Consider the following 220,237-nt stretch of genomic DNA (forward strand, 5'->3'; position numbering starts at 1 on the left):
CTTGCCCTGATGTTGCCTCCTGTCTCTGGCTTAGTGCCTTTGAATGTTGAGTTTTCCCTCAGTCACCATGGCTAGTAGCTCTTGATAAGACTTCTCCTCCATTAATCAAATCCCCCTTTGAAGCTCATTCTTGTGGCCATGACTACCTCCTCTGGGAGCAAATTCCACATTTTAGTCACTCTCTGTGCAAAGCAGTATTTCCTTTTGTCCAGCCACCTACTGCCCATCGGCTTCATTGGATGCCGTCACATTCTAGAATATTGGCAGAGGGAGGAAAATGTCTGTCTGCTCTCCCCACCCCATGTATAATTTTATAAAACCTCTGTCATGTCTCCCCCTTAGACATCTCATTCCTAAAGTGAAAAGTCCCAGCCTCTTCAGCGTTTCTTCTTAAAGAAGGTGCTCCATTCCCAGATCATCTTGGTTGCCCTCCTTCTCTTTCACCTCAGCTCCCTTCTTTGTCCACTGGCTTCAATAGATGCACAAGGCCTCAAGGCCTTGATCTGTAAGCCTGGTAGAATCTGCCCTGCTAGAGCTGGGCAGAGGATATGAAACTGGTATGGAAAATGGCTTTTAGGGAAAGGTCAGATAGGCTTACCACTCTAGTGGCTCTGTTAGCAAAGGGAGAGGTATCCAGTAATTGTGGACAGCAATTAGTTGCATTAAAAAGAGTAATGAATCATACAGAGAATGGAGGTCTACACGCTCTGTGCACTGCATGGCACCTTGGACTGAAAAGATTCAGTGTTACATCAAGTGTAAATTTTTGCCATGACTATTCTTTTACCCACAGCTTTTTGTAAAACCTACACATAATTGCTGTTAGCATTATAGGGAGTTAAAAGTGCACACATCCAGGCGAGATTAGACCCTTAAGTGTTTGAACAGTAATATTAATTCCTTCTGTTGGGAAGATTTGCCCTCCTGCCTATAATAAAACTATATAATAGTGCATAAAACAGAAAGGTCTCTGAAGGTTAGTGCAGGCTGTTATTTTAAGCCATTATCTTACGAGAATTTCTATCTAAAGTTTAGCTGGATCATATGACTAACATAATAGAGCCATTTAAAGAACATTAAAAGATTTATTCCTTACACTGAGACTTAACAGAGCCCCAGTTACCTACTGCTGTGGGGCAGAGTGCTCCTCTTTGAGAACCAACCCACACCTTCTGGCCAGTTCTGACTTGGCAGCTGCACACAATTTGTGTGTGTGGTGCGTGCTTCAAATGGTGCATAGCAATGTTTCAAAAAAGCAAATTTTGTTTCCAGTAGGACATGATTCCCAGATACTTCTTAATGAAATATGACTTGCTAGGAATTAAACATTAATTAACCCTAGATGGCCTAGGGTAACTTGATCTCATAAGATCTGGGAAGCTAAGCAGGGTTGAGCCTGGGTAATACTTGGATGGGAGGCCAAGAAAGTTCAGGGTTTCTATGCAGAGGCAGGTGATGGCAAACTTCTGTTCATCTCTTGCTTTCAAAACCCTGGGATGGGGGGAGGGTTGCCATCAGTTGGCTGTGAATTGTTAACACTTTCCACAACTACCATCAAGCATCAATTATCCTCTTGAAGCTACACTTCTGAAATCAGGCTGCAGTCCAGCTATTTAAGGCCCCAAAGCCAATGGAGCTCTGAATGGGACAAGCAAGAATCAAAGGGTGCGTCAGGCCAGGGTGACCCAGGTTCAAAACCCCTCCCCCCCACAAATCTCTGGGTGACCACGTCCATCTGAATCTTGCAGTCCATCTGAACCTTGCAGTACGGATAACATGGAGGATATATAGAAACAAAGTGGCCTCAATCTCACCTAAATCAGGCATGTTTAGACCCATTGAAGGCATCAGGTTAACACGGTTGGATTGGGGCTACTGCACATTTCTTTTCTTGCACAAGTATCAAATTTATGACTTGAAAGGTAGGCAGCATTTTTCTACCAAGGACAACTCTTCAGCCCTTAACCCACATGGATCCTATCTGATTGGTATGCAGCAAAGATAAATGTAAATACAAAAGTGACCTTAAACCAGCGGTTCTCAACCCTTTTGGGGCCACGACCCCAACCTGGGCGGAGGCGGTGGCACCCGCATGCACACGCAGGCAGCATGAGCGCACGTGAGGGTGTGCGCACGCAAGCACACAACAGGAGAATTCCTGTAAGGGCTAAAAGAGGCAGTGGTTTGCCGGCTACTCAAAATTCATCTCTGGACCTGTAACAGCCAATCAATTATCATCCCGTATTGCTCCTAGCATTTCTGGGGAAGATGCTTAAGAGGGCTGTCAGAATTCTTGGAAGAAGCTTCAGTCTTAGAACTGTCCAGATAGATTTCCAGCCTGGCCATGGGGTACAGACAACACTAGTCGCCCTGTTGGATGACCGCTGTCACCCATTAGACTGGGGTGGGTCGGCACTGCTCATACTATTAGATCTCTGAGCAGTGTTTGACACAGTCAATCATGAGCTTTTAGCTCACCACCTTGCCAATACCGGGATCAGAGGGACTGATCTCATTTCTCCAGGATTGCGGTCAGAGGGTAGCAATAGGAGAGACTCCTCAAGCAGTCACCAGCTTGCATGTGGAGTCCCTCAGGGAGCAGTTCTCTTTCCAATCCTAATCAATATATTTATACACCCTCTTGCTTAACTGGCGCAGAGGTTTGGGCTGGGTTGTCACCAATATGCTGATAACACCCAGTTCTTCCTCTTGATGGACGACCGCCCTGATTCTTCCCCAGAAGCATTTGTCAGCTGCCTGGAAGCAGTGACAAGATGGCTCAAGCAGAGTCATCTGAAGCTCAACCCTTCAAAGACAGAGGTCCTGTGACTGGGCAGGAAGGGCCCAAGTGAGGAAGCATGCCTACCCACCCAGATAGAGTGCAGCTATCAGTGGCCCACTCAGTCAGGAACCTGGGTGTGGTTTTAGATGCCTCCCTCTCTGGAGGCTCAGTAGCACCCAAGTAGCATGGCTGGCATTCTACCACCTTTGCCTAGCCAAATTACTAGCTCCCTCCTAACCCCAGAACACTTAACCACAGTGATCTATGCGACGGTCACCTCTAGACTACATTTCTGTGACTTGTTCTATGCAGGCCTGCCCTTAATCTTGACCCAAAAACTGCAACTGGTCCAGAACACTGTGGCCAGGGTCCTAACAGCAAAACCATGGAGGTTCCACATTTGGCCCATCCTTCAACAATTGCAGTGGCTTCCAGTCGAATTCCAGATCAGGCTTAAGGTTCTGGTAATCACCTTTAAGGCCACTCACAGTCTGGGCCCAGTGTACCTAAGGGATTGCCTCTCTGACTACATCCATCAAAGAGCCTTATGCTCTGCTACTACCAACTGCCTGGTGAACCCAGGCCCCAAGGAAGCTCACTTGACCTCAACCAGGGCCAGAACTTTTTCCATTTGGTTGACCTGAATTCAATCACCTTCCATTGGCTCCTGAACATGAAAACCACCACCGATATGTCCAACCCCCTGTAAGTATGTTACAGTTAAATAGATGTTCTCACCATTTTTTGTTCCACTATTATATTGTTCTACTGTTATGGCTGTATGGCTATTGTTCAGTTTATCGTGTTATTGGTACTGTTTTTCTCCAGTTCCATGTAAAACACCCTGAGCCTCAGGGGAGGGGATTTATAAATATAAATAAATAAATATCAATACTTCTTCACTTTCACAGAGAATTAACCTTACGTAGTCATAGCTTGGCAACTCACCCACTGCTTCTCCACCTGTTTCCCTAAAAATAACAATAAAAATCATGAGGTTGGAGAGACTGTGAAGGATATTCTAACATATAATGATAATAATCCAGACCCAAACACACGTACTTGATATTTTTATTCAGCCAGTGAAAACAGATGGTAGATGAACAAATCAAATTGGAAACCTTGTCCAAGCGATGTTTCATATAATATGCAAACAGGTTCTTTGGTTTTCTCCTGGCTTTGTTATGGGATGCTAGCTACTATCCCGCCATCGATCTCTCGAGACCGTTACCTGCATTCCCTGTATGGGGCCGATCCATAGCCAGCTTCATAATACCATGACAATATTGTAAGAGGGCTAATGGCTGGTTTGTGTATGCTCATCCAAACATCGAACTTCCAAGGTCCAATGTTTATGTCTCCCCACTGCCTCTTTCATCCATAAGAACCTGCTTGCCCTCAAAGCACTGTCAAGCACTGATCATTGAAAAACCCAAATTAATAGATTGTCTTAGTCTGAGGGTTTTTAAAAAAACATTTTTTTAAAATTACCTTACCCTGGGAACATTTAGCCAACTGATCATGGCTGGACGTGAAATATTTGTTTTTAGTTTTTAGTTATCTTGTTTTTAGTTATCTTCCATTACACTTTTCTCTTCAACATGGACCCAAAGGAGTTTATGTTGTTCTCCTCTCCTCCATTTATGGTAAAGTATGAAGCTGATGTAACCTTTTCCATCTAAAACAGGGAGGCAGCCCTTCTCTTATTTTTTCTGCCCACAAGAATCAAGTAGAATACATGTGATGAAGCATTCTTAACAAAATGCACACCTAGTCCAGTGCACTGGTACTCCCTCCTCACCTTGAGGAGAGCCACAATGATCATCAACCAAATTCACAGTTGCCCTCGCTGAAGGAGCCACCCGATTACTGAATGCCACCCTACCAGTCACATTCATACAATAATAATAGAAGATAAAGCTATGCACATAAGACTGTAGCCTTTTACATGACCAGATTACTTCTGAGGATACCGAATCTCATTCAGCTCTTGCATCTCTTGGAATGAGGAGAAAGACTTCCTTCTCTGTATTCCTGCAGTTTCCTCAGCATGGGACACAGTGGCTCAGGCAAGGAAGTGAGATTGTCAGAGTTCTCAGAGATCCTCTGTGGCTAGCTTGTGTTTCTCTGGGAACCTTGGCAATCCTTGCCTAAGGAGCCCTACCAGGCATCTGGGACCAGAGTACAGATGCTGCGGATACGGCAGAGGGATGCTGGAAAGAATGGCTTTACATCCATCCCTGCAGCCCACAGTGTCCTCATCTTCCATTCCCTGTGGTGGCAGCTGTTTCAAGGTGGGAACTACCTGACAACCACAAGCCCTACTGGTCAGGGCAACCACCTAGGGAGAGGTTCAATTTTTTGCCATTGGGTAGATGTTTAGTGGCCCAGGATAAACAAGGTTTATTTAGATTGTATCTTGATAGACCAAATTAGTCTGTTCATGTATGCTGTTTGACATATGGTTTTGTAAGTGATCGTTCAACCCTATTGATTAGGGCCAGGTTAAAACAATTTGTCAGACCGTTTTGTTGTATTTGCATGGAGGACTACTGCCAATGAACCAGCATTGTTCTTCAAAAAATGTGGAGGAATTGTCTAAAACATGTTGTGTGTGTGTATGTGGGGTGTGTGTGTGTAAATCCTTTACTAATAAACGAATACAGTTATCATCAATAACCCCAACTGTTATTAGACAAAACTAAGAATCAGAAACAAAACAGGAAAGCTCGACCTCAGTTTTACAAGCGAGGAATGAGAAACTCCTAGGAAGATCTTCAACAGAATGAATGTTGTATGAATATTTCAAGAAGCTTCCCCGCAAAATAAAAACAAACAGTGGATATTGTTCTAGACAGCTTCACAATGTAGCGAGGAAATCCTATGCACAATTAAATAAATTAGTGCAACACCGTCTCTATTTTCATTTGGCATTGCTGTATCTACCAAAATCAGTCGTATGTTAATGCAGAGGAATTTACATAAAGCACAGCGCTCGCTGGGTCAGTGACAGTTCATCTGCAGAGAGATGTGTGCGCACTGCTGCATTTGAATATGCTCCCATGTATCTTAAAGTCAAATGATGCAACCGGGAACAGACGGGCTATAAATTCACCTCCCTTTACAGTTCCATTTATGCCAGCTGATGACAAAACAAAAGCATGTAACGCTTAGGAAAAGACAGAAACCGGAATGAGATACAACTAAAATAATAGGAAGCAATTACATGCCATAAATTGTATGAACTAGAAAATGTGGTCTGTCAAAGACCAGACACTTAATTATTCTAATCATTATAAACAAAAACTAAGTCAAAGTGAAGATTCTCTTTCTATTGAGAACTTTGCTTGGGAGGAGCACTGAAATATGCTACAGACTAGAATGTAAGTGAAGCAACAGAAATCCATAGTTGCCTTAGTCCTAAATTCCAGTGTGCCAGCACCTACCTAAGCAGAGTACAAGATGCTCTGTCAATGATATTAACAGATTATTAAGAAAGATATAATGCTACTCCCAACATGGATGACATAGCCTAGTCTAATCTCACCAGGTCCTTGAACCTAAGCAAGGCTGGCCCTGGTTGGCACTTAGATGGGAGACCAACAAGGAAGATTGCAGAGAAAGGCCAAAGGAAGCCATCTCTCTTCATCTCAGAGTTCAAACAGCAGAGAAATGAAGGAAAATGCATATGACCATTCCCAAAAATACTATTACTGCTGCTTCAGGTACTTTCTGTACCACTCTTGATATACTACAATAAGAAGTTAGAAGTAAATGGTTTATATGCCTTATATCAGTGGTCTGCAACCTTTTTAAGGCTGCGGACCGGTGTGAGGGGGAGGGCGATCCAGCGGCCACGACATGCATGCGCAGCAGGTCAGCACATGCGGAGCACTTCTGCGCATGCACGTTTATGGTCGCGCATGGCGCAAACGTGGACCTGCTGTACATGCGTGTTTGTCCCCGGCGGCCATGCTTCTCTCTCCCCTCCCCTCCTGCAAAAAGAAGCTTGCCGGGCCACAAGCTAATCGGCCACTTTGGCAGCCGCTTTGCTTGCAGCCTGGGACATTTCTCACTGCGGTGGGGGGTGGGCGGGGAGAGGGAGCCGTGGCCCGGTGGTTGGGGACCACCGCCTTATATGATGCTGTCACATACATTATATGCTCCATTGTCATACATTTAATTCTGGAGCATGTACCAGTTTTACAAATGCTGTGTGCAATTCAAATACCTCTGATTTCTGCTCTCCCAATGTGAAGGGAATGCCAGCCTACAGTTCAACCTTTAATATTCCATAAAGCCAACCAAAACTGACATGACAATGGTATAAGCTATATGATGTATCTGACCAGCATCATCCCAATGAATGGGAGGCTGTCCCACCAAGATAGCAACTTTTCTCAAGACATTTTCTACACATAACTAAGAGAATACTCTGCAAAGTTGCAGACCTTGCTTTAGTGATGAAGTGTCTCAGCTCCAGTGACAAAATGTTCGGAACAAGGGAACAAACAGGTGAGTTTTGCAGACGTGCAAGGAGAGGATAAGTGATGTAAAAAAATATTACACAGATCTACCTTATAATATAAAATTCTATCAAGATAAGCTAAGTGAAAAGGGTTCGAATAATGAGGAGGGCAAATAGTTTAAAAATACTTTTAGGGACCAACATTGTGTAACTTCTCAGTGTTATATCTGCTCAAACCACTCAGGTGTAACTAATTTTAGTTCTATTCCAATTTTCTGGTCTAGTTCTAATTTCAGTTTGGTTGTAACTGCTCCGATCAGACTATTCAGGCATAGCTAATTTTAGTTCAAACATGCTTAGAAGTTCTTGACTAGTCTTACTGCAGTATGGGAAGAATTCAAGAGAGGGTCAAACAAAGTACAAGGATTAAAACGAAGAGCATCAGGCTAGTTTAAGTTCTAATGTTACTATCGAACTTTACTACATCTATAGATTAAAATACTAATAACAGAGACCAGACATATTAAGTTCACAGATAAAGCTAAACCTGTAACAGGAAAAGGAAAGCAAATGACAAAATAAATTACAGATAGGGTTTTTAAAGCTAGAGCTTAAAAAGAAATATAGGGATAATATTAAACTAAATCTAAAATGTAAGATTATTTTTAAATTCTTTAAAGGGGGGTTGCTAGAAGAAAAATAGTTATGTACCTCTACAACTGCTGAGGCTATTCAGCTAGAATGCCCTAGTTGGAAGGACAATTGAAATTAAATTAGCATTTCAAGTAAAAGATAGCCTGAGAAGAAGTTTGAGCAAGACCTATTGTTAATCAACCAACACCTGACTCACTCAGCCTCCTTTATTGTTTAGCTCCTTATCAGTGTGACTGGCTTCAGTGGGGGGTGGAGCTTTTGGTCCAAGGTATTTATTCAGGATTCCTAGGAGCAGGCCCAATTCTGTGAAGCAGCAGGCCCTGCTGCAATGACAAAGTGTCTGGAATGAGGGAATAAACAGACAAGCTTAGCAGATGTGCAAGTTTAGCAACAGGATTTGAAAGCCAGGTCCCTAGTCTCTCCACATCCCTAAAAGGATAAACACACTTTCCACAAGCAAGTCTTGTGGAAAGGCAATTATGAAGGTAGAAAGCCAGATGTGCCTATCCAGTGTATTCCACAGTGTATAACATGTATGATGATCTGCCAGCTGGACAGAAGTCATGGTGTGTGTGCCAAATGCAAGGAACTCCTGGATGTTAGGGAACAAGATTGCATCCTTGAGGCCAAGGTAGCTGACCCAGAGTAGAAAAAACTCCTGGGAACTTGTTAGATGTGTCTGCGAACGGCAGCCCTGCCACTATCAAGAAGCATGAGGATCAAGGGGAAACAGAACATTACGCAGATGACAAGGTGATGCTCCCTCAGAAAAGACCCCTTCTTCAGTAGATCAGCAGGTGTGCTTTCACACCAAGGACCTATCCCTGAGCAGGGAGGGAGGAGCACTTGGTAGTTGGTAATCTGATCATAAAATCGTAGAGTTGGGATCTCCAAGGTCATCTAGTCTAACCACCTGGAGAATGCAGGAAATTCACAACACATCCTTTGTTGTTGTTGTTAGGTGCAAAGTCATGTCCGACCCATCGCGACCCCATGGACAATGATCCTCCAGGCCTTCCTGTCCTCTACCATTCCCCGGAGTCCATTTAAGTTTGCACCGACTGCTTCAGTGACTCCAATCAGCCACCTCATTCTCTGTCGTCCCCTTCTTCATTTGCCCTCAATCGCTCCCAGCATTAGGCTCTTCTCTAGGGAGTTCTTCCTTCTCATGAGGTGGCCAAAGTATTTGAGTTTCATCTTCAGGATCTGGCCTTATAAGGAGCAGGCAGGGCTGATCTCCTCTAGGACTGACCGGTTTATTCGCCTTGCAGTCCAAGGGACTCACAAGAGTCTTCTCCAGCACCAGAGTTCAAAAGCCTCAATTCTTTGACGCTCGGCCTTCCTTATGGTCCAACTTTCACAGCCATACATTGCATCTGGGAAGACCAGAGGCTTGACTAGATGCACTTTTGTTGGTAGGGTGATGTCTCTGCTTTTTAGGATGCTGTCTAGATTTGCCATAGCTTTCCTCCCCAGGAGCAAGCATCTTTTAATTTCTTTGCTGCAGTCCCCATCTGCAGTGATCTTGGAGCCCAGGAAAATAAAATCTGTCACTACCTCCATTTCCTCCCCAACTATTTGCCAGGAATTGAGAGGGCCGGATGCCATGATCTTCGTTTTCTTGATGTTGAGTTTCAAACCAACTTTTACACTCAGCACATCCTTAGGCATGTAGATTGAAGGGTTATGAATTTGCATACTACTGCCTGGTGGCTTGACTGCCTGATGCAAAGGTAATGGGCATTATGTATGGCATATACTAGACAGGTTGGTAAACAGTGCTGGGGAAAAGACAGTAGTTGTGGTACATTTTGGGTACCAATATGGGGAAATGCAGTTTTGTGGTCCTGGAAGAAAAACTTAGGCTGCTAGGCAGAAGACTCAAGGCCTGGACTCAAGGTAGCCTTCTCAGAAGTGCTGCCTGTTTCACACAGGTCTTGCTTGTTTCAAAAAGCATCCCACTGCTTAACAAACTTAAATCCTTCCTTCCTACACAATTGTCTCATCCACACATTGAGATGCCTAATTTGTGCCTTATGGACAGATTAAAAACTGACAAATCACCAAGCCCAGATGGAATACATCCGAGAGTTCTGACAGAAGTCAAATGTGAACTTGTGAACAAAAAATGTGAACAAAAGCTACTGAGAAAGGTTCAGCATGGATTCTGTAAGAGAAGATCTTGTCTTACTAACCATTTAGAGGTCTTTGAGGAGGTGAGTAAGTACGTGGACAATGGTGACCTGATAGATGTTGTTTACTTAGACTTCCAGAAAGCTTTTGATACACTTTCTCATCAAAGGCTTCTAAGTAAATTCAGCAGTCGTGGGCTAAGGGGATAAGTCCTCTTGTGGATTAAAAACTGGTTAATTAACAGGAAACAGAGAGTGAGTCCAAATGGGCAGTTTTCACAGTGTAAGGTGGTAGGCAGTGGGAAACCACAGGACTCAACACTAGGTTCAGTGTTTTTAAACTTGTTTGTTACTGATTTGGAGTTGGGAGTAACCGTGAAATGGATAAATTTGCAGATGACACTAAGCTGGTCAGGGCAGTGGAAACCAGGGAGGACTGGAAGCCACTCCACAGGGATCTGTGGGGACTGGAAGGTCAATTAGAGCCCAAAATCCCAACAATAAATACATATTGATGGTTTCTGAACTGGTGCGAACTGACCAGGAGAGAGATCTTGAAGTCATGGTAGATAACACACTGAAAATGTTACAATAAAAAGGGGGATAAATGCTATGCTGGGGATTTTAAAGAAGGGAATTGAAAACATTTCAGCCAGTATCATACTGCCCCTATGTAAATCTATGCTGTAACATATTGTTGAATAATGTGTCCAGTTCTGGTCACTGCATCTCAAAAAAAGATATTATAGCAAAGGAAAATGTGCAAAATAAAAAAGGACAACTAAAATAATTAAGGGGACGGAGCCCTTTCCCTATGAATCAAGGTCAAAGAGGTTAAGGCTCTTACATTTGGAGAAACGGCGACTGAGGGGTGACATGGCAGAGGTTTACAAAATTATGCTTGGGATACAGAAGGCAGAGAAAGAGGTACTTTTCTCCCTTTCTCACAGTACAAGAAGTTGTGGGCACTCAGTGAAATGAATGAGCTGTAAGCTTATAACAGAGAAAAGGAAATACTTCAACCAAAGAATAATTAACACATGGACTTCACTGCTGCAGGAAGTGCTGGCAGATACAAGCATAGACAGTTTCAAGAAGGGATTAGGTCAACATATGGAGCAGAGGTCTATCAGTGGCTATGAGTCACAAGGTATAGATGGAACACTATGTCTGGGGCAGTGATACTCTGTGTTCTTGGTGCTTGGGGGGGCACAGTAGGAGGGCTTCTGGAGTTCTGACTCCACTGGTGGACCTCCTGATGACACCTGGTTTTAGCCATTGTGTGACAGAAGGTTGGACTGAATGGGCCATTAGCCTGGTCCAACATGGCCTCTCTTATGTAGTTATGTATTGTCACCTGTACATTCCTGACCTTGCATGCGAGTATCCAATATCTCCATTTTCTTTCAATGTCTTGAAGCAAACAGGCAATACAGATCTTTTTATGCTGTTTTTCAATGAATTATTTGGCACACTATCTACTTTCAGGATTAAATGACCTCACTATTCTCTCCAACACAGTACAAATGGAAAGAAACATAACCACGCAGTTAGTAAAAAGTGGATTTTCTAAGAATATGTCAATTGTCTTTCCTATCACTTCCATAGTTGTATGATGAGGAGGATCCTTCATCTGAATAATTAGCGGTTCCTTATGCTACCAATTTCCCAATGTTATTTGAGTCATATTTTCAGGGTTTATATAGTAGTGCTAGAGGTAAAGGTCTGTAGGCGATGCACTTTGGAAGGAATTTTGGTTGCTCACTGATGGATGTTCAAGCGTCAAAGCAATAAAGGTCCTGTCTTAAAAATGTATACAGTGCTTTGTAAGAAAGACAAAAATCTGTGATATGTTGCTGTAGTCAACAATCAGAATTATGCTCCTTCTTGCCCACTAAGTCAAAAAGTGGAGAATCCAAACACAATGCTTTTCGCACACCATAAATGTCTCTGTGCGACAGTCCAGCAATGTAGCCACAAATTCCATTGTCCCATTTTATGCTTTGCTACCGGGTCACCTGCAAACAAAGAAGAAGGATTAATGGAAATGGCATGTAAGCATTTTTTCTTAACTTCATTTATATCTTCCCCTTCTCCCCAGTGCTTAAAACATTTGTGGAAGGTTGTGATGATAGACCGGCCACTCACTTTTATTCGCAAACCATGAACAGGGCAAAATTCATGACAAATTTTCTCTCATAGTTTGGTTCGCATCCATCTCTACTTAATCTGACACTCTAGCCATTAAACCATGCTGGTTTTGAAGCAAGTTAATATCAATAGCCAGTTCTAATGCACAGCTCAGATGAAACTGTGCAGAACCTTCCAGCTTTTCCCTCCCCATAGGAAATGTCACAGTATCCTACCGAAATTTTTTTCCCTAGAATATGGCTGGAGAAAGAAGACTACAAGGAAGATTTGCAACCATCAGGACCTTCTGCTGACAGACTGAGTTATCCAGCCCCACATCATTGGTTGTGAAGCCCAAATCTGTTCCCAAAAATGCATGCATAATTATCTTTCCACTACAGCTTCCAGGCCTGTCTTGGGAAAGACCTGGAAATCTTGGGGATAGAGAATGAAAAAGGTGGGGTTTAGGGAACGGAGGGTCTTTAGCATGATACAATGCCACAGAGTCCACCCTCCAAAGCAGCCATTTTCTCTAGGGAAACTGATCACTGTAGCCTGGAGACCAGTTGCAAAAGTGGGTTATTTCCAGCCCCAGCTGGAGTTAGCAACCTTACTTGCCACCCATGTCTCATCGCAATCTCTTTTTTGTTTAAATTAGAAATTGTATTTTAAAAGAATGCATTACATACTACAGAATTCAAAGATATTAAACTACTATTTTATAATACAAGATAGAAGTGAAAAAAGAAAGTGTCAAATCTTTTCCCAAGAGAACAGCTTTTAGAAAGAGAAGGGGGGAAATACCCATAATATTACAATTCACATTTTATAACTCAATTAATTTTTCCATCACATTTTACTGATCTATATTATCTAGGCTAATACTCCATTTTCCTTTGGCGTTTAATGTTAGTCTGTAGTGCATCAGATACATAAAGTTTGTATATTTGTATATTCAGACATCTTGTTTGACCAGTCCATAAGATTTGTTGGTGTTTCCTTATTCCATCTTGATGCATATAGAATCCTTGCAGCTGTTACCATATACTATAAGACATTCACGATACAGTCTAATGTTATTCGATACTATAATCAATAGCATACATTTTGGATCTAATACAAATTTAATTTTCAATACCTTTTGCCTCTCATTATGAATCATAATTTAATCTTTCCTTGCTTTTTAGCAAGTCCACTACATATGATAAAATTATGGAGCTATATCCTGACATGTCCAGCATTTAAAATTATAACCCTTAGTTGCTCTTGCCACAGTTCTTATCTTTAAACCGCTCCGCGGGAGTGGTATAAATAAAAGAGTAAGGCCTGTAGGGGTAGGCGTTGTCCGGGATGGGGGGGGCCAACGATTAGCCCCTGGCCCCGGACTGACAAGTGGAGGGTCCATCCAGGAGGCGCTTTGCACGTCCCGATTAGGCCCTCCACTTGTCAGTCTGTGGCCAAGGGGCCAATCGGCAGCCGCGCACAGAGCGGCTGCCGATTGCCCCCTTACCCCAGGACTGGCCACAGTGAGCCCTGGGGTAAGGCCCCTTACCCCAGGACCTTATCCCTTACCCCAGGACCTTACCCCAGGACTCACCTACATTATGTATCAAAGTAATGTTCGCTTCTTGCCATGTAGGTGGTAATTTTTGTGAATCTTGAATTTAATTTATTATGCTCTTTAGAGGTATAGTTAACTAGAATTTAAGCCCACTGTGGCTGCCAGACAGCAGGTGCTAGAAAGAAGGCTCCTGCATTTGGCTCCGCGGGCAGGCGAGTGGGGCAGAGAGTGGGGGCGGCTTCCCGCGGTCCTGGGAGTACGGTCGGCGATATGTAAAGACCAGGGGCGGTAGGAAGGGTGGGGTACAGAGTGTGTAGGCATGTAGCGTATCGCCCTTCCTGTCTTCTGGTCTTTCTAAATCTCCTTGCTGTTTCTCTCTGTCTGTGCATCCATCTATCATTCTGTATTCCTTGCTCTCTGTCTTTCTGTCTGCCTTCCTCCTATCCTTCTACCCAGCCACCCATCCATGCCTGTAGATCCTTTGTCTCTCCCATCCATGGGTGTCTGTTCTAAGTGACTGGCTGGCTGTCCTTCGTGTATTTCTCCCAGCCCTTTATCTCCCTCTCTGTCCTTCCTTTTTCCCTGCCCCTCTCTCTCTGGTGTCTGTCTTGTTTTCTGTTGCATTGCCTCTCTCTCTTTCCCTGTGTTTCTGTCATATCTTCTTGTATCCTTTCAGGCAGCCATGCAGGCATCCCTCTACCTTTATGTGTTCCATCCCTTTTTCTCCCTGTCCATCCTTCCCCCCTCCTTGCTTCCTTACTGTTTTCCTTTCTTGCTGGTGTGTGTTTTCCGTTTGGTTTTCTGTCCCTTTGGCTCCATCACTGGTTCTCTGTGTGTCTGTCCGGACCCACTCCCCACTCCAGCCGGTGAGTTGGTCACAGCCTGACCTGTGGGCGGCGGTGAGGCCCCCACCCCCGGGCCGCTGCCACCCCCACAGCTGGACTGATTGCAGCGAGGCTCTCCCCTGCCTCATCCCGCCCATTGGCTGGACACGTTGTGGGAGGACGGGCAATCGGCAGAGAGGTGAGCGGCTGTGGGAGGAGGGTGGGCAAGTGATGTGTTCCCCGGGCCACGGGTGGGCGGGCGAGCAGCGTTGAGGGCTGCCAAGCGGCATGTTCCCCGGGCCAGGGGAGGGAGGGCAGGTGAGCAGGTATGCTTCCAGGGGTGTGGGAAGGCTCCTGCAGGCGGGTGGCTGTCCGGCGCTTCCGCGTGGGCGTCGGAGGGCCAAGGGGTGAGCAGAAGGCTCACCCAGCTGCTTGCCGACCTACCTGGTAGGTGGGCAGCTGCGTAATGGCGGCCAATGGCTACACACAGCCGAGGAGGGGTGGGGGCGAGTTGGGAGGCGCTGCGCACCTCCCAACTCACCAGTCCGAGGCCAAGGGGCCAATCACCAGCTGCCTGCCGATTAGCATCGCCAGGTGCCAGGCGCCTGCTGTTTGAATCCTCCGCTGATCAGTCAGGGGCCAAGGGGCCAATGGGCCCCTTTGCCCATCATGGACACAGCCCACCCCTACCCCCTTAACCTTTTATTTATACTGCTCCTGCGGAGCAGTGTAAAGATATTTCTTCCAAGATTTTGTAATAGGTCAATGTCAAACAATCTGGACCAGGAACTTTATGACAAAGTTTATTTCTTGAATTGTTATTTCCCATTTTAAATAACTTTCTGTACTCAGGTGTAAATTGTTTTGAAGGTTATAAGTTATATAGTCTTGGATACCTATATAAAGTCTGATTTATACAGATTCTTTAAGAAATTTCTTATCTGTTCTTGTATTTCCTTTTTTGTATATACAATCTGCTGGCGTTTTCTAATTCCAAATATTCTTCTCTTTTCCTTCTCCTTTCTTAAACAGTAGCCCAGATATCTACCTGTTTTGTTTGCGTTTTGAAAACATCTTTGTTTTATAAACCATTATATATCTATAGCCTACCTTCCACTTCTATTCGGCCTAAGTGATTTCTTGTTTTCTCATCTCCCTTCAGTCTCTTTTTGCTTCCCGTCAATTTGTGCTCTTGTTCTGCTTTTTAATACTGATCTGTTAACCTCTTTAATTCCCTTTTTCTTTTTCTTTGTTGCTATTTCTATTAATATTTCTCTAAAATAGGCTTTACTAACTTCCCAAACCTTTGTTGCAGTAAAATTGTATTATTAATAGCAAAAAATTCCATCAGGTCTTATTTACATTTCTGGACATTTCTTGCAACAATAGTGTATTATTCAGTCACCAGCTTCTTACTTTCTTACTCTCTCCTTTCAGTGAGAATTTTATTGGGTAATGATCTGCCATGGTTCTCTGTAAGATCTCTGTCTTCTTGACTTTTAAAGTAAGAGTTTTAGACATCCAACACATGTCAATTCTCGAATAAGTCTCGTGTCTGTCTCAAAAAAAGGTATAATTTATTTCATTTGGGTGGTATATTCTCCAGGCATCTTCCAAATTCAATATCTTTGTATATTTTAAGACATTCTTTGGCAATTTACCTCCAGCGTTTTTGGATCTGTCTCTTTTAACATCCAATACTCCATGAATGTCTCTGCTTATTAATAGTTAACTTTGTTGAAATCTAATATGACTTGGATGAAATTTTCACAGTATTTATTTTGACCAGTATTTGGAGCATAAATTGTTGCCAAAATCCATATTTGACCTTCTTATAATCTAAATCTTCAAATTCACGTATCTTCCTTTTGGATATTTTAGTTGTTCTACAACTTCCAAATTTGAATTTTTAATATATATAGCAACACCTTTCTTCTTATTCTTTACAGATATGGGATATACCATGCCTGGATTTTTATAATTCAAAATCTTTTCATGTTTGTTTTAAAATGAATTTCTTGTACACAAATAGTATCCAGGCCTTTTTTTAGCTGACATTTTTTGAGTGCTTGGTCGGCGAATTCAAACCCTTCAGGTTGACTGATAACAACTTTAGATACATTATAAGTTATTTTTCTTTTCTCTCTTTTCCTTCGCCTTTTGGAGGTCATTAATTCACAGGGTCTCCATAATTTGTAAGCACTTTAATGGCAATCTCCCAAATCCGGGGGGAGGGGTTAATTCCACTGGGGGGGGGGTAGAAATTGCTGCAACCTTAAATGTGAGTCCTAGCATCATTTTTTGCTTTAAACAAAAGCGCTGTGTTTAGGTATATAATAGCAACACTGCAGAAGGGAAATTCTTCTAAAATAAGGTTCTATTGTGACGGTGGAAGAGCAAACACTTCTTCCTCATTCTTTCATCCTTTGTGCTTGTGGTGGGGAGGGTGGTGGTGGCAGCAGCAGCTGGGATTATCGGATGCCGAGTCAAGCACCTCTCTGCAGACAGACTCCAGCAACATTTCGAATGCTGAAGGGGAAGTGAGAAGCTCCAGGGTTGTCTCAAAAGGACTTTTAAGTCCAGGCCGTGAGGGATGGCTTGAGAGCTCGCTTTTTGTCTCATATAAGCACTCTTGACTTTATAGTGCAAAATGTGGTTTCTGAGCACAGTAGGCATGCATTTTTAAAAGTGCTCTGTGGATTAGGTATGCCCATGAATATAAACAGTAAACTGTGTTCCATTAATTTTTATTTGGCTTCATAATCATTCCGAAAATGAAGGCCTTGCTGCGTGCCTCTCTTCATTTCCCCCAAAGAGTTACTGTAGCCATAAACAACATATAAACACATCGCTATTCCAGGACTTTATATTGCTCTTCACCTTTTCTTTTATACCAAATGATCGCTAGAGTCTTAAGGTTCAGATCTAGCACAGTGGATGTAGAATAGATGGAGTTGTGTATTCTTATGATGGTTTAATTTTAAAAAGCTGACGTCTTTCTGACAAGGTGCTGAAAGAAGAACTGGGGAGGTGGGATTGAAAGAAACCAGCACTTTAATTTTATTTATGTTATTTGTATCCTTCTTGGAACTCAAAGAGGCTTCCGTGGGATTCCAGGGAGGTCTCTCATCAAGACATTTCCTGGACCCAGCCCTGCTTAGCTTTAGAAAGGTTGCCAGGTGCCCCTACAACTATATCCCTAGGCAACCCTTTAGGAATTTCCTTGACAAAAAAAAAGCGGTAATGTCAGAACAGGGAGGAGGAACAATTTCAGAACCTTGCTTCTCCTTACACGGGCCCCCTGACCTATGGGGCAATTTCTCCACATGGATCCCTCATCTCCAGGAATGAGCTTTCTGGGGGCCAGAAGGTTTGCAGGAAAACTCGACATCTCATGCGTGGAATGGTTTCCTGCAGATGGTCGTTTTGAAACTGAGAGCACATTGTCCTGTAGTCAAGAGCAACGAGGTACAACTGCTAGGTGTTTGTTGAATATCAATGATGCCAATAAAAGGCTTCCCTCCTGAAGGAGAGCACAACATCTCTTGGGGAAGGAGTTTGCCAGAGCCACTGCTCTATTCTATGAAACACCGATGCATGGGAGTGACAAGCCCACAGGTATGATTCATGGACTGACGAGGGGTTAACCCCCCCCCCCCTTGTGTCTCAGTTAGATTATACTGGTTCTGGTGCCTGACAGGTAATGCCTAGCAGCAACTAGGTTGGTAAACCTAGCAGCAACTTTGGATCTATGTCATTACGTATTTGAAAAAAGGAAGTTGTTCCAAGGAAGTCGCTCTATCAAATTCTTCATTTCTCTGTGTTTTATGTGAAGTTGTGTTTAGGCTCTCTAACACAGATTTCTTATTATTTGGTGTCATGCCACACTTTGCTTTTCAGGTGTTTCTATCCAAAGTCTACCTGATTATTCCTTTAGAACACTGGTTTTTAATTTTTCCTGATGTGGGACCCAGTTTTAGCCTCCAGACAGAAGACTGAGTTGCGTGAGAGAGACAGAAAATTAACATGGCGTCACAGTCAACTGACACTGAATCATGTGACAGGAAGAGGCATCCTTCCTTTGCCGAAACCTCCTCACCACTGAGTAACCTCACCTAGACAACCTGCAGCTCTGCTCATCTCACCTGCCCAGAAAGGCAGGAGAAGTTGCTCGTGCCTTTTATAGATTACTATTTATTATCCAACCGAGCCTCTTGTGGTGCAGAGTGGTAAGGCAGCAGACATGCAGTCTGAAAGCTCTGCCCATGAGGCTGGGAGTTCAATCCCAGCAGGCGGCTCAAGGTTGACTCAGCCTTCCATCCTTCTGAGGTCGTTAAAATGAGTACCCAGCTTGCTAGGGGGTAAACAGTAATGACTGGGGAAGGCATTGGCAAAACACCCCGTATTGAGTCTGCCATGAAAACGTTAGAGGGTGTCACCCCAGGGGTCAGACGTGACTTGGAGCTTGCACAGGGGATACCTTTACCTTTATTTATCATCCAAGCACACTAGTAGAAAATCCTTCCCCCACACAGGAAAAAACAATGGTGACTCTCTAGGGGCATGTGACCCAGCAGGTATGATTGGACAGCTATGGACTCATGTCCACTAATCCAGAATATACTAAAGCCATTCTCCATGCTATGATAATAAAAGCATTGACAAATGTTGGCTTTGACAGCATTTGAAGTTACGGGTGCCATTATGCAGGGTTTCTCCTACCATCTTTATAAATCCTGGGTAACAGCTCTCATCCATGATAGTAATAGCCCGTCATGCAGATTAGTTTACTTTCATGTAAATAATGTTTGTCTAGGGGAGCAAAATGTTTTATACTGTTCAAGGCATGTTTGCTCTGAATAATAGCATGGGCAACGTTTTGATATTTAGATTTGGAATTATTCCCAAGTTGAATAATACTAAAAGCCAGCTTTTTGCTGCTTGATGACCAGGGGACTATATTTTCTTACCCAAAGACATCCTCCATTGAAATGGCTGTACTTTGGGGAATCTGGCAACCTAACACTGATATTTATCATCTCCAAGAGAGTTAAAGAAGACAGGGCTGCAAATAAGCAAACAGAGAGGCCAGAGCTTATACATCCGCAATACAAATGGTAGCTTATCTGCATTATGTGGCCATCCTCAACTCATATGCTATCCCTGTGTGTCAAAAATATATTCACAAAATAACAAGGAAATGGAAAAATCCTTATCAAATTAAAGATACTTGCTGCACCTTTGGGTGCAATGTGAACCCATTAAGATCAAAGCGAGCTTTGCCACCGACTTCAGTGGGATGCGGATTGCACACTTGGGGACCTCTTCTTTGAAGAAAGGAGTTAATAGCTTGTTACTTTAATGAAGCAAAACCAGTTTAGGGCACTCCTGGGTGCTAATTCAGCACAGTAGTTAATCTGAAACCATAGATGTGCGCAAAGGCCGAAATCAGAATCGGAATGCTCCCTCCAGTTCTGGATACAGAACCAGTGAAAAGAAGCCAGAATCTGCTCCTTTCTGATCAAAGGACATGGAGCTCTGCTGACTTGCTTGTGGACGACGGCCACCGTAATCTCCATCACTACCACCACCACCTCCACAATAATGCAGCTGCGGCCAGATAAAGAGATCGTTGGACGTACACAAAACCAAAACCAAAAAAGGAACACAACCCAACCTTTACAGGTAGGAACGCAGAAGTTGAGCTATACAATAAAATAATGCAAAAATTGTAATTATTTATTTCAGTGCACAATTAAAAACAAGATCAAAACTACATAAAAACTATACAGAACTAACAGCACATAAGACCAAATGCATTTCGACCTTACTGGGTCTTCCTCAGTGGTCAGAATTGTAACAACACACTCTATATGAAATGTCTAAACTCTTTATAAAGTATAGCTGAGTGGTTGAATGGGATCTGTAAATGATGGCTCCAACCAATATATGTAAATGTTATCCTTTTTGGAGACCACCTCCTATGGCATATGCCTAGGCTCACCACTCTTCACTATTATAGAATTCTGTGCTGAGAGTGTATCTCATGTGTGTCAGAAAAAAAGCTGGGCGTACACAAAGACAGACTCGGTTACTGTTTTCGCATGACTGTCATCGCTAAGCCAAAGTGTTCCAAACAAATTAATTGTTGTAAAACTACTGCTCCAGTCCAGATCCCCATGCGCTCTCCTCTAAAGGAATCAAACAAGCAACTAAAGTAAAGACGAGCACAGCGTGACCTGAAGATGCGTGACACAGCAGAACAAGACACAAGAATCTCGCTGAAGTTAAGCAGGTATGGTGAGTGCTACATGGAAGACACGGTGGGGTCCTTATGGATGCTGCCTTGAGCTCCATGAAGGAAGAAAGGTTGGATAGAACTGTATCTATTGCATTAAGTAACAGGCACCCAGAACTCTTGTGAGTATAGGTGGTCCCATTTCATTCAACACAGGTAGCAGCTCCCTCCAAGTAAATGCATACAAGGATTGTTTCCACTTAAGTGCAACGTTCTGGTTGGGAAAACTCTGTGCACACTGGAACTTGTGTGCAGCATGGAATCCCTGGACTGGGGCTACTTGTGTTTAAAATTCTCACAAAAATCACAGAGTTATTTTATGCACTTGATCTAGCCATGGCCTGTATTTTCTTTCTTTCTGCTCTTCCTGGGGATGGCTGGGAAAGAAAAAAAAAAGAATTGTCACATCATTTCATGACTTGGCAAAACAAAGGTTCAGGGGCACAAAGATTGGCCTGTCACATTTCAGGCTGAATGTTTCTTAAGTTTTAAACAAGCATATGCTGACAAGCAGATCTGCAAGTCTGCCCTTTACATTAATCTCTGTACCATCTCTGACAGCAGCAAAATCAATGTCAGAGGCATTACTCTAAGTAATGTAAAGCAAAATAAGGGAGGGCCTTTCAGGGAAACAGCATTTCTCTTCTAGTTATGGGGCTAATGCTGCTCTTGTTCATCCCTATACATGTCGAACAATATATGAGTCCAATAGCACTTTAAAAGTCCAACAGCATTTTCCCCAGTATAAACTTTCACGAGTCAAACCACATTTCATCAGATAGCCTCATGGTTTCAGTGAGCCAATTCACAAAAGAAGGCTGGAATCAGCTACTGAGCCTTTGCTTGGATCTTGGGCTTCATCTATCTACATATCAGGAACTTTCAAATTTAACAATTTCAAAATTGTGGCTAATATTTTCATGTTAGGAAGATGATGGACTGTCCATAAATGGGCAGTTTAGAACCCATTACACACACACACACACAATGCACAAATGAGACTGACATTTACAGACAACAAAAACATGTATTTGTTTTATTAATTAAAATATTTATGCCCTGCCTTTCCTAACAGTTCAAGGCAAGATAACTACATGGAATCCACCCAAAAGAGAAGCCAAGGAGAGATTACACAGACGGGAGCAAAGTAGTTTCTCAATGGCTGAGGCCACCAGGAAATGTGAAATTTGGGTCACCAGAAAGAGCCTGGAAATGTATTTATCTGGAAAGAAGGCCGGGGTTCTCAGACTGTTTGGACACTGTATAACAAAATTATAGATTGCTTCTGGTGAGAACCCAAATCCTTGTGCAAATCATGTGAACTGTTTAACCACACCCTAGCCTTGCCTATTTTGTGATGTGTCTCTGATGTGTATACCTGGGAGGAGCCTGAGTGGTCCGTAAACTATTATTTGTTTATTAAAAAAATTGTCTTCAGCAATCTAAGCCTTTCAATAAAACTGTCTTCTACTGGCATTTCCCAATACACTTCCACAGCTGCATGCTGCGTAGTAGAGTCCTTTGTTGGACAAGAATGTAAGGTGGGGCGGAGTCATCGGGACAGAATCCCTTACAAAACTATCCCTGCCTTCCTAAGGAACGAAGACTTGCCTTGGTGGTTTTGACTTTATTCCCACTGCTGCAGGACCACCCTGTGGCATCAGGAAGCACTTTACATTCCTCTCCTTCCAGACAAGGGCTCATCTGACACCACCACTTCTGGATAACAATGGCAGCTGGAAAACAAAACAAAATCCCAAAAGTGATTTTCTCTTCGTCTTTCGGTGAAGAACAAAACAGGACAGGTGCAACACCCAATGCAGCAATTGCTTTGTGCTAGCAAAAGTAGATGAATCTGCAAAAGTAGAAAGATCATGTGCAGTTTTATGAGCAACAGGCACAATCCAGCCAGAGTATTCGGGCCCTTCTAGGGGCTCTTCTCAGGTTTCAGGGGCCCCAGCATTAGGCTGGCTGCTTGGCTAGGCTAAAAAAGGCCTGAGTCAGGGGTGGCCAAACTGTGGCTCTCCAGATGTTCATGGACTACAATTACCATGAGTCCCTGTCATGAACATTGTACTCCATGGACATCTGAAGAACCAAAGTTTGGCCACCCTGGCCTAAGCTAAGCATGAACTAATTATTCTCAACATACCTTGTCTTGTAAATACGCAAGACAGATTTCTAGAACATTTGACCAAGAGGCGCATGTGTGTTCATTTCTTTTTCTTGAACGCATTAATTCAAGTACACACAAAGGAATGGATTACATGATTTCTTTTTCTTTCCCTTGATGAAGTTCAAACTTTCTAGCAATTAATGGCATCATACATGACAAAAAGGGCATTTCATTGGTTCAGTTACCAGGACATGGACAAAATTGAGAGGGTTCAGAGGAGAGCAACGAGAATGATCCGGGGCCTAAGGACCAAGCCCTATGAGGAAAGGCTGAGGGACTTGGGAATGTTCAGCCTGGAGAAGAGGAGGTTGAGAGGGGACATGATTGCTGTCTTTAAGTATTTGAAAGGTTGTCACATAGAGGGGGGCAGGGAAAGGTTCCTATTGGTAGCAGAGGAAAGGACCCATAGTGATGGGTTTAAACTACATTGGCTAGATATCAGGAAGAAAATTTCACAGTCAGAGTAATTCAACGGTGGGACTAACTGCCTAAAGAGGTGGTGAGCTCCCCCTCACTGGCAGTCTTTAAGCAGAGGCTGGACAGATACTTATCCTGGCTGCTTTAGGCTGATCATGCATTAAGCAAGGGGTTGGACTAGATGGCCTGTTTAGCATCTTCCAACTCTCGGATTCTATGATTTCTAACCCTTTGGACTCTCCTCCTCACATTTTTCAGTCTGTGCCCCCATTCAAAAGTCCCAGGGACAGCCGGGGGGGGGGTTATGTGGCCCCTGTTGAGAATGGCTGCTTTAAAGGTAAAGGTAAAGGTATTCCCTGTGCAAGCACCGAGTCATGTCTGACCCTTGGGGTGACGCCCTCTAGAGTTTTCATGGCAGACTCAATACGGGGTGGTTTGCCAGTGCCTTCCCCAGTCATGACCGTTTACCCCCCAGCAAGCTGGGTACTCATTTTACCAACCTCAGAAGGATGGAAGGCTGAGTCAACCTTGAGCCGGCTGCTGGGATTGAACTCCCAGCCTTATGGGCAAAGCTTTCAGACGGCTGCCTTACCACTCTGCGCCACAAGAGGCTCATTATGGCTGCTTTAGAACAGGGGTATTCAACCTGTGGTCCTCCAGCTGTTCATGGACTACAATTCCCATGAGCGTTTGCTGGCAGGGACTCATAGGAATTGTAGTCCATGGACATCTGGAGGACCACCAGTTGACTACCCCTGCTTTAGAACACTGGGTTCAGCACCTGGGAGACCCACTTTCAAATACCTACTGCTCTTTGATGCTTACCGGACGACCTTGGCTCTTTGTTTGTGCCTAGCCTAACATATAGAACGGCTATGAGGACAATTCGGGAATGGGGGCCCGTGCGGGATATTAAAAAAAAAAACCCTCTTCTGACCTTCAAAAGCAGTTTGTGATGTACTTAAGAAGGGTGGGGGGAAGGGAGTCACATGCTTTTTTGTAGTCACTGCCAAATTACATCAATGGTCCATTAGGGCAAAATATTCCTATGTGTATTCAGTCAGATATCCTGTGGATCAAATAACTACATCAGAGTGAGCCTTTAAGATGCAAATGCTCAAGTTGCTTACTCCAAAATGGCCAGAGGAAAGGAGAACAAAAAGTGGATGAATCTAATCCAGGGGTAGTCAAACTGCGGCCCTCCAGATGTCCATGGACTACAATTCCCAGAAGCCCCTGCCAGCATTCGCTGGCAGGGGCTCCTGGGAATTGTAGTCCATGGACATCTGGAGGGCCGCAGTTTGACTACCCCTGATCTAATCTGTGATCATTGCCCTCCCCTGCACACCCCAGCCACCATCGAGATTTCCGAAGCTGAGTTCTAAGCCTGTTTACCGTCAAGTCAAGTCTCACTCGAGTCAATCTAACTTTGTTCTCCACAATAGGACAGCTTAGGATTCCAGGCTCAGGCCTCAAGAATTTCAGGAAGGAGGAGAAGCTTTTCAAAAGCCAAATACCCTCCTGCAACAAGCTGGAAATAAATAGACCTTCACCAAGGAAGCAATTTGAAGGTCAGCACATCAATCACTCTTGAAAATTTGATTATAAGACTTCCTCGAAAATGGAAGTCGTACCTGCAGGTAATGGAAGAGACAAATCTTACCCCCCAAACCACAGGAAACATAAATTCTAGAAAGGTGCAACTTATTTTGGTGTGAGTATAAAGATTACTCCCATGAGGCAAGAGCATATGAGCTGCAGGTCCTTTGCAGTTGACCAAAGCGGTGCTCGTTTCTGCCTATGTCGGCTCAAATCCTTTTATAACTCTCGGTTCTGCTATGCAGAGGAAATAAGGGAGGCACAAAGAGCTCACCACCCATACAGTCCTCTCAGACATAACGTACAGGAGAAAAGATTATTATTTTTCTTATCAACAATAACTTTATTTATTGATCAGATTTTTCTACCGCTCTCCCATATGGCTCAGATCAGTTTACATAAAACGTTGTGGGGTATTACATAGAACATCATAGATATATAACGCAGTCGTAATATAACATAACAACAACAGTTCCAAAAGTGGTTCTAAGATTAACAGAATTATAAACAATACTTTAACAGGAATGGCAGCTTTAACAGAACCCCCCAGGGAGGTCAGATTGGTTCATGGAAGGGGTGTCTTAAGGGGGACCAGTGGATGTTGTTGGGTCGGTCGACCTCAAGTAATTGCCTGGTGGAGGAGCCCCCTTTTGAAGGCCCTATGGAATTGTGGGAGTTCTGGCAGGGCCTTGTTATTGTTCCTTCCTTCCTTTACAGCACACCTTTCCCTCCAATGGGGATCAAAGTGGCTTTCATTGTTCTCCTCTCTTCCCTTTTATCTCACAATGGCCCTTGGAGGTAGGTCAGGCTGAGGGTGTGTGACTGGCCTCAGATCACCCAGCAAGGGCAGGGATTCAAAGCAGGGTCTCCCAGATCTCAGTCTGACAATCACCCCATCTCACCAGCATCTTATTCATCTGGTAATGTTATTTTGTCTCCTTTTGTTAAAGGGAGAGGACATTTTTTTTTACAGCCCTGTTGTCAAGCTTACATAGCAATGCAGTGAAATCCTATCCCACTCAGCACTGTTGACACTACCTGGCTGCTACCAATGCTGCTCCCCTCCCCAGGAGGATATCTGGGCCCCCAAGAATTTCATGCACCTTTACTTGCCTAATCTTGGCAAGGCACTGCAATGCTCTAAACACACATCGTGTATGTGAACTAATAAATGGAAGCCAGGCCCAACTGGAATCTTTCTCTAATACCCCATGAAGACACTCTGCCTCCCTGAGTGCCATCACAAATTGGGCAAAATGCTAGATTTGGGCATTTTAGAAGAAGAAAAATAAGAGTTGGTTCTTATATGTAGCTTTTCTCTACCCGAAGGAGTCTCAAAGCAGCTCACATTCGCCTTCCCTTTCCTCTTCCCACAAGAGACACCCTGTGAGGTGGGTGAGGCTAAGACAGCCCTGATACCCCTGCTTGGTCAGAACAGCTTTATCAGCGCTGTGGCGAGCCCAAGGTCACCCAGCTGGCTGCATGTGGGGGAGCTCAGAATCAAACCCACCTCACCGGATTAGAGGTCCACACTCCTAACCACTACACCAAGCTGGCTCTCACACCAAACTGGCTCTCAGTTGCTTTATTTACATATATACATATACATATGCATGTGTGTGTTAAGTCACTTCCAACCCATAGCAACCCTGTGAATCCATGTCCTCCCAAACGTCCTATTGTTAACATCCTTGCAACCTGATCACGGGGAGAGGAAAAGCAGAACTCATAAAGAGCAATAGATCGGCTACCCTGAGAGAGAGATGCTCTTCAGCCTTCACTTTTCATCTAACTCACAGCAGGCTCTATCATTTCGAAACTGCTGTTTCTTCACACACAGCAGCTGCATCAGGGCGCCTTGACAAGTTTGGTCCATGATGGGCATGAACATAGCTTGACGCTGTGCTCAGCCACTCCCCTTGCTCCTGTCCCTTTCCTTCCTCCTTCACTCAGGTGCGGAGCACACTTAAGCACTTTACAGCCTGCGTGGTGTCCTGTTTAAGAGCAGCAGACTCTCACCTGGAGAACCGGATTTGATTTCCCGTCCTCCACGTGAAGCCTGCTGGGTGACCTTGGGCCAGTCACAGTTCTCTCAGCACTCTCTCGGCTGCATCTACCTCACAAGGTGTCCGCTATGGAGACGTGCTTTTAGGACTCTTTAGGGTAGAAAAAAGCAGCGGCTAAAAACAATTCTTCTTGCTGATTTGAGAAGACTGCTGTCGATCTCCAGTTTGCCCCAAACTTGGGAGAGGGAAACAAAATTCAGTTTGCCTAAGCATCTGGATTCAGATGTTACAGGAGATGGTAGGTTGACTGAAGCCTTCCTTGATTAGGAAATTCTAAATTGTCCTCTGCCCTTAAGGAGGCAATGATATATTTAGAATATGGCAGCCAGGACTCATGTTGGCCGCCCCCCAATGGCCACCAGCCCCCCACCCCACCTTCCCGAGGGCAGGGATGAGCCAAGGGATTTGTCGTTTGGGGCAACTGGTTCCACTGCCCCCAGCCTTGGTGGAGGCAGTTGGATGTCAGGCACCGAGGAAGGGGCCTGGAGGTATTCTGCACGGAGCCAAATAAAACAGTTTAAAAAACAACCAGTTTTATTATACTACAATCGTTGTTCTGCATTGAATATAGTCTGTTGAAAAACTACGTTGCAATTCTCTCTGCATGAAACAATTCATAGCCCTGCCCCCTGCAGTTTTGCCAACTCTGCTTTGTTCTCGAATGCAGTCACTAATCTGCATAACTAAGGAGCTTCCCTGCATGGCTAATAGCCTGTCTCAGGCAGGCAGGAGAGAAATGAATCGGTGAAAAGCATCTATAAGAAACAACGCTTAAAAGAGCACCGAAGAGGCAGTTCACCATGCAGAGCAAAATCAGTTTTGCGGAGTAAATTCACTCTCCTGTGCAGAGATCAGAAAAACGACGATGTATTTAGTCCGTTTTCATCAGCTTATCCATCATGCAGAAGAGGCCCTGGTTTGCAAGCAGGAATTTCTCTACAGAGGCCCCATTCCCTGTTACTAAGACTCGCTCACCTGCTTGCCCCAGGCACCAAACAGGGTAGGTATGCTCCTGCCAGGAGGAGAGAGGCCAACCACGGACAAACCTCTGTTGGCAGTGGGGAGCGGAATTGTCTTCATTAAACTCTAGTATGTAAATCCAGTCAAACAAGCAAAGAAAATAACAACAGGATTCCCTGCCTAGAAGGAAACAAACTCCTACCCATTTGCTTTGATTGATAAAACATTTGCTGACCATTCTGGGTTGTTAACCAAACGGATGAATAGTCATTCAGCAGCTGGGGACAATAATTATGTCGGTACTTAACATTTCTCAGTGAATCCTGGTGTTTGGTGGTTACAATATTTTACTGCCCTAAGCCGCTGCCCGGTGGGAGGGATATTTGTCCATGTACCTGCTGACACTGTGTTTCACATTGCCGGTTCCACATCGTGACACCTCACATCAGCCTGTAGCATGAAATGAAATGAAGCAGCTATTCCGAGCAGCACCGTGAGAGCCAGTGTGGTGCAGTGGTTGGAAAGTTAACCTGTGAACTGGGAGGCACAGGTTCAAATCCCCACTCCGGTGCGGAACCCACTGGGTGACCTTGGGCCAGTAACACTCTCAGCTCAGCTTCCCTCACTGGTTGTTGTTTGTGAGGATAAAACACAGATCACGAGAATGATGCCATAAGCTGATCTGGTACCCCACTGAAAAGCAGGGTGTCACTAACTAAAATAAACAAACAGCAGACACCACAGAAATTCCTATTTGTTTGTTTTCAAGTGATTTTAATGTTGCCTCTTAGCAAATGAATTCAAGGCAGCATTTCTCACTTTCTGTCCTCCTTTCTAAAAAATCTGTTCCAAGATGTATGTTAATTAACTTAATTCGGCAACATTATTGCCTTCCTGCCTAAAGTCACCTTAAAGCAGTTCATAATAAACATAGAATCAGAGTTGGGAGGGATCTCCAGGGTCATCTAGGCCAACCCCCTGCAAAATGGAGAAAATGGCCACAAGAGACAAGCATGGACACAATTCCCTCTGCCCACCCACCCACAATCTGACTAAATTCACAGAATCAACACTTCTGTCAGATGGCCTCTGCTTAAAAACTGTAGACCCTCTGGGGCAACAGAAAACAACTCTGCTCAAACCTGTATGGCAGGGGTAGTCAACCTGTGGTCCTCCAGATGTCCATGGACTACAATTCCCATGAGTCCCTGCCAGCATTTACTGGCAGGGGTTCATGGGAATTGTAGTCCATGGACATCTGGAGGACCACAGGTTGACTACCCCTGCTGTATGGGACAGCCCTTCAAGTACTTGAAAATGGCTATCATACCATCTCTTCGTCATCTCTCCAGGCTAAACAGACCAAGCTCCCTCAACCTTTCCTCATACATCTTGTTCCCCAAACCCCTCATCATTTTCATTGCCCTCCTCTGGACTCGCTCCAGTTTGCCTACATCCTTCTTCAATTGTGGTGCCCAAACTGAACACAGTGCTCTAAGTGAGGTCTAACCAGAGCAGAGTAAAGCAGTACCATCACCTTGCACGATCAGGACACTATACTTCTTCTGATACACCCCAAAATCCCATTTACCTTTTTAGCCACCAAGTGACACTGCTGACTCATGTTCAGTGTACTAAGTCTACTAAGACCCTAGATCCTTTTCGCAGATACTACTGCCAACAGAAGTGAGCTTCAGGGCTAACAGGGGGCACTGCATCCTTAGAGGGACCCCAAAGTCTTCACACAATATAAAAAAATCACAGGTCTCCGTGCTCTTTTCTCACTCACTGGAAACCACACCAAGTCAAGTGGGCCAGTGGTTCCTATTTTATTGTGCTGCAGTGTGGAGTAGAAAACAAGGAACATCAGCCCAGTTCCTTGGCAGTGGGGATGCCTTCCATGTTTATTTCCTGGTTATTTTCAATCCTTCAAAATTACCCCAAAAAGAGAAGTGGTGTTATAAAGAAAATGGGAACATTCACAAAAATGATCCCTCAAGCCCTGATATATATTTATTATTCATTTGTTTTATTAATACTTTGCCTCTCTCCTCAACAGGCCCTCAATGTGGCTTACATGCTCCTCCTCCTCCTCTCCGTTATTCGATCTTCAAAACAACCCTTTGAGGTAGAGTAAGCTGAGAGTATGGGACTGGCCCAAGGTCATCCATCAAGTTTCAGACATGGATTTCCGAGATCCTAGTCCAACTCTCTAAGAGCCTCTTGTGGCGCAGAGTGGTAAGGCAGCCGTCTGAAAGCTTTGCCCATTATGCTGGGAGTTCAATCCCAGCAGCCGGCTCAAGGTTGACTCAGCCTTCCATCCTTCCGAGGTCGGTAAAATGAGTACCCAGCTTGCTGGGGGGTAAACGGTCATGACTGGGGAAGGCACTGGCAAACCACCCCGTATTGAGTCTGCCATGAAAACGCTAGAGGGCGTCACCCCAAGGGTCAGACATGACTCGGTGCTTGCACAGGGGATACCTTTACCTTTACCTTTAGTCCAACTCTCTACCTCTACTGGCTTTCAGTAGCTTCTCAGGGAGCAACTGTTGACATAATTTTATAATAGATGAAATGAATTTTAAAATATTCTGTGCAGTATACGTTAGCATCTTATGGGAAGGCCCTTTACTCTCAGGAATTCTGAACTCACAACTACTGTGATCCTGAACAGAATTAGGAGGTGTATGCTTATAAAATTCGTGGGTTCCAAAACAGCCTACATTTAAACAGGGCTGAAGCCAAAATCAGTTGCCCTTTGGGCTGATCCTGCGTTGAGCAGGGGGTTGGAGTAGATGGCCTGTATGGCCCCTTCCAACTCTTTGATTCTATGATTCTATAACCAGTCTTATCTTTCCTTTCTGCCAAGTGATTGTGACTATTAATCATGTTGAGTTTTTGAAAGGAAAAGGGGGGGGGTCATAAATCGTCTTTATACATCTGTTATTTAATTTAATTTGGTGGATGCAATTCATCAGCTTGTACGAAATTACTTGAGAAGATATGGCTTTCCAAACTAAATTACAAGCTGAAAAATGGAAATAAATGTTAATTCCGTTATCTAATATTATTTTACTAAGTATATATTATTCCAGAACTTCATAGTTGATCAGCCTGCCTTGCAATACAAAAGTGTATAAAATCACAACAAAGGACAAAGTCAATAGCCCATTAATTTAAAGGAGGTTTTTTAAAAAAATACCCTTCAAATTAAATTAACTAACAGCAGGTTGACAAGAGTAGAATCAGTAGCATGCAAGCTGATTCAATTATTTCATTTCTATTCTGCGCTTTCAATGCAGGGAGCAGCGATAGGTGTTTCGGGATGGGACTATTATTAAGCTCATTGTCTGAATTTTCATTTAATAAAATGTGCACATAATCCATCAGAGATTTTTTTCCCTAAAAGCCATTGGACTGTTTCCAGAAAACATCGTGCTCCGGTTTAATCAATCAGTGCTTCAATACACCTTTTGTAAAAAAAACAATCGTTTCTACCTGAAATCACTTGCTGATCCAAGTTATAGTCGTAGTGGTCATCAGTAAGTCTGGAAATGGGCGGAGGGGGGAGTAAATTAGTAGCAAAAGGCTTTCAGTGATCTGGCATTTGCCAGAGGAGTCACTAGGTGGAAACTGTGTTCCATCCTGCTGTAGCTTTGGCAGGGAAGAGAGAGAGATGACGCTTTTGAGGAACCAGCAGCAGACGCATGGCAGAGACATACAAGCTGCGATGATGATGATGTCATCCGTTCAGTCGTGTCCGACCCTCGGCGATTCTATAGGAAAGTCTTGGCCATGCAACCCTGACTCTGACTGCTTCTTTTAGTTGGTTCATGGTCATCCCTGTATGGGCTTTGATCGTGTCGAGCCAGCGGATCCCTAGACAACCACATTTCCTTTTGCCGCTGACCATGCTGAGCATTGAGTACCCAGCTTGCTGGGGGGTAAACGGTGATGACTGGGGAAGGCACTGGCAAACCACCCCGTATTGAGTCTGCCATGAAAACGCTAGAGGGCGTCACCCCAAGGGTCAGACATGACTCGGTGCTTGCACAGGGGATACCTTTACCTTTACCTTTATGCTGAGCATTAATGATTTTTCTAGTGAGTTTGATCGCATGATGTGTCCAAAGGAAGTGAGCCTTAGCCGTAATATCTTCCCTTCTAATTACATAGTTGGTTTGCTCCTCTCTAAAACTATCTTGTTGGTGACTTTGGCTGTCCATGGGATTCGCAGCATTCGTCTCCAACACCATAATTCAAAAGCATCTATTCTCCTCCTGGCTTCCTTCTTCAGGGTCTAGCTTTCGCATCCATAGGTTGTTATAGGGAAGACAATAGCTGGCACTTTGACTAGCTGGCACTTTGTATTAAGGCTGATATCATTACTCTTCCATATTCAGTTCATGCCTAACATTACGTTCCGGCCCAAGTGTTATTTGCCATTTGATTTCACGGCTGCATCCACCACTCTAAGTGATCATAGAGCCAAGAAAGATGAAATCATCAATACATTCAATGTTCTTGTTGTCAGTCGTGCCTTTGGTACTACTGCCAGTAGTTGTCATGATCTTGGTCTTTTTGATATTTAGGTGTAGTCCCATCTTTTCACTTTCTTCTTTTAGTCTCTTTATCAGGGTATTCAGATCACACTCTGATTCAGCAAGCAGTGTATTATTATTATTATTATTATTATTATTATTATTATTATTATTATTAGATTTATTAGATTTATTAGATTTATTAGATTTATTTCCCGCCTCTCCCGATAGGCTCGAGGCGGGTCACAACAACTAATCCCATTAAAATTCCCATTAAAACATCACTCTACTAACATGGCTGCTAAAAATCCCATCCCTCCCCCAATTATTAAGAGGTGAAGAGGAAAGGATAGGGGAGTAGCGTACACTCCAACTCCTAGGGGGGGAGCGATGTCCCTGATTTGCTGACCCCAGCCTCAACCATAGACCTGGTGGAAGAGCTCCGTTTTACAAGCCCTGCGGAAAGCTGACAAATCCCGCAGGGCCCGCAGCTCACCCGGGAGCTCATTCCACCAGGTAGGGGCCAGGACTGAAAAAGCCCTGGCCCTGGTCGAGGCTAGGCGCGCTTCCTTCGGGCCGGGGACGACCAACAGGTTCTCACCCGCAGAGCGTAAGGCCCTGCGGGGGGCATAGAGCGGTAGGCGGTCCCTCAGGTATGTGGGTCCCAACCCGCGTATGGCCTTGAAGGTTAAAACCAAAACCTTGAACCGGATCCGGGCAGCAATTGGCAGCCAATGCAGCTGCCTCAGCACCGGCTGGATGTGGGCCCTCCAAGATGTTCCAGTGAGGACCCTGGCAGCTGCATTTTGTACCAGCTGTAGTTTCTGGATCAGGGACAAGGGTAGGCCTGCGTAGAGCGAGTTACAGAAATCTATTCTGGAGGTGACTGTCGCATGGATCACTGTGGCCAAGTGGTCAGGGGACAGGTAGGGCGCTAGTAGCCGGGCCTGGCGAAGGTAGAAAAATGCCTGGCCCGCTACTCTCTTGACCTGAGCCTCCATAGTCAGGGAGGCATCAATGGTCACACCCAAATTCCTAGCTTGGGGCATGATGGTAAGTTGCACCCCTGCTAGGGTGGGTAAACGCGCTATCTGTTCCCGCCCCCTTCCCCCCAGCCACAGGACCTCCGTCTTGGAGGGGTTGAGTTTCAGGCGACTCTGCTCGAACCATTCTGTCACTGCTTCCAGACATCTGGCAAATGGTTCCGGGGGGGAATTCGGGTGACCGTCCATTAGGAGATAGAGCTGGGTGTCATCAGCGTACTGATGGCAACCCAGCCCAAAGCTCCGTACCAGCTGGGCCAGAGGGCGCATAAAGATGTTAAACAATGTGGGGGAGAGGACCGCACCCTGAGGGACCCCGCAAGGGAGTCTATAGGGCCGCGAGAGCTCTTCCCCCACAGCAACCCTCTGGGACCGGTTCTGGAGGAAGGAGCGTATCCAGCACAAGGCTGTGCCCCGTATCCCCGTACCGGCCAGGCGATGGACCAACAGTTCGTGGTCCACGATGTCAAAGGCCGCCGATAGGTCTAAAAGGACCAACACAGCTGACCCGCCTCTATCCAGCTGGAGATTCATCTGCATAGTGGAGATTATTGATTATTGATGTTACGACTTCCAATTTTGACTCCGATCATAGATTCTTCCAGATTAAGCTTTTGCATAATTACCTCTGCACAAAGGTACGCAGAAGCAAATGAACTAAAGAAGTCAGCCTTGCTGTGGAGTTCCTCCCTTCTGTCACCCCTTCTCCTGGACACAGTGTGGCTCTTACTGCATCCTAGCAGGAGAAGTACATGTAGAAAAGGGGAAAGAACATTATGTTCAGAAGATCAGGGGTAGTCAACCTGTGGTCCTCCAGATGCCCATAGACTACAATCCCATGAGCCCCTGCCAGCAAATGCTGGCAGGGGCTTATGGGAATTGTAGTCCATAGACATGTGGAGGACCACAGGTTGACTACCTCTGCAGTAGATGCTGTTTGAGTAAGGTCTTTTCCATTCTCCTGAGTTGTTCTAGAATTAAAATTGCCATGGTATGTGTCAGTTGATCCTAGGGTTACCAACCTCCAGATGGACCCTGGAGATCTCCCAGAATTATATCTCTTCTCCAGGCCACAGAGATCAGTTCCCAGGGAGGCAATGGTTGCTTTGCAGGGTGGACTCTATGACATTATACCCTGCTGAGGTCCCCCTCTTCCCGTTCCCAAACCCCATCCTCTCCAAGACCTACCCCCAAATTCCCAGGAATTTCCCCACCTAGACCTGGCAACCCTAGTTAATCCCACATGTTAATCCCTAGTTAATCCCACGGTATTCTTGAGCATCCTTTTTTATTGATTCCAATTGGAGCCCGTTTTAATGCACGGACCCATTTGACTGATACACTGCTTTGTGATAAATCTAACTGAACAAATCAAGTATTACTTCCAGAATTCTGTGCAGCTGCTGGGACTGCTTTCAGTCTGAATTCTTTCTAAACTTGTGCATGGAAACATTTATTTTAAATTGTATAAAGGCCCTTGAAAAATGGATGGGAAAAGAAAAATAATAAAGCAAAGGGAGATGCAGAGAAACCAACATGAAACAAAAACTACAAGCAGATGAGGCTAGCAAGACATACCAGACATACTAAGAAGAAGTACTGGGGGGTTTTATACCCCGCTTTTCACTACCTGAAGGAGTTCCAAAGTGACTTACAAACACCTTTCCCTTCCTTTCCCCACAACAGACACCTTGTGAGGTAGATGAGGCTGAGAGTTCTGACAGAACTGCTCTGTGAGAACAGCTCTAACAAGACTGTGACTAACCCAAGGTCACCCAGCTGGCTTCAGAGGAGGAACGGGGAATCAATCCCGGCTTGCCAGATTAGAAGCTGCCGCTCTTCCTACTACACCAAACTGGCTTTCACTGGACATTCTGCAATTGCTGGAGCCATACAACAAAAGCTAACCAGAAAGAAACCAATAAAGGCCATGTAACCACCACATCACTGGAAGTGGGAATACATGTAGTTCCACAGGAATCCAGCAACACAGCTTTAGAAACCAAATCCCCTTGCTTTAGATAACTTAGAACCAGGTAGTAATAAATAAAAAAACAAGACCCACCAGAACCACCAGAACCACCAGAGCATTTGCATTTTTTTAAGAAAACGGCACAAGAATAATGTTACCACGATAGGCATAGCAGGTTCTTTGAGTTCTCAACTTTATTTTTTTAAGCAAATCTCTTGCCTCTTTCACTGCAAAGATGTGTCTTTAGTCTTATATCTCAGCAAGGAAAATAGCCAGAAATGTATCTTTTGAAAACCTGGGAATTCAGAGAACCTGTTACAACTATTGTTACAACAACATAATGATATTCTCAGTACCAATTAAAAAATAAATAAATGCAACCCCCCACCCCCAGGTTGCAGAGGGTGGAAATGGTTCCTACAGGGATGGAGCTAGAGTATACGGCTGCTAAGCATGCAGGAAAATCTGAATTTTTCCACCCACACAACTGCCAACCAAGTTTTACTGCAATCTTACAAACCTTTGGAGAGTAAAGCAGGTGTGATAAAGGATGGGGAAAAGCTGGCGAGAAGTACACCAATGCACAGTGACGCTGTGGTGCTTCCCAACAGCATTAAACACAAGGTAGGCAACATATGTGGAAGTCACCAAAGAGACTGAAAAGAGATACTTGCCTATGAAAATTTAATCCAGCTCAGATATTGGATGGTGTATGTATATGCAAAGCTGGAAAGACCACACTCCTCTACATTTCTCGTGTACTGGTTTCAAGGGCATGCTCAAAAACGATTTTGAAATATTAATATTTTATGAATAAAAAATAACCAACAATAGTCAAACATACGGTAATGCAGAGTCCAAAATTCCCAACCTGTAGAGATTTCAGAGAGAAAGTGTGATTCGCTTTCTCCTAATGTGTTGGTTTCTGAGGGAAAAGAGAGTTTTTAATGGAATTCGGTTATGCAGCCCAAAGAGGTCCTGAGCCAAGAGGGCTATCACTACGTGCCTTTTCTGGAGGCATCTCAGCAGCAGGGCCTCTCAGAGGTCAAGAGAAGCCCAGGCCCAGCTTTTGCAAAATGAAGAAATGCCAAAACAGGGTTACAAAAACTGTGGTATGTTTTAATTCGTAGTGTGCACTGCAGATGGTGAGGCCCACGAATGGGACGCAAATGGAAAGCTGTATGATGAAAGTTGTGTTCTTTCAATCTTGCTGCTGTATCTTTGTAACTGTGTGTACAGCCTTGCGGACATAAGTCTAAATGTGAAGCCTGAGCCAAAGAGCCCTCCTGGCCCCACTGGCTCAGAGACATCACTTTGAGTCTGCCTGTAGCCTGAAAGTCTTTATGTCCTGATGACCTAAACCTACGTGATTACTTGTCTGAACAAAGTGTATGTTCTCAAACTATGAACTAGATAGGAAATAGGCACAAGCAGTGCCTGGCGCCAGATCACAAAGTTTACCAGATCATGTTTTTTCCTTGAATAATTTATCTTAGCTAAAATGTGGAAAGACTACATACTTTGAAGGAGAAGACTTGGTTCTTATATGCAGCTTCTCTCTACCTGAAGGAGTCTCAAAGCAACTTATAATTGCCTTCCCTTTCCTCTCCCCACAACAGACACCCTGTGAGGTGGGTGAGGCTGAGAGAGCCCTGATATCACTGCTCGGTCAGAAAAGCTTTATCAGTGCTGTGGCAAACCCAAGGTCACCTACCTGGTTGTATGTGGGGGAGCGCGGAATCAAACCCGACTTGCCAGATTAGAAGTGTGTGCTCCTAACCACAAGCTGGCTCTCTGTCATGGATTAAGGCAGGGATTCCCAACCAGGGGTCTGTGGACCTCAGAAGTCCACGGAAACTCTGGAGGAGGTTCACAACCTTCCCCCTCCTGACTTAATGAACTCAGCTACAAGCTATGGAAATGGTGGCTTCCATTATTCCTTGTCCCCCTCCAAAGTGTGAGTTCTGTCATGGTTTCTGTGCCTGGGAGGGAGGTGGCACCTGCATTCCTACTCCCACATTAACCCTTGTATAGTCACTCCCGTGCCTCAGCCACCCCATCACTCCACCCTAAAGTGACCAGATTTGGAGGGAGGGAAGGCGGGATGTGCTGCCGCTGCTGCCACTGCTGCTGCAGCAGCGGCAGTGCTCCCTCCCTCCTTCCCTAGCTCACCGTCACCTCTTGAGCGCGGTGGCGGCTGCAGGCGACTAGGATGAGGACGACGAGGAAGAAGAGGAGGAGGCGGTGGCACACAAGCCCTGGCATCGTCGTCGTCACGGGGCGGCCGGGCAGAGCCATGGGGATGGGCTGCGCTCAGTGGCAGCGTCGGCATCTCGGGGCTGCATCGCGATGGACGGGGCGGCGGTCGAGCCGAGCCTTGCCTTGGCTGGCGTGATCCTTCCGGCCTCCCTCAACGCGACCAGGAGAGGAAAGCAAGCCTGGGGGTTATCAGCGGGGGCAGAAGCCACCCTGAACCTCTGAAAAAGAATGAGGAGCCAGCAACGACTGAGCTCCATCGTGACTTTACCTCCCTTCATCCTGCTCACTTAGATCTCCATCCCACTGGGATGGATGGAGAGGGGGCAACCGGTGGAGCCCGCCAGGGCCAAAAGAGAAATGGGGGTGGGGCAGGAAGGCGCCACTGCGCTCCAAACGCACGCTCAACGACATGCTTGCATCCAAAAAATGACACCGACAGGAACTGCGCGGGGGGAGGGTTTCGAACAGCGCCCCCCCCCCCGCCTCCCACACAGGGTTATTGGAGACCGATTCTTTCCTTCTCACAGATGGCAAAAAATGTAGCCAAAAAAAAGTCGGGACATTTTAAAAATGATGAGGGACACAGGAAAAATCCTTTAATTTCGGGACTTGTGGTCACTATACTCCACCCCCTTCAGCCTTTCGAGGATATATAACTTGTACGGGCGTGGCAGGAAGGCATGACCAGCTGATGTCATTATCAGAACTCCTCAAAGCCTGAAAAATTATTTCAGGGCCTCTTCTATGGTAAAAGGTTGAAGCAGGCTGGGGTTAAGTAAATAGCTAACAGGTTAAATTGTATGCGGGGTTGTTGTTGTTTTTTCCCCTTTCAGTTACAAACCTGCTATGGGTAACATCTGTTGTCACTCTTGCTGAGGAAACCCCGGTGGAATTTAGAACTACTTTTTTTTTGTCGCCATGAAATATGTTCACAGAGGCCCTCCTAATTATGCTTCCTACGGAATGAATATATCAGCGGCCTGCCTTAGCTTTTCCAGAACACTCCAGCAGGAAGGTGAAAATTTATTACGGTACTGGGATTAAATCCTTTGGGTTTATTTGGCTCCCTAGACACAACAGAAGTAACAGTGAAACTCTATTATTAGGAAGTAATATAACACCCTTCCAGACTTCTATAGCGCAAGGGACTCTAGGGCTCGGGAAGATTTACTCAAAGCCACATTTAACACACTCAGGGAAGGGAGTTACACAAGGCTTATTAATGCTTTATCTTCGCGAAAGTGGCTGACAGCCAAGTTCTAGGTACGAAACCAAGAGTGTTTATTCCCACAAAGAGAGGGAGAGAAAACAAAATCTCTTGATGATCACTTTGAATTTAAGTGTTTACTGCTTGCCTGAAACACACAAGAGGCTGACCTTTCCTAAACACAATGGTCGGCAGCTCTGTTGGAGCTCTGCAGTGCTATGCAGTTAAAAGCTGGTATCTCCTCCTCCCTTTCTATTGAATTTAAAAAAAAAATTACTATTCTTTTTTTTTATTTGCCGTGCTCCTACCAGAGCTTAACAGATCGATATATTGTGGGGAGAACACAAAGGAGGCCGGTTTCTGACTGCAGAGAGTCTAAGAGACCCAGAGAGAAGAAAAGGGGGTGTGCATAGGAGGGGTCATCTGGAGCTCTGGACACTTGAGACATGTAGAGACTTGTATCCTTATGCTCAAGGGGCCCTTTCCATCTGCCTCCCTCCTGCTTTTTATAGCTGGCAGTCTACTTGCTTCCTGCAAAAGCAGGAAAGAAGAGCAGGTGAATGGGATATATAGCATAGAGGCCCTCCTGGGCTCCAGCATTTTTAAAAGGGGTAAGGTGTTCTTCTCATAAGTTGTTTGAAACTCCACCACCCCTTTCATCTGTGCGCTCGCTCTCTCTCTCTCTTTCTCTCTCTCTCTCTCTCTCTCTGCCACACTTTGCTTTTTAATGAGTTGTTTGCACTTCTATCACTATCTGCATTTGAAAAGCACGGAGGAACAGCCAAGCCTGGTACCAGCTTTAATTAAGCCTTGCAACAGGATGGCTACTATTATTAGACCCATTTCACAAATGAGATGGTTTAAACGAACAGTCAATTTAAAAGGCTGGAACCTTCTTATTTATTATGGCACTTGGGGCTTTTGGTCAGATGGATTTCAAATTTTAATTACTGTTTGTGTTCCTTCCTGCTGCCTGCTGTTAGCTACTGACAATCTACCGGCCACAGTTGTCTTATTCCGTGTCGCAAAGCTTTTTACCTGTAACGAAACCTTTTCCAGGGTAGGCATGCCCCATTGACGGCCTGCTCAAATCAATGATTTTCTTGAAAGCTCTCACAAGCAGAAGTTTGAACACTTGCGCATTCACTAATTCAATGCTTTTTGTACTATCGGCCCAACTCGGCTATCCGTTCTTTAAAAATCTTGCAGGATATCAAGTGGGCCATTTCTGTGGTGGTCCCTGGTTGTGGAATGCCCTCTTCTGAGAAAGATGCTCCTTTCCCTTTCTTCCTTTAAGCCAGAGGTAGTCAACCTGCGGCCCTCCAGAAGTCCATGGACTACAATTCCCAGGAGCCCCTGCCAGCATTTGCTGGCAGAGGCTCCTGGGAATTGTAGTCCATGGACATCTGGAGGGCCGCAGTTTGACTACCCCTGCTTTAAGCTATCAAAAGAAATCTGTTTTATTTAAATTAGCCTTAACAGAAAAGAACTTGGGATACTTTCTCATCCCCCCCACCCCACCATCCAACTTGTTTGATTCTTCCTTCGGATTTTGGTCATTTTTAAAATATACGTTTTCATTAATTTCAAACTAGGACACAGAGGGTAGCTTTAAAAAATACACACAATAGGGCCAGAGACAGATGGGGCATTTTTTCTACAAGCCTGGGGTTTGCAGAAAAATACGGAATGTAAACGATAAAATAAAAATGAGGACTGAAAACACAGCCTATAATAGAAACAATGTCGGTTTCCTTAAGAAAAGTGTGCCACGGAGCTCTCTTGAGACTATGTTGTGAGAGCTCAGTGGCCATTTAGAGCAACTAATATTGCTGAGCCTTCGAAGCCCTGGGGGGAAAGAGAATAGGAAGGAGTGAAGATAAAAGTTGCACAGAGAAGGAGAAAATGAGGGGAAGGAAAAGCTGAAGGCAGGAGGAGATAAAGGGAGAGGCTGCAGGCACTGCTGGGGCAAAGAAAGAGGAAAAGGAAGAGTAAGACAAAGAGTGGAGAGAGAGTCCCCACCAGATGTCCTTCTGGTCCCCCCATTGTGAAATTATGTTTTTCAATTCAGACTCTAGCTACCATTAAGACTGCATCGTATACTAGAACGGAAACATGCCTAAATGAACAGTAGATACACACATAAACTAGATTGACTGCCTTATTTAAGTGTGTGTTTTAAATCTGGTTTTTTTTTTTCTAGAACAGGAGCAAATTATCCTATTTGGCCTCAGTTCTAACACCCCCAATGGACCTGTGCCAGCAAACAAAATGGTGGCCTGCACTCAGTGGGGTATGATGCCACAGAGTCCACCTTACAAACCAGCCACTTTCTTCAGAGGAACTGATCTCTGTAACCTGGAGGCAAATTGTATTTCCAGGAGACCTCCAAACACCACTGGGAGATTGGCAGTGCTCAGTAATGCGTTTTGCAGAATTTTTGTTTGTTGGTTGGTTTGTTTTATACTCTTTTGCTACATAAGTAGAAAATAGGTGCACATTACACAGTCCAAATCAAGGGGTGGATAAAAGCTTTTTTGGTGGAGAAAAGGAAATGAATAATGAAACTGTTTCATGATACTGAAAATAATTAGTTACACCAGTGGAGCCAGGAGGCGGCAAGCTTAATTTTAAAAAACTCCTCCAGGCATCTGCAGTGTGGAAACCTCCATAGGGTTGGGAAGATCATGGGGGGAAAAAATCAAATTTTAAAACAGTAAGTGGACATGCATGGGTCTTTGCCCTGAAGTCCCTGAATAAATTACTTCAGTGCTTACCGGAGACATAAAATATGCTAAAACATCACACTAAAAGGGAGAAAATGCAGAGGTATCTGCTTTTATATCTTCAGTTCTTGCAATCGTAATGTTTTCCACATTAAATCTGAAGCATGGAAACTTCTCAGGAATGCTTTGTTTTGACAAAGTGAATGTAGTGTCCATAACGGCTATGCGATTAACGTAACTTGTCACCCCCAAAAACAGTGTATTACATTTGCTAGGCAACTACCTCTTTAAGTAAATTTTTAAAAATTTATCATCCACCATAAAGTACTGCTTTATTATTGCACAGAGTATATAATATAAAATTTATAGGCATAGCCAATGATTCAGCAGGAAAAATGTATTTAATGTAATTAAATTTAGTTGCATACACAAATAACGGGATATGAAAAATGGTAAACATCGTGGCAAATCTAATGTCTAAATAAAAGAAGAGGCTGGGTGATACAGAAGGAATGTGTAAATACTTGAAGAAACTGTTCTAATATCTACTACTTTAGCAACTCCCTAAACAAAAGTTTTGTCCCACCCAACATATTTCCAGGGAGGAAGGCAGCATGGTACAACAAGATCTCATCAAGTTTCAGAAGCTAAGCAGGGTCTGCATTTGAATGGGAGAGCACCAAGGAAGTCTCTGCAGAGGACAGCAATGGTAAACCATCTCTGCTTCTCACTTGCCTTGAAAGACCCTTGTAGGCTTGTGGGATTCGGCCACCGAAGCAGACGTTCCATCCCAAAGTAGCCAGCACTGTGGCGCGGGGACGTAGAGGTGGCGCTACAGTGTCCCTGCAAGCATGCGCCAACTGACGCGCCTGCACTGGCACCACCTCTCCCCCCTGCGCCGCAGCACTGGCTGCTTCAGGCTGGAACGGCTGCTTGGGTGGCCAAAGCACGCAACCCTAGACCCTTGCTGGGGTCACTGTAAGGCTGCATCAACATGAAGGCACAAATGTGCTCAATAGATTTCGAGAAAGAGTGGCTTGACAAAAGTTGCACCAGTCCCAGTTTGGATGCAGACACAAGCACACTGCTAATGCCATGTTCAGGTGGAGATCTTAACATAGCAGTAGACTAGCTACTGGTAGCAAGGCCACGTCACAGCATGCTCTGACACCACAATATCCTGTCATGTGAGTGGACAGCAAAAATTCAGCAAGCCTATACCCATCAACATCAAGGGTTGGCAGCTCTGAGTTGGGGAACACCTGGAGATTTTGGGGGTGCAGCCTGTGATCAGTAGCGTTTGGGGGGGGGTATGACCTTAGCAAGATATAATGCCATGGAGTCCACCCTCTAAGGCAGCTCTTTTCTCCAAGGAACTGAAATTGGTCATCTTGAGATTAATTGTCATGGTGGGGTATTTCCATCTGGAAGTTGGCAACCTTTATATCTACCTTCCCCAGTACAAAGATGCTTCCATATTACATCTAGGTTGAGTGCAATGTACATTCAGTATCCCTACATTAACAACAGTTGGCCATGACACAAAAAACACAAGGGTCTCAACTGTACGTTTTGACATATATGGAAGTGTTCGAGTAAGGGTGTGTAAGGGAAAGTGCATATTGCAAAGTTTCATGTCTTTATGGGTTAATACATAAATGAAAATGCCAGGGAAAATTAGGAAAACCTGAGCCTCTTTGTCATTTCACTTGTAAAGGTCACGATTTTGTGTGCAAAGCAATGAAAACAGAAGATAAGTATCTTCCGTGAGGATTAACAAATATGATTTCTGTGTCAATATTAATTAGCAGCAAGCTATTAATATATTGCACGACGTTTGCTTCTATTTAAATAGAAATCACACCATATTCTTCGTCTCCTTTCCGTCCGTACTGTCAGAAACATTAATTAAGCCATTTGCTAACATGACTCTATCCAGTAAAACTAGGGGGGAAATGCCACTCTGTAGTTGTTGATGGGGCTGTAAATCTTTTCCCAAAGGCAATATCTAAGCAGCCACAGCAGTCATCCTAATAATATTCAGCAATAACATTGGGCTGTTTACCTGACCACATATCACCATGGTTATAACTAGCAATTTTGGTTTATTTATTTATTTGATTTCTATACCGCCTTCCATATGGCTCAGGGCGGTTTACATACAACATGGGGGATACATGGAACGAATTAATATATAACATATACAAAAACAGCAACAACAATAATCTAAATAACACAGTTTCAGTGATCTTAAACAATATAATAGAGCTGACACTATAACAATAATCAAAGTTGTGCATATTCTATGCTAAAAAGAACAAGAAGTACCAACCTAACAGACCTTCTGAAGCAATGAAACTTGGAAGGGCATATAAATTACGCAAATACAGTTGTGGATAGCCCCGTTAGTCTGAAGTAGCAGAAGTTGGAGTTCAGTGGCAGCTTTAAGACCAAGGCAGTTTTATTCCAGATGTTAGCTTTTGAGTGTCCGGCACACTTTGTCTGACAATGAAATGGGAATCACAAGTCCACATATATAGGCAGAGGGTAGGCCATGAATTGGACCCTGGATTAGGAAGGTGTTTACCAGGATTCCAGGGCCTGAGAGAAATAACAAGCTGTGTATAGGGTCACCGTTCATTTGGGTTCAACTTTTTGGGGAAACCATCAGTATAAGTAAAGGAAATAAAAACGTCAAGAATAAAGATTAATGGACCGATGCATTCACAATTGTGTTGAAGCCAAGAGATCAACCCAAAGAATTGATGAACTTCTGGGGAACATCTTCATCATGCAGTGGACTAACCCATGACCCAGACGAAGTGTGCTGTGCAAACAAAAGCTTGAATAAAACTTTGTTGGCCTTAAAGGTGCCACTGGACTCAAACGATGTACAAATACAGAGTTGACAGTTATCTAGATTTTGGGGGTGGAGCCTGAGGAAGGTGGCATCTGGGGAGGTGAGGGACTTCCATGAGGTTTAATGCCACAGAATCCACATTCCATGGACCCTCATTTACTCTGGGTGAATTGACCTTTGGGTGAACTGATCTCTGCTACCTGGAGATCAGTTGTAGTCAGCCATCACCTGGATCTAGGCAATCTTGCATGCAGATCACCTACTTTGCATAATTTACTGCATTTCACCTAGGCGTGGAGGGGAGGGGAGGTGGGACAAAAACTGATTCAAGACACTGAAATTACTTCTCTTACTCACTGAAATCCTGCTCAGCACTACACTTGCTTCAAACTGTTTGTGCAGCATTTCCATGTGTACACAATCTTGATGACTACAGTCTCTCTCTCTCTCTGTGTAAAGCAGTGGTCCCCAACCCCCGGTCCGGGGACCGGGAACAGTCCGTGGATCAGTTGGTACCGGGCCGCTTCTCCTCCTCGTCCTCCTCCCCGGCTGCTGCCTCAGGGGCTGCCCTGCCACTGCCACCAGCTCATCTTTGGTGCTCTCCGGCAGCTGCCATGGCTGGGGCTCCACCTTGGCATGGAACTGCACAGCTGCTGCTGGCAGCTCCCCAGTGGGTGGTGGGAAGTCAGGGGCGGCAGCAGGAAAGCAAGTGGAGCAGGGGTTCAGGCGGCGGCGATGTCCCTCGGCAAAAGACTACCCCCCCCCGAACCTCAGTAAAATTGCCAAGTGTTGATCGGTCCCCGGTGATTAAAAGGTTGGGGACCACTGCTGTAAAGGATACTTGAGTTTCTACATGCTTAACCTGCGGACAGTATTTTGAGGCATAAAGCTCTAACATTCCATCTCCAGTCTCTTATGCCAACACAGGAGACTGAATTCAACAGGCACTGGCTTTGCTTACAAACTCCGGTTCTTCATGAGGCATTCCGGCGGCCAGTTTTGGGTTGGTAAATACCTGGAGATTTGGGGGGGCGGGTTGAGGGGGGGGTTGGGGCATATGTCATAGAGTCCACTCTCCAAAGCACTCATTTTCTCCAGGGGAACTGATCTAGGTCATCTGGATTTAGATTGTAATAGCGGGAAATCTCCAGATTCCCTCGATGCTGGCAATCCTATAAGGCAGCCTTATTTGGTCAAGAAAAGGGGCATCTGAGTAAGAGTATCTGCCATGTATATATACTCCTAACAAAACTGCACAGGGCATTGGTACGGGGAGGCTGTAAACATAAACCCCAAAATGTCTGATTAGAGAAGGCAATGGCATTGTTCACTCACAATAGACAAAAGGCTATGAGTTAGTTGTCTGATTAATAGGAATGGGTCCATCACTAGGCTATTTCCTAGGGAGGCTGGATGGGAGACAAGGACTTTCACAAAAGAATGCTCTTGTTTCTGATGGCTGTGGGAGATTGTTCAACTGTAGCATATTTCTTTTTCAAGACATTTATATCCTTTATTTTCTCCTTGACTGATGGTTCCAGGCAAGTGCTGTTTGTTCAAGAACCTATCACAGTCTGGAAAAGGGTTACTCCACCAAACGATCAGTCAGAACGAGAGAGAGAGAGAGAGAGAGAGAGAGAGAGAGAGAGAACAGTTCTGGAAGAAATATATACAGTTCTTTGTTCTAGTTTCAGGTTAGATCAGGAATTCCCAACCAGGAACCCCTGGGGGTCTGCAGGAGTTCTGAATGGGGTCCATGGTATGGGGGCATCCAGGCTGTCTTCTCAACTCCTACTCTTCTCTCCAGTCTATATGAGGCACATCCACCATAGTAGAAGTAAAGGCGGAGGGGAGGGAGCAAAAGGAAGGCTAAGGGCATGGGTAGTGATGTTGCTTCTGGGGACACGGTGGGGTGTGTTGCCAGCTGACATCACTTCCAGGGCTCCTTGAAGTCTGAAAATTTATTTTAGGGGCTCCTCCATGGTCAAAAGTTGAAAAAGGCTGGGTTAGATACAAACCAGGCTATTCTGAGCCAAAAAAGAAAAAAAATAGTAAGAAGTCTTGGCACAGGCTTGGAATGGATGTCTACATAAATTAAGGAGATTAATTACACCATGATTGAGGCACACACTCATTATCATTAACAAAGAGAAATGTGTCCAAAATTAACAAGTGGGAGGATTAGACTTTTCAGACAGCAGGGATTCGAACAATCAAGGAGACAAGGAGGTTTCTCCAATTATGATGCCTGCATGACAAATGAGGAGGAAGGCGCTTACCTTCCACGCAGGAGGGTTGAGCTCGTGTTGTGCCCGCCACTTGCCCTGGGAGGCAAGAACACTTGACCGTCTGCGACCGCTCTTCAATCCTGTTCTTGTTGCAACAGCGATGCACGGCCACCACTTCACAGGTCCCTTGTTTAACTTGGTGGTGGCCTGATAAGGACAAAGAAATGGCTTCCTGAGTGAACAGTTCTTCACAGTAGGAATTTAAGTCACATCTCCCAACCAATCAGGTTATGGGTAAAGTAGAGTTTGTTACAGATAAACAAACAAACAGCCCCACCCTGCCCCCCTCACCAGCACATCTGAATCTTGTCTTGGACAGCCAATGTAAGTCTCTCCTGTAAGAACCTCAGCGTCTCATTCATTTTAGAATCTTGGACTTGTTATGGAAACTCATTCACGTTTTGGTTAAGCCAGATGCATTTTTGATGGCTAAGGGTCAACTTTTCGTATATTATGCTGAAATGGGTTCCCAGTTGGCTCAAATGCCCATTAAGCTTGCTTAGTCTACTAACATCCTAAATTTATTCACATCTCATTAATTGTGCCAATGTGATTGCACCATTTTTAAAGCATTCTTGTAGTTTTAGCAATCTCAAAGTCTGGTCTCTGTTCATCACTTTTTTGGAATTCATCTAAAAAATCAATCAACCCCCCCCCCCCCAAATATTGAACCTTAATTAATTAGTTAAATCTTATAACATGGATGCAAAAATCAAAAGTCCCCAATAAGTGGCAGTTGTGAGGGGATGAGGGAGGAGATAGTTGCTGTTGGTTTTGTTGTTAGAAGAAGAAGAGTTGGTTCTTATATGCCGCTTTCCCCTACCCGAAGGAGGCTCAAAGCGGCTTACAGTCGCCTTCCCATTGCTCTCCCCCACAACCTCCCCTGTGGGGTCGGTGAGGCTGAGAGAGCCCTGATATCACTGCCTGGTCAGAACAATTTTATCAGTGCCATGGCGAGCCCAAGGTCACCCAGCTGATTGCATGTGAGGGAGTGCAGAATCGAACCTGGCATGCCAAATTAGAAGTTCACACTCTTAACCACTACACCAAACTGGCTCTCTCACTACACCAAACTGACTAGTATAATAAATGGTAAATATTTAATGAAACAAATTTGTAGTTTTAGAAAGTTACTATTATCCAGAAAGGAATTGCAATGAGATTTAGGTGTTTACCAGTGCAATCCTAAAGAGGGAGGCAAATGTGCTCAGGGAGCCAACTGACCCTTATGCTGCAGTTTGTCTGAGGCACACCAGCAAAAGGGCCAATTAGATGGTATAGATCCCCAGTGCTGCTTTGGCACTCTTGAGCACCAATGGAGGGTCATGGTGGCCACCTGTTGGCACAATCAAGCTATAAGCCCCTGTGCTGGCATGGTGGTGGGCAGTTTGGGGGACAGGAATTGGCTCTCTGTGCCATTGAAGTCTGGAAACACCCCCTGCCAGATGCAGAGAGTCACACCAACAAAAAAGTCATCCTTTCCCTGCTGGTGCAATCTTGTCAATTTGGCTCTGAGGGGCTCAGGATGCTGACAACAGGCTTGGTCAATCATCAGCCAGGAGATCTTGCAATTCTGTAGTTAGGGCACACAACATGAGACTCTTGTCTCAGAACTAACTGGGTTAATTTTTTTTTTGGGTGATGGTAAAAGCACAGAGAGGGCTGTTAGCACTTCTGGGCAACCTCTTAGCCCTAACACCCAAGGAAGAGAGCTGTGGCTGACTGTTCCCATTTCAGAACCCTCGCAGGTATCGCATCTTCAGGGGCTCGTTTTAAATGGGCACACATGTATTGACAGGTGAGGAACCCAACCCTGCTCCCTCATTCTCTTCTCTTGAGACTGGGAGCCATGAGAGTGCCTCCTGCGCTCAGGCAATGAGTTCATGCACGGGTGGCATTTCATGGGAAAAGATCCAAGGAATGTTTCCTGAGAGATTTGGCAGAAGGAGGGTGAATGCTCTGTCATTTGATTGTTTCCCACCATCAGCAGAGGACAGGGCATGCCTGGGGGGAAGGGTGTTGGCAGTTGCTCTACTGTACAAGGTGAACCAGCTTGCTATGAGAGTGTTTTACTAATTTCTTTGCAGAACCAAAGCCTTGAGCAGAAGCTACAGGGGCGACTGTGGATGGATCACCAGCAATCCATAAGGAGTTCAACACAGGAAAAGTGAGTGCAATTTGACTGTTATCATCATGTGCTGCAAGCGGGGTTCAAGGCAAAGCTCCCTCTGTGGAGCTGCATTTGCAGAGCCTGTCAGGACAACGCATCCATGGCTGAGCCTGGCACGGCACTCATCCCCGCTTGCCATGACTGAATGTATCTTTGTTTTACTTTCTGTAGGTGGAGATTCAACAGGGAGACTTGTAGGTGGGGCAAGTCCTGTCTCCTCCCACACATACACTGTGCTCCGTCTCCAGCACAGAGGCCCTCCCCAGCCTTTCCAAATTCCACCTGCAATGCCATCCCACTTAAATGCATGCGTTGGCACAATGGTGTCTCTGTCTCTTTGGTTTTGACTACATGACAGGAGCTCCAAACCCCTCCCTGCCCCATTCTCCCCTGTAGCCTATTTGTCACTGCCCCAAAGACTTCCCAAGGATGTGTCTAAGAGATTCTCCAGTGCCTCAGGTGGCTGCGGATGGTTGAGGATCCTACATCATAGTTACGACAAACATAGCAGAGGCCCAAGAGTATAAGGAGAAATTGCAGCTGCCTGATTTTTTCATAGGAACGTCTGAAAGCCATGATATGACAGAAGTGACACTGGGAAATTCCTGGAGATTTGGGGGCAGAGCTTGGGGAAGGCAGAATTTGGGGAGGCGGAGGAGTTTGGCAGGGACATGATTCCATAAAGCAGGCTTTGAAGAAGAAGAATTGGTTCGTATCTGCCGCTTTTGTCTCCCTGAAGGAGTCTCAAAGACCGTTTACGCACTGGGAACTTCACTGCCCCTGCTCCCAGGCAGGAGCACAGATTGGGGGAAGATGAGGTGCACCGGGCCAAATGCTCCCCCGTGTGGGTGCGGGAAGAGGTGGGGCAACCTGCCACGACTAAAACTTCAGCCTGAAGCCTGGCATGAAACCTCCAGTGCGTAAACAGTCAAAGCAGCTTATAATCACCTTCCCTTTCCTCTCCCCACAAGAGACACCCTATGAGGGAGGTGAGGCTGAGAGAACCCAGATATTGCTGCTCGGTCAGAAGAACTTTATCAATGCTGTGGCGAGCCCAAGGTCACCCAGCTGGTTGCATGTGGGGGAGCGCAGAACCAAACCCAACTCACCAGATTAGAAGTCCACACTCTTAATCACTACACCAAGCTTTCTCAACCAGAGTTTTGTGAAACCCTGGGGTTTCTTGACAGCCATGGAAGGGTTTACCAAATGGGCAGGAGTTAATTAATATTAATATATGTTTTAATTTGCTAAACATTTATCAGGCGATATGACCATATATGGTCATGTTGACCTGCCCCCCCCCCCATGGTCAATCATGGGCCTGGATGGGGTGCAAAGGGGAGTGGCCCTGGGTGGGCATGTACACTGCTATGCTTTCCAACCACATTCTACACAATCACAGAATCCTAGAGTTGGAAGGGGCCGTACAGGCCATCTAGTCCAACCCCCTGCTCAACGCCTGCTCAACGCCATTACTGTGTGTCCTCTCCTCTGCAGCCCAAAGCATCCTAAACCATCCAAGAAAAGTGTATATCCAACCTTTGCTTGAAGACTGCCAGTGAGGGTGAGCTCACCACTTCCTTAGGCAGCCTATTCAACTGCTGAACTACTCAGACTGAAATTTTTTTCCTGATATCTAGCCTATATCGTTGTACTTGAAGTTTAAACCCATTACTGTGTGTCCTCTCCTCTGCAGCCAACGGAAACATCATACTGCCCTCCTCCAAGTGACAACCTTTCAAATACTTAAAGAGGGCTATCATGTCCCCTCTCAACCTCCTTTTCTCCAGGCTGAACATTCCCAAGTCCCTCAACCTATCTTCATAGGGCTTGGTCCCTTGGCCACCTTAGTTGTTTCTTGAAGCCTGAAGAATGTTTCTTAATGGTAAAAAAGTTGAGAAAGGCTGCTAGAAAGTCTGTCCCCCAAAGCTGCCATTTCCTCCAGGAAAACTGGCTTCTATTACCTGAAGATGAGCTGTAATTCCACCAGATTTCCAACCACCACCCAAAGCCAGGCAGCCCTGTTTTCACATGGCATCATGTGTGTGTTTTCCAACACTTAGTCTAATCACCTAGTTGGAAGAAACCACCTGGGAGTTCAGGGTAAGGACCCTAAAAGCTTCTTGACCAAGTCCATCTGGAGGAGTTCAGCTCTTCCCTTAGGGGAATTTAAACACAGGCCCAACAGTCTGGCTCTTATGGCATCCATGTCTGGGATAACATAACAGAGCTTCTGATTGGCATGCGGAGTGATGCTGTGGACTGAAAAGTTTGCAAACGAAAATGTGCTCCTCAATTTTCGTACTGAATAATGTATAGAAAATAGAAGGACTCATATTCTACTCTACCCTGCCTCCCACTGTACTTTTAAAAAAACCACGTTACAGCTGTGAGATGCATAATGCATTTTGCGGAAAGTTGAGAAAATGTTGACTGCAGCATAAAAGTCTCTCTCTTGCAGCCACTGTATTATGTTTATTGGCGGGCTGTGCATTTTCATGGAAGTGCCTGAGACCTAAGTAATAGCACTGATAAAGCTCCATTGGGCAACAGATGTACTGTAGGTCTGAGAAATAAACGTGCAGAGAACAGCACAGGACCCCTTTGTCTTCCAAACGCTCAGTCTTCTGGTAAACATTTTCAAGGATTAGTAAGCAAAATATTAAAATGGGGGGAGGGGGTGTAAGAATGATTCTGTTATATACCGGAACACTAATCTGAGTTAGGCCGGTTACTAATTGTCACTATCTGCTTGGTTAGCAGGTCGTTAATGGAAATGAATTACAGAAGATGCTGTTTTGGGAGTTGCAGATCTCTCTCTAGTTTTTAGAAATATCCAATTAGTCGGAAAGGCACATAAAAGACTGCAGCCATTTCCAGGTTGAATTTAGAAACAATTGGAGACAGGGAATGTTAAAAGCAGATGGCACAGGACCCCTTCAGGAATTCCACCAAGTATTACCATTTTGATTTCAGTTTTCGGAATGGGCTTTCTTACAATAGGCCACTTGTATATCGGTAAGTAAAACAAATGTGGCAAAGACCCCATTTGTTTATTCCGATGACATGGTTGGGAAATCATGGCTTTATCAAGCCCTACTTACCTGTGACATCCAAAAACAGGCGGGTCCAACTAACTGGGGTTGTTTGGCTGGTATTAGCCCATGGCTACAGATCGTGGGCATATATCTGGATATCACAATAAACTATGGTAAGACCAGCCTTTCTCAAACTTTTGATTGTGGACTAACCTCTGAAATATTCTTCAGGCTTCAAGTAAACCCGGAAGTGATGCCAGCTGGCCATGCTTCCCACCCGCAACCTTGGAAACCACATGTTTACAGTGTGCATGGCATCATCATTAATAAAATAAAATGCTTATTAAATAAGCTAGCTTCATTTTTGTGTCTGCAGCAGGGAAGGGAAATGGGAGGAGTCAATGGGGGGGATGCAGCAGATTCAGCTCTTCCCTCCCATTCCTTTTCCATTGTATGTTAATTCAACAAGGCTACCACAGACTAGATGAACAGAAAGCCACTCTGTCCTAACTGCTTTTAACTGCAATAACCCCTCCAGGGTTAGTAACCCTGGTTGAGAATGACTTGGTTAGACAGACGATTTCTTAAATGAGGAAGAATTTCAGATTCATGCATGAAAGGAAGGGGCTGATGGAGTATGCAGGCCTAAGAATAAAACATTAATGTAACAAACACAGTGTGGTTTATTTGTTATGTCTAAATCCATCAGAACTAATCATGGTTAGTTGTGATTTTGGAATTTATAAACCACAGTTTAAGTAGCACTGCCCCTTTCAACTGGCAATCCACAAAACTAAGAAGATGTTCTAACTTCTGGGAGGTGAATAATAGACAAAGGTTCCTCATGAAATGGTATTTGCTAGTCACACCTGATTAAACAAACCATGCATGAAGCAAAGCACTCCTGATACCTCCCAAATGTATAGTAAGGGACCCATTTCATCTTGCAGGTGTTGCTAAATGGATCTTTCTGCCTACATGGCCTTAGCATCTTCAAGGCCAGGGTTAGGAATGGAATAACTGGCTCCTCATGAGAATCTATGGCCCACAGAAAGGGAAGGGGAGAATCAGGAGAGATGCAGTAATTTTCTAGAGTTTGAGCAAGAACTCATCTTAATTGCATTGTCATCATCACCAGATGCTGGTTAGCCAAAAAGCTATATTTGGGCTAAGAGCCTGGAGGAGATAATAAGCTTGCATCCTGATGTCCAGGACTATGATATGCAGAGACTGCAGTGGACAGCAATATATAGAATGCTTAAGCTATAGCCTTTGACTTTGGGACTCTACAATTATGTTGCCTAATACAGGTTTCAAAGGTGTTAGTTAAGCCTTTCTTCTTTTCTTTGCTGTATGATTTTACAGTTGTGTGTTGGCTAGAAATTTTTTTCTGAATTATTATTCAAATAAATTATACATGTTTATATAACATTTATGTAATTTAAAAAAAAAAATGATTGTTTTCTTGTGCACACTAGCGCTGGGAACCTACCAAACATGTCATAGGAGGATGGTTCATACTTTAACAGATTTTATGTACTATATGCACAGTAGTATAGTCCACAGTCCATGGTTTATCAATGATGGTCATTTGACCTTTATCAATTCACAGCCACAGTCTGTTTGCATAGATAATGTAACACGAAGAAGAAACTCCAACAAATCAAAGCACTGCATAGTCTTCTCCCTGTTCACAGACTCAGCCCTTGCTGAGAGTACCAAGTAGCTGAGCAGGACACAAAACTTGGATCTCAACATGCTGATGACCTGAACTCCTGGACAAACCTGATTGGGCCATTTCTCCCTCCTCCCATGGGAATAAGGTCGCTTGATAGTTCCCATTTAAGCAGACTTCTGTAAAGTCATTGCTCCTGCATTGCTTTCAGAGGACACTAAGAAGCTTAAGTCTATGAAATGTGAACCATTTGACTGATTCATTGCTTGGACAATAGTTTCCTCCACTACCACCAGCACCAGACCTAAATGCGTATTTTGCTACGAACACAGATATGTACTTTGATCACTGAGCAGTGGGGAGATTTATGGCAGAAATTGTGTGAAATTGAAACAACTCCCATTGAAAGCTAAAGTGCAGATAAATAACAGGAATGTGAACAGTGTGCTTCACCACAGAGTTGAGTGCTGGAGGATGACAGCTAAGTTCACATATAAGTCAGAGAGACTTCAAAACAGCTCTCTGTAGAGAGTAATGAGGGGTTTTTGGTTGGAGAAACTAACAAAAACAGAACTGCTGGAGAAGACTGGTGTACATGAACGTGTGCCAAAGTGGGGAAAGCAAGATACTGGGTCACTTTTGCCTTTTGGTGACAAAAGATGGTTAGTTTGGAAACAGAAACTTTCAGGGGGGGGGGTGCCCCAGAGGAACATGGGAAAGGATAGCAAACACAGGCTTGCAATTACAAGTGGAGCTACCTGAAGAAAGCTTTTGCTTGGCTTCAACCTCTCCCATTCAGACGTTATGTGTTTCACTCACCATGGAGGATCAGTACACTTATAAATCAGTGTGCAGTTGCTTCATTCCATGGCCTTTGGGTGCATATAAAACTGTTTGTAAACCGCATCATACTATTCATCAAGTCAGTATCGTCTGCTCAGCCTGGTGGCAGTTCCATAAACTTTCAAGTAGAAGTCTTACATCACCTACTACCCAATCCCTCAATGCTACCTCAGAGGGCTTGCACCGGTTTAGGGTGTAATTTAATTTTTAGATTTAATTTTAATGTATTTTTTTAAAGATTTTAAAAAGGACCTGGGGTGATCTTCACTTTATTTTGGCTAGTCAATCTGGCCCCTCCCAAATCGGCCACTGAGGGCCCTAGAGGGGGTGGGAAGGGGAGGGTCCTCAGTCTTCCAAAGCTCTGCCAGCCGGGGTTGAACTGTTGGTAGTGGCTGGAGTCCAGCACAGTGAGTTTTCTTGGGGTTGGTTGTGGGGTTGTATTTTACCCTCTGGGTGGGTGGGTTGGAGGGAGAAGGGGCATACGTTGGCTTCAGGCTCGGCCCAGCCGAGCAAGGCACTGTTCCACTTTAAGACTGGGATGGGTGCAGATCAGGACCTAGCTCCCACCTGCCATTGCAGCCTGGCATTTTGGTCCCAGCAATGGGCAGAATGAGTGAGTCCTCTTGTGGTTGGTTGGGTCCTCTGGGTGGTTGACCAAGATTAAACCTGGGATATAATCCACCTCCTCAGGTTTTAACTTACTGTGATCAAGGCGGATTCCATTATCTTGGTTCCCCCATTCCAGCTTCGTAGGTTTTTCATTTATGGCAAATAATTCTGTTTAAAGGGCTATAGATCACATGTTTCATTTGAGCTCCAATCTCAAACCAAATCGAGATCAGCCACAATCAAGACAGCAGCACTTGCACTGTGTTACAGAGCTGAGAATTTATTTATTTATTTATTTTTAGGCCACTGCTCTTCCAATGGTCTTGCGGTGGTTCATAACAATAAAAACATTAAAATATAATTAAAACTCATAAAATCATCCCTTACAACACATTTTATTATGGGACTGTGATGCCACAACATCTCCTCTTGTGATATTATAATTCCTTCTACTTTTTAACCTTCAGCAGCAATCAAATCTTCTCAAAAAGGCTTATTTTGTCTGTGTGATATCTTGGGTCAGGGAAGACTGCAGTTTGGTTAGAAAGGCTTTTAAGTCCCTTCTTTGTCGAACCAATACCAGCCACATTGGATATCCACCTCCTTCCATGTCCATATTAAGATGTCTCAAAGATGTAATCCTGAGCCTCTAGCAGCAACCCCCCCCCTATTTAGAGGAAAAGCTAAGTGCCAATTCCAGCAATATATTCTCACTGCTCAGCCCCAAAGCAGAGCATGTCACAAAGAGTGGACAGGAAAGAAGGCCAGCGTGCTTCCTTTCCTGCACATTTTATAGCCAACCCTTCCCTGATAGCGACAAAACCTCCATTTCATCTGTCTGAATGGCACAGCTTTCTGCAGAAGGATGGATCCGCTCATGAAAAGTATCTTGTAATCAATGTGCCGCAACTCAGGAAGTCGGTGCTGCCAAGAAGGAGGTGTGAAGAATTTGTTTAAAAGAGAAGATCACAGTGAGTGAATTCCACGAGATGTCTGGGAAGCTATTACAGAGGGAACTGCACAGAGAGAAAGGGAAGGAGGATTGCTAAAAACTGCACTCTGAAGAACAAAGTCCCATGGATCTCACTTATAAAAAATTGTCTGGAACCTGCAGTTTCCTTATGATTTACCATTTGCATGCCGCTATTATGTAGCAGTCTAAAGGTGTGATACACATTCATCCACTGCAGTCCAATCAGGTAAAGCCCACAAAGTGGGATCTATTCTAGTGGTAAGAAAGCAAGAGATCCATAGTGAAGTGTTTGGGTGCTGGGTTTTTTCCTTCCATTTTAGGGTTAGGAGCAGACGCATTTTTTGTTCCTCACAAGCCGTTCTTGCTCTTATAATCCTAAATGAAATATAATGGCCTTAGTTGCACATGAAACTATTTATGAAGTTATTTCTTATGCAGGAAGAAGAAAAGCAGGAGGAAAACCTTGGCCAGCCGTATCCCTTTGCCCATTTATGCACTGGAGGTTTCATGCTGGGCTGCAAGCTGGAGTTTTAGTTGCGGCAGGTTGCCCCACCTCTTCCTGCACTCACATGGACCCATTATGCACGGGCGTTTTAACGCACATTCGGGGTGGAATGGCGGCGACTAAAATCACCGATAACGCACGGTGCCGGCGGCAACGGGCTGCAGATTCGACGCACGCCGCCGGAAAAGTCGCGTTAGCGGAACGCGGAAGAAACCGCAGCTTCCTTAACAACCAGGGTCCAATCAGACGTGGCGCCGAAGCCGCCACGTGCATAATCGGGGAGTTCCGGGTTCAGCCTCCAGAGTCACAATCGAAGCGGCTGCTGGAACGCAGCGGAGGGCACCAAAGGGAACGGGGACAGAAAGGCGGCCGGAGATCACAAAGGGGAGGGGAAGCAGGGGAGCCCTGGAGGCAACGGGCTGGGGCGCTGAGCTCCAGCGGGGGAGAGGGGCAGCATGTCCTTTGAGGGACGGCACAGAGGCCAGCCAAGAACCCACTAATCCCCGAACCCCCCCACAACCACAAACGACACCAGAGACGAGGGTGCGGGTGAAACATACAAACTTTATAAAATAGTTAAAAAACAGTATAAAAGTGCAGATAAAAAACAGTGAAAGTACAGTGCAAACCGGGGGACGAGAAAACAGGACACGCGAGGGGGGAAACAGTGCGAAAGGGGACGACCTAGGGGACGGACGGACCGGGGCAGCAAACAAGGGGAGGGGCGAACTGGGAGGCAACTAAGGGGACACCCGAACCCCCCCAAAGTCCAGCTTCAGGGCAGCGGGAGGTCGCCGGCGGCAGCTCATGTGGGCGGCGAGGAGGGTCCGGCAGCAGAGCAGTCCGTTAAAGCATCTCCTGCAAGTAGGGAAGAAAGGCACCCGGTGAGAGCGGTACCGGTACCAGAGGTCCCTACAGGGCCATGACGGCAAGGGAGCGCAGAACGGCCAGGCATGTGGCCCGGGTCCGCACAGTCGCCCGTTGCCGTCATACACACCCTCCTGCTGGCGTAGCATCCATAGGGGAGCCCCAGCCTCCGCCCACATCAGGTCGAGGACGTCTGCGTGGGGCGGAGGTGGTCCTGGGGACCCGGCAGCGATGGCTCTCAGACCCGCAAAGAAGGCTGCCCTCAGCCGCTCGAATTTCTCCCGGCACTGGCGGGGTGTGCGGGAGTACCCGGCGGCCTCGAGATACTCCGAGGCCACTCGGAACAGGTCGTAACAGTTGACCAGCTGCGGCGTGGTCATGAGGCGGCGTGACGCGCCCATCGCCAGGCAGTGGAGCAAAAAGAGCTCCACAGCCCGGCATTGCCATCGGGCTCCGTCACGCCGCTCCCTCCACGTTCGCAGCATGGTCGAAAGTGACCAGCCCCTCCCAGGGACCGCCCCTTCCCACCACGCCCCCCTGGCGTCCGGCCGACAGTATCGCGAGGGGGACGGGGACCGCCCCCGACGTTCCTGGGAAGCCGGCATCCCCCGGACGCACCGACGCGTGTCACGACCGCCTATCGCCGGCCACGCTGCCCGTGCTCCCTGGCCACGCCGTGTAGACCCCGTTGCCGGCCACCTGGTTAGTGCAAGAGCACGCGGCCATAGCGAGCAGGGAGGCCATGGCAGCGCGCCGTCCACGGACCCCTGCCCCAGCGCCCGAGGGGCCACCTGCCCCAGCGGACGACTACCCGACCCCTAGCTCGTCGGCATCGGCAAGCACGGGCGAGCAGGGGGGACGGGGCCGTAGTTGGAGGGAGCATGAGGTCGTGGCTCTGCTGGAGGTCTGGGGCGCCCCGGACATCCAGGAGGCCCTGCACGCGTCCCACAGGAACCGTGAGGTGTTCGAACGGGTCTCCAGGGACCTGCGGGAACGAGGGGTCGTTCGCAGCGCCTTGGAATGCCGGACGAAGACCAAGGCGCTGCGGCAGGAGTACTACCGTGTCCGCGAGCATAACGACCGGACGGGAGCCGAGCCAGCCACATGCCCGCACTACCGGAGGCTGGCTGATATTTTGGGCACGCGCGGCAGTGGGCGGCCGCGACGGGTGGCACGGAGCCTCAGTGTGCGCCGTGTTCCCCGGCCGCCCGAGGTGGTGGAGGCTGAGTGGGCGGGCCGGGGACGTCCACCGAAGAGACCGGCATCCGCCGGTGGGGCTCCGCCGGCTCCACGGGTGCCCTCTAGGCAGCGGGAGCCACGGCCAGGTAATGGCCCCGGGGGGCGGCCGCCCGGCCAGTAGGGTGGGGGGGCCACGCCACAGCCACCAAACCCACCCCCTGTCTCTGACCCCACCAGGGCCATCAACGGCGCCGGTGTCGCCTGGGGGGGACAGCGACCATGCCGGACAGACAGACGAGGAGTCAGCCGGGACCCAGGAGACCACGGGTACCATGGGTTGCCAAGCGGGTGGGATGGGTGGTGTGGGAGCCGTGGGAAGGGCTGGCCAGCAGCCGGCTCCCCAGGTGTTTTGGCCCGACGGCGGACTGCCACCCCGGGCCAAGGCGCCGCCCTTCATGTCGCCCATAGGTGCAGCATGGGGGGATGCCCCGGACAGAAGCCCAGTCTCCCCGGACGTGGCCTCCGAGTCCGAGCGACAGGGGGAGGACTCTGCAGGTGCGTGCGATGGCGCAGAGGGACAGGGGGGGCGCTGGGACGGCCGTTCCCCACCACAACACACCTATTCACATGCAGGTGGAGGCGGTGGGGACGGCGATGGTGGCGAAGAAGGGGAGGGGCCGGCCCTGGACCTCGGGGCGCTCTCTGCCGAGGAGCGGCTACAACGGGAACGCAGGCGCCGCCGCCGCGTCGCCCTCCTCACCACTGTGGGGGAACGGCTTCTGGAGCAGGGGGAGGAGGACTTGGACGAGCGTCGCCAGTTGCAGGCCACGCTGCTGGAGCTCGGGAGGGCAGAGGGCGAGCAGGACCGCCAGGAGTGGGCAGAGTTCCGGGACCTGCACCGGGAGACGATGGCCGGGCCAGCTGCCACCTTCGCGACAGCAACAGGAGTCCTGGACCGCATAGCGACAGCCCTGGAGCGGATGACTTCCATGGATGGCGCCCCTGTCCCCGCCGCTGTCATCCCACCGGCCGAGCCACCCCTTGCAGCTCCCATTCCAGGGCTCGTGGAGGCTCCGGTCGCCATGGCACAGGGGGAGGGGGCGGCGAACGGGGTAGACGGCGTCGAGGACACCCCTCCACGCCGCGGTGCGCGGGGGCGAGCCAGGGGCGCTGCCACGGGGGGGCGACGCCGGCCCCGGGGAGGCCGCGGGCCCCGGCGCTTGTAAACCGGTGACAAATAAATGGCCGTCCCGTCAGTGGGGTGGCCCTTACCTTCCCCTGTGTCACGTGTCCGTCATTCACCTGGCGCCCCTCCGTGGCCGGCGGTCGAACATGTAGGCAGCCACTGCGTCCCTGACGCGTTGCCCCTGCTGCCGTGTGCGCAGCCGCTCCCGCCGACTGGGCAGCCCTTCCTCCTCGACCTCAATGGTGTCCCTGGGCGGCATCTCCAGACGGAGTTCATGGCCGTGTGCCTCGCAGATGTTGTGCAGGATGACACAGGCTATGATCACCGGGGTCACGTTCACTATGGCGGCCTGGAGGGTGGACAGCAGGCATCGCCAGCGTCCTTTCAGACGGCCGAACGCCCGTTCCACCACATTGCGTGCCCGGCAAAGACGGCCATTGAAGTACGCCTCCACCGCATTCCGTGGGGGGGCATAGGGCTTCATGAGCCACCGGCGTTGGGGATAGGCCCCATCGGCAACTATGAGGGCTGGCACGCGAACCCCCTGCATCGTCACGGTGGGGTTCCCCGGGACGTACGCTCCAGCGTCCATGGCAACGCGTAGGTTAGACTGCTGGAAAACGAAGGCGTCGTTCTGCCGACCACCCCAGCCTGCCTCCGCGTCAATGAAACGGCCTGTGTGATCCACCGTCCCCTGGAGGATGACCGAACAGAAGCCCTTCCTGTTCCCGTATTCGTCGTAGCGCCTCCCGGGGGCACGGATGGGGATGTGGCAGCCATCCACGGCCCCGATGCAGTGGGGGAAACCCTAGGCGGCCGAACCCATCCATGATCTGTGGATGAAAGGGGGAGTTAGGCTGCGAGAATAGCGCCCCTTGGTCCCCTGGCCGCCACTGTGCCCTGCCTTGTCTACCTACCTCGCCGACCCCGTCTCCCAGACACACTACCGTCCGGTACAGCTCCGCTTCCATCGCCAGGCACACCTCCCGTATAATCTCCCCCGCCGTGGCGACCCCAACACCAAACTGGTGGGCGACGTCTCGATATGTGTCCCCTGTCGCCAAGTACCATAGAGCGATAGCGACCCGTTTCTCCACGGGGATGGGCATCCTCATGTTGGTGGCTTGTCTCTCCAGCCGCCCCTGTAGGGCTGTCACGATCTCCTGGAATGTGCTCCGCGTCATGCGGAAGTTATCGATCCAGTGGTCGTCGCTCCAGCTGGCTGTCACATAGTTCTCCCACCAGTCTCGGCTCCGCCGTTCAGCCCAGCGGACCCTCGGGAACCGCATTGCGGACAGGACGTGCCACCGGCGGATGGCACCTCGCCTCCAGGACAGAGAGGCACCCCACCATGTTCCCCATCTGCGCCATGAGTGCATGGCTCGGCGCCGCTTCCGCTTCCTTCGTCGCCGCTCGCGCTGCAGGACAGTTGTGCCCGTCGCCAGCATTAGACCGTGTACGCCGCCTACTATGACAGCGATTGCTGATGCCACCTGTGCGGCCACCACCACCGGTACCCTATTATCCATTGTGTTTCTGGGGCCGCCGGCTACGATGCTTGTTCCCCCCCCCCCGTCCCTGTCGGACCCGGTAGGACTGCGCCTGCGCAGCCTGCTTCCGCCCTTCCTGGCTCCGCCGCCCGACGCGGCGCCAGCTTGCCGACGCAGCGGCGTGCTAGCCTCGCTTCCTTTGGACTGCACATCGACGTCTCGAGACCTCCCACTCCGGGTTTTGCCGCCATCGCACCCCGTTCCGTGCATAACCGGTATGCGTCGCGTCTTCCCCCTCCGCGTTTTCCATGTGACCCGAAATCGCCGTTTCGGCGGCCGTGCATAATGGGCCATGGGGGAGCATTTGGCCTGGTGCACCTCATCCACCCCCAATCTGTGCTCCTGACAGGGGGGTGGGTCAGTGAAGTTCCCAGTGCATAAACGGTCTTTTTGGAGCACTTGCTTTTTGTTTCCTGTTTCAGGTGCTATAAAGCTTGGATGTAGCCAGAAGCACCCCTTGGAGGCAAGCCAATGAGCAAGAGGCATTGAGGTTTCAGCTTTTTGCCTCTTAGACTCTGGTGTTTATAGGCTTGCCAACTCTGGGTTGAGAAAGATGAGGAGATTTGGGGGTGGAGCTTGGGGAAGGTAGGGTTTGAGTATAGGAGCTTAGTCCACCACAGAGTCCCCCCTCCCAAGCAGCCATTCTTTCAAGGGGAACTGATCTTGTTTATCTGGAGATTAGTTACAATAGTGGATCTCCAGGTGCCATCTGAAAGTTGGCAGAGCTAGGTGTGTAGCTAAAAGAACCAGCTACTGAGTACCAGACAGCCGGAGATGTAGTTTGGTGTTTACACAGACAGAGAGATGATAGTTAAATAGATTTTAGGGCTAGCATTGCTCTTTCATAAGGAGAGAAATGTAGCCAAGCAACAAGCCTATCAAGAATGATAACACAGATATCTTTTTGTCTCAACAATACTTATTTTTTTAATTAATTTTGTATCTGCATCCCCATACCCAAATCCGGTTACAAAAAAGGAGTCTGATCAGAGCCAAGAGAATATCAGAGGTCCAACATTCTTATCCCACATATAAGAACCATCTTATTCCCAACGGGCCTGCCTTATGCTAAGACATCAGATAGCACTTAGAAAGGATGACTATTGGATCAACACATCCTGTATCCATATGGCTTACCATGCAGATGTTTTTTTTAGACAATTGTTCCTGACTTGCATTTGTAAAATGTATTATTCATAGGATCACCCAAGACAGCAACAGCAGAATATTCATATTGTTTTTTGTGCCAGGGCTTCACTTATGGAATATCTCCCCTATAACCACCAACTTGGTGCCAAACTTCGTAATCTTTCAGCATCAGATTTGTGTTTTTTGTTTTACAAAATCTTGATTTTTTTATTGTATTGTTATTTATTGGTTGGCAGGTTTTGCATATAAGCTGACCCACATATAAGCCGAGGCACTTAATTTTACCACAAAATCTGGGCAAACTTATTGACTTGCGTATAAGCCGAGGGTAGGAATTGCAGCAGGCTATTGGTAAATTTACAGGGCAGCCTAAATGCTTAATCCATGCTCCAACATCAAAGACTCTCCAATCCAGCCTCCCCCCTCCCCCGCAACAAATACAGAAAAGTCAAGAGGATGAATAGCTGCTGGTTTTTGTACCAAAGGAGTCTCAAAGCGGCTTACAATTGCCTTCCCTTCCTCTCTTGATTCCAGACACCCTGAGAGCATTGACAGAACTGCTCTTAGAGAACAGCTCTGGCAGGAGAACCTAACAGTGCCACAGGCCAGCAAACCAGAGCAGAACAATAGTACCCAAAGTTGACAACCTACTACAACAAGTAATAAGCTACCAAACTGGGGGCTACAGTGCCCCCCAGAACAAAACACTGAAATAAAGAACTGTAAAACTGAAAGAAAGAACTGTAAAAATCCACTTTTAAAAGAAACACAACCCCAAGAAGAAAAGGCAAACAACGCTGCCCTTCAGATAAAAGAAGAAAGCAACACTAGAAGAAACAGTAAATCTCTGAGCACCCCCAAAACCCACCCCACCCCACCCACAGAAACCAAAATAATAGTTTAGAAGAAGTGATTAGGAAAAGAAGGGGAAAAAATATCAGAGTCCCTCAGTCAAACCATTTATGTCCTACAAGCTGCCACAGTAAGCTTAGCTTTCAAGATCTTTGCAGAAGGCAATGGTTAGCTGGGAGCAATTAGCTCACTTGCAAAGAGCTTAGTTTTCAAGATCTTTGCAGAAGGCAAAGGTTAACTGGAAGCAACTAGCTCACTTGCAAAGAGCTCAGGTTGCAAATGCAATGCTATGGCTGGCTAGGGGCAGGCTGTTAATCAATTACCTGCGTATAAATCGAGAAGCTCTTTTAAGTGCTAAAAACTATGCTGGAAAATTCGGCTTATATGCGAGTATATACGGTATGTCATATGTCTGGATCATTGTTGTTTTAACTAAAACCAGATGCCATGTTTTAATGAGACCAGTAAATGTAGCCCAACTTGTTGGCTCCACCTTCCTGGGCAGCCATTTTGTGGTTGCAGACACCACCCTGTGTCAGAATTCAAAAGGTGCCTGCAGGCTGAAATAGTTTGATGATTACACAGTGAGCAAACTTTATGGTTCTCCAGAACTTTTCATCAGGTTGGCTGTTAAAAAACAAAACCAGAAGGAGGATAAAAGGATTATACCAGTCATTATTGTAAAGGTTCTTCATCAAAATCCTGCATAGAATGCTTTGCTCTCTTTAAGGGGCATAGGAGGTGGCTAGTATTGAGTTGCACTCTTGTCAAGCAAGCAGAAAAGCAGCAGCAAAATAATTATGAAGTCACTGAAAAACATCGACCAAATGTTTATCTAATGTAGGGGTTGACAACCTGTTGGGGTCTGTGGACACCTGTGGAAATTTGACACGATGTACTGGGCAGGGTCACCAAACAGCTGCCATGGAACTGATGCCATAGGAGGTTCATCCAGACACAAACTGGCTGCTGCAGTTCATCTGCAGTCATACAATGAAGATCCTTGTGCTGTGGCACCAGCTGCTGACAAAGCAATGTTTTAAAAAATCTGCACAGGTTAATTGAATCTCCAGTGGCCAATCAGAAGTCATAATTGGCAAAAAGCCCCACCTGGCCCTGTCGATTTCCTAAAAACACTTGGCGGCCATCGGGGAAGTGTATACAGTCAACATCCTGGAGGATCCTGTCCTAATGGAACACACAGGTCCCTTAATAGCCCAAGAGCAAGAGCTGGGAAACCACAGTCAACCTTTCCCTTTATAATCCCCCTAGAGCTCTGAGATCTTCAGAACATCTGCTCAGGGTCCCTGGCCTGAAAGAACAGAAGTTGGTCTTTACCAGGGCCAGGGTCTTTTCAGCCTTGGCCCCAGCCTGGTGGAATGAGCCTCCAAAAGAAATCAGGACCCTAAGGTTCCGTAGGGCCTGCAGAACAGAGCTATGCCAATGGGCTGACAATTGAGGCCAAAAATAACATCCACCATGGAAGGCTGGCCTCACCACTGGGGGGGGGGGGGTGAAGAACAATGTGGAAGATGAGCTCCTGCCAAACCTCCCCCATTTGGGATTCTAGTTGGGGCTATGAGTTATAGAAAACTGGAAATGTTTTGTATATGTTTTAATGCTCTTACCTGCCTTGATCATCTGGAAGGACAGAATACAAATAGAATTTGTTGTTGTTGTTGTTGTTATAGTAACAGCACTGGAGATTAATCTTATTTGATTTTAGTTTTAACAGTTTCTGGCCTTGGGAATTCTACTGAGAACGCAGTAATAACTAGATGGGACAACCATTGCTACTGTGGGTGATGCTCCTAGGCTTGATCTAGCCTGCTATAAGACTGGAAAGCAGTCCTTATCTTGCTAACCAATGAGACCATACTGAAATTCTAAAAAGGAAGTGAACTAAATTCTAAAAAGGAAGAGAGCCAGCTTGGTGTAGTGGTTAGGAGTGCGGACTTCTAATCTGGCATGCCAGGTTCGATGCTGCACTCCCCCACATGCAACCAGCTGGGTGACCTTGGGCTCGCCATGGTACTGATAAAGCTGTTCTGACCGAGCAGTGATATCAGAGCTCTCTCAGCCTCACCTCCCTCACAGGGTGTCTGTTGTGGGGAGAGGAAAGGGAAGGCGATTGTAAGCCGCTTTGAGCCTCCTTCGGGTAGGGAAAAGCGGCATATAAGAACCAACTCTTCTTCTTCTTCTCTTCAACTTATCCATGAACCCACGTGTTGGGCTTCAGGAAATGTTTGACCTCAAAGAGCAGACAGTCGCTTGGCAATATTTCAGCATTCAGTTGACTGACCTGCAAAGCAAACCTAACTGTATGGCATATCAGTGAATATATACAAAACAAAATATATAAAGAACAGAATGCTGAACAGCTTTTTGATCTGATGAAGCCTGGCTGCAAACAATCATTTGCCCATTTCCCTGCCTGCCTGCAAAAAAAAAAAAATCTTGTGTATTGCTTAGCAGGACTGGGTTACTTCCATTGGGGAACACTGACCTCCCTGCCCACATACCTTATACTCTGAATACCTCATGAGAAGAACACAGCCGTGGGAAATGGCTTAATGAGAGTAAGGAGGCTTACACTACAGTCCTAACCAGTCACACCCTTCTAAGCCCACTGACTTCTGTAAAGGATGTCATTGTTAGCAGGCTACCAAACATCTGTGCCAATCCACATGAGTCTGTAATGTGCAAAAGGGGACATTTGTGGAAGTTGTAGGTAGTGAGAACCAAAGTTGTGACTAATGAGGGAATTTAAAATTTAAAAGCAAGATAACAAGTTGATTAGGGGAACATTCCCAGCATGACTCTTTTTTTTTTTAAAGTACAAGCTCACATTATAGGTAGGAAACAAATTCCAACCCACTTTGCTACCTTTCATCCTGCAAGTGACAAGCTGAGGAAACAACCTGCATCTTACAAGCAATTTATTGGTGTGGAATCGTAAGGGTGCAATAAAATGAGAAAACATATTTGGAATCAAGGTGGGCAACCTCCAGCTCTGGTAATGAGAGTCTCGAGAAGTTAACTAAATCAAAATGGTGACCTTTCATATGTGCAGGAGCAGGAAATGCTGACAAAGCCAGAGTGGGTTGTAGAGTATACTAAATTTTTTTTTTGGTGGGTGTCAGAGGTCGTATCGGTATGGAGATTAAAGTCCCCTGGAAATAAGCGGCGTAGGTGACCTCAGATCAGATACTAGTCGGAAGGCTTCGCCCCAGGAAAGGGCACGGCACTGAATCAGAGGGGCCCATAAATCAAAATGGGTTTGACAGGAGTGGGCACTCCAAACATGGAACACAGAAACGTACACGGTGAAAGAAAGGTGGGTGGGGAATACCCTTAAACAAAGAAGAAGATGAAACTCAAAATAAATAAAGTGAGCTAAATTTGAACTCGTACTTCTAGCATTTTAACATGCCCTTTGTTAAAATGCTAGAAATAGGTTTGGACCATCTTGTACAAGTTACAGGCATTTCTACACTGCTTTGCAATGTTAATTCACAGATCTGATAGTTTCTTGGGATAGAAATTAGCTCTGGAAGAAGAGGGTTTGAAGCTAAAGCCTGTCCATGACACCCTCTGCCCAAGAAGAAGAAGAAGAAGAGTTGGTTCTTATATGCCGCTTTTCCCTACCCGAAGGAGGCTCAAAGCGGCTTACAGTCGCCTTCCCATTCCTCTCCCATTCCTCTCCAAGCAAAAGATGGACTCTGGCTCTCTGTGTGCTCAGACATATTAATTTTTAGGACTAACCAGGAACTTTGCAAATTGGTTCAGGGCGGTGTATTAGGATGAAATTAAGATCTACTAAAGGGAAACACACATGACTGCCTTATTGTTGTTTATCCAGACCAGCAGACGCTCTCCGGGGTTTCAAGTTGAGGTTTCTCATATCACCTACTACTCCCTGATCCTTGTTTAGCTGGAGGTGTCATGAATTGAACCTGGGACCTTCTATGTGCCAAGCAGATGCTCTATCACTCAGCTATGACTCCTCCCACACGCGCAATATTGAAGCTCAGGGAGAATGTCAACCCAAAACATAGAGCATCTAAGTGCACAACACCATGAACATTTTGCAGTGCTGTTTTCAGTAGAGTCACAGCCTTCTAAGTCCATGGGTTCCAACTTTGAAATATGTAACTCTGCTTTGGATAGCACTGTTCAGCCACGTAAGTCAGGCTTAGCTATAAACTGAGATACTGTATTTGCCGGCGTATAAGACGACTGGGCGTATAAGACGACCCCCCAACATTTCCACTCAAAATATAGAGTTTGTTACATTACATTACAGTACTATGGGCCACTATGGGCAGCTATGTCTATCCCGACTGAAGTGCACCCGGCGTATAGGATGACCCCCCCCCCCCACTTGGAGGCATGTTTTTCAGGGGGGGGGAAGTAGTCTTATACGCCAGCAAATACTGTAGTTTGATTTGATAACAATCCTCAGTTTATCCTGATGATGTTGGGGCTTCCAGAAAAGACAGATATGTGTGGGGGGAAACCCTGAAACATTGGCTCACACAGGATATTTTAATGCACACACAACTTGCATAAACTGCTATGTGTGTATCATTAGAGTGTGTGTGTGTATATAAATTAGAGTACACATGTAAGATAGAGATTTTTGCTGTAAGGCATGCTAACACTGCTCATTTATAGCAAGATACCGAATGCATGCAACATCATGGGAGTTAAGTTCTTTTTGCCAGCCACGGTCATGTTAAAACTGGCCCAAGAGAAGGAAAAGAAATGCTTTCAGGATAACAGTGCAAGGACATTATTATCTGTCTCTACCACAAAAGCCAAAACAAAACAAAACAATTTTTTTTTAACCAAAACGCAGTTTGTCAAGATATATATGGCAGAATAAATATAAGTCACACAACAGGATGGCGTAACGAAGTACATGGCTTTCCACTGCTTCTAAGGTGTGCTCATGCAGGCGCAGAGGGCATGTTGTGCATTCCAGATAAAACTGCATTCAAGTGAGATGAAGAGTTGCGGAGCTAAGTGCAGGCCAGCCAACAGTTAGCCTTGGTTTCTCAAGGGGAACGCCGACTCTGCCGGCAATTGTGCTTTTCTCGTTCATCAAGAAACTTGTGATAATCTGAAAACGCCTTTCATAGAATTGCAAAAGAAGATGAGGTGGCTGAAAAAGAGCAATCTACATGGTCCGGAAACAGGAAATGACATTTTAATATGAGAGGCATGTATTAAAATCTAAGATGACTGGATTGTCGAGAGATGTTTCAAGCAATCAGGCCGGCTAATGTCCTGGGCTGGAGGCCATCAACTGCTTCTTAGCTAGTCATTAATCCTCTGGAAAAGCCCTCTGCATTGAAAATGCTGCTTAATTACATTCTGAGTTTGATTCATTTTACAACAGGCCTTACAATGCTTTTACAGTTATTTGGGGCTTATTCAGATGAAACAGATGAGAATGGTTTCCTAGTCATTTGAGATCTTCTGGTTATCTGGGTAATAATGATCTGCAAAGACTAAAACAGCACAAGTGCATTTCTAATTCTGGAAAAGCACTTCTAAGATGTTTATAGCATTTCTGGTTCAGCCAAAGTCTGAATACTTCTGTTGTTTTTTCATGAGGTGCAGGGGTATGAGCACATACATGTGTAAGGATAAAAGCCAGTATGGTATGGCAATTAAGAGTGCTAGACTAGGATCTGGGAGATCCAGGTTCAAATCCCCACTCTACTATGGAAGCTCATTGAGTGACCTTGGGACAGTCACGCACTCTCATCTTAAATCACCTCTTAGGATCATTTTGAGGATAACTCAGAGGTGGAGAAAACATTGTTGTAAGTACCTCAAGGCAAGAAAGATGGATCTGACTTCTAGAATGTTTATTGGAAGAGCCATCCCTTGCATTGACCAGGTGCCCTTTGGTTGAAAACTGCTCCTCAGCCTTGGAGGCTGGCATTAGTGAAGATCTGTATTTCTTCTTGGATTACATGGAAGCAGTCTGAACAAAGATTCTTGTTCTTGGTCCACCAAGCAAGATTTTTCAAGGCTAGAGGTACCCCGAGAGATTGATCCTGCATCCTTGCCCACATTTTTTTTTATTTTGTCTGCTATATGTGGAAAAGAGGAAATTGTTAATTATGCTCTCTTGAAAAAAAAATGTAAAACATGCTGAGGGCCTAATATTGAGACATCATATGGATGATAAAGGTAAAGATAAGGTAAAGGTATCCCCTGTGCAAGCACCGAATCATGTCTGACCCTTGGGGTGACGCCCTCTAGCGTTTTCATGGCAGACTCAATACGGGGTGGTTTGCCAGTGCCTTCGCCAGTCATATCTGGATGATAGGCACAAGCAAATCACATGTATGGCTGCAAGTTTTTATCTCAATGTGATTTGTAAACACAATGCTCTTTTAATGTAATTTTATTAACTCTCATCTTTGCTATTATTGTATCTCTTATTGGAGCCTTTTTATTATTCATTTATCATCATTGACATACATTATAGACTAATATTAATGTATCTACACCACACTGATTTTATTTTTATTTGTTCTGATTTGGCACCGTTAAGCACTTTGTTTAAACATGGATGATGTAATTTTATTCGATTGTTGGAAAGTGCTGGTCAATGGACAATGAATGAATGAATGAATGAATGAATGAATGAATGAATGAATGAATGAATGAATCCTGCTTGCTTGCGAACTGGAGTTGGTATGGATGCAGTAAGGGTTGTAGATCTCTAGAGTGCAATCTGTTCCATTGTACAGCCTCAATGTTGGCTATAAGTAGCCCCATGAAGCTGGTTAGCACTAATAGGAATGAGTTCCTGCTTTTGATGATGCTCAAGGCTCTCTCTTGTTTTTGACATTCTCTTCCCTGGAAGAAAAAAAATTGCATTTGCTGGTATTGATTTTCATCTCTAGATGGTCTAGGCACTGAGACAGAACTAGACAACACTTTTCTTTGCTGACAAGGAAGCCAAAATTTTGGAGACAATGGATGGCAGACTGAGCATTTAGATTGGCCTGTTGGATAGAATTGGGCCTTATCAGGATGTCATCTAAGGAAGGGTGTAAGTGGACTCCCTGTTGTCTAAGGATTACCAGAGGATTGACAAACAACTTGGAAAACACCCTTGGGGCTGTTGAGAGCCCAAAGGGGAGATCCCTGTACTGGAAATTATTGTTTAACATGCAGAAACATAGGAAATGGTGATGAGGTGGATAAATTGGACCATGTAGATAGAGGGGCCTAGTGATGTTAGATTCTCGCCCCTCTGAAGAGCCTTTGAAATAGTCCGAAGGGTCTCCATTTTCAATGTGTCTACTAGCAAATTTAAGTTCAAGCTTGCTCACGTCCCTGTATATTGCCCCTAGACTCTTTCCATAATTAAATACACCCCCCTGGGATGATTTAAGTGCATGTCTTTTTTTTCCCTCTCCTACTGAGGCTTAAGGCTATCCATCAAGATATTTCTAATAGGTGTTGATCCTTAGCCTCCTTCCTCCACTAAAACATAACCCACACATATCCTGCAGCAGCTTTTTGGGGTGCCTCTCATGGATTAAAAACAGTAGACTAATCTGGAGAACTGTGTTTCCTCATTCCTCCACATGGAGGAAGTCTGCTGACCTTGGGCCAGTCATAGTTCTCTCACAAGTCTCTCAGCTTCACCTACCTCACAAGATGCCTGCTAAGGGAAGAGGTAGGAAACATGACTGTAAGCTTCTTTGAGACTTCTAAGGTAGAAAAAAGTGGGGAATAAATACCTACCCTTCTTTTTCTCCTACATGTATTTTATCTCCTAAAGTTCACAAATACATTTCAAAACATCCAGTTGACTATATACATGTTAAAAATGCAAAATATCACATAACATGTATTTGAATTCAATTTTAAATGCAAATGTTTCTCCTCAGTGTTCAAAAATAAAGAGATTAAGACATACTAGTTCAGTTTGAATTATTTTCCTTTTGACAGGAGTGAAATATGGCACCTGTCAAATACTAACTGCTAGTGCCAAGTCACCAAATTGTAAATACCACTGCACACCAGGTGCCAAATACACACATGCCAAAAAGCAAATACAATCAAGTATCGAATATTAAAATCTATAGACAGATTTGATATGGTATTGATATACCACTTCCAAGTTGTTCAACGAGGTTTATATATTTTCTTTAAAAAGTAAAACCAAACAATAAAATCAGGAGGAAGGGGACCTTCAGTTAGAGCTTTGGCCAGATATGATAGACAAGAAATTGTTTGCAGTCTTCCTTCCCCCTAAAGCTCTCAAAGATGGTCATATGAGACCCAAGTACCATATAAATAAAATACTATAACATACAATTTTTTCCCAAATTTGTTACTTCATTTAACCTGCCTTTCCTCCCAAAGCTGCTTACATTGCTCTCTTTTCCTCCATTTTATCCATTTTATCCACACAACAACCCTATGAGTTACATTAGGCTTAGAAAATGTGATGGACCCAAGGTCACTCAGAAAGTTTCCAAAACAGAGTATGCCAGATTGTAGCCAGATAATCTAACCACCCATTCAACAGCAGCCATTCTGAAGCTTTCAAATATTCAGAGAATATTTACTGATACCAAATTGTCCAAAAAGAATTTGGAGGAGAATTTTTGGAACCAAACATGTTTCAGTTATAGTTTTGGATCACCCACTGAAAATGAACAATGGATTCTAGAATAGTAATTGTTGTTGTTATGTGCGAAGTCGTGTCCGACCCATCGCGACCCCATGGACAATGATCCTCCAGGCCTTCCTGTCCTCTACCATTCCCTGGAGTCCTTTTAAGTTTGCACCTACTGCTTCAGTGACTCCATCCATCCACCTCATTCTCTGTCGTCCCCTTCTTCTTTTGCCCTCGATCACTCCCAGCATTAGGCTCTTCTCCAGGGAGTCCTTCCTTCTCATGAGGTGGCCAAAGTATTTGAGTTTCATCTTCAGGATCTGGCCTTCTAAAGAGCAGTCAGGGCTGATCTTCTCTAGGACTGACCGGTTTGTTCGCCTTGCAGTCCAAGGGACTCGCAAGAGTCTTCTCCAGCACCAGAGTTCAAAAGCCTCAATTCTTTGACGCTCGGCCTTCCTTATGGTCCAACTTTCGCAGCCATACATTGCAACTGGGAAGACCATAGCCTTGACTAAACGCACTTTTGTTGGCAGGGTGATGTCTCTGCTTTTTAGGATGCTGTCTAGATTTGCCATAGCTTTCTTCCCCAGGAGCAAGCGTCTTTTAATTTCTTGGCTGCAGTCCCCATCTGCAGTGATCTTGGAGCCCAGGAAAATAAAATCTGTCACTACCTCCATTTCTTCCCCATCTATTTGCCAGGAATTGAGAGGGCCGGCTGCCATGATCTTTGTTTTCTTGATGTTGAGTTTCAAGCCAACTTTTGCACTCTCCTCCTTCACCCGCATCAACAGGCTCTTTAGTTCCTCTTCACTTTCTGCCATTAGAGTGGTATCATCTGCATATCTGAGGTTGTTGATATTTCTCCCTGCAATCTTGATCCCAATTTGTGACTCCTCTAATCCCGCATTTCTCATGATGTGCTCCGCATACAAGTTAAATAGGCAAGGCGACAGTATACAGCCTTGCCGAACTCCTTTCTCAATTTTGAACCAATCCGTGATTCCATGTTCAGTTCTCACTGTTGCTTCTTGACCTGCATATAAATTTCTCAAGAGACAAATAAGATGCTCTGGTATTCCCATCTCTTTAAGAACTTGCCACAATTTGTTGTGCTCCACACAATCAAAGGCTTTAGCATAGTCAATGAAGCAGAAGTAGATGTTCTTCTGGAACTCCCTAGCTTTTTCCATGATCCAGCGTATGTTGGCAATTTGATCTCTAGTTCCTCTACCTCTTCGAAATCCTGCCTGTACTTCTGGAAGTTCTCGGTCCACATATTGCTGGAGCCTAGCTTGTAGGATTTTGAGCATAACTTTGCTAGCATGAGAAATGAGTGCAATGGTGCGGTAGTTTGAACATTCTTTGGCATTGCCCTTCTTTGGGATTGGAATGTAAACTGACCTTTTCCAATCCTGTGGCCATTGCTGAGTTTTCCAAATTTGCTGGCATATTGAGTGTAGCACTTTTACTGCATCGTCCTTTAAGATTTTGAATAGTTCAATTGGAATGCTGTCACCACCACTAGCTTTATTGTTGCTCAGACTTCCTAAGGCCCATTTGACTTCACATTCCAGGATGTCTGGCTCCAGGTCAGTAACTACCCCACTGTGGTCATCAGGGATGTTAAGCTCGCTCTTGTATAGTTCTTCTGTATAATTTTGCCACCTTTGCTTAATCTCTTCTGCTTCTGTGAGGTCCCTACCATTTTGGTCCCTTATCATACCCATCTTTGCATGAAATGTTCTCTTCATATCTCCAATTTTCTTGAAAAGATCTCTGGTCCTCCCCATTCTATTGTTTTCTTCTATTTGTTTGCACTGTTCATTTAAGAAGGCATTCTTATCTCTTCTAGCTTTTCTCTGGAATTCTGCATTCAATTGGGTGTATCTTTCTCTTTCTCCCTTGCCTTTCACTTCCCTTCTCTCCTTAGCTATTTGTAAAGCTTCCTCAGACAGCCATTTTGATTTCTTGCATTTCTTTTTCTTTGGGATGGTTTTAGTTGCTACCTCTTGTACAATGTTGCGAACCTCCGTCCATAGTTCTTCAGGCACTCTGTCTATCAGATCTAATTCCTTAAATCTATTTGTCACCTCTACTGTATATTCGTCGGGGATATGATTTAGTTCGTACCTGAGTGGCCTAGTGCTTTTCCCTACTTTCTTCAATTTAAGCCTAAATTTTGCAACAAGAAGCTCATGATCTGAACCACAATCAGCTCCTGGTCTTGTTTTTATTTCCTGTATAGAACTTTTCCATCTTTGGCTGCAGAGTACATAGTCAATCTGATTTCTGTGTTGACCGTCTGGTGATGTCCATGTGTAGAGTTGTCTCTTGGGTTGTTGGAAAAGAGTGTTTGCTATGACCATTGTATTCTCTTGACAAAATTCTACCAGCCTGTGCCCTGCTTCATTTTGTACTCCAAGGCCAAACTTGCCTGTTATCCCAGTTATCTTTTGGCTTCCTACTTTAGCATTCCAATCCCCCATGATGATAAGCACATCATTTTTTGGCGTTGCTTCTATAAGGTGTTGTAGGGCTTCATAGAACTGATCAACTTCATCCTCTTCAGCAGCAGTGGTTGGGGCATAGACCTGGATCACTGTGATGTTGAATGGTTTGCCTTGGATTCGAACTGAGATCATTCTGTCATTTTGGGGATTGTATCCCAAGACTGCTTTTCCTACTCTCTTATTGATTATGAAGGCTACTCCATTTCTTCTGCGAGATTCTTGTCCACAGTAGTATACCTGATGGTCATCTGAATTAAATTCACCCATTCCTGTCCATTTTAGTTCACTGATTCCTAAAATGTCGATGTTCAGTCTTCTCATTTCTTGTTTAACCACGTCCAGCTTGCCTTGATTCATGGATCTGACGTTCCAGGTTCCTATGGAATAAAAATCTTTACAGCATCGGACTGTCTTTTCGCCACCAGTTACTTCCACAACTGAGCGTCCTTTCGGCTTTGGCCCAGCCGCTTCATTCATTCTGGCGCTACTCGTACTAGCCGTCTGCTCATCCCCAGTAGCATATTGGACACCTTCCGACCTGAGGGGCTCATCTTCCGGCGTCATATCGTTATGCCTATTGGAACTGTCCATAGAGTTTTCATGGCAAAGATACTGGAGTGGTTTGCCATTGCCTTCTCCAGTGGATCACCTTTTGTCAGAGCTCTCAGCTATGACCTGTCCGTCTTGGGTGGCCCTGCACGGCATAGCTCATAGCTTCACTGAGCTACGCAAGCCCCCTTGCCACAACAAGGCAGCGATCCTTGAAGGGGGAGAATAGTAATGCAACTTCCTATAAGATAGAGTCAGGTGTGTAGCCATGTTGGTTTGAAACAAAAGAACAAAGTTTGGGTCCAGTGGTACCTTTCAGACCCGACAAAATATCATACTGGGCATAACTGTTCATCAGATAGTGAGAAACGCATCGCTTCTTTGGAAGAGACTGTGGCTCTTGTGGCAGAAGAGCTCTGTCATATCCTGAAAGACCCAGGTTCAGTCCCTGACATCTATAGTGATACATGATTTCAGAAAATAGATGTTTGCGAAAACCTTTCTCTTCCTCAGAAGTTAAAAAATTTCTGCGAGACAAAGGAGGGACTTCATAACTAGACTAACTTCAAAGCCCGTTCCTAAGAATGGGCCTTGAAAGGGCCCCCTCCCCTGGGCCCTGGCCAGGCAGCTTACGGCAGCTTAAGGTGGCTTTGGGCTGCAGATAGCAGCTGGATCAAGTGGGACGGGCAGGGGCTGGCCAGGTCATTAGCAGGCCGGGGACAGAGCTCCTTAGCAGGCAGTCAGCAGGTCGGGAGGCCCTCATTAGCAGGCCCAGCCTAGCAGGCCAGGAGGCCCTCCACCACAAACCTTTGCCAGGGCCCTCTCTCCTTACCTGCTGCTGGCTCCAGGCACTGAGGTGCTTCTGAGAGCAAAATGGCTAGAGTCCAGAGATGGAGGGTGGGAGCTGCAGGGAGCTGCAGGGGCAGAGCCCTATTCCAACTTGTACAGCCACCCCCTGGGAAGTTTCACAAATATACAGAGGAACCATGGATAAGGATGGTTCAATGATCTGACACTGCATAAAGCAACTAGTTCTTGAGAGCCAGATTGGCTTAGTGGTTAAGAGCAGTGGACTCTAATCTGAAGAACCAGGTTTGACTCCTTACTCCTCCACATAAAGCCAGCTGGGTGATTTTGGGCCAGTCACAGTTCTCTCAGAACTCTCTCAGCCCCACCTACCTCATAGAATGTCTGTTTTAGGGAGAAGGGTAGGCAATTGTAAGCCATATTGAGACCCCTTCAGGTAGTAAACAGTGGGGTTCAAAAAAACAGCTTCCTATTCTTAGAATAAAACAAATACATTTGTTCAGGTTCATAAGAAAATAGCTCTATTGGACTCTCATCTGAAAATCCATCCTAGAATGCTTTTCATTCTGATAGTAAAATAAAGAAGGTATATGCCGTATATACACATGACCACTTAACTCTATATATTCTTTAAGTTTATATAAACTGATCTTTATGAGAGAGAGAGAGAGAGAGAGAGAGAGAGAGACAAGATCAGTATACAACATCAGTCATCTCATTAATTAGAAAATCTGACACCAGCTGGAAGAATTTAGAAGCTTGGTAAAGAGGACCACTATTGATTGGTAAAGTTGAAGGAGGTGAGTAGGTAATATAATGGATTAGATCCAGCTCACTTTTTAGCTGTTGAAAAAGGAGCAGGGGTTCCCTTTTGATCACAACACCCCCAAACAATGCTACACTGGGAATCAAGGGACCCAAATGGACAAAAGTCATATGGAATGGGGTCTATGGTAAGTAACACAACCTGCGGTCCCACAGAGTGGTCTTTCCCCAAACTCTAAAGATGAATTAAATGAAACATTAAATAGTATATATTTTTTAAAGGCAATGAGGGCTGGGGCCAAAGTGTGGTGCTTTGAAGAAGCAAACAGAATGACTGGAAGAGTTATCAAGCTGTTGTGAATGCAATTGTAGCTTTCCCAAGGGACACGGCTGCTACATCTGGTAGAAGAGTCCCCAACTAATGTACAGAGATGTACACGCTGCCCTCCTACAATCACATTGTTTAACTTTGTTTGAATAGGATTACAGGTGACCTGGTTCAACATACCTTCATTCCAATTTCTGGGGGGAAAGTCTACTCATCCAATTAAAATGGGCATTTGCCAGACATAATTCCCCCCCCCCACTCATTTGGAAAGTCTTTTTGTTGTTGTTTTGCCTCATTAGGGAAATAAGAAGTTTCTGTTCATATGGCAGAGATACTTCTCAAACCCAAAAGGATCTTTGGGCCACAAAAGTCTTTTTTAAGAATGCCTTTACAACGTATTTGTGTATTTAATTTAAATTAATGCTCTACTTAAAGGCACAAGGTGGCTTAAAGCGAAGACAAAAAGTAATTAAAATAATTAAAATAATAGTAACCATTGCTCAAGTCTAAGCAACCCCTCCCCACAAAAAACAGATAAAACATGGTACAACTTGTCCAATTTCTAGGGCTGCAGTTATCAGAACACTTTATTGGGAACACTTTGTTCAGAACACTTTACTGGGAATAACATGGGGCCTGCTTTCAAGAAGTCTTGCTTAGGATTCTTCTCCATATCCACTAGTAGAATTATTAAGGTGAAAGAGATAGCCATGTGAACCCATGTGGAATTCTCAGCTAGCTGATTTCTTGTGTATGGGTATGGTCTGAAGGTATCTAAAAGCTAAGCTAATCTGCCGTGTGTCTGAAACCTAGGTAAGCCACCTTGATTTCCATAATGCAAGAAAGATGGGATATAAATGTAAGAAATAAAGTATTTAACCTATCACTCGGTTTCTCCTTGCACCTCCCATCCTTGGGATCAAGTCAACTGATAGAACATTTGCTTGCATATTAGGGCTGCAGAAGATGTTAAATAGTCCAGCTACAGAGAGAACATTGTGAGGATCTAGGATATGTCTACTGTCATGTTGGCCAATTTGCCAATCAGCAAGCTAAATGGAGTAGCACAAGACCTAGGATAGGGGTGTCCAGCACGGAACTCATGACCTAGCAGTAACCTGCTGGCTCATGCCTCCCTTGAAGATCCATTAGAACAGCGGCCCCCAACCTTTTTCAGGCTGGGTACCGGGGAGAGGAGGGGAGGGGAGAGGGAGGGGAGGGGAGGGGAGAGGGAGGCGTGGGCGCTGGTGTGCTGGTGTCTGCATACCAGCAGGCACACCTCCCTCCCCTCTGGTCTCTGGACCTCCCTCTCCCGCCAGCACCCGCGCCTCTCCCCCCGCAGTGCAGTGCTCACTGTGACAGGAGGAAGCCGATCGCTCCTGGCACAGCGAGCGCATGCCACGGGGGGGGGAGTAGGGAGGCACGCCCATGAGGTCCCTTTCCAACTGTATGATTTTATGATTCATTGCTCACTAGGGAAAAGGATGGCAACTTCTGACATAGGATCAAATGAACAAGTGGGTGAGAACTGCAGTCTTGGAGAGGGAAAAAATGGAGAACTAATAAGTGTCTGATATCTCTTCCATCAGTGTGTCCTCACCTGCAGATTCCAAAGATTCAACCACTGTTGCCTCCTCCAAATCTATCCAATGTCTCCTCCCTACCTTCTGGTCTTGGTATGTCATGGGGACTGCAGCAAAGAAATTAAAAGACACTTGCTCCTGGGGAGGAAAGCTATGGCAAATCTAGACAGCATCCTAAAAAGCAGAGATATCACCCTGCCAACAAAAGTGCGTCTAGTCAACGCTATGGTTTTCCCAGCTGCAATGTATGGCTGTGAAATTTGGACCATAAGGAAGGCCGAGCATCAAAGAATTGAGGCTTTTGAACTCTGGTGCTGGAGAAGACTCTTGCGAGTCCCTTGGACTGCAAGGTGAACAAACCGGTCAGTCCTAGAGGAGATCAGCCCTGACTGCTCCTTAGAAGGCCAGATCCTGAAGATGAAACTCAAATACTTTGGCCACCTCATGAGAAGGAAGGACTCCCTGGAGAAGAGCCTAATGCTGGGAGCGATCGAGGGAAAAAGAAGAAGGGGACGACAAGAGAATGAGGTGGCTGGATGGAGTTACTGAAGCAGTCGATGCGAGCTTAAATGAACTCTGGGGAATGGTAGAGGACAGGAAGGCCTGGAGGTTCATTGTTCATTGGGTCACGATGGGTCAAACACGACTTCGCAGCTAACAACAATGTCACAAAGTAATGAAAAAAATATTGCTCATTACACAAGTAGAAACGTAGTAAAATATGTGAGTTATTTTTATTTTTCACAGTTTAGAAATAGAACTAAAGTGTGGAGAGAGGTGTTCCACTTATGATTTCAAGAACTGTGTGTCAACAATCAAAGTGCATGTGTGCGCGCGTGACAGCCAAACATCAAGAGTTTTAAAAGGCTGACAGAAATAATAGTTTTGTCAAGCCTTTTTATCCAATTTGTCATCATATATACATAGCGCCTTAAAACCTCTACATTTCCATATTGTTTACCAACTTGTTTATGTTGCAGAGACATGGGGGGAAAAAACTTCTTATATATCCCTGTTTTTTTCGATGATTTAAAAACAACCCCGAAAAAGGAGAGAAAAAGCACATGCAAGATTCAATTTTCTTGTCCGCCTCCCACCCCCAAGCTTGGATTCAGGTGGAAAGTGGGAGATTAAAAACTATTCGTTTCATTTCATTAAAAAAGAATATATATATATATATATATAGTGAAGGAAATAAATACTGCTGTTTTGATAAGAAAGAACGAGGCATTTCCCCCTACATTGTGGTATCAGTGGCCTGGGGTTATCATAAATATGCAAGCTCCCGGAAATGAGCTTATTTGAAGATTGCCCCCCTCCCCAAATGTGAACACAAAAATGGCTGGCTTTCAATGTCAGAAAAGAAGACGCTCTTCTTAGCTTAACTTTGTTTAAAAAATCCCATTGGACATCTCTAGCAAGCAGCTCTTCTGTTGCGCAATTTAGGAAAAGAACACAGGATGAGAGAGATTCTATGTGGGAATCCTGTGCCAAAAATGAGCTGTAAAAGTGTTGTTAACTCTCTGTACATTCCAGGGTTTTGAGGTGAAAGCTGGCACACAGGATGACAGGCTTGAAATAAAAACCACACTTGAAGAAAGTTGAATGGTTTATTCATAGCAGATCTCCCAAGACTTACATAGCCAAATCTGGACTGTACAGCCAAGCAACAGTTCTTATCCACCAAAATTGTCCCGCCTTTCCCAGGCTTCGTACCAACCCCCTCAGACACCATTCCCCCCTCCCCAACGCAGGTGTCAGGTTGGGAGACAATCCAGACCAGATAACAGGCATGACCTTGGAGCACAGTAACAATTTCTACAAGCTAGACAATGAAATCAAAAGGAGACGGTACATGTGAGAAAGGAGCATTCCAAGATGGTTATAAAAAAGTTAAATAAGCAGTACCAAATCATGGCTGAACCCAAGTCACACAAAGGTTAAGCAAGCAATATCAAATCATGGCTGAACCTTGGTTCTGACACACAGGTTCCTACTTGCTACCTCTTCTATTTCCTTTTCTCTGGTGGCTGCAGAGGAGAGGAGAGGAGAGGAGAGGAGAGGAGAGGAGAGGAGAGGAGAGGAGAGGAGAGGAGAGGAGAGGAGAGGAGAGGAGAGGAGAGGAGAGGAGAGGAGAGGAGAGGAGAGGAGAGGAGAGGAGAGGAGAGGAGAGGAGAGGAGAGGAAAGTACATGTGGGGAAAATTCTTAGGCAGATGGGAATGTTATCTTTAAAAAGGACAACTTGGTTTTTGCCGACAGTGTACATTCCATATGAAGAAGAACCCATCATTAGGACAGCCAGTTCTAGGTTGGGACATATCTGGATGTTTAGGGGGCAGAGCCTGAAGAGGGAGGGGTTTGGGGAGTGGAGGGACTTCAGTGGGGTAAAGCACTGTAGAGTCCACCTCCCAAAGTGGCCATTTTCTCAGCTGGAGGTTGGCAACCGTATGACTGACAAGTGTATCCACCTTGTAGGCAAAATTACAAACATGGGCTTGTCATAGTCACATTTTGTAGTTTAGGGGTACACTTACCAATGGGGTGTATGAAGTTACCTTGTGGAACCAATACCAGAACTGATTTACCTCTCTGTGCTGGGTTTAAAAATTAGCCGGAAGGAACTGCTCAAATAACAAACAAGAATTAGCTAAAAATCCTATACAAATAATCAATCTGTTTTTCATTCCCCACAACAACATCACCAGTCACGGAATGTCTTCAATGGAAATTTAAGATTCTCTACAAAGAATCAGCTTCCCAGCATGACCTTTAAAACATGAAGCTTCCTGGTGGTCTATAGTCAAATTATTGCATTTTCACAGCAATCATTTGAATAAGTACCTCAGACATTCCCTCCTTCTTCCCTTTGCAACGTGGACGTGTCAGAAGCAAGTGAGTCTGCACAGGTACAGCTCTTTGCCACAGGCTAGTTAAGTTATATTCATTTCAGTTTCTTCTGCTGCATCCTTTAATGTCAGTTTTTACTCTAATACATTCTAAGAGTGCGGGAATAAAATGTGAATTGTCACTAAACAAGAAAAAGCAAAGAATCTACTGAGCAATTGCCTCAGGTCCCTGTTCCACAGTGACATGCCGGGAAATAGATTGAGCCAAGTTGCAATTGTGCCCCAAAGTGGCACTTTTACTCTCATCAAATATTGTATCTACAAAACCATTTTCAATGCCACAGTGACTCCCAGCTGACTGATTGCAGCCCTCCCCCCAAAAGATGAGTAGGTATGTATATCCCACTTTTCTCTACCTTAAGAAGTCCCAAATGGCTTGCAATCACCTTTCCTTTCCTCTCCTCACAACAGGCACCTTGGGAGGTAGGTGGAGGTGAGAGAGTTTGGAGAGAACCATGACTGACCCAGGGCCACCCAGCAGGTTTCTTGTGGAGGAATAGGGGATCAGACCCTGTTCTCTAGACTAGAGTCTGCTGCTCTTAACCACTAACCAAGCTGGCTCTGTGAGAAATATTTAGGTCTGTTGTCATATTGCCAAAAAGGGGAGCGCAGGCAACAATGCAGTGTCACAGAGTTGTCTGTTAGGACGCCCATCCTTTGCCATCACAAAATGTTCTGGACGGACTTATGATTGCTTCACAGCCCTTTTTAGAGGATGGAAACATCAGCCATCATAAGTGGAGGCAGAACTGCAAGAGTAGTAGAATCTTCTTATTAGATTCTAGTAAAAACAAATTCACACAAAGAAATGAGTATATTTTCAACTTCATCAACACTCTTTATCAAACCAAATGTTAAGAAAAATGCACGAAGGAGGAGGGAACAGATGTTGCTGAGCATGATCGAAAGCTTAAAGTCGGCAGTTTGTGATAATTTAAAATGGAATGGAATGGAGAAGGGGTTTTGCAGGTTTAATTAAGCTATACCTGGTGCAAAATTATTCCGGGTTGTACCAAATGCTACGAATTCTGGTGCAAAAAAATAATAATAATGAACTGGGAGGGGTGGGTCCCAGTGAAGAAACAAATATAGAAAAATATAGACACACTGGGAAACCAATATGGCAATAAAATATCCAAATTGGACTATATAGAGTCTTCTCTCTTCAATAATTCTTTTATTCTTATTATTTCATGTTTTGCCTTACAGCTTTTTCAAGGGACGGTTCTTGGAAAATACAAAGGTAAAATTAGTGGTTGTTCAACATATTAACATATTAACAAAGAAATGGGCGGTATAGAAATCTAAATAAATAAAGAAATCTAAATAAATAAAAAGAGCCTCTTGTGGCGCAGAGTGGTAAGGCAGCGATATGCTGTCTGAATCTGTCTGCCCATGAGGTTGGGAGTTCAATCCCAGCAGCCGGCTCAAGATTGACTCAGCCTGCCATCCTTCCGAGGTCGGTAAAATGAGTACCCAGCTTGCTGCTGGGGGGTAAACGGTAATGACTGGGGAAGGCACTGGCAAACCACCCCGTATTGAGTCTGCCATGAAAACGCTAGAGGGCGTCACCCCAAGGGTCAGACATGACTCGGTGCTTGCACAGGGGATACCTTTACCTTTACCTTTAAATAAATAAATTGACAAGCAATGGTCATGAATACATACTCTATATTTAAGGACCAACTTCAACTTATTAAGGAATCTCTTGATAGAGTATCTAAAACTGAAATACAATATTCAAATTATTCTGAAAACAGGAGTAAAGATATTTACAATGATCGTAAACAATATAACAAGCCAATATTGTTATTCTAGAGCATTAAACTTGTAAAAAAATGAAACAGAGACTTACAAGGTCATGCTCACAATAGCTAAACTTAGCTTGTAGCACTTTAGATGCACTGGAATCAGGGAAAGGAGAAAAGAATTTGAAAAAGAATGCTTTAAGAAACTAAATAATAAATTATTAGAACAAGAGGAAATTCGTGCTATCTTTAAAATTGGAACATTAGAACCTAAAGGACTGAATAATTTGTTAGACTTTCATTGCTTTCTATAATCACTACAATTATTTGGCTCAAGATTCTGTAGTATCCCAGCTGTTGATAATTAGAGAGGGCATTTAGCATTCTCCTCTCCCTGATTCAGGTGCGTCTGAAGCTCCATAAGCTAACTTTAGCTATCGTGAGCATGACCTTGTAAGTCTCTGTTTTGTTTTTTTACAAGTTTAATGCTATATAATAACAATATTAGCTTGTTATATTGTTTACAATCATTGTAAAATATCTTTACTCCTGTTTTCAGAATAATTGGAATAGTTTGTGCAGAATTTCTGCAAAGGGAAAGCGGTGTTTGTCGGGTACGCAGCCCTGCCGAGGACCGAGTTTGATGTCGAGGCGGGATCGAGATTCTCTGGCATCTTCCCTCAAAGGACAGATGTTGAAACGAAAAAGACATTTGTTGTGTCCCTACCATGAGTGTTTAATAGCCATGAACACTTGGCCAGCATTTCAGGCCACACGCACAATACAAACCATAGACAAGTCAGCATTTTAATGTATGTAATTTAATATGATTTGCATACTAATTCTCACAACCCTGACCTGTAATCTGAAGTGGTACAGCAAAAGCCCCAGACACAATATGTGAATCAGCTAATTATGGGGCATGGCTAGGAGGTGGGTCAAACACGCTTCAATCACAACCACCACGCACTCAATCATCTGTCATAATTGCAATTCATCCATGATGCACTGCATACAATTACTGTCCAATCAATTAGCTAGCTTCATTGAACTGCACAAGAAACAGAAAGAGTTCTGAAAAACAGAATGCACAGCTGACATGTATCCTCCTTCTGTTTGAAGGAACAGCTGTCAGATCAATCAATACAAAGGCTATTTGGGGATAAGGTTTCTGCAGGATAAAGACGGACTAGCAGAAAGCTTTCAGTGTGAGCTTCACTTCTTGCCAAATTATCAAGATCTCCGTTAACAAAATGAAAAATGTTGTAAAGTGTTTCCCCTACAGTAGATATTGGCAGACTGAAAAAGCTATTTATTTAAGCAGACTAGCAAAATGCCTGTCATGATGATGGGTGGGCTTGTATGTTGAACAAAAAAATCTGAAGCTTGCAATGAGTACCTCCTTTATTCACCTCGATGCAGGTTCTCCATCAATGAAGAAAGAGACCTTCGGCGTTAATGGCAGATAGTTGCCTTTGCCCCTACTGTAATAATATCTACAACACTGCAGTCCTAAGTAGAGTTGCACTCTTCTAATTTACCTCCATAGACCTAGATGGGTGTAACTGCTTAGGATTGCACTGCAAATATACCATTTCTCAGTTTGTTTCTTATGAGCGAATGACAGCTTTGACATATGATGAGCTCTGAGTCTTCTTTGGTGTCTTCAGAGGTGCGCTTCCTCAGGGTCACGACAAAGAATCATTTTGCAAAGCCCCATATTAACTACTGTTTCTTGGTGGCATTACAATGCAACAGAATGTTGAGAACAGTTGCATGGACTTGGCATCAGGCTAGAAGAAAAATGGCCCATCCTTTTAAGAAAGGGTGATTATGTGGAAATGGGCATTTAAGGCAAGAGATGGTTTGCCACTGCCTTCCTCTGTGCAGAATCTCCCATTTTCCTTGGTCATCCCCCACCCAAGTACTAACTGTGGCCAACCCTGCTTAGCTTCCAAGCTCTTACAAAACTGGACTGGCCAGAGGTATTCAAGCTGCTCACCTGGCAAATAATATCCTATTAAACCCCCATTAAAGGGATAAGACATTTTTCTTTAGGCCTACTAGAAACACTAATGGGCACCCCTTCCTCAGTATTTAAGGGTATTAAAGGGACTTTGGAGTGTATTAGCTAGAAGGAGCAGGGAGAAGACAATATTAACTTTTTGCAAAGCAATATTCACTAAATATTTAATAAAGCATGCTGGAGATCAGAAGGCTTAAACTAGTATGATAGGATAGTATACTAATAAGGTATTCTGCTAACAATCTGTCTCTCAGTAGGTATGTCTGTGTATCTATGTATATTAAGGCTAGATAGTTTATTTTAATTATTTAACACAGAGACTGAAAGAGTTTAATGGGTACCCAACAGATGTGTTCATACTCAAAAGCCTTTGCCCCTTCATATGTGACAATATTCGAATGGCATCCCTTGGGAGGTGGGTCGAAGAATGATATATTCATTCACCATTCTCTCGACTTACACTAAAACTGTGATCTTCAAACCACTAATTATGTTCTGCATGTTGGTCACAGCAACGCAATTGTTTGGGGAGGACTTTTTGCTACTGCACATTTGCAGAAAGCAAGGTTGCCATGCCCCCTTCCTCTCTTTTTGTGACTGATGTCATTTTCTGGTTTCCCCTGGAGGTGATATCACATTGTCGACCTGACAGCAATTTTTTGTTTATCTCCCATTGTTACTCTGGTCGATGGTGGGAAGAGCAAGTTGCTGGGGGAAGGTCTCCTGGCTATCCTTAACTGGACAGTGCTGGGAGGCTTCTCTTCCACCAAGGTCCTTTGCTTGTTCCTCTATGGTTGGCTGGTGTTTCCAGTCTCCAGCTGACTTCTCTCCTGACTTTAATCTCAATCTTAACATTGATAATACTTTAATATTTTCTACAAATACTTGAAGGGCTGTCATACAGAAGATGGAACAGAGTTGTTTTCTGTTGCCTTAGAGAGTCTGACCAGAACCAATGGGTTAAAATTAATTCAAAAGAATTTTTGCTGTAACATCTGGAAGAAGTTCCTGACAGAGCGGTTCCTCAGTGGAATAGGCTTCCTCAGGAGGTGGTGGGTTCTCCTTCTTTGGACGTTTTTAAGCAGAGGCTAGATAGTCATCTGGCAGAAATGCTGGTTTTATGAACTTAGGTTTTATGAACTTGTGACTTGGGTGGGCAGGTAGTTATGAGTCCCTGCATTGTGCTGGGGGTTGGACTAGATGACTCTGGAGGTCCCTTCCAACTCTGATTCTATGATAAGGTCATGAACCTGGCTGTGCCTCTTCCATGTCATGTGACTGTGTTGTCAGCTGCTTACAGATCACTTGATCCTGCACTGCTAATGGTATATGGAGGGGGGTTAAAGATAGATCTCAGGTCTGGAAAGATGGGTCATTGCACCAGAGGTAACTAATTAACAGTGCAATTATAAGGACAGTTTCCAGATGGTAAGCCCCACTGAATAGACTTGAGTAGGGGTCTTGAGTAGACCTCCTTGGGATTACTATCTTAGCCACCTGAATCAGCCACATCTTATTTTAGGTACTCACAAGTCCTACCTCTCCAACACCTCCAATCAAAGTACAGAAGTAAAATTAGCAGGTCTCCATCACAACCGAATGAAACAAAGCTATAGCTCAGACCTGAATTGTCCAGGTTAGCCTGATCTTTTCAGATCTTAGAAGTGAAACAGGATTGGTTAGTATTGGAGGAGAAACCAATGAGGAAGCCTAGAGCTGCTATACAAACTTTGAACACCTAATGGCATCACTAATGTCAGCTTTGAAACATAAATGTCCATTTTCAAGTCTCACATAGCTGTGTTTGGAAAACGTCTGTCGCAATACATTTGTCCCGAGGAATCCGGCTTGTAAATGGGATGACCGTTTCATGTTGGTCACTAATTCATCAATAAATTTAGTTTAGCCAATGATATCCAATCCTGTATATATTTACCATGAAATGGGCTTGAAGTAATAGCACAGGTACAAACTGGAGTCTCGCTTTAGAAACTGTAGCGTGTTTGAACACACATTTCCGCATGAATATGGTGAATATCCTCCATAGGCTCACTAGATAAAATATGTGCATCTTTCATGGGTTCTTGTTCTCTGGTTGATTGTGACATCCCTGTTTCAAAATTCACGACAGCGCCATTTGCTCCGAGTGCTCAAGACGCCAGCGAGACTTGCTCTGAAAACACAAAATTCTTTCACTCACAAGTAAAATTCTTTGCACTCCTTTTAAGCTGAATATATCCACTGAACACTCAAGCTGACAACTAGTGTGTTTAACAAACAGCTGCTACCAGACTTGCTTTTTCAGCAAATCAGTGCTCAGGATGCTGACTTCTGGACCGGTGCCACCACCCCACAAAAGTATGACATTATGCTGGTGTGACATTATAGGGGCACGTTATCCCTTTTTCAGTAGTTTGTGCATCATGGCCTGGAAGACAGGTTTTATACCACAACACAGCTTTATTGCATACTTTGGTCTCACAAGCTTAGACTAGGGACTCTAGATACTTACCCAAATGTTTATCTGCAAATAAAATAAGAAGGAAAGGGCCTTTGAGACCCATCCTGAAATCCTTAAGGGTCATTGTTGGGTGCAATGAAAGAGAAATATAGCAGCAGGCCCCTTTTAAAGCTCATCAGTGCCTTGATTCTGAGTTTAAAAACAGAGTAAGAGTTGGCGCAAATGGGTCTTTCGCTCATAAACCTGAATAAAAATAGTGTGTTTAAATCTTCCTTTTGCTGGTCCATGCGGCCCCCAATCGCATCCTCTTCTTTCCAGTGAAACTCCCCCCAGGCCCATAACAGGTTTGGAACAATTGTTGAAGGGGAGAGAATTGGCTCTCTGGCTTTTCCTCCCTCCTCCTCTTGAGTCAGAGGACAAGGCAAAGATTGCAAAAGACAAATGAGTTTTATCATTGTCTCCTTGGCCTCCTGGAAGTGGGGCGGGGGAGAAACCCCCGATGCAAACAAACAAACAAAAAAACCAATTGAGCTTTCTAACCTTAAACAAACTGATGTAGTCAGCAGCTTCTGGCAAAGCAAGCCGATGAAATCCAATTTACTGGGGAATTTTACTACAAAGCCCGCAGGCCTGGTGGCAGTCTTGCCTAAGAACAAAGTTTTTTGTTCAGCATGCAGGTGACATAATTAGGTCACTAGGGGCGAGAACGCTTAGAACCACGGCACAAAGGCATCCGTAAGACTTCTCAAATTAGACTCCTTCAGGTTCCAAGGGTAGGCTCTTCCCTTTTGCCTGCTGGGCTTTCGGAAGAGCAGCGCAGAGCTATTACAAAGGTAATTCCACTCTGGAGGCGCCAGGCAGATTTCAGCTGCCGAAAGTCCTCCCTCCACTCAATATTTCTAGCATTCGGATTCTGAAATTATCCATGGCTTTGTAGTTAAATAACACCAGCAAACTTGGCACTGTGCGTGATTAAACAGAGAGTGGTCTTCTCCCTTTTTCCATATGATTTTGGACTGAAACAGGAACATAATTGGAGTAATCAATGAATGCAGAGGATTTGAGGCTGGTTAGATGAAGACTGCAAAAGAATCTTCTGCTCATTATGTGTCAGCATTGGTCCAATGGGTTGTATTTATTTTCTGTAGCTCTAAGGGTGAAAGTAGCTAGGCCCAAACCTTGCCCTCTATTCCAGATGTTAAAGCCTGTCCCCTCTTCAACAGCTGTCCCCAGTGCACTATTACAAATGTCTCCCATAGAACTCAATGGAACCTATACTTCTACGAGAAAAGAAAAAAGGGATGAGCAACATGATACATATGGAACTGTGATTCTTTTAATCAATGTTTGTCCCATGATCGACTGAAAATTCCCTCCCCGCCACCACGGCGCCAAATGGAATGGAATATAAGCCTTTCTAGATTTTCCCAACCTCTTTTCCTGTACTGTTCTCCTCTTCAAAGCACAGCATGTGGCAGAACTATATCAATGTGCAGATCCACCCTAAGTGAGAACTACACATTGAATATTACAAAAACACTAGTGGGTCAGAGTAAAGATGCATCTAGTCCTGCATCAGGTCTCAGGCAGTGGTCAACCATGAGATGGGCCAACAACATGGCAGAGAGGTCAAATCATTCCCCATTGTTGCTCTTGTAGCTAGTATTCAGAGGTTTTCTGCCTCTGGATATGAAGGTTCACTTTGCTCACCATGACTGAAGACAGGAAAGTAATAGGAGTTTCTACAGGTAAAGCAGCTGGACTCTCTGAGGAGTGCAAAGAGTCGCGGTGCTTCTTTACTCTTGGTCCTCAAGGTCTAACTACATTATATACACGTAGTACTCAGTCCATGGCTCATGGACAGTCACTTGCAATATTCCATCTACCAGAAGGCCCACATGACTACCATTATGTTTTGTGAGCCAACCTACCAAACACCCATGTGTGTTATGTGCTGTCAACTCACTTCCAATATATGGTGATCCTATGAATTAATGTCATCCAAAATGGCATATCATTAAATGATGGAGCCCATTAGAGGAAACACAAGTCATCTGGATCAAGATGGTCCTTCATGGTGTAGGGATTAACATAGGCCACCCTCGCAATAAAATCCACAATAAGCACAAAGTCTTCCTGAGGAAATGACACTTCAGCCTTTCTCCATGATCTCTATTAGTGAGGACCAAACCAAGGATTGTAATGACTGAGATTTACTCCCTGGGATAGAGGTGTTAACACATATAATATCACCCAGCTAATCACTGCAAATGCAAATAGCTTGTCATCAGACCAAAGAAGCAGCTGGGACAACCCCTCCATGGCATTGGAAATAAATGTTACCAGGCCACTGCTGGTGCATCCAAAGAGGCCATAATCTGCAGCTGGCAACAGATAGGACTGATAGCCAAGCAGAATTTTTTTGAGTCTAGGCACCAAGTTCCTTGAAGGGCTACAATATGAAAATCTTTCAGACAAAAAAGGGAAAATTTGGTCGACTAATTTGGCATGCCGGTCAGAGAATTTTACAAAGTTCTGGGTCTGTCAATGGTTAATGTGTGTACGTATTGCCAGAGGACTGTGGGTTCAGGGAATGAATAATATCAGCAGTGAATAATATCAGCAACTTCTGGGGGAGGATAGAAGTCATTTGCAGCAAGGCAGGCTATCAAAAAACACTGCTCACCTGGCTGTGCCAGTGCCGATGTTGCAGAGCTAGTGTTGCAGCAAGGTAGTCTATTTAAGGATACTGCCCATTTTTGGCTGTGAACGAACAATCAGTGAATCTGAGTCATATGGGACAGAATCTTCATCAAGTCCGCCATGTCCTCCTTGAAGGATCGATCACTTTTGAGATCTTCTGAATTAAGGTCCCCTGGTGGAGTTGAAGAATCCTCTAAATCAATATGGTCTTTCCAGATCCTTCAGCAAAGGTAAGTGGGTCTCTAGACTGCCTCTGCAATTGACAGACTTTGACTGAGATGACCCAAAAAAAGAAGGCAGAGTCTTCTCAACTTAGCAATGTCTTCTGTTGTATAAGGGGACTAAAGAGGTTCTACATAACCAGTCAGGTCTGAGACCAATTTGGTTTGGACACAAAATAGGTTGCAATGTTTGAGATTCCACAGAACGCTTTTAAGGGCCAGATGCTAAGAATTAAATACTTCCTTATGTTAAAATGCTTCATGGTTGGCAGAATGATAGCAAAGAGAGGCTGCAGGGATTGTTGAAAAGAATTGGGTCTTTATTTCCACCTCTAGCATGAAGTCTGCAGATGCTCCCAGCTTAGCCATCTTCTCTTCCAGGGCTCCCAACATTTGGAATCTCCTGGCACCTTTTGAATTTTGAGAAGGGTGATGAGTGCCATCCCAAAATGACTGCCATAGAAAATGGAGCTGAATCCAAAGTGGCTGTTGCAGGAGGTGGATCCAAACTACCTCCCCTCCTCACATTTCCCGGAAAGAAGAAAATCCTGAAGAGGGAATGAAACCAAACACTGGCTAAAGGAAACCCATCTCACCTATCCTCCAGATCCTGAAGTAGAAAATGCTTTCATTTTAAGGAGAACAGACAATAACACGCCCTGCCTTACAATGGCCCCTCCAACTTTCTGAAAACCTTGGCCAGTACTGGTAGATGTCACATTGGCAGATGTCACATTGAAAGATTCTATTCTAGGCCTCCAGTGGAGGGTGCCCCAAGGTGGGAACCAGCTGTCAATCAGAAGCTCCACCAGTATATGGCTTCACTCATTTTCCTGGCACAGGGGACAGATGTCACAATAGGGAACAGTGCTCATAAGATCCACAAGTAGACTCCTACATGTATCCCATGCCTCTGAGTGAGTATCACTACTATATACTCTAACACAGGGGTAGTCAACCTGTGGTCCTCCAGACATCCTCCAGATGTCCATGGACTACAATTCGCTGGCAGGGGCTCATGGGAATTGTAGTCCATGGACATCTGGAGGGCCACAGGTTGAAAACCCCTGCTCTAACAGGGTCAGCCCCGGATCCTGTAGAGGAGAGTTCCTGGTTTAAATTTAAGATTCTCAGATGAACCGGGGTGGGGGGCTGATTCAGAGACTCAGATTGTGACAATTGAAGATATGGTGCTTCAGCCTTCTTCAACCCAACCTGAAACAGCCCCAAGGAGCCACTATTTGGCTCACTGTCGATTCATATATGTACTAGAAGAAGAAGAAGAAGAGTTGGTTCTTATATGCCGCTTTTCCCTATCCGAAGGAGGCTCAAAGCAGCTTACAGTCACCTTCCCATTCCTCTCCCCACAACAGACACCCTGTGGGGTGGGTGAGGCTGAGAGAGCGCTGATATCACTGCCCGGTCAGAACAGTTTTATCAGTGCCGTGGCGAGCCCAAGGTCACCCAGCTGGCTGCATGTGGGGGAGTGCAGAATCGAACCCGGCATGCCAGATTAGAAGTCCGCACTCCTAACCACTACACCAAACTGGCTCTCTAATGTGAACTGATGGAAAATATGAGGTATCCATCTTTGTACAGATTCATGCTGGCCAGAAAGATTCTGGCATTCTCTATCGCACCACACTTAAAGCCTAAAACAGCCCCATTCCCATGCATCAATAGTATTAATCTGCATTAATAGCATTCACCAGACATCTCAGCTGGATGTTGCAATTAATCTTAATTAAGAAAACTTTTTCTACATCCTCCCCCCCCCCTTCTCAAGTGAAATCTATCTTTTAATCTTTGGGTTTATCCAACTAATCAGTTCAAAAAAATCCTCAAGAGCCAAACAGCTCAAATAGCTCACAACAGTGCTATGCTCTCTTGGGCCTCAACTATACTCCTCTTGTGCCTCAATAAGGGAGTTGGCAACATTTGGATTGGTGTTCAGCCATCATCCCGGAGAGCCTGTGGGACAGCTTTCTAAGTTGCAGCCGACTTATGTGGCCATGAAAATGTCGCCATGAAAGTGGAACCCTAACAGCAGACTTGCTCCCTCCTAAGTCCCTTGAAGTCACTGGGCTTACGAAGGGTTTCTCAGCCCGGGGGTGGGCACCTGTGAAGGGCAGCTGAAAGGGAAACCTTCATCCTTGGCAGGTCCCGGAGTCTCCGCGTAGGAAACAGGGTTAAGCCAAGTCTTAATCTGCCTGACAAGCAATTCACTTCTCCCCGTGGAGCTTTGTGCTGAAGCGATTCCAGTCTTTGTTGACTGGAGAAATCAGGGATTCCGATGGGAGGAAGCGTTAGGCCTGCAGCTGTCCTAGAGACCCGCTCAGCCACGACGAATCTGGCAACAGGTTGTCAAAACTAGGGCTGGGGAGTTTTCCCACTGGACATTTACGCTCTCCGTGAGCCTCTCTTCCCTCTGCTTATTATGTTAATGCCTGATCGTTGCTCTTGCAGAAGAGAAAGCACAAGAGAGGCATGTATAATATGAGTGGATGTTCTTGCCTCTGTGGGTTTTTAAATTTATATTACAGCCCAGTCTGAAGCAAGTGCTGCTTTAAGCCTGCCTCCCATGTGAAAACACCTGTGGAGCTGAAGTTCGAAAGGCCCAGGTGCCCTTGGATCCCTCCTACCCATCTGTGGGGATTCATCCTACTCCCAGGGTTGCTAAAACATTCAGTTTCACAAACAACTGATGTCTCTGGTTTAAGAATATTCTGGGAGGGGCCTGGGTCTCAGATGCTACTGACTGGCATCACTTAGCCTAGGAAAGCTTTTTAGTTGGCATTCAAACTTATAGTCCTGATCTGAGCCGAACATGAAAAAGGGGTCTCTCTGTAAGATACTGCAAGAGAAAATGCAGGTGTATCCCTTATTCTAGAAACCTTGAGTGGGTGTGAGACAAAGAGACAGACAGAGAGAGACAAAGGAAGAGAGCTTGTGACATATAGTACAGAGACATAGTAACACACATCTCTGATAAATACATTTTTTGCTGTTCTCCCAAACTGGATCACAATCATCTCTTGGAAATAATCCACCAGGCTAAGAGTAGGCCACAAACTACATTACGTACTGAACTTATCCCAGTGCTCCGGAAACTGTTTTAACTGTCCTAGTTCACAACGTCGTTGTTTGCACAGAGCAGTCCTGCCAAGCGAATGCAAAAGCTTTGTTCAGATAACTCTTCTAGGAGGAGATTGCATGCCGTTCCCCCATCCTTTTTTCACCATGTGATCTTCCTCGGAGTGGTTTTTTAAAACTTTCTAAGTCGAGCGGTCTAGCACCAAATTAATATAACTCTTCAATGCTACAGTGGCACCAATGAGATGCCATTGACTCTATGGGCTTTTTAAAAACACTCTCAGTGCTATAGCTCTAAACCAGTATAGCACTTCACTGCTAAAGGTAAAGGTATCCCTTGTGCAAGCACCAGATCATGTCTGACCCTAGGGGTGACGCCCTCTAGCGTTTTCATGGCAGACTCAGTACGGGGTGGTTTGCCAGTGCCTTCCCCAGTCATTACCGTTTACTCCCCAGCAAGCTGGGTACTCATTTTACTGACCTCGGAAGGATGGAAGGCTGAGTCAACCTTGAGCCGGCTGCTGGGATTGAACTCCCAGCCTCATGGGCAGACAGCTTCAGACAGCATTTCTGCTGCCTTACCACCCTGCGCCACAAGAGGCTCTTTACTTCACTGCTATAGCAGGACAATTAAGATGTCTTGACTCCATTGACTCTGCAGACTATTTTTTTTAATGCGCTAAGTTAAGTGCTATAGCACTAAACCAATATAGCACTTCAGTGTTACAGCGACACCTCTGAGGCACTGTGACTCCACTGGTTTACCGCTACAGCATTCAAATTAGAGTGTATGTGGGGGGGGGGGAGTCTGTGGAAAACTGCGCAGTGAAAAAGGGTGTGGGAGGAAGCAACATTGTGGACATTTTAAACAACACACCACAGTGATTCAGAATTACAAAAAAAGGAGTAGAAAACAAAATAAAAGTTTCCCTCAAAAGCGGCCCCCCCTTCAAGGATCGCTGCCTTGTTGTGGCAAGGGGGCTTGCGTAGTTCAGTGAAGCTATGAGCTATGCCGTGCAGGGCCACCCAAGACGGACAGGTCATAGCTGAGAGCTCTGACAAAAGGTGATCCACTGGAGAAGGAAATGGCAAACCACTCCAGTATCTTTGCCATGAAAACTCTATGGACAGTTCCAAAAGGCAAAACGTTATGACGCCGGAAGATGAGCCCCTCAGGTCGGAAGGTGTCCAATATGCTACTGGGGATGAGCAGACGGCCAGTACGAGTAGCGCCAGAATGAATGAAGCGACTGGGCCAAAGCCGAAAGGACGCTCAGTTGTGGAAGTAACTGGTGGCGAAAAGACAGTCCGATGCTGTAAAGATTTTTATTCCAAAGGAACCTGGAACGTCAGATCCATGAATCAAGGTAAGCTGGACGTGGTCAAACAAGAAATGACAAGACTGAACATCGACATTTTAGGAATCAGTGAACTAAAATGGACAGGAATGGGTGAATTTAATTCAGATGACCATCAGGTATACTACTGTGGACAAGAATCTCGCAGAAGAAATGGAGTAGCCTTCATAATCAATAAGAGAGTAGGAAAAGCAGTCTTGGGATACAATCCCCAAAATGACAGAATGATCTCAGTTCGAATCCAAGGCAAACCATTCAACATCACAGTGATCCAGGGCTATGCCCTAACCACTGCTGCTGAAGAGGATGAAGTTGATCAGTTCTATGAAGCCCCACAACACCTTCTAGAAGCAACGCCAAAAAATGATGTGCTTATCATCATGGGGGATTGGAATGCTAAAGTAGGAAGCCAAAAGATAACCGGGATAACAGGCAAGTTTGGCCTTGGAGTACAAAATGACGCAGGGCATAAGCTGGTTGAATTTTGTCAAGAGAATACAATGGTCATAGCAAACACTCTTTTCCAACAACCCAAGAGACGACTCTACACATGGACATCACCAGACGGTCAACACAGAAATCAGATTGACTATGTGCTCTGCAGCCAAAGATGGAAAAGTTCTATCCAGTCAATAAAAACAAGACCGGGAGCTGATTGTGGTTCAGATCATGAGCTTCTTGTTGCAAAATTTAGGCTTAAATTGAAGAAAGTAGGGGAAAGCACTAGGCCACTCAGGTATGAACTAAATCATATCCCCAACGAATACACAGTAGAGGTGACAAATAGATTTAAGGAATTAGATCTGATAGAGTGCCTGAAGAACTATGGACGGAGGTTCGCAACATTGTACAAGAGATAGCAACTAAAACTATCCCAAAGAAAAAGAAATGCAAGAAATCAAAATGGCTGTCTGAGGAAGCTTTACAAATAGCTAAGGAGAGAAGAGAAGTGAAAGGCAAGGGAGAAAGAGAAAGATACACCCAATTGAATGCAGAATTCCAGAGAAAAGCTAGAAGAGATAAGAATGCCTTCTTAAATGAACAGTGCAAACAAATAGAAGAAAACAATAGAATGGGGAGGACCAGAGATCTTTTCAAGAAAATTGGAGATATGAAGAGAACGTTTCATGCAAAGTTGGGTATGATAAGGGACCAAAATGGTAGGGACCTCACAGAAGCAGAAGAGATTAAACAAAGGTGGCAAAATTATACAGAACAACTATACAAGAGCGAGCTTAACATCCCTGATGACCACAGTGGGGTAGTTACTGACCTGGAGCCAGACATTCTGGAATGTGAAGTCAAATGGGCCTTAGGAAGTCTGACCAACAATAAAGCTAGTGGTGGTGACAGCATTCCAGTTGAACTATTCAAAATCTTAAAGGACGATGCAGTAAAAGTGCTACACTCAATATGCCAGCAAATTTGGAAAACTCAACAATGGCCACAGGATTGGAAAAGGTCAGTTTACATTCCAATCCCAAAGAAGGGCAATGCCAAAGAATGTTCAAACTACTGCACCATTGCACTAATTTCTCATGCTAGCAAAGTTATGCTCAAAATCCTACAAGCTAGGCTCCAGCAATATGTGGACCGAGAACTTCCAGAAGTACAGGCAGGATTTTGAAGAGGCAGAGGAACTAGAGATCAAATTGCCAACATACGCTGGATCATGGAGAAAGCTAGGGAGTACCAGAAGAATGTCTACTTCTGCTTCATTGACTATGCTAAAGCCTTTGATTGTGTGGAGCACAACAAATTGTGGCAAGTTCTTAAAGAGATGGGAATACCAGAGCATCTTATTTGTCTCTTGAGAAATGTATATGCAGGTCAAGAAGCAACAGTGAGAACTGAACATGGAATCACTGACTGCTTCAAAATTGAGAAAGGAGTTCAGCAAGGCTGTATACTGTTGCCTTGCCTATTTAACTTGTATGCAGAGCACATCATGAGAAATGCGGGATTAGAGGAGTCACAAATTGGGATCAAGATTGCAGGGAGAAATATCACCAACCTCAGATATGCAGATGATACCACTCTAATGGCAGAAAGTGAAGAGGAACTAAAGAGCCTGTTGATGCGGGTGAAGGAGGAGAGTGCAAAAGTTGGCTTGAAACTCAACATCAAGAAAACAAAGATCATGGCATCCGGCCCTCTCAATTCCTGGCAAATAGATGGGGAAGAAATGGAGATAGTGACAGATTTTATTTTCCTGGGCTCCAAGATCACTGCAGATGGGGACTGCAGCAAAGAAATTAAAAGACGCTTGCTCCTGGGGAGGAAAGCTATGGCAAATCTAGACAGCATCCTAAAAAGCAAAGACATCACCCTGCCAACAAAAGTGCGTTTAGTCAAGGCTATGGTATTCCCAGTTGCAATGTATGGCTGCGAAAGTTGGACTATAAGGAAGGCCGAGCGTCAAAGAATTGAGGCTTTTGAAATCTGGTGCTGGAGAAGTCTCTTGCGAGTCCCTTAGACTGCAAGGCGAAGAAACCGGTCCTAGAGGTGATCAGCCCTGACTGCTCTTTAGAAGGCCAGATCCTGAAGATGAAACTCAAATACTTTGGCCACCTCATGAGAAGGAAGGAATCCCTGGAGAAGAGCCTAATGCTGGGAGCGATCGAGGGCAAAAGAAGAAGGGGACGACAGAGAATGAGGTGGCTGGATGGAGTCACTGAAGCAGTAGGTGCAAACTTAAATGGACTCCGGGGAATGGTAGAGGACAGGAAGGCCCGGAGGATCATTGTCCATGAGGTCATGATGGGTCGGACACGACTTTGCGCATAACAACAATAACAACAAAAGCAGCTCAACCACCCTTTGCTAACCCACTACATTCCCCTAGCAGCCAGTTACTAAAATGGGCCTGTCTGAAACGACAGGGGGAAAATCCATTAGCAACCAGTTACTAAAACTGAGTACAGAGCCAGTTTGAAAATGGCCTTAATCCCCCTGGAGCGACTGATGTTCCAACTTAGTAATTTGGATTCTTATTTTCTATTTAATATCATCACATAACTTTCAAATTTGACATAATCATCTGGATTTTAACCTTCATGAAACTGGAAACTTTAGATCTAGCTGGGGAAATGGCCTTTTACCGTTCAAATCTCTCCCTTACTGTTGTATGGATTCTGCAGGCAGCCTGAAAATATAGCGCCACAGTGAACTCCCTTCCTTTCATCTTAATGGATCGTTAACTTCAGAGACTTCCTGGCCACCGTTTCAGAGCGAGTGCCGCGCTTTATAGCAAAGGACAATAGGGCACACACAAAAACAATCAGTATAAAACACTGGCGTTTAGTTGCGAAACATTTTATGCTGCCAACGGGTGACGCGACATTAACGTTTGTTGCAAATCTTTGTGAGGTAATATCGGAAGCACAGGGGCGCCTGAAAGACAAATCTATTTAAAAAATCAGCTGGGATTGAGATGGGTGATGCGGGTGGGGAGTCTTGTGGGAGAGACACCAAATTATTTGTCTGAGAGGTGTGGAGACAAAGCCTCTGTATGTTTTAATTGCTGCAGCTTGATATAAACCAAGATGGGAAATGTTTGTTCCAGTACGACGGGGCTGGGTTGCTCATTCCTGGAGTACGGCCCATGAAATGCATCCTGGCACATCTCTAATAGAAAAGGTATGGCTCCACCACCTGCGTCTTTTAGCGACAGGCACAGAAATGTATCTGTTTTTCTGATCCTTGCAGTAATTATTAAATTAAAGGAATAGCAGTGTCTCAGGGATGCAGAGTGCCTAAATGGAGATAAGCTGGGGAAAGCTGGGGGGGGGGGGAGGGATCATCTATAAAAAGGAATATAAAATTCTACTTCCAAATAATATCCCAGAGTATCTCGTATCTGAATGTTCTTCCACTGCCACCTACTGCCCGGGATGTATATAAAGAACAACTGAGCAGAGATGGCCAGCCGCTGCCATCAATGAACGTAGATCCCTGTCTCACGCACGGCTGGTTGTTATTGCTGCATGCTAAACTGTCAAGGAGAAGTAGGCCAGCCCGGCTGTTAACTGACTCCTATTTGCATCTGACTGCGGGTCTGTGGTAGAAAGAAGCTGTTTTGCTCCCGCGGTTCTCGTGGCATCTCCCAAGACACTTCAGCAGTCAGCCCGTCTCAGCTGCAAGCACGCCCAGTCTGCTGCCGCTGCAGGAATTACTGGACAACGTTCCAAAGGCCTAAATTTATTCCGAGGATCAAAAGAGATCATACAATGATACACGAGCTGCACCTGAAGTACCGGAGGAAAATTGTGAGTGGAGACCTCCCCCCACCCCACTCCAGCACCTTGAGATTAAAGGGAAGTGAGCTAGACAGGTTGGCACAAATAGCCCTTGCAGGAGGAAAATAAAGCAAGTGGAGACTTCTCCCCCCTCCAAGCACCTTGAGATTAAAGGGAAGTGAGCCAGACGGTCGGCACAAATTGCCCTCCCGGTCTGAGCCCCCTGATTTCACAGACATAGAATCTCTGAAATACATTCAAGCCTAATGAGCTCCTTTTTGCTCTTTTGGGTCGTGGGATTCCATTTGCACCACAGTCCCCTCTCCCCCTTCAATCAGCGGACAGCAAAAAGATCACGCAAATGTAATTACACAAATGACAGAGCTGCAAGTGAGATCTGAAGGCCAAACTAGCTATATCCCAAATGATATGGCTGCAATAAAGGCATGCCCATTTTCTGTGATTTGTTTTTTGCTAGGAAAATATATATCCATATTAGTCAGATTTATGCACAGGCAACAGCCTTTACAGCTCTTACATTTCGTTATGGAAGTCGTAGGAGTGAGCTATCGTCAATCAGTACAAATTTGGGTGGATTCAGACATAGCGGTTTGAAGGCACACGAGCAAGCCTGGCTTGCACACCCCCTCTCCCTTCCATCTTTGCAAAGGCAATCTGTGACGCCCACTTTCACCCAAGCTATAGTTTAGATCACATTCAGCCCAGCAAAATATGGGGTTGGATCTGACAAGCCACAAATGGGAAGAACACACTCTACTGATTTCCCCCCTTTATCATTGCAGGGTCCAACTGAACAGACTGTTTCTGTGGGTCGAGGGACTCTCATAAACGGAATGGGATGCAACAGAGAAGGGGAATCACCAGAAATCACATCCCCTTGCCTCCTGTGCAAGCTCTTCCAAAAATATTGCAAGCACACCTGGGAGTGCCAACTCCAGGTCAGGAAATTCCTGGAGATTTGGGGAGCAGAACCAGGGGAAGGTAGGGTTTGGAGAGGGGAGAGGAGGGACCTCAGTGGGGTATAATGCCATGCTGTCCACCCTCCAACCCAGCTATTTTCTCCAGGGGAACCGATCTCTGTCTTCTGGGGATTGGTCATAATTCTAGAAGATCTCCAGCTTACATCTGGAGATTGGCAACTCTTAGCACACACAATCACGGAGTACCACATCCTATAACAATAAAATTGAACATATATCCCACTGCTTTCCAAAGAATCGCAGTGGCCTACAAACATAAAACCCCCTAAGACTGCCTACATAAAAACCCCTACAAGGCACAAGATTGGCGGCCAAAATTCCCTCCTCCAAGCAAACCTCTCTGGAGGAGGGGCCATGTTGTTCTTAACATTAGCATCAACCAAAGCCCTGGCAGAAGAACTGTTTTGCAGACCCTGCGGAACTAACTGTGATAGCGCCAGCAGGGCCCTCAGCACTCCTGGGAACTCATTTCACCAGGTCAGGGACAGGACCAAAAAGGTCGAGGCCAAGACATACATCCTTAGGGTCAGGGACCTACTCTTTTCCTGAGGAGCCAGACTTTCTTCCCGCTGTATATAAGAGGAACACACAACAGTAAAGGAAAGATAAGAGGCCCATTCCATTAACAGTTTATTACAGTGGTCCCCAACCTTTCTGAGGCTGGGGACTGGCAGGGCATCGGCCGCGCCCGCGGGGGCCACGCCCGTGGGCCGCGCCTGTGCATGCACAATGTGCAGGCACGGCCTGCACGGGCGCGGCACGGTCCCAATTCCCTCTCCCCGCCCTCCCGCAGTAAGAAGCTTCCCGGGCCGCAAGCTTGCGGCCCGGGAAGTTTTTTACTGCGGGGGGGGGGCGGGGAGGGGAGAGGGAGCCGCGGCCCGGCACCATGGCCTTCGCGGCCCAGCACCTGGCCGCGGCCTGCAGGTTGGGGACCACTGGTTTATCAGACTCTATCCCCTCTGGCTTGCACTCCTCCAAACCAGGGCTACAAGCAATGGCTTGAAGCCAGGTTGGGATTCCAGCCAAGAGCAGAAGCCCAATCAACAGCTTGGTAGTTCAGATATATTGGCCAATGACGTTTTGTGAGAAATTAATAATCACTGCTTGGTTTAGCACATGAGGGGACAAGGCAGTGACCCAAAGCAAAAGGGCCTATTTGCGTGGTGCCAGATCATTTTTTTACGTCTGGAGCTCAGGGGGAAATGGAGCATTTTCATCATCGTCGGCCAAAATGCAGGATTTCATTATAGCAGAACTCCTGCCACTGCTGCCAAGAGGATCTCAGCTCTGGTCACCTGCACAGAGGAGACGTGTTCAGTTGAAGGGTGACAGAATGTCTGCTCACGGGAGACCGGCTGATTCTGTAACTGCAGCGGCAAAGTATCCTAAGGGTTTTGGGAAAAGTAGTGTTGCTCGCTGCGCAATGGAATTCAACCGTAAGTTCTCCATTGCCAAAGCATTTCATATTGTGAAAAATGTACTGAAGCTCTCATTTCCACCTTACGGATAGGCGTTTATTTATGCTGTTGCAGGATATTGTATGGGTGGAATAATTTACAAATCTCTCAGGTAATCCTCCACTGTTTTGCCTATGTGCCAGCCAAAGTCAGAGATGCTTTCGCGAAAGCGAAATGCCGTAAATTGCCGACATAACAATGGGCAGTGATTTGTTAGAAAGGAACACGTTGACTGTTTAAAACCGCTTGCCGTTTTTGTGATGCTGCCGCGAACGTCCCATCTTGGCTGTGTCGCTATTTGGTCATGAATAAATCTAATATGATCCGATAGTTTTGGCAAGCAGATAATTCAATCCGAGGAAGGTGGGAGGTGCCCTCTGGCCAACGTAGCAATTACAACAGGCGTCAGGATGTAATTTGTTGAGCTACTTGCTGTTATAAACTTAGGGGTGAGACCAACAGTCGTGAGCTGTCTGTCTCAATTTGCATATCCCCGTTCTGATTTCATTCTCTCCTTAGTCAGAAATGAATGCATGCATCTGTATTTGCATGTTGTCTCCCTCTGTCCTCTAGCTGAAAACTCCTCTTAAAATTAGCACCCTGGTCCACTTAACACTTATGCCCGTTGCCTATATAAAAGCAAATGCAGCATAAAAGAATAAAAAATAATGAAAGCATAATCAGGCGTCACCTCCCAAGGGCCAGGCATGCCTTGCATTAGATCAGTGGTCCGCAACCTTCTTGAGGCTGCAGACCGGCGGCGGCGGGGAGGGCGATCGCCTGGCCGCGCATGATGTGCATGTGCAGTGCTCCCATGCATGTGCACATGAACGGCCGGGTCACACATGCGCGTTTGCACCATGCGTGGCTGCAAACGTGCGTGCCCGACACGGCCGCGCATGCACGTTTGTGGCCACGCATGGCGCAAATGCGCATGCGCAGCCCTGCTTCCCTCTCCCCTCCCTTCCACAAAAAGAAGCTTGCCGGGCTGCAAGCTAATCGTCCGTTTTTGCGGCCCATTTGCTTGCGGCCTGGGAAGTTTCTTACTGGGGGGGGCGGGGAGAGGGAGCCACAGCCCGGTAGTTGGGGACCACCACATTAGATGACAGTCAGCTTTCCCAGGCTGAGTGTGGCTTGCCTGGTCCAGGAGCCACCTTCACTGGGCTGAGTGGGGCTTGCCGTGGCTGGGAGCTGCCTTCTCAGGGCTACTCAGGCAGGGCCAATAACCAACCTCCCTAGGCAGATGCAGATCTCCTACCCTGGGCTGAACCGGCCGAAGCAGGGGGGAAGCCTTAGCTCTTTTCCCCAATTCATATCCTTCTCCACAGGTCAGTCAGTAACAGCATGGGTAGTCAACCTGCAGTCCTCCAGATGTCCATAGACTATAATTCCCATGACCCCCTGCCAGCGTTTCATTGTAGTCCATGAACATCTGGAGGAGCACAGGTTGACTACCCCTGAAGGATACAAACATTCCAACACTTCTTTAAGCAGATTTTGTATTACTTCTTATATGCAGTAGCTAACACAAAGCTATATCCAAGAAGAGCCAGCATGGTGTGATGGTTAAGAGCAGTGGCTTCTAATCTGGCAAGCCAGGTTTGATTCCCCGCTCCTCCACATACAACCAGTTGTACCTTGGGATAGCCCCAGTCTTGATAGTGCTGTTATGACTGAGCAGGTCATCCACCTGAGCGACCAAGACTGTCTCAGCCCCATAACCGGGCCCAAAAACTGATTAGAAATGATCCAAACGCTACACTTCATACAGGAATGCATAGATATTTTGACTTGGTATAATGGTTAGGAGCTGGGTTTGATTCTGCGCTCCCCTACATGCAACCAGCTGGGTGATCTTGGGCATGCCACAGCACTAATAAAACTGTTCAAACCCAGAGAAAAGCAGCATGGTAGAGAAAAGCAGCATGTAAGAACCAATGGGGAGGCAAGGAAGCTTGTAGCCAGACGCGGATGTTGGATTTTCGTAGGGCAAACTTTAATAAACTCAGAGAGATTATGAGTGTCATACCATGGACGAGAATGCTAGAAGGGAAGGGAGCATGTGAAGGGTGGGCACTACTCAAACAAGAGCTATTGCATACTCAATCAATGACTATCCCAGAAAGACGAAAACACTGCAGGAGCTCTAAGAAGCCTATTTGGATGAACAGAGAACTTCAAGAGGAACTAAGAAAGAAAAGGAAAATGTTCAGGAAATGGAGGGAAGGACAGAGCTCTAAAGAAGAGTACCTACGGGTTACTAGGCACTATAGATCAATCATCAGAAAGGCCAAAGCTGAGAGTGCACTAAGATTGGCCAGGGAAGCCCACTGTAACAAGAAAAGATTTTTCAGTTATGTGAGGAGCAAAAGTAAAGTAAAGGAGGCAATAGGCCCACTGTTGGGTGCAGATGGACAAACTCTAACGGAGGATGCAGAGAAAGCAGAAAGGCTCAGCGCCTATTTTACATCTGTTTTTTCCCACAGGTCAAAGGGTTTAGGCACATCTAGAGATGGTAGTAGCCAAGAGATAGTGTCTGGGTGGCAGGTTGACATGGACAGAGAGGTTGTTGAGAGGCATTTAGATGCACTGGATGAGTTCAAATCCCCTGGGCTGGATGAAATGCACCCAAGAGTGCTCAAAGAACTTTCCAGAGAACTTGCACAACCCTTGTCCATAATCTTTGGGACCTCTTTAAGGACTGGAGATGTCCCGGAGGACTGGAAGAGAGCAAATGTTATTCCAATCATCAAAAAAGAGAGGAAAGAGGACCCGGGAAACTACAGGCCAGTGAGTCTGACCTCTGTTGTGGGTAAGATAATGGAGCAGATATTAAAGGGAGTGATCTGCAAACATCTGGAGGACAATTTGGTGATCCAAGAAAGTCAGCATGGATTTGTCTCCAACAGTCTTGTCAGACCAACCTGGTTTCCTTTTTTGACCAAGTAACAGGTTTGCTGGATCATGGAAATTTGGTTGAGGTCGTTTACTTGGATTTTAGTAAAGCTTTTGATAAGGTTCCCCATGATGTTCTGATGGATAAATTGAAGAACTGCAATCTGGATTTTAAACTAGTTAGGTGGATAGGAAATTGGTTAGAGAACCGCACTCAAAGAGTTGTTGTCAATGGTGTTTCATCAGATTGGAGGGAGGTGAGTAGCGAGGTACCTCAGGGCTCGGTGCTTGGTCCGGTACTTTTTAACATATTAATTAATGATCTAGACTAGATGAGGGTGTGGAAGAACTACTCATCAAGTTTGCAGATGACACCAAATTGGGAGGACTGGCAAATATTCCAGAAGATAGAGACAGAGTTCAACGAGATCTGAACACAATGGAAAAATGGGCAAATGAGAACAAGATGCAATTTAATAAAGATAAGTGTAAAGTTCTGCATCTGGGTCAGAAAAATGAAAAGTATACCTACTGGATGGGGGATACGCTTCTAGGTAATACTGTGTGTGAACGAGACCTTGGGGTACTTGTGGATTGTAAACTAAACATGAGCAGGCAGTGTGATGCAGCGGTAAAAAAAGCAAATGCCATTTTGGGCTGTATCAACAGGGGCATCCGAGCCCCCAACTGCCCCCAACTGTCCATTAGAGCCTCTTGTGGCGCAGAGTGGTAAGACAGCCATCTGAAAGCTTTGCCCATGAGGCTGGGAGTTCAATCCCAGCAGCCGGCTCAAGGTTGACTCAGCCTTCCATCCTTCCGAGGTCGGTAAAATGAGTCCCCAGCTTGCTGGGGGGTAAACGGTAATGACTCGGGAAGGCACTGGCAAACCACCCCGTATTGAGTCTGCCATGAAAACGCTAGAGGGCGTCACCCCAAGGGTCAGACATGACTCGGTGCTGGCACAGGGGATACCTTTACCTTTAGCATTTAACAGGGGCATCACATCAAAATCACAAGATGTCATAGTCCCATTGTATATGGCACTGGTCAGACCACACCTGGAGTACTGTGTGCAGTTCTGGAGGCCTCACTTCAAGAAGGACGTAGATAAAATTGAAAGGGTACAGAGGAGAGTGACGAGGATGATCTGGGGCCAAGGGGCCAAGCCCTATGATGATAGGTTGAGGGACTTGGGAATGTTCAGCCTGGAGAAAAGGAGGTTGAGAGGGGACATGATAGCCCTCTTTAAGTATTTGAAAGGTTATCATTTGAAGGAGGGCACTATGCTGTTCCCATTGGCTGCAGAGGAAAGGACACGCAGTAATGGATTTAAACTACAAGTACAACGATATAGGCTCGATATCAGGAAAAAAAATGTCACAATCAGAGTAGTTCAGCAGTGGAATAGGCTGCCTAAGGAGGTGGTGAGCTCCCCCTCACTGGCAGTCTTCAAGCAAAGGTTGGATACACACCTTTCTTGGATGCTTTAGGATGCTTTGGGATGATCCTGCGTTGAGCAGGGGGTTGGACGATGGCCTGTATGGCCCCTTCCAACTCTATGATTCTATGAACTCTTCTTCTTCTTCTATGATAAAGATTTCTGGAAATCAAAGACAGCCCAGTAAATAGTGCAGCTCTTTCACTATAAGTTTAAATTATACATGGGTTGACCTAAAGGAAAAAAGTAATTCTGAAGAAGAAAAATATTATCTTGCTCCCTTAGTCAAATGAGACTTGATCACCACAAACCACTTCACTGTGTATTGCAGCTTTATGCATTATAATGAGTCAGAATGTCAATCCAGCTAGCGCATTGTCTCCTCAAACTAGCCAGCACTAGATTTCCAGGGTCTCAGGCTCTGAACAGTACTACCTTTTAACTGGAGATACCGGGGAAACGTGGCATTACAGCCCTTCAGCATTTGGGGTTCTGGTATTTATCAATCTAAAAGCAATTTCAATGGCTCAGTTGCACTACAGCACACTAGAATATCAGCCTTGTTTCATTTTGGTAGTTATTTACTTTTCAGTGTTCCTCTGTGAAGCTACGCACAAAAACAATTCAATAAGCACCATTGCACAAAATGGTATTTATGTAAACTCTGTATAAAAGACACCACTAGAGTATGTAATATGGAAAATAATCTCAGCTCTGGCATGTTTTCTCTAGGTTATTGCTTAGTGTTGCATTCAACACTTGCCAGGGGAGGGGAATAAATCCCATCACGAAAGGGGAATTAGGTAAAACAGTACGACGTATCATTTAATCTCTTATTTCAACCGAGAAGGGATATAGTCACTGGACTGGACCCATTTAACTCCATCTCGATTCATTGCCCAGTAATTTAAATCTGATCTTTGGATTCCCTATCCACTTATCAAGTGTTGTGACATCGTGAGAACCTGTCTCAGTTGAAGATGATTTCCCCCTGCTTTTCCTCCTCAAGGCCTGTCATGTCTTATCCAGTCCACCCATCAGCCCGAGATTATCTCCTTTCCACAGTTAACATTGTGAAATTTAAACCACAATTATCTATAGAAATAACTACAGGGAATAGCTCTTATAGCAGCAGAGAGCTCTTTGGGGATTGGACGGCATCCTATATATATAGGGTGGGTACGGGTAGCATGCTGAATGTTCCGTTTATCGTGACGTTTTCTTGGTCTTTCATTTCTTGGTCTCCTGGTCTTTCATATTCATCAATTTGGGGTTCATTTGCATCCTCAAAAACCACCGCACTGTTGCAGGGTTCTCCTTCTCTGCCCGAAAAGCTAGAAATAGCCAGGTCAAGGGTCAAATGCTCACTAAAAGAGGAGCCTCCCACAGAGCATGCCCTTGGGAGGCCTCTGGAACGAAACACTCCAAGAGGAAAGATTTTCTTTTCTTTCTCATTTGCTCTGCCTTTCTCTACTTTAAGCTCCCAGCTTTCAGCAGCATCATTATTCCTATTATTGCTACTTTTAGCCTTCTTTTTTAAAAGTCTTAACATCTACCTATCCTTGAAAGGGATACATTTGGGGGGGGGAGTAAAACAGCCACCCTGAGCCTCCAGGGAAGGCCAGGGTATACATGTAAATACTATAATAATAATAAAAACTAAATTAAGTGTTTGGAGGAAGAACGATGGAAAGGCATGAGTGTGCCTGGAATCTGTTGCCCCCCTGTGCATTACAACTCGATTACAGCATTAATTATACTACCCTGAACATGTTTCCAGAGTGAGATGCCTCTCCCTCGCCAGGCACTAACTGCCACGAGATTCATTCTGCTTCTTGACATTAGCTAAACACAGTTATTCACAAGTGGCAGACTAATTATCTTGGCTCCTTGTTTGGGGACTATAAAAGAGCATTTTGCTGAGCCTTGTGTTTTCTCTGTGTTTCCAAACCTCCGATTTGTTATTTTTTTTTCTTCCAGCCGAAAATGCCAGAGACAAACTTTCACACTCACTGCAGTTTCTCTAACAAAATTCCACACAAATGCCCTTCCAGCCACAGTTCAGGCAAAAAAAGGGGGGGAGGGAAGCATTGGGGACTGGCAGGAAGCATCAAAGCAACCTCTTGTGTCTCTCCCTTCCTGTGCTGAGTCTTGAAGAATGATACAATCAAAGAAGCTAAGTCAGTACAAGGAAGTTATTAAGATCACCCAACTTCCAGGCGCTGACAATTCACCTTGGGAGTCAGCCTTGGCTTCCGAACCTTGTTACAATTCAAGTGGCATTTTATTAAGAGCAAAATGCTCTTAGCATTGAAAAATAGGGGAAGGGAACAATGGACTTCCATCATTACAGAGATGCAGGCACCAAATGCGTGAGGAAAGGTCCTAAGATCATTTACAGCGGCCCTTCAAGGGTAAACACCTCTCCAGCCAAGGCATATCAAAAACTTCCCCACAACTAGAGACAGAGAGAAAAGAGCAGACATATGCATTCCCAGAAGATAGTGATGGTGCATTTTCATATAGAACAGAGATAGAGAAAGCGCAAGCAGAAGAGAGAGATTATCTGCCCTGGAAGAAGGACCATTTTAGGACTCCTGTAAGGTCTTCAGTCCTCCAGCAAAAATGAAGAACAGTCTCATTGCCATCTAAATTTTTATGACTTATTTTAATTTGCAATTCTATTTCTGTTGATAATTCTGTTTCATCTTTTTACAACTGGAAAGTGGAGTCTAATATTGGAAGATGTATGTTGTATAAATTATCTTCTCCCAAAGACACTAAAACACTCAACCACCTCTAGCTAGGTTCTGCTCTGAGCAGAAATATTCCACATCAGGTACCTTCTATGATACAAAGCACTTTTTTTTGCACATAGGGCAATGGTTTGGTTATTTATATCGTCTACATAAGTTGGGGACAATACAGGAAATGGTGATTGTGACAATAACAGCAGACACCAAAAAGGAATATGAAGTTATAGCATCTGTTGTCTATAATGTTGGCTCAGACACAGAAAGCTCCCCTAGCCAAAAGTCTCCCTGTCATACAGGAACTAAAAAACACAGAAGCTCAGGATCAAAATACACAGCATCCAGTTCTCATGCACTGGGACAAAAAGCCCCTCCCCAGGGTATAGCCTTGGGTAACTGGCAAGGGGCCCTGACCTGGATAGTCCAGGTAACCCTGATCTTGTCAGAGCTGAGAAGCTAAGCAGGGTCAGCCATGGTTATTGCTTCAATGGGATGACCACCAAGGAACACCAGAACTGCTACACAGAAGCAATGGCAAACCAACTCTGAAAGTCTCTTGCCTTGAAAACCCCATGACAGGCTTTCTCAGCAAGGATTTCATGAAACCATAGGGTTTCTTGGCAGCCCTGGAAGGGTTCCTGAGTGGGTGGTAGCTGATTAATTTTTATAATTTTAAAATAATTGATAACATTTATCGGGTGATATGACCATATATATGAGCCTCCTGTGGCTCAGAGTGGTAAGGCAGCAGACATGCAGTCTGAAAACTCTGCCCATGAGGCTGGGAGTTCAATCCCAGCAGCCAGCTCAAGGTTGACTCAGCCTTCCATCCTTCTGGTAATGACTGGGGAAGGCACTGCCAAACCACCCCGTATTGAGTCTGCCATGAGAACGCTAGAGGGCTTCACCCCAAGGTGACATATTGGTGCTTGCACAGGGGATACCTTTACCTTTATCACCATATATGGCCATGTTGACTCACCCCTTCCCCTCACAAAACAGCAAATGATGGGCCTGGAGGGGGTGGGAAGGGCAGGGGCCCTGGGTGGGCGTGAACATAGCTATGCTTCCCAACCATGATCTGCCATGATTGTGTCACTTCTGGGGGTTTTCCAAGCCTGAAGAATGTTTCAGGGGTTTTTCAATGATAAAAAGTTCAGAAAGGCTGCCCTACGAGGTTGTAAAAAAAAATGGCAAGGGGAGACGGTCCCCCCACTCAACCCCAGTGCTCAGAGATACTGGAATGAGGAGAAAGAGGCGGTGAAAGGAACCGTGGAGGGGAAATCCTGTGGCTGAGAGGGCATCTGGCTCTCTCTGCCCATCTGCGTGTCCTGTGTTTGTGAGATAGGAACAGTGAGGAGGGGTAAGGATGTGAACATGAGACACTGGGCATGCGAAGGCAAGGAAGCCACTTATCTAAGCCAGGGGTAGTCAACCTGTGGTCCTCCAGATGTTCATGGACCACAATTCCCACGAGCCCCTGTCAGCGAATGCTGGCAGGGGCTCATGGGAATTGTAGTCAATAAACATCTGGAGGACCACAGGTTGACTACCCCTGATCTAAGACACTTTGGGAGTGGGGAAGTAGGCTATAAAAATCTAAATGGGGAAAGAAGACGGATGGGTGTGTATGCACAAAGTAGCATAGCATCTTTCTTTCAAAATGCATTCTTCTATCCAGATTATGTATATCTATTATCACTCCACATGAAGCCACACATTTCTTGCATACTGATTACAAGATGAGTAGGTGCCTGTTTGAAGTCTATATTTGGCGAGGGGAAGGTCAAGGAGAAAAGCCGATAATAAGACAAGGCGGATATCACAGGCACCAAGCGTTTTGGCTGGGAACCGAAGATTCGAGCGGGGTAGCAAAAACTAAAGCCTTCGGTGGCTCCGCTGCCATTCGGGCCCCGTGCTGTCGCAGAACGCCAGTGGAGATGGTAAAAGAAAAGGAAGGTCTGACGCCAAGGAATGAGAGCTCAGACCCTTCAGCTTTCTGGCTCATAATTTATTTTTATTCTCGGGAGCATGGCTAAAAGATTGCGATCCAGAAAGTTAATGAATACCAAATGTTGGTTCCACTCTGTACTGACAGATATCATTTCCAATATGATGAGAGGAGATTACCCAGCTGAACACAAGATGATATGTCTAATCTCCTGCTTCAAAAAAGAGCGAGACGCTGCCCTTCGATGGTCACTTCTCGGAAACAAAGCAAGGCGTCGGCGGTAAAATCAGGAAAGAAGAAGGTGGCTGCATTTTACATCTCGGAAGGTTGACTTTATAAAGATGCGAAAGAACAATTTTTTTTAAAAAAGTGATAGAAAGACCATCTACTACTCCTTGTTCTGAGAAAGACTAGAAACCTTCTCCCATCCACTTAATAGGAATAGATATAGAAACTACAAAATATGGTACGGAGATAACACTTCAAAAGGGACCTTGAAAGACACACACGCAGGATGTGATCCACGACTTTCTTGGTCTCCAGCACGCACCGGAAATTCTACACACAAAGGCAAGGTTAGTTAATTATCCAGATATACAGACACAGAGATAGATAGTGACCTTAAGTCACACATACCCCGTGGACACTATAGGAACATGATACTCACTGGCAGTCTTCAAGCAAAGGTTGGATACACACTTTTATTGGATGCTTTAGGATGCTTTGAGCTGATCCTGCATTGAGCAGGGGGTTGGACTAGATGGCCTGTACGGCCCCTTCGAACTCTATGATTCTATGATACCCGTTCCCCACATGGCATAGTTCCAAGAGAAATCAATCACCCACTGATTTCTCAAACAAGATCGCCTCCAACTGCTGTGTGGCTGTTACCAGAAACACATACACATGTCCCAAGAAACGAGTATATTGAGCAGTGGGGAATTGATTTGTGAGAGGTTTAGTAATGTAGCATTAGGGATCATTTGCCAATGTTTACGTAGACATTACACCCTTTAGAACTCAAGGCAGACAACAGATAGGTATTATAGTAAAATAATAACAATCTTTATTGGAAGGAAAATAACAAAAAGGAATATGCAAAAATATATCTAGCACACTAGCATTCAAGCGGATAGGAAAATAAAAGGGGAAGAGAGATTGCAATCAGTATATTTACCGGTCCTGTAGAGTAGAGAGGCAGAGAAGGAGTAACACAGCCAGCGCGTACAGTGTTCTGAATGGATCTAAATCAGAAGACATACTTTGGCTTGGAAAAGCCACTGTTTAAATACATGTTTGGGAAAGGGGGGACGTGATGGGAACCAGGTAAGCACAAGATGGAATTTTCTATAGGTGAGAAGCTGGGAAATGGCTTGTTAGGGATAGGTCTTGATGAGCTTAAACAAAGAGAACTATCCTGTCTCAATGGGTCTAGCTCTGGAGATGGGGGAGTAATCTCCCCTGGCAGCTTGGCTCAGAGTGAGTCATAGGTGTGAGACAACAAAAGATTGCCTAAGAGCCCCTAGGCAAACATTGTTCTGCCAGTCAATCAGCAATACAATGGGGGGGGGGGAGAGGAAAGCAATACATGTTTCAAGCTGCAACTGTCCTGTTGAATCTGTGCCTGAGAAAAAGATGGAGTCTATCCCAGCAGGGTCTTGGCAGATTTAACAGTATCTTGTTTAGACACAAGCCTAGACTATTGAAGGGTGCCACTGGTTGTTGGGGACACTATGCCATACAGTAGGGCAGGGTCCTGCCACACATAATGTAGGGAATGTAGGGAAAGTAAGTTGGTTCTGTAGGAAATGTACCATGTGTTTGGCCCGCTATCGATCTACGAGCTAATACCTACAAAACTGAGAACAGGATCACTGCAGAGCACAAAACGGTAAGAGCATCTGTCATGCAAATCCATGCACACCCATTCCTGAGTGATATTATATTCTACTTTGTTGAATTCCCATTTTGAGGAGAGCGCTTTAGGATAATAACAACCCTCTTGTACAGACCCATTTGGACAAAGCCTTAGACTTTGACCACAACACCCCATCCTGTCTTCAGGATGGCTATGAGTACAGCAGGTTCTTAGGCCTGTGTGCCCTTTCCTGCTTCCCAGACCTTCTTCCCCTAACTTGCCGATGTCAACTGGAAACTTCCCAGATTGGGAAGGCTTTGTTCAGCTTCCAGGTTGCCAAGACATCCAAACCCCGTAGCCTAGGCATGGCAGAGATTCGATCATTCAAGCGTTCACCCTGCACATCTACACGGATCGTTATTCTTTTCTGATATCCTTACGAATCCTGATCCATGAAACCTACACATTAATCATCCAGTCTGTAATTTGTTTCCAACTCCCTTGAACACATAAATCTATTCATACAGGAACACATTGTAAAGTGCACGTTACTGGAGGAAACGATACCAGAGGCTATATTTTACATTATAAAAGACCAAATTAACATCGAATTGCTCCCTAGTGGAAAGCCTACCTATGCATTTAAATTGAAGACTTTGTCAAAACCGATCCTGTACGTACTATGTTCCCCTCCGTGTTTAAAATAGGGAGCACTGTAAATCCATACACCCCCCCCCCCCTCTTTAAGGCTCAGAAACATACCAGTTCTCAAGCCAAGAGTGGTGAGCTTTCAAGAGATCCTTTGGTTACACCCATTCCCCACTGCTTTTTACCCAATCACTTGAAGCAATTAAAGACATGCTCTTCCCCCACGGTTAATCTTTTATCGAGAAGCGAAGTGAAAACATCCATAAATACCGTTGAATAAAATATCGAGATATAAATAGAGATAAGTGGGATAAAGCCCACAGTAAGCCTTCCACGTCTGACCCATGAAAAGACAAAGAATTCATTACTCTGATTAGCAAACGGCAGCGCGATGGCTTTCATCCTTAGCAGGAGAGCTTTCTGGCCGGCTGGAAGCCCTTGCCTGGTTTTCAGTCTTGCACAGCCCTCTAGTGGGATCTGAAGGGCATTCCACCTTGAAAACACCTTTTCCGATAGGAACGACAACAAACAAGGAGACAAAGCAAACTGCAGCGTTTTCAGGATATATTCAGGTGCCGTACACAGACATACCTGGTTCATTGCTACAATATCTTTATCCTCACCCACCCACCCAATAAGAAGAGTTCCTCTACCCACTGAAACAACTTTCCGTTTCAATCCACTGAGTATGGCTCCGGCCACAGAGCTCCTGACGTTCTGGAAAGCGTTCACCCACTGAGGGCCAATTCACCCTGCAAATTCAGATGTGTGCAGCCGGTGCACAAAAATGCATTTCTAAAGGGAGGCTTGCCTTTATGTTCAGCGTGTGTTCTTCTTGGACCTGTTGCTCCTAAGCTTTCCCTTGCTGCTGCTTTCTGACATGTACCCCAGGTTTTGCGCATGCATACATACGTTGGCTTTGATAAGAGGCGCACGGGCTTTGATCCAGCTTTCCACATCCAAATGAAAATGACAAAGAGTGCCGGTCAGCTCTGAGCTGAAATGCATGAGGTCAGCCCCAAGCAGCTGTCTGTGGAAGCAACTTCAGTGAGCAGCTTTGAAATCACTCTAAGGCAGGGGTGGCTAAACAGTCACTCTCCAGATGTCCATGGACTGCAATTACTGCCAGCGTTTGCTGGCAGGGGCTCATGGGAATTGTAGTCCATTAACATCTGGAGGACCACGGGTTGACTACCCCTGACTTAGAATATAGGATGTATAGGAATCCCCCCCTACAGGAAGCAGTGGGGATCTTCAGACAAATGTTGACCAAGACAGCTTCATTCTTGTGCTTTCTCTGACGTGGCCAGGTGAGTTACTTTAATTTCTAGGCTGCCCCTTCCAAAAAGCAAGAGAAAGGAAACAGCCAATTTGTACCTAACTAAAATAAAGCATCAAGACTGGAACAGCAACAACCTTCCCGGCTTAAAACAAACACCGAAAGCTGGATCAAATCAAAAGGTTTTGCATCGTTTCTGGAACATATGCCAGTGAATCCCCCAAGGGAAGTGAGTTTCATACCAGATGGTGGATGGAAAAGTTGATTGGTACCAGTTTACAGTGGAGCAAGAACTGTCATAAGCCTACTGGGAAATGGCCGTGAACAGTTTTTATAGGTCAGTGCTGTCATCTTCTTTTTGTGCCTGGAAAACAATACAGCTGGGATGATTTCAGTATCACCTGAGAGACCAGCTCAACGGGCTCAGCAGTGGATTAGCCGGCATCGCAGAAGCACCTGCAATTCATTATAAGTCTGCAGTGTTGCGAAAACACACATCCGAGCACAGAGGATTGTCTCTGGATACCTTCTGTATGTGTATGCCCAAATCATGGGTCAACACTCAAAACATGCTTTGTCTTTTAGCTTCTACCACAGGGTTAGAATCATAGATTCATAGAGTTGGAAGGGGCCATATAGGCCATCTAGTCTAAAGTATCCATGATAAGTATCTATCCAGCCACTGCTTAAAGACTGCCAGTGAGGGGGAGCTCACAACCTACCTAGGTGGCCGATTTCCCAGTGGAATGCCAATGGAGTGCCATGGTGCTTGCCATTAATTCCTTTGGCACCCACTTCCCTATCCAGGAAGCGCAAGAAGGGAGCTATTCTATTTGACTCCACCTCCTGCAGCAGCCATCTGAGGTTTGGCTCCACCTCCTGCCACGGCCATTTAGGGGTGGCACTCACTGTGCACTCTGAAAACTCTAAAGGTGCATACAGGCTTGAGAAGGTTGGGTAGCCCTGCTCTACATCTTCTTCCATGCCAGTCTTTCTGAAGACAGGGAGGGCAATACTGGGGAAAAGTTGTTGTGGGATAAAGGTAAAGGTAAAGGGTCATGCAAGCACTGGGTCATGTCTGACCCTTGGGGTGTCGCCCTCTAGCGTTTTCATGGCAGACTCAATATAGGGTGGTAATGACCTTCCCCAGTCATTACCGTTTACCCCCCAGCAAGCTGGGTACTCATTTTACCAACCTCAGAAGGATGGAAGGCTGAGTCAACCTTGAGCCGGCTGTTGGGATTGAACTCTGAGCCTCATGGGCAGAGCTGCAGACTGCATGTCTGCTGCCTTACCACTCTGCGCCACAAGAGGCTCTGTTGTGGGATACACAATGAATAAAGGCACAGATTGTTTATAGCATGCCACCTGCTGTACCTCTGCTCTGAAAGAGAGGAACAGAAATAGCACTCGCAAGATTTAGGTGTGAGCAAGCGCTGTAGTTATCATGTGGATCTCTTCCCTTAAATTAGCTTCAGAATGGCAGCAAAGGAGGCAGGAAGAGGACATAAAATTGAGTGCTTACGTTTTCTCAGATAGCAAGGAGAAAGGTGACACTTTATTCGCGGCAACTCAATTTTTGTTGTGTGCCCTGAAAATGGCACATATTTCTTATCTCCACATGCTGATGTCATGATGCAGCTGCCAGATTAGATGACAAAGGGAGAATGGAAACGATAGACTTTTCAGTTGTTTGTACACTCCGTATGAAAGCGGTCCTCTACTAAGCGGTCCTCTACTAAGTCACCACACTGAGGCTTGCGTATCGCCAACAATATTTTCACCCTCAGCTTCTATCTAACAATATGGACACTGATTTTATGCTAACGATTTTATGCTAATCGGTCCCTGTTGATTTAGAAGAGGGGTGTGGCACCCCATACCCGAATGGCAACTATTTCGTGATTGCCCACTATGGCCTATTATGCACTGCCGCTGAAACGGCAGCATGGAGAACACGGAGGAGGAAGAAGCAAAGCAAACCGCTTACACACGGGACGGAACGCAACAGTGGCAAAACCCAGAGTATCCGATTATGCATGTGGCTACTCCAGAGCCGCTTCCGGTTGCACCCTGGTCCCAGGAAACTCCACTTTCTTCCACATCTCACTAACACGGCTTTTTCGGCGGCATACGTTGACTCTGCGCCCGGTTGCCGCCTGCAGCATGCATAATTGGTGATTTTAGCCCCCACCATTCCACCCCGAATGTGGACCTTCCACTCCGTGCATAATGAGCCTATGACAGTCATCTTGCAGTGGTGCCGGTCCAAAAGTGCCGAAAGCTCAACAGAATTAAGGATCCCTAAGCTAGAAGTATTAAGTGTCTCCCAAATAAGTTTCCCATTTCAGCTAATGAATTTATATGGCTGTGTGTAGCAACAATACTCCCTCACCTGGATGGCCCATGCTAGCCCAGTCTAGATCTTGCAAGCCAAGTCCCTGCTTAGTACTTGGAGGAGAAACCACCAAGGAAGTCCAGGCTTGCTCAGCAGGAGCAGGCAATAACAAACCACCTCTGTTTATCTCCTGGCTTGAAAACCCTACAGGGGGTTGCTGTAGGTTGCTTGTGACTTTGATAACCACCACTAGCAATAATATGTTGAGCTAGAAAGTGCTAGGAGCAGAGTAAGCAACTGCCGTGCCATAAGAAACAAGGGGAATGATGGATCCAAGCTGGTAGCTCTGAATTTCTATACCAGACAATTGCTGTTTTGGAGATGCTGTCCATTCATAGCTATGTTTTGAACATGTACTGAAGATGGATTTTATTTCTCATTGTTGTTTCAGGGCTAGGGCCTTCTTGTTGTTGTAAACCACTTTGAAGACTTAAGTGGAAAGGCAGGGTATACCAGGAAAGCATAAACAAGTATTATCACTTCCCCATTGGGACCCATCACTTCAGAGCATCTCGTGTCTGGAACGGTAGCCAGAAACACGCAGAAAAATGATATCCCTTTCAGATATTCTGGTTAGATGACTATAACCCAATGATAACCAAGATTCCCAAAAGTTAATCATTAATTGACAATGGTTATGGAGGACATTCCAGAACATTTTTGGGAGAGGAAAATTACTTGGTGTTTCCATTGCAATATAAAAAAGATGCAAACATGACAAGCTTAGAGAAAAATTCAAACATCGGACTGGTAAAACATCCAAGAAATTTGTTCAACACAAGAGTTCTCTATTATGACGCTCCCTCCCACAAATTATGCCATTAGGATAATATTTAAACTAGACAGATTTGCATACATTTGCATCATAACGTTTGGCTCCAAAATTTCATTGGCAGATTTGGAAATTCGGAATCTTTGTGTCATCTCATTGTCACCATGGTGACTGTAAGACTACTCATACAGGCTTCCATCCCATAATCACACTCCCTTATTGCTTTACAGATTTTGCAAAGCAAACAGGATGTCCAGAAATGTGAGTTTGTGTGTTTGTGTGTGTGTGTTTGTGTGTGTGTGTTTGTGTGTGTGTGTGTGTGTGTGTGGTTATAATGAAATGGTTGGCCTCCTGGGCTGTTTCCTGGTTGTGATGCTTATAAACCTTCACCGGGTGGTGCTATAATGCTTCAACATGGAAAGGAAATTCCTCAGGGTAACAGCTCATCCGCCATTTCTTGTCCATGGTCAGTTTCCACTTCTATAGACCGTTCTTGATTTTAGGCAAAGCAGCATATTGCCCACCTGAGCGGATTTATGGGAAGAAAGGGCTGTTCTGTAGTATGTCATGAGACATTTTGTTTAATTAGTTCAGAATATTCATGTTCCACCTGGGCATCCAAAATAACTGATCAAAACTGCTGCCCCTTAGATTTGAACTCGGATGCTCACGTGTCAAAACGAGATATGAATAAACAAAAACACACCTACGTGAGAGTCTGGTTCAATCTCCATCAAAAGGGAGGGTTCTATAGCAGCAGCCAGATTCTGCTCCAGAGATGGATTATGTTGGTGAGGACTCATGAGAGTTAGTCAGACTTCCTGCTTCCTGACCACACCTCATGCACGATGCAGGTCATCTGCCACTCATATTGCTGATTCTAGCCTGGGGAATTCCCATAGACTGGGAGGGGGGGGGATGGAGCCAGGGGTGAGGCTTTGAGAGAGACCTCCCCATGGCATAATGCCAGCCTCCAAAGCAACTGTTTCATCCAGGGAAGCAATCTGTATATTCTGGAGATTAGATGTAATTCCAGAAGACCTCCAAGTATGACTTGGAGGTTGGCAAACATGGCTGTTCAGCACAATAAGAGCTATAGTAGAGCACAATAACTGTTATATCTATAAGTGGTAGCTGTGTTGTTCTGAAGCAGCAGAACAAATTTAAAGTTCAATGGCACCTTTAAGACCAACACAGTTTTATTCCAGAGATGAGCTTTTGTGTGCATGATGTGTGCATACCTTGAATAAAACATTGTTGGTCTTAAAGAGATGCCACTGGAGTCTAAATTTGTTCTGTGATATCTACAGCATCATGTAAGTGTCTGAGCTTTGTCCATGATGTACTAAGGCTTATTTGATATGTAAAAGTAACACAGGAAAAATAAGTGTCATTACATATTCACAAAAAATGGTGGAATGAGCTCCCGGGTGAGCTGCGGGCCCTGCGGGACCCTTTAACATTCCGCAGGGCCTGCAAGACAGAGCTCTTCCGCCAGGTCTATGGTTGAGGCTGGGGCTGCTGGGGTACATCGACTGCTCTCCCCCGGGCTTCTTCTTGAACATCGTTGACCTCCTTCTCCTCCACCCCCCTATTTTTAGGAAGGGGAGTAGGAAGGGGATCTTATTATTGTGCCGCCATGCTGTGACATTTTAAAGTCTTTTAATGGGAGTTTCAATGGGGTTTTAAGACACTGTAACCCGCCACGAGCCATTTGGGAGTGGCGGGAAATAAATCGAAATAATAATAATAATAATAATAATAATAATAATAATAATAATAATAATAATAATAAAACATTGATCAACGAAAACTGGGGATGTCAAATCACAGAAAGAACCACAAAGCTGTGGTGATGTGGGAACTGTAAATTCTGTTACAGAGCCACATTTCTAAGGTTTGACAAGTTCAGGGGGGTGTCTGGGGTGCCATTTGTTTCCCCAAAGGGAAAAGGGGTAAAGGGAGGCCAGCCTCCAGGCGGGATCTAGATAGGTTGAAGGACTCCTACAAAATTACAGCTCATCTCCAGACTAGAGATAAGAGGTCTTCCCCAGGCTCCACCCTCAAATCACCAGGAATTTCCCAATCTGGGATTGACAATGCAGCCCCCTGACCATGCCCCCTTCCCCCACTGGCAACCCTAAGCATGACATGAAGCGCTGATATTATGATGTGATACTCTGCACCTCCCACACTGAGTGCCCTGCAGTTATTATTTAGCCAGACAACACTTGTGACTGAAATGAGGGGAAGTCCCTTGCTTAAGCCTGCGGAAGGGTCTTTATGCCCACTGAGGACTCCCAAATTACAGTCCGACATTTGAACACTGAACCAGAAAGAATTTCCTTTTTATGTCTAAACAAACAAAGCCGACAATCAATCGATTCAAGTACAGTATTTGCTGGCATATAAGACTACTTCCCCCCCCCCCCCTGAAAAACATGCCTCCAAGTGGTGGGGTCGTCCTATACGCCGGGTGCACTTGAGTTGGGATAGACATAGCTGGCCATAGTGGTCCATAGTACTGTAATGTAATGTAACAAACTCTATATTTTGAGTGGAAATGTTGGGGGGTCGTCTTATACTCCCAGTCGTCTTATACGCCGGCAAATACGGCAGATTTCATTTACAGATAGGGGAGTTCTGGGATAGGGGACTGGCTTCTCTATGCAAACAGAAGTCATTGCAAAAGACAGAAGATGCTGAGCGCAGGAATGTCTCCCATATCCGACAGATCTGGTGACAACATTTCTTCTCCCCCTGACACTTAGATCTAAGCTTAGCCCTAAGATCTATGAGCAGCAGCGAGGGAGGGGGGGGATGGGCACAAAAAGGGACCTCCTCGCAAACATGACATCCCAATGAAACCATCGAAGGGTACTAGAGTGTTGCAGTGATGTGTGACATCACTTCCAGTTACACAACGGGAAGTGACATCATAGTACGGAACAATTCCGCATGGCAGCTGGTTTCATTCTCCAAAGCTCCCAGGAGTAAACTGCCCTTGGATGGCAGCCCTGACCCACATCTCCCTTTCCCTTCTCCTCATCTGTTTGGCAGAGGAAGGTTTCCAGAATCCCCTCTTTTTTCTCATCCTGCGGACTGGAGGAAAAGCCTGTTAGGGCTTAAGTACTGTAACAGCTGTCCACAGCAGGAATCTATTTAGTTAAGGCGATCAGATTTCTACAGAAAAACTACCTAGTGAAATGCAGCTACGAAAAAAAAATTACACTTTTTGCTTGCCCCGTCTTCATTTTCGAAACAGGCGAGTAAAAGGGGAACGATTTATGCGATCTGAAGAGAAACCAGAGTATATTAAAAATATTAGTTTACTCCATTTATGTATGCCCCACTTTCCTCCCCAACAGAGACACAGAACGGCTTGTGCCATTCTCCCCTTCTCCACTGAGAACATGGGACTGGGCCAAGGCCTCCCAAGCAACCTTCCATGAAGGAGTGGGGATAGAAACCTGGGTGCCTCCCAGACTGTAGTCCAACTTTCTAAGCAATACACCACAATGCCTCGCTTTATCATTTTTCCAAAGTAACCTGCCCCTCTCCCACGCACACACTTTTGTATAAAACTAAAAGTTTTATAGAATTCTTGCTTTTGGATACAGAGGCAAAATTAAAAAAAAACAACAACAACAACACCTAAAGAAGCCCAGAATCCAGAAGGGTCAAGAAGTCACCAAGGAAACTGTCCTACATAAATGTTACTATAACTCCACAGAAATCTTAGCAATAACTCATCTCTCTCCCCCTCGCTCTCCCTTTTTGTTGTTTTCGTAACCTTTTTGCTCTGATCGTAACACATTGTCAACAGCTTCATTATCCATGGCTAAAAAGTGGACCCGTAACGTTTGGAGAGTGTTATTAATTGGCCTCGGTAGCGCATAATGAGTTTAAAAGCTCCTTACCTGGGTGCCCCCGGGGATGGTAGCTAGTGGCGGACAACGATTTACAGCACACCATTAACACATATGCCAGGAACAGCCACTGAGATGGAAGCATTGATTTGGCACAGAACCTCATCCTGCGGGCAGAAAAAAGGAAGCCACTGAGCGAAAGGGACCATATATAACCGTGGAGGGGGGGGGGAGAGAAATGTTTAAGAAAAAGGAAGAAGAAGCAGAACACTGCAGAAAGGATGGGGAAGAATGCAGGAGAGGGCCTGGGAATGAATGGACCTGGCTTATTATAGCATATGACTTAAGGGGTGGAGATGGTGGGAGCAAATTCAACACCTAAACCAAGATCAGTTCTTTACCAGACGTGTTTCATAAGCAGTGGGTTTCTTCCCTCTCTCTGCCAGTTATCTTTATGATACTCTGCTAATAATATTTCAAGGTCAGCAAAGTGTTTGGGGGAGGTGAAATCACAGGGGAGTGGATCAACCCTGGACATGCGAGGCCTCAGTGAAAGAAGATCGTTCCTGCCTTTCCCCAGCAGCCAGACCCGCCTTCAGGTGGCATAAGGGGAGCTGCCACAAGACTGGGAGAATCAGATGAACTCACCCCTGAACTACAGATGCCAACCTCGGGGGGGGGGGGGTCTGGTGATCTCCCAAAATTAAACCTGACCTCCGGACTACAGAGATCAGTTCTCCCAGAGAATATGGTTCCCTCAGAGGATGGACTCTATAGCATTATAACTTCCTGAGGTATTTCTCTGAGCGCTGCCCTTCCCAAATCTCCAGGAATTTCCCAACCTGGAGTTGGCAATCATACCCTCCACACACATATACGTGCTCACCCTTGTGCTGGCCATGCAAGTTTCAGTTTGTTTCTGCAAGAGAAGGGCAAGCTTATTTAGGAATATCAACCTCCACACACACACACACACAGCAATGGTCCACAAGGGCAAAAAGAGACACTGGGAAGAGGGGGGGGTACAGGCAATAACTGTTTCTGCAAACGTCTTTGGTTCACAGAAGCTGGGATCCAGGTCTGTGCAGAATTATCCCGAGATTAAGGGCACATGGCTCAGTGGTAGAGTATCTGCTTTGCATGCAGAAGACCTCAGTTTCCAACCCCAGCATCTCCAGGACCAAGGCCTAGATTTAGGTGATGGGAAAGACCTCTGCCTGAGATCCTGGAGAGCTGCTGCCAGACTGAGTAGGAAATGCTGACTTTGATGGACCAAGACTCTGATTTAATAGAAAGGCAGCTTTATGTGTTCATATGTTTACAAATCTTCTTGGGTAAAAAATTGGCCCTTCATTTAAGTCACCCATTTTCATGTGACTGGCCACAACCTGATAGTTTTCAACAACCATAACTCTACCTTTTGGGGAGAAATGAGAGAGAAACAAAGAGGGAAGAAATGAGGAAAAAGTGTGGGTGGATGGAAAGAAAGTGAAAAGGAAAAATAATATGAAAGATTGCATGCTGGGGTCCTAGATCCTAGATAGGTTGAAGGACTGCAAATCATGTGGTTAAAAACTCTGGCAAAGGCAACAGAACGAGGGATTAAAAGAAATTTTGTAAGAATGTAACTACATAAGAAGAGCCCTGTTGGATCAGACCAGCATTCTGTGTCACACAATGGCCAACCAGTTCCTTTCTAGACAGCCAACAACAGGGCAGAGAGGCCAAAGTCTTCCCCTGAAATTCCCTTTAGTCACCACTGAGAGACTTATCCTCCATGAATCTATACAATCTCGTAAAAGTGTCAGTGCTTGTGGCCATCACTAGACCCTCTGGTAGCGAATTCCAGATTGTATTCACTCCCTGTGCAAACTAAGTATTTCCTTTTGCCCATCCTGAATCTCGTAGAGAGCTGTGAAACAGGAATTGTACGCCATGGGAAAGTCCAGGTTATATCGGCCTTCTGGATCATCACCAGATGGAAATTGACTGCCACATCGGTCTGCTGGCTTCATTGGTCACTCCTAGGCAACAAAGCTACATTGTGGGCACCGTGCAGCTTGGATGCTCAGTCGCTTTAATGGAAACTATTAGGAAAGGTGGAGAGAGGAGCAACTGGACTTTATTAGGAAGTGATTTTCTCCATATCATCAAGACTGCAGGAGTGACCGACTAAGTTTGTCCTTCTATGGCCTTCATACGTCTTTGAAATAAACATACACCCCTAGTTCCAAGAGGGTTATGAATTAGCCACTGACTTATCTTCATAACATCTTGAAAATCAATGAAGTTTTATTCAAGGTGTAAGCTTTTGTGTGCACAGAAAACTTCTACAGATACAATGGGGGGGGGGGGAATCCACCATTATGTATAGGTAGAGAGAGGATGGGGTGGGTGTTTAATTGCCAGGAATGGCTAGTTGCATGCCTAAGAAATTGGGAGGTTATAGCTGAGGTTGGATTAAAGCAGTTAAGATCTGCAAATGGCAGTAAATTAGCATGCAGATACAAGTAAATGGGAGTAAATTAGCATGCAAATCTGCTGAGTCTGAACTTTGAGTCTGCTGGCACCCCCAAGACCAATATAGTTCAATTGGGACTGAGAGACTTAGCATGCGTAGATGTGCACTCCTTCAGTTACATTGAAACAGATTTCTTTAAATGTTATATATAGATGGGAGGGTTATGTGAAACAGCGAGTTACAATGCTCAAGACCATAGAATTCCCTGGGCTTAACAGAGATACTGGCTTCTTATATCACTACACATGCTGGAGTTGGTATCCAAGAAGCATCATGCAACAAACTTCATTAATATTACTCACTAGAAGTTTTGGATCTGGAAATGGATGGGATGAAGAGTTCTCCTTACCTTCGGGATCTGTCCTGGTCTTTGCTGTCGCTAAACAACCTGATCAACGCATATAATCCGTAGTAAATCCAAATTCCCATTTGAAAATATGCAGAAGCATATCCGCGTCTCCTGAACTTGTCTCTGCACTAGGGTCCTAAAGAAGAAGAAACCAGGGTGGGCAGCCATTACTGAGGGGCTGATGTCAAAGCCCTGCTGATTAAAATCATTGTCATACAGTGCCATCTGCAGCACAATGGCAAAAGGAAATTTCTGTGATGAGAATTCAGAGGCGTCCTTCTATCATAACAGTGTTTCATGTGATTATGCCATTTCTAAAAAGTCAAGTCACTCTGAGCGGTCATGCAGGGTCAAAACACCTTGCCTGCAGTGATCTGTGACAGCGCTATGTGACTGTGCATGTATATTGCTTCCAAATTTGCAAACAATCAAGGCCCAAGCATCATTTCTCTGGGACCAGTAAACCTATAAGAACTCACATGCAAAAACATGCACGCTCCCACCCCTTGTCTACATATTTATTTGTACTTATTTATAGACCTCCTTTCCCACTGAGGCTCAAGGAGGATTGCACAATATAAGTCAATGCGATCAATAGGATGTGACATCTAATAAGCAACGTCATTAGATGCGCATAGCAAGCATGCATGGGCCACCAATGGAATCTGATCCTGCAAGCTTTGTTTCTGTGCAATGAACATTACAAACAGGTTGCTACTTTAGAGAGCCAAAAGCACTTCACTCAGAAAATGGCATATTTGAGCTCTGCCCTACTGCATATTTAAAAAAAAACACTCCATGAATAAAACACTTAAGTATAAACATATGATAGTAAAGTATAACTGAATGCTGGAAGCCAGCAGGATTGATTTACAAATAAAGTTTGATCTTGTTTACATTGTTTTGCCATTTGAACTATGAAGACCACCTTGCACCATCAACTGGAGGACATCCAATATCAAGCCATTGTTTTAAAACGAATGATTGGGGTTGGGGGTTAAACCTCAGGTTACAAAATGTGAATATTTTGTCACACCACCAGTGACTGGGCATTTCCACCCTTAGATGCTGCTGCTGCTGCTGCTGCTGCTGCTGCTGCTGCTGCTGCTGCTGCTGCTGCTGCTGCTGCTGCTGCTGCTGAAGAAGAAGAAGAAGAAGAAGAAGAAGAAGAAGAAGAAGAAGAAGAAGAAGAAGAAGAAGAAGAAGAAGAAGAAGAAGAAGAAGAAGAAGAAGAAGAAGAAGAAGAAGAAGAAGAAGAAGAAGAAGAAGGAGGAGGAGGAGGAGGAGGAGGAGGAGGAGGAGGAGGAGGAGGAGGAGGAGGAGGAGGAGGAGGAGGGGAGGAGGAGGAGGAGGAGGAGGAGGAGGAGGTCTTTGTACCCTGCTTTTTACTACCTGAAGGAGCCTCAAAGCAGCTTACAATCACCACCACCCCTCTCCCAATACAGACACCCTGTGAAGGAGGTGAGGTTGAAACAGCTTTGAGAGACTGTGACTGGCCCAAGATCATCTCACTGGCTTCAGGTGAAGGTGTGGAAAATCAAACCCAGTTCCCCAGATTAGTGTCCACTGCTTTTAGCCACTACGCCAAGCTGGCTCTCCACTGAAACACTGAAAAAAACCTGCAAACGTTGCCAATGGGATTTTAACGGTTTAAACTCCTCTTAGGATGACAGTGTACGTAACCTCACATTGTGAATATGACGAAACTACTTTCATTGAAGTAATCACCAAACAACAAAAGGATTGGATCTAGCCAGCTTTTTCACTCAATCTTGCTCAGTTCACCTTTGTACAACGGCCTCCAGCCACGTGACTTATGGCCACGCAGGTCCCATGACCTGCAGCACAGCATTTTTGGTGGTGAGAGGAGACTCCTCACTATATTTTCTCCAGCTGAAAAGCTGACCACAATCCGTTGTAAGAAACATGACATAATAAACAGCTGCAAACCCAATTCTTCTGACACATCTGGGAATGCATTGATGACTGAGTGCTGGGCAAAAGCAGAGAGTGGTGGTGGCCTCTGGAAGGACATATTTAACAGGTGGGCTCCAAATCAGATACCTTTACATTAGAAAGACTAGTTGGCGCAGCACCTAACAGATGTTCCTTTGCCACCCCGCAAGCTCTTTGATTTTATACATGAGTGCATTTCTCGTACTAATTTGACCACTGAGGAAGACCCCTTTGGGTCGAATTGCATTTAGTCACATTTTTAAACACATTGTCCTCACACTACACCATGAAGAATTATCTAAACATGCGAAGGGCTTTCCACAACATGTGGACAAGAACAAATATACCTGGACACAACCCTGCAAGCTTCAGGCAGCAGCTTTCAATGTACTACCCAAAACGCAAATTTCAGGCAGATTAGGATGCCCCATTGTTTCTGGCATAGGCAACATCCCAGTAAGAGTTCTTACATGAATACTGTCACAACCATCATCCCGGTTATTTGCAACACAACCATCATCCCGGTTATTTGCAACACAACAACCATCTTCCTGAGGGAAAAACCCACAATCCACCGAATGCCATCGTGGATTGGATATAGAAGCTCTATAGCCAGCATCTCTCCAAAAAGTACAACTGAAGTCTGAAAAATATTATTTGTGACAATCCCACACCACACGTCACCACCAAGCTTTGTCACTTACTGGTTCTCTCATGTGCTATCATGGGGCAACAATGCCCTTCCTTAGTCTACACAGGAGGAACGAGTCAGCCCCTACACAAAAATGGGCACTCGTCTGACACTTTAAAAGGCAATAGTCAGGCCATTTTGTTGCTGATCAAAATGTCACCGTTCTCATGGTAATAACTTAGTTACTGGTATTGTGAAATGGTCTCTGTATTTCTCATGATTCTGTTTGGATTTTATATCACAGAATCATAGAGTTGGAAGGGGCCATACAGTCCATCTAGTCCAACCCCCTGCTCAACGCAGGATCAGCCCAAAGCATCCTAAAGCATCCAAGAAAAGTGTGTATCCAACCTTTGCTTGAAGACTGCCAGTGAGGGGGAGCTCACCACCTCCCTAGGCAGCCTATTCCACTGCTAAACTAAAATGTGACACAATTGTATATATGACACAACCTGTACTTCCTCCATTTCATAACCCTTTGACCCTGATGTTTACCCAGTTTTTAATTCATAAGCATTTTGTGTTTGCATAGTGAGGCTCTTCTAGATGCATCGGACAACATGGGCTCCAGTCGCAAGCACTCTAATAAAAACATGTAAGACCCCTGTACTGGTGGTCACCAGGGGCTTCACACCTTTAGAATTATGTCACAGGTACTGCTGGTGTTTGTATCAAATCAGGCTACTCTGGGAAGACCAGTAATGACCTCTACCCAGCATAAACAACTGGATCATTCCTGACCTATTGAGGCAAGAGCTCTACTGGGGCAGCATGGTTTGCGAATGCAGCGGTTCCCTGGAGCCTTCAGGCCACAGTAGGGAAATGGATTAATCACCTGTCATTGGGACAGCTTTATTGGGTTCAGTAAACAAGGGTCAGATCCAAAAATGTGTTAAGTGCCCTTGACAGCAAGAGAAGCTTTCAGTGGGCTCCCTGCTTTCAGCTGGACTTGTCTGCATCACTTCAAGGCTTGAATTTTGAGAGACCGTTAACTGAGTGGACTAACCAGTTCTTAGCTCCATCAATTCTATATGGTTGCTCCTTATTGCAAAGCATTTCCGCTTTACAGCAGCAAGTCTTGTGATTGGGCAAGTCTCACTGCAACATAGTATGCTCTCATTGCAATATTTTCCAAGTTCCTTCTCCATACTTAACAGACCTCCTCATGGCCAGGCTATTCACCAATAACCCTAAACTGGTGGGTGTAAAGTAAGAATTCCCCTGATATTGTCCCAAAGGCAGTATTCCAGAAAAGTGATTTACATCTTATTAGTGATAAGCTGCACTGTGACATTTTTATTAAGATGCTAGCTTCCGTTGCACCATTCCTTGCAGCAAAATGCTCTTTTTTCTTCTGTCAACACCGACATATTAAAAATGCATTTTATAGCCCCCTATAATAACAGCACATTATTCCCAATGCATTTTATACTCTCCTTTTTTAATGAGCAATTAAAGATGATGACTACGCCAATTAAGGAATTTATGAATGTGGATTTAATTTTGAACAGTTCCCCAGTTGTTCTCTCTCTTTAAAACAAGTGGACCATCTTTCTCTCTTTCTCTCTCTCTCTACTATTCACATACTCCTATTTGTATCAATAAATACTCACATCTTGTTTTAACTGTTACAGAATGAAGACTATTAGCAAATGGAGTTGAGTAAATACATACAGATATTGCTGCTGAATCCCTCTCTGTAGATCAGTTCCGGATACGGAACAACGAGGAGCCCAAATAAAAGGACACATGGAATGCAAAACGTAGCCACCTACCCTGCTTTGGAGCAGACGTATTTCCAAACCATCAACATATTCATGACAGGCAAGGAAGTGATGAAATATAGTATAAGTCCACTTACCAAATTTTTATCTTAACCTGCTGTCCGAATGAGCTTGCCCTTTGAATGGGCTAAACAAGTGTGAACTGTAATGGATAGTTAGCTCGAAATCCCTAAAGGCCCAATTATCCCCTTCTTTGTTCTTTTTTGCTTTTTTAATGGACAAGCTTTTTTAATTGGACTTTGGCCCTAACATTATACACATGAACAAATCCCTCAGAATGGAAATAAAGGGCTACTCAGGAGTAAATGTTATTGGGTTCATAGCCTCTTTTAGCATAAAGTATCAACATTATGTCATTCCTAATGTACTTTAGAACCAATCGGCTCCATCCTTCGTAGAGCATTTGTACCACTCAGCCAAGGTTCACCTGTTCTTGAGAATTTCTTTATACAAGGGAGCTTCAGATGTTAGGGCACACTTGCTAACTAGAGAAACTGAGGGATGCCAGCCTTCAGGTGGGACATGGGTATTCCCCTGGAATTATAGCTCATCTCCAGGCAACGGAGATCAGTTCTCCCTGGAGAAAATGGCTGCTTTGATGACGAACTGTATGGCGTTCTACTCCACTGGATCCCCATTCCAGGAGGCAACACAGGTGACGGTCTTGGCCTCTATGCCCTGTCTTGATACTCCAGAGGAACTCATTGGTCACTGTTTGAGACATGATAGTGGACTAAATGGGCCACTGGTCTGATCCAGCAGGGCACTTCTTATGTTCTTCAGACACACTGAGATGTCCAGGCTATTTCCAGCTTTCAAAACAGCTAGCCATTATAAAAAAGTAGTAGTAGTAGTAGTAGTAGTAGTAGTAGTAGTAGTAGTAGTAGTAGTGGTAGTAGGAGGAGGAGGAGGAGGAGGAGGAGGTTGTTTGTTGTTGTTATATAAGGTAATGTAATATACCACCCCTCTCTGCATGCAGGCTCAGGGTGGTTTACAGTATGTCACATGTACATCTTTACACCACTCCGCCATCTTTACCCCAACCTGGGCCACCTTCGGCTGACAGCCACCATTACACGGGAGTCCGCCAACAAGGCAGGTAGGCAACCGCCCGGCCTAAACTGCCATGCGGCTCTGGGGGGAAGGCTTCGGGGCTCCCAGCAGACCCTTAGCCTCCCCGTCCACCCTTCTTCCCCTCCCCTGCCCTGTCCTCTTTACTCTCGGCTTCCTGCCTTACTTCCTTTCTCTCTCTCTCTCTCTCTCTCTCTCTCTCTCCCTTCTGTCTCTGTCTCTCTGAGCCGCGCCTGCGCTCCGCCACTGCCGCCGCCGCTTCCCTGCCTCCAAACACCCAGCCACCCACCCTTCTCAACCTAACCATGAAAGTTGCTGTAATTAGGATCCATGAGTTCCTTGCTCCCATATTACACTTCACAATCTAATATTTAACCAAGTAAGACTGCTCTTAAGAGTGGCAGAAAGACGTAGCATTGGGGAAGTAATTTGAAGCACACCAACTAATTCCTAGATCTCAGTGTTTCTCCTTCGAATCCTGATTCTGCTAGTGATCCCGATCCTAGTGTGTTTTACTCAGAAGGAAATAAAGAGCCCTTGAACATAAGAGTCAAACTATACTATGCTTTTTTGAAAGAGTCCAGTTCAGCTTGCTTTCCCTGCAGCCACACAGCAGCTGAAACGGATGTCATTTATCAGCTTGTGGGAGCACAGTTCCATTGGGGACCATGGAGGGAGGAGCTCCTCCCATCCCAAGAAAAAAAAATGTAAATAATTCTCTACTGGGGCTGTTTCAGCTCAGGAAAACAGCAAGGGGGGGGGGAGTCAGGAGCCCCTCTTTCCCCCCTGCTGCAGTCCAGAGCTGAATGAGGTTCCTAAAGGCTTTAAAAACGACATTCCTTGCGGCTACTGTGTGGCTGCGGGGAAAAGAAAATTGAGTTCAAACTGATTAAAAAGTATCAAGTTTGTGGGGATGTAGACTCTCTTTCATTTCACGCCTGGAATACATGAACAAGTGAAATGAGCCCATCAGCCATTATCCCAATAAAATACATTGCAAATAGGCCATAAGCCACCTAATTACCAAGAAACAGAAACAACATAGATCAATCCAGGAAAATTAAGCAGCTGAAAGTGGACAGGACAATGTTGCCAAACTGCGGCCCTTAGTTTATCAATATACATTTATTAAAGTGCTGGATATTAAATAGCCCAGGCATCCCTGATCTCATTGGATCATGGAGCCCAGCAGGGCTGGCCTTTGTTAGTATTTGTTTTTGGGTTTCTATACAGTTTTTTTTTAAGGATGCATAGAAAAGGAAAGGAAATACCACATATGCTGCAAACCTACTATTTAGAAAAGAAATGTTCATAAAGCTTACAACTAATGATTCATAATTTATACATCCCCTTAAGGGCCCATTATGCATGGGGGGAATAGCGCACATTCGGGGTGGAATGGCGGCGAGTAAAATCACTGATAACGCACAGTGCCGGCTGCAACAGGCCGCAGATTCGGTGCACACCGCCGAAAAAGCCGCGTTAGCAAAACGTGGAAGAAAGCGCAACTTCCGGGCGACCGGGGTGCAACCAAAAGCGCCGCTAGGGTCGCCGCGTGCATAATCGATTACTCTGGGTTTTGCCTCCATTGCGTCCCGTCCCGTGCATAAGCTGTTTGCTTCGCTTCTTCCCCCTCCGCGTTTTCCATGTGACCCGAAATCACCGTTTCGGCGGCCGTGCATAATGGGCCAAGGTGACCAACCACATACAGCATCATCCCCCCAGTTAACATCTACAGTTTGAAAATAATTTTTCTTAGATTTTACCTTTCAATATAATCTGGTATTGTCCCCACTTTATTCTGAATTCTGATGTCAATTTGTTATGCATCAAATATGCAAGTTTTGCCATTGGCCCATATTCCGTCAATCTATTTAACCCATCCATAACATTGGGTGCTGATTCTTTTTTCCCTGTCTTGATGCTTAGTATTTGGATGGGAGACCTCCAAGGAAAACTAGGGCCATGACACGAAAGCAGGCAAAGGCAAGCCCCCCTGAATGTCTCTTGTACGGCTTCCAGACAATCCTGCAGTCGTACGCCACAAACTCCGTCTGATAAATACTAATGGATCTGAGCTTTATATCCCAACATTATACAACAGGAATCAAGAAAATAGAAATCAAGAGAAAAGTTATGCATTCATAAATGGACAAGCATAAATCCTGCTTTTAAAAGTCTTCTTATTTAAACACCTGGTAACACTTGCAGGCTTACATTTTCTTCCAAACAGAGAGAAACAGACCTATCCAATGGCAATTGTTTCTTGTATTGTTTGTCTGTTTTATGTAAACCGCTCTGAGCCTCTGGGGAGGGCGGTATATAAATTAAATAAATAAATAAATATAAATAAATAAATACAATAAATATATTCATAAAAGAAAGAAGTGTCCTTTTTTGCAGTTTTCCTTATTTCTTTATTCTGTAGGACTTCCTTATTTCTTTATTCTGTAGGTAATATCCATATTCAGTGAGATTCTTTCATCAGTGACAAGTCCTCTGAGTCTTCAGGATATTTATCAATTTTATAAGTATTGAGATTTTAAACTTTATATATAAGGGGAGGGTGGTATATAAATTGAATGAATGAATGAATGAATGAATGAATGAATGAATGAATGAATGAATGAATGAATGAATGAATGAATGAATGAATGAATGATACTGGCCACAGGCTCATATAGGTATGGGGATACCGGTCCTTCTTATACTCTTGTATTACATTTTCTTCCAGCTTGAGTTGATTCCAGTATATTATCAAGGGTTATTATCTCCAAACCAACGCACAAAGAACAGTTTTAGAGCACTTTCAAGAAGGTCCGTGGTCTCCAAGCCGGGCTGTCAAATTCTGAAGCAGTCCCTGAAGCACTGTTTTGTCCTGATCATTTGCAGTGCAATCCTAAACGGAGATACTCCCTTCTAAACCTGTAAACCCCAGTGGACTTAGAAGGGTGCAACTGTGTTTAGAAGTGCATTGCTAGCTGCCTTGTTTCCAAACTGGGCTAGAATCTCACAATGACTTTTGGCATCCCTGTTCTTCATAGCTCACGTGGTTAATGGGCGGGCCTTTGTATAAAACACAGGAGCACAGCTTGTGTTCAAAATACGTATAATAAAGGGCACAAATGACACACATCAGTCCATAAACTGCTGTACTCTTCACAATTTGCAGTGCCATCCTACACTAAACAACACCCCTCTTGGGATCGTGCTGTTGGTAGTACCTGGTTGACGTTATCTTGCATACAGAAGTTTACTTTCTTTTAAAGCATCAAGAGCAAGTTTTCCACAGGCAATGCATAAATATAAACCTATGATCACTGGTGGTTCACATCACCCCAGGGCACGGATTAGATGCCGAAAAATAAATAAATAAAAATCTAACAGCAGGTTAAAGAATTGCATTTGAGAGCAAATACAGCCAGCCTCCTTTGTGCATTCCTAGGTTTGGCGTAGCAAGGCTGCCACCATGTGGATTCTGCAAGAGAATGCAACCTCGCATTTCTCCATCCATTCACAGGGCATCAACAGATGTGCGATGCTTCTGCGGGTTCATTGTAATTTCAGCCGGTTTTTAAAACAATCAGAGGAGGCCTAAATGAAATCCATCCCTCTCTTCGAGTCAAATTAAGTCTTCCCTGACTTATGGGAGTGAGGTTGGCGCAGTAAATTGTGCATACATAATTTATACTGATAAAAGATATTAAACATTTTCCAAATTGGGTCATAATCTCATTATAGCACACCAGCAGAAAAAAAACAGTTATCATTGGGAGTTTTTAAAAAAAAAACCTTCTTGCTCTTCCCTATAATAAAAAAAACCCTTTCAAAGTCATTTCCTTTGCCACAAAAACCACTAATCTGAGGATTCTCTTTTTGTGTACAGATGAATCATCCATGCAGATTAAGATGCTTCATTCATCAGACTCATGTGATGATGTCAAGGATGCCTTCATTCATTCCCTCCTGCGCTCCATCCCAGACACCAGAGTCTATCATCTCTCCTTTTTAATTTCCACAATTATTCGATCATGGCCGCCTTCGGCCTAGAATAATAGAGTTGGGAAAGGTCATACAGGCCTTCTAGTCCAACCGAATACAGGATCAGCCTAAAGCAGCCCTTCTCAACTTTTTCACCATTGAGAACCCCTTGAAAAATTGAGAAACCCCAGCAGTGTCACAATAGTGCAGAATATGGTTGGGAAGCATAGCTGTGTACATGGTCACAAGAAGAAGAAGAAGAAGAAGAAGAAGAAGAAGAAGAAGAAGAAGAAGAAGAAGAAGAAGAAGAAGAAGAAGAAGAAAGAAGAAAGAAGAAAGAAGAAGAATTGGTTCTTATATGCCGCTTTTCTCTACCCGAAGGAGGCTCAAAGCGGCTTACAGTCGCCTTCCCTTTCCTCTCCCCCCAACAGACACCCTGTGAGGTTGGTGAGGCTGAGAGAGCCCTGATATCACTGCTCGGTCAGAACAGCTTTATCAGTGCCGTGGCGAGCCCAAGGTCACCCATCTGGCTGCATGTGGGGGAGTGCAGAATCGAACCTGACATGCCAGACAGAAGTCTGCACTCCTAACCACTACACCAAACTGGCCACTACCCCAGGGGCCCTTCCCCTTTTTACTATTAATATAATAATAATAATAATACTATTACTATTGTTATTATTAGTTAGATTTATAGACCAACATACTCCAAAGACTCAAGGTGGGTTACATAAAACATAAACCTCTTTAAATCCTAACCCCTGAAACCAAACTTAAACCCAACACACTAAGATCCCTCCAACCTCCCGCAATCATCCACCAGAGGGGTATAGCATAGCCTGAGCCTCTAGGCCCATCACTAGTCATTTTGTGAGGGTGGGAAGGGTCAACATGACCATATATAGTCAAATCACTCAATAAATGTTTAACAAATTTTTAAAAATACATTAAAAATCAATTAATTCCCATCAATTTGAGAAACCTTTCCAGAGCTCTCAAGAAAACCCAAGATTTCACAAAACCCTGGTTGAGGAAGCCTGGCCTAAAGCATCCATGATGAGTATCGGTCCAGTCGCTGCTTAAAGATTGCCAGTGAGGGGGAGCTCACCATGTCTTTAGGCAGCCTATTCCACCACTGAACTATTATAACTGTGAACATTTTTCCTTAGCAAACTAGTACTATTCTATGCCATTTAAACCCATTACTGTGGGTCTTATCCTCTGCTGCCTGTGCCACAATGAGCTACAAAGACATAGCAAAACTGGAGTGAAGTAACATCTCTGTTCATTGGGCTCCCGTCCTGGCACAGAGAGCCAGTTTGGTGTGGTGGTTAGGAGTGCGGACTTCTAATCTGGCAAGCCGGGATTGATTCTGCACTCCCCCACATGCAGCCAGCTGGGTGACCTTGGGCTCGCCACAGCGCTGATAAAACTGTTCTGATGGAGCAGTAATATCAGGGCTCTCTCAGCCTCACCTACCTGTCAGGGTGTTTGTTGTAGGGAGAGGAAAGGGAAGGCGACTGTAAATTGCTTTGAGACTCCGGGTAGAGAAAAGCTGCATATAAGAACCAACTCTTCTTCTTCTTCCTCTTCCAGTGTTGCTGACTTTGGAAACACATCCAACCTTTGCTAAAAGCCTAGTTGCTAGAAGCCCCAGTGGGTGTACTGCCTTCTAGCACTTGTACTTCCCCCCTCAAACTTAAAGCAAGAGAACCATATTACACCAGGGAGGATTACGAAGCAGTGATTGGACGGATGGTGTTGAAAAATGCCCATCTGCACAGTCCGTAACAGTTTATAGATTGCTCTTCTCTGATGATACTCAAGGTGGGATACACTGACTATGCAATATATCACAGGTGAATCACAGAATCACAGAGTTGGAAGGGGCCATATAGGCCATCTAGTCCAACCCCGTGCTCAACGCAGGATCAGCCCTAAGCATCCTAAAGGCTGAACAAAGATGGTAAGCAGCCACAGTATCTTGACCAGTACCAAATACTTGAGGGGGGGCATAACTTAAACTAGCTTGAGCTCATCAGAGTTTGGAAGCCAAGCAGAGTCAGCCACATTTAGTACTAGGATGGAAGGCGGCCAAGGAAGTCCAGGGTTGCCGCACAGAGGCAGGCAAGGGTGAACCACAAATCTTAGCAGGGACGCCTCATGATGGGGCCTTCGGGAAACCAAACTCATACGCAGCTCCAGTCTACAGTAATCAGGGCTCATGTCACCCTCACTCAAGGTTGTCTCGGTACGGATTGTTCCTAGATATGATCTAGGTGTGCAGAAAAGGAAAAGGAGATATGCCTTTATCACCTGGCATCCCCTTAAGAGATAAGAAAAAAATACCTATCTATCAGTGCCTTTGGCTAATTTATTTAACGTAATTTTTACCCCACTTTTTCCCCCAACAGGAATACAAAATGCAAACAATGTAAGTTGACAAATGGGGAGAAAAATGAAAGCTCTCTACATCGTGGGGTGGTTCTGCATCCACTAGCTCGCTCAAGACTACAAGCAGCCAGCCAAGACCTCAGAGCCAAAAACCGAGCCCATTTTGACTCCTGCCAAAGGGCTCTCTGGCTGCATGCAGATAAAGCTACCTGTAACAGGAAGAGAAACAGAAGCTCTGCCAGGATCTTATTCAACTGGTAGTCATGTCTGAAAGTCTGGTCCTTAGATCCTTCACACAGCTGTTCCCCATAGAAAGTGTGTGGGGCTACCACTCAACCGCATGGGCCATATTGACTGAATGGCTCATGGCCACCCACGTGGTAACTGCTGCAAGAAGGAAGTGGATGATCCCAATAACACAAACAAGAGAAAAAAAGAATCTGCCCAATGGCTTAATCAAATAATATTAGAAATATAAGAGTCTCTGTTATCTCTTTATTATCATTTCCACCTGGTTACAGCTGCACAGGGCAGAATTTGGCATAAGTGGCTTCTGGAGGTATATGCAAAGGGAGCCTTTAGTGGCTTTTCATTTCTTCCAAACCATAAGCAACTTATGGCAAGTCTTGTTGGATTTTCAATGCAAGAGAGGAACAGAGGTGGTTTGCCATTACCTGCCCAAGGTAGTAGATTTTCACTTCCTTGGTGGTCTCCAAGCACTCGCCTGCTTAGTTTCTGAGATCTGGTGGACAGGGTCTGGTGCCATGGTTGCCCTCAAATATCACTATCCATCCACATGCAATGCGCATTGTGTGAAGCAACACCCACATGGCTGCGCCAGTTGCACCTACCACTAGTTTAGACTTGGTCTGAGACCTTGGGGAGCCATAACTAGACTACTAAGTACCGGCGAACTAGACAACTCAGTGGCCTGACTCAGTTGAAGGCAATTCCTTATACATCCCAGGAGCGGAGGCATGAAAACTACCATGTATTTTCTGTATCTATATGCACATATACACGGGGAAAGACACACAAAGGCGGTAGCTATCATAGCACTCAGAATCCAGCTGGCGCACAGCAGGCTTTCAACAACAATCTTCCAAAATGGCAGCGCAAACAGGCCCTCACAGAGTGCCCGTTTATGACATCATATTCCTCTCTCTGCTGGCAGTCTTTCAATCAGTCACAGCCAGTCAGCTCTTGACACTGGCATATTTCAAAACTCCATTTCACACTGGAGGGGGAGTGGGAATGAGAACATGCACGGAGGCAACCTCTGCTGCTGAAAACCCCGTTTTCTCTCAACAACTCAGAAGATGGTGCCTTAATGTATCCATTCAACACACAAGGGATGAGCCACCCTCTGCTACAAAGCACACGGGGAAGTGGGGGATTGGCCGTTCTTTAATGGCACTGCAGAGCTGTTCTGTGGTTGACAGTCCTTTCTGAGGCAAAAATTTAGCTACAACCCTACATAGTTTTTATCCCACAGAGGTTCTAGGGATGCTAGAGGAAATTTTATAAAGGTACTGGACTGGAGACTGCAGAAGTGGTGATTCTGTAGGAGCTGATATGGCAGGGAGTAAAGGCTTATAAATCCCAATCTGGGTAGCCCAAGGTCTCCTGATTCCATTGGCTCTTGGAAGCTAAGCAGGGTTGGCTCTGGTTAGGACCTGGATGTGGGACTACCGAGGAAGTCCAGGATTTTTTGCTGACGCAAGGAACGGCAAAATAACTCTGGTCTTGAAAACCTCATGGGTTCGCCATAAATCAGTTGTGACTTGTCAGCCAAAAAAAGGCAGATTATAAATCCTGACCGGATAGCCTAGGATGTCCCAGTCTCATCAGATTTTGGAAGCTAAGCAAGATTGGCCCTCATTAGTACTTTGATGGGAGGCCAAGGATGTCCAGAGTTGCTATATACCATTAGTTCTCAACCTTCCTAATGCCATGACCCTTTAATACAGTTCCTCATGTTGTGACTCCCAACCATAAAATTATGCAAGTGATCTTTCAAAGAAATTAAACCGAAAATTGCCAATGGCATGCAGATCCATTGTTCATGATTGTATATAAATTGGGTTTTTTTTTTTCGGGGTTTCTCAGTTCAGTTCTGCCTCTTGTCCCACCATGCCGATCTCACTCTTTTCTGCTGCTCCAGACAGACGAACGCTCTATATCGATCTACCCCGCAAGGCTGTTGTGTGGATGGTGCCCCCCCCCGGCCAAGCTGCTTGCCCTCCCACGAGCCCTGTGAAAGGGTCGTTCGACCCCCAGGTTGAGAACCACTGCTATATACAAAGGCAGGTGATGTCAAACTATCTCTGTTCATCTCTTACCTTTAAAACACTACAGATTTGGCATACGTTGGCTGCAACTTGATGGCACTTGGCAGAATGTTATCAAAAATATTTTCACTTCTGTATGACTCCGAATCACACAGAGCTGGAAGAGACCACAAAGGGCCATCCAGACCAGCCCCCTACCTTCTGAATTGTTTTTTTTTTTAAATACTTTTGGCTGGGTTAAAAAAAAATTATAAAAGCAACATTTATTTATTTGTTTATTTCTCTCTTATATTTCTATACTACCTTCCCTTGCAGCTCAGGGCAGTTTACATAGAACACAGGAATAGTACAGCACAATTCATAACTTTGGGTAAAAACAATAACAGTGGTTTCAATACCTGATGATAACCATTTTTACATTTCCTGTAACATTTCCATATAACAATTCTAATTCTAATGTTGACGTTAACCTGTAGCTTTAAGAAATGAATGCCCTCAGTGCTCATTGCTAGACAACCACAACAGTATTGCCAGCCTTCAAGCCTTTGTTTCTGTTAGTAAAGGGCAAAGGGCAGGGATAGGCCCTTTTCTATGGCTGTTTTGGTCTTTGAGAGAGAGTTTAAGGTCAAGGCCCATCAGTACTGCGCAACTCACTACCACACATACTGTATGACTCACCTGGGCTGCATTGCTTCCTACGGCTGAACAGTAGCTACCCCACAAAACCCAGTGTGGTGCAGTGGTAAAGTTGCAGACTAGGATTTGGGATACCCAAGTTTGAATCCCCACTGGAAGCTCACTGGGTGATTTCAGGCAAGCAATACACTTTACTCTGCTCTGGTTTGGCCTCACTTGGAGTACTGTGTTAAGTTTTGGGCACCACAGTTGAAGAGGGATGTAGACAAACTGGAGTGTGTCCAGAGGAGGGCAACAAAGATGGTGAGGAGTTTGAAGACCAAGAGGAAAGGTTGGGGAAGCTTGGTCTGTTTAGCATGGAGAGGAGACAACTGAGAGGGAATCTGATAACCATCTTCAAGTATTTAAAAGTCTGCCATATGGAGGATGGAACAGAGTTATTCTCTCTTGCCTCAGAGGGACAGACCAGAACGAATAGGATGAAATTAATTCAAAAGAAATTCCGTCTAAACCTCCAGAAGAAGTTCCTGATAGTTTCTCAGTGGAACAGCTTCCTTGGGAGGTGGTGGGTTCTCCATCTCTGGAAATCTTTTAACAGAGGCTGGATAGCTCTCTGACAGAGAGGCTGATTCTGTGAAGGTTCAAGGGGATGGCAGGTTACAGTGGATGAGCGATAGGGTTGTGAGTGTCCTGCATAGTGCAGGGGGTTGGACTAGATGACCCAGAAGATTCCCTTCCCACTCTGGGATTCTATGATTCTATTCCTGGTCTCACAAAGTTGCTGTGAGGATTCACGTGGAGGAAAGGAGAATGATGTCAGCTACTTCGGGTTCCAATTGTTGAGAAAGGTGGCATATAAATAAGGGAAATAAAAATCAATATAAGCCAAGACAGGGTATAAATAAAATGTAAGTTGTGTGGTGAGTGGGAAGGAGAAAGAAGCAAGGAAAGGTGATCATGTGGGGATTACCTGGTGGACCAAAAGGAGAAATAGTGCAGGAAGGGGATACAGGGGGATATGAGGTGCCCCACCCCCAGAACGATCAGCCCAGTGGCAAACATTGTGAAGAGGCTCCCATGGGGAAAGAAGGCTGGGAATCAGGCTGAAGGGTTAAGATGCTGAATGTGCAACGAGCTGCAGGTAGACTAAGAACTGTAATTTGAGGCAGGCTGCCTGAAAACAGATTTAGAAGACTTCAGGATGTGACTGGCTCCTAAATTCCTGTGCAGGCTAGGTGCCCAGTCAGCCCAGGGCCAAGATTGATGGGAGTCCTGAGTTCCGCTCTGGTACTTTACACCAGATTTAAAATCACACTGTTAGAAAGTATCAATTTCCGTGAGGGTAGAAACAGTCTTCAGGACACATCTACACAAAATTACAGCTAGATTAGATGAAAGCTTTGACAGCTACCTTGAATTAAGCACTACATGATGCTTTTTCCTGCCAATTTAATAAGACTAATTGGTAGATTGGATGGCAAATTCAAGCATCACACTCTTGTTATATTGCTTGAGAAAGCGGGCAACCTGGCTTGTTTGTTTACATACAGGCATAAGTCTATACAATCTGTTTTGCCCATAAAAACAGAAAAGTCTAAACTGAAAATGGGCTAAAAATACCTGGTTTGCCAATCAAACATTCTCTTCTTCACAAAGCAATATGTGTTCCAATGGCAAGAAGAAGTGTTATCGGAAAGGGAAAGGGGCAGAGTTCCAGGATCAAATGAGGGAAGTCTCTTCCCTTGTCACCCCATTCTTCCAAACAATCTTGGGGGTGGGGTGGGGGAGGGCACACTGCTGCCCTTTGGGAATGCATTTTGCTTCTAAGAAAGCCATAATTGTTCACTTCAGGGAGTACATCCATAAAATTATTTTTTAAATCTCTGGACCCTGTGAAATTTGGGCAGGGGTAGGGTATCCGACACAGACGCCCACCGCTTGTCAAGCTGTGAAGCTGCGTAATTATTCCTGGATACGGTTTGTTTACAGTCACTCTTATTTTGCTATAATTCACTGCCTGAAAACAAAACACAGCTAAAAGGCTCGAAGGGCATTTATGCCAGTGTGAGGATTCAAAGTCCGATCAATAAATAATTGCACTTAAAAGATTAACCCGATCTCGCCCAATCTTTGCTTTAGTTAAGTGGCTAAAAATACATGCAGAGAAAGGTTCCCGCAGATCTCCCCCTATTTCTGGTTTACCAACACCAGACAGGGCAACAATGGATAATGTTACATGGGTGCTTTCAAAAATTACGGCTCACTGGAACATTGATTTTTCCTGGGGTCTTAACTGCAGGGGGCCAGACACTGAATATTGATAGCATACCGACTGCTATCGTCTGGATATTCTGAGCATCAAGAGAAAGGATCAGGAGGCTTAATCCAAGGCCCACTGAAGACAGGAGAAAGGTTTCCACGGACCCTAACAAGCATAGGATTGAGGTCGTACCTTGGCAGTCGGCAATCACATTTGAGGTGACGCCTTATGACAGATTGATGTTCCAAATAAATTTCACGGGATAACCGAATGGCAACACACTGATGCCGCTTGGGTAGGTTTGCTTTTCATGGAATGTCACAACACTCTGAACAATACTGGTGTTACACTGTCATTGTTTTGCTCGAGATTATGGTAAGGACGTTTTTTTTTTCACAGTCAGCTCCCCTTCCCGCCCCCCCCCCCAAAAGCATTGCAGTGGAGTATCATAGCCGATGAAGTTACTCCAAGAAGCTGTTATTACGAAACTGAAAACTAATCCTTGATTCGCTTGACTTCCTACTGTTTGACTGGCTTGCTGGTATCGTTTAACTGTTTTGCTGTGAGCCACCTAAAGCGACTTCTGGGGAGGTAGCGTACAAATCTCCAAAATAAATAAATAAATTTCGGGTGCCATTTCCGTCTTAAATAAATAAATAAGTCAGAGCCAGAAGTCAAAGGAGGCTCACTGAATTTGGAAGAATATCATCAAAGACCCTCGCAGTGATCTTTTGTTTCTTGATCAGGTTCCCTTTGCCTATCTCATTCCAGTGGAAAGGTTTCATGAACACGGCACAAACATTACGCCGTGACAATTTCCCAGTTCCCACCTGCAGTTCTGTGATACATCTGGAGTGTTCCGTTCTATTCGTTTAAGATAAGGAAGGCTTGTTTTTCTTCTCTTTGTATGAAGACTCAGCAGCAGCTCCATTGTTTTCAAATGCATTTGATTAACTAAACGGCGCTGGACTGATTTCCCCCACACACTAGATTATAAAACTGTTACAATCCGTACTGTGATGCAAGGGGTTCCGGGGATAAAGAAACAAACAATCACGGTAAGAGCGTAAGTGGAGCACTGCTGGCTCACACAACTGCCCAGCAAGTACAACATCCTGTTTCCCACATGGCCATTGAGATGTACCTGCTTCCTAAACACCATTAAATATAGCAGGGGCTAAATGGAATCTCAGTATCTCCTGTCAGAGCTGAGTCGTGGGGGACTTAACGACAGTTCCGTGGGGCTTGCAAGGCAGAGCTGTTCCGCCAGGCCCAAAGTTGAGGTCAATAAGAGCTACCACCTGATCTTCGAGACCTCTCCACCAACATCGATATTTGCCAATTCGATCTCCTAGGGTAGCGATCCCCAACCTGTGGGCCGCGGACCACATGTGGTCCTTCGACTAATTGGAGGTGGGCCGCGAAGGACGCCTTCCCCCCCCCCCCGGCCCTGTACAACACACTTCGGGTTTCATTGTCTCCCATCACTCCCAGATGGGACTATCTCGTTGCAGAGAAACAAGCTCAGGGTTCCCATTGATTTGTCGTTGTCATGAGTGAAAATTTCCATGAAAATAAAATGTTCCTTATGTTCATTGTTGTGGCGTGTCTGTATCTTATTTTGAAGGGATGTTTAAACATTACCATAGCCACCAGAGTCAGAGAGCGTTAGGGCAGTGGGCCTCAGTAAAATTGTCAAGCGTTGAGTGGTCCCCAATGATAAAAAAGTTAGGGACCACTGTCCTAGGGAAATGACATCATGCTCTCCCCAACTTTAGGACAGGGTTTATTGGCAATATATTAGATATATTTTCTGAATTCTAACCATATCAGGTCTTACATTATTTTAAGTTTTTATGTAATTTAAAAATGTCGTAATCTGTCTTGAGTTGGATGAGACAAGGCTGAATAGCAGTGTAATAAATCATCATCATCATCATCTACACAGGACTTCTGCTCCTGCTAGGCTCCACTGCAATGTATCTGCTCAGCTGAACAGGGCCTTTGGCAAGGGCGACCCTGCAAATGGGAAAGATGAACAACTGGCCACGAATGACTGAGGAAGGCCTGAACAAAGGCCTGGAGAAGGTAGTGATATAGATGAGGGCAAATAAGCTGAAGTTCAGTCCAGATGGAAATGTTGTTAGTCAATTACAAAACCTCTCACTTCAGGATTGTTGTTATTAGTTGTGAAGTCGTGTCCGACCCATCGCGACTCCATGGACAATGATCCTGCAGGCCTTCCTGTCCTCTACCATTCCCCGGAGTCCATTTAAGCTCGCCCCGCCTGCTTCAGTGATTCCATCCAGCCACCTCATTCTCTGTCGTCCCCTTCTTCTTTTGCCCTCAATCGCTCCCAGCATTAGGCTCTTCTCCAGGGAGTCCTTCCTTCTCATGAGGTGGCCACCTCAGGATACATTACTGTAATGTGCTTTTGTGTGGTGCAGCCCTTGAAAATAACCCAAAACATTCCATAGCTCCAAAATGCAATAGCCAGACTACTCTGGGAGCTTAACACAAAGATTCTATCATCCCCATACTTTAGAGACCTCCAGGTTTCTAAAAGAGCAACATATACATTTAGAAATCAATAGAAAAGCAACAGGCCATCTGCAGACACATTAGGGGTCTCTACCTACTTGGGGGATTCGTGAGGATGCAAAATATATTACTTTGCCAATCCATCAAAGGGAAGGGGAGTTAGTTTGATAAGGACTGAATATACTCCAGGAGCCACAGAATACTGAAAGAGTTAGTTAAAGAGAGAAACTGTGAGAGGGACAGGTAGCTTGCTCAAGTTCTTGAGAGCTTACAGAACTCAGGGGTGGGGAGAGATTATGGATATTTCCCAATTATTCCCCCTGTTCACCATATTTTGCAAGTAACCAGCTGGCCATTACTAATAACCATTAGTCAAACACCAATTTTGTCTGCTCTACATTTAAACCAGTCATCATTTAGTAGCCTTTGGTACATTATCTGGCAGCAAGTCCCAAGCTTGATCCAGAATCAAGTAACATTTAAGTTATTTTGCATTAGGTTGCCAATGGGCATGCAGTAAGCTGTGAGCAAGATCTAACCCCCTTCTGGCTGACACACCACTCCCTGCACCGGGTTCAAGGGTCTAACTATTCCAACCCAAAGAAAACACCATAGCACTTGAGCAGGGGTAGTCAACCTGTGGTCCTCCGGATATCCATGGACTACAATTCCCATGAGCCCCTGCCAGCATTTGCTATCAGGGGCTCATGGGAATTGTAGTCCATGAACACCTGGAGGACCACAGGTTGACTACCCCTGCACTAGAGCATTGCTACCCTTATGAAGGATTTCAATGATCAATCATAATTCCACAGATTTTATCCCACAGGCTTCTCATCCAAACCCATACACTGAAATCTACTGAACATATAATGTGTATCATATGTAGAACAAAATGAACGTGTTAACAGGCATCGAAACACCGGCTGAAGTTCCTTAGTAATAGGAGAACGATCCAACATTTCACAACAATGGGGTCTTCCTGCGCAACTTGTGATCCATGTCACGGCTATGTATTGTGGCCTCCTAGGTCACAAAGTCAGTGTATGCACACCTCAAACACATAGAAATGCCTTATACTGAATCAGATCATTGGTCCATCAGGTCAGTACTGTCTATTCAGGCAGGAAGCAGCTCTCCAGGCTGTCAGGGTGAAGATTTTCACGCCACCTACTACTTGATTCTTTTATTTGGAGATGTCTGAGATTGAACCTGGGATGCTCTGCAAGTTCAGATGTTATCATTGAGCCATAGCCCCCACCCCACCCCCAATCCCAATAAAGATTTCTCAGACCCCTGGTGGACTATGACAGATGTAGGCTACATCAAGGTTGGTTAACACATTGTACAGGCCCACAGCTGAAATTTCATCCTGACAAGACAGAGGTTCTCTGGGAAAGGCAGACGTGGGACTTTAGATCTCTCCTGTGTTGGATGGGGTTAGATTCCCCTAGAGCAGGGGTAGTCAACCTGTGGTCTTCCAGATGTCCATGGACTACAATTCCCATGAGCCCCTGCCAGTGTTTGCAAGCAGAGGCTAGATAGCTATCTGACAGAAATGCTGATTCTGTGAACTTAGGCAGATTGTGAGTGGGTGGGCAGAAGAGATTGTGTTGGTCCTTGGATCTTGTGGCCCTTTCTTGCATGCCCAGGGAAATGCCAATCACCACTTTAGGGTCAGGAGGCAAATTCTTCCAGGTCAAGACTGGCCAGGGATTCTGGTTTTTGGGACGAGAGAATCATCTGGGCATGGAATTGGTCACTGTGAGTGGGCAGGTAGTTGTGAGTTTCTTGCATTCTGAAGGGGGTTGACTAGATGACTCTGAAGGTTCCTTCCAACTCTATGATTCTTGTGTTCTGTAAGGCAGAAAGTTAACTAATGAATGTTTAAAATTAATAAAGAAATTGATTCATATAAGAGAAGTTGCATTTTCAGAAGCTGCTTCGCTCATTCTCAGGAATGTCCATATGGATAAACAGGGAACACCCGGGTCTCAGGTCCATTGGCCCAAACTAGTTAGAAAGATTTCTCTTCCTTCTAACGCAGAAAGCAGCCCTGTATTTTCTAATTCACGCTTGCCTTTTAATTTAAAAACATTTTTTTTTGAGGCACTGGTGTTCAACGGCATTAACTGGAGCAAGGATTAGAGCTCATTTACCACCTAGCCAGGACTGCCCTGTGTGGGGGAGTTTTGTTTTTAATTTCACGCTGCAAATGAACTGTAACCTCCTTTTTTTTTAAAAAAAAAAAAAGCTGATTCTTCTTGTAAATCAGCCAATTAGGCCCGTTTAACCTGCCACCGTCTCCTTTAATGATTGATGTAGTGGAACGCAAAAGTGAGACTCTCACACGTTCTAACTGTTCCCTACTGAATTTCCTTCACCATTCAAGTTGCGTGAGTGCTTTTCCGCCTCCCCCTAAAAGCCCTCAGAAGCAGATGTCACTGATTCAAACAGGAAGTTTATAACGTGCAGCCCTCCGCCAGCATTGTGAAAACGGCAAGCCGAGGAAAGGCCGGTGAGTGGAGAATGTAACAAGCCTGTTTAAATGAAAACTGGCTCATATGAAAATTGTACTTGGTGTCGCAAACTAGCAAAGGGATTTGTTAGGCCTCTTGCCGTATTGCTAATAAAATTAAAAGCAGCAATATTAATTGGGGGGGGGGAGGAAGGCTTCAGGTAAATTATTTTGATTTTTTTTTTTAAACACAAAGGCTTACTTTCAATAGGGCCTCTTGGCAACAACAGTAAGACACTGGCTCACATAGAAGACAATCCATCTTAGTTCAGTGTTACGTTGCCCGTGAATCTGAAAATCAGGGCTGCATCCACACTAATTTTTTTTTCATCTTTCCACATGATGTCATCCTCTATTTGTGAACAGACCATATTTTTCCATAGATTTAAAAATCTGCTTTATTTTAAACCTATTTTATCTATCTTCTATATCTATCTCCTAAGCAAAATGCTACCAGCACAAGCAATTTCTTGGGTCTAAAAGGGAAACTGAAGAACTACTGCAAGCTGCTAGTCAGGTATTCCATGCCTTATGAGGGAGAAAACAGACAGAAAGTGTAAAATAAAATTTTAAAAAATTGCTGACAAAGGCCAGTTTTCAGCAGAAATTAACATAAGAGAGTCTCCTGCTTTTAGACAGAGGGGAGGGGAATCAGAGGTTGAGGGATTTAATGAAGTTGTAAACGTATTGCATTATTTCTATCCATAGTTTGGGTCCTCGTTGGGAAGAAAGGAGGGGTTCCATTAATTAAATACATTTCTATGCAGATTTCTATAAATAAATAAATTTATAGAACCCATCCTGCTAACATGAAAACAAAGGCCACTCAGTTTTGTAGAAAGGGGGACAGAGACTCTCTGCCATGGAAGAAAATTCATACCCTGCCCCCCGGGGACATTCGCCTGGTCTCGACCAGGGCCAGGGCTTTTTTGGCCCTGGCCTCAACCTGGTGGATTGAGCTCCGTGAAGAGCTACAGGGCCTGTCAGATTTGTCAGCTCTCTGCAGGGCCTATAAGATGGAGCTCTTCCATCAGGTGTATGGTTGACTCCTTGGTGAGGTCCTGGAGTTGCCAACGGGGGTTCCCTTAGTGCTGGTTAGATCAGGACCCCCGCTCCCATTGAGAGAGCCTTTGAGCACAAGTTGGACAAGGGATGGGAGTTAGAACTCTTGCATCACCATCTTTTGATCAATTAAATGCCAGAAATATCTTCCTCCTCTTTCAAGGTATAGGAGCTCACAGAGGTGTCATCACTCAGTGGCCTACCTTCCAGATTACCTCAGAGCAAAACACATTGATTGGTCCCTGGGACGTTGTAGTTCAGCCCTATGAATTCTAAGTGGCTGAGTGGCAGCAAGGAGATATTGTCCTAATCAAGTTTTCATAGTTACTTCAAGCAGAAAAGCCTAGCCACTGAATCAAGGAAGCGCTTTTGCTATAATGGATTACTATACTATAATTACTTTTGCTGTAATAGATTGCTATGTTTTGAAGCCAGGCTTTCTTCTTAGTGATTCCCTTCTCCACAGGAAAGTATCAGCCCTTACTAGAACATGTAGATGACCATCTATGAGGGATAGACTTCCTGCCACGAGAGAGGATACCATGGAATGGCCTCAATAGTAGCACCACTGACAGTTCCAGAGGTATCTACAATCTACAAACCAGTGGTTTTCATTCATAAGCAGTGAATAAAATTTATTTTTCATCCAGAGGATAGCAGAAAATGGGAGTTCTTTCCTGAAGAAAGGCCTGGGGAGCATGGGCAGAGTGGCGGAACAGTATGCAGTGGGTAACCTTCAAAGGAACTTCTCCCTCCCTATGTATAGCAGATACACATAAATATTGATTATGAAATCTTATTGGGAGAGATCTCAAATTCCTACAATAAGAATTTATATAGAAGACTGCAACAAACAATCGGGCCATCATCAAAGTACCTTTATATTCTGTTTGAATTACTGGCTGCTAATGGATTTTTTATCTGAAAACATCTTATGCCATGCTCTGGGGAGGAAAGCAGTGGAAGTCATTGTGGAAGTAGCATTGCATAAACACACACACCCCAGGTGCAGTCACCCAGCAGATTCCAGAAGGTAGCCTGTAGCATGACGGGCAAAGGCTCCTGGCTAGATCAGGGGAAGAGACCCCCAGAGGAATCACCTACTCCGCCTGGCATTCCCAGGCTTCCTTTGCCAAACCTAGTGCTTCTGCAACCCACCAGTGGCAGCACTCACCCGCCAAGGTCTGTAGGGTGGCACCTGCCACTCACCTCACTGCCTGGCCTGCTGACACTGGGCAGCTGGCAGAGGGTGCAGCCCAGCCAGGCTGTTCTACCTGCTCTTCCCATGATGGCCAGGTCAGGTGCCCCCATGATCCAAGCAGTGATTGACAGGGTGGAACATAGCTTTTCCACCTGTTGGCCTCACCTGCCTGGCCTGGGTGTCCAGGGCGTCGGGGCTGGCAGTGTCTACCAACAGTTCCTCTTGGGGTCTTGCTCCATTGGGGGAACGCTCGCTGGTTCCCCGGCTATCCCATTCCCCGGAGCTCCCTCTCCATCAGTACACTCAGCAGGATGGAGACACCCACACCAGGAGCCACGGATGCCATGGAGCTGCTGAGGGGGGTGATGGAGGAAGAGGAACCACCATTGTCACATACCTCCTGCCGAAGGCTTCTGAACCTATCTAGGGCAAGAGATGGCCTGAGTGGGGAAGGCTTCTCTGCTGCGCTGTGGGGTGAAGCAATTCACCTGAGTTTCATTCACCTAGATCGGACTGAATGGAGCACAAACTCACTTACTGTTGAGGGTTCATACAGTGCCTTAGGGGAGAGGCCGTGGCTAGTTGATAGAGCATCTCCTTGACATACAGAAGGTCCTGGGTTCAGCACTGGAATCTCCAGTTAAAAGAAGTCCTCGCTGATGTGAAAGCACTCTGCCCAAGACCTTGGACAATAAGGCTGTTTCCTATGTGCTTTCTTTTGCTCCAGAACCCCTCCTGTGTCCCACACGGCAGACCTTTCTGTATTTCGTCCAATTCTTAGCAATGTGTTATGGGGAGGCACAAGTGGATGCTGGAGGAGAGCACTTCTGCAAAATTACTCCGTTTGCAAGAACTTGAGCAACTCCATAATTTAAAAGGCATATTTCTGTGCTTTCTTAAAGCTCCCTAGTTCATAAAATGAGCATCCCCCCCACACACACACTGACTGCACTTTCACCATCAGCCATCCTGACAACAGGTGGTAAGATTCTGACTCATAAGTTCCAGGTATTTGAGCAAAGCAATGTTATATATGGGACCATCTTATAATAATTTATATTTAATTTATATTTTTCTCCCATGTGACACAACTATCATTCCCCACAAGCTATCTGATTTACAGAGAGGGGAGAGAGGAGGAGGTTCTTCCACTCCTGTAAAAAAGGTCTGCAGAAACAGTGCTACCCCAGAAATCAAAAAAGAAAGAAAGACAAACTCAACTTGACAGATTTGCAATTAATTTTCACCGGTTCCTATTTACATCTTTGATTCTGGCAGTTTTCCGTTTCTCTAAACTAAGAAGACCAGTTCTTATTCTGTTTGCTGCAGCAGGAGCTAAATCCATATTAAAGTAGCAGGTGTTTATTACTCTTTTCAATGACACCAAATATATGTTTAATCAAAATTAGAGCTGAGAGATGCACCAGCAAAAAAGAAGGGAAAATAAATGGAAATCAGTGCTTGAACTAAAACCCAAAGGTATTCTTTCTCCAAATACCTAATAGATACCAGCCTAGAAATGCCAACTTATTAAAAAATCCTGATACCAGGAGGAAGTTGGGGATGTAGCAGGGGGGGGGAGCAGAGCCTGGCAGCTACTGGCAAAATATCTTCTTCTACTCAGGCTTCCTCGGGAGGATCAGGCTTCCTCAAGAGGTGGTGGGTTCTCCATCTTTGGAAATGTTTAAACAGAGGCTGGATAGCCATTTGACGGAGAGGCGGATTCTGTGAAGGCTCAAGGGGTAGCAAGTTACAGTGGATGAGCAATTGGGATGTGAGTGTCCTGCATAGTACAGGGGGATGGACTAGATGACCCATGACTTCCCTTCCAACTCTATTATTCTATGATTCTATGATTCTACTCCTGTAGCCTGTGTGTGCAGATACAGATCACTAAGCCTGAGTTAGGTTCTATACCTTTGCTCAACAGAGTCTGTAATGGTTACCTCTTTCTTCACTAAGACACTTTAGGGTTACTTGGTCATTCCTCTTTCACAGTCAGCTGTAAACAGGATTCCCCCAGATGGCAGTTACAATCTGGATCACACATGACAGTGCTATATTCTGGATATACACTGCCAGAGCAGTGTTGCAGTTAAAGTGTTGGATTAGGATCTGGGAAATCCAGATATGAATCCCCTTCATGTCATGGAAGCTTCATGGTTGATCTTGGACCTGACATATAATCTTGGCCTAACTTATCTTACAAGGTTGTTGTGTAGGGGTGCCAGGTTCCCTTGCTCAGGTGGGGGTCCCCTTCTCCCTGGACACACCTCACTGCCCTCCCCCAATTCCCACAAAACTAAAAGAATACAAAAAATTAACGTGGTATGTTGACATCACCTGGAATTCATGGCAGGGTGATGCGCTGGTTTGGTGGAAAATTCTATAGTTAAAAGTGGATTCTAAAAGAGTTTTGCCCAAAAGCCAGAGCATTCCCCCTCCCTGTCCCGGGCATCCCCAATGTACTAGGGTCACTTCCCGGTGATGTCAGAACTTCATTCTTCCCCACTCCTGGAAAGTGCCCCCCATCCCCAGTGGCAGCACCCATGGATCTGGCAACCGTATTGCTGTGAGGATAAAATGGAAGAAAGGAAAGTGAGCAAACTGCTATGGGTCCCCATTGGCAGTCAGGATGCAAATAATAAAATAAAATTCATAAAAATCCAGCACTGAAAATAAGGCCCTGTTGTATGTTTATTCAGGAAAAAGTTCTATTCAGCAAAGCATCTGCTTCACCTTGTGATTTGCCATTTGTCTACAGCTCCATATCAGTTCTTACTTGGTGGCTTAAGAACTGGTTTTCACTTTGAAGTCAGCTCAATTGCTTTTTTAAAAAAATATAAATGTTTCAGGATCACAAAAAGGAACAGCTTTGGTTACAAAGTGAAAAGCAGTATTTAATCTTCCCTCCCTCCCACTCTCCCAACAAGAATAAATTATTAACAAGTGATTAATGAAAGCCCTGGGTGGGCTGCATTTTTTGTTTTGTTTTCTCTGCCAAAAACTGGGTTGGCATTTAGAGAAGAGCTGTATTTTTATACCTTGCTTTTCACTATCTGAAGGAATCCCAAAGCAACTTGCAAATGCCTAGCCCTTCCTCTGCCCACAACGGACACCCTGTGAAGTAAGTGGGACTGAGAGACTGCTCTGTAAGAACAGCTCTAAGAGAACTGTGACTGGCCCAAGGTCACCCAGCTGGCTGCATGTGGAGGAGTGGGGAATCAACTCTGGCTCTCCCAGCTAGAGTCCTCACTGGCTCTCTTTACTCCATTGATCTCAGGTTTCATCTCTCTGCTGGAAGGAAGCACAGATGAGCTGAAGGAAGGCAGGGAGAATCAGTATTCAAAAACAATGCCAAGGAGACAGACAGACAGAATGCAAGGTCCAGTGAGTTCAGACAGTCCAAGGGCATCAGTGAAAAGTACAAGTCACAGGTACTGAAAAGTTGCATCCACAACCCAGGCCTCCTAGTCCCAAGTTAGGTTGTTAGCAGCCTCTCCAGCCTCACTCTATGATGACTCACAGGCTTCTGCAATCAGCAACTGTCTTGCTAACCTGGTATGGTGCCTTTTGGACTGGAGCTCTATGTAATTGGCTCAAGTGAGCCAGGTGGGCTGACAAGGCAGGGAGCTGTAGCTGGAAACTGGGCAAAGGAATGAGGAACTTCTGCTATAGTCAGAGCTCTCTGCCTGTTAAACATCTGGCTGGGCTCAGCTCTCATCCACTTGAAGCCTGGGTGAAGCTGGGAGCTCCTGGCAAGGCTCTTCCTCCCAGAAGTCCTCACTAACAGGACCTCGGCTCACAACGTCCACCAGCTTCTTTTAATTTTTTTTAAAAAGAGTCTAGAGTTGCCAGCTCTGGGTTGAAAAATACCTGAAGATTTGGGGAATGGTGCCTCAGGATGGCAGGATATGGGGAGAGGAGAAACTCTGATGGGGTATAATGCCATAGAATCCAACTTCCAAAATGACCACTTTCTCCAGGTGAATTGATCTCCGTCACCTGGAGATCAGCTGTAACAGCAGATTTTCAGCCACTACCTGGAAGATGGGAACCCTGAAAGTGTCCAGTTCACAAATGACTGTGTAACATTTTACTTTAAAAATACTTCAATGTTGCTGCATTGTATTGGTCACACAGCTAAAGCCTCTCTCTTGATTTAAAGAGGCTTCCCCTGAACAAAAGAACCCCAAAGACCAAGCAAAATCTGGCCTACCAGGGGACATCTAGAAGCCTGCTTTAAAAATAAAAGCCCAGGAAATCTTTTTGTGTGGGAAATTCTATGGGGTTTTTATCTCCCTGAACCCATATATACAACATTAAGCAATTAAACAAACCATTGTTTTTGGCTTTCCAAAAAAAAAACATTGCTAGTCTTCATCTACACATTAGAGTCTAATGTCATCACTAGTAATTTCTTAAGAAAAATTAATATAATTTTGATTTCCTATGGCTGGAGCAAACCAGGAAATGTTAGTTAGAATAAGAGCTTCCACAAAAGGAACAAGTCATTAAGGATACAATCCTATGCAAAAGCATACATACCAGGGAGTTCACCACTGGGGGACTTATATTTGAATAAATGAGTACAGTATTGGGATCTTATATATTAGTGAAAACATTATTAATTTTTTTTAAGATTTGGAGGATTGCGTTGCCACCAGAAGACTGAATGTTATGTCTGTTTCCATACTGGATTGTATGATTAAAATGAAATGTTCTTCCTTGACTTCAAAAAGCCAATATCTGAATAATGTAAACCCCTCTCTGAAATTAAACACAGTATATTGTCTTGAGCAGAATTTTTGGGAAAATGACTGGCCTTAGTATGCTGAGGCATCGTCGCGCATTTGTAAGCTAATCTATAGTTCTGCTTGAAAGCTAATATGCTCGTGTCCTGGACCCTACAGAATTCTACAATATTTGCACATCAAAATGCCTTCTGGTTTTTACACTTGGGGATCCTTCGAGCTTTGTAAAAAGAAACTGAACAACAGTAAACTTTGAATTCTGGTTTCTTCTGGAGAGTGACTTTTTTCTAGCCCTGCTCAATGTCCTTTTGTTTTCAGGGTGACCTTAATTTTCATATTTATAAAATGTTTTTGCGTTCCATTCTGATATGTCATTATGAGTATTTCTATGTCTTTAGAAACACAGTAGACAACTCTCATTTTTTTTACAAAGAAAAGAAATTCAAGCTTTAAGCAGTTGCTCATTGAGACGGAGTTTCATTTACTGACAAATAAACAATCATGAATATATGTACTGCACAGCCCTGTCTCTGTCTCCCTTTCTCTCTTTCTGCCTGTGCCAGAATTGCTTCGTGCATCGGCTGTAATTTCACACATCTGCATATTTTTACACTAACCAAGACACGGCTTAATACAATTTGGGGAGAAGGTTTGCACCCGTACATCTTGTTACATTGGCAAGAATGGCTGGAAAACAAATCATGCCGTGTGTCTGCCTGCAAATTGGAAAAAAATAAAATAAAACATTTTATAGTTGGTGTTCTTTTTAATCATGTTTATTCCTACAAGGAGCGAGTCGATACATCACAGGCAACAGGTGTGGATTGGTAGGCAAAAGTTGAAAGATTAAAGAACAGTTCAACGTGTTGACATTTTGCATTGCTAATTGCCATCTCCGCTGTCCCCCCACTTGGTAATGATCATAATGAATAAACATGCTGTGCTTATGAAGGACTCTGAGCCTAACAACCTGATCAATTGTTAATTCTATAAACTGACGGCAACGTGTCTTCACTATCAATAAATAAATCAACTCCTGGGGAGGGTAGAATGAAGACACTATGCTGCCATCTCTCTCTCTCTCTCTACGCACATTCCTGGCTCTTCTTTGCACTGATGCCGTTCGTATTTTAGACCTGTTTAGAGAGCAAAGCATTCCAACCATTTTAAAAGCCATTGTATATTCATTAGAGAAAGGAAGCGGTATTGCTGGAATAGATCCAATTCATAGCACAATCACCCGGAAATCCATTTCTCCAGTCATGTCTTCTAGCTAAACCTCACACAGACAATAGGCAAAAGCAATCCCACAAGTGAGTTCAATGTACCACCCTTCTTCCTTGCATTTTTTGCTTAAGGCCCGAGAGTAGCAAAACGAGATTCGTTTAAAAAAAATATATCCAAGTGTTCTTTGTATCAAGAAATGTATTTTCAATGGCACAATTGGGTTCTCCTTGGCAAGAAGGAAAGCCCAAAAGGGAAAGGGCCTATTGAACAAAAGAGAAATATTCTGAAATGTGTCTCTGACAAATAGCTACCATCATCTGCTATGATTCAAATCCAGATTTAACGTTTGTCACAAAAAAGGAAATGTGTATGTTCAACTTGCATGCCTGGGGGGGGGGTGATGCAGATGCTAAAATATGTGTTTCTGCTCACTTCTGTCGCCTGGCAAAATATTACAATTGTTAATTCTGAAGATGAAAGTCTGGAGAAGCAGAGTAATAGCTGTGGACGCTAGACAAAAGTAAACCCAGATTCCAAAGAATATCAACAACGCTCAACGGCCATTAGCAGTAATAAGTGATAGGGTATCGTTCTGTGCCCCCAACATATTGCTAGCCTGCATGGCATTTTTAAAAATAAATCTAACTATAGCTGACACTCTATTTATTGTTATTTTAATTTACAGATAAATACTTTTTCTAAATAAAAACAACACGGCAAGAATTCTGTTAGATGGACACAGGAACACAGCAAAAAACTGGCATTAAGATATGTAACAGTGCCATCCTTAGCAAAGTTATACCTGTCTAACTCTGCTGAGATCCATGGGCTTAGAAGGATGAAGCTCTACTTGGAATGAGACTACAAGACCACTTCATCAGCTAAAGGCAAAATGCCAAAAGGAACCATTGAACATAAAAATACACAAACTGAGAGCCCCTTGAGGGCAATTAATGCCACTAACAATACTAATGCCACTAATGCCAGGTATGTAAATCAAACACTTGAGAAATAAATGCATTTCTGATGAAGCAATCACCTCTCACATATATGAATTATTATGGGAATCAAAATTATAATGGAAATAATAATTCTTCATGCGACAGCAAAAGTGGACAAGAAAGGCTCAAGGGAAGCCTTTGTCCACTCATGCTCTAGAACAGCTTCTTTGACCATTTTTTTTATATTGAGAAACTGATGAAACATTCTTCAGGCTTCAAGAAACCCCTGAAGTGGCTCAGTCTTCCAGAATATGATTGGGAAGCAGAGCTGTGTACACGCCCACTCGGGGCCCCTCCCCTTTCCAACCCCTCACGTCATTTGGGGGGGGGTCTACATGACCATATATATAACAATAAATGTTTAACAAATCTAGATTATTTATTTATTTAAATCATCTCCGTCCCATTCAGGAAACCCTTCCAGGGCCATCAAGAAATCCCAGGGTTTCATTAAATTGTGGTTGTGAAAGCCTGATCTAGACAGGGATACTCCCTGCAGCTCATGGAGAACTACATTTGCAATTACCTTCAACCAAAAGAGTTTACATTCATCTCTGGCATGAGACCTATACCCTAAGGAGACCTGCAGCTTGCCGTATCTTCTGGAAGCAGCTATTCCAAGGTGGGAACTTTCTGTCAACCACAAGTCCCAACAGGCAAGGGTTCCCTGAAACATGGGGCAGGTGCCACATTGGGCAACAGGTTCAAGTAGACCCATAAATGGCTTGTCAGAGCCCCATGTGGCTCCCAGGTAGGATTGTCAGATCCCCAAAGTGGGTAATAGGATAATAGGGGGTACAGTGCCCAGATCCAGGTTGAATCCAGTCACAGGGTTCCTGGAAATTTGGGAATGGACGTGAGGGAGGACAGGGACCTCAGTGAGGTACAATACCATATATTCCACCCTCGCAAACTTTCCTTGTCTACAAGGATCTGATTTCTGTAGTCTGGAGATTAGCTGTAATTCCAGATCTCCAGATCCCAGATGCCAGCTTCCATGTGGGATTTGGGAATCCCCCAGAATTACAGCTCATCTCCAGGCTACAGAGATCAGTCTCCCTGAAGAAAATGGGTGCTTTGAAATTTGGACGGTATGACATTGTATCCCACTGAACTCCCTGCCCTCCCTAGGCTCCACTCCCAAATCTCCAGGAGTTTCCCAACCTGGATCTTGCAACCCTTCCCTGCCATCCCTCACTGATGGCCAGAGGGGACCTGGTAACCTGAATAGTGTGGTGACTGAGAGCCCGATTTACAGTGACATCAACTTCTGAAGGAAAAAAACAGCCAAATCCAGTGTCTTCATGAAGTACTTTCCTGAAAGATAGAAAATACCCATAGTTCTGGTGGTTTGGTGGAGGAGCTGTGACACCCATGGGTTTGGGAGTCAGGTAACCTGGACAAGCAGTGGGATGGGGTAACAATCAGTGAGCTGAGAAGTTTGACAGGGACCGATTATGCACCGGAGGGGTACACCGGGCTAGCGCTCGCACGTCAGTGGGGCAAATCCCCGCAGATGCATGATGTTGCCATCAGCCCTGCCTGAGTTAGGGCCTCTGGTGCCTCACGTTCTTAATGTAGGTGCCATCAGCGCCCATGCCAGGCCTATGTGTCCACCTACAGTGTCCCTGCAGTGACACAAAATGCCCTGTTTGGTTTTGTGGCGTCACAGAGCGAAACGGGGCATTCGTCTACCTCCACAATGGTGGGATAGTGTTATTACACTACCCCAACCTTATGTAGGGTCACCCCCGTACACACCCTGCCACTGCTGCAGTGCAGCGGAACCTGTCTACCTCGAAGTTGTACATGGGAATGTGGACTGGTGTGGACGGTGTGCTCCAGGAGATTTTGTCCCCTGTGCATACATGGGAAGCAGCAGAGCATGTTGCAACATTGGACGGAACCACCAGCAGCCCAGAACGGCTGCCACCATGCATAATTGGTCAGGTTGGTCTTGATCACGGAGCCACTGGAATTTCAGACCTGTCTTTTCTCCCTTTAAAGCAGCTCTGCAGATTTGGGAGTTAACTTCTCCCATGTTATTTATCTGATCACAAAATGCTCCCTGGCTGCTTTAAGCTAAGACAAGGGGGGGGGGAGTCCCATTGTTATTTACTACTATGCTTCTGTCTTCCTCTCAGGAGTTCAGAGTTGCATATTTGTGGTAACTATCCCTCTCCTGAGGAGGGTTAAAAGATTCTTTTAGCTCTTGCAGTAAAGAAACAAAGTCCCATTTGAAAGTCATCAAACAAAGCCCAAATACTATTCAGCTAACTTAGTGCAGTACGCAAACACAAAGATAAATTTCGTGCCTGTCATAAATGAAGATTTTAAGGCAGTAAGGTTAATTCAATAACTTCTTTATCCAGTTCCCCATTCCTAATGAGGAAAGACTTACAATGTAAATAAATCTTAGCACAATGCTAACACTTCACAGTACAAGATTAAAATTAATCTAGCCAACTGCCAGTACAGGAAGAGGCAATCCTTCAAGGACCCTGATCCGGAGCCCTGTGGATCCTTAAAGGTACAAAGTGGCACTCTGATGGACAGCTAGTCCAAATCTTTCACCACCAGCATAATAGGAGCCCTGTCTGCTGCCCTTCAGCGCTTTCACACATGCTAAATAATTCAGTTTCAACCTACTTTGGCGACGGTTTGCAAGTGGATTTTGCCATTTCACACAGTATAATCCAGTTGCAAAGTGGATTGAAGGTATGTTATTTACTACGTGTGAAAGTGCTCGTCTTGACAGTTATAGTGGCTGCTGCATTTTGAACCAGCTGAAGTGTCCAGATCTTTTTAAAAAAAGCAGTCCCATGTAAAATGCGGATCAATGATGTAACTTGGATATAATCAGAGCATGAATCATTGTGGCCAGATCATACCTTTGGGGGAAGGGCGTATCAAATTGAGTTGATAAAAGGGAACACATGTCTCAGAGGAGACCCAAGCCTGGAATTGAATCCAAAAGCACCCTGAAGGGTAAAGCCAACCTCCTTCGGGACAAGCTAAAGAAGCTTCTCTTTTGTTAAGCGTATTGTGACGCCTTTTTTTCCTAGTCTTCTTCACTTTTGGAAGTTTGTGGATTCAGCAGTTGCAGACACTGTCTCTTCAATATTTCAATTCTTATTCACACCAATGCCAACTAAATACTGAATGAACAAACACACAAACCCAACGGTCTTTTATACGCTTAATGTCCCCGCCGAACAACCTGGTTGGCTCTTAACAGAGCCTTGTGATTGGACTACAAACAATGCATTTCACTGGTTGCTTTAGGATGCTTAGGGCTGATCCTGCGTTGAGCAGGGGGTTGGACTAGATGGCCTGTATGGCCCCTTCCAACTCTATGATTTTGTGATTCGGTGATTCTGTTACAGCTGATAAGTGGAAGTGGTTGTTCATTGGTTCCATTGCAATCCCGGCATCAGTGCTGCTATTATGTTCAGCTCATCCTAGGGTAGACCTTGCCCAACATAAAACCAGTATTAAACCATCTTGCTAGTTGTCTAATGGGTATGTCTTTCCCCTGGACAAGGCTTTCTCAACCAGGATTTCGTGAAGCTCTGGGATTTCTTGACAGCACTAGACAGCCCCCAAATAAGTGGTCATTAATTAATTTTTTAATTTGTTAAACATTTATCTGGTGATATGACCATATAAGGGGATGGGAAGGGGAGCTACCCCGGATGGACATATATAGAGCTCTGCTTATCAGCTATATTCTGCACGATTGCACCACTTCCGAAACTTCTCAAAGCCTGAAAAATGTTTGAGGGGTTTCTCAATGGTAAAAAAGTTGAGAAAGGTTGCCATAGACAGATTTAAAGCAGCCTAATTTTTTTTGGGGGGGTGACCAATTGGGAAATAGTATGAATCGGAAATTCTTCCATTGTTGCAAGGACCTAAGCAATTTCTTTCCCCCACCCAGCACATGGCTCTTTTTAACCTTAAATTACCTGTTTGGCCAGTCAACGAGCTCCAGCATCCTTTGTAGTTTGGCCCTAAGGAACCATAAAAGATTTTCTTGCCAATTTTTCTTTCTGCACATATTATTTTATATTTACATTTATAACCCATCCCTCATGAACCAGTCATCTTGGATCAGCTTAGAACACTATAACAATAAAACCATACAACAAATACATTAAAATCATACCGTCGGTTACAACTAAAAGCACACTGCCATCCAGAGGGTTTGTGCAGAGCCATTACTTGATAGAAATGCCTCCCACAAGTGAGGGAAGGGGGTATAAGAAAAGAAGCTGAACCAGCAGGAGAGCCCCATTCATGTTCCAGATCCTCTGTGCATACTGACTGCCTGGCAGTAGAGATCCATCTCACAGGCCCTGCGGAACAGTGTTAGTTCCGTCAGGACTCTGATATTCTCCAGGAGCTCATTCCACCAGGTAGAAGCCAGTTGCACTTCATTGGGGCTGGGGACTACCAATCAGTTGGCCATAGCTGCCCAAAGTGTTCTCTGGGGGACATATTCAGAGAATTATGTGCCCATATTAAGTCAGGATGCTGTTTTTTTATTCTCCACATTTCTTTTGCTCCCCCTAATGGTCTCTTCAATCTTTCCTTGTTGTCTCTCTTTACAAGCACCTTTAATGTTCTCTGAGAAAACAGAGAGGGGGGACCACTACAGGGAGCAAAACAGAGGGGGGCACAACCAACAGAAATAATACATGTGGAAAATCAAGTGGAAAACATGGCTAACTTAGCAGTGATCGACAAGAAAGTGGCAAACATGGCTAACTTAGCAGTGATCGACAAGAAAGTCTGTAGCAACAAAAGCAATGAAGAGTCTGGTACCACCTTAAAGACAAACAGATGTACTGTGGCATGACCTTTTTTGGGACTAGGACCTACCGAACAAGCACCTGTTGATCTGAGCGCAAGTTCATGGAACAATTCTATGCCATCTTTCCACCCATTCAAGATCCCTAAGGCAGCAATCGAGAGAAGATTACGTGATTTCAACAATTAAAAGCATTTAAAAATACAGCATAATTCAATAAACATACAACACCAGAGACAGGGAAGAAGGCCAATAATCATTATTGGGGTATGTGAAACAAAAACACAACAGTCTCTACAAGTTAGCCTTTTAAAGAACCTTTTTTTTTTTACAAAAATACATTTTTGCACTTGAACTTGAATCCTGCTATCAGAGACCTCAGCTCCAGATCCCTAGAGCTTTACACCTAACTCCTCAGATAACTAAATCACCCAGTAGCAAGGCTTCCAGTTCAATAGAGCAGTGGTCCCCAACCTTTTTATCACCGGGGACCGGTCAACGTTTTACAATTTTACTGAGGCCCGGGAGGGGGGGGTAGTCCTTTGCCGAGGAACGTCACCACCGCCACCTGAGCCTCTGTTCCGCTTGCTCTCCCAATGGCGTCCCTGACTTCCCACCACCCGCTGGGAGGCACTGCCTGCAGCAGCTGCGCAGTGCCACGCAGTGCCATGCCAAGGGGGAGCCCTAGCCATGGCGGCCGCCGAAGAGCACCAAATGTTAGCCGGCGGCAGAATGGTAGGGCAGCCCCAGAGGCAGCAGCCGGGGAGGAGGACGAGGAGGAGCCGCAGCCCGGTACCGACTGATCTACGAACCGGTCCCGGTCCCCGGACCGGGGGTTGGGGACCACTGCAATAGAGAATTGTAAGAACTGAAGATAATGTGCACCTAAAAAAACCACAGCATTATCACTGAGGTGTGCAACAGAAATCAGACCTATTCTTTTCTAAGTGTTCTGTGTAAGCTTTGGCTTATGCCTGCAGTACTGACAGGCACTGAAAGGAATGTGACAATTGGCCAGAGCATCATAGAAGCACTTACATGGTTATACTTGTGAATACCTTAACGATTTGGAGGAAGACAAATATTATTGTTATTACTTCTTTAAATGCACTAGCAGGGAGAGCCGAACAATTACCTCCAATTATTTAATACTTCAAGCAAGGAGAATTAATTTCTGTATATATTATTAGCATCTTCCCCCACTGGGATATCTCCATTGTTACGCTATGGCGCACTGTAGTCAGAAGGCTCAGAGCTACTGCGCGTGCTTTTAAAAGAGGTAAATCTAAATAGATTACATTATTAATATAGATTATTCTTATTGCGATAGCAGCAAGGGGCCAATTGAAAACTGAACCCTACTGTGACTGTGACTATATGGGCATAAAGGATTAACTCCATTCCCAAACTATGCAGAAAGTATGTACAAAAAGACAATGTTATTTTGCAGATGAAAACTCCTTTGAAAATATACTCTGCATAGGGGTGTGAAAACCTAGGGGCGGGGGGAGCTGGAAAGGTTCAGGAATAGGGGAGGGGCTCTCTTTTCCCTCAACCATGAAGTACCATCTTCTCCTGTACATTCCTGGCTACGAACTAAAATCACAGGAAGAGGCCCTCTTGACTGTCCCATTGATCAAAGGAAGCACATATCATAGGTACACAAGAGAGAGCCTTTTCAGTGACATCCCCATGATTATGCAATAGAGGTGCACCCAGCCCCTTCACTCTCAGCCTTTAAAAGGCAGCTGAAAACAGCTTTATTTACAATGGCATCTGGCAGTTCTAAATGGCTGGTTTTAATTTGTGTTTATTGGGTATTTTATTGTATCGTCAGCATTTACTGCATTTGCATCGTCAGCCATCGAGTGTGGAACATATGCATCTCAGGATTTCAGTGTCACTATGACAAACACGGGGCCATTTCAACTGACTCCGGGTCCAACACATATATCTGGACACATTATCTGTTCTGTTCATTTATTGAAGAAGAAGAAGAGTTGGTTCTTATATGCCGCTTTTCCCTACCTGAAGGAGGCTCAAAGCAGCTTACAGTCGCCTTCCCATTCCTCTCCCCACAACAGACACCCTGTGAGGTGGGTGAGGCTGAGAGAGCCCTGATATTACTGCTTGGTCAAAACAGTTTTATCAGTGCCGTGGCGAGCCCAAGGTCACCCAGCTGGTTGCCTGTGGGGGAGCACAGAATCGAACCTGGCATGCCAGATTAGAAGTCTGCACTCCTAACCACTACACCAAACTGGCTCTATTGATACGATTTTACACCATCCCTCTCAGCAATTACTGCCTTTGGGCAGGAAGCAGGTGAGCTGATAATGGAAGGGTACTTAGGACCTCAGTTGTTATGGACAGATCATGATTGGAATAGGTTACATCTCAAGACCCCAGAACGTCGGCAGACATAGTTTGCTCCAGAGGAATGATGGATCCATACTGTTTCTTGAATGTTCTACGGCACGGGTAGTCAACCTGTGGTCCTCCAGATGTTCATGGACTACAATTCCCTTGAGCCCCTGCCACAGGTTGACTACCCCTGTTCTAGGGGATTTTCTACCTAGAGTGGGCTGGCAGTTCTGCTGAGGCCCCAAATGAAAATGACCTGGAATGTTAACAAAATTGCTCCAGAGTGCCCTCTACCCCTATGGAAAGTTGAGCATCCTCCTCAACTTCCAGGCCACGAGCTCAATGAAAATATATGGAAGACTAGATATTAAGCCCGCTGTGGCCAAAATACAGCGGGCCCTAGCATGATGGGTAGGTGGAGGGATGGGGCGAAGGAAGGAGGAAAAGGAGAAAGAGAGACAGAAAGACAGAAAGAAAGGGAGGAAGATAGAGACAGAAGAAGAGGGAGAGAAACAGGTAGCCAGAAAGAGGCAGATGGAAGAGAGGGAGGAAGGGAGAAAGGGAAAAACCAAGGGAATGCTGGGAGGAAGGGAAGGATAAAGGGAATGCTGGGAGGAAGGGAGGAACAGGGTAAGGTTTTTATCCCGGACAGGGCCCGCCCTAACTCCTCCCCACTTGCCCTTACTCCTCCGGAGTGGGGGGGCAGGTTAAAGATGGCTGGAATAATGGTGGAGAAAGCCTCATTCCAATTACTGAATATGGGTTACCATTGATTTTCCAATCTACCATGTAGCAGTGATTGTTATGAAAATAATCTTGCTTCTCGGCAGCATGGGCACCTTCTACATTCCAAACTGCAGAGGACTTTTTGTAACATTGTGACAACTGACCAGATATTTTGTCTTAAAAACAAAGTTCAACCAGGTCACCCAGCTGGCTGCATGTGGAGGAGCAGGGAATCAAACTCGGCTTGCCAGATTAGAACTCCGCACTTCTAACCACTACACCAAGCTGGTGCAGCCTACAAAACCTACCAGGAACAGTAAATTCATGGAAGATCTTGGTTCCTCTCTACTTACTCACACTAAAACCAATGGGTTTTACAAGTAGTACATGTGAATGAACAAAGACAAACATTCAATCGTATAGCAAAACAAATCACTTGGCTGGATCCACCAGTCTGCCCATTTGTGGCAAGTATAGGAATCTCAAGTTTGGTCACTAGTTTTAGGAGTTCCAGGCCCCAAAACGAAAGGAATCAGAAAGTCCTGGGCTCAAGTGACCTCCAGAATCACCACCTCCCATGTTCTTTGCAATGCGAACTAAGCTAAGTTTTAACTTTTCTTCCTCATTTACTACCACTAAAACAGACTAACATTCTATTATGCCTGTATGAAAAGGGAGGCGATGGGAAAGCACCCCTTTACTACTTTAGTACATTACAGGAAAACACTAACTCTCACCGTCTACTCATATCAGCAAAGGTATGCTGCTATGTTATTAAATATGTTCTAAGTGGCCAACCAGGATTCATGATGAGTTGAGACCAGGACTAAGGTGCGGCCTGCGGGCGCGGCCCGATGCCCTGCCGGTCCCCAGCCTCAGAAAGGTTGGGGACCACTGCTTTAGAGAACCCCAATGAGGCCTCTGCCATCCCCAGATGACATCCCTAAATCTCCAGGAGCTCCCCAACCTGAATCTGGGAACTCTAGTCCCCATCCCCCATCAGTGACCAAAGGCAACCTGACAACCCTAAAAGTAAGAGAGCAAACAGAGAACTATGGAAAAGAGAGAAATTAAGGAAAAGACCACTTTTTTTTTGGGGGGGGGTATTTTACTATCACAGACTAACCAGGCTGTCCCTTTGCCAAATCTGGCTTGTTCAGACAAAACTATGGCACGGGGAAACTATAGGAAGAGGAAAACCATTGACTGTTGAAGACAACAACCTTATTATGAGGCTGCATCCTGGCAATGACTGTACCTTGTCATGGCTGGTCTTGCCTTGCATCAGTGTTGGCTTGGTTGACGGGTTCAGAAGGATCAGAAGAAGAAGAGTTGGTTCTTATATGCCGCTTTTCCCTACCCGAAGGAGGCTCAAAGCGGCTTACAGTCGCCCTCCCATTCCTAGTAACAAGTAACAAGGGTTTCCCTTCTAGTAACATTGCATGAAGGCCGAGCCAGCAGAGTCTGAATAACTCCTGTTTATTATGCTCTGCCTTTACTGCATCCTTACTGGCTGCAGTGCAGAACTGTCTCAGAACACATTATTGTTTTCAATGCGCCTGTGCAAGACAACAAATTTTCCCATGTAGCAGAAGTTCAACACGGAGCCCTCCATAGTGTATCAGAAGCCACCACTAACAACATGAAGGCCCCCCCATGTGGTTAGGATGATCCACAGTGCATTCAACCCACTACTAGCCTTGCTATTATATAAAAGCTGTCCATGTGGGCTCACGTCTAGGATGGCAGTAAGAGAACCAGCCCCCAATCGCAATGAAGTATAGCAGGTAAAGTGTAAGAAGGGTAACATCAAGCTGAATAATTAGTCATGTTAAAACATTTGCCAACGTGAACTACGTAGGCAGATGCATACAGAAAGAACAGAAAGGCGAGCTGGGGAGAAAGTTCCCAGTGGGTCACTGCCCTGCCCAAAGGCTGCTGGTGGCCAGAAGCAGGCTCAGCCAAACTCCAGTGGTTCTAGGAGCTCTTCAGGGCTGCTAAGATTGTACCCCGATGGCAGCAATGGAGGAAGCAGCATATCTGTCGCCTTGACTTACCCCTGCTGTCCGAGCAGCCCCTTGGACATGTAAACCTCAGCAACTGACAACCACAATCATATCTGGCCTGCTTATGTTTTTCCTGCCGCGGGTTTTCTAAATGCTAGAATGCATGATGGTGATGCTCCCTTAGTAACGTACCTGAGGTGACATGGAGATTCCTACCTCAGGTTGTAGAGATCAATTCAACAGCACACGCTTATTTCACCTGCAGTGGACTTCTGAGTCTTTTAGAAGGCTGGCCAATCAAGCACAAGTAGATCACTCATTGATAGGAACTTCCTAAGCAGAATTATGCTCTTTTGGCTCTTTAAGAATTCAGTAGCCTTACAAAGGTGTGAAACTGCCTAGGACTGCACGGTTAGGAACTTCCCAGGTAGAAGGGCGGATATCTGTTTCCATCAGAAGTGGGAAATAGTCAACTATGTATAGATGTTGGCAAGAATGTTCTAGGTTTGAACTAAGGGCACATGTGAGATGACAGGAGGTGCCTTCTCACTGCTAGAAGTCAGACCTCTCTGAAGGACCACCTGTAATTTATGTTGTAAAATTTAAAAACTGCTTTAAAAAACAAACTGCTTTAGAGGTCTGATCTTATACAGCACTGAGATTGTCATGAATACCCTCACTCTGACTTAATCTCAGTGATTTTAGAGCTTCTTGTGGCGCAGAGTGGTAAGCAGCAGAAATGCTGTCTGAAGCTGTCTGCCCATGAAGTTGGGAGTTCGATCCCAGCAGCCGGCTCAAGGTTGACTCAGCCTTCCATCCTTCCGAGGTTGGTAAAATGAGTACCCAGCTTACTTGCTGGGGGATAAAACGGTAATGACTGGAGAAGGCACTGGCAAGGCCACCCTGTACTGAGTCTGCCATGAAAACGCTAGAGGGCGTCACAACCAAGGTTCAGACATGACTTGGTGCTTGCACAGGGGATACCTTTACCTTTACCTTTATCCCCACTCTACAGATTGGACTGTAATGCAGTTTTGTCCTAAATCAGTATTTCCAGACATGGTGTCTACAGCACCTACTAGTGAGTGTCCCAGTGTCCACTTTCATCTGGAGTATTGGAGATAAAATGTTAGACAGGGAGCTTGGGTCAGTCCCTGCCAGCCACCTGACTAGCAAAACACTGGCTAGATGGGTCATAATCGTATGCTATATCTTGTCCATAGAAACAGACTTTATTATGTCAATATGGTCACTCAGGGACGAATTCCTCTTTCTTCAGAAACCAATTGTACAGTTTCTACCTGGGAAAGTGAGTAATTCCAGAAAGACAAAAAGCGTGGTATGTGTAATTGCATGGTATATTCACTGCATGAAGCCTGTGCCAGCCAGCTCAAATACATATGTGAATCATTCCTCAGTCTGTATCAAATATCTGTATCAAGCACTAATGATAATATCTGGCCATCTAAACATCAACAACTATGCAGCAATTACAAATAATTTCAAAGCGTTCAGATCCACCAGATGAGTTCATTCTTAGCCACAGTGTATATAGTAAACCACACTCTTTAAAATAAGGCCACAATACATCAAAATATGGTAATATTCTCTAATCAGATTACAAGTTGTTCATTGCTTTCCAATTTAAGGTAATCCATTACACACACCGTGGTGCATTGTACTGTCGATTCACAGAAACCGTCCATTCACATGCACAGCTCAGCAGGACTAGCTCAATATGCCACATGATGCTTCAATGTATTTGCGACAATGTTAGGAGACCTATTTAACAACAGTCAGCTAATTTTAAATGATGCCATGAATTAACAGAGCACAAAGAACACCGTGCAGTGTGAAGGTAAAACAGTAAAGAAATAAACTCCTTTGCTAAATACTCTGTAGTTCAACAGATCTGTCTGTTAATGGATGTCTTTCTTGCTACTGGCTGGTGTTGAAACTGGACTGCTGGAAGTAACAGCTGCTTTTGAGCAAGTGGAAGGTTACCTCATCATGGTTAGATAGATCTGTAAACAAGGGCAAACCCTGTATTGTACTCCTGTTGTCTTTCATAGCAAATATGTGTTGTGCCCAGCCTTGATCTGAATTATCTATTAGAAATAATGACCTTGTCCTTGATTTAGCACCCCTATCAATAGACCAGTCAAATATTATCTGTTGACAATGACCAATAGTAAACGGTCATTGTCAACTGATAGGATTTGTCTGATCAATTGGTGGGGGGGTGCCAAATCAAGGACAAGGTCATTTTTTCTAATAGATGACAGTAGTCAAATATCCCAGCGTTTCATTTGTTAGCAAGGGCAGCAGTAAGGACTTTTTTTTGCCCACCAGCCAGCAACCAGGCGGCGGGGGGGGGGGGGAGCGGGGGGAGAAACCAAGGAGCCTAGTTCAGTTTCTCCTTTAGGATACCTGTTACAACTTCAGCCACTTCCAAACAGGATCAGGACACAGGTTATCACCAGTCGCAAAGGGTCATTTCTTCAGACCTCTCTTGCTTGCTGCAGCAGGAACTAATAAGCAACCATTCCCTGTTACTTTGCTTTATATCTCCTTCATTTTTCCCTTTCATTTTGTAACTGTAGATTGATTTTGGTGTCCCGGCATAAAAGCCAAAAAGAATTGTTGACATTTATTTTTAAAGTTATACTAATTAAAATTGAGCAACACCCCCCCCCAGCCCCAATTCAGAGTCATGTCATTTGTTCATTTAAATTCTCATGTTCGATCCTTTCGCATCATCAGAATTATTAAAACCAGTCATATTAGGAAATCAATCCAAATGCTGTTTCAATGGAAAACAAATTTCCAAGTGCAACTTCCTCGATGGATGCAAGTGGGATGAAATTCTCAGGCCAATGAATCTTCTTTCCCAATTTTGCAGCAGCTAAGTGAATGGATTTCCATTTTATAGGCAATTTAAATTCTCAACTGCACAGGGAGAGAGGTGTCACGTCTGATGCCCGAATTGATTTCATTGTTTCACAGCACCAATTAAGCACTCTGTAAATAGTTCCACAGTCCTGATTCCATCCATCCTCACAACACCCTTGTGAAGGAGGCTCTCCAGGTACCTGGTGAGGTTCATGGATGCAACAACTTGCCCATGCTCACCTACTGGCCCCACAGCTGAGCTGGCACTGAAAATTAGGTCTTCAACACTCCATCTGCTATGTTAAACCTCTCCTCCAGTCCTCACCTGCATCAACAATGAGTTAAGTGCCATAGCAGTACTTTTAAGGCACAGAAAACTGCTAAACTCTACCAATCAAGTTGGGCTAAAGCGGTGAACATAAAGTGCAACACATTAACAAAATAACGTCTAGGGCAACCCATCATCGGTGGCACTGCCCATAAATATCCTGGTTTGGCAACACCGCGTTAGATCAGACAGCAAGATTAGACAACATTGGTACAATTTAATTACCTCCCAAACAGACTGCATGGATAAATAGAATTAATCAGAGAGGATGCTTGAATCATGTAAGCTAGATAAAATGTTATTTAAGATCCTTCACTTTACTAATCACTATGACTAAAAGAAAATTAAAACATCAAGAGGTAGTTGATCAAGCAACTGAACCCTTGACCTAGTTGGATGGTTGGTTACACTGCAACAGGGGTGGGCAAACTGTGGCCCTCCAAATGTCCATGGACCACAATTCCCATGAGCCCCTTGGCAGCAAATGCTTGCAGAGGCTCGTGGGAATTGTAGTCCATGGACATCTGGAGGGCCAAAGTTTACCCACCCCTGCACTACAACATGAGGAATGCTTGCCTTTGGCCCAATTCTATTCATATTTTCTTCAAAGTAAATCCCAATGTGATAAATGGAGCTGACCTCCAAGTGACGGTGGATAGGATTGCAGTCTTAGAGGTTCCAAGGAAACCTGGGTAAAATGCCTTTGCGATTGAGCTTTCAGTTGCATTATTTTCTCCCACTTCTGAACCCCAACTGTTCAGTATTGGGAGTGTCATAAAGACTTGTTATGGAATCAACTACAAAGAGTGGAGCAAAGTCACCAAATCAGTAGATACTTGGCTGGTTGCTTGATGATGTCAAGCCCCATGGTTTGTTTCCTGCAGTTTCAATAGTCATATCTACCCCACAGCTACAACACAAAAGGCATTATTAGCGTGAGCATAAGAAATAGAAAGTGAGATACATACAACTTGCTGAAATGGAAAGGGCAGTGCGGCATGAGGAATAACTATTTTAAATTATTGCTTTAAAAGTCAAATTTGGAGAAGGGTTACAGGGGTCGATGGTTGTACATATGCCTGCAAGAGCCAGTTGCTGAGAGTTTGCAAGTTATAAATGTTTAATAATAATAATAAGTAAGTTATTTACAATAAAACCATCCTTTTTAACAAGGAATATTTTTAGAATCTCTCATGTTAAAAAGCAATTCCCCTCCCACACATATGCACACTCACGCCAGAAAACCCTTATTTCAGGAATTTGGGTATTTAATAACCGAGGGCTATTTTTATTTTAAAAATTGCAAAAGCAAGCCAGTATAATTTCTATTTTCATAATGTGGGTAACTGGGAACTCATCAAAGTTTAATGCTAAAGTATATTTATACTTCCTTATAACCAAAATGCATCCATAAATTAGTTACTTGGAAGAATATTAAAAAGACAGCCTAACACTCTTACATGTGAGAGGGAACACCAGTCAAACTTAATGGAAAGCTGTGCATTACAAATGCCAAGTGTACTTTTTGAAAAATAAAACAAATCGGCACCATATCAGAATAACTGCTCACACAAATAGCAGACAGACTGCAAATACCCAGATGGTCACTTCAGAACAGACAGGTCTTTATTGTACATAATTAGTCAGATAATTATCATCATAAATATAAGTTACTGCAGTAGACTCACTTGCATTGAGGGATGAATGTTGCCACTCTCAAATGCTTTGGCGTGCGCTTAATATCAGAGCATGGCTTTTCAATGACATTATAGATTCATCAAAAGAATAAATAGATACATTGCTGTGCTTTCCCTCAAATATTTTTCAACATTCCGAAACATACAGGAAGAGGAGGACAGAAAACACCAGCTATGCAAATACCACATGTGCCAGGGAAAATGTATGTCAAAGCAATTTGAAAACACATCTGTGCAAAGGTTTGCATGCAATTACTGAGCACGCACCTTGGAATACATTGAGTGGCATACTGGGACTATGCTGTCATGAGTTATTTATTTTTACAGTGTGTGGAACCAGAAAGGTGGGGGGGGAGTTAAAACACCTCAGCTGGCTACCAGCTACCTTAAAAAGTACGGAGTGTCAAACTGGAAGTACAAGAAATATTTCTGCAGTCACAGCCATGGTCATTCCCTGTTAGGCCAACCACTACACCAGCTAGCTAGCTACACTGAAGCCGACTTCTGCGCAGAACTGTTGATACAAAAGTGAAGAGCCAGTAAGGCTTTGGGGGAGCTTGTGCTTTCTAGCTAACAGTCTGGAACCCCTTCTACTCTGCTCCTCCCCTCTGTCTCCACAAGCAGCCAAATCCAACGCCTGCCCCTCTGCACTAATTTGGGTTGACCCCCAAATGCCTAGGACTGCAGTTTTAAATGGTACACCAGGGGTAGTCAAACTGCGGCCCTCCAGATGTCCATGGACTACAATTCCCATGAGGGGCTCCTGGCAATTGTAGTCCATGGACATCTGGAGGGCCGCAATTTGACTACCCCTGTGGTACACCATGCCACGAGGCGACTGCCACACCAACCCTGCTGGAGCCATTACTTGGAAGGAAAACCAATGGATCCTTCTAGAATGCGTGAGGTGTTTGGGGCCGGGCAGTGGTCTGAGAACTGCAGTCCTCCTCCCCAGGAAACAGAAGTTAGCCCTGCCAAAATGGCCCTTATCTTGGAGTAGGCATCTCAGCAACACAGTCCTCCTTGTTTCAGAGGAACAATCATTTCCCAGAGTTTTTGAAATGGCAGCCTCTCTCTCTCACTCACTCACACAGAGAGAGAGAGAGAGAGAGAGAGAGAGAGAGAGAGAGGAGAGCCCCTCCTCAAGCAGAGATCTTTGTCCTCTCCGAGAAAGGAACCAGGCCGGCCAGCTCCTCCGCGCTGAGCTAAACAGGGCTACCTCCGCAGAAAAGAACCGGACGAGACCCTTGCGTTGCGGGCTGAGGGCAGGAGGAGGGATCCATCCATCCAAAGTTTATATTTCGCACTTTCTGCGCCTCTTTCCCAGACCCTCCCCCGAGCAGGGAAGAGCCCCTTCTCAGGCGTCTCTCTCCGTCTCTCTCTCTCTCGCTCCCCCCCCCCTGCGCCGTTCCTCAGCCCTGCAGGCTTTCACGCTTTATTACTGGTAATGAACTTGCGGGCGGAGGAATTCTTCACAGCGGGCGCTGCAGATGGAAGGTCACCGTCCGCCTCCCGTCTCTCTCCCTCACACACACACACACACACACACACACACAGCGCGGTCGCTCTCGAGCAGCTGCGTCGCCACTCACTCCTCGCCGACATGCCGGAGCGCAAGCGAGGCTCCAGCCCCGAAATCCTTAGGCGCGGCATCTGTTCGAAACGCAGCGGAGGTAGTTTTTGTGCTGCTCGGTGGAGCCTGGAGAAAAACCCGGCGCCTAGCGTGGCGCCCCCCCCCCCCCGCCCCTGAACAAGAGGCAACCCGCAAAGAGGGGAGCCGACCGACCGTGAAGGAGTTCGCTTCCCTCCAACGCCAACTCAGCGCCTGCGGTATTGACGCGCGCACAAGACGCGGATCGTCGGCACACAAGCTGGCCCGTCTGGAGCTGGCCCGTCCTCCCGGCCATCGTCTTGAACCTGCGCCTTGGGGGAACCGTCGGTTTCAACTGGACCGGGTGGACCAGGTTGAAAGGCCAAGATCCTCCTTAGGCGCTAACGTCAGGCGTAGAGAGAAACGGACAAGGCGGTGGTCCAAACGCACTCTGCACATGCTTGCTCTCTTCGTTATTTTGTTTATTTTTATTAGGAATCCTCCATTCCGGCCAGGCGGAGCTTTCCAAGCAGGCTTCTCGGCTGCCCCCTGCGAGTTTTACTGCAGTTCCTCCTTGGCTGGTTGCACCCCAAGCCGTCCACGGTGCAAAACCCCCCCTGCTAGGGCGGCCAGGCTTCCCACTGGCACGCTCAGCGTCTTCTTGCTCCAATTCCACTCCAACCACCATTCCAAAAGTAGCCCTCCGGCCTCGTCCAGCTGCTTTCCGAGCGGAACCCAGCCGACTGCCGGTTCCCGAGACTTTTACCCCCCCCCCCAGCAGCCCTGGTAGGGCTCCACCGCCCGCTGCCTGCCCCCCCCCTCCTCGATCTAACGGGGAGACCGCGACCGCCTCGCTTCGCAGGGATCTGCGTAAGGGCCGTCCAGTCGCTGCCAACGTATCGCCACGGGGCGAGGGGTTTGGGAGCAAGAGGCGAGCAGAGGTGCTCAGCCAGCTAGCGCCTCTGCCGAGCAGCCCGGGGTCCCCTCCGAGTCCGAAGCAGAGCTCCAGAGATCCGACGAGTCGGGGCTACAGGACCACTTCCCGCTCGGCCCCCTTTCTGCACTCCCCGAACTCAACTTCGACGTGAACGTGCGTGGAATCGGCCACGCCTGTCAGGCTTCACAGTGACCTCCGCCTCCGATGTATCCCCTCCACGAATAAAACACGAGCGACCCTAACTACGGATCGTAAATATTTCCTCTCAAAGGACCGGGGGGGGGGGGGCGGACCAGCCACATATCATATATCAGCCCTCTAAGGTGGCGGACAGACCCACCCCACGATCTCTTTCTGGCCGGTTGTGCCTTTGACTACAGAGCCGTTCATCGGCATGGACACCGCCACTTGGCTGTCGGGGTAGTCAACCTGTGGTCCTCCAGATGTCCATGGACTACAATTCCAGATGTCCATGGACTACAATTCCCATGAGCCCCTGACGCTGTCAGGGGCTCATGGGAATTGTAGTCCATGGACATCTGGAGGACCACAGGTTGACTACCCCTGCTCTAGGCAATGCCACCGGGGGCTGGGGGGACGGGGAGAAATGAGCCGGGGAGCGTCCGGGGAAAGTTGTTCGAGTGCGTCTGAGGAAAAGAAGGCTAAGAGATCTGCATGACCAATTCGGACCCCCATGCCGCCAAAGCCTACGGAGCGAGACACGGACCCGCCACCTGCCTTGGGAGGAGCACCAACGAGCGGCCCGGCGCTTTCGCCCAGTGCGCGGCGGCGAAGCTTACCTGGCACGCGAGGAGCCGGGCTCTAGGAGTCCCACCGGGGAGACGGAGCGGGGATCGTCGCTCGCCCCATCGAGAGCGACCCTTAATGCTCGGACTGCGTCGCTTCCGCGCCTGCGGTGGCGGCAGCGAGGCGGCCGCTTGGCCTTTATGCGGCCACCTGTGCCCGCTGGAGAAAGAGGTTCGCTGGCCCGGGCGGAGCTAGTTCCAGGACGGCTCCAAGGAAGATCCGTGGGAGGAAAAACCGAGGCCAGATTTGGATCGGAGAAAACGAAGTCTGGAAGTTCCAGAAACGGACGAAATCTGCGCGAAAACCACACGGCGCCTTCGCCTCCTGCCGCTCGTCTCGGCGGCGCACGGCGCACGGGCGCCCGCTCTCACCATGCAAAAGTACGGAGCGGCTCGCGAGCCCTCCCACGCCAGTTTGAAAAGGCTCCGGAGCGGCTGGCTCTGATTGGGCGGCGATCGGCTCGCGCCGCCCGCCCCTTTCCCAGACCCCGTCACGCTCGCGCCTCCGCCCCCAGGTAAGGGGTCGCCAGCCCCTCCCCCGGGGAGGGGCGCGTGGCAGGCGCGGGGATCCTGCCTGGAAGGAAGCGCGAGCCGTGGCACGCGCGGGGGGCGGGGGTGAGGCGGTCGCCGAAGGGCACGGCTGCTTCCCCTGTTAATTGGATTCTTGCGTAATTTACTCGGGAATCAAACTTCATCGAACCGAACGCGTGCGCGTTTGGGCTTGCAGACGGACGTCCCGATCCGACCCTGAAGGCGATTGGAAAAGTCATTTGCCGACGGAGCGTGACATTGTAGCCCAGGAAGTTTGTGCCTGCACACGAAAGCTCCTACCTTGAATAAAAACGTGTTGGTCTTAAAGGTGTCACTGGGCCCACGGAGTGTGTTTGTGTCTCCGCCCCATTGGTAGTCCGCCTTTCTCGGTGAGACTAGGGAGATTACAGAGCTAGAAAACAACCTCGTGACAGCAGTCCAGATTAGGGTTGGCAGCTTCCGGGTGGTGTCTGGGGACAACTCCCACTGTGAATTACAACTGAGACTCAGACTACAACTTAGTGACCATGGGCACTGTGGCACCCACTGGTCCCTTCTCCAGAACCTGCTAAGTGTTATTAGGAAGTGGGTGGGGCCAGATATGGCATTTGCCCAATAAGGGCTCTGATTGGCTATGCAGTTTTTTTGTAAGGTTGTTTTGGCGGCAGCTGCTACTATGGCACAAGGATCAATTCTGTATTTCCAAAGCTAAGCTGCGGTGATCATTTGTGGCAGGCTGTGCCTCTTCTACACCCACCCTGCTGAGTCAGAACTCCAAATGGGCCTGCAGGCTGAAAACACTGGGGACACCTGGACTACAGAGAACAGTTCCCTACCCTCCCCCAATACATCTGTAAGAATTCCCCATCCTGTAGTTAGTAACTATAGCCTGATCCTAAACACTGTTATTACCTGAGCCTAAGTCTCCCTCCACTCACTATTGAGTCATTTATCCTCTGTGGATGCCTCTGCACTTAGGCTCAAGTCTTAATCCTACAGCGATAGTAATGATTAAACAGTAATGAAAGCAGAGCATCTTTCTTAGCAGGAGCTCTTGCACTCAGATGGCTTCTGTTAAGCATGGAAAGTGATGTTCAAGATAGACACTATTAAAGATGCATTGGAAAGTAGGTGGAGTTGGTTACCATGTTTGCCAGAAAGAAAGATAACCCCAAGTGTATGACACTTTCCCCAAAAGGTTATACACAAAGAGGTTTTGCGGGGGAGAGTCTCTGGAGCCTTAGCCCAGCCTTTCTCAGCTTTTTGATGTGAAACCATCTTTTGGCACGCTTGGTGAAACGGAAGTGAAGTCCATAAGTCCCACCCACCGAGCACACCAGAAGACCTTGAGTGGCAGCAGCCACAGACGGGGCCAATGGTGGTGGTGGCGGTGGCCAAGGAGGTTGGTCCAGCTGCGAGGGTGCCACAGCAGAGAAGAAGGCCATCCCAGCCATGGAGTCAGAGGCTGCAGAGGCTGTCCCAGCTGCGGAGCCAGAACCTGCAGTGGCCGGGACAGCTGCGTTGACAGAGAAGGTCGGGGCCACAGCAGTGGTGGGGCATACAGGTGCCAGCCCAGCTGTAGAGCCAGAGCCCGTGATGGTTGGGGCAGCCATGGTGGCAAAAAAGGCTGGACCAGGTGCAGCAGCAGAGCTCATCGAGCCTGGCCCAGCCACGGAGCCTGAACCCACCGCGGCTGGCACAGCCATGGAGGTGGAGCCCACAGAGGCCGGCACAGCTGTGGCACCTGTGTGTGTGTGAAAGAGAAAGAGGGAGGGGGGAAGGTCCAAGAAGGACGTCATGGAAGTGAAAGGTAAGGGGGTGAGGCAAGGGAGGAGAGGAGAAAGGAGTCTGTGCCCACCCCTCCCTTATTGTATTCCATATAAGGGGTAAGAATCCTTGTCAGAAGTTTTGTTTACCAATTAGGAACCCCTGAAACATTCTTCAGGCTTCAAGAAACCCCAGAAGCTGCACAATCCTGCAGAATATGGCTGGGAAACATAGAGGTGTACAGGCCCACTCAGGGCCTCTCCCCTTCCTACCCTCTCCAGGTCCATCATTGGCCATTGGGGGGGGGGGTCAACATGACCATGTATGGTCATATCACCTAACAATTTTTAATAAAATATATTTTAAATTAATTAAGTCCTACTCATTCAGGAAACCCTTCCAGGGCTGTCAAGAAACCGCAGGGTTGAGAAAGCCTGCTCTAGGCAAAAGTCCAGATTGGAGACTCCAATCTGCAGCCCCAAACTCATAGAGGTTGTCACAGCCCCATCCAGGGTGAGTAGGCATCGTCGGTAGAAGCTCAGCCAGCTGGAGCTCCAGGGAAGGTCTGGATGGGTGCACCCAGCAGTCACACTGGCCAACTGCAGCCTACCTGCCTGTGCCCCAGAGGGGAAAGGAAAACTGTAGGTAGTGACCGCCAAGCCAGCTGACTGCCACTCACCTACCCAAGCCCCCCAAGGGGGCAGGTATAGCCACTTCCAGTTCCTGGTTCTTTCCCCTTCTTGGGGGAATGGCAGGATCATGGGTAATCAGGGGCCCACCCAGCCCAGATCCTGGAGCAGCTACCCCATAGCTAAGATTGCCTCTGAGTTTTAATAGCATATGTATCTGCAATCTGTAAGCAAATTTAAGATGAGAGACTCTTTTTCTTGATGGCACGCTTAGAAGAAAAAAGCCTGGCTTTTCAGACAAATAGGATACCATTTGAAAAATGTGACACCTACTCTTTACCATCCTGTTCTGGATGGCTCAGTCTTGTCAGATTGCAGAAGCTAAGCAGGGTCAGCCTGGGTTAGTATTAGATGGAAGTCCACCGAGGAAGGAAGTCCACGGTCGCAACCCACAGGAAGGCAACGGCAAGCCAGCTCTGAATGTCTCTTGCCTTGAAGCTTGGGACAATTCCACAGGGCCTGTAAAACAGCAGTTCCGTCAGGGAGATGGTTGAGGCCAGAAATGACGCTGAAATTCTGGCCCCCTTGCCCAACATGTTAGCCAAGCTTTCGCCATATTTGACATCCACCCCACCCCACTGGGAAATTAAACACAAATTAAAATTTGATTTTAGAAATCAGATTTTAAAATCTGATTTTAGAACATTTTAAAATAAATGTTTTAATATGACATTATTTATGGGTTTTATACATGTTACCTGCTCTGAGCCTTTGACAAAGGCCAGGTTAAAAATAAAATCATTAAAATTCCACTGGGTTGCTATAAGGCAGCTGTGGCTTGATGGGAGGAGGAGGGGAGAGAAAACCCTACTCTGTATTCTGTGGTACCTAGCAGCCATACGTGTTCTCTGTAAAGGGTCATTTTGGAGAAAGGACCTGGACATGGAAGTTATTTATTTGATTGTCTTCTTTCCAGTTGTCCAAGGAGCTCAGGACAAAGCCTGGCCAGTTTTATCCTCGCAACAACCTTGTGAGGTATGTTAGACTGAGAGACAGTAACTGTCCCAGTGAGGTTCATGGCAGAGTGGAGATTCGAACCCAGGTCTTTCTGTGGTCAGTACAATACTACTTGGCACTCAGTGCAGCCCTTAGGCCATTTTCCTGGAAGTAAGTTCCACTGAATATACCTGAGCAGAATTCTGAGTAGCCCTGGATGTTTGGCTCTTTGTTAACTATTGTTTAGTTATTATCTTAACTATTATTGTGGCTCTTAATTACATTATTGTTACAATCTCCATGAAATCTGAATTACTGATAGCACCTTCATCAGACATGTGGTTAAATTCAGCATAAATATCCTTCCAGTCCTAAACCGAGAACATAAAAACAGACAGGTTCAGGGTCACTGTGATCGTAGACAGAATTGCCCTCTTCTAAGAACATGGGCAGGGATAATGAATCAAGTTGTGCAGCATGACACCTGTTTGTTTGTTTGTTTTAAAATACGGATTTTGAGCAGGGTTCCCCAGCTTTCTTGAGCCTGTGGGCACTATTGGAATTCTGATACAGGACAGTGGCCACAGCCTCAAAATGGCTGTGACAAGAGACAAAGCCAAGTATAAAATGGCCACTGCAGAATGCACACATTGGAAGGGCAAGTACAGGATACAAGTCATTTTTAAAAATACAGTGGGGAAGAAAGGATTTGTGAGAGTGAAACTAATACTGTGGTGACAGCTGCTGCATGTTATTTTAATCTGCACAGCCAATCTGATCACCAGTAGCCAATAAGTCCTGCTTGGGTGGAGGACCTTCCGGGTCCTTCCCACACACCCATTGGCACCATGCTGCTTTAGAATCATAGTGCATGTGGACTCAGAGCTCACACATGAATGATACAAATCAGCATGAAAAATGGCTGAGGATACAGGACAAGCAAAAGGGACCAGATTTCCACCCTGTAAAGTTCTTTCTCTCTCACTTGCATTTTGTCCCACTGCCTGACTCACCTGACCTCTAGGATGAGAAATGCCCCATCTCTTTCCAGCCACACCTTAATTTCTGGCTTCCTGTCTCCTGGACCCCTCCCGTTCAATGCTGGGGGCCCAAGAAGTTGTTCACACTTTTTACAACATACAGCAACAAAGAGTCTTGTGTCACTTCAAAGATTAATGCGGAGTGGGTGTTTGTGAGCTTCTAGTGATGCATCCAATTCTGCCGACCTGTGCGCATGGGCACAAAGGGAAGTGGGTGGAGGAGTACAACAAAGGGAGGCCTCACGGTCCAGCAAACCCAGAGATGGTGTGTTAAAGAGAAGAGCTGAAAACAAGAGCTGGTGAAAAAGAGAGAATGATCCAATCAGACGGGCAGTGGACCACTCCTCGCAAGTAATGAAGTGGCAAAGCAAGATGAATGGCATGTGTAGGCCTTTAAATTGCTTTCTGGGGTGAGCCAGCCACTCCCATTCTTTACTGAGCCCAAGCTTAATAAAGCCACATCAGTATACAAACACCAGAATCTCCCTTTAGAACCTCTGGCTAAAACATACCCATTTTTAAGTCTGCTGTTAAATGTGCAGGGAAATTGGTATATATCAGGGATCCTCAACCTGTGGTCCTCCAGATGTTCATGGACTACAATTCCCATGAGCCCCTGCCAGCAAATGCTGGCAGGGGCTCATGGGAATTGTAGTCCATGAACATCTGGAGGACCACAGGTTGAGGATCCCTGGTATATATGACCAGCTTCAAAGTGTGGGTCGCTGAATGCACGTTAGAAAGGACATTGACTGAGTACTGACATTTGGGTGCACATCTGGTTTACACCTGTGGTTTCTGATCCAGCTAACGATCAGGCCACCGTTTGTGGATTGGGACAGATGCCTGGGAAAGACTGGAGCCAGAAGTGACAAAATTCTATCTCAAACATATTTAACCTTGCATTCATTACAGAATAATCATCGCTATTGCTCCTCACCCCCATTTCCATGCTCCTGCCTTCCTTTTTATAATGCATTCTTTGTCTTTCCATCAGTTTCCACCCGATGACTTGTGACCAGGGCTACACAGACAACTAGAAAGAGAGATGCGACTTATTTCCGCAAAAGATTCTGTTCTATTTCTGTCCTGTCCTCAGGGTCAGGGCACGAAAGGACAGCCTGATTTAGTGAATGATTTCTGCAGCTCCAAGCCACATGGCACAATCAGCCTCAGGTTCAATTCCCGTCACCAAACTGCTAGAAGTTCAATACGCAGGACTTATCTACAGGAACGTTTTAAAGAACGGCTGACAAGGGTTCGGTAAGATAACTGAACTGAAATAAAAGCAACCAGTTTTTTTTTCCTGTTTCATTTGCTAAAAAACACACAATCCTGAAAAGCACTGTTACGTAGCCCTGAGGAATTTGCATCCTAGTGGAGAACATGCATGGCTCTTGGTGCCATTAATTCCAGAGATGCTGGCTTCCACATTATCAGCCTTCATTAAAACTCTGCTTGAGAAAAGACTTCCCTTATATTCCCTTTCAGCTTCCCTTTCAGCTTCAGCCTGGCACTGCATCTTCTGAGAGCCAGCTTGGTGTAGTGGTTAGGAGTGTGGACTTCTAATCTGGCGAGCCGGGTTTGTCCCCTACATGCAGCCAGCTGGGTGACCTTGGGCTTGCCACAGCACTGATAAAGCTGTTCTAACCGAGCAGTGATATCAGGGCTCTCTCAGCCTCACCTCCCTCACAGGGTGTCTGTTGTGGGGAGAGGAAAGGGAGGGCGATTGGAAGCCACTTTGAGACTCTCGATAGAGAAAAGCGGTATATAAGAACCAACTCTTCTTCTTCTTCTCATGTCTTGCAGTTCCCTTCATGTCTGCCTCCTATGCCGTTCAAGAGACTCTAGTGACTTGGGGAAAGGGGTGAACTAGCCAGCAGATGGCTATTGCCGACTCAGGGCTTGGCTGCAGATCTGTGTCTCGCTCCTGAGAAAGTACCTCTTCCTACAGTAGACTTCCTGATGGGGTACAAGGACTCTCATGCTAATGTGTGCAAGGACGTTGTTCACATAAGCAGACTCTGTGTCTATATACCAGGGTAAGTCAATTCTGCTAGGCATCACATCTGGTGATGCGGCCTGGCCAAATCCAATCAAACTGTTAGGCAGGTTAGAGACAAGAGAGGAGGAGGGCAGAGTCTGGGAAGGGGAGGGACCTCAGTGGGATATAAAATCATAGAATTGCCCCCCCCCTTTCAATTCAAATTAAGAAAATAATTTACAGAATTTATATTCCATCTTTCTGTCTAATCAGGGCCCCAAAGGTGATTAGGGCTGGGAGCTAACCTGGGAAAATAAACATTTTAGCCCAGTGCCTTCAAAAAAGCAAGGCTTAGTGCCAGCTAAATCTCTGCTGGAAGAGCATTCAATAAGCAGAGGACCACGATAGGAAACACTCTCTAACTTGGTTCTCTCTTGTTACTTCCACTCATGGAGAACCATGGAGGTCTTTGCTATCAGGCAGGGATATATGGGAGAGAGCATCTTCATCCTTGACAGTTTAGGACCTTGGGGCTAATTCACTGATGCATATGGAACTTAACTGGATTGCAACGTATGCGTACCTGATGCAGGATGCTGTCTTGGTATACCCTTCCCTGTAGTATCGCAGGGCATCTCTAGGAGTAGGACGCCCAAAACATAAGGCATATGTGATGTTCTGCACTTTTTAAAAGCTGAGAATTGCTGTACAAAGAGCTGAAGGACCGTGAAGGGCTAATTCTTCACAGAAACAGAGTGCCTTGAGTGACAAGCTGCTTCAAGCAATCAGATTGGTTAGCTTCAGCTGAGCAGAGGAAGTCTTGAGAAAGCTCCATGCTGAGTAGAGAATCAAAATTTAGAGATGACTGATTTAAGTACTGACAGTCTGATTGCAGCCCTAAGAAGCAGATCTAGGGGGTAGCAGGCGGGACATGTGCCTTGGGCTCCACTTGATGGGTGGCATGGGAGATGAGACATGGAGGTTGCAATACGTGCCCTGACCGCCACTGGTGGGAGCTTGCTGCATGTGTGGGAGGCCCCAGGTGCCCCTCAGCCACACCCAAATGCTCATCCCTGCAGGCAGAGGATGGCAGCCTGTCTGGACCCAAGGCAGAGCATGGTGCTCCCCTGTGACAGCACGCTAGTCTACACCACCAGGGACAGTGCAAACTCCATGGCCTTCCCTCCAGATTGAGGGTGGAATTACAGCCTGAGGCAGTTGGCACTTCTGCTGCCACCTGCAAAGAAGGCAACAGGATGTCGGGCAATGGGATGGGCCTGGGTTGCAGTCAGACACCACAGACCTGTCTGGTGGTGCAGCACCAGACAGGAATCAGGCCAGCACTAATCCCTGCAGCTTTCCCCCTGGATTCATGGGTGAACTCATGACACAAGGCAGCTGGCCTCTCTAGGAATGGGCTGAACCCAGGACAAAGGCAGATGCTACAGTCCTGAGGTAGGGCTAGCGTACAACCCAGTGGGTGCCCAGGCCAGCATGAATCCCCACAGCCTTCCCTCCAGATTGACAGGGAATTTGTGCCCCAAGGTGGTTTGTCCCATAGGTAAGGCACAGGTGATGAGGTGGGCCCAGGGCAAGGGCAGGCATTCCCCTCAGGTGGCTACAGCAAAGAAGAAGACACATTACTAGGGTGGCCCAGCCAGTGAAGGGAAAGAGAAGCTGAGGAGAAATCTTGCCTCTGAGGGAGGAAAGTGGAAAGGGGGCATCATGGCATACTTTTACGGTTCTTCATTGTTGATCTTCTGTCACTTGTAATCATGTAAGCCTCGGATTTAAAAAGGGGTTGCAGAGTCTTCTAACCACAGGGTACATGAGACATGAAGTAATGGTGCAGTATTGGATAGTTCAGCATTCTTAATTTCAGATCCCAGACGCTATGTCAGTGCTATCTATACCGCTATCAAATGATTCCTAAACGTGTCCTTTTGTGCCGTCGCTGTTGCACGCCCTCCGTCTTTCAACAACAGGGCGCATTTTCATAGATCTCTGCTCCATGTTAATGTTTGTTTAAATGTATCTGCTCACCCTCTTACAAGGCTCAGGCCTGGTGAAGAAAATGGACGACTAGATGAACTCCATGTCTGGCACATGCGAGACAGAAGAATTGACTGGCATCAGTAGGCCTCTGGGCCTGCTTTTGGCTCTGCTCACAACTGGGCAAGGGGGTCATGGCCAACGTAGACTTTTATCATGCATGTCACTGCTTGGAAGGTACCCTATATACTCGCGCATAAGCCTAGTTTTTCAGCACATTTTTTCTCACTGAAAAAGCCCTCCTTGGCTTGTATGCAGGTATATATGGTAATTGAAATAAAAGCCTGCTCCAGCCAGCCAGTTGTTGCTCTGGCAGCTTGTAGGACATCAACGGTTTGACTGAGGGACTCTGATCTTTATTTTCCCCTTTTCTCCCCCTTCCCCCCCCCTTTTGTCTTCACTTCTTCCAAACTATTCTTTTGGTTTCTGTGGGTGAAAAGCGGGGTACAAAAACCAGCAGCTGTTCATCCTCTTGACTTTTCTGTATTTGTTGAGGCGGGGGAGGCTGGTTGGGGAGCCTGCGATGATGGAGCATTTCCCACCCTCGGCTTATATGCAAGTCAATAAGTTTGCCCAGATTTTGTGGTAAAATTAGGTGCCTCGGCTGGCTTATATGTGGGTCGGCTTATATGAAAGTATATATGGTAGCTTTATTCCTAAGGCTCAGTCATGATTAAAGTTCCCATTATCAAGTCCTGCCATCTGAAGGGATATCAAATTGGAGTTTCTGGCTCTAGTTTAAGGTGACCAGATTGTCCCACTTTTGGAGGGACATCTGGGGGCACCTGGCAAATTGTACCTATGTTGAAATTTAAAAATATATATTACAATACTATTTTTGCGTTCTATGAAAAATTTTGTTGCTCCATATAGACCAAATTTTTAATCAAGACACCCCCCCCCCCGGGTCAACAGTGTCCCACTTTACCAATGTTAAAATATGGTCACCTTATTCCGGTGATTTGTGGAAGATATAGGGTTGTCAGTGCTTGGTTGGGAAATTCATGGAGATTTGGGGGTGGAGTCTGGGGAGGGTACAGTTTGAGGGCTGGAAGGCTTCAGGGGGGGTATAATGCCATACAGCCCCTCATCCAAAGTAGCCATTTTCTCCAGGAGAACTGATCTCTGTCATCTGGAGATCAGTTGAGCTACCATGCCTCCAACCACCACCTGGAGGGTGGCAACACTGGAAATGGGAGGATACCAGCAACCAAAGCAGGGTCAGCATCACGCTCGGAAACGGACCGTTATTTCTGTTTCAGACAGAAAATAATTCTGCCACCTTGACCTAACTGTCCATTTGACACATAACCCTTTACTATTTCTAAAAGAATAATTGAACAGTTGATCCAGGAGATGCATATTTTGTCAGAGGTCCAGCCAAACATGACCAAAGATAACGTCGTCTTTCGGTATAGACACTTTGTTCTGCTGACAGAATAAAGGTGATGATCACACCTGATGCTTGATAGAATTATATACACTCTCTGACCTGATAAAGCCAGCCCTGACTCATGAAAGCTTTTTTTTGGGGGGGAGGGAAGAGTTAGTCTTTAAGGTGTCAGTGGGCTGCATACCTGTGTTATAGCCATGATGTTCAATATCCTCCTCTTATCCAGCTGCTAAAAACATCTTTCTGCTGTACGAAATGTTATCATAGCCAGAATGTTTTACTTTGGGGGGCCAATTGCCAGAATTGGAGGATGCAAAGCCAGGGGATAAACCTCAGTGATGTAATTATTTGCCATTCATGTGTACATCACAGAGACAGCAATGGCATTGACAGTGTGTCACATGTGTGAATACTGTGGAAGCTTGTCCTGAGAATGTGAAGTTCATCTCTGGTCTTTAATGAGGCAGATGTGCACCAGCTGTGGTCCTTCCTCAAGAGGCAAGATTGGGCCACAACAACCAGGCTCTACTGATATCCGGCTTAGACAACTGTAATGTGGCCCAGTGATTCTGCTCTGCTGAAGACTTGGAAGCCTCACTTGATTCAAAATGTGGCAATAAGATCGTTGGCTGGCTGAAATTTGAAGTAAATTAAACTTCTGAGATCATTCAAAATTCTGGTAAGGCCCTTTAAAGCTCTAAATCAGGGATCCTCAACCTGCGGTCCTCCAGATGTTCATGGACTACAATTCCCATGAGCCCCTGCCAGCATTCGCTGGCAGGGGCTCATGGGAATTGTAGTCCATGAACATCTGGAGGACCACAGGTTGAGGATCCCTGCTCTAAATGGTCTGAGACTAGAGTACTTTAAAAATCAGCTTGCAAATAGAAAAGAAAAAGAGCTGGGAGGTGTTATGCCAAGCTTTTCACTACCAGAAGGAGTCCCAAAGTGGCTTAAAAACACCTTCCCATTCCTTTCACCACAACAGACAGCCTGTGAGGTAGGTGGGGCTGAGAGATCTGAGAGAACTGTTGTGTGAGAACTCTAAAAGAATGTGACTAACCCAAGGTCACCCAACTGACTGCATGTGGAGGAGTGGGGAGTCAAACTCCAGATTAGAGTTCACCAGTCTTTAATCATTCCCCCATGCTGGCTTATTTTATTTATAATACTTTTGCAATTCTATAATTCTCCATAAAAGTGGGTCTCAGACCATTTATTATATACTTCTTAAAATAACAGGGGATCAAAATAACCACAACTTTAAAAGTCAACTGGCTGAACCATCAAAGCTCTCTGCTTAGCCCTGGGTTTAAATGGTCTGGAGGAGCTTCACCTGATTATGGGCTTCCTCCAGCCAGGGCTTGATGCAGACCCAATCCTGTAAGCATTGCCTGTGATCCAGCAGTGATCTGGCTTGGTAGTTGGAGCACAGTTATTGTTAAAGCTGCCTCCTCATGCAGCCTGCTTTCTTGGTCATTCCCTCTGAATAGTGGAAAAACCTGGGGGTCTGGTAGTCTTAGCACTAGCCATACAAGGTTGAGAGCTGGCTTACCTAGTTGCCTGGCTTAAGCCCTGGAGCTGCATCTTTGGGGGGGGCAGTCCATCGACAGAGGCCTCAAAAACCTGGGTCTGGAGGGGGTCTAGTGATGTCAGGTGTCTTCTCTGAGTCTCCTGATCTTCCCTTAGGATGGTCCCTGGCCTGGCCTGGTTGTCCTCAGATGAGGAGTCTGTTCCTGGCTCTGGTTCTGGCTGGGAGGTCCTGAGAAATGACCACGTTGTCATCTGGCATGAAGGGACTGTAGCCTGCTGAATTTTTGTGAGATTGGACTAGGGTTGCCAGTTCCCCCCTGAACAGTGGTTGGGGAAGGAGGGGGGTAAGGTTCCCAGATTCAGATTGGGAAGTGCCTGGTGATCTGGGGGTGGGGCCTGGGGAGGTCAGGGACTTCGGTGGGGTCAATGCCATGGAGTCCACTCTCCAAAGCATCCCTTTCCTCCAGAAGAACTGATCTCTGCAGTCTGGAGATGACCTGTAGTTCCAGGAGATCCCCAGTCCCTCCTGGCAACTGCCCCCCCCCCTAGCATGGACAGTGGTCAAAAATATTAGGGGTACATTAATTCCCTTTTCTGTCGAAGGAAAAAGACGACATAAGAAAGAAAATGTTTCATTAGCCAAATAAAATTACACACATGTTAAGACAACAACACTTATTAAACAACAAATTACCCATTAATGAACTATTAAAGCGATTAAAAATCTCCTCTCTTCTGCATGCTGCTTTCCTCAAAATCCTCTGGTACTCTCACTGAATGCTAATAAGCAAGCATCGTAATCCACAAGGACTAGCGGGGGCTGATTAATTAAGAACAGACGGCCACAGCTCAAAAGAGTTTAAAATATCCTTACAGAAACATTCAATTAATCATTGTAAGCCCAGGATAATCAAAATGCCTTCCATGGTTTCATTTGGCATCCTGCTTCACCCTTTACTATCAAAACTAGATTGCTGATGTAATTGTAAGAGTTATGTAATTGGGATTGGGATTTCCAGGAGGGATGCGTCAGAAACGGGAATGAAGATTTTCCCCTTCATGCCTACTTGCATACTGCCTTGGATCATGGATATGCTTATGCATTCCTAGATCCATTACAATGCAGGGACACCAGTCTCCAGGTGGGACCTGGGGATCCCCTGGAATTACCCCTCATCTTCAGACTACAGAGATCAATTCCCATGGAATAAATACTTTGGACTGGAGGGTGGAATCTGCGATATTGCTCCTCCCCAGGCTCCACCCCCAAAATCTCCCTACCTGGAGCTTGCAACCCTACCAGTGGCTGAAAGGAACCTGGCAACCTTATACTCTGATTTGTGTTTTTTTGTTTTGTTTTTAAGAACACAAGAAAAGCCATGCTGGATCAGACCAATAGTTCATCTAGTCCAGCATCGTGTCTCACACAGCAGCCAACCAGTTCTTCTGGATGGCCAACAACAGGGCATAAAGGCTGAGGCCTTCTTGGCTCTGGGATTCAGAGGATTAGTGCTTCTGAATTGTGGAGGTTCCTCTTAGGCACCCTGGCTAGTTGCCCTTGAGAGACTCCCTCTCGATGTACCGGTTCTAATCCCCTTTAAAAGCTGTGTATTTCTGAGGGCATCTCTACATCCTCTTGCAGTGAATTCCACATTGTAATCACTGTGTAAAGTAGCATTTCCTTTCATCCATCCTGAACCTACTGCCCATCAGCTTCATTGAATGACCGTGCGTTCTAGTATCTTGAGATATGGAGATGATTTTTAAACCTCTATTTTTAAACCTTTCTTTTCTAAACTGAAAAGTCCCAGCCTCTTCAGCCTCTCCTCTTAGGAAAGGTACTCCAACCCCCTGATCCTCTATCCTTTTTCCAGTTCTGTAACAAGTTATTACAACACCTGGAATAACAATCAAAAAAACCTTCCCAGGACTTAACAAGGATATTGGTTTCTTATCTCATGACATATGTTAATCTCATTCCGTCCTTATATCTGTATTCTCATCAAGAAAGGCCATACACCCACCATATTTTATATTATTTCTTATTTGCAATAATGATTGTAATGTAATGCCATGAAATGGAGAATGTGATGTAATCTGGAATGTATTTCTCTGCTCTGGTGACAGAGGAGACATAATACTACAAACCAATCACCCTACCTTGAAGAAAAGGATGCTGTTAGTTTCTTCCAGGGTCCCAGTTAATGACTCTCAAGGTTCCATAATTTTAAAGGGTACATTTACACATTCATCTCCAATTTTGATATATTTATTTTCTTCTCTGTATTTCCCCCCAGAATTAAACCCAGAATTAAATAATCATATAAACTAAGCTTGCATCCATTAAACATCTTTATTAAATACACTAAAATAAACTTTATTTTTATATCCTGCCCTTCCTATGGAGCTCAAGATGGGTAACAATACAAAAGTGTAATAGTAAAAACATTAAAAGACTTAACATCTCAATGTTCCCAAATTCATAGTTTCAAAGTTTCTGGAGCAATCTTCCTCAGTTCCCAGCAGCAAGGCCAGCATTTTCTGTTGGTCTCTCCAGGCCCTGATCATACACCTGGCAAAACAGCTGGCTTACAGGCCCCGTGAAACTGATTTAAGTCCCGCAGGGCCCTGATGTCTTTTTGCAGGATGTTCTACCAGGCTGGGAGGAAAGACAAAAAGTCCCTGGCCCTGGTCAAGGCCAACTTCACTTCCTTTGGGCCAAGATCCTAAACATTTCTTGATTTGCTGATCTTAACATTCTTTGGAGGGGGTATAAGGGGCTAGATGGTCCGATGGTTCCCAGACCATTTAAGGCTCTAAAGATTAACACCAACACCTTGAATCTGATCCAGTCTCCAATCCAAAGCCAATGCACCTGGGCAAGCATTGGCTTCATGTGTGCCCTTCATTGGGGCCATGTGAGGACCTTTGGTGCTGCATTTTGGACCAGTTGGAGTGTCTGGAGCAGTCTCAGGGGACGCCCTGCATAAAGCAAGTTGCAGAAATCTAATCTGGAGGCAACTGTTGCATGGATCATTCTGGTTAGGTCTGAGGTTGAGAGATAGGGGGCCAGGTGTCCTGTTTGGTGCAGATGGAAAAATGCCAGGCACATGACATTTGTGATTCTGGCTTCCATTGAAAGGGAGGTATGCAGTATCACGCCCAAGTTCTTGTCTAAAGGCACCGTGTTAGCTGAGCTCCATCAAGGGCTGGGAGGCATCACCTGTCTCTCTGAGTGCTGACCAAGCCAGACGACCTCCATCTTGGCTAGATTCAATTTATATGCTAATTTCCTGCTCACCCTCTACCTAGGTGTATGGTCTGGAAACTTCCATTTCATTATATCTTGGGAAGTGTGATTGCACACAAAAGCTTATAGTTTGAATTAAACTTTGTTGGTCTTAAAAGTGCCACTGGATGAACTTCATTCTGCTGCTTCAGACCAACACGGCTACCCACCTGAATCAATGGTTGTAGACGTTGCAGAGAGGTCCAGGAGAATCAACAAGTTTGCAGTTCTCTTTGCTGTCCTCTGACAAAGATTTCCATCACAGTGACTGAGACAACAAAAATAGAGTCCAATAGCAACTTTAAGCTCAACAAAGAATGATTCAAGGCATGAGCTTTCGAGTGCATGCACACTTCCTCAGACTAAATGAACAACCATTATAACTTTAGGGATACAAGGCAAAAGCAAATTCTGGCAAATGAGTAAACTGTGTCATAATCTCCAAATTAAGCCATCTGATGCCATCTAAAACAGCTAGTCAGCCCCTTTGAGCAGTGGTCCCCCAACCTTTTTATCACCGGGGACCGGTCAACACTTGACAATTTTACTGAGGCCCGGGGGAGGGGTAGTCTTTTGCCGAGGGACATTGCCACCACCTGAGCCCCTGCTCCACTTGCTTTCCTGCAAGCGCCCCTGACTTCCTGCTGCCCACTGGGGGGTGCTACCAGCAGCAGCAGCGCAGTGCCACACCAAGGGGGAGGTCCAGCCATGGTGGCCGCAGGAGAGCCGGCGGCAGAATGGCAGGGCAGCCCCTGAGGCAGCAGCCGGGGAGGAGGACAAGGAGGAGGCAGGACCCGGTACTGACTGATCCACGGACCGGTCCCGGTCCCGGTCCCCAGAAAAACATTAGAGAAATAAAACTGTCCACGTTAGTAATTAATGGCAGACACTTTCCCAGTTGTAAAAAGAAATAATTAAGAGACCAGTTGCTGAAACTGAGACAGTTTCAATTCCCACACCAGGGAGAAAACAGAAAGCCTGGAATTTCTCAGCCACCATAGGCTTGAGTGTCTTATATCCTCCCCCTGCTGGAGAACAATTGGCACCATTGCTGTTCAGATTATTTAAGTCCAAAGGCGGGAGTACTGATTTTTTCCGCTCATTTGATGAAACTGCTGAGAAAATGTGGATGTTTAGTTAATGGCTAACTGCAAAACATAAATACAAATGTGCAGACTTAGAGTTCAATATCCGAAATTACCCCCTAAAGATGCCATAGCCCTGCAGTCATATCACCCCTGGCTCTCCTCAGTTCTTGATGTGGGCGGAGGGGTCTACACTCTCACTGTACTTGGTGAGAAATTAATCAGAATCCATCTGCTTCTTCCTTATCCTGGACAATTTCATTACAACTAAACCAAAGATTAGAAGATTCTCATTTCTGCTGTTTCTCCCCTCTGTGCTGTCTCCGTGCTCTCTGTCCGGGGTGATTAAAGCCGCTTGGTTTAGAGTAAGATTATTTCCAATCTCCTTTTCTTAAAGGAGAAGCATAATGAGAACGGCCAGGGATCAAAAGCCGTTCTCAATTACCTCGTGTACAAAAACACCGCACCTCCGTTTACGGGAACAGAAAAAAAGATTCTCACCAAAATCCAGACCATTTAAAATAAGACCCTTTGTGGAAGGGTCCACAAGACGCTTTTAAGAATCATCTGGGATATCAGAGGATGTTCCAAGCACCATATTGGAATTGTTAAAACTGACTCTTTCTCTTCCCCCCCATTAACTTTTCATTGATTCTAAGTATATCAAATACTATTATGTAAGACATCCGTCTTATGACAAACCAATTGTCACCCATTGTCAATCCCCCTCCCTCACTTTCCCAGATCACTGTCTTACTAGGAGTCTTGCATTTAATCTTAATCTTATACATCTGTTCAGGGTTTAATCAGATTCCCAAGGGACCGTCCCCAAACTATCCAGAATGTAATATGACAGTACACTTCTGCTGAATCAATGCTACACAGCTGCAAATAGTTATCCCAAACTACTGTTCAATGTATCTGCTGATTAAACTGAGGGAGAAGATCGTTCATTTATGAAAGCAGTTCACGTTTAGGCTTTCTGGCAGCGGGGAGCCTAAAAGTAGGGATGCAGTCAAAAGCCGTAAGCTGGCTGGTGTGATCAGAGTAGTCCCTTTGCAATTCTGCTTTATGCGAACTATGAATCTTTATTTTTGTGTGTGCCGTCTTCTACTTTCTCTTCTTTTCCACAAAAGCTAGACAGCTTTAAGCCTATCTGTGCAGCAACCACTCAGCACACATATCCACACATGATACATATAAAGAACTAATATTGTACATATAAATAACATAAGAATCACAGCAAAGGGTGTTACTGGAAATGCATGTCAGGACACAGTGTGAAATGGGAAATGGCTAGCAAGAGGTCAGGTAACTTTAGTGAAGGTTCAAATGGCTTTCGTTTACCAGGTAATTATCAGTTTAAGAGCTCACGGCTGACAACAGATCGTAAAACAAAATAAGAAGCAGTCTTTACTTTAAAATAAAATGGGTATAAAGGTAAAGGTATCCCCTGTGCAAGCACTGAGTCATGTCTGACCCTTGGGGTGACGCCCTCCAGCGTTTTCATGGCAGACTCAATACGGGGTGGTTTGCCAGTGCCTTCCCCAGTCATGACCGTTTACCCCCCAGCAAGCTGGGTACTCATTTTACCGACCTCGGAAGGATGGAAGGCTGAGTCAACCTTGAGCCGGCTGCTGGGATCGAACTCCCAGCCTCATGGGCAGAGCTTCAGACTGCATTTCTGTTGCCTTACCACTCTGCGCAGCAAGAGGCTTAAAAAAAATGGGTGTAGACAATCGTATATCAGGCACATCAACAGGCTATCAGAGATGGGGAAATAACAATGAAGAATCCGGGGAAGCAGGTCAATGGAAGAGATATTTACCAATCAAGAAGAAGGTGGGGGGACAGAGCAGTCGACACGATGAACCAGCCAAGTGAAGGGCAACCCGGATGATTCAGGGAGTCCACGGTGGCAATTTCCAGGTGCCATTTGGTTTGCCAGCAAGGGATTCTTATACCCTGATGGAGGGGTGAACATGCTTCAAACTGCACATACACAAGGCAGGCTGTCCTGGGGTTGAGACAATAGGAAGATGGGTGCTGATGAGTTGAAGTGATGGCTTGGGATGGCTGTTAATAGCTCTGAAGAAAATAAACCATGGGGCAAAATGAGAAGGTTTCAGGGGCTTCCAAAAACTAGGTGTGGGGGAAAAGATTCCTCCTGGCAGAATGGCCAGAGTAGTGATTCACTGGTGTCAAAACAAAGAACTTGGTCAGGAAGCCCTAAAGCAAAATGGACTCTGCTGGCCACTTGATCAGCAATACAATGGGGTAGGGGAGAAAGGTATGCAGAATACATTGAAGGTTGCAGCTGTCAGGTCAGACCACTGGCTTTGATCACGTGGAAAAGAAAATGGGGTCTGGCCACGCTTGTGCTCTGGCTGACAAGAGAACATGGAGTCTGGCTTGGCATGAGCCTAGACTGCAGGGGATGCCGGGGGGCGTTGGGCACTATGTGCCAGTACAGCAATGAGGGGTGCCATCATACGTTACAAGGGATCAGGACCAGCAACCAAATGGGTGGCCCATGACTATTCTCACTGATGCTGACAGCAGGCGTCCCAAAGCTTTTATAACCTGCGGGCTCCATTGGGATTCTGAATCAGGTCTGTTGATCCAACCACAAAATGGCCGCCACAAACCAGTTACTGCAGGAGGTGAGCCGGCCACAAAATGGCTGAAGCAGCTTATCTTTATTCACACAGTGAAGATTCTTATGCCCCTGATGCCAAAGTAACCTTTTTCAAAATCTGCACCACCAGACAAATTTCTAATGGCTAGCTAGAAGCCCTGCAGAGTAGAAGCCCCACCCACTTTCTTTAAAAACTCGGTGGGCACCAGGAGAGGTGTCCTTAGGCCCCAAGGCACCCAGGGGCACTATGCTGGAGTCTCCTGACTTACCAAAACAAAAGGAAAGGACAGATTCATCCCTCCTTGCTTAAAAAGTGCAAGTAAGGGAAGAAGCCTATTTAACTCAGCTACAATTGCAGCCTGCCAGCATGTTGCATTTATCATCCCAAGTAGCCACAACATCACTTCAATTTCTCTACCCTCTTGTGGGTTGATTGAGGCGGTACTCGCTCTTCCCCCCTGCACAGAATATGCAGTGTAATGCCTACCAATCCCTACTGCAAGACTCTCCAATTGATTTAAGAGGTCCTGAACTAGGTTTCCCCCCCCCAGCAAATTAAACCAGGCAAAATGATCTTCATGAGCCTCAATAGTGTCTAACCCCCCCCCCCCCCAACATTTAAAAGAGATCGTATAAATGTACATACTTGCTTCATATCTTGCCTAAACGAAAGACCCATTGTCACCTCTTCTTCGAGTGATGCCTAGGTTGTGGAAAACCCAACATCCATGCCTATTAACCTTAAACTTCCTTGGTGGTCTCCCATCCCAGTGCTGATCAGCTTCCTGAAGACAATGGCAGCTTCAGAAGGTGGGCTGCATGGGATCATATTCCTGCTGAACTTCTTCCCCTCCTCAGACTCTGTCCTTCCCAGTCTCCACCCCAGATCTCCAGGCATTTCTTAACCCGGGGTTGGCAGTCCTTCCCCAAAAGGCTCCATCTTTGGGAGGCTGGAAAAGCTTTCTCCTGCTTGCTCCTCCTAGCCATGGGATTTTCCATTGCTTGCTTCTCGCTCTTTTTTCCCCCCCATCAGTTTTTCTCCCCAATGAGGACACAAAATGGCTTTTTAAAACGCCAAAAAACAACAGCCCCCCCCCCAAAAAAGTGTAGGCAATATTTTATGTTTTGAATTTGCAGAAGACATAACACCAGGAAAGAGAAGTGTTCATATGTGTGTGTGTGTGTGTGGGGGGGGGGGGGTGAGCCACAGGGTCAGCAAATCAAAAAAGTATGGGGACCACTGGTCTAGAATTACACCATAGTGGTCAACCTCCTCTGCAGAATTGTCTTGTCCACATAGGCAAATCTGGTTTTGAATGATTGCTTCAATAATTGGCTCCTGCTCGTGGCTCAGCTTTGGCGGTGGGGTTCTGTCTCTGAGGAGGAGGGCTTGTCTGGGGTCGCGGGCCTTACCCTGGGGTGCTGTCGTTGCTGCTCCACAGTGGCCCTCCTGCTCAGCCGCCTGCTGTCCTGCCCGCCTGGCAGGGAAAGCATCTTTGGGTCCCGCTCTATGCTGCCGCCGCCCAAAGTCGGACTGGCTCAAGCAGCTTGTGACGCTGCCTGCTGCGGCCAGGCGGGACTTTTTTTTAAAGCCCCGGGAAGTGGGACATTTTTTTGGAATGCATGATTGTCCCGCGAGATGCGGGATAAATGGGCACCTTAGGTATAGGCCCCGTGCTTCTGGGTTTGCCTGAGCTATCCAGGTAAGGTCAGCAGTTGTGAATATCCATGGTATCTTGTAGACTTTGGAATTCTGATTAGAATAGAAATGTCACCTCTTTACAGTTTGTGGATTTTAACTCCTAGATATCCCTCAAAAACCCTGTGCCACAATAAGGCGCCACAAAATTCCATGTTGGTTTATTCGCTTTTGTCTCAGTGTTTCTCTGGCTGTCTCTCCGGAATTAGCTTACATGCCTTTTACCTCTCTGGTCTTTCACTGCAAAAAGCAAACATCTATGTCTTAACTGGATACGAATCCATAATTTCCTTCCTCTCACACCAATACAAATGTTTGGCTTTCTTTAGGCCCTAGTTTCTAACACTCATCAGACAAATGTATAAAAATAGGGCTGTGCAGGCCTGTTTTCCTTACACATTTACTTCTGCAGCAAACATCAGCCTGTCTGAATGTTTCCGCCTTGTTCTCTAGTTTTATAAGAGGTGCTTAGGGACAGAGGAGAAAAAGGCCAAAACAAAGCTGCATGAGTAGTGTCAGAATGGACAAAGAAATGCTTTAATTTTAACAATTAAACACAAAATAGAGAGTATTGGTAAAGATGAAAAACACTTTAAATGACTGACAAAAACTTGTCCAAGCTTATCTTCTGGTGACCCATGCCAGACATGAGCCAGGCATTCAAAAGACACATCCTTGAACTTTCCGTGTCAGTCTGTTAGTATTTTAAAAACATTAGAAGGGAAGAGTAACAGCAGATGAGATGGCCATAGGACCAGGAAGCTCTTGTGAAGATGCTAAACTTACACTTTCCCATCTTCCCATTATTTTAGAAAAGAGCAAGAGTCCAGTAGCACCTTAAAGACCAACAAAAATTACGGCAAGGTGTGAGCTTTTGTGAGTCACTGCTTGCTTCTTCAGATATCAGGCATCTTGTTCACCCTGCCACTGAAGAAGTATGCATGCTCATGACAGCTTATGCCCAGGGCCTTTTTGCATGCCTTCAAAATAGCACAATGGTTGCTAATTGAAAACGCTACTGATTTGCAATAACGCACGACGTCGTAGACAATCTGCCACACACCTGAAACCAATCAGCAAAAAGCGCTTCCTTGTAGCGCTTTCAGGGGAATCCCAAAAAGTGGATTCACCCTCCGGAAAGCGCTACACTCTTGCAACCAATCTGCAACACTAGCGAAAAAGACCTGTGCGTTAACATTGTTGCGGTTTCTTCAAAGTCCCTCCTCCTGAGCCTGTCCTCCAAATTTCCGGCGAAGCGATCGCCATTTTTTTTTCTCCGAGCGAGCGGGGATAAACGCACCAGCGAGCCTCTTTCTGTTTAGAGGCTTCCCTGGCTTCAGTCCTTCCCCTTTAGTCACTAAGCACAAACCACAGAAAAGCCCGTTTGTTGAAATAAAGTCCCTTTATTTTTTACACATTAATTCAGCCGAAAATCGGGCCCGCGAGGGGGGGGGGATTTTTTTTTTTTTCACTCGAGGCAGCGTGGCAACGATCATACGATCAAACGACAGCTCACATTAGGCAGCTGGATGGGTCTCTCCGTTGCAACGAATCTACACAGATTCGTTACAATGGGTCTGTTTTTTTTTTTTTTAAAACCTTTCTTAAAGGGAAAGGGGCTGTTTGGGAGCATGCTAACGGCTGCCCATTGGCTGCTTGACGGCCAGGGGCGGGACGAGCTTGGCAATAGCGCTTCCTTTCTAGCGATTTCTGCCGAGACCGGAAGCTGTGGGAAATGCTACAAAACGCAACTGGATTCCACTACAAAGGCAGGTATGCATAACGACGAATTCCACTATTTTAAATGGCGATTTTTCATTCAGTGACCAATTTGCAACAAAGATGCCGGTGCGTAAAGCCCCCCAGAGTTACACTTTGTTGGTCTTCAAGGTGCCACAGGACTGAAAGTTTGTTCCGTTGCTTCAGACCACCACAGCTACACACCCGAATCTCGCCACAGGTTTTGCTCGTCTTTAAGGTGCTACTGGACCCTTGCTGTTTTCTACTGTTACATGCAGCTGTCTTGATCTATCTCCATTATTTGTAGAACTTTGTCTAAGCTTAACTTACTCTTTCTCTCTCTCATCAAAATCAACACAACTTAAAAATTCCTGAACCCGGCGGGCTTGTTCCCATTATTAAGCTGCTGCTTTTGGGGCTTTTTTTCTTTCAAAACGCCAGGACATCAAGCCTAGAAGACGAATAGGCTGGATTTTGCAAGTTTCCTGGTTCAGAATATCTCCATTTTCATTTTGTTTTTGCTTTGTGAAAAATGAAGCTGCAAGTCTTTTTAATACTGGAGGAGATTTTTGTTTGTTTGTTTGTTTCCTTTTGCCAATTTCCCCCCTGTCAAAGCATGTGCAGTTGTCAACATTATGTGTGCCTCACTTGGATACAAATAGGAGGGTTACCAGGAAAGGAGCAATAGAACCTCTGAGCAACAGCCAAAAAAACAAGGGGCCTCTCAAACCTAAATCCATGGCATAGAATCCAAAAGAAGTAGAGCTGGAAACACATTTCTAGCCTGGAGGTAATTCAAGCAAGATCCTGGATCTGAACAGTTGTTATTTTACCTTCCTGTAGTACCTTTGAAAACTCACAGCAAAGCACAACTGGCTACGGATGCAGAGAGTACTAGAGTATAGATCCGAGCGCTTGTGGAAAGTTCTTTAAACCGCTGCTGCCCATCTTTGCACATTAAAAGCCGCAACGAGATTTATATACCACATTAACCCCTGTCTCTTCTACTTAGCTAGATTTTTAACTATTAAAATATTCATCAAGAGCTTTAATGCCAAGCGATTCTTTTTTTTTTCTAATACAACCTTTTAAAGGATGAGCATCTGCAAAAATACCTTTAAGTACAGACATTAGTTTGCAGAATTGTAAAGCACTTGGTGGGATAAACAAGATATGAGTCACAAAATGACCACATGCAAACTCATTAAAGACAGACGTTCCCCATTCCAGACCTAGCAGATGAGGAAATTCTACAGAACTTTTGGTTTTAAGATCTAGAAGTAACGCTGGTTCTAATTCTTGGGACTTTAACCAACATTTCACGGGTCTTTTTACTCACTTAAAATTCTGGTCACTGTAAAATCACTCAAACCCTTGGACAAAATACAGAGCGTGGATCATGTGATTAGAGAACACAGGAAAGGATATTTATCCCAGCTGCTCAACATCTAACTTACGCCTAAGGTTCTTGCACAGGTACTTGAACAATCAACTCAAGGGATAACCAGTATCAGAAGCAGCAATAGATGAAAATGAAGACTGGAACCCTTGAAACATGAGGATTCTTGTTCCACAAAATTCCACTGTGGAGGCCATGCTAATCTGTCATAGGAAAACCAAAAGCGGTCACAGTAAAGGTGACATCATCATCCCTCTTCTTATGCATATAATCCAAGTTGTGCTAATTCAGACCACAATGCAAATAAGGTAAAGTGACCAATCAAAGGCTCAAATTGAGAAACTTTTATGGACTAATGAACTGTGCCCATCAAGGACCAATTAGGTTCTTTGGCTTGTGTAAAGAGCTGTGTTTTCGAAGAAATTCTAGTCTGTGTCTGCCGAACCCACAGACTTCATACCTTTTTAGAAAAACATAGATTTATATGTACTTGGATTTGGCTTATGGTTGAGGGCTTAAATTAGCCTCCCCAGGTTGCCAACCTCCAGGCGAGACCTGGCATTCTCCTGTAATGACAACTGATTTCCAGATCCATTTCCCCAGAGGAAGTGGCATTTTCTGAGGGTGGACTCTATGACATTATATCACACTGAGGCCCCTCCCATCCCCAAACTCCTCCTTCCCCTGATATCTAGGAATTTCCCACAATGGGATTCCCAGGATGCCTCCTCAACACTCCCATTATTAAAGCAGGAAGTTTTATGGTACTGTGTTATCAAGGCCCTTCTCTGAAACCATCTGCTGTTTCCAAAATAGGAAAACATTGAAGAGATGAATTTTCAAATATAACATATCATACAGAAATGATTAGCAATTTAAAAAAACCTGATATTAATGAAATGCAGAGCAGCCACACACAAGCCTAGAAATATTACTTACTTACAGGGTTGCCAGCTCTGGGCTGGAAAGTGCTTTGAGACTTTGAGGATGGAGCTGGAAGTAGACAAGATTTGGGGCAGGGAGAGACCTCAGTGTTGTATAAATGCTATGAAATTCACCCTCCCAAGCAGCTATTTTCTCCAGGGGAACTGATCTGTTTAGTTTGGAGATGAGCTATAATTGCAGGGATTCCCAGGTTCCACCTGGGGACCCTTACCTATTTAAAATATTAGAAATGGGTCCGTTTTTACTTTCTAAATTGCATATAGTTTTTGTTTCCATTGTGCAAGCTTGTTTGTGTTCATTTCTTGAAGTTTCTGCAAGGGATGGACTCTGAAGAAAATACTGTTTCCCTCCACATTAATTCCCTGCAAATCCTTTGCTGCTTCTCATTGCATTAATCTTAGTGCTCGAGCCTGTTTCCAAGTCACAATCTCCCATTTCAATGACATTATCTTTTAATTAGCCCAGGAAAATTAATGCTTATAGTATACAAACTACTTGCAGATGTTTTTCAGTATGTGTCCATTTAAGAGTGCATGACCATTCCAAGAAATCTTGGGAAATGGCAAAGCTCTTGAACACAAAATAGAAAGACCCAACTAGCTTCTTTGATTGTACCCTAGGGTTTGGATATGCCTAGTGGGCACCTATGATAAGCAAATCCCCACCAACACCACCTCACAAGCTGCCTTTGTCAATCAATTCAGTTCAACAGCATCCTACGAGTTCTTCATGAACCACAAACCCAAGACTTTCTTGAGTATGGGTCTCTACGTTGTCTGCCTATTAGTTCTTGAGTCCAAATCAAAGTGCTGGGTCTTACTTTTAAAGCGCTCTATGAACTTCAACTCATGTATTTTCAAGACTACCTCTCACAAGTTAGGAATGCCAACCCAGGTCATTCCATGTTGTCAGTGGGCAATGGGGGAGATTTCTGAGAGCTCCCTGATGGGCTGACGTTAACCAGAAGTGATGTTGGCACATCAGAGACACTGGTGAGTAGCAAAACTCCAGTTTTTGGGAAAGACTTTATGATAAAATTTACTTCAAACCATAGAGTTTTGCCCCCAAACCAGAGTGTCTCCCCCCCCCCAATGACCCCAAGAAGCTGATGTCACTTCAGGTTGATGTCAGCCTGTTGCAACATTCTTCCAGGTTCAGGTGAGTTTGGGAGGAGGGGAGTTTGGAGGAGTCAGGACATATCTGGAAACCGGGGGACCCCCACCTGGACCAGTAGACCTGGCAACCCTAGGTGAATCCTAGAGCATCCCACTTCCACAATGGCATCACCTGCAGATTCTCAGTAGAAGTGATGTCTTTTTAGTAATCTGTTTTCAATTATGGACAGCTTTATGTTGCTTATGCTTACAGGCTTAAGTTTTTCCCATTGTTAGCTACTTTGAGACTCCTTCAGGTAGTAAAAAGCTCTTCTTTTTCTTAAACTAAATCAATGTAATGTGTACTCTTGGTTTTCTATCATGAGCCAGCACTTCTTGCAGATAATAGGTGCTGGAGATGTAAAAAGGCAACAGGTTCCTTCTACCATATGTGGTGGACCTTTGAAATGATCCAGAAGTTTTGGTGTAAAATACACGGGCTCATGCAGGAAATTGTGAAGTACATGTTTCCTATGTATGCTAAACATATGTTGTTGTGTTTCTTCCCAATCAATTTACCGAAGCAAGTAAAAACAAGTAAAAGAGTTTTTTTTTCCCTATGCAACCGCGGCAGCTAGGTTAATAGCAGCAGGGAAATGGAAGCAAGCATCAGTTCCAGAAGTTGAAGAATGGCTGGACAAAATGGGACATTTTGTATCGATGGCAAGACTGACTAGCATGGTACGCAGAGAAATTTCAAAACCATTGGAAATGCTTTCGGGATTATCAAGAGACATAATTATCCATAAAAACACATAACTACTGTAATTAACTAACTAGTAGACTGAATGTTAAGATGAGAGTGTATTTGAAAAATTGACCTTTCTCCCCTCTCCCTCCTCCTCTGCACTATATACTGTATATCAATCCCTTCACTCCCACCCTTCCCATGAAATAAATAAAATTGTTTATTAAAAAAAAGATCCAGCACTTCTCATTCTCAAAGATTAGTCTGGGGAGATTGGGAGTATGACTTCATTTATACACTCCATATCATAATTCTGTTCTATGAGTAGCTTGCTCTGGGTGTGTGTTCAGGATAAGCAAGAAGAGAATGCCCTCAGTGTTCTGGATGCCCTACTGACAGTAGATCATCCAGTCTCTTCATCAAGAATTATAGAATCACAGAAGGGCCTCCAATGTCATCTACTTTAATCCCCTGCAGGATGCAGGAAACTCACAACTACCTGTCCACCCACAGAGGCACCAATTCCATGCTTGGACGATCCCCCCTCCCCCCCCCCCAAAAAAAGGACCAGAATCCCTGGCCAGTCTAGTCTAGAACAAATTCATCTCCCGACCCTAAAGTGGTGATGAGCATTTCCCTGGGCATGCAAGAATGGGTCACAGGAGCCAAGGACCAACACATTCCCTTCTGCCCACCCACTTACAGGCTGCCTAAGTTCACAGAATCAACATTTCTTTCAGATGGCTATCCAACCTCTGCTTTAAAACTTTCAAATTAGGAGAACCCACCACCGCCCAAGAAAGCCTGTTCCACTGAAGAACTACTCTGTCAGGACCTTTTTCTGGATGTTTAGCCAAAAAAATCTTTTAAATTAATTTAAATCCATTGGTTCTGATTTAATCATCTGGGGCAACAGAAAACAACTCTGCTCCACCCTCTATATGACATCCTTTAAAGTAGTTGTCTTCTTTCCAGGCTAAACAGACCAAGCTCCCTCAAGCTTTTCTCATATGTCTTGGGTTCCAAACTCACCATTTTCATTGTCTTCCTCTGGACAAGCTCTCATTTGCCTACATCTTTCTTCAATTGTGGTGTTCAAAACTGAATACAGTATTCTAAGACCGTTTATGCACTGGAGGTTTCATGCCAGACTGCAGGCTGGAGTTTTAATCGTGGCAGATTGCCCCACCTCTTCCTGCACCCACATAGGGGAGCATTTGGCCCGGTGCACCTCATCCACCTCCGATTTTTGTTCTTGCATGGAAGCTGGGGCAGTGAAGTTCCCAGTGCATAAACGGTCTAAGTGAGGTCTAAGTAGATTAAAGTGAAGTGATACCATCATCTCACATGATCTGGATACTACACTTCTTTTGATACAGCCCCAAATTCCATTTGGCTTTTAGCCACTGAGTAACACTGCTCACTCATGTTCAGTATATGGTCTACTAAGATCCTTTTGGACAAGTCTCCTGCATCCTATAATGATGCATTAGATTTTTCCTACTAAAGGAAATCAGTTCTTTTTCTTCCCAGTTCTCAGCTCTCAGGCAAAGCTCTTTTCTGGCCTTCTTGAAAGACAATGTTTACCACTGGCAAGCCACAGGTCTCAATCAGTATACGTAGAAATCTGTTTTGCAAAGAGATATCAGGACTCATTTCTCCCCAGAAAAGTATATGTAACCAGGTCCACTAAACTTTGGTGTGGAATCTTCTGCTAACAGCAATTACAGGGGAATTCCAGAACGGTAGCAGAAAATGCTGTCAAATCATAGCTGACTTATGGGGATCCCATAGGGATGGTTTTCAAGGCAAGAGACAGACAGAAGTGGTTTGCCATTGCCTGCCTCTTTGTAGCAACCCTAGACTTCCTTGGTAGGGTGGTGTCTCATCATCCTAGTTCTAATGTGGGCTGACCCTTCTTAACCTCTGAGATCTGACAAGATCAGGCTAGCCTGGGCCATCTCAGCTAGGGCAAAATCCAGAACAGAGTGAGGCTAATATGAAATGGTTGGGATGCTAAGAGCATTCTCGCAATCAAGTTTCTAGAACAGGGGTAGTCAAACTGCGGCCCTCCAGATGTCCATGGACTACAATTCCCAGGAGCCCCCTGCCAGCATTCGCCAGCGAATGCTGGCAAGGGCTCCTGGGAATTGTAGTCCATGGACATCTGGAGGGCCGCAGTTTGACTACCCCTGTTCTAGAACCTATGGAGAACCTGAGATAGATTTTCTCTTTTTCGGCACGTGGAATTGTTGCCGTCGCCTACTGCCAAGTACAACACTTCTCCGGTTCCAGTCAATAAAGCAGTTTTAGTTCAAATCACCAGAATGATACTTTTTTTTTCCTTTCAGTCTCTCCCCTGGATCCCTCACTTCAAAGAAAAGCATTAAGGTTATTAAGTGTAGTAATGATTGATTTATTACATAACATTCTGAAGTGTTGTCTTTGAAGCCTGAATTAAAAGGTCTTGTATTCCCAATTTTTACTACGGGCTGAATGCTAAAAATGCTGAGCAGATAATATCAAAGGCAATATTGTAACCAAGGGCATCGGAAGGAGGTTGTGGAGCATCTGTGCTCCTCTGCATTTACTGAGCGGTATTTTAATGAAATGTTTAATATTCTGCCTAGGATGCTTGCTGGATCTCCTCCCTCCCCCCTCCCCAATGGGGGGAAAGGGGAGGGGGAGGGGGAGAAAGTAAAAGAACGAAGAGCCAGTCTGAGCACCCTTCTTACATGTGTGTCCTGTGGAATTCTCATGTGCAGCACTGGGGAGAAGCGATCTGGATTCCCACTGGCGCTCATTCAGTGGACACACGGATTGCTCCCCGGCATGCCAATGACAGCATAATGCACCGCTCTCAGACCTCACAATGTACACATTCAGCGCCTGGGTGCCTCCCCCCTCTCCCTTCAGCCGATGCTTATTATCTCACTGAGTAATTAATTACAAGCCAGCATAATGCTTGTGCCCCGAGAATCATGTCTCCCGCTGAAATATCCCGGTCTGTTTTTCGAGCGCGAATGTTTCTAAACAGTTTTGCTTAACCTTTCTTGGGTTCCCTGAGCTCAGGACAGAAAGGGCTCACCATGGTTCACGTGGGATTCAGGGGAGAGCCCAGGAGAGAATCTGATTTTGCTTTCTTTCGGATGTCTCATTCCCGTCCACCCGAGGCAATGCAGTGGGGCTTGTCCACCTCTGGCAATGCAGCAGTGCTTGCATTTTCCGATCGCACCACGGCCTTCAGGGATTCTGTACGTGAACAAGCAGGCGTGCACAGTCGTGTGACCTGTTCTGCATGTTTCACTGCAACAGAGCCCAGCAGAGTTGCAGCTGTTGAGAACTGCAGAGAAAACTCGTGAGGTTCTGGCCTGCATTCAGACACGTTGCCTTTGTGTTTAAGCACAAGGACATGAAAACAGGGCATTGAGTTGTCTGCATCTGAGCATTTCTCTATCAGCGGTTCTCGCTGCTGCCTCACCAAAATGCTTTTTAAACTTCCCTTGGTGTAAGCAGTAGGTTTGGGGTTGGGCATTGGCTCAAGAGCTGCCAGTACCCCATTCTTCTTGACTGGGGGAGATACCTATGGCCTCACTACAAAAGGGAATTTTCAGCCAGAGGAATTTTCAGCCACAGGCAAAGCCAGCATTAAAGAGTGATTGGATAGGTTCGTGGAGGAGAGGAGTTTGAATCCCAGTGCCAAGAGAGAACATCAGGGGAAGGCCTCAGCCTTTATGCCCTCTTATTGACCTCTAGAGCAGGAGTAGTCAACCTGTGGTCCTCCAGATGCTCATGGGGGGGGGCTCCATGTGATGGCAGGGGCTCATGGGAATTGTAGTCCATGAACATCTGGAGGACCACAGGTTGACTACCCGTGCTCTAGAGGAACTAGTTAGCCACTGTGAGTGACAGGATGCTGGACCAGCTGGACCTTTGGTCTGATCCAGAAAGGCTCTTCTGATGTTCTTAAGGGGCAGGAGAAGGGAAATATCAGCCAGAGCTTAGATCCTCTACAAATTTATTCAAACTAGAGCTTCCGCGATCAGCAGCAAAGTTTTCATTCCACAAAGCCACTGCCCTTCTGCCGCAATCACATATTTTAAAGAAATTTTCAAAGGCTTCTGATGATGTATCGTTTCTTACAGGCGCTACACCCTGGGGCTTTGGGGCCTGGTACGTTAAAGAACAGCGAACCTCAGTAGCCAGCTCTGCCTGTTGCTGGCCAAAATGCTTTTGACATACCTATGCAAATGGCCCAATGATAGCATTAAACTACAAGATGGAAAAGCTTTAAAAAGTCAAGTGGGATCCAGGACTCTTTAATAATGAATAATGATGCATCAAAGGAGGGAGATGTAAGAGGGCCGAGAGGGCAGATCTGATATTTTAAAGTAACTTAACACCATGGTAAATAAATTATAAGAAAGGTTTAGTACAACTCCGCATATAAAGGAGATTCATGAGAGGGCAACTTTGAGCCTCTTCCGAAGTAATATTCAAGAATCAGCTTTCGAAGGGATGCTGTCTGCTCCTTCACACACAGGTATGCGGTCTCTCCTGGAAGAGGAGGATCTTGCCAGAGGGATCCATGCCTTAGGAATAGCCAGACTAGATTACCACCATGAGTTTGAAAAGCCTGAGCTGAAATATAACTGCTCAGGGGCAGGCTGTCGAAAGTACCGTTTTGGCATGCTCGAAGATGTATAATGGCTTCAAGTTAGTTAGTTTGTTTTCTTGGCACAACTCACTTTGTTGATGGTTCAGCTCCAAAGATTTGCATGGTTGGCGACCAGAGTCCTTCCCCCATCTAAGCCCGCCCAGCAACTGAGGTGACCATCAGAGTCCCTTCGCTGATAGCCAGCATGGGTATAGAGCTTAAAGAGTGGCAGACTCTAATCCAGAAAACCAGGGTTGGTTCCCCCTCCTCTTCCGCACTGCAGCTAGTTGGGTGACCTTGGACCAGTCATGGTTCTCTCAGAGCTCTCTCAGCCTCACCTACCCTACAGAGTGTCTGTTGTGGGGAAAGAAAGGGTAGGCAAGCATAAACCGCTTTGAGACTCCTTTGGGTAGCGTAAAGCCAAGTATAAACTCCCCCAGGTCTTCTCATCTTGATCCGATTTCCATGACTTTTGAAGTGTGGTTGATCCCCATTTGTCAAACTCTTTCTCAAGTTTAGGGACCAGGCAAAATCATTTTTGTTAATGCAGGTTTCTGTGGGGGTGCTTTTTCTCAGCCCTGGTTCTATTTGCTTTTTATGACATCTCATATAAAGATCACAAGAGCCTCTTGTGGCGCAGAGTGGTAAGGCAGCAGACATGCAGTCTGAAGCTCTGCCCATGAGGCTGGGAGTTCAATCCCAGCAGCCAGCTCAAGGTTGACTCAGCCTTCCATCCTTCTGAGGTCAGTAAAATGAGTACCCAGCTTGCTGGAGGGTAAACAGTAATGACTGGGGAAGGCACTGGCAAACCACCCTGTATTGAGTCTGCCAAGAAAACGCTAGAGGACATCACCCCAAGGGTCAAACATGACCTAGTGCTTGCACAGCGGATACCTTTACCTTTATACAGATAACATTAATAAGAAAAGTTATTGTTTGCCATCAAGTCACAACTGACTCATGGCAACCCCAGGACTATGAGATTTCAAGGCGAGTGATGAGCAGAGATGGTTTGCCATTGCCTTACTCTGCATAGCAGCCCTATCTTCCTCCTTGGTCTCCCCTCCAAGTGCCTTACCCACATAGTCCAGGCAAGTCCAATCCCATCAGATCTCAGAAGCTAAGCAGGGTCAAGCCTGGGTGGTATTTGTTGGAACAGACAATGTTTGGTATACAAAGAGAAGAAGAGAAGAATATCCTGAAGGGGGCAGCAAGAAGACTGTTAGATAGGTCAGAGAATTCAGGACCTTTCTCTCCTATTAAGTGTGCTTTCTTGTCTGTCCCTAGATTGCTACTCTTAGAGCAATATCTAGTGACCTTATTGCCCCGAGATATCCAGAAGTGGATATAACCCTCGATATTTGAAAAAATCACCATCAGTAAGTGTGCAGATTTCTGCTTTTTGCAAATTAACTTCCTTCACCATGCCTCGTAGCAAAGCAGTCTTCCCTGATTGGCCAGGGCATCAGTTCAAAGACTTCCTGGTTCCCCATTGCAAGGCTTGTCTCAAAGTGACTGCACTCCAGAAGCCCTAATTTCTCTCAGCAGAGATTTGTCTCTTGGATTTATTCCCCCTTCCTCTGCTGCCCCCAATCCTCTCCCCACCCCTCATTCAAGAAAAGAAAGAAAGAGGCTCCTGCTGCACTTGGCTCTTCTCCCTTCTCTGAGCTTCTCCAATCAAGTGCAGAACACTTTCTGTTTCATTGGGGGGGGGGGGGGGAGTAGAGAAAGACCCGAGTTCAAATCAATCTGAATTCAGCTGGATCCACAACGGGGGAAAAAACAAAGTAAGTTCAGAATCAGCCCTGATTAGGATTTGAATGGGAAAGGAAGGTGAGGGTAATATTGTAGAGGTAGGCAATGGCAAATCACCTGTTCATCTCTTAACTTGAAAACCCTATGGAGTTGCCATAAACTGGCTGTGACTTGACAGTATTTACACATGCAGAGAGAGGGGGGAGGGAGGGGGGAGAGAGAGAGGTAATATGGAAAAGTCTTTTTAAAGAAATTACTTGCAACTTCTGAACTCAGTTTATCCTGAACTACGTCTCTCGATGTTACTCTGCTGAAATCACTTCCTGTAGTTGTTCCCTCACTCTCTCTTTTCTGTTTCCCTGAGTTATTCCCTCGGTCTACCTTGTTAACTCATTCAGTTTCACACACATTGCTAAATCCATGGTGGCACTGCCAGGCAACAAACCAGGACAAAGCCACAATGTCCATGCTTGCATGTCACCCAAAACTGCAGTTAAGGTAACTACAATTAATAATCCAGATTCAAACCATGATTTCAGATCCTAGTTTGGCAATTATTTTTTTATTTATTAAACAAAGAGAAGAAACAAAGAGAGGAAAAATGAAAAATAATATTAAAAAAAGCAGTTCCATTTTTAATTTCTTCACTGGACTAAAACAGATTATGAATCTATTTATCCATATAGTTTGGCAATTCTTAACCAACATAACCAGCTTAATTAAAGCATGATTTAGCCTCATGTCTGAATTGAGCCATTCTTCAGCTGATGTTATTTATGCTTAGGGGGAGCGGGGGTTGTTATAATTAATGTTTCAAGGTTATTATATTTTCCATATAATCAGAAACAACTTGGCTTTCCAAGAGAGAACAAGATTTTGAAAACAAATTATGGATACTGCTAACATTTTCCTTGATCAATCAATGAGGACAAATTAGTTGTTTGCATTAGTATAGTAGAAAATGAAAAAGAAAATATAAAGGATGGTTTTAATTTCTAACAAGAAGTGATTTGTCTTAATAACTTGCACTTCTGTCCATATCTCAAAAAGCTCTAATATTGAGGCTTCAGCAATAATTACAGTTAAATGAATACAGATGATTAACCAACTAAAATTCTTTAGCTTGGTTAACAACCCTAAATACAACCCTATGAAGTTACCCAATTCCAGGCACTTTTAAATCAATGGGATTTGCTGAAGTACCTCTGGATAGGATTGTGTTGTGATGGATCCCTATGGAACTTTTCTGTTAAAAGTAGTCTTTTCTTCCATCAGAATACTTCCTCTGTCACTAGAAGCAAGCTTCCTTGCCTTGGTAGAAAGCCCTTAGCAGAAAGGCTCAGTAGGGGGCCCACTGGATAACATTAAAGGAATGAGGGATGGGTTCGAACTAAAGTTTGTTACAAATTCTGGGCAGTTTTTTGTTTGACAGGTCCATTGGCACAAACCTTCCATGAACTTTCAAGCAGTTTGTGGCAGTTCCTGAGTGGATATATTTCCAAACAGACTGTCTCCATTCAATCGAAATGTTTACCAATGGGGAATGCAGAGCATTGGAAACACCAGTGGTGCTCTCCAAAGCTTAATAGGCACTGCTGGCTGCCAATAGCCTGCCCTGAGTCTGAAGAGAAAGGGCAGGTAACAAATACAATAAATTAATAATAATAGAGGTCCCATTTTGCTCTGAGCTCATAATGCTATCTGTATCCTCAGCTCAGCATTCCACCCTGTCTTCCGTTGGATGTCGGCAGTTAGACAGAGAGGTGGGGAATTTATTAAAAGCACAACACACTCTTTTATTCCAGATTGTGAATTGCTGGATTTTGGGAGTTAGGTGGATTTAGGGTGCTTGGCCACCCCATCTCTCTGCCCAAGTGAAGTTTGGTATCATTGGCTTGTTCCTGAGGCTTTCCTTAGACCCAGGTAACTGCAGCTGTCTTTTCCAGAGAGCACTGGGGAGACTGGGGTGGGTAAGTGGGAAGCTGTAACTGGGACTCCAGAAATAATCTACCCCCAACTTGAAGAGATTGTGGAACAGCTGGTAGCATGATGAGGTTTCCTGCAAAAGGCACATTCTATACCCTTGATCTTGACATTTCCCCCCAAAAGCACTTTCCTGGGGGCATCTTCTTTGGGGGGGGCATAACTTGGACCTCCTATGTCCAATCTGCACATCCTCTAAACAAGGATGTAGAGAAGCTTCGGGGGGGGGGGTCCCCTGCTAGTTTGATGCCTCTAGCTTGCACAGAGTCTGTTCTACAAACTCCTGAACCTGAACCTGTCAATTCCTCAGAAAGCACATTTCTGGAGACATCGTCTTTGGAGGAGCCATAACTTGGACCCCATAAATCCAATTCCCACCAAACTTGGAACACAGGTAGGCCATGGCGATCTGGTGATCCCTTATTAGTCTGATGTTACTAGCATGATAGAGTGCCATTCTACTGCATCATGAACTGAAACAGTTCATTTGGTGCCTAAGAGTTCGTGATGGTTTCTGGCTTATGAATAGAAATGAACAAAATTTCCCGGTTCATGCCCATCCCTAAAAGCAAGAGCCCTAAGTTAAATGATGACACATATTTACTTCATTTCCAGCCCACTGTGCTTCCCATTGAAGACTCAAAGCAGCTTCTCTTTGTCTTCATTTCAGCATCACAACAATACTGTGAGGTTGGTTGGGCTGAGAGCATGTGACTGGGCCAAGATCACCCAGCAGGCTTCCATGCCATGAGTGGGGATTCCACCCCAGGTCTCTCAGATCCTAGTCCCACACTCTGACCTCTACAAAACACTGGCAACTTGTGCTAGTGCTGGATAGAGTCAGGTTTCTTAAACTTGTGCAACAGAGCACTTCCGAGATCCACATGGTTGTTCATAGTAACATAAATGGTCTCCAGATATCATCAGTACCTTGTCAGGGCATTCTCTGGATAGTGATATAATGGTTGTTTCCAATGGATAGGGAAGGAAGTGCGGATCATTCATCAGAGCGCCTGCTAAAGGCAAAAGGTAGGATGTCCCTCACTTTGACTGTTTATGCACTGGGAACTTCACTGCCCCAGCTCTCATGCAGGAGCACAAATTGGGGGCAGATGAGGTACATCGGGCCAAATGCTCCCCTGTGTGGGTGCAGGAAGAGGTGGGGCAACCTGCCACGACTAAAACTCAAGCCTGCAGCCCAGCATGAAACCTCCAGTGCATAAACAGTCTTTGTGTGTTCCATGTTCCTTCTGTAAAATAAAAGTGCTATGAACTGAATGTCCTTACAACAACTGTATTAAAATGTTGAATTCATATATATATATATTTGTATGTGTGATGTATATATATATGTTATTTGTATGTGTGTATGTATATATACACATATATATACACACAAATAACAAAAGTTACAATAGAATCATAGCTTCTAAATAAAGCCGTAGTGTAATTGTAACATGATATAATGTCAATAAATGTTCCACTTCTTCTGCCTATGCAATGCAAAATTCCATTTCCAGCATTCTCATTGGCTTTAATCTTATTCCCATATGAAATAAAGGGTTGCCAGTCTTTAATGGATCTATCTTGGACAGTTTCCTTCACCATATAGGTCTGTTTGAGACTTAACAAATCAGACCTTAAAAATCCAAGGAGCTACATCCAGGTGGGTAGCCATGTTGGTCTAAAGCAACAAAAGCCAAAAAACAAAGTTTGAATCGAGTGGCACCATTAAGACCAACTGAATTCTAAATATAAGTTTCCATGCACATTCATGCACACAAAAGCTTCCAACCAGAATTACAGTGTTTGCTGGCGTATAAGACTACTTTTCCCCCCTGAAAAACATGCCTCCAAGTGGGGGGGTTGTCCCATACGCCGGGTGCACTTCAGTTGGGATAGACATAGCTGCCCATAGTGGCCCATATTACTGTAATGTAATGTAACAAACTCTATATTTTGAGTGGAAATGTTGGGGGGGTCATCTTATACGCCCAGTCGTCTTATACACCGGCAAATACAGTAAACATTATTCGCCTGAAAGGTGCTACTGACCTCAAATTTTGTTCCTATTAATACAAATTTCTTTATTAACTGTCTTATCTAGTTTCCAAAACCTACTCCCATTATTCTCAATGCTGTAGGAAAATGTGAGCAAGATATTTCAGTTTGGTTTTTAGCTCTTGAGGGGGGAGGTTGATTTTAGAGTTACATATAATCTTTAGAAACAGGTTTGTAGGCCACAGGAATCACAGAATCATAGAGTTGGAAGGGGCCATACAGGCCATCTAGTCCAATCCCCTGCTCAATGCAGGATCAGCCCTAGGCATCCTAAAGCAGTGGTCCCTAGCCTTTTTATCACTGGGGACCACTCAACGCCGGGGACCACTCACTGGGGACCACTCAATGCCTTTTACTGAGGCCCGGTGGGCGGGGGGGGGGTAGTTTACTCCTCTACTCTCAACCACTGCCCTAACGCTCTCTGATTGCTATGGTAATGTTTAAACATCCCTTCAAAATAAGATACAGACACGCCACAACAATGAACATGAGGAACATTTTATTTTCATGGAAATTTTAACTCATGACAATGACAAATCAATGGGAACCCTGAGCTTGTTTCTCTGCAACGAGATAGTCCCATCTGGGAGTGATGGGAGACAATGACACCCGAAGTGTGTTGTAAAGGGCCGGGGGGGATGAAGTAAAGGGCCGGGGGGGGGGAGAAGGCGTCCCTCTGGGCCCACCTGCAATTAGTCGAAGGACCACATGTGGTCCACAGCCCACAGGTTGGGGATCACTATCCTAAAGCATCCAAGAAAAGTGTGCATCCAACCTTTGCTTGAAGACTGCCAGTGAGGGGGAACTCATCACCTCCTTAGGCAGCCTATTCTACTACAGAACTACTCTGCCTGTGAAAATGTTTTTCCTGATACCTAGCCTATATCGTTGTACTTGTAGTTTAAGCCCATTACTGCATGTCCTCTCCTCTGCAGCCAACGGAAACAGCATCCTGCCCTCCTCCAAGTGACAACCTTTCAAACACTTAAAGAGGGCTAGCATGTCCCCTCTCAACCTCCTTTTCTCCAGGCTGAACATTCCAGGCTGAAATTCCAGAAGAAAGCAGACAAACTGGGGTCTTTTCTTAGCATTCACCTGGATAGTTTCAAGGTTGCTTATAGGGTGTGTAACTAGCCCACTGTTGTTTTCGCTTAGCAGATGCTGCAGGTTCTTAGAGCTTCCACCAGTGCCCCTGGCTCAACAGCAGAGGAACCTGCTTTTTGAAGACAGAGCCAACAAGTGTGGTTCAGAAAACCTCTAGTGATCTGCATGCTTCATTGGGATCTGCCCTTAACAGCCTAATTGCAAACTTGTGCCATTTTTTTAGCTTTAAACAAGTAATGAAGAGTCCATGGAAGCCTCTTGCCAGCTTCATCTGGACCCATTTCACATTTGCTAAGACTGGGTTCTTAAAGGACCGTGGAATCCCACTAGGACTCCTGGCTATACTAAACTACTGATCTAGCAGAATAGATATTCCCAGTGTGCTTCAGTTGTGTTCTCCGTCTGTGGAATCCTGGGAAGGAATGAAGAGGACAATGTCACCATTATTCTTTTCTTTGTAAAATAGGGCTAGATGAGTGCTGAAGTGTATTCCTTACAAATACTGAAGAATGGTTTAAAAGTTCACAAATCTAGAGAGCAGAGGGACAAGGTTTTGATCACTACCAATGTCCAAGAGACATAACCAATATTCTTTCAAAGCCATTCACATTCAGCAATCCTTACTCAATCCCTGCAATGGTCGATATTTTTTCCCTTTACTGAAATAGGGAGGCAGAATATGGGAAGAAAAGCTTTGTAAGACTACCTTGTGAGCCTATGGCTGAAACACCCCAGCTCCCTTTCTTAACTCCCATAGTAGCAGCTCCAGCTTCCTCCATTATTTGTCATTATTAATGTCACAAGTATTAACCACTAGAAGCTGCCCTATTTTAGGCATGCCTTGTATTGAGTCAGAACATTTCTTTATCTAGCTGAGACAGAGGTCCATCACAGTTCTGCTATCCAAAACCATTTCAAATTAGAGACATCAGGGTCTGAAGAAGGAATGTTGCCCCCAGAACATCAGCTCTACCACTGAAGGAGAGGATACGCATAACAGAGTAGATCCAACTGTTCTCTAGCCTAAGGCAGCTTCCTCCAACGGAACAGCCACTTAACTTGGAGAAAGGCTCCCTTGATTAGAAGAAAGCTTCAAATGAACCAAAAGAAAAGATGGGTTACAAATGTTTTAATTAACAAACTTTGCTCAGTGGAGTGGTAGGACAGAAGCAGGACCCACCCCAATGGTTTTAGAAACACAGGACCACTTTGGAAGCAACCTTGTTTACACCACATACCCTTTCTCTCGTGAAATATACAGTTCTGCCTGTTTATAGCACTGCCTGTTTATAGCAACAGTGAATGGCTGGTGTCTTTTACCTCACCAAGAAGTTGTGCGTCCCCTCTCCCCAAATCAGAGATCAGTTCACTTTTATGAGAAAGTTTCATTGTTCATTCGTTAATTGGGAAAGTCACAAATAAACAAGTATTCAGAAGGCATTTCAAAAGAGCAGTGTACAATAAGCATGGCAAGATGGACATTACCAACAGGTCAGCCAGTATTGGATTTGTCAATGTGTATTGTCATTTGACATTAAACAGGGCATGGAGGCCAGGGCATGGAAGATCAGAAAGGCCCCTAGAAGAGATCACCACCGGGCCAGATCATCATCACCGGTGGACCGCCGGCATTCATAGTCCCTTATGGCATACCGAGAGGCAGCCTGTAGTGGCTGATGGGGTGGGAGATAGTTTTGGAGATATTTTAATGGGCATATTATACTCTGGGCTTTTCCGCACTCATTAAAAATAGCATCATGCCTGTCAAATGGAAATCCTCACTGGGTAGTTGTGAGGATAAAACAGAGGATGGGAGCACCATGTACACCACCCTGAGCTTCTTGGGAAGAAACATGGGTTTCAAATGCAGTAAAGATAAGCAAACCAAGGTAAAAAATACCAATTTATTTTCATGCTACTTATTAAGTTCAGATGGTTTCCCCACAAACAGTAGCTGACAGAGTCAATTTGGTTAATGGGCTCATCCTTTGTTTTAATCTATTGACAATTTCAATAAATCTTGCGCAGGACACCAATGAGCACAAGGTGGTCACATGTGGGATTGTGGGACAGGCTAGAGATAAGCACACTCTGATCTGGGTAGCCTAGGCTAGCCTGATCTTGTCACATCTTGGAAGCTAAGAAGAGTCAGCCTGCATAAGTAGTTGCATGGGAAACCACCAAGGTTGTCCACGGTTGCTGCATAGAAGCAGGCAATGGCAAACCACCTCTAAATGCCTCTTCCCTTGGTAGCGCTATGGAGTCACCATAAATCAACCGCAGCTTGGTGGCACTTCCCACCACTACTAGCTGGTGAAAGACAGCTGCAGCCAGTCAGTGAAGACAGTACTGACCTTGATAGACTGAGGATGAGGCAGTTTCATGTGCTCATAAGTGTGACCTGCTCAGGGCCATTCAGTGAGCCTCATGGCTGCCCTGAGCTTTGAACTTAGGTCAAACTCAGTTCATTTCTAATTCCAACACCACACTGGTTTCATCTTCATCTACTCTTTTTTTCATTTCCTGTTCAAAGACAGGCCTTCTTAAGGCCTTGCAGACAGTTCCACAGGGTGACTCAAGCTCCCCCAAGAAGGCTGCTAGAAGTAGGTTTTTATACCCTACATTTCTCTATCGTAAAAAAGTTTTAATGCATCCTACATTCACACTCCCTTCCTTTCCCCACAACAATCACCTTGGGAGGCAGGTAGGGCTGAGAGAGTTCTGAGGGATCTGAGGCTGGTCCAAGATCAACCAGCTGGCTGCATGTGGAGGAGGGGGGATTCAAGTCCAGTTCTTCAGATTAAAGTCCACTGCTCTACTCTATCCTGGCTCTATTCAGAAATCACATGGGATTGCAAGTCATAATAGTATCTGAATCAAGTGCCAAGAGAATGGAGGCAAATGGGCAATTGTTCCAATGATTCTTGGAACATGCTTCTTTGGGAAGTCTAGGAATCTTTATTTGTGAGTGAACATTCAAAAAATTCAACCCTCCACTTCTAGTTTAGAGTGGTACAGACCCTAGTCATAGAAACATCATACTGATCATGTGCTTGTATGTGATGTTGTCTCTGGAACATCTCAACTGGTCCAGGAACCTGCCATGAAGTTAGTGCTAGTGAATTAAAGAAGCAAGAGTTTATGCTCTTAAGCCAGCCTTTCTCAACTTGTTTACCATTGAGCACCCTGGAAACATTCTTCAGGCTTCAAGAAACTCCAGAAGAGACATCAAAAAGCCACGCTTTCCTGCCATGCCCCCGGAAGGCACATCACCAGAAGCTACAGTACTCACACACTCCCACTGGAAGTGACATCACCAGGCCACTTCCACAGCACAGGAAGTGATAGCACAGAGATCATTTCAGATGATTTGGGAACAGCACCATACCTGCAGTCTGGGGTAGCTACCATTTTGCTCTTCTCCACCAAAGGGAGTCTGTAGAAACTGGGCCAAAGCAGGCCTATGTTCCTCCGTCACCATCCCCAATGCCAGAAATGGCATACTCTGCTGGGCCAGGAGCAGAGCTGAGGCAGGCCAATATTGCTCCATCACCTTCCCCCACAGCCAGGTTAAATCGAGAGTACTTAACTATCTGGACTCTAGTTGCTACCGGATGCAACAAACCTTGGCCAGCAAGTATTTGTATGGCTGGGGCCCTTCCCATACTACCCTCTCCAGGGCCATCATTGGCCATTGGGGGAGGTGGGTCAACATGACCATCAATGGTCATATCACCCAATAATTTAGTGGGGATTTAAAAAAAAATAAAAATGAATTAACTTCCATCCTCCTGGGGCTGTCAAGAAAGCCATTTTGAGAAAGCCAGCCTTAAGTCAAGAGCAGATGCAGTTCTGCTTTCTCAGTTCCCATTCAAGTTGCTCACCCCTAAGAGCATTGCAAAAGCAGGGCAAGTTGAATCCTCAGTATAAGAAACTGCTTCCAGGTGGACGCTTCTGTTACACTTAGTTTACATCTGAAACAGAGGGTGGGTTGTGGAGCCACTAACTGCTGTAATAGGGCATTATTACTGCATTACAGTGACTTAGGTTGAACCACATTACAATAGAAAACAAGCATTTGTATGGCTCATAGGTCTCATGAACATTCAATATCCATTAATGTGAGGCTTAAACATACTCCATCTCTTAAACATACACTAAGGTTCCTTTAGCGTTATTTTCCTGGTTTGGAGAGTCTCTGTATGGTATCAAGATCAGCCAGATTCAAATATACCTGGATCCTGTATTGGTGGTATTCTAAGCCTTTTTAACTCATGTAACATTGGTGTGTCTTCCGCCAGGTTTACGGTTGAGGACGAGGCTAACATCTATGCCCCCCCCCCAGGGACCCGGGATTGAGATTGGGTAGTAGTACCATCAGTATCCCCTCTCCACCTGCTTGTAGTAGGAGGGGGAGGTTGATTAGCCTATCTTGCCAGGTTAGCTTGCTAACCGATAATGTTATATTGTAATTGTTGCTGAGGGTTTTTTAATGGATTTTATTGGGGGTTTTAAAATGTTGTAACCCGCCACGAGCCGTAAGGGAGTGGCGGGCAATAAATCGAAAGATAATAATAATAATAATAATAATAATAAAGTAAGTCAACATACTGTCTGGATCAAAGTTGCCCATATGGTGATGGTGTGTCACAGTTACTGACACTGAACACCCGTTCACATGGACTGTATGTAACTACAAAATGAAATGTTGAAACAATTATTTGCATCAGGTAGCTATTAAGAGTAGGGGTACAGGTTGCTTCTAGAGCGCACCTTTTCCCCATACAGGATTGTTTTGTTTCCTTAAATCAGAGAAAGGCTCGGCTGTGATATTTGAAAGTATTCTACCGCCATCTAGTGTCCTAACTACTATGAAACAGCTGGCAAGACTGAAAAATGCTCTCACACTGGCCACTTACAGAATGATTTTTTGTTTTGATGCAATTGGGAAGTGGTTTGTTTCCTGCTTCCCTCCCCCACCCCACCATCATGATTCTTCCTTGCATCTCCTGGAGTTTCTATGTAACCATCTCCAAGCCTGCTTTGTTGTGATATTTTGGGAAAGGTCACAACAGAGCCAGGAGAGCATCCATGTGATTCTGTTAATATTCTCCCTTCCTAAAAGTGAGAAGCCCTGACCTGGATAGCTCAGGCTAACCCGATCTAATTAGTTATTGGAACCCACGCATGGTTGTACCTGTCCAATAGAGAGAGGGAGACCAGGGTACACCAGGGATGTAACACAGAGGAAAGCAATGGCAAACCACCTCTGAACCTCTCTTGCCTTGAAAACCTTATGGGGATGCCATAAATGAGAACTCACAGACTATTGCATTTGCTGCAAGATGCACAAGCTCCTGTTTCTGATATCAGTTGTGCACTTCAACAGTGCAAGCAATGCCAAGGCTCCCACTGTCAGATATTCTACCAGAAGACCCACTTATCCAGTCACTCCTTTTGAGAAAGTATTCAACAGGATTGACAATGGAATAAGCAAAGTAAGTGCAGACTCTGCCCTAGACACTGCACTGGCCTATAGGGAGAATACTTTGGCACCCAGCTTCATCTTCTGGGTTCCAAGCACTGCCTGATTTTGGAAGTGGAGAGGACAGCGGTGCTATCAGACCATGAAAAATTGCTCAGAAAAGTATGCAAGTGAAACATTTTTCAGAAAGGCGGAATCATATTCAATTTCAGAACAGAAAGACTCTCAAAGATTAAAGGAGACTTGAAGTACAATTAACAAAATCATATGTCTTCAGGAAGACGTGGAGGTTATTTAAGACAATTACTGTAGCACATACGTTAGGAAAAGGACTGAAAACCAATCAGTCAGTATCATATAGCTCTTTTATAAATCTATGGTGTGGTCTCATTTGGAATATTGTGTACAGTTCTGGTCACCATACCTTTAAAAGGGCATTATACCTTTTTGGTATAAAAAGGTATACCATTGGTATACCATTGGAAAAGGTGCAAAAAATGAGCAACTAAAATGATTAACAGGATCCTTTCCTTGTGAAGAAAGGTTAAAGAAGGTAGGGGTCTCTAGCTTGAAGAAATGACAACTGGGGAGTGACATGACAAAGGTTTGCAGAATTCTGCATGAGATAGAAGAGGTATACAAGCACTTTTCTCCCTTTCTTTCAATACAAAAACTCATGGGCACTCAATGAAATTAATGAGCAGTAAGCTTAGAACAAATAAAAGGAAGTCCTTTACCCAAAGTGTAATTAACATGTGAAATTCACTGCCACAAGAAGTGGTGGTGGCTACAAGCCTAGACAGCTTTAAGAAAGGACAGGATAAACATATGAAGTAGTCTGTGAATGGCTATCAGCCACAAGGTAATGCTTTTGTCCAGGTTAGGTGAAGCCAGGTAAGATGCCTGCAAAATGAAGACAGATACTGCCATGCTAGCTCAATATGTAGATGTCTATTTCCCTGTCTGCAGATAACTAAATCTGAGGATCAGGGATACGTTTGCCCTAAATTGAGGTAAATTCCTTGGGGAACCCCCTTGGCTTGCAGAAAATCTGGAAAGTTTAAACAAATACATTGGAAGATTTACCCCTCCCCCCCAAATAATTTGCATGTGCAGACAATGCACTTACCGTTGTCTTTGAAGCTTGTGGTGATTCTTTGGGCCTGGAACAGCTCCTAATCACTGAAGGAAGTGAGGGAGGAGTCTTGGATGTCAGGGGCCATGCATCTCCCAACCTCTAAGGCTACTGTAGGAGGAGAAATCTTGGAAGTGACTCGGGAACTGTGTAGCTCTTGACATTTGAGGCTAGTGGGGAGGGTAGAAGCCTTGGAGGTTGAGATCCACACAGCTCCTCGCCTCTGAGACTGTTGTGGGAAGGATACTATCAAGGCTAGAATTGCTGAATATGTAAGAGAACAAATTTCCCAGAGGAATAATCATCAGATTGTTTCTATAATAACTTACCCATCTTTTAGAATTCTTTGAGTGGACAAACAAGCTTGTAGGTTGGGACATTGAGAGGATCTACCTGGACTTTATGAGCCTCTTGTGGTGCAGAGTGGTAAGGCAGCCATCTGAAAGCTTTGCCCATGAGGCTGGGAGTTCAATCCCAGCAGCCGGCTCAAGGTTGACTCAGCCTTCCATCCTTCCGAGGTCAGTAAAATGAGTACCCAGATTGCTGGGGGGTAAACGGTAATGACTGGGGAAGGCATTGGCAAACCACCCCGGTATTGAGTCTGCCATGAAAACTCTAGAGGGCGTCACCCCAAGGGTCAGACATGACTCGGTGCTTGCACAGGGGATACCTTTACCTTTACCTGGACTTTCAAAATGATTTCAGCAAAACTCTTGCCAAAGGCTTCTAGTGAAAAGTGGTTATGGAATAAATGGACAAGTTGTCTCATGGACTAGCCAAAAGACAGGAATCTCAAGTTACAAATAGTTATGCTAAATGAAGCATGTAAAACAGTGGAATCGCCCAAGGGTCTGTTAAAGAATTTCTATGGAACACTATTTATTCCTGTTCCACGGAATAAGGTGGAGAAGGTTACATACAGCCAACTATTTATTCCAAGTAGGCTGTAAGAACTCCAGCATATCTACCTGATTTGGGTGGATAGGCAACAGGACTGCAAAGTGATGCAGACTGCCACAAAAATGTCTTACCTTACATACACAGTGATGGAATCTGAACTGATTCTAAAGAAAGAGATCCCAGGATCATAGCAAAAAGCTCACCGGGAACAATGACATCAGCTCTGAGTGCTGCAGCGGAGAAGAAAGGAAAGTCAATGTAAGGAACTCTTGGGTAATGGCTTGAATATAAAACAACAAGGGGCATAATATCAATACATAGATTGTGGACATACTCGCATTTAGAATCCCAAATTCAGTTCTGCTC

The 220,237-nt window shown here is 45.2% G+C and overlaps 1 protein-coding gene and 1 long non-coding RNA gene across 5 annotated transcripts; one reads left to right on the forward strand and one right to left on the reverse strand.

Annotated features, from left to right (window-relative positions):
* Positions 1 to 3,841: 3,841 nt before the first annotated feature.
* On the reverse strand, positions 3,842 to 174,597 carry TAFA4 (TAFA chemokine like family member 4). Of its 3 annotated transcripts, none has more exons than XM_077325124.1 (6): positions 174,224 to 174,597; positions 124,708 to 124,843; positions 121,889 to 122,004; positions 46,955 to 47,110; positions 22,461 to 22,585; positions 11,916 to 12,054 (listed from the first exon to the last, which is right to left on the reverse strand). In XM_077325124.1, exons 2-6 carry the CDS (start codon positions 124,785 to 124,787, stop codon positions 12,043 to 12,045), a joined length of 489 nt encoding a protein of 162 aa, XP_077181239.1. In that variant the 5' UTR covers positions 124,788 to 124,843; positions 174,224 to 174,597; the 3' UTR covers positions 11,916 to 12,042. The 3 variants fall into 3 exon arrangements, with proteins under 3 accessions (XP_077181240.1, XP_077181239.1, XP_077181238.1); XM_077325123.1 differs by lacking the exon at positions 11,916 to 12,054 and adding an exon at positions 20,312 to 21,226; XM_077325125.1 differs by lacking the exon at positions 22,461 to 22,585 and having other exon boundaries at positions 3,842 to 12,054.
* LOC143834550 (uncharacterized) lies at positions 146,577 to 148,541 on the forward strand. 2 transcript variants are annotated; one of them, XR_013229814.1, is made up of 2 exons: positions 146,577 to 146,830; positions 148,359 to 148,541. It is a non-coding gene; the product is annotated as an uncharacterized LOC143834550 (long non-coding RNA). The 2 variants fall into 2 exon arrangements; XR_013229813.1 differs by lacking the exon at positions 146,577 to 146,830 and adding an exon at positions 147,273 to 147,347.
* Positions 174,598 to 220,237: the final 45,640 nt, after the last annotated feature.

The sequence above is a fragment of the Paroedura picta genome, chromosome 3 (genome assembly GCF_049243985.1).
Source record: "Paroedura picta isolate Pp20150507F chromosome 3, Ppicta_v3.0, whole genome shotgun sequence".
NCBI classification, from domain to species: Eukaryota; Metazoa; Chordata; class Lepidosauria; order Squamata; family Gekkonidae; genus Paroedura; species Paroedura picta.

What these genes read in the sequence shown, in the direction of transcription:
- TAFA4 (XM_077325123.1), bottom strand. Translation starts at nt 124,787, where the DNA reads ATGGGAATTTGGATTTACTACGGATTATATGCGTTGATCAGGTTGTTT. An exon ending in TCAACCCTCCTGCGTGGAAG is followed by an intron (nt 22,586 to 46,954) that starts GTAAGCGCCTTC and finishes TTTGTTTTCCAG; the next exon opens with CTGCCATTGTTATCCAGAAG. An exon ending in ATAAAGTCAAAACCACCAAG is followed by an intron (nt 21,227 to 22,460) that starts GCAAGTCTTCGT and finishes TTTCTTTCCCAG; the next exon opens with CCATCCCCAGGAAGAGCAGA.